General features: G+C 39.3%; 1 protein-coding gene and 1 pseudogene across 2 annotated transcripts; both read left to right on the forward strand.

The window, feature by feature from the left end:
- Positions 1-74,067: 74,067 nt before the first annotated feature.
- On the forward strand, positions 74,068-222,312 carry LOC149151006 (inositol-pentakisphosphate 2-kinase-like; annotated as a pseudogene). The gene is made up of 10 exons (XR_016263123.1): positions 74,068-74,325; positions 74,721-74,812; positions 140,276-140,411; positions 148,274-148,486; positions 212,015-212,162; positions 220,090-220,130; positions 220,391-220,501; positions 220,649-221,444; positions 221,664-221,797; positions 221,892-222,312. The product of XR_016263123.1 is annotated as an inositol-pentakisphosphate 2-kinase-like (transcript).
- A 25,859-nt stretch (positions 222,313-248,171) lies between these two features.
- Positions 248,172-277,903, forward strand: LOC149151007 (uncharacterized). Its single transcript, XM_089443027.1, has 3 exons — positions 248,172-248,441; positions 277,177-277,429; positions 277,686-277,903. The coding sequence occupies exons 1-3, from the start codon at positions 248,172-248,174 to the stop codon at positions 277,901-277,903; spliced, it is 741 nt and encodes a 246-aa protein (XP_089299153.1).
- Positions 277,904-286,249: the final 8,346 nt, after the last annotated feature.

The raw sequence follows: 286,249 nt of genomic DNA on the forward strand, positions 1-286,249 counted from the left end.
TACCTGATGGGAGAGAAAGAACAAGGATTAAATTGATGATTTCCTAGGTGACACTAGCTTTGGAAACTTTTCAATATAACTAGTTGATTGTTGTAACAACCAAATGATCATCCCTTACATCTATTTGTGCATTTTTTATTAGGATGGTCAACGAGGTTTTTTAAGGCTTGCATTCATATGTGCATATATGTGTTTTCATACCTATGTTCCTATGTTTATATGTTTTAAGGATAGAGTACATGTGTGATTAAGGTGAGAGAGCTAATTTACAAACATGTTAGTGAGACTAATATTGTAATATGTAATCACAACTATAATAATCAAATACATCATGGCTATAAATCACTACACGAAAAGAGTATGGGAGCTAGTATTCCACAAGAAGGAAAGGTGAAAGGGTGGAACATTGACATGGTTCCAAATCCATTAAAATAATAAATTACTTCTAAAACCTCTTTATGTAATATAATGAAAAGTCAAAATGCATGATATAAGCCTAAGTTATATTGGGATATTACGTCCTAAGTCTAAAAAGTGAATGGATGGATAGTTTATTCAAGTTTCCAAGTGGTGGGGCCAAGTGCCTCATGTGGCACTTGGAAAATACACTAGATGCATGTCTTTATCATATTTTCAATCTTTCTTTGGCAGGATTGCATCATTCTTTCATTATCCAGCCATAATTCACCCTATTTACTTGTTAGATATGCAAAGACTAGTCAAGTTGTGAACTTGAACAAATATTAAATCTTATGACCTATGTAAACCATTGTGGATTCCTTGGTGGAATTTTATGTCTGATTATCCTTGTTAATCTTAGGTAACCCTAGATCATGGGGAGGTAATTTGTTTAGTAACATTTCTCAATGTGTGGCCTAAGGGGTTCCTAGAAGACTCCTGAGGGCATCTGGAACCCCCATAGCTATAATTCTTTGAGACTTCCTAGTCAACCTATGCTAGAATCCTTTGAATGGTAGGAAAGATGATGCATTACCTTGGGTTGTGTAGGCTAGGTGATAGAGGATTTTAGTTAAGGAAGTTGATCAATTTGGTGATTGGCCTAGTATTTATTTGGATCTAGGTGAGCCTTTTCATTGGTGGAGTCATAGCCCCAGCTTGGGGGTGACCCACTACTAAGAGATTATGAGCAATGTGCTCTATAATTGGGAGGAAGGTCTAAGGTCTACTACTAATCAATGGATATTTATAAAATATAATTGTTTTAATTATGTCACTAATTCCTTAATGCCATGTATATTCTTATGTATACATGCCATGCATATCTTTTGTGAGTTCTTTATGCTTAATATTGTGTATAATTCTTATGAATATTTGTTGTTATATATTCCATGTGTTCATGCATACTTTCATTTCCATTTTGAGCATGCTAATTAAGGAATGGAATGATAGTATGCTTGAGGCATTCATGATAGAACTAAATTATGAAACAATGGAACCATAATAGAGGAACTATGTCTTGTAGTGCAACCAGAAGTATGTGTATAATAAATTAATGATGTTATTTTACATTAGCGCCTAGTGGGAATGATTAATAACTAGTATACAATCATGGGAACAATCAATGGATTGTTAAACCATTTATGCATTTGACCAATAGTTGAGTAGTGTATGCAGTTGACTAGCAATGGATTTGGTAGTTGAAAGACTATGATCCATAGTTATGGTCAATGGAAAGCCGATGAAAAATTAGATTTTCTAACTCACAAGTGAATTTGACATTGTATACAAATAATGGATAATATACCCTTGGTAGAGTCCATGGGAAGTCAATGAGTAGTGAATTCATCAATACAATTGAACGAAAGTTGAAAAATGATAGACTTTAATAAATGGTTGATGAATAGTTGATGAGTCCTAGTATTACAACAAGAATTTTGCAACTCCCAGTGCTACCATATTTAATTTGTCAATCTGGGGGTTGTACAAACTTAAGACGTAACAGTGTTATATGCACAACAAGCAAGATTTTTCCTAAGCTTCTCTAAAGCAATGAATTGAACTAAAATGTACAGAGACCATTTTGCAAATTTCCAAAAAGGAAAACTACTTAACTTTGCAAGAAATAGATAATTGAAGCATTAGTTTCCCTACTGCATTAAAGAAACACTAATATATTTGCATGGAAGGAAATGTTGGAAAGGAAATCCTAATCTAGTTTGCAGAAGGTAAATAACAAAAAGTAACTCTAGTTAGTTGCATGAAAGTAAATGCCATGAAAGAGACTCTGATCTATTTTGTAGGAAAACATACTTATGTTATTGAAATCAAAGTAAATTATATTCTATTTGAAACAAAACCATTAAATGCTCAAAAGTGATCAATGTAAACTATTTTTATGCTACTTAACTCATAACCAAAACAATTTACCCTAGTTACATAATTAAAACATAGTGATGAAAGGAAAGTATCTAAAGGGTTTATTATCTTCTCAAGTTCATTTTCAAGGATTAGAGAATGTTTTCAGGTGATGGGAAGAAAAATTAAGCTTGAGGAGAAATTTTGGGCGCGATCTCAAGAATTTTGTGTATTGTTATAGGATTTGCATCCGAGAGAAATCTAAAGGTTCTAGGAGCAATCTGAAGGTGGGAGAAGGTGATATGAGGCTATGTAAGGGTAAAAGAGACCTTCCTAGCCAAGATATACTCACTAGATCAACTTATTCAAGGGAGAAAAAAAAAAAACAAAACTAACAATCTCATGTAGCTTGGTGGTGTAATTTCCAAAATGTAAACAGTTTTGCAGAGCGAGTAGAAATGGGAAGTGGAATGTTGAAGGAAGTGATGCTCACACATGGGAAATGGTGTTATTTTACTCTATTAACCAATAGACTTCATCTGCACACCAAATAAATGTTCTTCTAATAAAGACAAAGTGATTAAATGTATGTTAAAACACGAATTGCAGAAAACAGAGTGCATGTTAAAGGATGAGTTGAATTTGGAATAGAATCTAACTATTGCATAAAAGAGAAACTATTTTTGGTGCTTGTCCACATAGGGTACATAACCAAGCTTCCCAAGTGAGCTCACTCACTAACCTACAAAAACAATGCTTTTCTTATAGACCAAATTTGTAGAAAATAAATATAGTTAGACTAAGTGCATGTAAAAGAAATACATAATGGAAATGTATAGAAGAATGGGCTTGAGTACTTGGGTTGGGCCCTAACCCAAGGAAAATTGGCTCCCTTAAATAAAACTCAAGCTGGAAATAAAATGATGCTTTTCATTAATCTCAAATTGTTCAAATATGTAACATGACAATCAAAATAACAAGTAGGAGTCTCTTGCTCTAATAAGCACTATATTGCTTATGGAAATTGAATCATGTTGAGCTACTAGGCTCCTTTATTTATACAAAAGTGAGTGAGGGGAAGCCCCCTTGAAGGGAGGTTTAATTCCCTCTAAAACTCCTAAAAAAATGGATCTAGTGTCCCAGGGTTCTTGTAGTCACCAAGGGGTGGTAACTACTCATGAGCCAGCCGAGTTGTTGATGGGATGATGAAAGGAACAAGCCTCCTAAATCTTCTCCTATTGGTCTCCAACATGTTCTACACAATAAAAATTATTTGTCATGCACATTTAATGCATTATGCTATAGAGTATAACAAATATTCCCTAACCTTCATAGGAACAAATTATAACTCGAAAAAGATATTATCAAATGCAAAAAGAGAGGTTAAAATGTGTTACAGGATGGTCAGATGGGCCTTGAATTATACCTATTTGGGAGGCCCATCATACCCCCCTACTGAAATTGTTTCTCATACTCTAAACAACTTAGTCACCTAATTGTACCTCATTCATGGCCTTGGTTGCCTCCCTAACATCCCAAGCTTCCTCAGAAGGAATGTCTTCTTCAGGATGGAAACCTACATTCTTTTCACTTTCAGCCCATTCTCTTTGTTCTTCTGCCTAGTCCTTATTGTCTTGAAATCCCAATAGTAGAGGAGGACTAAACTTGAGTCCAATCCAATTGATCCCCAATCTCTGGACAATCCTTTTGTACAAAGGAGTTTTGTCCAAAACATTCCTTAGCCTTTATGGGGAGTGATATTCCTTCATTTTCAAATTGTGTGGCAGAGTATGCCACCTTCTTTGACAAGTGTGCAGGATATCATTTCCTAATAATATAAAGGTATATTCAAAGTGTAATATTGCATGTTCTTACTTTTTTGTATAGGCTGGTACCAACCTCGGATCTTTAGGAATGAGCCTATGATTACTAGTGAAGAGACAAGGGCCTCTTAATTCTACTCTGATCCATAAGGGTTCATTTACCTCCCTAGCCATGACTCTTTTGATTTCTTCAGCTTTACCCTCTTCATGGGTGAGCCAAGAGGCCAAGTCCATCAATTGCACATCTCCCATTCTTGAGTTGGGGTCCCAAATGTTCATGTCGGTTAGTATTAAATTGTGCATCTAAAACTCTGACAATTAGGCTCTATATTAACAACTACTCTTATGATAAAACTTAATAAATTTTCTATATTCTTGGAAAGGGAGAGAAACATGTTGGGACAAGATTTTAATCTAAAATTGGTACCATTGTTCCTTATGGAATAATGAATAGGTTTTTTATGGCTTCCTGCACTGTGTGGATTCCATGGCCAAACTTACCATGGTAGCAAGATGCTCCTCTTTCTCCTGTAGTTGGTTCTTTAGCCTTATATTTTCGGTTTGTAGTTGATCCCTCATATTAGCTTCCTTAAATATAATATCAAACATTTATTCCCCCATATTTTTCATTTTCTCCTCCATTATCCCCACATCTTCAACTCCTTTGGATTTTTCAATTTTCATATACCTGTGGTTCCTACCCCTTACCTTCTCTAGTTCAAAGAAGAGCGTAACTACAAAATATGCAAGGAGAATATTCCTTGCCTCAATCCATTTATAGTAGGATCCTAGATTTGGTTGGGGATCTAGCTCTTGTAAGTTTGGATTTTTCTCTTGTAACCCCACAGCCCCTTCATCTAGTGGTTCTACATGTTCATATAGTTGTGTAGTACCTTCCTATAGTATTGTTGTTTCTTCCTATAGCATTGTTGTGCCTTTCTATAGCACTGCAAATTTCTCTTGTAGCTTGATGGTCTATCTAGGAGTTTTTGTCCCCTTGGTTCTTGGCCTCTTTTATGGGGTTTATGGTTGTTTTCCCTTAGTTTTAATGAAGTTTATTTCCTCTTATTTCTTTCTACCTTTTTCCAATTCTCCCTCTTATTGGTTGGTTGACTCTTCAATAGTTATTAGGGTTGAAGAGGGTGGTTTAGGCTTCTGTTGCCTTATCCAATTGTTCTTCCTCATCTTGAAGTACATAGTGGCTTTCCTTAGACTCCTTCCCTTTGGTTTAGTTGGGATACTTAATGTTGCTAAGGTGGAAATAACTTCCTCTTTTGTGTTCTCCTCTGAAGTGCTTCTTTCCACTCCCTTCTCTTTCGCTTTTGTGGCCTAGATGATGTCATAATGGCCTCTGGATTCTTTTATTTTTCCATTTGTGTCATATCAGGCTTGATTAGGCCTTGTTTAAGCTCTATTATTTTTGTTTCTAGTTCAATTTATGCCTCTACTTCTTCTTCTTCCTCCTCTACTTCAATTTCTTGTTTTTCTTTTGGATCTTCTTCTTCTTCTTTGATCCCTTCTTTTGTAGATCCTCCCTCTGTTGTTGCTCCCCCAAGTTCCAATTGGACTTGTGCTTGGGTTTCTAGGAAGACCTCTTTGTCCATGTCCACAAAGTCAACCCAACTTACAGGGTTTTGAAGACCCTCTAGAGCATACATGACTATTAATCTTATGAGCCTATTACCACTCAAACTAGTAGGGGGTCCTTGAGGGGCACTTGCTAGGTCAAGAGAAATAATGAATCTAAATCCCACTATCACCATAGCTAAATCTTCCTACTCTTTACGTACTTTCACCGATGGGAGGAGAGCCGATATATAGAGAATCACTTATGAAGGGTAGATCAACTAAGATGGATGTGAAGTGATCTTGGGGACCCTTTCCTAGGGGAGACTCAAGAATGGGACTTGCTTGCTTCTTAAGCAAGGTAAAAATCTTTCTAGGAAAATGGAATGAGGATTTAAGGGCTAGGTTTAAGTAGTGTGAATTGCAAAGGAGCTTCCCAATCCCTAAAATCCTTATGGAATTTGTTTTCCCAAGTGGTTTTAAAGAATTAATTTTGATGAGGTATGGGACCACACGGGACCAAGTGGACCCAGGCTAGGTCAAGAGGAGGGAGATTAGAAACCAATGATGAACTTGACCTAAACAAGGAGGAGAAGGGAATCAAAGAAATGATTTTCACATAAAGGTGCAAAATGATCCTTGTGAGGAACTAGCCTAGGGAAACTTAGGGAAAAAACCAATCCCGAGGCTAGGGCTTGGGATACCTCACAACCCCACCATCGAGATTCCCTCAAATTTGGAGGAGGCCTAGGAGACACGCTAGTGCAGTAGAGGCAAAGAGATCTAATTTTTTCTATGGGTGGTTTGTTGGGAAAGTGATGTCCTAGGATCCTTAATGTGGCTAGACCTAGAATAAAGAAGGAGAGTTGAAGAAGAAAGGTTATTTAAGTGATCACCTAATGTTAGACTAGTGCTTAATCCTTCGGGGATATTGGAGTCAAGGATAATATGAGAATCAACTTTGTTTCTAGGTCAATGAGGCTTCAAGGACAACTTCACTTGTCATTAGGGAAAAGGAGAGTGACCTTAAAGATTTTACACTTTTATGATAGATTTTTCGGCGAAAATCACATGAGAAACCATTTGTCGACGCGTTTCGAACCAACCAGTGTGGTTCATCGTCCTGATGCACACTGGTTGGTTCGAAACACGTCGACAAATGGTTTCTCATGTGATTTTCGCCGAAAAATCTATCATAAACTTGTTATGGATCACAGAGGCCTCAACTCTATGATTTTACACTTTGTTTTTCAAGGTAAGATGGCTTTTCAAGATAAATTCAACCATATAATATCACTAGGAGAATTTGTTCAACATACATGGCCCATACATATAGAGATGCTATATAGAAACATAATTCCACAATTTCCCATTAAATGCATGCAACGATTAGCCTTAGTATAGCGAAAATCTCATCACCAATGCATGTGACAAAGTAAAAGAAGGAGTAGCATTAAATTTGTACTTACATGTAATGGAATATATACAACCATCAATAAACATTCCAATCAATAAGCTCAAAGATAAGAAAAGATAATCCAAACATCAAAATTCATCCATGCTCCAAAATTTTGTACACCAAGAAGGAATAGCGAAAATATCTAGAGATATACAAGTTCAAAACCAAGTGATGATGAGAAATGAACTCTCATCATTTGTATTTATACACTCCTAATGAGTTCAATTTAGCTACTTGAGCCTAAATTAGCCCCTAAAATAAAAATAATGTGCAAATAACTAACTTTTGGTGACAATCCCACCAAACTAGCTAATAAACAAAATAACAAACCTCTCAAGAGGTCGAATGATCAATAATACATGTCATTGGGCCCTCTAAGAAGCCTGATGAATTCCATAAGTGCCATAATGATGAATAAGACTCCCAAAACTAATCGAAAAGGGGTTGGACCCTTGCCCTCCACATAATAAACCTTTGGTGTTCCCAATGGGTGTGAGGGCACACAAGTGACCTCATGGGTCTCCAAGTAAGTCGAAGATACATGTAGACCATCTATAAGGGCTCATATGATGGTGTAATTGATACCACATCAGCATTCAAGTCCTAGGTCATTTGTCAAGTGCATGGTACCACTGTGGGGCTGGCAAGGCAAAGGTGAACCAGGTGTATCCTCCTTGTCCAATAGGTGAATCTCGAACAATTTCTTAAAATCTCTGGGGATCCATGGATTGTTATCTACTTCTGTGGAGTCCCATGGCTCTCAACACCCACCCTACATGTGCCAATGTAACCCTATGGAGGGTTAGGACCCCATGTAGGGAGACCAAACCCAAAATGGATACCACCTGCAATCCTACATAAGATCTAATGCGTCCCCTAGCCTTCCAGTATAACAAGTCTTCAAGGAAATCGAGTAATGTTGGGCATGGAATCCCCCCAGAGAATGTTTTGGGGCTCAAAGCCCATGTTTTGACCAAATGATGTTGTAAAGCCCCGTGAATTGCAGGTGCGGAAGTATGTTGGAGTCATAGGGTTACCCGCCCTAGTTTGTAATGTAATGTCGGCCTACCCATGGTCCGCGGACCATGGGATTGTATAAATAGAGCAAGGATTTAAGTGTAAAAGAGGAGAACGAAAGAAAGTAGAAGTGAAGAACAAGAGTCTAAGTGTCTAAGTGTGTCTTGGGTCATAGAGTAGGAGAAGGCTCTGTAGCTGAGTGCACAGAGGCCTAGTAGTCTGCAGCTGAGTGCGCGGACTCCTGCACCTGAGTGCGTAGGGAAAAGTCGAGTCTGTAACCAAAGGAAGATAATAATAAAGAGAATTTTTATCTTAATTCTGTGTATCTGTTCTTGGGTTGTTACCTATTTGATATGAATTGCAATTATACCTTTTATTTACTGCGCTCACTTGTATGAATGAATTATACTGCTAAGTATACTTCGCGCATGCAAATAAGCTAAGTTAATCAACTAACAATGGAATACTAGTAAGTACTTGGGTAATAATAGCATTCGGCCCCCGAGTAGGCTGCGAGAAGGCAGCATCTCAGGCTGCGAGGTACGGGTAAGTGTGCGTAGCGATGTGCGTGCAGGGTCGAACCGTGAACCACTTGAAATCATCAGACATCTCCAAGGTGCAAAAACCTGGTTCTAGCACCCTCCCATACTACTTCAAGTGAGACCTCAGTCCGCGCTCCGCAGACTATTGCCAAAAGGGCGAGTAGTACTGGGATTTGTTTGGCTACATCACCTCTGAACTTGAGTCAGGCCCCAACAAGCCAATAAATGGTTTCGTTTCCAAGACCGGGATCTCCATAAGAGATGTCTGATGTCGTGTCACTGGAATCCGATAAAGAAAGAAATTGAAGAGTGGCTGGACAAAAAAATTCACTAGTTCGCAGCATAGGAAAACAACAATTCACGAGTATCGAAGGAAGAGTGGTTAGAGTGCTACTTATACACAGAAATCCACGAAATTTTCTTTGTGTCCTTCCCCTCTGAGTTGTACGAGTGGATCGCGAAGCTAGCGGACATTCAAGGAAGGTGTAGGCTCGACAAACCTATTGTGTGGACTCCAGAGTTGGTGCGCAGACTAGAAGCCTCAGAAGATAAGATCACGCGTCCTGTGGACCATTGGCTCGACCAAATTATAGGAGGTTTTATCACTGAGTTCATGGTAGACACTTCAGTCAGCTACAGTGAGGTGGAACGACGCTTCCTCAAAGGACCGCAAGGTAAGTACGTTAAATCTTTGAACACTTGGATTAAGATGCTACTGTGTGAAAAGTGGGTTATGCAAATCAATTAATGTTTGAGGCTACGCGAAGTGGGAGGATCTATAGAAATGAAGGTAGTGCAGAGATAGAAACAAGCCCCTTGATTTCACCCCGACGAGAAAGTGAGGAAGAGCTCGCAAAAGTTTCACCAAGAAGTGTGATCAGTCTAATAAGGCAGCGAATTCCGCACATACCACCCCCACCTACCCCACCACCAGTTTCACCATCTTCACCGCCATCTCCGCCCACACCACCTCTGCCACCACCACAGTTCAATATGGCGAGCGCAAAAAAGTTGCCAGTATTCAAAGGAGTAGGGAATGAAGATCTGGACCAATTTTGGTTCGTGGTAAAGGCTGTATCGGATGATAATATCAATAAGGCAACACTAGTTAGCACATTGCAGGATCGTGCACTGACGTGGTACATCAAGCATTCCAATGACCATCCAAACGCAGGGATCGCAAATATCCAAGCTGCGCTAAACAGGGAATTAGCAGCCCAAAATCAGAGACACAGTCAATTATCGAGTTTAAGGAAATGGTGATACTTCTAGGCGAGACCCCCTGGGAGCTGGATCAGAGACTGAAGAGTATGATTTGTGAAGCCAATATGACCTTAACAGATGGGAAGCATCGTGCATGATTTGTAGCGTCACTAACGCCAGATCTAAGGACGGTGCTGTCATAGCAGAAGCTATCCACTCAGGCCGAAGCTTTGGAGATTGCAATGAGACTGCACGAAACCCCAATACAAGATCCTAGTCTGGGAGTCCAACAAATCCACACGCAATTGAAAAACCTGTGTCTGGAGATGCAGAGTTTGAAACAGGACAAGACAACTTGCCCAGAGGCGCGTGAGGAGGTATGGTGCATAAAGTGCAAAGGCCAGGGACATGACAAGGACCATTGTCCAGTCTTCACGAACTACCTGGTGGGAGGAGGGTTGATGCCATTGAGACCAGAGGCACAAGCAGGACCGAGCGCAGTGCCTGCATTATGGTGCGCGATTTGTCAGATAGGAGGGAAGCATGCTACAGATAACTGCCACCTATTACAGAAGTATACGCAGATGTCCCAGCAATTGTTCTGTAATTTCTGCAGGTCAGCACACCATAATGAGTGCACCTGTAGAAGTTATGAATTGATGATGGATCGGACTCCTACCTACAGAGTTTAGAGCAAAACACGAGCCCTCGATCAAAATGCAGGGATGGCACACACTGGATTTCAGGGGCGCGGACAAGGTCGAGGTGGAATGGGACTAGGAAGGGGTCACAGACAGCTAATTTGTTACAATTGCGGAGGGCCAGGGCATTACGCCCGCGATTGTACAAATCCAATGAGAGCATCATGTTTGTACTATACCCAGTTTGATCATGAGATGGAGGACTGCCCCACACTAATAGCGAGGTTGCGCGATAAAGGAACACTCCAACCTCCCCCGACTCAGAACCTGCAAATGATGAGGTCTAAGCCACGCGAGGAGGACTCGAATGTAAACATCGTGCTCCGAAGTGGTATCATGGTAGGAGATGACAAGGGAAAGAAGAACAAAGAAAGTGCCTGGGTTCACAAGGCTCCAACAAAGGAACCAGAGTTTGATTTGGAGCGCAGAAAGGAGACATTCATGGAAGCTAAGAAGAGTTTCACGTAGGTCTCCACTTCAGGTAGTAAAGACAAACTAGAACCAAAGATGGACCCGTCAATGCTCATTACCTTTCTGGAGACATGCATGAAGCTGCTACGCGATAGCAAAGCAGTGAAGGGCTACAAGAACTCATCATAAGATGTGATGGATCAGGGGAACCGTGCGTAGTCTGGAAACTCAGGAAAAACACAATGCAAATAGGAAGGGAGATGAGATTGACTATGCAAATCGGGGAATATGAAATAGATCAAGTGATTTTGGATCTAGGATCAAACACAAATGTCCTACCAAAAGCAGACATGGGAGTGCATGGACAGGCCCGCATTGCAATGGTCTCCTATTCAATTGCGAATGGCGAACCAGCAAAAGATCCTATGATGGGAAGATTGCAGGGAATAACGGTAGATATTGAAGGTGCGAGCGCGCTTTTAGATTTTGAAGTGATAGAGATTTTTGATGACAAAAATCCCTATCCCGTGCTACTGGGAATAGATTTGGCCATTGATATGAATGGAGTGATAAATCTAAAGAAGCGCAAAATGATTTTTGATAAAAATTCACTACGCGTAGTGGTACCTTTAGACCCTGCAGAAGGATCACACTACACAGAGCTAGTGCACGACGACGAGAGTGACGATGATCTAGACTGTATCTACAAGATAACCACTCGGGAACAAGATTGGGTGAATCCTACAGCCAATGGCAGGATTTCGTGGGAGCGCGAAAGCTCCTGCACATCAGATTCGGATGAGGAAATAGAACGATGGTAGAACCGATTACACGAGGTAACCATGCTCAATTGCAACATGATGATAAGATCACTGCACTGCGTGACCACAGAAGTAAGGGATCTACCTATGTATGATGGGTTGATAGCAGTGGATGATTTCCTAAAAAAATTTGAAAGAGAGGTGCCAGAACAGCAGTGATTCGATGCTCTAAAATGGGTACTGCGCGCTACACTTGCAAGGTGGTGGGGTACGCACTAGCAGAATTTTAAGGACTGGCGGGATGCAGAAGGATGATGCGCCTACGATTTGGGAAACTGAAAATATAGCTAACAGATAAGTATGACGGATGGGATGGTCCACATACACACCTCGCGAAATGGACCAAGGTCTACGAAGAAGAGCCACAACCTGAATGGGTGCATTTGTTCTGCCATTCCCTGGATGTCATACCTATGAATTGGTATATTGAGACGAAGCTCCACCATGGCACAAGCGAATGGGATATCTTGCGTGAAGGATTCATGTTAACCTTCACATTTGAAGATCATTGGTGGGATACTGTTGATGATGCGCTACAAGCAGTAAAAGCAGCTATCTTCAAAATATCCTAGGAGCCAATGGAAGTGCTTCAACCGGAATGGGCGACACAGTTGAACTGCACATTGGAGTGTTACAATGTAAATATTGAGGAGGACGATGAGAATCCATGGAAAATTAACATCCCAAAAATAAAAGGTTGTCGCGAGGTTCAAGGACCATTGATTAAAAACCCTGACATCACCACGGCGCTAAGGACGAAGCAGGTAAACATTGGGACGAAGGCTGAACCAACTATGCAATGCTCGGTGACTATTGGGATGATTCCACGGTGGATAAGGTCATTGAGTTACTCCGCAAGTACCAAGACTTATTCCCGACCAAGGTTACGGACTTAAAAGGGATCGTTGGTGACTTAGGGATGATGAAGATCACCCTAAAATCTGGCGCGAAGCTGATTAAATAGAGGCCTTACCGCTTGAATCCGAAGTATAAGGAAAAGGTCCGCGTAGAACTAGATAAAATGCTCACGGTTAGAATTATTGAGGCGGTGGAAGAATCCGACTGGGTGAGCCCTATGGTGGTGTAGGAGAAAAAACAAAAGTGTGAAATATGAATATGCGTGGACCTCAGGAAGCTGAATGACACCGGTGTACACAACCCATTCCTGACACCATTCACAGATGAAGTATTGGAAAATGTTGGTGAACAAGAAGCATACTTTTTCATAGATGGGTTCTCAGGGTACCACCAAATCAAAATCATGCCGGAAGACAGGAGCAAGACGACCTTCGCAATGAGATGGGGCTGCTTTCAATACACAGTTATGTAGTTTGGATTAAAGAACGTGCCAGCCATCTTTTCATGCATCGTTGTTGCCGCATTCAAAGAATACATCCACAAGTTCCTGGAGGTCTATCTGGATGACTGGACTGTCTTCGGATTGGTTAAGCACCATGTAGCAAGCTTACGCTTAATGTTGGATACTTGCCGATGACACCAGATTGCGTTGAACCTCAAGAAGTGCACATTCCTTATTCCCTTTGGAAACCTATTGGGAAATGTGGTCTGCAAATAGGGACTAATGGTGGACCTTGCGAAGATTGCAGTGATTCTAAATTTGGAAGCACTGCGAAGCGTTAAACAGTTGCACGCTACCTTGGGACACACATGATACTACAAGAAGTTCATAAAAATATATGCCCAAATCACCGCACCGATGGAGAAACTATTGAGAAAAGATGTCACATTCTGCTGGAATGATGATTGCATGAAGAGCTTGGATGTCCTAAAGGGGAAGTTGGCTTCCGCTCCAATCCTGGGCTTCCCAAAGTCGGATGTGGAGTTTCATGTCCATGTTGATGCATCGTGTATCATGCTAGGAGAATTGCTCGCACAAGAGGGTGGGGAAGGTTTGGATCATCCTATCGCATTTGCAAGTCGTAGATTGTCCAAAGCCGAGAAGAACTATTCCACCACTGAGCACGAGGGGTTGGCGATGGTGTACGCGCTCCAAAAATATCGGCACTATTTGCTCGGAGGACATTTCAAGATGTATACAGACCATTCTGCGCTAAATTACTTGGTCAATAAGCCTATGTTGGGGGGGTCGCATATGTAGGTAGCTCTTATTGTTCCAATAATATGACTTAGAGGTCGTGGTCAAACCAGGACGCCTGAATGTAGGACCGGATCACTTGTCGCGTATTGAGACGGGCGATGATCTGAAAATGGGGCTCTTAGGCTTCTTGTCTAGCTTACAAGAACCTCTACCACTTCCAAAGCTTGAATATTCCCAAGTCTTTAATGATTAACCAATGCAGAAATAAGAAATGCTTGAAAATATAGGTGTATGCTTATAGTTGTTTCAGCTAATCATTTGCTTTAAAATCTGTTGTCTATGCTGATATTTAAATGTGCTTGAAAATATATATATATATATATATATATATATATAACAGTGAATAATGCAGAAAAGAAGCAAACACATAAGACAACAATGTAATATGGAGTTCACCCCGATATCTTGGGCTACGTCTCCTTGAGCTCTAATCAACTCGATTAGGCTCTTTGGGACTATGGCTGAATTCTTTTTACAAGTCCTTTACTCAACTCCATATGGTTTAAAAATGAACCAATGGGTTCAGAATACCATCTTACCCCTAGCTTTCCTTTAGCTGCAAACAGTTCTAGGCTTCTCTAGACTAATTCTTTCAGTCAGTGCTCTGAGCTCCTTTGAGCTTCTGGCTTCTCTGACTCCCTCATAATTTTTTATTGTCTCTGGAATCCTTCTTTTGTCTTCAACTCAAACAACACCAGCAACAGCTCGAGCATTTGGTCTCTTTGTTGTTTGATACTTCACTGAAGTATTTATGCGTTACCTCCAACCTCTGGTGGCTTCTCTTATCAAGCGCTCTAGCACACCGAGCCTCCCAATGGGTTCCTCATCATTCCAACTCTGCCCACACATTCACTGAGCATTGCGGGCCTCCATGAGCTTCTCAGAACTTCTCCTGAGCATCATGTTTCCTCCACGAATGAGAATTCACCACTCTCTGTGTTATCAGTGCTTCACTCGACCTCCAAGCGAATGAATCAATTGTGCTCTCGGTGTTTCCTCTCAGCCTCTATGAATTTTCGCGCCTCCTTTTGCTTCTCGTTATCTATGTTCTGTCTCAGCGCTCCCCCTTTTCTTGGCTCTCTGTTTGTGGCTTCAAAGCCAAAGTTGCATTGTCTATTCATTTTAAATTCCTCTTCCATGTGTTACACAATCATTACTTAACGCCAAAAGGGGAGGTGGCCACCATTTCTGTAACGTAAGAGTGCCTCGGGCCTCTTGAAATCCTTCAGAATCCCAAATGCAGTCGCCTTCTATTTTACACAGGAAAATGTATTTTAAACGGAGAAAATCCACCAAAACTCAATGTATCAGACTTCAAAAGTCCTTAAATCCACCTTATTCTCCTATCGGGTCTACTTGCAAGTCGCCATCGCATGCCGAAATGGCCCGTCCCTTTGTATTTTGGAAATACATTAAAAATGGTGAAATTAACGTAAGAAATGGCTTTGGGCGGATTTGTAATTATATACATTTCCATTCTGGAACCCTTTCGGGTCCGGTTTACATCGCATATCGCATGTCGCTAGGCCTGGGGTCCTTCCCTTTTGGGATCGCCGACAACGATCCACCGATATCGGCGATCGCAGTCACAAGTCACATCGGCCTGGGGTCCTTCCCTTTTGGGATCACACATAGCGATCTGCCAATATTGGCGATCACAGTTTCATGTTGCATCGGCCTCGGCCTTTGTTAAGTCCTCCCATGAATCTGTGTGATGTGATAAAGTGGCAATCACTTATCGCAATTGCTGATGGCCCAAGGTCCTTCCCTTTTAAATAATTGCGATGCGATATTTCCTCTTAGACCAATCAAACAAGGCCACGTGGCCCAATCTCGGCCTGCCATGTGTCAACTGTGGATTGGCCTGTGAGCCTATACTAAAACCAAAATTTTCAATATAGTTTAGAATTTAATGAAATTGCCTCCTTTTCTTAAGGACATTGGGCAATTTTCATTTTACAATAACTCCTTCATCTAGAGTCCGTTTTGGTCCGTTCAAATTGCGTCGGATTCAGAATGACCAGATCTATGAAATGGGACTATTTCTGAGAGCAACCTATGATTTTGATTTTCCTCTAATTTACAAAGGATTTGTGCCATTTGGCACCTTTTATCTCTTATATGAAGTCTTTTAGACTTAGAGGTTTATCCAGGATCCATTTTTGGATCACGCCTTCCCACTAAAAGAACTTTTGGCCTCCAAAAGACTGATATACTAATCTGAACAGTAAATGAGAGTGACTCACCCTCTTCTTTCAACCTCCCTACTCTTGCCTTTGCATAGTGCCTCTAAACCAAAGTTTCTGACCACTTCCCTTCTCTGGATGGACTGGTCTTCCTAAGAAGAATTATCTTCCTCCATGCCTTCCTGCAGAACTTCTACTGAAATGGTCATAGAAGGTAGTTTCAGCTTCTTTGCCTTGATCATTGATCCAAGGTGGTTTAACAAATGTGAAGTACATCTGCTCCACAAAACTTTCATTTTTACTTGTTTGACAAGCTACCAACAATACTATTAACAACAACAAGCATACAGACAACAACTGGATGGACTAAACTCCTGCTCCAACAAAAAAAACAGATTTCACATCATGTGAACACCTCCATGTCTTACATCTACATACAAATGATGGACTAAATAACAAGCCCACAAAACATGCCTTTGAAGCAAATGACCCCTCAAGTCCAGCATGTAGAAAAAGACCATTTAGACTCTTTTTCAAAAGATGAAACAATTTCATCACTATCTCCATTTGGAGACCAAGTTAACTTTTCCCAAATCGACATTACATGCATGTTTACAACATCAACCCTTCAAGTCAATCACACACACATGTTCCCAAAAACAAGGAAAATATCAACATCCCTGTGTTTATGCACATCATCTCATGCATGCATTTCATCCTTCAACTTTCGCTTAAGAACATTGTACTTTCGCAGCTGAAAAATGAAATACATTGTTGCAGTAACAAAGTGAGTCTCCTACTCAACTTTTTCCATTCACCATCTTGGTAAAACCTGCAACTTGCATTCCATCAACAAAGAAATGCAAACATATGCAGCAACAGACATGCAATATATAATTGGACAAGAACTCTAACCATTTCTTACCAATCCATTTCAAAGGTCTTTCCTTTGTCTGCACATCAGCATCAACATGTGAATCATCCTGATACACATCATTCATGGAATCTTCCTTTCCATTTCTGCCATTCTCTCTTCCCACCTTCTCCTTCAGCTTTTGTGGAAGCATTGTTGGATTCAGAGTCCAACACCTTTTAGCAAGATTCCCTTGCTTATGGTAGTAAGTGCACTGCATGTGCATCCTCTTGACAACATGATTTGCCTTGTCCAATGGACCTTTGCCTTTTTGCTTCTTTCCCTTCAAAAGCTTCCTTTATGTGGCCATTCTCTTCCAACATCTGGAAACATGATGGTTATCCAAACCACAAAAGGAACATGCAACTCTTTCCCCATACTTATGTGGAAATTTATCATGCTTTGCAAAATCAAAAGGAAAATGTTCAGAACTAGATTTATACCTGCCTCTTTCACCTTTATTGCCTTCATGAGGAGGTGAAGCAAATGAAGAAGTGGCCCCCTTTGGAATCCCATCAATCTCTTCAAGGCTGTCAGAGTTTCCACAACTCTCTGGTTCAAGGGTGTGCTTCTGAACACCTACACCCTGCAAATGATGTTTCAAGCCATTGCATTCCTCCTGAACACAATCTTCACACTCTTGAGATAGAGGACTTGCAATGAAACTCCTTCTTGGAATGGTTCTAATGGCTTTCATTGCAGCTTTGGAACTCTCTCTATAAGACTGTCCATAGCCAAGACCAAAATATTTAGGCCTTTCCTAAACCATTATTGGTTCAATAATACCTTTTGCATGCTTTCCCAAGCCCTTTCCTTCATAGCCCATCTTGGACATTAGCTTGGAATCTATGCCTCTAGTATGTTTTTCAAAAGAACCAATACAAGCATTCTCAAAAGAATTTGAAGACAAACTGGAATGGCTTACCTCTTCTTCAAGTTGATACTTGACTAAGGCTTCTTGGGCACAAAAGAGTTATGACTCCAACTCATGCATCCTTTTCAAGTTCATATTTTCACTATGAAGTTGCCTCTCCATTTCCTGCAATTTGTCAGCAAGCAACTGCTTCTCTTCCTTCATGGAATTTAATTGCTTTCTAAGCATGCTACTCTTCCTTCCATCCTCATACATTTCTCTCACCATATACATCTGGTGGATAATTCTTGCTTCATGCCTTCATCAAAGAGTCTCGTGAAGAGAGAAAAATTTGAGGACCCATTTGTAGAAGTTTTCATTATGCCAATGAAAAAAAAAAATCAACAAGATAAATAAAGAGCTTATTCAACAACCTTTTGCAGCAAACCTCTTGTGCTCCAAAGATTGCCTTGAGGTCCTCTGGGATAGAAGAATGCCTTCAGCCCTTCTCCTTCTTATCCTTCCTGGACTGAGCTATCAATAGCTTCCCCTTTACCTCTGCAAACTCACAAATAGTCAGTCTGCAAACAAGCATAAAATCAGCCTCTTGTTGTTCAAACACCTTTCAGACAAGTAGTCTTTGCTTTGTCAATCAAGCATTCTGATATAACCTTCTTAAAGGTGTGGTTAATCAATCTTAAGCTCTGATACCACCTGATCTGAAAATGGGGCTCTTAGGCTTCTTGTCTAGCTTACAAGAACCTCTCCCACTTCCAAAGCTTGAATATTCCCAAGTCTTTAATGATTAACCAATGCGGAATTAAGAAATGCTTGAAAATATAGGTGTATGCTTGTAGTTGTTTCAGCTGATCATTTGCTTTAAAATATGTTGTGTATGCTGATATTTAAATGTGCTTGAACATATATATAAATGCATATAACAATGAATAATGCAGCAAAGAAGCAAACACATAAGACAACAATGTAATATGGAGTTCACCCTGATATCTTGGGCTACATCTCCTTGAGCTCTAATCAACTTGATTAGGCTCTTTGGGATTATGGCTGAATTCTTTTTACAAGTCCTTGACTCAACTCCATATGGTTTACAAATGAACCAATGGGTTCAGAATACCATCTTACCCCTAGCTGTCCTTTAGCTGCAAACAGTTCTAGGCTTCTCTGGACTAATTCTTTCAGTCAGTGCTCTGAGCTCCTTTGAGCTTCTAGCTTCTCTGACTCCCTCAGAATTGTTTACTGTCTCTGGAATCCTTCTTCTATCTTCAACTCAAACAACACCAGCAACAACTCGAGCATTCGGTCTCTTTGCTGTCTAATACTTCACTGAAGTATTTATGCATTGCCTCCAACCTCTGGTGGCTTCTCCTATCAAGCGCTCTAGCACACCAAGCCTCCTAATGGGTTCCTCAGCACTCCAACTCTACCCACACATTCACTGAGCATTATGGGCCTCCATGAGCTTCTCGGAACTTCTCCTGAGCATCATGTTGCCTCCACGAATGAGAATTCACCACTCTCTATGTTATCAATGCTTCACTCGACCTCCAAGAGAATGAATCAATTGTGCTCTCGGTGTTTCCTCTCGGCCTCTACGAATTTCAACACCTCATTTTGCTTCTCGTTATCTGTGCTCTATCTCAATGCTCCCCCTTTCCTTGGCTCTCTGTCTATGGCTTCAAAGCCAAAGTTGCGCTATCTATTCGTTTCAGATTCCTCTTCCAGGCATTATACAATCATTTCTTAATGCCAAAAGGGGAGGTGGCCACCATTTCTGTAATGTAAGAGTGCCTCGGGCCTCTTGAAATCCTTCAGAATCCCAAACGCAGTCGCCTTTTGTTTTACACAGGAAAATGTATTTTAAACGGAGAAAATCTGGCAAAACTCAATGTATAAGACTTCAAAAATCCTTAAATCCACCTTATTCTCCTATCGGCTCTGCTTGCAAGTCGCCATCGCATGTCGAAATGGCCCGTCCCTTTGTATTTTGGAAATACATTAAAAACGGTGAAATTAACGTAAGAAATGGCTTTCTGCGGATTTGTAACTATATATATTTCCATTCTGGAGCCCTTTCGGGTCTAGTTTACATCGCATATCGCATGTCACTAGGCCCGGGGTCCTTCCCTTTTTGGATTGCCAACAATAATCCGCCGATATCGGCGACCACAATCGCAAGTCGCATTGGCACGGGGTCCTTCCCTTTTGGGATCGCCGACAGTAATCGCAGTCACATGTCGCATTGGCCTTGGCCTTTGTTAAGTCCTCCCATGAATCTGTGTGATGCGATAAAGCGGCAATCGCTGATGGCCCAAGGTCCTTCCCTTTTAAATAATTGTGATGTGATATTTCCTCTTAGACCAATCAAACAAGGCCATGTGGCCCAATCTCGGCCTGCCATGTGTCAGCTGTGGATTGGCCCGTGAGCCTATACTAAAACCAAAATTTTCAATATAGTTCAGAATTTAATGAAATTGCCTCCTTTTCTTAAGGACATTGGGCAATTTTCATTTTACAATAATTCCTTCATCCGAAGTCCGTTTTGGTCCATTCAAATTGCGTCGGATTCAGAATGACAAAATATATGAAATGGGACTATTTCTGAGAGCAGCCTACGATTTTGATTTTCCTATGATTTACAAATGATTTGTGCCATTTAGCACCTTTTACCTCTTATATGAAGTCTTTCAGACTTAGAGGTTTATCCAGGATCCATTTTTGGATCAGGCGAGGAACCTGCTAGTTTGGAGGAAGGATTACCTAACACACAACTCTTTGTGGTGTGCATCGCGGACGGGCACTTCGAAGATATAATCCACTTTCTGACAATAGGGACTACACAGAAGGAATACTCTGTCCAACAGAAGAAAGAATTGGTGGTGCGCGCGGCGGATTTTTCTGTCATCACGGGGCACCTATACAAAATGGGAAATGATGAGATATTGCGAAGATACATACCTAAATTTGAATGGATTCAGATTCTCGCAGAGGCACATGGGGGCACTGTAGGAGGACATTATGCAGGACGCGCGACCGCACAAAAGATTCTTCGCGCAGGGTTGTGGTGGCCAACCCTTCACTAGGATTCAAAAGCACACTGTAAGGCCTGTGATATATGTCAAAGGACCAGAAAACCATCGTGGAGGGACGAGATGCCATTGAATCCACAAATGACACTGCAATCGTTCAAGAAATGGGAAATTGACTTCGTGGGACCTATCAAACCTCAAGGAAAAACAGGCGTGCGCTACATCATCACCGCGACAGAGTACCTGACACGATGGGCGGAAGCGCAGCCGGTCAAAGACTGCATGGCCACTACGGCTGCGAAGTTTTTGTTTGAAAACATGTTGACCTAATTTGGCTGTCCAAAAATATTAATGAGTGATTGCAGAACACATTTCCTGAACGAAACCATCAATGCGCTCACAGAAGAGTTCCAGGTGTATCATCAGAAAAGTACACTGTATCACCCACAAGCCAATGGGAGTCTAGAAGCATTCAACAAAATACTAGATACTACGCTGACAAAAGTGTGCAACACGCAGCAAAGCAATTAGGACCTGCGCGTCCCTACAGTGCTATGGGCTTACAGGACAACGTGTAAGAAACTGATGGGAAAAACACATTTCCAATTAGTTTATGGCGTGGAAGCTGTCATGCCGATGGAATATATCGTACCTAGTCTGTGCATAGCAATGCTCACAGGGATGATAGACCGCGAAGCTCTGGAGGAAAGTCTCTCACAATTGGAAGAACTTGAGGAGGAACAGTTCTTGGCTTGATTTCATCAGCAGGTACAAAAGCAGCGTGAAAAGGCTTGGCACGACCGACATATCAAGTTGTGCACCTTCAAGGTAAATGACTTAGTGTTGCTGTATGACAGTAAGTTTGAAAAATTTCCAGGAAGATTCCGAATGCATTTCCTGGGACCATACGTGGTTAAGGAGGTCACAGATGGAGGCGCGATCTAGCTAGTCAAACTAAATGGAGAACCCTTCCCAGACAAAGTGAATGGCAGCCACTAGAAGCCCTACACGAGTGGGATAGCTATCTGACTAGCTGGAAAAGGCACAGTCTTCATGCTCCGAGGAGCCGGACAAAGGCACGAGACTATAAACATATGCAGCATATATCAGTACACATGTATGGAAACAATTCAGACATGGAGGTCTCAGAGCAGAGGATGCAACCGTTTCAGCAAGCAATGGCTCAGTTCGTTGCCGACATCAGCACAGTTCGAGGCAGTTGGAGGAATTCCGCGCCAAGATCATCACGCCGACTGAGTGACTCGAGGGCGAGTCATGATGTTTGTGTTGGGGGCCTATTGGGCATGGAATCCCCCGAGGAATGTTTTGGGGCTCAAAGCCCATGTTTTGACTGAATGATGTTGTAAAGCCCCGCGAATTGTGGGCGCGGAAGTATGTTGGAGTCATAGGGTTGTCTACTCTAGTTTGTAATGTAATGTCAGTCTACCCATGGTCCACGGACCATGGGATTGTATAAATAGAGCAAGGCTCTAAGTGTAAAAGAGGATAACGGAAGAAAGTAGAAGCGAAGAACAAGAGTCTAAGTGTCTAAGTGTGTCTTGGGTCATAGAGTAAGAGAAGGCTCTGCAGCTGAGTGCGCAGAGGCATAGTAGTCCGCAGTTGAGTGTGTGGACCCCTGCAACTGAGTGCGCAGGGCGGAGTCAAGTCTGTAACCGAAGGAGGATAATAATAAAGAAAAGTTTTATCTTAATTCCGTGTATCTGTTCTTGGGTTGTTACTTGTTTGATATGAATTGCAATTATACTGTTTATTTACTGCGCGCACTTGTATGAATGATTTATACTGCTAAGTATACTTTACACATGCAAATAAGCTAAGTTAATCAACTAATAGTGGAATACTAGTAAGGACTTGGGTAATAACAATGTTCGGCACACGAGTAGGGCTGCGTGAAGGCAGCATCTTAGGCTGCGAGGTACGGGTAAGTGCGTGTAGCAACGTGCTTGTAGGGTCGAGCCACAGACCACTTGAAATCATCAGACATCTCCAGTGTGCAGAAACCTGGTTCTAGCACCCTCCCATACTACTTCAAGTGAGACCTCAGTCCGGGCTCCGCAGACTATTGCCGAAAGGGCTAGTAGTACCAAGATTTGTTTGGCTAAATCACCTTTGAACTTGGGTCAAGCCCCAACAAGCCAACACCTAGCCTTCCAGTATAACAAGTCTTCAAGGAAATCGAGTAAAATAGCTTACAAACCATGGCCACAGGTGGGGACTTCATAATGGTATGCCCTTCCATCATGGGCTTTGGCATGTGCTAATGTCTCCAAGCTCCAAATACGGTTAACCAAGTATCTTATTATGTGGTTTCTACTTCTAAAGGGGATAGTATATCCAAGGTACATCCTTTAAAGGGTTGTGGCATGTGATAAAGAGATGAATGGAATAGGGGATGAAAAGGGGTAACCCTGGGCCACATGTCAGGGTACAACGGTGTATAATAAAATGGAAACCCACACTTGGGTATATAATGTATAGGAGGGAGAAAGCATGGTACATGAGGTGTCGCGGCCTTGATTTTTCCACCCTTCTTTATATTCTTTTTTCCTTTTATGATTTTTATTTGTTTGATTCCTTGGGGCTCAAGGGACAAGAGCATGATGTGTGAGATATATCAGTGGATACCCCGTTTAAGGTAGGGCTATTCATTGCCCACCAGGGATTGGGACAATCATGGATTCCTGAATGGTAAAGGAGGCTCCTCTAGGGCCTGTAGGAACCAAGGTGATGGTTGTTAGAAAATTATATATGACGGAGCAATGGAACACATAAAATATTGCAGAAATATAAACATAGAAAATGCATAAAACAAGAGAGACACAAATATACGTGGTTCACCCAGTTTGGGCTACATCCACGGAGAAACAACCAGTCCTTCTTTTATTATATTGTCCAACAAAATGAAGAGATACAACCTACAGCAGATCCGTTGTAACACCCTCTTTGCTTTCAATCTCCTTTCTCTTCCTCACTCAGAATACAGATACCATAGACACAATACAATTCCCTCATATATAGTGAGGGGTTGCCTTCTAGGGCAAAAAACCCTAAATTAAACATAACTTCTACCGTCAGATCATCCGCCTAATGAACAACCCAGATTGACTAGAAATTACTAGACTTTTACAAGGCAATTTTACATCTATTTTTATCTTCGGGGGCGCTACCCCTGAACCCCTCTGGGGGACCGCTGGCCCCCGGACCCCCCAGCCGGGGGGTATTAGCCCCCTAGACCCCCACGAGGGGGACAAGTCCCCCCCGCACCCCCCCACGTGGAGGGGTGTACAATCTTCCTAGGGTATACATCCAGCTGAAACCTTTGAACACAGAAGATAATCAGGCTCCACACCCAACAATCTCCGACTTGGAGACTGATTATAGCAACTCCACCACTGCTTCATTTGCTGGACAATGACTCCTCTTTGGACCTGTTTGTTTCTCATCTTCATCGTCATCCTTGAAGACCAATTGAAACTAAGCATGTTCTCAGTTTATCACTGGTTACAACTTTTGTTAGCATATCTGCAGGATTCTGGCTAGCGTGTATCTTTTCTAGCTTCAACTCTCCATCTTCCAACACTGATCGTATGAAATGGTACTTGAGCTGTATGTGTTTAGTCCTGGAATGAAATGATGAGTTCTTTGCAAGATGAATGTCACTTTGGCTATCATTGTATAATGTGCCCATACAATGCTCCTTACCCAATTCACTCATAAACCTTTGTAACCAAATCATTTCTTTACTAGCCTCTGTAGCAGCAACATACTCTACTTCTGTTGTTGAAAGTGCAACAACACTTTGGATTTTTGAAACCCAACTGACAATTGTTCCACCAATAGTAAATACATGTCCTGTACTGCTCCTCCTGTTATCTCTGTCACCTGCCATATCTACATCAACATATCCCTGTAGGGAAATGTTTGAACCACCAAAGCATAATGCTTGATTTGTGGTACCTTTCAAATATCTGAGAATCCATTTCACTGCCATCCAATGTTCCTTTCCTAGATTGTTCATGTACCTACTTACAACTCCCACTGCATGTGCAATATCAGGCCTTGTGCAGACCATTGCATACATTAAGCTTCCAACTGTTGATGCATATGGAACTTTAGACATATAATCCATGTCTTCTTGGGTCTTTGGGCACATTTCCTTACAAAGTTTGAAATGGCTAGCAAAAGGTGTACTAACTGGTTTTGCATTAAGCATATTAAATCTTTTCAACACCTTTTGTATGTACTCATTCTGAGACAATGTTAATTTTCGATTTTTCCTGTCTCTAGTGATTCTCATACCAAGGATTTGTTTTGCAGCTCCCAAATCCTTCATTGCAAATGAATTTGCCAATTTTCTTTTGAGCACATTTATTTCCTGCATGTTAGACCCTGCAACAAGCATGTCATCTACATACAATAATAATATAATATAGCTTCCATCATTTTTCTTTTTCAGATAAACACAATGATCAGAGTGACATCTAGTATAACCTTGTTCAGACATAAACTTGTCAAATTTTAGATACCACTACCTTGGAGCCTGTTTTAAGCCATACAAGCTCTTCTTCAACCTGCACACTAGTTTCTCCTCCCCTTTCACTTCATATCCTTGTGGTTGCTGCATATATATCTCTTCCTCCAAATCCCCATGGAGAAAGGCTATCTTTACATCTAACTGCTCAAGATGCAAATCTTCAGCTGCTACTAGACTTAAAATAGTTCTAATTGAAGTCATTTTAACAATAGGAGAAAATATTTCATCAAAATCAATACCTTTCTTCTGTGCAAACCCCTTCACCACGAGTCTAGCTGTGTACCTCTGTTTTCCTCCATCTTCTTCCTTCAGCCTGTAAACCCTTTTATTCGTCAATGTAGTTTTTCCTACAGGCAACCTGACTAAGTCCCAAGTCTGGTTATGCATTAAGGAGTCCATCTCTTCTTCCATGGCTACCTCCCACTTCTTCCTGCTTTCAACCTGCATTGCTTATTCATAATATTCGGGTTCACCAAAATCAGTCAACAATAAATAATATAATGAAGGAGAGTATCGTCCAGGGGGTCTACTTATCCTGGTAGATCTTCTAACACCACTTTTAGGTGTTTGGGGTGCCTATTGTTGTTGTGGTGGTTGTTGTTGTTGTGGTTATTGATTATTATTATTTTCAGGCACCTTTACTTTTTCAGTGATTTCATCAAGAACTGCATATTCCTTATTTTCTTTTTCTTGCTTCTTTTCCTGCAACTGATTCTTATACAAGACCTTTTCATTGAATATTACATCTATGCTCCTAATTATTTTGTGATTTTCGTAATCATATAAGCGATAACCAAAATCATTAACACCATATCTAATAAAGGTACATTTCTTTGACTTTGCCTCAAGCTTTGTTCTATTTTCTTTATCAATATGGACAAAAGCCTCACAACCAAAAGGTTTTAAAAAGAGTAGTTTACCTTTTTACCTGTCCATGCTTCCTCTGGAACACCACCATCCAAGGAACTTGAAGGCCCTCTATTTATTAGATAAACAACAGTATCCACAGCATCTGCCCAAAACTGTAAAGGCAATCCTGCATGGAATCTCATGCACCTTGCATGCTCCATGATTGTTCTATTCATCCTTTCTGACACACCATTTCCTTGTGGTGTTCTTGGAACTGTCTTCACTTTGCAAATTCCATGATCTGAATAGTACTTATCAAACTCTTTGCTGCAATATTCACCTCCATTGTCTGATCTAAGACACTTCAATTTCTTTCCTGTCTCAATCTCAACCAAAGCTTTCCATTTCTTGAAAGTATCAAATACATCAGATTTATTCTTAATACAATAAATCCAAGTTTTTCTAGTTGCATCATCAATAAAAGTAACATAATAACGAGAGCCACTGAGTGATGATACCTGAGCAAGTCCCCACACATATGAATGCACAAGCTCTAATTTTTCGCTCTTTTTTTCTTTCCCAACTCTGAGAAATATGACTCTCTTCCGTTTTCCATAAATGCAATTCTCACAGAAGTCCAAATCAACATTCTTCAAACCTGGCAACAAATTCCTTGAGTGAAGAATCTTCTTCCCCTTTTCACTCATGTGTCTGAGCCTATGATGCCATAATGCTGCATCTGCTCCTTTGGAAGTTAAAGCATTAACAGAGTTAGAAATACCATTGCATAAATACAATGTACCAACCTTTTCGCCTTTTGCTATTATTAGGGCTCCTTTGGTGACCTTCCAAGCTTTATCTGTGAAAGTTGTCACACAACCTTCACTGCCTAACTACCCTGTTGAAATCATATTTTTCTTTAGATCTGGAACATGCCTTACCTCCTCTAGTAGCCATTGGTTTCCATTCTGCTGTTTTACAAGAACCTTACCCATTCCAACAATTTTACAGGGTTTATCATCACCCAAATGAACTTGTCCAAAATCTCCTTGAACATAGTCATGAAAGTATTTCTTATCAAGTGTGGCATGGAATGAGGCCCCTGAATCTACCACCTAAGAATCAGTAATATTTTTGAAAGAAAGAATCAAAGCATCTTGTAACACCTCCCCTATCACATTTTCTTCATGATTGTTTTCTTGTTGTGTATCTCCTTCTTTTCCCTTCCGAGATCTGCAGTCTTTCTTTAGGTGTCCTTTCTTTCCACATTTCCAGCACACTATCCCCGATCTGGACTTGGATCTGCCTTTCCTTGATTTACTGCGATATCCTGAGCTCTTTCCTCTTTCCATTTTTCTTCCCCTAGACTCTGCACTCAAAGCATTACCCGATGTCTCACCGGAGCTTTTCTGTCGCATTTCTTCGCTAAGGATAGCACCGACAACATCATCAAACTTTAAAGTACTAGATCCAGACATAGAGTTACTAATGGCCATTACTAAACCATTCCAACTTTCTAGTAATGAGCACAAGAATAATAGAGCTCTAACTTCATCATCAAAGTTTACATCTACAGAACATAACTGACTTGTAATAGTATTAAAATCATTTAAATGGTCTGCAACAGATCCACCTTCCGACATCTTCATATTAAATAACCGTTTCATGAGAAATACCTTGTTTGAGGCCAAGGGTTTTTCATATAGTTTCTCCAATGCCTTAATCAAACCCTCTGTCGTTGTTTCCTTCGAAATGTTGAAGGCGACCAATGCCGCGAGGCACAACCGTATTATTCCGAGTGCCTTTCTATCGAGAAGGTTCCATTCTTCATCTGTCATACCCGTCGGCATCTTTGTTTTTCTGCCCAATGGTAGGTACAGATCTTTCTGATACAGATAATCTTCCATCTGCATCTTCCACAGCGAGAAGTTTTGGCCATTAAATTTCTCGACCCTAAACTTACCATCTTTCACCATTGCTCCCACTCGAACGAGGAACCCTTCTTTCCTGCGAGTTTATCAGCCAAATAGACCTTCGGCTCTGATACCAGTTGTTAAGAAATTTACTGCATAACATAAATAATTACTGAGAGGAATAAATATAAAAATAACCAGCAACAACCATAAACACATAAACACAAATGTTTATCCAGGAAAACCCCAAATCCGGGGAAAAACCCAACCTAATAAGATCTCATTAGCATTGGCCAAAACCCTGGCCAATCCGACCAAGTGAGCCTTCACCACTCACCTCTAGGTCTTGCATTACAATGAAGTCCTTCCAACCTTTTATAAGCTCCATTACATATAATACCACAGGCAGAATACCATGGGTGCACAATACCATGTGCCGCAAAACCATCACTGTTTAACCTGGTCAACTTTGACTCTATCCTTAGTCAAGTTTACCTAACAATATTCCCCCTTAAACTTGACTTGGGGTTCCTTGACTAACTCGAGCCAAACCTGCTAAGTGAGACAATCCTGCTCACTCTAGCTCTTACCCCCCCAGAGTTTTTACCTAGGGTATTGTTAACCCGACATCCCCCCTATCACCTAGGTCTAACCTAGACTTTACCGGTGATCACCAAGGGGTACACATGCCTTACCAGGTCTTACAGTAGTATGCTCATTTACATGCAATAATTTTGACTTCATTAATTTTATTTTTTATGTTTATTGCTGTTGTGATTCTTATCCATCCTCTCTCAATTTGATTTGCTCAAAAACTTCTATCAAACCGCTCTAATTGTGAGCCCTAGAACCTCGTATATACCAACACCAATGGCCTCACGTAGCAGAAAATGAACAATTTTGGAATCCGCATGAACAATTTTCTTCTGCTGACCTTCTTTAAGTAGCTGCATGAATCCCGAACAATTCGTCAACATGTTCCAAACCAATAAATATCGCAAATGCACTGTGATCCCTAGCAGTTACGGCACTATCTTCCACACTTTCTTCCTTGAGGTTCTTTCGCATACGACTGTTCCACCATTATTTTCCAGACCCAGATCTGTAAACAGGGCTGCAATGATCTCATCAAGCACTATAAACCTCTGGCATCAAAGAATCCCTTTGAAGCCAATATCTGGCTCTAATACCAGTTGTTAGAAAATTATATATTACGGAGCAATGGAACACATAAAATATTGCAGAAATATAAACATAGAAAATGCATAAAACAAGAGAGACACAAATATACGTGGTTCACCCAGTTTGGGCTACCTCCACGGAGAAACAGCCAGTCCTTCTTTTATTATATTATCCAACAAACTGAAGAGATACAACCTACAACAGATCCATTGTAACACCCTCTTTTCTCTTAATCTCCTTTCTCTTCCTCACTCAGAATACAAATACCATAGACAAAATACAATTCCCTCATATATAGTGAGGGGTTTCCTTCTAGGGCAAAAAACCCTAAATTAAACATAACTTATACCGTCAGATCATCTCCCTAATGAATGGCCCAGATTGACTAGAAATTACTAGACTTTTACAAGGAAATTTTACATCTATTTTTAGCTTCGGGGGCGCTGCCACCAAACCCCCGCTGGGGGACCGCTAGCCCTCAAACCCCCCAGCCAGGGGGGATTAGCCCCCTTGGATCCCTGCGAGGGGGACAAGTCCCCCCCACGTGGAGGGGTGTATAGTCTTCCTGGGGTATACATCCGGATGAAACCTTTGAATACAGAAGATAATCAAGCTCCACACCCAACAATGGCCATGATGATGGGGTAGATCTCATGTATTAGCTTTTTCCCACGTGCTAAATGTGTTTGTCCTGGCCATATTTTTGCATTTTGTGGTACATTTTCCTTTTGAATGTGGCCAATTATGCTTTTACTTTTCTTTTCAGCTGCATCAACCTCCAGGCATCATTCTAGGCCCGACCCAAAGTGTGGGTAAGGGGAAGGGAAAGGCTAACCCTATGTGGACCGAGTGGAGGAATGTGGACCCAGGTGGGAGAAAGGATGAATGGGGTTATAATGAGTGGAAGGAGAGTTATATATATATATATATATATATATATATATGAGGGAGTGGGACCACGCAACCAAAATTAGGGTTTCCCATGTAGTACCATCTGTAAAACCCAAGGTTCAGTAAAAGATATCCCATCGAACTAGGGTCCAAGGTTAACATCCAAAAATAGGTCTAGGGGACAAGAGCACAGACCTAGCCCATTCCTTTCGTCAAACCCCCCCATTAATATATGCCCGTGAGTGTCCATGATAAGCAAAATACAATACTCAATTACCAAATGACAAGGAATACCTTTAGGTTCAAGAGGCCCACCTTTAAACATACGATCATGACAGATGGGTGATGGACCACATCGCTGGCTCAAGTGGTGGAGAAATGGCACAATGATCTAGTTGATGGCTATAAGGGGTTGTTGGCTGTCAACTGAGGACCACCTTGGAGAAAAAATTTCTCCTATGGATATCACCCATAAAATGGTGGGTAACGGATCCCATTATGTGCCAATGTTTCCCTCCTTTTACTTTTGGCTCATTTCCTTGATTGACTGGAAGAGAAAGTGGGGAATGCTCAATTTTTCTTGGGTGGGAAAATTAATTTGAAACCTCAACTGATAGAGAATCATGAATTGGTATGAATAAACAATATTAATTCTTCCTTCACAAGATATGTACTTCAAAACGTGGTATGCTACCTTATCCTAGGGATAGGGTAAACTTTCTCTTTTGACTCCATTTTTGTCCTTAATGGGTTGTCCTTTAGGAAGGGAAAAATTATTCTTTGTTGTGATGGAATCTATCCTCTCTTATTTGCTCCATCTCACCCCTAGGGGATGTGTGGTTACTATGCTAATGACTCCTTAATTAAAATGAATAATGATTCCTCCCATTATGGTGATGGCATCATGCTCTCCTTGTGGTTGGAGGCTCAAAGAAAATTCTTGAGTGATCTCATCATTGAAACCCCTGAATTTTTCAAAGAACCCTAACCACTGATGATTGGAAAAGAGGTCCCTGATATCAGGGTGCTAGTGAATTCTAGATGGATCTATGGGCTCCCTACAGTTGAATCCACTCCCCGTAGTCTCAATATATATTCTCCCAAAGTTGGACAAACAAATCCCTTCTCTCTACTATAAGGTTCTAAAAATTTCTATGTAATTGGGTTATTGTGTTAGAGATAAAGGAACAATTTGTTTATAATGCCTAGAAGAGGGAAGAATTCATAATAAAACTCAAAACAATTTCATCCCCTTCCCTTATCATGCTCATTTCAAAAACACCTATACTTCATTCACTTTCCTGCCCAAATTTATAGCAAAAACTACTACAATATATACTTCTGAAAAATTGAAGGGTTTTGCAAGCTTTTTCGTCAAAAGGTGGCAAGGATAACTCGTACTTACCCTTCCTTTGATGCCCCTACCTGAATTATAGGGTTTGAGTGATGATATTTCTTAGAATCAGGCTGCATGTAGCTCTCTGGACTTTTCTGTAGCACCTGGGAACTATCCTGTAGCACTCTATAATTGGTCCTATAACACTTCTATAACTATCATGTAGCACCATTCTACAAGGTCTATAGCTTTCTTGTAGTGGTCTATGAAAACGATGGCTTGGGTAACTCATCCTTCAATGGTAGTGGTGGGCCTCCCTTGGCTTAAAATACAAATTTTATGCCAAATGAGCTTAGGGGCCCAACTTATGTGATTTGTGGTAATGTGGTTGGGCTCAACGCATTGTGTGAGTTGGCCCCCACCTACCACATTCACTTACCAAACCATGTGATGTGTAAGCACATTGGCCCACTCTTTGGAGTCATCACCCATTTTTGTCTTTTCCTCTACACATGTGAGGGATGAAGGAGCCAACTTCCGTTCGCTACCAAAGGTGGTCAAGACTACTAAACCAAAATTTGCCCATAAAACTCTTCTTTTATGCACTAATAACACTTTTTAAATTAAGATGTGTTCGTAAGCAAGAAATAGAACTTTGCATACCTAATCCTTACCTGATTATGTTCTTGTTGGTGGTGTTGTAGCTTATTATTGACTAGTCGATGCTTGCATGAGATTGCTAGAGCATTGGTGAGGTTGTTATAGTCCCTTAGGTGCAATATGTAAACTTCATCAATCCTTTCATTATCTTGAATTTTTTTGCAATGTTTATTGTTGATGGGGGTCTCTTGATTTAGGTATAGGTGCCAAAATTGATCAAATGTTGATGTTTTTAATTATTAAGGTTCCTGTAGTAGTCTACGAGGAATCTTGTAGCTACTCATGATTGTTGTTGGAGTCTCCTGAAGCTTCGTGATATTCGAAACTCTTGGCTTGGTGCTTCAAGTGTGATATTGTGGGGTTTAAGTGGGTTGTTATAGGATTGTGTGCCTTCCTATAGTTTCCACATAGACCCATTATCATGTAGGAGCATTAGAGCTTCCAAGTCATCAAGCTTTTTGGAAACAAAGTTGCAAATCGCGTCTTAACATGGAAAAGGAATTTTATTTCCTTATTGTAAATAATTTTAATTTATTTATTTCTTAACGAACTATAGATAGAGATAAGATTTTTAAGAAGAAAATATACATTTTAAGGCATGAAAAAATTTAGGAAATAAATCATGAGAGGTTGTGGGAGAAAAAAAAGCTTTGTAACAATTAACAAGTTTTTAGGATAAGAAAAAGTTTAGAAATCTTAGAAACTATTGGGGGTGCTTTTAGGATTTATAAAAGCTATGGATAGGCTAGATTTTGTTAATAAGGCAAAAGTGAGTCTACCTTGAAAAGCATGAGTGATTTGTGGATTGATTTATGGATCTAGGAAAATTTATTTTGTTTATATGTTATTATAAATATTGTAAGCCTAAAGGGAAAACAAATGGCCAAATGAATGTATAATCAAGCCAAACATGTACATATGAATTTGGTTTTAGAATGGAATTTTTACATGCTTATGGATTGTGTAGTATCTTTGCATATATGTTAATGAATGTCTTTAATTGATTGTAGTAGTTAACTGGTTGAGTAATCAAAATTATGTAGAGTTCTTGGTATTCCTAAGATTGTAGGTTCGAGGAAGTGAACATAGCAGGAAAAGTAAAATTTTCTTGCATCAAGTGGTATCAGGGCAAGATATCTAGAGACAACAGAAGACTTTTCTACATCAATATCGAGAAAAAATAGAACAAGATTAAGATAGTGACAGGTAAATTGATTTTTGGTTTTTTATAATTTGTGGATATTGATGACAGGTAGCAGCAATTGAGGAGGAGTATGTGGTGATAATTCTAATAACTAGTGTAGTTTTGATGGAGGAAAAAGAGTGACTGCAGAAACCTGAAGAGAAAGGAGTGCTCGAAAGGGGTTCCAGAGGAGGGGGCCAAGAAAGGTCAGTTAGCCTTCGAAGCATTTGGCCCAAAAATGGATCTAAAACACTCCCAAAGTCTTCAAATTCGCCTAAGGATCATGCAAAAATCACAACAAGAGCACGCCAAGAGCCCTTAAAAGGGAGGAAAAACACTATCGGGAGGCTACTACACTGAAAAAATAGTGAAAAACCACATATCGGAGGCTTAAACTGTGCAATGCACAACAGCCGTTAGATATGGCCGATCAACGGCCCAGATCTAAGCGGTAAATCAAAAATCGGCCAACCCAAAGGACTTAAGGATGGGTGCAGGACACCCCCGATCACCGATCTCCAATGATCGGATCGGCGGTCGCTATCAGGGATTATAGAGGAGCGTTAACCATGGGCCCGGGACACTAGCGACATTCGATTGCGATCAATCGCATCAGCGGATCGCAATCGGGGCAACACCAAGGGGCGAGGCCTCTATACAAGCATATGTGCGATGTGATGATGCAAACCCGACGGTATTCTAAATATTATTTGATAAAATTTCAGGTCTGCGGGTAGGCCGATTTTAATGCATTTTTATGTATTATCGTTATATAACGAAATACAAAGGGAGCACAGGCCATTTTCAAGTGTTTTTAGTGTTTTCAAGCGTAATTCAAAATACAAAGGAAGCAAGGGACTGGGCCACTTGTGATAAGCGACAGTGACCCGAAGGGTGGATCTGATAGAGGAATAAACCATTTTTGAGGACTTTTGAAGTCCGAAAAGGACAGAGATGGGCGAGATTTCTCATTGTTGCAGCATTTTCTGTTTAAAACAGAAACAATCATTATTTTTGGCAGAAGACCACAATATGGCAGCATTGTTCTGTGTTAACAGAAAGCATGCATTTCTAAACACTTGAAAGGGCCACAACACCCACAGCTCATCCCAAACTGATAAAGCAGTCGTGGAGCAGCACAACGCAACACAACCCAGTGCAGCTCATCAAAACAAACATCATGGGGCATCTCTGGCACGAGAGAGCTCCTAGACAACGCATCAAACTACCTAAAGGTGGTTATTCCTCTGTCAGAAGGAGAAAACCTGCCAGCCATGCTTGCCTATTCAGGGAATCAAACAGTTAAGGGACACAGAGGATAGATTAAGACTCCAAGCCTTTGAGAGCTCAGGAGCATTGTAAAAGAGCTATAAATATTTGAAAGTAAGATGTAATACGGGTTCAACTTCTAGAGACTATTGAGACTCTGCTACTCAAGCTTCTCATCTTCATTCTAGCAAATATAAGCTTCTTTTGTTGTTATATGTTCAATGTCCATTTTCTCTTCTGTTCTAAGCTTGCACTTGAATAGGTTATTCATGTTTCTTTTGTGTCTAAGGCCAGATAACTGTCATCTTATCTCTGCTTTGATAAATTAGATTTGCAAGCTTCTTTTACTGCCTGTAGCTAGCCATTCATATGTGTTTTATATATGCATCTGCCGGTATGGTCAGTATTCTTCATTTACTGCCTGTAGCTAGCCATTCATATGTGTTTATATATATGCATCTACCGGTATGGTTAGTATTCTCCATATATCCATTGAATCTACAAACTGTTGAACATTAGTGGTCTAAAGCCTTAGAAAGTTGAGGGTGTTCATGCATGTCTTGAGTAAAAACAGCGTTGAAATGGTTATCTGGCTTGATCCAAACCATCATGCATTCCAATAGTTCAGAGAACAATATTGAAGATTATATGTTACCAAGCATCTCAGATCTACAACCTAGGAGAGTTTCCTAGAGTGATAACAAGGCCAACAGTTAAGCTTAGAGGAGATAGCTTGGTGAGGCATGTGTAACAGGAAGGATACATGTTACCATAAAGGTTATTTGTAGTTCATAGTGTGCAGTGAAAAGATCACGGAGGAAGAGGGTATGATGAAGATGATTATGGGAAGTCATTTGAAGAATTCAAAGGGAATCCATAGAGATGTCAAAGTAGTTGGCATAAGGAAAATGAGTGATGAATAATATGAGAGGGAACTTGTTGAGATAAAAGCACAATTTAATGTGCTTACAAAGTTTCTATAATGGAATGAGGAGAGCCAGAAGTATGGGTGGAACCTAAGAAAAAAGGTTAAATGACCTATTAAAAGATTATGGGCCAAGAATAAGAGATAGAAACTTAGACACAAATTGAAGGAAGAACTCAAAGCTACTAAGTGTGAGGAGACAATTCATAGAGGTGAACCTGAGCAAGGAGAAATACATGAGAAGATAGTAATGTTGGTGGAGATTTGATGTTTGAGACATCAAATGAGGTTGAAAATCCTTATGTTTTTCCTGATGGTTTGTTTATGGTTGTAGGTGTTATTGATGATGAACAACCCTTTGAAGTTGTCATGAAGAAAGAGGAAGATAGAGGAGAACAAAGTTCAAATTTTGTTCTCAGTAGAGAGGAGGAGAAATACTTGAATGGGATGCTCATAAGGAATGATGAGCCAAAGGCAAAGACAAATTTTAGTCTTCACATTGATTTTGTGCATGCATGTGTGACAGAAGTGATTATCAGTTTTCAAACTGATGTAAGTGGAATAGAAACCAAGGGTGAACAACTTGCAAAATTTGTTGTGAACAAGGATGCAACAAAGTCAAAGGAGGAAGATTTTTCTAGCAGCATGGAGACAAAGCTCAATCAACAGATTGAAGTGAGACAGAGAGTTCAAAGAGCAACTTTACAAGTATGGAATGAGGTTGAAAGTATGCTTGGATGGTTTTATATTTTGTTTGTTTTTGTGGCTGGAAAATTTTCACTTGAAATACTGAGCAACAACGTGGTGAAAACAATTGGTTTGCCACAAGGAAGGAAAAAGCAAAATTATAGTGGAATTCAAGATGTAGAAACAACAGTACAATAACATGACAAAGCCGATGATCAACAACAAAATTATGTATGGGATCTAGGAGGACGTCAACAACAACAACTCATGGTCAGGAGACCATGAAATTTTTCTACCTTGGGAGTCTAATGCAGGAGCATTAGAGATTCCAAGTCATCAAGATTTTTAGAGACAAAGATCCTAACCAACTCCTAACATGTAAACGGAATTTTATTTCCTTATTGTAAATAATTTTAATTTATTTATTTCTTAACGAACTATATATAGAGATAAGATTTAGTAGATAAGATTTTTAAGAAGAAAATATGCCTTTTAAGACATGAAAAAATTTAAGAAAAAAATCATGAGAGGTTGTAGGAGAAAAAAATCTTGGTAGCAATTAACAAGTTGTTAGGATAAGCAAAATTTTAGAAATCTTAGAAACTATTGGGGGTGCTTTTAGGATTTAGAAAAGCTATGGATAAGATAGATTTTGTCAATAAGACAAAAGTGAGTGTACCTTGAAAAACATGAGTGATTTGTGGATTGATTTATGGATCTAGGAAACTTTATTTTGTTTGTATATGTTATTATAAATATTGTAAGCTTAAAGGGAAAACAAATGGCCAAATGAATGTATAATAAGGCCAAACGTGTACATATGAATTTGGTTTCAGAATGGAATTTTTACATGCTTATGGATTGTGTAGCATCTATACATATATGTTAATGAATGTCTTTAATCGATTGTAATAGGTAATTAGCTGAGTAATCATATTTATGTAGAGTTCTTGGTATTCCTAAGGTTGTAGGTTCAAGGAAGTGAACATAGTAGGAAAAGTCAAATTTTCCTGCATCACCTTAGGATCACAGTTTTCTTTGAGTGATTCTTCCAAAAATCTTGATAATTCATGGGAAGGTTGCTAATGGTGGATAGAGATCTCTTCTATGATGGAAATGGGTGGAGAAGAGATGAAGGATTAGGTTTTTGATGGATGGTGAGTGGAATAAAGGTGGAAAAGGTGACAACTAATGGAGTGGATGGATGATAGGACTCTCATGGACCCCCTGAAAAAATTCTAATCTGCTTCATTTTTCTATGTTGATCAACTTCCTATAGCAATACAGGGACTTTCCTATAACATTTCAAGGCACTGATGGAATCGAGTGAGAGGGGTTATGTAATGATGTGGAAGCTTGGAAAAGGTCAAGGGATGGATGGAGTGGACACAAAGAGCTGAGTGGGAGTGTGTGAAGGTGAATTTTGATGTTGCTTCTCTAACTATGATTACCTTCTTTGATTGTCATTGGAACCCTATTGTATATAGATGTGTTAGAATATATAATGTAAGGGTTCATTTAAACTTTACTTTTTCTTCTTCTTTTTTTCTCTTTTTTCTCTTTTTTTTTGAGACCTATAGGCTACCTCACGGGAGGTTTTTGACCTACTAGACCTACCCCAGGTTCCTCAAAGGAGTTTTTCACCTAGGGATTTTTCTTCTTTTTTCTTCTTTCTTTGTTCATCAAGGGCTGAATGGATTGGGAGCTTTGAGGCTCCCAATCACATTCAATTCTCTGCTTATTGAACTTGTAAATTTGGCCTTTGACAAGGGCTTCTTGTAGAATATCAAGCTATAACCATTGACCAGAAGAAGTATATTTTCCTCATCGATTGTTATAACTTGAACAAATCCATTTTCATGGCATTTATCCACCAAGTAGGGACCCAACCGTATTTTCATAAGTTTCCCTTTGAATTACTTGAATCTGGAATCATATAAGAGGGCCCAATTACCCTCTCAAAAGGTTCTTTCCCTGATTTTCTTGTCATGCCAAACCTTTCTCTATAATCGAACCACTTCATTATGCATGAGGGCCTACAATATATGTTCATAAAGGGAATTCAACTATTGCAACCTCTCTTCCTGAGCTCTTGTGATGTCTAGATCAAGTTGTGCTACCATTCTTAAGGTGTTATATTCAAATTCAATGGATAATAGTGATTTATTACCATAAACCAACTCAAAGGGGGTGAATCCAATGGTGTTCTTCCATGTATTATTGTAGGCCCAAGTGGCATCCACAAGCTTGGTTGCCCAATCCTTCTTGTTGTTGCTAACAACCTTGGTCAAGATGCCTTATAATGCTTGATTGGTCACTTCCACTAGCCCATTTTATTGAAGGTGATATGGGGTGGACTTCCTATGCCTGATGTGATGTTGCTTTGTTATCCTTTCTATCAAATTAGAAGTGAATTGAGTTCCTTTATCGGTGACTAGTTCCCTTGGGAAACCAAATTTGTTGAATATCTTCTCCCTTAAGAAGTCTACCACTTTTTGTTCTATTGTTGCTTCGACTACCTTCACTTCATCCTGCTTTGTTAGATAATTCGTGCATACAATAATATGCCTCTTTTATCTAGATGGGGGGTAAATAAGCCCAATGAAATAAATGCCCCACTTCTCAAATGGCTAAAGAGTCACCTGAGGTTCTATTTTCAATTCATCCCTTTGTGTGTGTTTTCCCATCGTCTAGCACTCATCACACGAAGCAATGTATCTTTTGACATCATTATGTAGGGTAGGCCAATAGTATCCCACCTAAATAATGTTCAAGGATGTTCTCTTGGCAGCAAAATGGACTGGCCCCCGTGGGGTCCATCATGGCATGCTTAGAGGATATCAAAGACTTCATCTTCCCTTACACATCTCCTCAAAATATGATCTAGTTCGAATCTGAAAAGGTTTCCCCCAATCCAAGTGTAAGGGGTGCTCTTCCTTCCAATTTTTCTCTTTTATTTGGAAGACAAATTAGGAGGAATTTGTCTAGTAACCAAGAAGTTCGTTATGTTAGCAAACCAAGGTGATAACAATGATATGGAAATAGGTGCTCATTTAGGAGTCGATCATCTATCATCTCTTCATTCACTGTATACAGGGTTAGTCTAGACAAGGAATCTGCAACCACATTTTCTTTCCCTAGCTTGTCAATAATGGTTAGATCAAATTTTTGTAACAACAATAACCATATAATAATATTAGCATTGACATCATATTTTTTCATCAAATACTCAATGGTTGCATGATCATTTTGCACAAAAACTTGGTATCATGTAATGTAATGTCTAAAATTATTCAAGGAATGTGCAACATACAAGAGCTCTTTTTTAGTGACTTCATAGTTGGGTTCAACCTTGGACAAATTCTTACTAATGAATTAGATAGCATAAGGAAGCTTACCTTCCAACTACCCCACAGCTGCCCCTACTGCTTTGTCTTATGCATCTATGTGAATATGAAAAAGGAAAGGCCCAATTTAGGTCCCTGAGAACTGGTGAGGTTTTCAACGTCTCCTTGAGCTCTCTAAATGCTTCCTGACACTAGTCTATCTAATAAAAATCTGAATATTTTGTTAGCAAACCAAACAAAGGTGAGGCCATTTTACTAAAATATTTGATAAATCTCCTATAATATCCAGCTAGTCCTAGGAAGCTCCTAACATCCTTGTGTTTCTATGGAACAATAACCTTTTTGATAATGGAAATGTTGTTAGGGTCAACCTAAATCGCATCCTTAGAGAGGAATTGGCCTAGAACAATCCCTGCATTCATAAAAAAATCACATTTTTATAGACTTAAAGAGATATTAATTTCAATGCATCTTTTCAAAACTTTACACAAATCGGAGAGGGCTTCCTAGAAAGAATCTCCATAAGGTGTGTAGTCATCCATATAAATTTCAACCAAGTCATGAACAATATCAACCAAAATACTCAAGATTTCCCTATGCAAGGTGGCAGGGGCATTACAAAATCCAAATTTAAGAACCCTATAGGCAAAGGCCCCCCATGGGCATGTGAACATAGTCTTATCCTGGTCCTCACGATTTATTTGTATCTAATTGTATCTGTTGAAACCATCCAAAAATGAAAATAACTTTTTCCCTGCAAGACCATCTAAAACTTGATAAATAAAATGTAAGATAAAATGATGTTCCTTGGTATCCTCATTGAGTTCCATGTAATCAACAAAAACCCTCCATTTTCCATTCCTTTTGGGCGTAATAACTAGAGGTGATACACATTCACTCTCTGAAATAGGGTAAATGAATCTTGCATCTAACAATTTCTGCAATTCTTCTTTTACCATGTCTTTGAGTGCAGGTTTCATCATTCTCTAGGGTTGGCGAATAGGTTTGTAACCTTATTTGATGTATATGTGATGTGTACAGACTGAGGGGTGGACCCCTTTCATTTCTTTGTAATCCCAAGCGAAGGCATCAAGGTGTTGCCTTAAGATAGTAAGCAATTGTTCTTCTTGTTCTGTTGAAAGGGGAGGACTAATTTTCAGAGTTCTAGAGGGGATTATTTCCACAATTTTGACATGGCCTTGATCAGAACTAGTAGTGAGTAATTCTACCCATGAATTATCTTTAGGCTTCGCTAAAGGTTCCTCTTATAGTCCATCAATTTGCATGGCAGCAAGGTATTTTTTTTTCAAAAAAGTATCAATAAGATTGTCTTCATCTAGTTTCTTGCTTCCAACAGTGGCATCTAGTGTACAGATTGGGTAGGGGGTGATTGATAGAATTCTTACTCTTCTTATTCCTCTCCCCACATAGGAAAATCATGCTCAGCAATGGGTTGAGTTGGGGGGTATAATACAAGTTGTTTTGTGAGATTCCCATTCTTGATTGTCATGTTCCCAACTCTACAACTGATATAGGCATCAATAGTAGCTAACCAAGGTCTCCCTAGGATAAGAGGATACCCATTGAAATTGGTATTAGGCTAGATTACAAGGAAATTAGTGGGGTACTCCCAGGAATTGATGGAGACCATCACATCCTCAATGACACCCTCAGGTGCTACTATGGACATGTCTACAAGTTGTAGCATTGTTGTGGTTTTCCCTAGTGCTCCCCAAAGGTTAAGCTTAAGCATGGTTTCCTTTGTCATGACATTGATTGCAACCCCTAGATCAATGAGTGTGTTGGGGACTATAATATTGTTAATATGTACATCCACTACTGGGCTACCGAGATCTAAATACTTTGGGGAGATGACCTTCCCAAGCATTAGATCAGCCAATTTCCCAACAAAATTGATAGTTGTGGCATATCTCCTCTTTCTTCTTGACCTCTTGAAACATTCTTATGGGAACATATTTGATGGCCTGTAGGAGAGGGATTTTGACATGGGTTTTTAAGTTCTCCTAGAAGTTTAACCTCTTCTAAGGTATGTGGTTTGGGATGGACCAACCTTTCAGGATAGGGAGGTGGGTTGGTTCGGGGAGTACTTTCTTTCTTCTCTTCTTTAAGATCTTCTATTGGAGAAGGTGGGTGAGCGTTAGGAAGTACCTTCCCAGACCTAAGGTTGATTTCCTGGATTTCTACAACATACGTAGGATAGGAAGTTTCTCCTCTATAGACTTGTTGGGCCTACTTATTGTTTGGGTTTGGATTAGGTTGAGCAAGCATTTGGGGTTGCTTAGGTGTATTATTTTGGGGTAATTTTGGTTGAGTAGGAAGAGGGGTCAAGGCAGGTGGTTGGGCTGCTTGGGGCCTCCATCCTTGTGAGGGATTACCCTATTGAGGAGGTTGATGTTGATATGGTTGGAAAGGTGGAATGACAAGTTGAGAAGGATAGGACCAAGGTGAAGGTATGGACCATGGTTAGTTGTTTGGAGGATACCAAGACTGAAAAGGTGAATTATGAATTGAATTCAAAGAAGGAGGATAGTGTATACCTTTCATACCTTGTTGATATGGCCTAGAGCCTTGTAGCCTCCTTTGGAGGACGAAGCAAAGTTGCTCCAAACCACCTTTTGCTCCTTGATAGACCACTTTCAGACCTAGAAGAGATGGGCACTTATTAGTTGCATGATTTTCCTCACACACAAAGAATATTTGTATTACATTCAATGGATACTCATTTCTAGGGTGCCTTTTGGTGCATCTAGGGAAAAATATGGCTAATGCACTTTCTGCCTCTTCTTGTTTCTTCTTGATCTGCATTATGTCCATCTGTAAGGAAAATATATGTAACATATCATTTTTAAAATCCTCTAACATATGTTGGAATTTCTAAGTCTAACTATTAGAAATCCTTCCTGTACTTTCTGGTTTATTTCTTCCTACTTGTTCTGTTAATTAACAAGTTATTTACCATGTAAATAAAGACAATAAATACAAGTACAGTCGCAACACATACAGATCATTAAGTAAAGGAAAAACAAGCACAAAAGTAACATTGTTATTTTTGGACTAATGTCCCCGGAAAAACCCAATGCAGGAAAATCGGTGCAACTATATGAGGGTTTTATTATTAAGAAGTTTCAGAATACAATATGGGTGCCAAAAATGGCTCACCCAATAGAGAATGCCATCAGCAATAGTACCTCTCAGTCGGAGACAGATATCAACCCCAATCTATCCCACGAAATCTCCCAGCGTCAGCCTCTAGGGTCTGCATCAACCTCTCTGGCCCAACGTCAGCCTCTCTAGCCCAACATCAACCTTTCTGGCCCAACGCCAACCCCTCGGGGCTCTGCATCTCCCACGTTGGCCCACCTCAGGCTTTGCATAGCTCCTGGCTACCTCTGGTTGCTTCTGCGTGGCCTCTAGTTGGATCTGTGTCAACCCTCTCCCGGCTTCTACGTTGATCCTCTCGGTACTATCTATGCCTCTCTGCTACTACATTTACTACCCCTCAGCTGCAACTCTAATCACTCTTTTGATTTCCTCAGCAAGCCCTACCCCAAAAAATCGAATTCTTGATCAACTCGGTGTATTCTCCAAGTGACCCTCAAGCCTCCTCTTATACTTTTCTCGTTGACAATTCAATGGATGAGATTAAGTCCCTAATCAATGGCTAAGTTTAGATCTAGCTTGATCCATGACTTTTGGACCATTCTAACTCAAATTTATATTAATTCACATTAATATTTTATTTTCCCTAAGTTTAGACTTAGGGGCTCCATTAAAAATATTAATTATTTTAATATCTCTCAAACTGGTTAGATTCTGCCCAAACCATTTCTGGGTATTGGAGATCTTATGTGCTTTAGCCTCTCCACCAATTTTCATGGCTATAGCACATCCGATGCTACCCAAATACACAACATACTTCCTATTTCATTCTTGATGGATGATGTAGAAGGTGAAGAACTTACCAAACCTTTGTTGGATCTACGTCTTTTTCTTGTAGCCCTAGAGTTGTTCTTGAACACTGTCTTAATTTCCTCATAATTGAGTTGGTAATTATCTCCATTAGAAAACATGTTGAGGATCTCCATAAACTCTTCCCTGACCCCTCAGAGTAACATTAGATTCATTGATTCTAGATCAAAGGTGCAATTAGCTCTCTTATAGCTCAGATGAAATATTTCTTCAAAGTCCTCAAGGGACTCATCTGGCCCTTGAGTCATCCTAAATATTTATTCTTTTATGTCCCTTTCTCTACAATAATCTTTGTACTTTGTGTTGAATGCTTGTTGCATCTGAGCCCAAGTAGTGATGTTGCCTCCTTCCAAACTCATGAACCAGCGCAAGGCTGCATCCTTCAGGGTGGAAGGAAAGAATTTAAGTTTCTACTCATTAAAGGTGTGATCATATGTCTTGCAAACTACAATAAATTCAAACATGATGGTGTTAGGGTCATCAGAATACAAGCCATGAAAGTGTGGAAGAGCAGTGGGGCTAATGTTCTTCATTCTAGCCTCCACATTTGTCTCTCTAACAAGAAATAATTAAGGGTTCCTATTTATAGCCATCTCTTCAGTGGGTGATGGAGGTTCTTCTCCCCTATAGGATCCTCAAATATCTCTATTTACTCACCCAAAAGGTTCTCCAAATCATTTATGGTCAAAGGAGGAGGTCCATAGTCACCAAATAGTGAAGGTTGACTGCTTGTAGAAGTGGGGTTTTAGCAAAAAAAATTCCTTGAGCTGTCCCTAGTTTTGTTTTTTTTTGTTTTGTTTTGTTTTTTTGTTTTTTTTGTTTTGGTTTTTGTTTTTTGTTTTTTGTTTTTTATTTTTTGTTTTTTGTTTTTTGTTTTTTGTTTTTTGTTTTTTGTTTTTTGTTTTTTGTTTTTTGTTTTTTGTTTTTTGTTTTTGTTTGTTTATTTGTTTGTTTGTTTTGTTTTTTTTTTTAATGAGCAGAAATACTGATGCAAAAACTTTTTGTTGTTTTTCAGGAAATGGAATGGAAAAGAAAGAAACTTAACGCAGAAAATAGTACCTACTTTGACACCTCCCCGACAATGGCACCAAAAGGTGATGAGTCCTAGTATTACAAAAAGAATGTTATGAATCCCAGGGCTACCAATATTAATTTATCAATCTAGATTTCGTACAAACTTAATAGGTGACAGTGATATATGCCCTTTAAGCAATATTGTGCCTAAGCTGCTCTCAAGCAATGAATTGAACTAAAATGTGCAGAGAGCATTTTGCAAGTTTCCAAAATGAAAAACTACTTAACTTTGCAAGAAAAGAAATAATTGAAGCATTACTAACCCTATTCCATGAAAGAAACACTAATCTATTTGCATGGAAGGGAATGCTAGAAAAGGAGATCTTGATCTATTTTGCATAAGGTAAATAACATAAAGTAACCCTAGCTAGTTGCATGAGAGTAAATGTCATGAAAGTGACCCTAATCTATTTTGCAGGAAAACAGATTTATGATATTGCAATCAAAGTAAATTATACGTTATTTGTGACAAAACCATTAAATTCTCAAAAGTGATCAATGTAAACTAATTTTATGCTACTTAGTTCATAACCAAAAAAATTTACCGTAGTCACAGAATTAAAACAAAGCGATGAAAGGAAACTATCTAAAGGATCTTTGATCTTCTCAATTTAATTTTCAAGGATTAGAGGATGTTGTGGAGTGATGAAAAGAAAAAAGTGATTGAGAGGCAATTATGGGTGAATTTTGGAAAAATTATGTGTAATGTTACAAGATGCCCTATATTGCTACAGGATTGCATCCGAGAGAAATCTAAAGGTTTCAGTAGTGATCTAAAGGTGGGTGAAGGTGGTATGAGGCTATGAAAGGGTGCAAGAGACCTTTCCAAATCTAGATCTAATCAATATACCAAATTGTTCAGGGGAAAAAAATAAAGCTAACAGTCTCCTATAGCTCAGTGGTGTAATTTCCAGAATGTGGACAATTTCCAGAGTGAGTATAAATGGGAGGTGGAATGTTGAAGCAAGTGATGCTCATGCATAGGAAATGGTGATATTATACTCAATGAACCAATACACTGCCTCTAAACACCAAATAAATGTTTGAAGCTAACATAGAAAAAGTGATTAAATGACTTCTAAAACACTAATTGCAAAAAACATAGTGCATGTGAAAGGATGAGTTGAATTTGCAACATAATCTTACTATTGCATAAAAGAGAAATTATTATTGGTGCTTGTCCACATAGGGTCTGTAACTAAGCTTCCCAAGGGATCTCACTCACTAGCATGTAGAAACAATGCTTTCCTTATAGATTGTATTTGTAGAAATGAAATACAACTAGACTAAATGCATGCAAAAGAAATACATAATAGAAATGTACAGAAGAAGGGGCTTAAGTCCTTGGGTTGGGCCCTAACCCAAGAAAAATTAACTCCCTTAAAGCAAACTCATACTGGAAACAAAATAATGTTTTTATTAATCTCAAAATTGTTCAAATATGTAACATGACAATCAAAATAACAAGCAGGAGTCTCCTTCTCCAATAACCACTATCTTTCTTCTTGAAATTGAATCCTACTGAGCTGATAGGCTCCTTATTTATAAAAAAGTGAGTGGGGGGTAGCCTCCCTGAAGGGAGGGATGATTCTCTCCAAAACTCCTACAAAAGTGGATTTGGTCTCCTGTGGTTCTCACATTCACTGAGGGGTAGTAACTGCTCATGAGATAGTCAAGTTGTTGATGGGTTGATGCAAGGAACAATCCTCCTAATTCTTCTCTTACTTGTATCCAAATTGTTCTGCATAATAAATATTCTTTGTCCTCCATATTTAATGCATTAGGCACTACTCAATATAGATGAGTTGGGAAGAAGAAAAAATGGCAGCCGAGCGCAGAGAAGCTGTTTCACTCAAAATCCATGGCGGCGCGGCATCTCTGCTCGGTGAGGGAGGCAGACTTGGCTCGGAGCTCCTCTGGTTAAGGACACGGCCCTGTAGCTCTGGATTAGGGTCGAAGGTTAAGCGAGAGCATGGATCTAATGCAGCGTATAGCGTTTCAGCTCAAACCCTAACGCAGGAAGAACAAAGTAATACTGCGAAGCGTAGAGGGCACACTGGGGATCGAAGGGAGTCATCGAGAGCGCGCTCAGAGGACACAATAGGGCCAGCGGAGGCAAGGAAGGAATGCATTGGATGCGTATGGCTAAAGCCCTTTCTTAAGGCGCCTTCCCAAGCTACAGCACCCGTGTTTGCTTGCAGAGGAGACGCGTTTACTGTTGCTCGCTGTGGCAGCAAGCTGGCTATTGGGACCAATGTGATGAACGCATGTCAAGAGAATAACTCTCCCTATTTGCGCTATGGATCTAAGGACTCCTGGATCTGTTGGAGCAGGGTAGAAGAGGCCAGATCTGAACAAGATCTGCATGTAGAACCACATGTTTTCCAGATCCAAGTCAATCTATCGGGCAAGACAACAATGCAATGGGCACGCGCAACGGATCTGGTGCAGGACCTTTTGCAGAATCTTGAATGCCAGCTAGGGATCCCCTCATCTCACCTCAGACTGATATACAAGGGTAAGCAACTCATGAATACCCGTTCTCTCTCATTTTACAGCATTCAGAGGGACGCCTCTATTGTAGCTACCTTTCGTTTGAGAGGGGGTTCTTGTAGGAAGACCTCCTCTGCCCCTTCTTTCTCTTATAAAGATGCTGTCCGCAAAGATGCTGCCCATCCGCAACCCTCTTCGACAGCAGGCCATCCATCTGAGGCTCCAAAGCCTTTTCTGGTAGACAAGTTAGAGGACATCCCTTCCATCAATCTCTCCCATCCTGGGATTGACGATCGTTATCAGCTTTTTGCAGAATTTGCACTTGTCTGCAGATTTAATGGGCTATGGCCTCGAACATCAGATCTATACCAATGGATCCATACCAATTGGACCAAAAAAAGCCAGATATACTTATGTTCAAAAGGATTTTTCATTGTGGCTTTTGACTTAGATGAAGACTACCAGAAGGCCTTAATGGGAGGCCCTTGGTTTTGGGGCTCAGCTGGACTTTTCCTTACTCCTTGGTTTCCAGACTTTGACCCTTCTACAGCTGTTATCACCAAGATTCCCATTTGGGTCAGGCTACCGAACCTTCCGGCACATCTATGGCATGTCTCTGTTTTCTTAGCCATTGCAGGAACTTTAGGACGCTACCTAGCAGTAGATTCTTCTCGGAAGGAACAGGGGATCTTCACCTATGCTAGATTCTGTGTAGAAATAGATATTAGCAAAGGACTGCCGGATCAGATAAATCTCAAGTATGGTGATTTCCATTGGACTCAAATCTTGGATTACGAGAATACCGCCTTCCGTTGCCGCCATTGTCATCAAACAGGGCACCTCCAAAGTTCCTGTTCCCAGTACCTAGACAAAAAGAAGGATCTAAAGCGCAAACCCAAGTCCAAAGCTTGGAATCCCTGTGTGCCTCCCCCCCCTATGGACGATTCAGGCTCCTCCAGCTCGGATGAGGAGGAAATTGCAGCAGATGAGCAGAACGTTGAGATTCCGCTAGATACTCCCTTGGATGACCCGGCAATCCCCTCAGTCTCTCAGATATCTCAGAAGCGTTCTCATTCTACTTCGTCCTCAGACTCTGATAAGGATATTCCGCCACCAGGGCAGAATAGTCTTCAACTTGTTTCAGCTCAGCCAAGCTCCTCTGGATGGGTCACAGTAAGCAAGAAAAAAGGAAAAAAAAGTCGTGTGATAGTAACTGCCCCCTCAGGGTAGTTCTCTCTGCTCAGTTCATGCTTTTTGTTAGTCCGAGCTCACTCTTGCCCTCTCTTGGTTCTTCGTCAAGAAGCAAGGTGGAGCCTTCCCTCTTTGGCTCCCTTGCTTTCTGCTTCGCTTGCTTGCAAGCTTGATTGTATTATACTCTTCTTTTCCTAATAGAATTAGTCTTTATTCAGAAAAAAAAAAAATTAATGCATTAGGCTACAAGGTATAATAAATATTCCCTAACCTTCCTAGGAACACATTATAACTCGAAAAGATATTATCAAACGCAAAAAGACAGGTTAAAATGTGCTACATAATGGTTAGATGGGCTTGAATTGTATCTATTTGGGAGGCTCATAAATATTCAAGATGTAGTTGACATGTAGTATGTCCACATAGATGGTCTACAAAGAGTACACAAGCCAATGTTAATAATCAAACAAAGGGTTAAGTTGACTGCAAGAACATATTACAAAGGAAAATTTTCTATTAGATTACAAAAAAATGAAATACATGTTTCTTGAGGTACCCTTTTCTCTTGGTGGTGGATAGAGGGTATTAGGTATGTTACATAGTGGTATTAAACCTAAATGGTTCAAAAACTAGACCTATATTGGGTCAGATATTAGAAATTGAAGAATGTTTTTTTGGGGGCATGTTGGTAGTTGTTTGTCAGGTTTTCCATAAGTGGAATTGGGGATAAAATTCCACACACACGAACAAATTTGGTAAAAATTACACCTTGAACTATTCATAGGATAATATTATTAATGGCTTCATGTCGTTGAGCATAGTTTTAGCTCTAACTAGATTTAGCATTATCACATCATACACAAATGAGAAATCATGGAAATTATAGTTGATTAAATTGAATACTTAATTGATTTACATATTACAATGGTTGACTAGATTGAATACTTAGTTGAATGACACATTTCTATGTTGATTTATAGAATATTGATAGGATTGGATCATTATATTATTTTTCATCCATCTTGAAGCTTTCAAACTAGAGAAGGTAGACTGAGCTCACAAGACCATTTTTATCGACGGGTACCACTTTGGTGAACTGGGTTCTAAGACCTTTTGGATGTAGTTTGAGGCATCTAATAGTTATTTTTGGGGGTAAAACTTTTCTACTCAAGTGCCACACCCTAGTGTTATTGTATACACAGATACCTTTCCAACAGTGCAAGAATCACCTTGATCGGAGCCTATATGCAAAAAATATGCCACCTAGAAGTTGACATTCTTATTTTGACCACCATGATTCAATAGTATACCACATCAACCCCAATTATTCATGGAAAAGAGGTTATCCATGTGATCATGATGAATAATACTCTAGAATAACTCATAATGTAACTTTAGTTAAGAGTTGAAGGAGTCGAAATTAACCAATAGTAGGCTATTATGTCATGTTATAACCAGACCACTAGGAAGAAAAGGGGTTCCATTTTATTTGAGTGTAGTTTATTCCAGAGTAGAGTAGAGTAGCTAAGAATGGATAAAAAGATAGAAAAAAGAGAGTGTTTGTGTATTGTATCATATAACAAGCCATAGTTCTCACTCCTTTATACTTGTTGGAATAAGGAATTATTGAGGAGGGGGTGAATTAGAAATTAGTCAGGTTTTCAAATTTTAAATTAAATTCTTATTTTCTCTTTCAATCTTGGCAATTACTCATGTGAGCAGTCTCAGCACAATACATAGGCAGCAATGTAAACCACTCACATGAACACACAAACCATCAAATTGAGTAGCATGCATATATTGACACGGGAATTTTACATGGAAACCCAAAAGGATAAAACCACCAATACGTTTGTTATTATGATGTAATTTAAGATCCTACTTAATTACATAAGTTTGTTTGTGAGCACCCACTCATAGGAGGCACCAACCCCCTTTAAGTTAGCAAGCGAAAACTTTCCAAGAGTTACCAACCTCTTATGAATGCAGGCCACCACCTTATTTAGCCAATTATTCTATTTTTCATACATTTTTTAGACTGGGAAAACATAGGCCCATAGCAATTGCACAGAAATACAAAAACATAGTCAGTGGTTCCACACAACACTTTCCTCTCTGCATTGCATACCTTCTTTACACTGCATGCTTCACTCCTCAATCAGTTGTGGTCTCAACCCTCAGTTGCTCGATATGATTATCAATTCCTGGAAACCATATCCCTTATGCTCGCACACACTCCCTTACAACAGTCTGCACTCTTCACTCATCACACACAACTATTTCCACACTTGGCTCAATGTTTTATGAGATTTTTGTTCTCCAATGACATAATGAACGATGCACCTTGTTAGCTCATCACATCGCCTTCAATGCACACCATGGCACTCTGGTCTTCAATTAAGAGCTTGTGTATGTTATTATTTTACTCAACAAACTAGCACATGTATGGTCTCCATTGCAGCTTTGTAAAGCTTCATTCTGGAATTTTGGATGTAATAGGTTTGAGACCAGATTCTGAAGTTTTTTCTATCCTTGTAATTAATCCTCAGTTCCACCATTAAGCTTGCTTGTCCAGACATTATGGTTCTCCATTCATTCTTTTTCAGGTTGTGGTCCTTGTTTTCTTGCATCTCGATACTCTACAAGTTCCATTGATTCCATCTTTGTAAGCCTTCTCCAGGTTTGTTAGTACATCACCACATATATTTAATACTCATAATGGCTCTCTTTAATGTGTGCATTGCATTATTTACTCTTTGAGCTTCTCATTGTCCTCGTTTCCTTGTATCTCGATTTTTTGCAAATGCCATTTAATACAGGTTAAGAGGTCAGAAGTTCATGGGTTGGTTGGCTCCACCTAACACACGTCTGTGTTTTATCTCTGAATGCTTGACTCGACTTGGAGGCTAGACTTGGGTCCATTTCCATTTATTTGACCCATTCAGCGTTGAAACCAAAAACATAGAAAAACCTTCCAAACTAGCTCCCCTGGCACAAACTTTGAGGAATTGTCACATCATCAGCTTATGTCATGTTGACATCACTTGGGACATAGGGCACCTTCTTTATGGTGACATGTTTCACCTAGAATTGGCCCTGTTAGCCTCTTGAAAATTCCAAAAACACCTGCCACGTGTCATCTTCCTCTATTGTCGTGTCACCCTGACCCAACATCATCTGCCACCATGGCTTCCACCTATGCTCTATGTGTCACTTCTTCCCATTACTTTCATGTACCCGGTCCCACATAGGTCGGGGGTTAGGGGTTAGGGCTTTGTTCTGCTACCAAACTCTACTACTCGACCCGACCTTTTACTAGTCCCGACTAGACCACCTTCCTAACTTGGGTGTATTCTCACTAGTCCAAGGGCCCGACTAGGAGTTGGTCTCACACAAGTTGGGGATCAGGGAGGATTTCCATTTTTCAACTCCTACAGCAAGGCCTGACCTCCGACTAGGCCCAAATTTCCTAATTCTTGACCATGGTCCAAAATCTACCTAGGTCCTGATCTAGAAATCCTTTTCCAGAATTCAGTATATTGTTGGAAATATTCTTCATATCATTGTCCAACTATGAAACTTCTAGATACATCTAAGTTGGTCTCTTGAGGTAGAAGTTGCTCTTAAAACTTCTGCCATCCACCCATCATAGCTATAAGATTTTATAGCTTCTTTACATAACCTTCTACTATGATGATTTGCAACTAAAGACTACAGCAACCATAGGACTCCCCCTGAACTTGACACACCATGCATCTACCTACCTTTCTCATTTAACATCAATGCCAACATTATGCTAAATAATATCCCCCTTTGTCATTGATGGCAACAAACCAAGCTCCCCCTTAAACAAAGCATGGTTTTCTTCTTCTCTACATTGCCCCTCACATCAATAGTTATTGCACTCAGAGACTTCTTCTCCCCCTTTGAGATCAATGGAAAAGGATACATTCAATGGAAGAAACTTCTACTGGATTTGTGCGTCCTACTCTTCAAATGATTCAATAGGTTGAGAAACTACAAGAACACATTAAATTTGATTCATTTGGTTGGAGGAGACACAACTCCTATTTGTTGCCTGAGATACTCAAAGGGTTCTCGTGCCAGAGGTTTAGTGAATATATCTGCAAGTTTCTCATTAGTGGCCACATACTCAAGTTGAACAACATTAGAAACAACTTGTTCTCTTAGGAAATGGAACTTGATTGGAATGTGCTTGGTCTTTGAATGCATGACATATTTTTAGAAATGTTGATAGCACTAGTATTGTCACACATGATTGGAATTGAATCAGTCAACTATACCTTGATGTCCTTTAAGGTATGTTTCATCCAAATAATTTGTGTGCAATAAGTGGTAGTTTCTATGTACTTCACTTAAATTGTTGATAATGAGATTGAGTCTTGTTTTTTGTTGACCCAAGACACTAGACAATCTCCCAAAAATAACATTGCTCCGGAGGTGATTTTCCTATCATCAAGACTGCTTTCCCAATCAGCATCAGTATAAGATTTTAATTTAAAGTCTCTACTTTTGGAATACCACAACCCATAGTCTATTGTGCCTTGTAAGTACTTAAAAATCATTTTTGCAGCAATGACATGGCTTTCTCGAGGACATGATTGAAATATGGATACCAAGCCTATTCTTGCATGATGTATGGTCTTGAGGCTGTGAGGTACAACAAAATTCCAATCATTGATCTGTAGGTTGTCTGATTTACTAAAGGTGTCTCATCTTATTTACTTAACTTACAACCAGTAATCATGGGGTACTAATTGGCTTGCATTCTTCCATCCTGAATGTATTCAATGTTTCTTCTAAATACTTGGATTGGGAGATGAAGATGTCATCTTTATATTGAGAAATATGAAACCCTATAAAGAAGGACAACTCTCCTATTATAGACATCTCAAATTATTCCTACATAGACTCAACAAATGAGTGTCCCAACCGTTCCAAGTCATTGCCAAAGATTATATCATCTACATAAATCACAATAATCAACAAGTGATTATCTTCAGATTTTATTTACAAATTGTTGTCAACAGTGCCTCTCTTGAAACCTTGTTGCTAAAGGTATTTGTCCAATATAGCATACCAAGCTCTAGGATATTACTTGAGCCCATACAAAGCCTTTTTCAGTTTGCATACATAATCTTCATTCTATGAAAGCATGAAACCTCTTGGTTGTTCTTATATACTTCTTCTTCCAGATCACCATTGAGAAAGGTCGACTTCACATCCATCTAGAATACCTTGATGTTCTTGTGAATGGAAAAATCAAGAAATATTTTGATGGCTTCTAATCTTGCTATAGGTGCAAATTTTTATTTGGGCATACCCTTTGCAGATTAGCCAAGCCTTGAACCTGATTACTTGGCCTTGCTCATTTAGCTTGTTTTTTAAGACCCATTTTGTGCTTATAACACTTTTCTCTTTGGGTCTTGGAACAAGCTCCCAAGTTTCATTATTCCCAATTTGATCAAGTTATTAATTCATTTCCTTCACCCAGGACTTATCTTTACTTTCCTGACTGAGATTCTTAGGTTCAATTTGAGACAGCAGAGCAAGGTTTCACAGCTTGGACTGCCAAGGACTCTCCTTCTAGTTTTAACACCAAGCCTTTGATCACCTATAATTTGACTTTTAGGATGTTGTTTCTGCACATATCTTGAAGGGGTTTTGGGCCTTGTGTTGTACTTATTTCTTCATCTTCCTCATTTACCTCTACTCCATCCTAGTATGAGAATTTGGTGGTTGAACTTTCTTCTCCATCTCAGTTCGCAGTTTCTTTTGATGGCTCTGATCACGAGAGTATTTCATCCACTATGATGTCAGTGCAGTCTTCAACCCTTTTTTGTTTTCTTGTTGAAGAATTTTTATCCTTTTCTATTGACCAAGTATCCAAGGAATATACCTTCATCAGCTTGAGAGTCAAATTTTCCAATATTTTTATCATTCCTCTTGATATAACATTTTCTCCTGAATACTTTCAAATGTTTCACTAATGTTGTCCTCCCTTTCCATATCTCATAGAGAGTCTTATCATTATTAGGCCTAAGTTGTGTTATATTTGATAAATACACATTGCTTGTGCTACCAAAAGGTGTGTGAGACCTCTACTTCATCCATCATAGCTATGTCCATCTCCTAAATTATTTTTCTCTTTCTCTCTATTACTCCATTATGTCATGTGGTTCTAGCCACTGAGTACTACCTCCTTATGCCATGATCTTCACAATACTCTTCAAACTCTCTTGAAGTAAATTCCTCGCATATGTCTAATCTTAAGCATTTTATCTTTAGGTCTTTCTCATTTTCAACCTAGGATTTAAATATCTTGAAATTTTTTAGAGCTTATGGTTTCTCTTTTAACAACAATATTCAAGTGGCTCTAGTGAAATCATCAAGAAACAAAATAAGGTACCTTTCTTCTCTAAGGATTTGTGTCCTCATTGGGCCACAAATATCAGTGTGAATTAGCTCCAAAGGTTTAGAGGTTGAGAACTCCTCTGACTTGAACTAAGTCCTAGTTTGCTTGCCAAACTAACATCAGTTGTAGATTGAGTCATCAAGCTTTGACAGTCTTGGAAATCCTCTTACTGCTTCTATATTGATGATTTTTACTAGATTATCAAAATTTATATGACCAAGTCTCCTATGTCACAACCAAGTTTGATTTGTCTCACTCAAGTGGCAGCTAACTTTAGAGTCATCAAACATGTCTACATTTTTGTGAATCTTGACTGCCTTTCACACTAGTTTTCCATTTTCTTCCTATCGGATCTCACATTCTTTAGATAGAAAAGTCACATTATACCCATTATCACACATCTGACTCACACTAAGCAAATTATGTTTAATAGCTTCTACATATAGCACATTTTGATCCTTAGTCTTTTCATCAAGACTGACTATGCCTTTACCTTTAATTCTTGCTAGAGCATTGTTTCTGAAGGTGACATTGTTCCCTCCATATTTTTCTTTCAAATAAAATAATTTACTCTTATCCCTGGTCATGTGCTTAGAAAAACCACAATCCACATACCATATATTTTCTTGGTCATCCGCAGAAAAGGCTAAACCACGCTCCATGGTTTTCTCAATCTTTTGTTTCCAACTCTTATTACCTTTAATTTTTTTTGGATACCAATCATATTGTAATTTAGAAGGGTACTCAAACTTGCTTCTGCACTCACTTGCCTTGTGCCTAAAATTATTGCATTTGAAGCATTCAACTTCATCCATCAAGGGAGAGAAAGGATTTCTATTTCTATGAAGTGAGTTTAGAGCTCAATTTCTGTCTTAAATTTTCATCTCTTTCAACTTTGAATCTTTTGTAATTAATAGATTTATTCCCAAAGATATGGCATATATAGCAATGACCATAAAACAAATTTGGGTACCTGGCTTTGGAGAATTAACGAGTTTTAGATGGTCATAGTTACCTTTGTCATTTTGTTGATGGTTCATTTCTCTATGATGTGCATCTTTTGAGATGTTAGAGTTATTTTTCCAATGTTGAGTGCCTCTCTAGATTGATTTTTGTTTATCTTTAGTGATTCTTCCTTGAAGCAACTTTGCATAGATTTGGCAGTTTTCAAATCCTACAGACTTGATGCTTGTCTTTCACATAGAATACTTTTGTGATTCAGAGTATCACAGGCTTATCTTTCTCTTTGGAGGCCTTTGACTACTTAGAATGTCAATTAAATTCTTTGTCCCTTCGGCAATTTTTTTGTCTAGATCCTTCTAAGTCTCTAATCTCTCAAGACTTGTTCTTAAGGAGACAATTTATGCTTCTAGACTCTGGAAATTCTCCTCCCATTCGAGAATAAGATAATTAATAACTTATTCCTTCCATTTTGCTTCCTCTAACTTGAATTTCAAGGACATAACCTCTCCTTTACATGGTTCAAAGATCATATCCTCCTTTTCTTTATCAGATCCTGCTTTAAGATTCTATTATCCTCCTCTAGATTTTTCACATGTTTGTTTTTCTTCTAATCAGAGAGCTAAGTTGTCTTTACTTTTAATGGCTTCTTCAAGTTTTTCTCTTTGATAAACAAACTCCTCATTTTTGAGTTATACATACCTTCTTTAGCACGTAGCAACTGCTCTTTTAGTTGCTTGTTCCTTTTTCTAACCTTCTTTAACTCATCAAGAGCACTGATGAGCTCCCCTTCAAGGTCCATTACTCACTCTTCTTCTTCTTCTTCAAAGTCTATCACATTCTATTTCTTGGATTCAACTTCAAGTGCCATAATTAAACATTCATTTGACTCACCCTCTGAAGAATCCTCGCTATCTAATTCTAGTGCAAAGATATCCTCTTTGGAGTAGAGCCCCTTCTTCTTGAAGAAATCCTTTTTCTGATATTTCCGTGCTTTATCTTTGGGATTTTTATCTTGGTCCTTATTTGACTTTTCTTTATAAGGACCCTTGGAAGAAAAATGTCCAACTCTTCCACAATCAAAGAATTTAAAGGGTATCTTTCCTTGTGCTTCCCTTATCCACACTTTAGATTTCTAGCAAAGCGAGCTAGTTATTGAATAGATTCGCAGCTGGAATATTCTTGATGATCCCTATGATTCTTACCCTTCTTAGATACCTTGAATGTTGCCTCCCGTGGTTCGGTCTTCTCTTTACCTACTATTATCTCATAGGCTATAAGAGTATAAGTAACTAGTCCATTATGAGACTTTTTAGATCATTCGTCTCCTTAATGGCTGATATTTTGGCATTAAATCTCATAGCAGAGATCTTAAGACCTTCTGAACAGTTATGTCTTCTTTGATAGCTTCACCAAGTCCTCTAATCATATTGTGTTGGGAATAATACTAAGAGGGGGGGTGAATCAATATTATCAAATCAATAACTTTTTCATTTCATAATCAGATTTATATACACTACTTCAGTGAAGGGAACTCACGTGTGCACGCCACTATTCTTAAGGAAACCAACGTATATCCAGTTAACTTATGATTCAGTTAATCATCATATGTTGATCTTTAATCAGTGCATCAGTACTTTATTAACCATTAAACAATAACCATGTGCAGAAATAACAGAATAAACCGTCACACATAAGCAACACACATGAACACCAATATTTAAGGTGCAAACCCAATGCGGGAGAAAAACCACATGCTATTTTCGTCTATGTCTTCTTTTAATATAAGAAAAACCTGTTTGCAATCTTGTACTAGTGCAGATTCATACCAGTACGCAGGCACCCACCTACAGAAGGCTACAACCTTCTCTCGTTCTCCAGCTTCTACTGAAAGGGAGCTACAACCCCCTAGCTCTTGTACTAGCCGATATGTTTACTAGTACGTAGGCGCCGACCTACAAAAGGATACTACCTTCACTCTTCCTCTAGGGACCACGTTTCATAAATTTTCAGATTGGATACTCCTGGTACACAACAACATAATATGAAGGCCATGTTTCATCCAATTTTCATACTAGACCCATCAGTAACATTGAAGCTCAAAATCAATGACCATTGTAATACAACTAATCACTGAAACCCATCAATACTGAAGCAAATCAAAATCAATCAATATGAACAATCAAATCATTGTCACTAGAACACAGAGCTGAACCCAGAACTATGCATCAACAACCAAAACCAACTACAACTTCAAACATCATATTTTAGAATGTATACGCTACTTAGAAGTGTCGAACCAGCGTGTATACACACCTTCACCAAGGCGAACCAGCGTATAGATCTGCAGATAAATACTTATAACTTTGCAGCTATTCCAGACTTCACATATACTCAGATCATAGCATATAAAGGATAAAACATGTGTTAGCAATCATATATAGATTGCCCATTATCAGACCACATAATGATAATTCATTTCAGGTCTTATGATCCCGATCCATCATCAACCACTTAGATGCATACTTGGTTCAGATCAAGAAAAGCACCAAAAACCCATAACATTCATATTTGCTTTTGATCAAACTCTTCATAAGATATTCATTTCTTGCACACTTAGCCCTTTGATCTTCTCCTTCTTATATTTTTAGAGCCTTTTTCAATACCTTGGACCAAAACCATAGTTATGTTGTTGGTATTATTTTCTGGTATCAATATTCTTTGCCGCGCTTATTACCATGGGCCAATACCATGGTAGGAACCCCTAGTATTCATTATCTTCATTTTCCATCCCCACACACCCCTTTCCTTCTGTGGAATTGCATGCATACATATATGCTCTTTTTGTTCTGTGTACTTGCGTGTATACACTACTTAGACTAGGTGAACCAACATATACTTCTTAAAACATTCAAACTCTGGAGTCTGATTTGAAATCCTTTGTTGTTACCTTTGAATTGATCTGTTGCACTATGAACTGCCATCATACATCACTGATTCATTTCTAGGTATCATATATGTGAGTTGCCATCAAGGACAACACTTGTATCATAATGCAAACATATTGGTTACTTCATCAACTATGATGAAATACTCTTCTATGCTTTCTTCATCACTCATTCTTAAGCTCTTGAACCTCATTCTGAAGGTTTGAATTTTTTCTTGCTTGACTTTCTCATCTCCTTCATGACTCTGATTAAGCTTGTCCTGCACTTCCTTGGTTGACTTATTATGCATAACCTTTACAAGTTCAGATTGACTAAGACCGAAGCGAATGGCATTATTGGCGCGCATGATTTCCATACACCATTTTACCATCTGCATTTGTAGGAGGGACTACAAGGACAACATAATCTACCAAAACATAGCTCCAAACATCTACCCATAGGGACATGATATAGGATTCCATCCTAACTTTCCAAAAAGCATAGTTTGTCCCATAAAAGATAGGTATCTTACTTGAGTAAGAAATTTGACTCTCTTGTCTAGACAAGATTCCTTATATATCTACCTTCCAGTGGTTAAAATTTTCTTGAAGGAACCTAGGCTCTAATACCAATTGTTGGAATAAGGAATTACTAAGAGCGGGGGGTGAATTAGTAATTATTGAAGTTTTTAAATTTTAAACTTTATTCTTGTTTTCTCTTTCAATCTTGACACTTATTCATGTGAGCAGTCTCAACACAATACATAGGAAAAAATGTAAACCATTCACATGAACACAGAAACCATCAGATTGAGTAGCATGCATATATTGACACAAGAATTTTACATGGAAACCTAAAGGGAGAAAACCACCAATTTGTTTGTTATTATGATGTAATTTAAGCTCCTACTTAATTACATCAATTTTTTTGTGAGAACCCACTCACAAGAGGCCCCAACCCCCTTTAAGTTAGCAAGCCACAACTTGCCAAGAGGCACCAACCTCTTATGAATGCAGGCCACCACCTGCTTTAGCCAACTATTATACTTTTCATACAATTTCATACTGAGAAAACAAAGGCCCATAACAATTGCATAAAAATATGAAAACCTGGTCAGTTTTCCCACATAACACCTTCCTCTCTACACTGCAGACCTTCTTTACACTGCAAGATTCACTCCTTAATCGGTTGTGGTCTCGACCCTCGGTTGTTTAATATGATTATCACTTCCCAACAACCATATCCTTTTTGTTCGCACACGCTCCCTTACGGCAGTCTACACTCTTCACTCAACACACACAGTTGCTTCCCCACTTGACTCGACATTTTCTGAGCTTTTTTTTTCTCCAACGACATAGTTAATGATGCACCATGTCAGCTCATCAACCATGGCCTTCAATGCACACCATGGCACTCTGGTATTCAATTAAGAGTTTGTGTATGCCATTAGTTCACTCAACCAACTGGCACAATTATGGTCTCCATTGCGGCTTTGTAAGGGTTTGTTCTGCAGTTTCAGTTATAATAGATTTTAGACCATATTCTGAAGTTTTTGCAATCCATGTCATTAATCCTCAATTCCACCATTAAGCTTGCTTGTCTAGACAACATGGTTCTCCATTCATTCCTTTGCAAGTCATGGTCCTTGTTTTCTTCCATATCGATACTCCGTAAGTGCCATTGATTCCATCTTTGTAAGCCTTCTCTAGGTTTGTTAGTACATCACCAGAGATCTTTAATACTCGGCATGGCTCTCTTTAATGTGGACGTTGCACTATTAATTATTTGAGATTCTCATGGTTCTCATTTCCTTGTATCCTAATTTTATACATATGTCATTTAATATAGGTTAGAAGGTCGTGGTTCGGTCGACCCCACCTGATACGCATCTGTGTTTTACCTCTGACTTCTTGACTCAACCTGGAGACCCAACTTGGGTCCCTTTCCATTGATTTGACCTTTTCAGCACTAAAACCAAAAACACTGCAAAGCCTTTTAAACCGGCCCTTCTAGCACAAACTTCTAGGACTTCTCACATCATCATTTTACATCATGTTGACATCATTTGGGCACATGGAACCTTCTGCATGGTGTCACGTGCCACCTAGATTTGGTCCACTTGGCCTCTTGAAAAATCCAAAAACACTCGCCACATGTCGTCTTCCTCTATTATCATGTCACCCTGAGATGGCCTCATTTGCCACCTGTGCTCTATGCATCACTTTTGCCCATTTATTTCATGTACTGGATCCCACATAAGTTGGGGGTTGGGACTTTGTTCTCCTACCGAACTTTGCTGCACAACCCGACCTTTTAATGGTCCCGACTAAGCCCACCTCTCGACTTGGTCGTATTTTGACTGGTCCAAGGGCACAACTAGGAGTTGGCCTCACACATGTTGGGGGTCTGGGGGGATTTCCATTTTTCAACTCCTACAGCCATGCACAACCTCCAACTAGGCCCAAATCGCATAAGTCTAGACCTCAGTCCAAAATCCGCCTAAGTCTTGATCTAGAAGGAATTTTCCAGACCTCAGCATACTGTTAGAAAGCTTCTTTAGAGAACTGTCCAACTGCGGCATTTCTAGATACATTTTAGCTGGTCTCCTGAGGTAGAAATTGCTCTCAGACCTTATGCCATCCACCCATCAGAGCTATAATATTTTATAGCTTCTTTACATAACCTGCTACTATGATGGTTCTCCACTAAAGACTGTAGTATCCATAGGACTCCCCCTGAACTTGAAACACCATGCATCTACCTACCTTTCTGATTTGACATCAATGCCAACACTATGCTCAACAACACTTGCATTAATTAAATTCAAAGAAGGAGAGAGAAAATCAACCTCAGCTTCCAGCTGTGTTTTCTCTTGAAATGGTTTCCCAAATCATAGCTTGTGTTCCTTGTGGTTTGTGAGTTCTATATTTTTGTTCTCTATTTTCCATATTTTATCTATTATGTGCATAATCATATCATAGTAACTAGTTCATCTAGAAATCTAGGGAAAAATTAACCCTCACAATGTAGATTTTGGATTTTCATTATATCTTAGTAGATTTGTTGTGATCAACTATCTAGTGGAATATCCATGAAATTTTACATATCATATTGGTATTATAGTAGGTTTCTTTGAGAATATTGTGGGGAGATACAGGGGATCTAAACAGATTAAGTTGAAAGTCAGTAAACCCCAGCCATGACTAATGAATCTATTAATATCCCTCGACATATGGCAAAGGAGAGGTTCTTATTGCTAGAAGATAAAGTCATAGATATAAGCCATAACATGAATCTCCTTATGGTGGCTCTAGAGAACAAGTTGGGAATTTGAGAAGATGGAGGTTTCAATTTAGATGTCATATCAAATGGTAAATCGAGGGATTAGGAAGAAACAAAGAGGAAGCCTAGGAAAGAAACCGAAAATGAACAACCCACTTTGAGCACATGAATGATTCACAATCCCTGTTTAAAATGGAAGAAAAGGTCAACAACAGTCCATATTAAGATGATATTGATGCATTGAAGTTAAATCACTATTTGTAGAAATTAGAGATTTATTTTAGTGTTCACCATATAGAGGATAAATAAAAAAATTCATTTGCTTAGCTGAAATTAGAGGGTCGTGCCATAACCTGGTGGGAAAACCACACCAAAACCTTGCGGTTGCAAGGAGATCCTTCAGTCAGAATAAGTGGGAGGATTTCAAATCTCTCATAAACTCACAATTTTACCTTTTGGGTATGTAGAGGACTGGTGGATATGTTGGCATTATGTCAGATAGAGACAGGGGAAAAGTGTACAGGAGTACACCACAAAAATTAGAAATATATCTATAATGTCGAGGATCTCCCCAAAGAATCCAGACATACCCATCAACTATCTATGGGTCCACACAGCCATCTACATAAGCAAGTGATTTGTTTCAAACTGAAAAAATTGGGTGAGGCTTATGTACAGGGATAATACCTAGAGAATATAGGCCACAAGTAAGGGAAATCAAGCATTTCAATGAAAAAGGAGTCCTGTGAAGCTTCCAAGGAGGGGAAGAAGAAGTGGAAAGGGAAAAATACAAAAAGATAGTTGCTACAACACACCAATTCAAAAATCCTAGCAACCACTACAACTACTATAACATTGATGGTCATACAGAGAAGAAGTGTTGGAAGTTGCATCCAAAGCTTAACTCAAATAACCAAAAGAAAGATGAAAAGAAGAAATATGCCATGGCCACATATTTGAGAAACTAGGTAGAAATTCGTATGTGGATAAGAATATTTTCTATACATTAGTGCAAAGAGGGGTGAATTTCAGTAGACTTTGGCGACAGGAAGAGAAGGAAATGACCGAACACTTCCATATAAAGGCATAAGTCAAGAAGACAAAAATTGATGCTCTATTCAACTGTTGATCATAGGTGCTTCTCATAGAAGTAGATTTGGTCAATAAAGTGGGACTAGACACTCATGAACATATTATTCCATATCCATTAGCATTGGTCAATAAGGAGGCAAAGATAATGGAAACCCAATAATGCACAATGAATTTTTCTATCAACATTGAATTTATTGATGAAATAGAATTGGATGTTGTTCCACTAGATGTATGTGGCATTGATTTTTGTCCTCTCTAAAAGAGAGATTTAATGCAATCATCATCTTGGTAATCTAAGCTATTTGAGGTGGAATTTGACCCTCGTTGCAAAAATTAACACTCTCTCTCAACTAGGAAGAATTCCACTTGCCAATATCTGTCTATTGATCATCACATCATCCTGTCATGTTGTCATCATGCTTTGGTTGTCTCTTCTCAACTCTACCTTTTGAAACTTTCTTGAATCTAAAAGAAGAAGAATTGGGTATCATTAGATTCCACCCATGCTGAGCAATAGGATAACTAATCATACAGGGGAGAACATCTTCGACCTTAGAATCTCATCGGGAAGCTCATTCTCAACTTGGAATCTGCAAGTTTCAACCTAATCCTATTGCCTACCCATTTTCCCATTAATGACCCTCAATGGTTATGTGGTAGAACACTTGCATCATAATCGACTTGGGTTGTACACCCCAAGTACACTCTCAACCCGTTGTCCAAACAAGGAGCGACATTACCAACATGCCTTGCTTGAGGGTATGATGCTAACTGGGGTATACTCTGCATAAACCAGATAGTCTAATGACTCATACAAAATGTAATATGCTCAAGAAGGGTCCTTCATACATGACATTGACTCTTTTTTACTTTTATGACTAGATGACAAATCCTAAAGGTTCACAATGGGAGCCATCACTAAAAATAAAATCCCTTGCTCATGAAACCCACGAGACAAGAATTACAATAATAATTTTATTTTTCTTCTTTACATAAATTCATAAAATTCATAAGTACACATGTCATTATGAAGACTGAACCTAGTTACACTTTTCAACACTCCCTCTTAACTAGGGAGGTATTCATAATGGTACTTTTTCATTCTCAATCTGAAGAATTTTCATAATAAGAGTCGGTCCTCGGATTGGTAACCCATCTGTATAGCATCATCTCAACCAACATTGTCACATAGCAAGGCCTTGGCTAACAACTTTATCTCTCCAAAAGATCTGAGCTCAATGTGTGGCGAGACCAATGATATCTAGACACCCTCATCATTGTCTCTCTTGGAAGATACTTCACTCGGGTTCTCAGCATGTGTTCCACCAGGGCTATTCTTATCTTGGATTCCCAGTCCTCAAAGAATATCAGTCCTATTAGCGCTCAAATCTGCCTCAGGCTGAGGAAGGCAAAACTCGAGGCCACATCAAACCACGCTCAGCCTCGTAGCTAGCCCTACGAGGACAGGAGAGGGCTCTCTCCAGGTCTATCTCGGCAAAAGATCTTCAAAAAGGCTGAGATGACTCACAAATAATACTGATTTTAGGCTAGTAAAGAGATAAGAAAGTTTGTTTTAGATTTTTGAGGTTTTTGTTGGAGAAATGGGAAAACCAATTTTGGGTGCGGAGATTGAGGTCAGATCTTTGCAGAAATCGAGTTGGGGCGAGGTAGGCAATAGTCTTGATGCCTTTAATCAGGTGTATAGATGGATCAGAATGAAAAGGAGCTGAAGAGGGCAAAGGAGAACATGGATCCTCTCCAAACTGACGAAAACATGTAAAACTAAACAAATTTTAAAGGAAGAGCACTGTGAACAATGAATTCAACCTCATTTACTCATTCATTTAGTTTCAGAAGCATAAGAAGGAATGGCATACATGTAAACATGAATAAACTTACAATAACTGAGAAAAAACACCATCAAGAGCTAAAAGCCACAAGAATCCCAACAGGTGCTGCAAAATCTCTAATCTTTCCTTAGCCAAAATATGAAAAATATGTACAATAGTGTGCCAAAATCTTCCCAAGAGTCCAACCCTTGCTACTGACTGAAAATTTACATAATATAGACCAAGCTAACCCATTCCCTAACCTCTAGGGGTCGAGCTCCTCCTTCTAGGAGCAGTTTCAACCAATTCTAAACAAGGAACTGAAATCTAGGTAGTCAAACAACTAACCCCTATATGCTAGGAAACTGATTCATTCATTAAATTTTTGCTATTTTGTGAATGAATCATCTAGAATAGGTAAATAAGTACCAAATTTACATCATGTACATTAAATTACATCAAGACAAACCAAAAATTACATCAAGAGGTGAAACAAGTCATAACTGGTCGAATTCCTGAGCTGGCAAGTGAAAAATTGACCAAAAACCTCTATGCGCAGCGCCCTGATCTCTATGCACAGCGCACCTTTCAGACTGATTTTGAGGCACTTCCTGGCATCCAAATTGAGCTCACGATAGCTCGTTGGAAAGCCCTAGATGTCTACTTTCCAACCCAAGTGGAATTTCCCAATTTGGAGCTCATTTGCCCCCTCAAAACTGCATTCTCCCAGAGGTACTTCCTGTTGTTGCAAAAGGTGGCAGCAAGGTGGTTTTCATGGTGTTTTTGGGCCTTTTGACCGTCCAGAACTTGATGAAATGCTTTGGAAATAGCTGAGCATGCGTAACTTACCATGAAAAACCAAAAAATACAAAGTTTTCCTCCAGCAAGTGTCCCAATCAAAAGCGAGCGCGCATGCGCGCTGCGCGTATAGCCGAAAAACCTGTTTTTGGGACCAAAAATTTCAAAATGACAAAAATTTCTCCGAATTCGCTCAAATTCGGAGTGAAGACCCTCCATCATGTGTTATGCTCAACCAGCGAAGCCTCAGCCAAAACTCGAAGTGGATCCGGCCTCTTTCGTCGTTTTAGTGCTTGGCTCAACCTCCTTTTCAAAATCTTCATTTTTGCTTTGTTGACATGCATGCGAGCCCAATAATGATGTTTCATGTGACAGAGCATGTCTTTGTCTCTATTAGCCTTTGCCAGCAACTTCTCTAAGTGGATGTTGACCCTCTCAAACCAAATCTCTCGGTTAGCCTCTACCTCCTGCTCATAAACTGAATCTGTGTCTGACATGGCTTTGAAAACAAGATGTCTGCAATATGTATGTTGATATAGGTGTAGTGAAATCAAAAGTTCAATGTATGCTCAAAACCTAAACATGTTACATGTATACCAAAGCATCATAGGAAACAATCCACAGTGGTAATAGTTCTTTTTAAGTAGATTGGCATAAAACAGTGACTGTTTTGATCACAAGGGTATTTGACAAATGAGTAAAACGTGTTATGTGCAGCCTTTGTGATGCTGGCTAAAATTTGTCAAAGGGGAAAATGAGTATGGGATTGTATTTTATCAATGGAGGATGGGAAAACGATGTGATAATGACCATAATAAAACAGAGGAAATAACAGTGGTAATACAGTGGCAATGGCAGCAGTGGTAAAATGATAAACTGAAAGCGTGAGGGCAGTGACACTTTGACAATAGATGCATAGGTACATATGTCAACCATACAAGCTGGGAAAACCCTCACAAAGCCATCAACATGTTTTTAAAACCCTAAGGAATGAGTCTGCTTATGAGCATAGGGTGTCACCTCTCCATACCCAACACATTAATTTCCCCACTTTAAACACACTATAAGCATTTTCAAAATCAACTGAGCAGCCATGAAAAACCTACTTGCAAGTTTGGAGTCGATTTGGCAAGATCTGGTCGCATGAACAAAGTTTTCTTGGTGCTGTAACCCAATGCGCAGCGCACCTCTATATGCGCAACGCACACCTTGTATGAGCAACACACTTTTGCAGGAGGATTTTGGAGGCCTTCCCGGTGTCCAAATTAGGTGTGTGATAGCTCGTTGGAAAGGTCTCTGAGTCTACTTTCCACTACAACTAGAATTTTTCAATTTGGAGTTCATTTACCTTGTCAAAAATCAAATCTCCCAACACTACTTCCAGCAGGTGCATCAATTCTCCTGAGGCAACGGTATTCTTGACATTTCTCAAAAACCATTATACCTGTGTAAAAAGTGAAGGAGGTTTTTCTTCCTTGGCATGTTTTGAACAAAAATGTCTCTCATTTTTCCAAAATTCATCTTTTATTGCTCTGAAACATCATTTGAGTGAAACCTATCCCGATGTGTGAAACAAGGGATTTTGTCGAAATGAAGCGAAATGAAGGGGATAAGGGGCTTCTAAATTCTTGGGGAAATTTTTGGAAGTAGGGAGGGATGTTAGGAAGCAGGGGAAAGTGGAATCTTAGAGATCGAGTGAGGGGAAGGGGTCCAAAAGGGCAAAACACAGGCCTAGCCTAGAAAATTGCCAAGTTGTGGCAAGAAACTAGGGTTTGTGCGAAAATGAAGAATTTGGGGGATCTCAGTGATGGGAAGTGTTTAATAAGGTACATTAAGGATAGGGGAAGGTGTATGAACATCAGGATGCAAGTTTTTCTGATGATTTGGCCATTCAAGAGAAATTGCCTTCAAAACCCTAGGAGAGGGAAATGAACTTACCTAGACGCAACTGAAGCATGAACAAGGTGTAAAATGACCCATTGGAACCTGACATGATGATGACAACCCTCTGAATGATGATACACTCAGCTGAATGATGACATGGACTGCCATTTGGACAACTTTGAAAAGAGTGAAAACAAACCCTAGACCTAAAGCCTAGTGACCAAATTTTGCTTGAAGACTCTTTGAAATGACAAAATTTGACCTTGACACTTTAAAATCACTTTGTAAGAGCATATTTGATCACTGGAGGAAGACTACAAAAGCTGACACTAACAGGTCCTCTATGACTACTCTTGTCTTGGATGCCCTAACAAATCCTCAAAGAGCATCAAATGTCAGATGTTTACCCAATCCTTCATTTTGTCTTCCCAAGTGAAAACAAGAATGATGTTTCTATCTCTCCCTCTCAATTAGGGAGGACATATCTATTCCAATATAGGAATGTACTCATCCCTACAGAAGGAATGTACCTAAGCTCCCTCTTGGCTTAGGAATTTCCAAGTTTGTTCCAATTAAGAAACTTGTTTCCAGGCTCCCTCTTAATTAGGGACCTACAACAACTCCTTAGGTGGAGATGATGGGACAGCTAGATTCTTGAAGAACTCCTCTTCACGATGTCATGAACTTCTTTTTGTTATCTAGGAGTCTTCATGTTTTGGACTTCTACACAGGGAACCAACCATCCATCACTTTCATCCATGAGACATCCATGTCATCATTGGAAAGTGATCCATCAGTCAATATCTGGCCTTCCTTCATGCCATGTTGCTTTCTTCATGCCATTTTTACTTAAGGATCTTTCATCCTACTACATGTGCATTAGTGGTGGAAGACATCCATTGATATTCCCTTGGCAACCCTGCATAAACCCATCCAGATATTTGTTCAAAAATAAAGGAATGAACATTAAAATCAACATTACCTTTGTGATGGTCTTTCATCATGACATCTTCTAGTTTGCATCAGCATCCTGCATACATATCAACACATCTCCCAAAGATATATATTGTCAAGGGTCTCTTTCTTTTTCAGACTCCATCAGAGTCTTCATATCTTCCATGGAGTTTTTCTAGTCAAATATTCTTGGTCTTTCAACTGTTGATTGCCTTTGTCATGGTTGCAGATTCCATGATCTCTTCCTTCCTTTCTTCACACATTTCATTTTCAGGAGCTTCCAATCAGAGTTCCTCAATTATAGTCAACCACCTCATACTTCACATGAGGACATATTATGTTGATTTCATCTAGTGAATGTGTGACCCATGCATTCTTGCATTCCTATGAAGGAGGAGATCCTTCCTTTGATTATGCTCTCAAGATAGAGCAGTGATCCATGTTACCTGCAACCATATGAAATGACTCTGCAATAGTGAATGTAAGCATACATACCTCATATTTCCTTTGGGTCATCCATACTTCATACAACAACTTCCTTGATTGAAAGAGCTTCAATCCCTTGATTTTCTTCACTTTTATGTCATCATATCATCATCCCATGAATTCCACAGGTTTGGAATTCTTGATGAAACACTTGATTCCCCTCATGATTAGTGAACCTTTCAATGAAGATTCCATCAGAGAATCTTGAGGATCTAAAGTATCCCCATTAGCAGATGTTTCCTTTTGACAAATGTATGATGAACCTTGTACTAGATGACCTTGCCACTTGTGTTTTAAATGAGATTCCCAAGAGCTATATCTTTGAATTCCATAGATTCTAACCATCTTTAATGTTTCTCTATGATGATGTCCTGAGCTTTTGCTTCCAATGCTTCTATGATGCCTTGATGCATCCCATTTAGTGAATCATGATAGCCATATCTTAAAATAGAAGACTTAGGAACTTGAAAAGAACTTAGTTGAGGAAGACTATCTCAGTCATAGTAAAGATCTCTTACTTCCTCTATCTTAGATTTCTTCTTTTTATCTTCCTCCACTTCTTCGGTGATATGAGCTTCTTCTCTTCCTCTTTTTTTATTGTCCTTATTGATATTAGGACAATCTCTTTTGTAGTGTCCATATTCTTGACACCTATTGCATTGGATCTTAGCCATGTTCCTTTTTATTTTTTCTGAGAATCAAACTTCCCAAATTTTCCTTTTCTTCTTGTCATTGTAGCTTAAGCTTGATTTTGCTCACCTACTCCCAGATTAGATTTGAACTTTAGTCTATATTCTTCAATCTTTCAAAATGACCATATATCCCGGAATGGAGTAGCTTCTTTCTTCCCATGAATACTTGAAGTAAATTTACCCCACTCTTTTGGTAGTGCATTTAATCCAATTGTAGTCATTTCTCTATCAGACATGATTTCTCCCAGATCTTGTAGTTGATCTCGGATCACATATATCCTCATAAAGTATGAGGCTATTCTATCTTCCCTTGATATCTTTAGTTTATAGAGTTCTTGCCTTAATGAGATGATTTCTCCAGTAGTGCTTACAAAATACAACTCCGATAGTTTGTCATAGATTTCTTTTGAAGTTTCGAGTTTGGATACATATGGGATGAGGGGATCCTTGATGGATTCTATGAGAATACTTTGAGCCTTAATTTCCCCTTTCATATACTTTGCAATATCTTGAGAATCTTCCTTTCTTGGTTTAGTGATAGATCCTTTGACATGTTCCATAACCTCATTTTCAATATGATTCAGATCTGTCATTTTCTTCCATGCAAGATAGTTTGAAGCCCCAACCAATTTGTTGCTTTCTTTGCAAAAAGACATTTTGACATATTCAGATGTGGACATAAATATACTTACTTGATAGGATGCTCCTTCTTCTTGTTGCTTCCTTGATGTTGATGGTGATATAGAGGATATAAAACTTCTCTTTGTTGAAGGTAGTTTTCTTCAATAATGATTCTTGATCTCACAGAGAGGGAGATCCCTTTTGATGGTGAAGCCTTGCTGATGAGGATCAATAATGACTTCTTCATGATGTCTTCGATGGGAGAAATCTAAGGTTTTGATGCTTTCTTGTAGATCATGAATTCACTTCGATATCCTTCAAATTGTTCTAATGTCCTTCTCAAGATTTGATCCTTGAGTGTCCCTTTATAAGATTCCCTTCCTTGACTTTGTCACGTTAGCTTAGATACCATGTTAAGAAATCTAGGGCATAACAATTATGTGATTTATCTTCTATTAGTAACTTCTTGTGAGTCCTTTTTACTTCTTTAGATTATGATCTTCTTTTAATTAGGTTATTAGTGCTCTTCTTCATCAAACTACTACCAATGCCTAAACCATAAATATATAAGAGACACATAATATAGGCTATCAACCAAGGCCAAAACCTCTCACTCTTTGAGAGGAAAGCCTGAACAAATTCTTCTTCTTATAGAGATTCCAATTGACGAATACCAAGACCAAGACCCTTGACCTATTTGCCACTCCAAGACCAAGACACAAAGCTCCCTTGATGAATTCCTTCTTCCTTGAGTCAACGATAGTCAACCTTCTGCTTTTTCCTTCTTCTCGACTTCTCTTCAACTTCGGCTGCTTCAGACCTTTACTAGTTTCGACCTCCTTGAATTAGGCCTTCTTTGCATGGTGATTCCTTCTAGCTTCCCTCAACTTCCTCTTAACCTTGCCCTACTACCAACTCGACTGCTCAAGGGGACTGTAATTCTTCTCGGTTCCTTTTACTGCAATCAAACTCTTACTTCCTCACATGTGTAGGGGAAATAGACCTAAAAATATACTTGAAAAGGAGCTCGGTTTATATATATATATATATATATTTATTGATAATATGCTTCCCTTACAAACTTCATACTTTTTCCTGTTTCATACCTTCACCGAAATTATGTTATGAAATGGAGACGAACTGCCCTATATATAGTTTTTGTAGCCTCATAATGAGATGAGATAACTGCAAGTTAGGCTGACGTGTCATTTGATGGAGATATAATTATCCTTCTTGAAGTCGACTTGAGGAGGAGACTTTGCTTGGTCTTGGAGGGCTATTTATACTTGTCTAATGACTCATACAAAATGTAATATGCCCAAGAAGGGTCCTTCATACATGACATTGACTCTTTTTGACTTTTATGACAAGATGACAAATCCTAAAGGCTCACAATGGGAGCCATCACTAAAAATGAAATTCCTTGCTCATGAAACCCATGAGACAAGCATTACAATAATAATTTTATTTTTCTTCTTTACATCAATTCATAAAAATCACAATTACACATGTCATTATGAAGACATAACCTAGTTACACTTTTCAACACTATGGCCCATTTATTCATCATCCTTAATTAAACTAGCTAATTGTGGTCCCTTTTTATAATGAGGTTCAACCACTTACAATCATAATTTATGCAGGTAACCACTTATGGGCTTTATTTACTAAACTTACAAATTGTGGTCCCCCTTTTATATCACATTATGCCCTTGGGTACCCCATATTATCCACCCCTAGGTATAATGCAAAATATTTGTCACAATTAGAATAAAAATGAACGTGGCTTCATTTTCCATATAATGCTCAAAGAAATCAAATTCAAGAGTGTAATCATTAAATCCATTGACAATACTTTTGTTTTTCAAAGCTAATAGGCATTTCTCACCTATATGGTCCAATCTTGGTGCCATGTCATTGTATTCTATGTTGTAACTTGCTTTCTGAAGCAAGATATTCCTTAGGAGGTTCATATTCTTAAGCTATAGAGATTATAGATCTAATATTACAGTCAATAACACACATGAGATTGGAACAAAGTTCGTACACAAACACCCTCTTATAATACCATCGTTCCTCAAGCCGTCTTAGACCGTATGTTAGAGAAAAAAACCTACACGTTGCATCATTAAGTCTACTTACTCATAGTAAGTTTCATGCTAGGTCCGAAATGTGCAAAACTCCACTAATCTCCTTTACTTTGGCATCACAGAATCTGATCAAGACTCTAACCATGACCAACTATGTTGAGAGGAGAATTATCATGAAGGTATACCATCCCACCATCAAATTGCTCATACACTAAAAACTAATGTTGATGGGAAGTTGTATGGAAGGAAGCTTCAGAGTCTACCAAGTATGCACTCTACACCCCATGAGTTGTCAAAGCTGTAACAAATGCATCTCCACCATCCTCTTGGGAATATTTTTAAGATTCACCATCATAATCTTTCTTTTCTTTATTATTCTTCTTCTTCCCTTCCCTACAAATGGCATTTTGTAATGTTCTACCTTGCTAAGGTTCCAACATTTTACCGTGGATTTTCCAAGAGACTTATGTCTCCTAAAGGATTTGGATCTCTCCTTTTCTCTTCTTGCCTTTCTCATTCAATCTCCACAAAGGCCTCATTGGTGGATTCAAAAGCTTTCCACCTCAATTCCTCTGAGTAAAGCAACCACAATATCATTGAGCATTAATGTGTTTATAGCGCTTTGAATGGGCATTACCAGGTGGTCTCATGAATGTAGCAAAGAACACAAAAGTGTCATACAAGGATCCTCCTCATACATCTTCAGTCCAACTAAGATCAATTAAGTCACAATAGTATTAAATGCATTTAGGGCTTGTAAAAAAGTCTACTAATACTAAGAAGTGTTAAAATTTGAAAATAACTCTTCATACTTAAATAATATTTTTTACCCAACCAAAATTATTAAACATGTTTATTGGGATGTCAAATGTTTCACATTATGCAGAAATAAAATTAATAAAAAATTATACCATTTCTTTCACCACTTATAATTGCAACTAGAAATGAATGGGTTATTTATTTTGAGGATAGCCTAATTAATAAAAGAAATGACTCTTTTGAGAGTAAATGTGATGGAAATAGATTTTTAGAATGATAAATTTAAGTTATTTAATGTGTAGAATTAGATTGCCAAAAATGTTTTTCAAAAAACTAAATATATTTAAGCATTCAAAAACATATTTTCAACCAGAAAAAATTACAATCTCAACGAAAAGAAATTATATCATAGACAAAATTCTAAAGTTAATGATCATTTCATCTAAAATTAATTACATTTACAATTTTTTGATATTCACAGACTTATGATAAAAATGAGGGAAATATGGGTTATTTTCCTTATGGTTTTATTGATATTGTTTTCCACTATAAAAATATGGGTTATTTTCCTGGTAACTTATGGTCATGGGAGAAAGATGCGTTAGTTTCCTTATGGTTTTATTGATATTCATTTTCCATGAGAGAAAGATGCGTTATTTTCCTTATGGTTTTATTGATATTCATTTTCCATGGTAATAAAGATGGGTTATTTTCCTGGTAACATTTTCCTTGTAACTTATATGAGACGAGAAAATAGATTTTCGCTTCCACAAATCTAGGTCATTCAAATACGAGATGACTGCCATGCCAGCTCGTAAATTTACTCACTCCAGGCTTCAATAGTGCAACGTGGTCAATCACGGTTGTCGACTGGAGCAGCTGGCAATTGCATTAACCCAGCTATATATATATATATCCTATCCTGCGCCAACTTACCATCTATTACTGTCAGAAATATATCTTTTCGCCTGCATTCACGTACCATCCATAACTGTAAGTTTTAATTTGTTGAGTCTGTAATTACCATCTATTACTGTTTTCGCCTGCATTCACGTGCCATCCATAACTGTAAGATTTAAGTTGTTTGAGGCTGTAAGCGATTCATGGCAATGGGGAAGGGTTATTGACTACTTTGCCCATTCTTTTTTGTTTTACTCATTCGCGTTTTGCGAGCATGTCATCATGAGTGGGATGAAGCTAGTTTGTTGGCTGTCAAAACATCAAAATCCAGCTCCATGGTGCCCCGGGAAGCTTATAGAATAGCGTATAGCTCCTTGGTGCCCCGAGAAGCTTATAGAACAGCGTATCATTTAGCCCATTAAACATTGGAAGAATGGTATATTTTATTTGTATGTTTTAATTTTTTCCCATCACGACTCTTTTTGCAGAAATTTTAATCATGGAGTTGGGATTTCCTGTCACTAATATGTCTGATGGCGCGTGATGGGCGTTGCGGCAAATTACTCTCAAGATCCAAATGGTTAGTATTACAAATGAATTTCAATATGATGTCCAATGGTCGTTTTCAGTGGTCGTGTAAATGAAAGTTGTGTTTAACCTTATCATCTCACTGTTTTCCCTAGGATTTAATGAAAATATGTGTCCATTTTTTGCAGTAGAAAAAAAACAGAAGATTCATATATTAAATAGAGAATGTTTTACATATGCTTCGGTCTTTATCTATGCTATATTCCGCACTGATGTCTAATAACTACTCTGGAGCGCTACATAACCTACTATGCAGACAAAAAACCCTGTCTCTGAGAGAGGTAAATATGATGACAATACTCTGGAAAGACTACAAAATCTGTAATACGGAAGGGATGAGCCAGAAAGGATAATAGCGTGCAGAAGTATCAGATGACAAAAGCAAAACTGTAAGGAAGCAGAGATTAAATTTTGATCTTCTCCTGTCCACAAATCGATCCATTATCTAGCATTTCGAAAAACATATGCCCGGATGCAGAGACACGCCACGCTTTGATAGAATATCGGCATCGTTGTTCTGCTTATGGAAGACATGTTGAAAGGTGACCTCAATAAAAGTTGCCTTCAGCTCGGAGATCATCTGTATCCAATTGCAAAGAGATGGTACCTCAAAGGCATGCCGTCCCTGAACCCACTGGATCACTGAGAGATAATCCCCAATGATCAGGAATTTGTCTAAGCCCAGCCACTTAGAGCATTGAAGGGCTCTCCATAATGCTAACAATTCTGCCCGACAATTGTCCCCAAAGCCACCAGACCAATGAAATCGATATTGAACAATGGGATTGAGTTGGAGAAACACTCCACAACTGCAAAGACCACTAGAGGAGGCACCATCAAAGTAGCAAATCGGAAATCTGCAGTCCAAGTCAACAATCGAAATTGATCTGGATGTAGCTTTGGGAACCGAGGGACCTACTTCCATGAAATATGCGACGATCCTCACGGAAGCCGCCTTTGTGTATGGAGAAATGCCTTCAAAAATAAGTTTATTTCAAGATCTTCAAATACCCCACATGACATATAAATACCCCACATGACATATAGAGGAACTGCCCTGTAGGCCTTAGCTTGGAGAGTCCAGGACCCAATGCAGGCATGGATGGAGGAGCGATTTGTATGAACATTGACACATAGAAGAAGAGGAACCTTGGTCCAAATGGCAACAGCGTAGGGGCAATGTAGAAATAGGTGGAAGCAGTCCTTAGAATCAATCTTGCAATGGGAACATCTACTAGGGTTCACGAATCCTTTCTTCAGCAGAATGTCCCAAGTTTTTTTTAACCAGAATGCGTAGTGTTTTTATATATATAAATCGCGCTTGTTCGCTTGCAAAATCAAGATTTTACACCATATTTTCAAGCCTGCTAAGAGCTTCTGAGACATCAATTGTTCCCCATCCCTTCCTTGAGAGTTTTCCCATGCTTCCTACAAAAAAATTCTCGTTTCTAGTAGCCTATGGCTATACATTCGACATAACTGTAATAGTAAATATATAAATTTATAATTTGCCATATAAAAACATTTTTCATAAACTGAGTGAGAGAACCGACTACTCCTCCATCGGCGTTGCACTGTTAAGATCCAATCCAGTGAATTCTTCTTCATTGCTCTGACTGTTCTCCTCCATATTGACCTTTAGTTTCTCAATTTGCTGACACAACGCATCCACCTCATTTTCCAATTGTCGGATGCATTCCTTCTTTTTGAGTTGCAACTCATGCATGGCCAGAGCCTCCTTTTGCTGTTGATGGATACATCGATGTAGAATAGCCAGACCTTCCCGAATCTCCAAATGTTCCTGCACACAGTCCTTACAGGCATTCCTATTGCTGCCACCTTCCCGAGCTTTGCCCTCCCTTGACCTCGCTGTCCTAGGCCTGCGACAGCCCTAGGAATCGGACAGAGAGCTGTCCTTTGCTGAATTTCTGTGCAAGCTCATGATATTTTCTAGTATGCCACAGACCCCCAACTCTAGAATGTTTTCGACACTTAGCCCAAAGCTCACAATGTTCTGCTCCAACTCCCCCACCTGACTCTGCTTATCTGCACAATTCTTGACCTCATTCAGACAACCAACACTATACAAATCAACACACAAGTTCCCCTTGCAACAACAAACTCCTCCAGAGACCCCCCTGAAGGCCAGTGCTTTGACCCAAAACCCGCAACAAATGCTTAGTGACCCCAGCTTCAGCGGCTGGGCCTTCGCAGAGACCACTTGAGCAAAGATTAACCATAAACCATAACAACATATCAAATTGTTACTCCTTAAATAGAAGGTGCAGGTTTGGATTTTGATGCAGTACTGGAGATTGGTACTCATGGAGCTGAGATCCCAATGCTCCTCCTTAATTTCCCATCTATCCACCATAATTTCCCATCTCTTCTCCTCGTCCTTCATCCTAACCCACGCCTTCCTCCCACGCGCGGCCAGAGCAATTATGAGCAGAGGGATTAAATGTTTCTCACACTCTCCCATTAACTTACCATCTCCTATGTTGGATTGCTGACCTTTGCAATAGATTCTATGCCGTGGGGGCTGGGTTCTCACGCTGTGAGATCTCCCTAACCCAAGTGTAGTACCATCGTGAAGGATGCAGACACGTTGCTACAACGAGCTGAGACAACCATTGCCACGAGGTGCAAGGACAGGCCGGGCCAAGTAAAGGCCGATGCGACAGGGACCGAGGAGCAGGAGGCTGAATGTAAAGGAGAAGGGGGCCATAACGAAATGGAGAGGAGGAGGAACGAAAAGGATGGGAGGCATAACGAGATGAGAGGAAGAGGGGTGATGAGGGTTGGGGAGAAGAGGTGATAAGGTAGAAGAGGGGAGGGGGAGGAAGGGACGAGGGGGGGAATATAGGGAGGAAATGGAGCAAGAGGGGGTAAGGAGAGATAATGTGCGACTAACCTTGAAATTTCCAATTTGTTTTTCCTTTCTAACCTCTTGGATGAGCCAAGAATGCCATCCTCAGACCAATAATTGGATCCCATGACTAAGATTAGGGAATGCATGTCGTTTCCTCTACCTCATTCACTATACTTCTTTCTGCATTCAACTGACAAACCAAATTTTCTTGCTCATTTGCTTCCTGGTTATTCCCTCTTAGGATGTGAAAGAATGACACCAAATCAAAGAAGGGAATCATCCCTTGGGATCTCTTAATAATTTGATTTAGGTTCATGTTATTTGCTGCTGAATTATAATTCATATGCTTTATGATCAACATTGAGTCTCCTAAGACTTGAATCTTTTTGATGCCCTTTTTTTGAGCCAAGGTGATCTGAAAATGAGCCTATGAGTGATCTTAGTTAAAGATTTATTAAATGAAGGTATTACAGACTCATGTGCTGGTGTGTGTCTATGTTATTTAGGCAACGAATCGATCATATTGCAAATACATAGACACTTGAAATGGAAAACAACAGAGAAATACAGTAAGCAAATATAAGAACACAAGAATTTAATAAGGAGTTCACCCTATCCTCCAGGGCTACATCTCCGGTCCAGCTCTCAGTGGTGGCCTTCTTTTATTGTGTCTTAAAGCAGAGAATTATAATGAAGGAGCTCAATGTGAGTCTCCTGAAACAGAATTTGCTTGGCAGGGTGGTTCTTGGATTCCCCAAGCCACTAGAGTGCACAGACTCTTTTCCTCACCAGCTCTTCGACCTCTCTGGTCTTTAATGGAAGGAGCCTAATGTGGTGCTCAGTCCTGACAGATCCCCTCAGGGATGGCTTGAATCTCTCAAGCTCTCTGGTACTCGACGTTGCCTTTGGTCAGCTCGGCCCTCTGTCTTCTTTCTGCTTTTTGCTTCACTGTCTTTTCTTTGTTTTCTCTGTCTTCTTTCCTTTCTTCTCTTTCTCCGTCTTCTGTCTTCCGGTGTCTTCTGCTTTGTCTGTTCATGGTTATTCGATTCCCCTTCCACTTCCGTCAGATTGCCTGCTACAGCTTCGCTTGGAGTTCCCTGTCTTGGCATCATCATCAGGCTCACAGGGAGTGGCCACTTGTCCTCCTGCAACTGCGCCAGCTTGCTTCGTCGGTTCGGTTTTTCAGTTACGTCGTGGAATGAGTCATTTGCCACCTTGGCGGTCAAATCAGACATCAAATTCTTATAGATCGCGGCTTAATCCCCTGTCGATTTCGGCTTTCCCATCGGGCGCAATCTCAGCCGTTAGATCTGGATCCCCCAGATCCGACGCCATTCGCTCATTTCGCGCGGTTGACTTGCTCGACCATTAGCACGCGATGAGCAGCGGTTTTCTCTCTCCTCCGCTTGCCACGCGTCGGGTGTTGAGTGGAATCGCTCCTTTTTCGCCAAAACTGCTTACCGCCCAAGGGTGCCCCCGATAATACCGCCGATTTTTGGAGCGCGGGTCCTGCCTTTGCCTTTAGCCTTTTTCCCCATGGTTTTCCCGGCTCTCATGTGACCGAGTGCTCGAGGCCTCTCCTTCTCAAGGGGTTTTGCCCAACGATGCGCGATTAGCGCTAATCGCGCATCAAAAAATGCCTCCTTTTCCCGATCCGAGCTTCCCAAGGGCTAGTTTCGCCTCCTGCGTAGTCTCCATGGGCCTCGGTCAGCGCGCTTTGACCGAGGTCCTCGTCGTTCCACGCTGGCTGCTAACTGCCACTGTTTAGAGGTGTTTCTGATCGTTGCTCTTAATTCTTTGAAGCCTGTCCCGACTTGATACAGTCATGGTTCTCTGATAACTCTTCTTGGATCCAATTTGGATCACGACCTTCCCACTGAAAAAGCTTTTGGACCACCAAAAGTTGGTTTTCAAGCATCGACTAAGTGAGGGTACTGTTGTCTCACTTGTCCAATCTCAATCCACTTTGCACTGCTCAACTTTGAACCTTTGAGCCCTACTCTGAGGTACTCAACATCTCCCCTGTGCGTTGTCCTCACCTTCCTGTCCAACACTGTGTCTTCCTGCAATTCATTAAGATATTCAGGTAGTAGGTCATCAATAGAAGGCAATTGACTCTGCTCTTCAGGATCCTCAATCATTGAAGGTTCAAACAATCTCAAGCACTTTGCATTTACGACTGAGTAGATGTGCATGTAAGCTGGTAGATCAAGGAAAAAAGCATTTTCACCAATCTTTTCAAGTATCTTGAAGGGTCCATACCTTCACCTTGCATCCTGTCCTTGCTGATATACAGGCAGACCTGGTCACCAATTTGGAAACTATGCTCCATCCGATGCTTGTCATGCCTAGCCTTGTATTTGGCTTGGCTCTTTTCCAGCTGTTCCTGTACTGCCTGGTGGATCTCCTGGATTTGTTCAATGAACCTAGTTACCCTGTCCACATTGCTATGTCCCTCAACTGTGGTATCTTTACTAAAGACAAAATCCAAAGGAGACCTTGGTGTGAAACCAAAACAGGTCTCAAAAGGAGATCTTTGTGTAGAAGAATGTTTTGCTCTGTTGTAGCATGCTGCACATAACACAAATGTTCATCCCAAAGCTTAGGATGTTTGTTTCAATATTCTCTGAGTAACTGGATCACTGTCCTGTTAACTACTTCTGTTTGGCCATCAGTTTGTGGATGAAAAGCTGTGCTTTTCTTTAGTTTGGTGTCCATCAATTCCCACAGACTTGACCAAAACTTCCCCACAAATCGGGTGTCTCGATCAGATACAATGGAAGTGGGTAATCCAAAATGAACCCATACATGTTCAAAGAACAGTTTTGCAGTTTGTTCAGTTGTAATCTGTTTATTACAAGGTATCAAAATACACATTTTGCTGAACCTATCCACAACAACATATAGATAATCATGACCTTTTCTAGATTTAGGCAGTCCCCCAATGAAATCCATAGAAACACTTTCCCAAGGGTGAGAAGGTACTGGTAATGGAGTGTAAAGCCTACTTTTCTGTTGCTGGGCTTGCTTTTAGCACACATAGTACACCCTTTTACATATATAGAAACTGTCTCATTCATTTTTGGCCAGTAACAAAATCTTTGCAGCTGTGCAACTGTTTTACTTACCCCAAAGTGACCTAATATTAGAGAAGTGTGTGCTTCTCTAATTATCTTTACTCTCTCAGTTTGTGGAATGCAGAGTTTCCCACAATGGTATAAGAGTCGGTCCTTTACATGATAGTCCAATTCTTCTACTCTTTTGCCTTGACTCAAAGTTGCATATACATCTCTAAAGTCTATATCTTGAGCATATTGTTCAGTGTAGCTTTCATGTTGCACAAAATTATGCTTAAGTATAGTAGATGCATTTATAATGGGTCTAGATAACATGTCTGCAACTTTATTATGTATGCCCTTTCTATATCTGATATTTAAATGAAATTGTTATAGAAAACCAATCCATCTGTAGTGTCTTGATTGCTGCAACTTAGTTTGGGAGTGTAGATATTGAAGTGGTTGATGATCAGTATGTATTACTGTCTCTTTGTCCATTAAGTAATGTTTCCACTTTTTCACACTCTGAACTAATGCATACAATTCTTTATCATATGTAGGATAGTTAACTACTGCAGGACTAAAAGTCTCAGAATGATAACATATGGGTTTACCGTGCTGTGTCAACACTGCTCCCATGGCATAGTCACTGGCATCTGTTTGGATCTCAAATGGTCTTTGCAGATCAGGCAGTGCTAGTACAGGTGCTGTACTAATCTTTTCTTTCAAGGTGTCGAAGGCTTTTTGATGTTTGCCTCCCCACTGAAACACTTTGTTCAATCCTGTTAAAGCATGTAAGGGAGCTGCAATGGGGGAAAAATTAGAAATGAACTTCCTCCAATACTGTGGTGCTCCTAAGAACCTTCTAACTTCTGTAGCAGACTTGGGTTTAGTCCAGTTTACAATGACTGCCACTTTAGAGGGATTTATTTTCAATTCACCACCCCCTACTATATGACTCAAATAATTTAGAGATGTTTTGCCAAATTCACATTTTGAGAGTTTAACATGAAGTTTTTCTCTTTTCAAAACATCTAATGTCTGCTTAACATGCTTTAAGTGCTCTTCCCACGTTTTGCTAAAAATCAGAATGTCATTCAGATACACAATAACAAAATCATCAAGAAAAGGTCTGAGTACATCATTCATTAATCTCATGAAAGTAGTAGGAGCATTAGTTAAGCCAAAAAGCATAACCAGCCACTCATACAATCCCTGCTTTGTTTTGAAAACAATCTTCCATGCATCTTGTTTTGCAACTCTGACCTGATGGTATCCACTGTGCAAGTCTAGCTTGGTGAAATAAACAACTTCCTTCAATTGATCTAAAAGATCATCTATGTGAGGAAGGGGATAACGATTTTTGATTGTTATCTTATTCAGTGCTCGGTAGTCAATGCACATTCTCCACGAGCCATCTTTCTTTCTCACCAAAACGATTGGTGACCCACATGGTGATGTGCTAGGCCTGATGAACCCCTTCTCGAGCAACTCCTGCACATGCTTCTTGATTTCAGCATTCTCTAAAGCAGACAACCTGTACATTCCAATGTTAGGCAATGGAACATCTTGCTGCAAAATAATATCATATACTATTTCCTTCTTAGGTGGCAGACCTTTAGGTTCTTGAAACAAGATATCATACTCTGAAACAACCTTGTCTACATCAGCCTGCTGTTTAGCATTACAACCCTCAAATACATTGGTTTTATCAGGTTTCTTTTCCTTTACAACCATCAGTAAGAATTGTTTGCATGAATTTATCATTTTTTTCATCTGCCCTGAGTTTATGAGAGTATAATTATTCTTGAGCTTATGAGCTCTTACAAAGTATTCGATTCCATCTTTAACAAGTAGATACTTGTTCTCAGCTCTATAGAAAATAACTTTCCTATTATACAAGTAAGGACTTCCTAAAACAATTCCACATATATCCAAAGGAATTATGTCTAACTCAACCTCATCTACAAATGCTGACCCAAAAGAAAACTTGAGTTTGCACTGTCTAGTCACTTGTAGTTGTGCTTTATCATTCAACCATCCTAATGGGTATGGTTTCTTGTGAGGTGTAGTTGCTAATCCCAATTTCTTTACAATTGCTTCAGAAATTAAATTTACTTGTGAGCCACTATCAAACAAAGTATCAATCTTTTGATATTTGGAAACAACTCGAATATGGAAAAGCTCATGCCTTTTTCTCTCATTTTCTTCATCAATAACAGATTGAGTAGAATTACTAGTAGATGCCTCAGAATTCTTACCTTTTATACCTGTGGCTGCAATGGTTGTTTCATCTCCCGAGTCTGACCCCAAATCTTTCTGAATAGCTGCAACAATCTTCTTCTTCTTGCCCTCGAACTTCTTAGGTCTCAGCTCTGGATGCAGAATCCAACAATGCTCATCATCATGCCCATCCTTTTTACAGTGAGTGCATGAAGCTTTGCTTTTCTATGCAGTGTTAGCCTTCCTTGCTTTCCACTTTTGCTTTCTTTTCTCCTTGCTCTTGCTTGCAGTGGGTTGGGATGGTCCCCCAACTTCTGGATTTCCATTCTTTCCTCTAACTTCTAGATGAGTAGCTTGTACAGATACCTCATCTATACTAGTGGGATTAAACATGAGGATGGTATGCCTCATGTCGCTATGTAGACCACCAATGTACTTCAAAAGAGTCTCTTGTGAGTCCAATGATATTCCTAGAATCAATGCTCTCTTTCTAAATTCTTGAGTGTACCCTTGCACACTTTGCCCTTTCGACTGCCGAAGAGTTTGCCAACACATCATGGGTTGTTGCATGTAGGCCAATGGATAGAACTGCTTTTTGATTGCAGAAACAAATTCACTCTAGACAGAGATGGTCTTACCATGTCTTTTCATGTCAACTTGGGTTTTGCCTTCCCACCAAACCAAGGCAGTGCCTCCTAGGCGTAGGCTTGCCAGCTGAATCTTGCTCTTGTCTGAATCGATGTTCTGTACTCTGCAATAAACATCAATTTGTCTAATCCAATTGTCCAACTTCTCTGCATTTAACTCTCCATCATATATAGGCAAATCAAATTTAACATCTAGCTTGATTAAAGATGCCTTCTTGTTATGCACAGGGCTATTAGGAGGGGTGAGGAAGCTTTTCTCTTTCTCTTTTCCTTTGGAGTGGTCATGGAAGTGAGACTCATCTTTTTCTTTGTTTTGTTTAGAACCTGATGAATCTTCATCCTTATGCTTTCTAAAGTCCCTATACATTTCTTCTACCATGGACTTTATGGCTAGGAAACGAATTGAGGGTCTGGCCCCACAGAACTTTCCTCTGACATTGTCTTCCGAGGATGGACTCTCCCAATTTTAGGATTAGTTTCGACCAACTCTCCTTCTCCTAATTTGAGCTTTGATCTAGTGAGCATTCAACAGCTAAACCAACACAAGCTTGTCTAACCTTACAGCGTAGAGCTCTGATACCACTTGATCTGAAAATGACCCTATGAGTGATCTTAGTTAAAGATTTATTAAATGAAGGTATTACAAACTCATGTGCTGTTGTGTGTCTATGTTATTTAGGCAACGGACCGGTCAGATTGCAAATACACAAACACTTGAAAAGGAAAACAGCAAAGAAATACAGTAAGCAAATATAAGAACACAAGAATTTAATAAGGAGTTCACCCTATCCTCCAGGGCTACATCTCCGGTCCAGCTCCTAGTGGTGGCCTTCTTTTATTGTGTCTTAAAGCAGAGAATTACAATGAAGGAGCTCAATGTGAGTCTCATGAAACAGAATTTGCTTGGCAGGGTGGCTCTTGGATTCCCCAAGCCACTAGAGTGCACAGACTCTTTTCCTCACCAGCTCTTCGACCTCTCTAGTTTTTAATCGAAGGAGCCTAATGTGGTGCTCAGTCCTGACAGATCCCCTCAGGGATGGCTTGAATCTCTCAAGCTCTCTGGTACTCGACGCTGCCTTTGCTTAGCTCGACCCTCTGTCTTCTTTCTGCTTTTTGCTTCACTGTCCTTTCTTTTTTTTCTCTGTCTTCTTTCCTTTCTTATCTTTCTCCGTCTTCTGTCTTCCGGTGTCTTCTGCTTTGTCTGTTCATGGCTTTAAAGCCATTCGATCTCATGGCTGTTCGATTCCCCTTCCACCTCCGTCGGATCGCCTGCTACAGCTTCGCTTGGAGTTCCCTGTCTCGGCATCATCATCAGGCTCACAAGGAGTGGCCACTTGTCCTCCTGCAACTGTGCCAGCTTGCTTCATTGGTTCGGTTTTTCAGTTACGTCGTGGAATGAGTCATTTGCCACCTTGGCGGTCAAATCGGACATCAAATTCTTATAGATCACGGCTTAATCCCCTGTCGATTTCGGCTTTCCCATTGGGCGCGATCTCAGCCGTTAGATCTGGATCCCCTAAATCTGATGCCATTCGCTCATTTCGCGCTGTTGACTTGCTCGACTGTTAGCGTGCGATGAGCGGCGGTTTTCTCTCTCCTCCGCTTGCCACGCGTCGGGCGCTGAGTGGAATCGCTCCTTTTTCGCCAAAACTGCTTACCGCCCAAGGGTGCCCCCGATAAATACCACCGGTTTTTGGAGCGCGGGTCCCGCCTTTGCCTTTAGCCTTTTTCCCCACGGTTTTCCTGGCTCTCATGCGACCAAGCGCTCGGGGCCTCTCCTTCTCGAGGGGTTTTGCTAATCGCACATCAAAAACTGCCTCCTTTTCCCGATCCGGGCTTCCCAGGGGCTAGTTTCGCCTCCTGCGTAGTCTCCATGGGCCTCGGTCAACGCGCTTTGACTGAGGTCCTCGTCGTTCCACGCTGGCTGCTAACTGCCACTGTTTAGAGGTGTTTCTGATCGCTGCTCTTAATTCTTTGAAGCCTGTCCCGACCTGATACAGTCATGGTTCTCTGATAACTCTTCTTGGATCCAATTCGGATCACAAGGATAGTCCGAGAAACAAGCCATAAGCTTCAGCTTGATTGTTTTTCTTCCTACCCAGGCACCAAGCATATCTGTCTTCGATGTTTCCTTCGGGATTAATGAGAATCCCTCCCCTTCTTGCCACCCTAAGCAGAATGTCCCAAGTTAATATGCTGTTGTGGAGCACTAACCAAATGAAGCACTTGATTTTAATGGAACTTCCCAACCCCATAAATTTGTAGTACAGTCTGCATAGGAAAGTGGATGGATGTTGGAAGAAATATATTCGTACACTTCCTTTGTTGCAATCCTATCATTCATGATTCACCCACCCCACACTAGCTGATCCGGACACTAGAAGAAAGAGATACTTGCCTGTGAGAGTAGACAACGGTATGCTTCCCATTCTTCTACCAAGTCGTTCGAGATACTGAGCTGTCTAGCATGAGGCCACACCAGGATAGAAAATGGTGTACGGTAACCCATCTAAGGCTAGTCAAATTATGAACTCCCCGCTGGTTTAGAATATGAATTATGGGAACCGACAGTACATTGTAGCCTTGCATTCCTTTGATGGCATCCCTTCCGACTTGTATATGTTGCCCATCACCTACCCACCACCGGAGGTTACTGCAGAGCCACAGAATTGCATGTCAAAGGCTACGCCAGATATACAATGCGCAAGAATTCGATGGCGCCCCAGCCTCAACCCACTCCTCTAGGCCTTGACTCTGAATGTATTTAGTGAACAGAATGCTTTGCCACAGTCCTCTTTACCTGAATGCCCTCCACAAAGTCGTTGCCATGAGGGAAATATTGAACCTCCTGAGGTCTAGGATACCCCAACCGCCCATCTTGACAGGCCTGGAAATCGTACTCAATCCCGTAAGATGTATCTTTCTGAAGGAGCTGACACCATACCAAATAAATTTGGCAATAATGGATTCAATATCATGAATTATAGACTGTGGGATGTGAAAGAGATGCCTCCAGAAAATAGGTAGTACTTGTAAAAACGCCTTAGTCATAATGACCTTGCCCACCAACGATAACCATTTATGATCCCAGCGTGTCAACATCTTCTTGAATTTGTTGACAATCCAATCCCAATCTTGTTTTTTGTAATTGGTGGGTTTTAAGAAGCATCAAAAGTATTTGAAGCCCTCAGACATAGGTCGGATTTTAGTCCTGAATAATGTGGAAATGTTGAGAATCTCCGCTGAATCTCTATCATCCGAGACTAGCTTAGTCTTGGATTTGTTGATACACAGCCCAGAGGCTTTGCCAAATTTCTCAAGTGTCCTATGGAAAGAGGCACACTCTGAATTTTGTGCTGCTCCAGCGCATAAAATATCGTCCACAAACATTAGGTGGGACAAATTGTAGTTTCTGGAGATCCCACAACCAGAAATAGTGCCAACTTCCTTCTTGGCAATGCTCTCTCTACTAAAAGCGTCCGTGACGAGAGTGAAGAGTAAAGGGGATAGTGCACAACCTTGTTTGAGCCCCTGTGTATCTTAAAAAATTGAGTAGGCTCTCCATTGAAGCTGTGGATATGCAGGCCATGATCCATTGTACACACCTATGCTTGAATCCAATTTTATACAAAATCATAGTGAGGAACTCCCAATCCACACAGTCATATGCCTGGTTAAGATCGATTTTCATGAGACAAGATTTTATTTTCCTCATCTTGACCGAATGTATACATTCTTGTGTTATGGCAACAACATCCTGAATCCTCCTGTTAGACAAAAAACCAAACTGCTCCAAAGATATATGAGGAGAAATAATCTTTTTGACTCGATTAGCAAGGAGTTTTGACATCATTTTATAAACAAAATTACACAAGGAGATCGACCTATAGTCAGAGAAAGAAAGAGATTTTGGTTTTTTAGGAATTAATGTAAGGAAGGTGGAGTTAATAGCACCTGGAATGTGCCCAGTATGTCTAACTGCCTCAGCCATGTTGACAAGCTCAGATCCCATCAACTCAAAGAAATGTAGGATGAAGTCAACGTGCCAACCATCAGGCCCTGGGCTCTTGTCTTTGGCCATCTCCTGTCTGGATCATCTCTTCTTCCGTGATTTGTTCATCCATCAGTGAAGTATCCTCATCATTGAACATCACAGGAAACAAGTTAACCAAATCCAATTTTTCTGCCATATATTCTCCCTCCCTTTCCATAAATTGATTTATGAAAAATCTATATGCCTCCTACTTAATGTCCTTGGTCGAAGTATGGGAGAATCCAGATTCGTCTTTTATGGTCCATGTCAAATTTAGTTGTTTCTTTTTGGATGTCGCCATGTGAAAATTTTTTGTGTTCTTGTCTCTGCCCTTAATCCAAGCTATGCGACTTTTCTGCCTCCATTCCTCCTCCTGTAATTTGAGGACTTTTTCCTTTCTAGTCACCAGATTTAAAATTGCCTGATGTTGTTGTGCGAAAAAACAACCAGGGCAATTGGGTCTATAAGTAGGGAAATTTCGTTTTCAATAGAGCGCAACTCCTGTCTGAGTGCATTTTGGCAATTATGTACCCAAGTTTTGACTGTTGACTTCAACCTCCTTAATTTGTACATGATTAGCCCTATGGGATCATCATATGCCAAGGGATTCAGAGAGGTCCAAGATTGATGAACCAACACCTAAAACTCAAGTTCATTAACCCATATGTGGTTGAATTTAAAGGGAATGTTCTAATTCATCCTGCCATTCCAAAAGGATAGCATCATGGTCTGAAATGTCAGAAAATGAAGTCCAGGATTTAATTTTGATCATCCTTTGACATAAGAGTGCATCCACAAAGAACCTATCTAATCGTTTTGTGATGTCCTCCTCCCCTATTTTACCATTTTGCCAAGTCGGGCATAAGGGGACAAGAACAATGTCTATGAGGGCCTTTCGGTTGAACAAATCATTGAGGAAGGTAGATAGCGAATCCAATTTAGTCCCAAGTGTAGCATCATGGTTTGAAATGTCAAAGAATGAAGTCCAGGATTTAATTTTGTTCATCCTTTGACATAAGAGTGCATCCACAAAGAACCTGTCTAATCGTTTTGCGATGTCCTCCTCCCTTGTTTTACCATTTCGCCAAGTCGGGCATAAGGAGACAAGAACAATGTCTCTGAGGGCCTTTAAGTTGAACAAATCATTGAGGAAGGTAGATAGCGAATCCAATTTAGTCCCAAGTCCCTAGCACTTTCCTGCCTCCAAGGTAGAGTTTAGATCCCTTGCAATGATCAATGGATGGATATCCAAGATGCTAGAAGAGTCCATCAATTCCCAAAAACATTTGCGATTGTTGTATGGGGCATATATATTCATAATACATAATCTGTGTCTCCATCCCTTGCAATAACTAGACAATTTAATACATGCATAGGTCTTGTATGCCTAGAAGGAGAAATATACAGGGTTCCAGATTGCAGCAAGACCCCCAAATATCCCTTTGAGCTTATAGCACAATTGTGCTATGTAGGACAGACCTTGAGCAGTATCTCCAGGGCCTTCTCCTTTGACATCATAGTTTCCTAAAGCAATAAGATAGACAAGCCATTTGTAGTTATACAGTATTTAAGGGATCAAAAAGTTTGGGCTGATCTTAGGCCCCTAATGTTTAAGGACATTACTCTCACTAAGGAACAATTGAACCAGGATATGCTGCTCTGAGGTCCCGGGAAGGTGTTTCCTCCATAAATTCAATTGGTCCATTGGAAGGTCCTAGATCAATTGTTGGGTACAACATCTCTTCTATTGCTTCAGAGAACCGAGAGTTTAGTTCGTTCCCTATGTCCCCACATAGGGAAAGATTTTTATACTTAGTCTCCTTTTTCTTTTTTCGGCCAGGCTCAATTTTCTTCGATCTCCCAGTGGCCTTAGGGTCCAAATTATGTGATGAAAATTTCTTAATTGTCATTGCTTCAAGGCCTAGTCTAGGATTTCTAGACAACGTCTGTAATTCCACATCCACCGATATGGGAGACATATTAGCTTCATGATCATTTGTGTTACAGATTGGTGACAATAATGAGATTCTGCTCCTCTTCTTGGGCGTATTCTCGATCTCTTTACCTTTCCTTTTTGTAGGGGTCCTTGGCGAGTATTGTTTGGATTTAACTTGGACTCAATTATACTTGGTGCATTGCTCAACGACCCTATTGGGATCAAGGGTCTTTCCAGACTGCAGGATGTATTTATTCAGTTCAGCATGGATGTTTACCATTGAGTCATTTGTCAGCTCTTGAGGGGACCATTCCGAAGAGATTCCATGTTCCAATCTTACTGGATTTCTGTTATCAATGGTGGACTCCTTAATCCTCCATTTATTCCCTACAATGCGGTTGGGGCAGTTGGCCATCAGGTGTCCAGTTTTGTGACATTCTAGACACCTGAATGGAATCCCCCATTAGTCGATTTGTTGACGAATAGAGAAGGCCGCCTAGTATATTTCTATTGCGGCCGACAATCCACCCGATAAATCCACTTCCACTAGAAACTAGGCAACCTTCTTATATACTAGGCCCATACAACCTTCATCCACATAGTACAATTTCCCAATTTTGCTGGCAATTTCCTGAATTACCCTCTTCGTCCATAGCTCAATGGGAAGACCGGGCAATTTAGTGCAAATTATCTTTTTCTTGGGAACCTCCACCAGTGGATCAAATCCAACTTTCCAGTTTTGTAAAACTAGGAAACCACGACCTTTGCCCCAGGGTAAAGCAACGATTTTGGCTGCGTCTTCTTCCTTTAGGAAGTGAAATCCAAACCAACCATTTACCACCATGCTGGCTTTAGGCCTGTAGCTGAGGAGGGATGTCCAACTGTTCTGTATACATTCTTTAATTTGGGCACCATTCATTCTGATGAATTCCCAGGGTCCCACCAACATATGTCTTCTTAATCCGATAACATTGTCCTAGTATAGGTCGACCCCCAATATCAATTTTTCTACTTCCTTCTTGGCCTTTATAGGTTTTTTTACCTTGGGAAGCAAGTGTGGAGAGTATGATGTATAGTATTTTAGGACTAATAACTACAAAGCCTAGTTCAGTCCAATCATACTCTACTATACATCATATTCTACTCTAGATGCTAGGGATTATTTTCATACTCTACTATACTCCTGGCATCTAGAGTAGAGTATGAAAATAATTCACATACTAGTGGTCAATGAAGTAGATCTTCTACCTATCATTGGTGAAGACACACTCTCATCACAAGAACGGCTAGGGTTTCTATCTATCAAACTTGTTACTGGTGCAAGTGTTCATTATCAAGCACTCTAGGGTTTCACTATGCAACAACCTCTCCTAGGTTCAACAACTGAAGTATCTGACTTTGAAATCAATGAGAAGGAAATTCTAGTACAAGGAACTCGAAATACCATGTGGAACTTTAAAAAATCCTTGCTTGGTGCAAATTCATAGGTTTCACCTCATATACTTGAGGTTTCCTGGATCCATTTCTTGTGAACTTTCAGCCTTACTTTTGAATCTGATTTATCAATTACAACAAATAAATAATTTCTTCATGAACCAATCAACTAGGCAGCTCATGGAAGCAAGCACCAAATCATATACAAACTTGGGAGACGATTCCCATCCTTTAAGGGCATAGCCCCAAGTACAAACCAGATCTAAATTTAATTTTATTACAATATTCGTACCAGCTATGAAACTGCCCTGTTAACTTCTTTCTACTTGTCAATTCACCCAAGTAAATCTGCCCACTACTAGCTAATCAAATCATCATGAGAAATATAAGCAGAAAATCAGATTTGCAAGTATACAAAGATTGGACAGCAAAGTACACTTCATATATACATTAGAATGATGTTACAAGTTACAACTACATACTAATAGCTTATCAGAAGCTAGTGCAAGTTAGTCCTCCAAGCTTATCACAAGTTAGGACTCTCAAGTGCATCCAAACGCTAGCTAAGGTATCCCCCATCAATATCAAACCCTAAACAACAAACATGCCCTAGCAAGGTATCATATCAAGCTACTTATAGCCATTCCAAAGGCTCAATAATGAGGTAGCATCAACACCAAGAAGTCCACCCTTGATCTTTCTCCAAGCTTGCCTCACACACGCTCTCCAAACAAAGTTTTCCAAGTATATTTTAAGGTTTCTTTGCCACAAACCCCAAGTTCTTATCACATAAGGACATCAACCCTAACACTTCAAGTCTTCTCTATGTTTTTCTTCTAACAAACCCTAGTGCCTTCCTCCCTTGCATCAACTCAATTACAAAAACTCAAGACATGCTCATCAACAAGATATAATGACCTAATGAACTCCAACAATATTCCAACTGTCCATCCTAGATCTTGTATCGCACAAACCCTAGGTCTTTTTTTCTAGCATCCCGCAACCATCAAGACCTCTAGACAATGTTATAATCAAATATCAAGAGTACATAAACAAAAGTTGCATGTTTTCTTTATGCTAAGCATCACACCAAGCTTGAAGATCCCTCTAATCCTCTAACACCCCATGTTATTTTTCCTCCAACATTCACATCATGCAAACCCTAGGTCTTCTCTTACATCGCATAGGTGTTAAGACCCAAGCTCATCCCTAACACTAGCATTCATCGTCATGTCCCCTCGAGGATTTACATCATAATCCCCAGGTCTTCTTCCCTAATAGGCTTTTCCAAATTAATTACGAAGGTAGAATTATAAGAACACCAATATTGACGTTGGCTTTCTCCTCCCTTTATATAGAATAGGTGAGGGAGGCCAACATAAAACATGGACTAGTTCCACACAAGTAACCCTAGACCTAAGTCAACAAGGCAACCCCACATGGAGTGCTCTACAATACATGGACAACAAATGTAACATTAGAATTTTACCCAATCCCAAGGTGGCACACACTCCAAGCATGGTACCCCTTGGGCCTTTTACCCACCAAAAGTGGGTAGCTCCTAGGAGAAATTTTTTCCCTTCATTTGATAGCGAGCTAGTCAGCCAACATCTCCCTGATGGTCAACACATAGCATTATGCCCGAGTTCTCCGCCCATTTCTTTGGTCAGATCTCTCTCTCATCTGACATTCCTCTTGAAAGGAGGTGGGTCATCTCTTGGCAGGTACTTTAACAATTCTAGCAATCATGTGCTTTCATTTAATGTTATGGGTATATTAATATGGATCACGGGGCAAATTGGTTAATTAACTAATCTCGATTGTATCCTTGTTCCCAGACTTCACTTGGGTGATTAGTCTTTGACTTTAGTCCAGTGGGACATCTTCTGAGGCCTTAAGGTTTAAGATGGGAACTATTAGGGAGGAACTTATTGATATATCTTGTCCAAGGTAATCCATACTTATCACTTTCCATCTCTCTCGGTTATCCATCTCCATTCTTTAGGCTGCTAGTGATTGGTTATTGGGATTGGAACCCTATATCCACATCCTCGAGTCAAGGCCTAGAATCTTGGCCACAAAGGTCGATGCAGTTGAAAGAAAGTTAAAAGCATATAAAGCCCCAATGAAAGAAATTGTAATATGTAAAAGATGGCTGGGACAATATATAACATGTGGTCAAAAACCTAGCATGCGTTGTTAATTGAAGTTAGAGATGGAAGGGTTCTGCTAAATTTAGAAGTGCGCTAAATTTGGTAGAGGGACCCACAAGTGAAGTTAAGGCACAATTTTACTTTCTCTTAATTTTGACTTAGGAAAATTCTAATTTTCCTATAGTCAAAAAGTAAATTGATCTCATCTGTCCATGGAGATTTAATCTCAATCATTCCCGGAGTTGATGGGCTAGTTCGACTTGCGCTGATGTGTCAATTCGATTTTATATAAAGGGAAGGGTGCAAACTTGGCTAACCAGATTATGTGTTAGAGATTTGTGTGTTCAACTCAACAAAGGAGATTTTCCAGATCAATGCATTAGGGTAGAGAAGAGACAAATTGTCGATTTAGCTTCTAGCAGCTATGCACTAGCCTGTAACAAATGTGCATGCAAGAAGGCCAAGTTGGTTAGAGGAGCGCAGATCACTATGTTGTGGATCAACGAATTGAAGGGAATTTTTCCTAGTATTCGTAATCAATTTCAGAGACTTTTTGCTAAGAATAATAATAAAACACACAAGCTGGCAGGTTTTCCCTAGTTGGGGTTTACTTGGTAAATTTTGATGTATTGTTTATTTTGTGCTTGTGTCTTCGTGAATTTATTTTCCATTGTTATTATTTGTTAGAATAGTCAACATATTTAGTAAAAGTGTTTGGAGTTCAATTTTCATTTTCTTCATAGGAATTTTTTTATTAAATTAGCAATTGGGTATTAGAAAGCTAACATGAACTTTACCCCCCTCATTAGCCATCACCTAGTTCCATGAGCATTCAATGATTCATCTCAAATAAAGAAACTTTTGAATGTCCCAATCTCAATGAGCGAGAAACTGCTACATCTTAAAGGGGTATTGGAAAAGCATAAAGCAAGCTTGAACTCCTAAGGTATGCGCCAAATAAAGAGAAATCATTGAAGTAAAATGGTGCACCAGAGAGGTGGAAAAAGCAGGCCGAGGAGAGGGGTAATTCTTGCCACCATTATTGCTCCCTCCTTACATCATACACTTAGGATGTTGGACCTCCATTAGCTGGTCTCAAGGTTGTGGCGCCTTCCTTGAAGTCTCTCCCACTCCATGATTGCCATATTACACACACCTATGGATTGATGGGCTAACCTGGGAAATGTCACTCCCCTTTGTGCTTGGAAACACCGAATAGGGTTGTTGACTTAATCATCCCTAACATGAGAGAGGTAACTTGTATACAAAACCTGATCTACTTAGACCTTTGAAGGTGAGTTTTGTGTGAAGTACTTTTGTGCCTCTAACATTAGACATGGTTCACTATGATGCTTTAATGATTTTATGTCCCTAATGAAGATGGCCTCTCTTGATCTTGAGAGGTTTTCTTCAGATGGTATCACCTATGTAGTAGAGGTCCCTTGAGGGATAGCTTGACTCTTCTTTAGCACCTTCTAGGGGGTACTTTGCCTCGTTTTGAGAGCATACCTGACTTTGTTGCCCCAATGTTGCCCCTCGAGAGATTAGTGTTGGGCCTTGAGCAACGTCCACATGCTACTACATCTCTTGATGAGACTCCAACTGTTGAAGTGCTAAGCTTGAAAGCTTGGGCATTGGACTAATTGATGATGTGTCCAAATGGACCTAGAATGCCCTTAGGTTGACCTTGACCTTGTTCGATGGATGATACCTTGTTCCATAGCCTAGATGAGGATGGTTATCACTAAGATGACTTGGGAGGGCTAGGACATCCCTCTTTGATGCCAATGCATGCTCTAAGAGGTGCCATGTCATTGCCACATGCATGAAAAGGGTGATGTAAGGCTTCTTTTGAGTGACATCATAGTGGAGGAGCTGCCTTTTGGAGATATACACATGCACTTTGGGACTTTCATGGAGAGAGGAGCACTCTTGGATCATTTCCTCAGTTCCTTGATGCATAATTTCCTATTTTGGAGGATGATGTCACGGTGGAGATCATTTTTCTTCCACATATATGGGTTATTTTAGGTATTTTGTTATCTTTTGAAGCTATTTCAAGGTTGGGTTGTGACCTTAGACCTAGTTGAATGCTCAAGTAAACTTGTTTAGGGGTTTTGCTTGTAAAATCATGAAAAAAGGACTTGGTTGCCCTCCTATAAATAAATGGGAGTCACTTTTCATTTTATTATCATTCATCATGATTCATCACACTTCTTTCTATTTGGAAGTGCGCACTAGCTCTTGTCGTCTATTTTACTTGGCTGCAATGTGATTCTATGGTGTGAATTAGTCTTAAAGAAGGATTTTTTCTTGAGGATGGTTTCTTAGGATTGATTGAAGAGATTCTTGTGGAAATTTTATAAGTTTATTACTTATCTTCTATATTTTGCATGCTATCTTATGTGAATTAGGGTTTCTATGTGTGCCATGGTTAAAATTGTTATATTTATTTTGAAATCTTGATTCCTTATGCCATGCAAAATTGTTTTTTGTGAATCCTTAAAGAGAACCCCGAATTGTCCATCTCTCGAATTTAAAATCTTCCTCTTAAGGAAGCTACTATGATTTGTAAGAAGTGGCTTTAACTCTCTCACCCTCTTCATGAAGGCTGTCTCTATTAAATTTTCTCTAGGTAGCTCCATTGCCCATTTACGTGAAGGCACTAGTCCAAATGTGATGATCATGTTGAGAAATCGGGACGCTAGCAATTAAATTAGATTTCTCTTTTTTCTTTGATAATTACTTGTGAATTTGTTGGTATTTTCTTATTCTGTTTTTCTTCTTTCATCAAGCAATTACCAAACGTAAAAACATGAAGATCACAATACACAAGAAACACAAGATATAGGCTCCAAGCCAGGGCAAAACCCAAAAAATTCTCTTCTTATAGAATCAGATCAAAATGAGATATCCAAGACCCATGACCATAGAAAAATACCAACCTCCTAGATGCCAAGTCAATCCCTTCTCCTTCTACACAACAAATTCACGAGCAAGAGACTAGCAACAAATCTTCAACAAGGCAGAACTTCCACAAATCAATTATCAAGAGAAACCCTTCTTCAATCTCAAACTTTGGCCCTCCTCTTCTTCGCTATTCCTTCCTGCGATATTTCAGACCAACTCATGTGAATTGTGTGTGTCCAAATGATCTCAACTCTCCTTCTATTTACACTGTCCAGACTCCAGTGGGGTGTGCATAGACATGTCCTTTGGGGTTGGGCCGACTTGACAGGTAGGCCAACTTGGCATCTAGAAGGGTTTTTGACCCAAATTACATATTTAAAAATTCTTTTTCCTTTTTCTTTACAATAGGTCCAAATAGGACTTTGACTCTTTGACTCAAGAAAACCTAGAAGCATGAAGAACATGCTTATCTAATAAAATAATAATAATAAAATTCTTTTTCTTCTTTTTCTTTTACATAAAATATACAATGATATAGGTACAAAGATCATTATGAAGACCGAACCTAGTTACATTTTCTAACACTCCCTCTTAACTAGGGAGGTATTCATAATTCCATAACCGGTACAAGGATACTTCTCAAATTGAAATATTCTCATAAGAAGAGTTAGATTGATAAGCCATCTTTAAGCATCAACATCATAACCAACATTGTCAAATTTCAACATAGCAAGGCCTTAACTTGACAAGCCCTAACTCTCCACAAGACTAGAGCACAATGCTGGGCAGCACACATATGGACACCTCAACCTCTCAAGGCACATACCCCATCCAAATTTTTCATTAGGTATGTCCTTTGAGGACTTTTCTTATCTATGATTTCCAATCCTCAAAGAATATTGGTCCTCTTCGGCCACTCTTATCTTGGATACCTTGTCAGCTCCTCAAAGAGTGTCGATCCATGGGACTACTTCTTGTCCTGCATTCCCAATCCTCAAGGAGTACTAGTTCTAGATGCTTATCAATCCTCCATTCTCCCTCCTAGTGTGATACACTAGACATAGGACAGTTAGTCCTAGCCTAGTGCATGACACATATGGAGAATATGGTGTCCACCATCACTCCCTCTCAACCAGGGAGGAGGTCCTTACTCCTCCAATATGAAGGAGATTTCTTACTCCCTCTCAATTAGAGAGACATCATCACAATCCTTAGCTGGTCTCATGCTTCATCAATGCATCAACTACTTGTTCTTTCGTGGAGATCTTCGTGGTAGCTGCAACGATTCCTACTTCGCAATACATCATATCTGAGCTTCGTCCTTCTTTCACATTTCATCCTCATGACAAGGTTTCTTCGCTCCTACTAGCATCTTGTCATATCAAACTTCAAGCTTCTTGGAAATTTTCAATCATTAAATAGTTCATCAATCAACTTCAAGGAGTCGAGCTCCCTCACAACTGCTAGCACATGTCTTCTTCCTTCATAATAGAGCTTTGCCTTATAACGCGTCATATTAGCTTTCCATTATCAATTCTTGTCCTTGTGCTTGTTTGAGCCATCAAAAGTGTTATCCACAAAATTCATGTAAACCACGCAGTTATAGGTACAACATCATTTCGCAAATTCTCCTTCCAGCCTCTTCATATGTTCAACCAGATTATTAATATCAGAGTTGCCATATTATAATATCCTATAGAGTGTCATGTCAAATTCTGCTACTGACTCCCTCTGAAGTCAACATTCCTTTGCATGCTCTATCTTCATATTGTAATAAGGTTCTGTTTCATCTTTTAGTCATTAATGTGATCATGGAACGAACTCATTAGTTGGAAGCTTCAATATCATTAGGGTTCCTGCAGCTCCCTCTTTCCATCATGCCCATCATTATGAGTCTTTACTTTGTTCTTCCATCCTTCTCATCATTATCAAGGAGTCATCATCAAGTACGAGTCTTTACTTTGTTCTTCCATCCTTCTCATCTTGCTTTCACAACTTTGATGACCTTTATTATGTGCTTGCAATTCTCACCAACAAGTACAACCAAACTATACAAAGACAAGAGCATGATGTCAATCCTGTCAATCTAGGTTTCTATGATTTCTCAAAAGGTATCTCTAGTGTTCTAGTTAGAAATCCTAGATATTCTTTGACCTAACCCTTATTGGGGTTTTTACTTTCAGCGAAAAAGCTAGGTCCTAGGGTTTTGACTTCAAGCCCTAGGAATTGTCTTAATCCCACTTTTGTTTAATATATACCCTAGAGTCTTTCCCTCAAAACTTCTTTTATGCTAGGGTCTCAAGATACTTTCAATATCAAAGAACACTCACCCTGCAAACCTTGGATTCCATTTCCCAAAAGCTAGGGATTCCTTAGAGGGAACAATTAGATAGGGGTAAGGTTTTTTCTCCTAGGGTTTATTTAATTTGAACTAGGGTACAAAAACCCTAAATACAAAGAGTATAAACCCTAACAACTACATAGTCATTAAGACCCATCTCAAATTAATTGCAAAACCCTAAAGCATACTACAAAACCCTAACTATTGTCATACCTCATATGCAAAGACCATGTAACATTATCATAGTATAGATTGTAAATGATCCTAATTTATACATACCTCTTACAATTTTTACCTTGCTTCTTTTGTGGAGATCTGGTCTAGTTTCTCGAATTGTCATTCATCATCTTTCTTTAAAGAGACATCATCGTTAGCGTAGAGATGAACTTCATCGATTTTCGGATATAGAATTACCATAGTTTATATGTCTCGGTCAAGGTAAAACTTTCTTTAGGTTCAAACTTCAGATCAGCTTCTTTGCTGTAGTAAGTCTTTCTTACATGATTGCTTCTCATAAAGTTGCTTTGTAATCCATCATATAGAAGCGAGGTTTCATGGTTGATATACATATTTCACAAATCATCATAAGCGATGTCACTGTACAGGTTACTGCTACGTACCACTGTATAATGTGATCACTGTAATATGACCATTTTGTGTGTAATCAACGAGTTACTAAAACAACGAGCTTCTTGTCCACAAAATTACGATGTATAGTGAATCAAAATAGAAATTCAAATGTCATTGTGCATAGCGAGTCCAAGAGCAATGTTATATATATGTGAGTTTGTTTCCATGAATCGATGCTGTATAGAGTATGAAGCCACAAAGTGATCTTGTTGAGCTATAAATAAAGTGTTTCTGTTGATCCATTGAAATGTGAGCTTCCATAGAACGAACAGAGCAGGACATCAAAGAGTTGTCAATCTCTTTATTAAACTAAACGAGCCAATTAGGCATAGATGCAAGCCTTTCAGAGAGCCAATGTGTGAGAGCATATCTAGTAAAATCACGAGTTTCAGAATGTTGCGAGCCACAAATAAGAAGATCCGCACCACTGCAAGCAAGATAGAATCATGATTTGATTGTGTATAGGTACGTTGCCATTGTTATTGAAAGCGGTGCCAATGATGTTATGGAGAACCAAAGTCACAAGGGATACGATCTATTGTATAGAGTGAATACAATTTTTGAGATTCAGAAACAAGCTTGGTAATACAACGATCCTTTGTATTTTATACGAGTTATAGGTGCGGGGCAATATAGTAAGCAATGGGAACCATAGTTTTTGTGAATCGAGCCTAACATGCAAGCGTGTCATTATAATGCGAGCCCAAAATGTGTATTACGTGTCATTGTAACCACAAGTGTAAACCAAAGGAGGTATAGTGTGTCGCTGAATTGAACTTAAAAAATTTATGTGAGTCCTAGAGATAAAGTTCAAGCCACAGATGCAATGTCACTTCGATGTAAAGTTACAAACCTCAGAAGGGCTATAGTTCTGTTGTGCGTGAGCATAATGCCATAAGTCTCAAAACGTTGTGAGCTACGGATAATAAAATTCGAGCCACTGTAAATTACTAAAGTCTCTTGAAAATATGCCATTCGATCTTACGCTAGAGAGAAATGTTATTGCAACCCGAGCCATTAAGTGTTATAACGTGATGACTCACATACATTGTACAGAGAAACAGTAATGCGAGCCCTTCCAATAGAACGAGCCATAAATTAATGCGTGCTTCCTTAGAGACATACAAACCACTGAGTGTGAATTACTTGAATATGATTCATACAAGAAAATATGTTTTCCGATGAAGCGATGCTACCGAACTGTGAGAGATACATATAATGCCATATAAATGTGAGAACCGCAGAGAGTATGTAGAGCAAATCCTCATATAATTTGTGCGAGCCATTGTTGACAAAGAATGCTAATCGTAATAGATGCGAGTGATGCCATACAATGTCACAGAAGAGATCCAAATTTTCGTCTAATCTGCAGAAGTTGTAGAAATTTGTCAACAATATTCACAAAATTTATCTGCTAGATGCAACAATGATTCAAATGCCAACATAAGTGATCTTCAAGCCTCCTTTTTCCAAACCTTAGCTTTGATCCCATGTTGAAAAATCGGGAGGCTAGCAATAAAATTAGATTTCTCTTTTTTCCTTTGATAAGTACTTGTGAATTTGTTGGCATTTTCTTATTATGTTTTTCTCCTTTCATCAAGCAATTACCAAACGTAAAAACATGAAGATCACAATACATAAGAAACACAAGATATATGCTCCAAGCTAGGGCAAAAACCCTCGAAGAGGAAAACCTAGAAAATTCTTTTCTTATAGAATTAGATCAAAGTGAGATATCCAAGACCCACAACAATAGAAAAATACTAGCCTTCTAGATGCCAAGTCGAACCCTCCTTTTGCACAACAAATTCATCAGCAAGTGTCCAACAACAAATCTTCAACAAGGCAGAACTCCCACGAATCAGATATCAAGAGAAACCCTTCTTCAATCTTAGACTTCGGCCCTACTCTTCTTCGCTATTCCTTCCTGCGATATTTCAAACCAACTCATGTGAATTGTGTGTGTCCAAATGAGCTAAACTCTCCTTCTATTTATATTGTCCAGACTCTAGAGGGGTGTGAATAGGCATGTCCTTTGGGGTTGGGCCGACTTGACAGGGAGGCCAACTTGGCATCTAGAGGGGTTTTTGACCCAAATTACATATTTAATAATTCTTTTTCCTTTTTCCTTACAATAGGTCCAAATAGGACTTTGACTCTTTGACTCAAGAAAACCTAGAAGCATGGAGAACATGCTTATCTAATAATATAATAATAATAATAATTTTTCTTCTTTTTCTTTTACATAAAATATGCGATGATATAGGCACAAAGATCATTATGAAGACCGAACCTAGTTACATTTTCTAACAGATCAATCTCTTTTCTATAAATATTTTCTCTCTTCTCTCTAAAAGGCTAGATATCTAAGGTTAGGGTTAGGGTTTCTTTGAAATATTTCTAAAAAGTAATTCTATATGTTATTTCCCTTTGGTAGGGATTGCATTTAGTAATTGATAAAAATAAAATCTTGCATTTATTGCATCATGAATCCCTAATTGTAGGGTTGGCATCATTATTATATTGTTGTTTTATGCATGTTTCAATTATAAAAACTTAATTGAAAACCCTAAACCTTGCATGTCTATATGACGGTCTTGCTCCTTTGTTGATTTATCATTGTAAGGCTATTTCTTCTAGCTGTTATATGACATTGCATGCCATATCATTGAAAATCTATCAAACCCTAATTTATAACAACACTTAAATTTACTTAAGTGGTCCAAGGATAGAGTGCTTGAAGTTTGTTGAAAAGTATCTTAGCCCTCCTGGCTCCACCAATACCCTATCCTAATCATTAGACCTATTCAACACCTTTAACCCTTCTTGTTGAATACCCTTTAGGTGATCCACATATAAGGAAGTATCCCTTGTGGTTTAACATACCACTAAATAGTTGGAGAAAGGTCGTTGAGGTGACAATCGTGGTCGATCTCTTATTGCCACGGTATTTGGATATGCCTAGTGAGACTTTGCACCAGGCTTGCTAGATTTTGCGAAACCAAGGCCCAACATACATTCTAAAATAAGTTGTTAGTCCATGCTCCCTATTACATGTTGGTTAGTTCTCTAAATGTCCCGATGCAAGGTGCTCATTTCTAGTTGTGTGACACATTTCCTTGTGTGCTTCACACTCCTCAACATGTGTGCCATGGTAGTTACTTGATACAATGCCTCTCCTCAAGATATATGTTTGGGTCCATAGACCATAAATATTCTCCACCCAAGTGTCCTTAAGTCAAGTATCTAGTTGAAAAGATGTATGTCATATGCTCCCATGCTCTTATGGCTCATTGCCCCTTCTTCCAAGTTCCTAGTGCTTATCCTCCTAGGTAGGTATCTCTCCTATTCAAGCGAGAAAATCCCCTATCATGTGCACCCAATGGGTTGGTTATCATGCCACATAGTATAACAACTTCCTTGGTAAGTGTTCTATGCTACTATTATCCAAGGTTAAGCATCACCAAGGGATGAGGAGACCTAGTGCTCTCATAGCTAGGTGAAAACATTTTTGGAGTAACCCCAAAAGTCAATAGGAGACACATTTTGCACTTGTCAATCAACCAACTACGAATTCTTCTCTAGTCGCATCTAGGCAGTATAGGCACCCTAACCATTGTCGTCAAGGGCATGCTTACTTCACATCCAAGTACTGATATTCCTATGCTTGCATGTCTTATAAATCTTTAGAGAAGTAAAGAAAAAGGAAAAATATTGGATTAGTATTATCCACAAAAGTTTTCTATGGTTGAATTGACAATTGGCCATGGCATAATTTGGGCACTTGTTTGATGAGTTCTCATTGACTATATTATAGTACAGTCCTACTCGCACTCTTTGATTGCTTAATTGATTCTTGACAACATTGTGGTTTTTAGTTACCACTCCGACTTCTTGTGCATTTGCTCCTTCTAAACTTGTGTTAGCTTCATTGTTTTCCAAAGAGGATTGTTGTGTGAAGGTGTTTGGGAGGCCATAGCCCAATTGCAGGGCTCTTGTATTTGCTTTGTTGTTTTTTAAAGAGGATCATGTGAAGGTGTTTGGAAGGTTTCAATTCTGCAAACAGATTCTCCATTGGGAGTGTGTTTACACCTCGTCTTTGTTAGGTTATTGTTGTTAGCATTTGTGTTCCCTTCCCAATAAAGCATGAAGGTTGCATTGTTTGTAACGTTCATTTGGCCAAGTTCCTTTTTACCATGTGCTTCCCAAGTGAGTATTAAAATGGTGTGTTGGGATACAATATTACCATGGTCAAATATTCTTTATGCCAACTTTCTATTGATTTTTGGTAGCATCAGATGTGCTCTAAGTCTCAAATTTTGCAGGGAGGCTTAGGCACATGTATTTCAAAGAACCCAGAAACAGTGGTATTAAAATAATTAAATATTTTTAATGGGACCCTAAGTCTAAACTTAAGAAAATAAAATAATTAAAGCGTATTGATATAAATTGTGTGTGTAACTTCTAGAAGAAGACGAGGATCAAGCAGAAATGATCTTAGCCATTGATTAGCTTCTAATCTAGGCCATTGACTGTCAACGAGGAGATTATTTAAGGAGGCTTGAGGGTCACTTGGAGAACACACAGAGAGAGTTCAGAGAATCGATTTTATGAAGCATAGCAATTGCTGGGATATTTTCGATAGTAAGCTTTTGTAGTGAGGGGCAGTGATAGTTGGGTTGGAGTATCTTCTCCAGGACCCAAGATCAGTAGCAGAGAGGCAAAGAGACACCAGGAGGGGTTGACGCTGGGCCAGAAGGGCCCACGCAAAGCTGGCGCAGAGCCAGAAGGGCTCACGCAGAAGCAACGCAGTCTTCTAGTGCAGAAATCCGAAATCTATCGGGGAGTTGAGATTTCTGAGCCGGGAGGGCTGGAAATTGCTCCAGAGGGCAGGAGTTTCCCAGTTGGGCTGATTGAGGCTGACGCAGGGCCTACGCAAGGCCAACGCAGAGATAGCCGGGGATAGTTGATTCAACTGTGGGAACAACCAGAATCGCCGGGTAGAGTGAGGTAATCTCACTACGTTTTTCTGCCAGTTTGTTTTCTCTGTAACTGGATTGTCGGAAGGGCATCCAGAGTTGTATTCATAAACTATTGCATAGTAATAAAAACCCTCAAAGCTGCTGCACTGATTTTCCCGCATTGGGTTTTTGTGGGGACATTTGTCCAAAAAATATTGTGTCACTTGTGCATCTTTCTCTATTTGTTTTGTTCTTGTTTTGGGCAAATTAATTAATTAATTGAAGGCTGCTGTTTGTTAGCTTCAATATTTGCTGTAGTAAACAGTAAATAATTTGTTTCAGTATTTAACAGATAGGAGAAGTTTAATCAGTTGTTGCAGTAGGTGATTCAGGTGGGATTCTCGAATTTTCACATGGTATCAAAGCATTGTAGCTGAAGCAAGAAAGAATAGTACCAGAGACCCAGCATTGAGCAAAAGAGGGAGTTCGAAAAAGCTACAGGAGGCAGTAGCTCGAAACCCTAGAGGGTTTGCGCAGTTCTAGTCAGAGGGCTGAAATTTCAAGGCAGTCTCTTTGTAAGTGAGTAGATGAAGAGAAGGGCTTCCAGATAGAGTTTTTGCCGGGGCAGAGGGTGCAGCGCAAAAGCCTCAGCGTGAGGAGCGCTGGTGGGACACAGTCTTTTCTGCAGGCCGTTTTGCTGGGCAGAAAGATGTCAGAGGAGAAGGAAGGAGCATGGTTGAGGGAATTTCTACTCAAAGGACTTCCAGCCAAGGAGTCTTAATTCTCACTTGCTGAGCAGCAGCGGAGAGAGGCAGATCTACAAGCTCTAGCAGGGAGTGCGTAGGCTAGTCTAGTGCTGCGCAGAGGAGAGAGGAGGTCATTCGACAGTTCTTGTGGCAGAAATGGCAACCAGTGGCTTGAGGGATCAGGACAGGTTGGATGGGGCATCCAACTACGTCATCTGGAAGGCAAGAATGTCGTTCCTTCTAGATGAGCATGCCCTCAAGACATACGTCGACAACGTGGTGGTTGTCCCTGCAGATGTAGATCTGTTGAAGAAATACAAGGCTGAAATGTCAAAGGCAAAAAGGATGATCCTCGACGGAGTGAAGGATCATATTGTCTGTCACATCGCTAACAGAGGGACTACGAGGGAGATGTGGGAAGCATTGTCTACACTGTATCAGGGATCTTCTGAGCAACGAAAGATGTACCTTGAACAAAAGCTGAGATCTGCTCACACGCAGAAGGGGGAGTGTGTGGATCCATTCCTCACGAAGCTTCAAGAGACCTGTGATGAATTGTCTGCCATGGGGCACACACCTCAAGGTTCAGAGTTGGTTAGACTGGCCCTCAGTTTTGTCTCAGATGACTGGCAAGTCTTTGTCCAGAGTATTCTGGGCAGAGCAACTTTGTCGAATTGGGATGAGATGTGGGTAGGTCTAAAACAAGAGGAGTCAAGGAGAGACTTAGTCAAGGTTAAACATGACGAAAGCAACAACAGTGGGTCATTGACCAAGAAGGACGAGGAGAATACAACCCTTGCATTGAAATAATAGCAAGAGCAACAAAGACGTAAGAAGGACGTCTCGAAGATAAAGTGCTTAAGGTGTGGTGAGATGGGTCACTATGCTACTCAATGTCCTCCCAGGAAGAAGGAAAAGGATGAGAAGCATGATCCGAAGGTTGCGTCCGTGAAGATCGAGGAGGAGGAGTTCGCCATGAAAATCGAGATACCTCCAAGAGGGAGCTGGGCTAATTTGGAGTTGTAGTTCGAAAGAGCTACAGATGGGTAGGATCCTTGAGGATCCCACCTCTTGGATCATTTCCTTGCTATGGGAGCCCAAATCAGAAGTAGCAGGATGGACTAGTGTCAGATGGTGCTGAGGAGTGTTGGAGAGACAGTTGCAGTGGCTAGGAGCATCGGAAACTGAACAATGTAGAGCAAAGTTGGCAGCAGTGCAGATGGCACAGAGCAGAGGTCAGCAACAACGCAGTAGATTCAGAGGGTTAGCGCAAAGACTAACAACAGTCAGGCTTCAACATTCACGTGGTATCATACTGAACACAGTTAGTTTAGTAATTTGGGATGTTTTTCCGTTGTTGATGCAGTAGCAACAACAATTTGCAGTGCAATAGAAGTTGGCAGTGGCAGTTCCAGCAGCAGCACGGATGCAAAAATTTAGAGGGAGTTGCAGTATGGATGCAGTGCTGACAGTGGCAGGGTCAGCAGCAGTACAGATGCAACATTTGCGCAGAGGTTGGTGGACAACATGTCAAACATTAGTAGCGCAGAGGGAGATGTTACAGAACAGTGTGATGCTTCAATTAGAGGCATTACTAGAGCACATTCCTCGCTAAGAGGGAGTGTTGATTTTTGGTAGCATTGGATGTGCTCTAAGTCTCAAATTTTGCAGGGAGGCTTAGGCACATCTATTCCAAAGAACCAAAAATCGTTTTGGGAAATTCCACCCAGAAACAGTTGTATTAAAATAATTAATTATTTTTAATGGGACCTTAAGTCTAAACTTAGGAAAATAAAATAATTAAAGTGTATTAATATAAACTGTGGGTGTAACTTCTAGAAGAAGACGAGGATCAAGCATAAATGATCTTAGCCATTGATTAACTTCTAATCTGGGTTGTTGAATGTCAACGAAGAGATTATTTAAGGAGGCTTGAGGGTCACTTGGAGAACACATAGAGAGAGTTCAGAGAATCGATTTTCTGAAGCAGAGCAGCTGCTGGGAGATTTTCGATAGTGAGCTTTTGCAGTGAGGGGCAGGGATAGTTGGGTTGGAGTATCTTCTCCAGGACCCAGGATCAGCAGCAGAGAGGTAGAGAGACACCAGGAGGAGGCAACGTAGACCCAGGAGGGGATGATGCTGGGCCAGAAGGGCTCACGCAGAAGCAGCGCAGTCTTCCAGTACAGGAATTTGAAATATGCCGGGGAGATGAGATTTCTGAGCCTGGAGGGCTGGAAATCGCCGCAGAGGGCAGGCATTTCCCAGTTGGGCTGATGCAAGGCCAACACAGAGATAGCCGGGGATAGTTGGTTCAGCTGCTGGAACAACCGGAATTGCCTGGTAGAGTGAGGTAATCTCACTAAGTTTTTCTGCCAGTTTATTTTCTTTGTAACTGGATTGTCAGAAGGGCATCCAAAGTTGTATTCAGAAACTACTACATAATAATAAAAACCCTCAGAGTTGTTGCACCAGTTTTCCTGCGTTGGGTTTTTTCGGGGACATTAGTCCAAAAAATATTGTGTCACTTGTGCATCTTTCTCTATTTGTTCTGTTCTTGTTTTGGGCAAATTAATTAATTAATTGAAGGCTACAATGTGTTAGCTTCGATATTTGTTGTAGTAAATAGTAAATAATTTGTTTCAGTATTTAATAGATAGGAGAAGTTTAATCAGTTGCTACAGTAGGTGATTCGGGTGGGATTCTCGAATTTTCACACTTTCCTCATTTGCAACTCCATGTATACTTCTCATCTTAAATATACAAATCAATATGTACAAGGATTTCAAGATTTGTACAAAAGAGAAGAATGTATAGTAAGTTGCTTAAGTCAATCTTAAGGCGGAATGTTGGAAATATGTTTCTCAATTTTGACTTAGTCGACATTAAGGCCTTGTTGCCCCAAAATCTAGCAGGCCTTGCGAGAGGAATCACAAGGCAAAGGCCAAACCTTGTTGCAATAATGAGGTAGATTGTTGAGGACAATCTTCCTCTTGATGTTTGGTGGAATTGCACCACAAGGGAGGCTTACTAATGACCACCTAAGGGGATATTCTATGTTATCAGGCTCAAGGTGATAAAAGCATAGGCTAGGTTGAGATACTCAATGACAGACAATGGCTACTCAAGACTCTTTAATAAGGTATAACATATCATGCACCTAGATTAGCAAAGGCACATATGGCATAGGGTTTATTGATATGTAGCAACAAAGGAGTTCCTAGGAAATATATTAGACAAAGAAAGAGTTTACTAAAAGATAGGAATCATAAGAAAGGAATAAAGAAAACCTTCAAATTAAACCTCAAGTTGAAGCCCTGGCTAGGGTTAGGGTTTTTAAGGCACAAAGTATTTAGAGAAGGGTGATGTTAGCCCTCCTAGGAGAAGTTCCACCATGCCAAAGGCTAGATTTTGAGTTAAAAGGATCAACAAGGAAAAGCTTAGGTTTTATACTCAACCACAAGAGCCCTAAATCAATCCAATGCTACCTAGATGCCTTAATGACTTGCCTTAAAAGGCTTACAAAATAGAAAAGAAGGAAAAATATTAAGTTTTTCAAAGTTTTTTTTATCAACGCAAAGGTTGCAAGTGTCGGTTCCTACTTTGATGATGGAGTCTTTAGGTCTATTTCAAGAGATAAAGTACATATGGTTGGAGTAAGGGAGAAAAACCTCTTGTTTCCTCTTAAATAAACCTTAACTATCTTTTTTGCGAGGGGAGAAATTAAATAGGAAATGCACAGTAGGAGTTTTCCTATAGATTTCAAGAAAGAAGCATTCAACATGCAACAATTATCCAAGATTTTCCATAAACAATTTGCATTTAGACATGGAGCATAGAAAACCCTACTAATAATTAATTATATGTAAAAATATGAAAAATTTGCAGTAAACTTACAATAATTCCATGAAAAAGCCTTCCTTCAATCCCAAAAAGACATCTCCAAGACATAGGCCAATCTCCAATAGCAAGACACCACAAAAATTACATCTCCACAAGTAGTGAGTTCATCAAAGGCTAAGTTGATCTCTCAGGAAGAGGCTGAAATCCAAGCGTGATGATCAATAGAATGAATGGAAGGATCCTCAATTTATATGAGGTCTATCGTTTCATTTTACAACAAAATATTATCCTAAAAGACCTATTGCAAGTTTGTTTCTGAGTATGAATCAAGATAGTGGGTTACAAGCCAACCCAATAGCTCATAATAACAAAAATATGCCACAAAATCCCACCCTTGTGGGTCAAAACTCTCCTTAAGCATGATGTCATACCCTTTTTGGGCAATAAATGCTACGAAAGTGCATGGAATGCGCTAGGTGGATGTCCCATCATTACGATCAACTCCATCCTTGAGGGGAAGCCTTCAAGACATGCCTCAAAATTCCTCCATGTGTCAAAAGTGAAAACCATGCTTTGGGTGCCTTGCATCATCTTCAAGGAGGCTAGAAGTATGATGTGGCACAATCTTTCTCCAATGTTGGGGTGCCAAGTGTTAGTACAAGCCCTCCCTTATCATCTTGGGGATGACCATCATCATCTGGACTTTGAATCATATCATTCACATCAAACAATCAAGGCTAGCCTGCGGGCATGTTGGGTCTGCTAAGAGCTCAACATTTCAACATTTGGGGGTGCTCTTAGGTGTCATTCATCTGCTGGAGTCATCAAAATTCCCAACGCTTTGCTCTAGAGGGGCACATTTCATTTGTAAGGTCATCATTGCTCTGTGGAAGGGTGGTACGACTTGGGCATCATGTGTAGTGGAGGCATGAAATGTGCCCTCAAGGCCTCTGTTGCTGTGTGAAAAACCACCTCAAACTCAAGTGAAAGTTACCAATAATTAGAGACAATGACCTTAGATGCATCATAGTGGACCATACTTAATTGTTAAGGGCATAATAAAACTTCAAACTAGGATCACCTTTAAATATATAACTAACCAAGTCCTATAAAAGTGTTCCCTCTCTTATTAGGGATGTTTAGATGGTCAACCCTATTTGGTGCTTCAAACCCTTAAGGAGAGTTGACATGTCCTAGGTCAACCCTTAAATTCATAGGTGTTTGTGATAATGTGGCAACAGAGGGGAAATGCTTCATGGCTAGTTGCCATGGTCATGGGACCAACTAATGGAGGTCCATCATCTTAAGTGTATAGATGTATGGAGGGAGCAATCGTCGAGGCATGCATTACCCTTGTCCTCAGCTTGCTTTTTCCACCCCTCTGGTGCACCTTTTACTTCTTCTTGATAATGCTTAATAAGAAGCATAGCTCATGTGTCCAACCTTGCTTTTGATGATATAACTTCTATTTACCCCTTAGTGATGAGTCAACATCTCACTCATCAGGGTTGACATCTCACTCATCAGGGTTGGGACATGCAAGGGTTCCTTATTTTGTGATGGAGCATCAAGTGCTCATGAACTGGGTGATGGCTAATGAGGGGTTTAGAGCTCATGCTAGGCTTTTGCCCACATGCTAATTAATATCCCACCTGTCTTTTTCATTTTGACTTTTATTTTTCTTTCATTGTGGCCATTTTATGTTTTTGCCTTTTTTTAGCTACATCAACCTCTACGACAAAGTTTTTGGCCTTGACTCAAGGATGAGGATATGGAAGGTGCTTATCCCAATGAACCAAGGACAACAAATCCAAAGGATGGATATGAAATCCAAGGAAGGCTGAAGAGTGGTAAGTATGGAGTGGTTATGGACATGATACTTCAATCCAAGTTTCCCAAGTAGTGCCCCTCCTATAACCACAAGGCCTTAGAGGAAGGCCCACTGGACTAGGGTAAAAAATATAACCCCCTTAGTAAGGTGAGACAACGAGTTTACAATCAATATCGGTCGATCATCTAAGGTTACCCTTTAATCCATGTTAGAATGCCCAAAAATTAAGTAAAAGCACATGATTGCAAAATGGTTGATATTCTTGATTTGTTTTAATACATAGGACTTATTGACCCTGCTGCCTACACCTACCTACAAGTCAGTGAGAAAAGCCTTCAACACCACAATGTGTGGTTGGTGGCAGGGAACTCAGAGAAGGGGTTGTCACACTAAATCCCTTCTCTCTCCGTTTAAGCTATCTCCTAGGTTAGCTAAGGGGGGTGGTCCCTAATGAAAAGTTAAGTTAAAAAGGATGTGAGTTTCTAGGAGAATTGTTAGAGTTAAATATATTATCTCTTTAAGATTTATAAGCAAAAAACTGATATGAGCAATAACCATCATAAGATAAGCATGAAATACATAAACAACCAATGCCTTCCAAGTATTTGCTCTTTAAGAAATGAAATTGTATTTTGCTTAAAATGAAGTGAAATGCTTTCAAATGGAAAGCCAAAATAACCTTGGACTTGAGTTTCCAAATGGAAAAGGGTTACTTAGCTTATGCTTCAGCTCCCTTTCTTCAAACTTGAATTGCCTCCAAGAACACCTATAGGAAAGCAAGCAAAAGAGTTAGCATGCAAAAGAAATAGTGCTGAAATATGTGAGATGAAATCACATGCATGAGAAGGAAAGAGTTAGAAACCCAATGCAAGTATAAAATACACTTTATATTACAAATTCTCTCACTAAGATCAGCTTGAAAGAGCTGATTTTAGTGAGTGAGAGTTAGGATTTAAATCCAACAACTTAGCCTCAAATGCTAGATAAAATCAATATGCACACAAATGAGAGAAGAAAATATATGATATTTTTCAAGATGGAAAAGAAGCAAAGGGCTCATGAAACCCCTTTTTAAATAAATCTCTTGATGTCTTATGAGATTGTTGGCTTGAACAACTTGTGGGATCTTTGATATCCTTGGAGGTGACTATTCCAACCGAAGAAGTCCTCAGACTCTAGTAGACTTTGCAACCTATCCTTTGAACACACAAATGCCTGCAAACCAATTGTTAGTGCAAAAGAGACTTGGCATATAGAGGCCAAGTTGAGTTTGTCATTCAACCGAAAATAACAAGCTACAACAAGAACACAAAATATACCAAGCCCAAAGGAGATTTGAGATAGCTGCAAATCTCTCCTCCCTAGACAATAGTGCCCTCAGGCAAATGCACAAAAAACCAACTAGATAACAATGTAAAATCAAATGAATAATAACATCAAATGAAATAGGTATACCTCATCAACCAAAGAATGCACCACAAGAGAAGCTAGTAACCCCAAAGACTTTCACTTTATTTAGCTCAATAACAATTTCAGTATAGTAACAATAAGCTCAAGCTTAAAAAACCATGCTCTACAATGAGAGCTGTGTTACATTTATAAGAACTTGGGAGAAAATCCCAATGAAGAACCAAATGCCAAGTGGTGAGAGGGAGGAGATCATAGAAGCCAAATTTCCTCGTGCCCATGTGCAAAAATCGTTTTCCCTGCTGTAGATGCCAAATGGTGGGTGAAATGGGCAACAAACACCATGAGATTCTCAACAAGAAGATGCCAAATACTTGTGGTTTGGACAACACTGCAAATTAAACCCCAATCTGCTATTTAAACTGCTTTGCATTGGCTGCCAAGAGTGACAATAGACTGCTGCATGAATGTTGCTTGGCCGAATGTAAACTGCGTGCTAATTTGCTGCGTGTCATTCTTTTAGCTGGCAGGGACATATCCCTGCGATGATCCCATTGGTTGATATGTATGTGAGTGGGAGACAAGTGAGAGTAAGTGGGGGACAAGAACTGTCCCATGTGGCAATTCTGTCCCTACTTAAACTTTTCCAAATCCGTTACATTTTAAAACTGATTTTTGAAGCCTTCTTGCTAATTCGTGGACTTGCAACACTAATTGATGACTTGGCTGATTTGTCCCCCACTACTTGTGGGTCTCATGTGGCTGCCATGTCATATATTTTGTCCCCCTTTAAGCTTTTAATGTGCACCAAATATTTCCAACATGTAAATTTTTTTTTTCATTGTGCCTTATGAACTCATGGTTGGACCATTTGACTTGCCACTTGGAACTTTGACTTGTGCTTTATGTGGTGGGCCCCACATGGTTGCCACATCACCTTTGACTTCCCTTCAATTTGCCTTGGCACTTGTTTGACTTATTTTGACCTTGGAAAAAATTATGAATTTCTCCAATTATTATTTTTTTTTTTGATTTTTTTTCTTATTTTTGCCACTGATATTAGGAAAATCAACTTTTGAAGGACTATAAGTCATTTGTTGACCCTCAAAGTGGGTCCTAGGATAATGTTGGGCTTTTGAGGATGAATTTCGAGTAGTCATACGCCCCAGACATTTCCTAAGGATGCTTTTTTACATCATTACATAGAAAATAATTAAAAAATCCCGTTTTGAGATAAATTTTTAACTATTAAAAAAATCCTACTTAGACCTAGCCAAATTCCACAATTTTTTTGTGTGATCTAGTATGGTAATATACATTGACTCTAGACACTAAGATGTGTTAGGGGCTCAACCTTCAAACCATCACCCCGACTTTGGGTAAAAAATGCGTGAAAAAACCCAGAAAATTATCCGCCTCTGGAAAAGAAGGGATAATTAACCGGATAAAAAAACACTCCAAGGTGTACTCCTTTGCTGATAGAGTCCCAACATCCTAGGCTTGTTACAAACCCAAAAACTCATCATTACTAGTATCACTTATTACAATTCCCGCAAGGTGTGGAATCTGGGTACAAGAAATATGATGAGAAGATTGAAGTAGAGTTAAAAAACTCTGTTGACTGATGATATCTGATGGTACAAGTGTCCTCTGAATCATCCTTGGGCATGGAGTCTTCATATAATCACCAGGTGCCACTCCATTGGTCAACAGGACCTCCATAGCAAAGTCTTAATAGCCTTGCATATGCTGGTGCCATTAGTTTTTCTTAATAGGGTCTATATCATGATGCCAAAGTACTAAAAAAATATACCATTTTATAATGATGATTATGGTGTCATTTTGGGTCCTAGATTGGTGCAATGGATAAGAGTTTTTGAAATGGTATAGATTTTGTTCTGTCATTTCTGGATTACTCACATCAAAGTGTTTTCGGTCGACGTTTCGAGCCATCAAGTGTGGCTTATCCTCAGGACAAAGATATGAAATCTGATCAAGCAATGAGAAATAAATAGGCGAGAGATACGGGGAGCGAGACATTAGGTTAGTTGAACGTTAGGAGTTAAAATATTAAAAAAATATTCTAACGTTCAAAATAAATCAAAAGGTCATAAATGTTAATAAAATAAGTAATTATTAAATAATAATAAAAATATAAAATATTAAGATAAACTAAGACAAATTAACTTTAATTGAATAAATTTAAAATAAAAGAAAATATAATAAAGATTAATATAATGAAAGGGTCAAAAATATAAATAAGGATATGTAGTACTATTATATATGTTAATATCTATACCAAATATATATATATATATATAAAATAACAATATTTGTATATTTTTATGATATATATATATATATATATATATATACATATATATAGAAGGAAGAAATAATAATCATAAAAATATACAAATATTGTTTTTAAATAGTATAAAGAATATAATTAAATAGTTACTAAATAGTTCTAATAATCTAAAAACAAAAGGAATATATAAGGAAAAAGTCAAAGAAATTATGAGAATTAATAAATATAAACTGTTACTTAGTATATTATTAATATCTATGTTACTAAAATACTATGTATCTTTTTTTATTTTATTTTATTTTTATCTGAAGAAAAAATCACAACTTTCTATTAAAAATAAATAGTTACATCAGTACATGTACATAGTGCTTTTAGAAAACTGTTTTGGGCTAAAGCCTTGTGAGATCACAAAAATTAACCTGGCTGGAGTAAAAACCAACCCTGTATCTTGCAAACAGAACTATGCTATCCACGCAACCTGAGATCAATAACAGTTTTATATGCCGTGTTGTTCCAAAAAGTATATTTTGACCGAGATAAATATCTACAGATGCAAGCTATAGCTGAATCTTAAAACAAGTAGTCTGATACATATTGAAAAAACTGTTAAAAAATAAACCATATAACCAGGGACTGATATAGAAGAATAATACTAAGTTACCAGAAAACGGATACGGGAACGGATACGGGTACGGGGTTTGAAACGGATACGGCAAATTTTCAAAAAATCTGGATACGATACGGCAGGAAACGGCACATAATATATATATATATATATATATTAAAAATAAAAAATTCATATTACCATTCATATTTCAAAATTCAGAATCTAATTTCTAAATTATCATCTATGATCTATCATGATTCATGATTCATAATCATCAATTCAAGTTTCAACTTTCAACATATGTCATATGGCATAAACATTCATGATTCAACATTGCCATCATCTGGATCATCATTAACGATTATTATAACATTCATGATTCTAAAGGCTAAAGCTCGAGTATAGTTTGCATTGTGCAAAGAGGAAACTGCAGAAATCTGGGCTATTGCTAACTGATTTAAAAACCTGTGTATAAATTAGCTCAATAAACAGCATATTGTTGTCCAGATTTATCCAAAAACCACAACAGGTTAACAGTGACATGCCAGGTCAGTGGATCATGGCGAACCAAGAATCTCATGCTATATGAAGGGTAACACCTGCCTCCATATGGGGGCGTGCACTCAAGCAAGTGTATGAGGACCTCAAATCTATGCCAGACTAGCTATATCCCCTAACATGGAGAGAAACCTTGTGGTGGGATAGTTTCATATTCTCATTATGTAGTCCCAAATAACACAATTCACAATGTAATTGTTTGAAATTTTCATAAAATGGATTTTCCATGGAGTCACAAGAAAAAATGCCAAAGGGAATATAAAATGAAACAATGCTTTCAGTTTGAGTTTATTCTTACTATCTTACTCTAACATAGGTAGAAACAAATGCTCGGATGCAACCATGCTAGCATCCCATGAATATGATAAAGTCTTCCCTTGTATTTGCCATAGATCATAAACCAAACTCTGAAACGTATCAAGTTTTTGCTAAACGGGAGGGTTTTCAGGTAAAAACGCCTGGAAAACGGCTTTGAAAATCCGGAAACGTATTTGCATCCCCAAAAACGTATTTCCCGCGTTTTTTTGCCGTTTCAACGCCTGATACGTATCAGATCCGGAAAACGGCGTTTTTGCCCTGTAGGGAGCCGTTTCCGGTAACTTAGGAATAATAAGAGAAAAAACCGTCAGACATCGATGAAAGACTGGTGCTAAGAATTATGAACTGTCCCATCTAAATGTTCGGTGACCTGCGAATTGCCCATAGCCTGTCTAGAGCCTTCCTTGGATAGAATATCTGCTTCAGAGTTCCTTTCCCTGTAGATGTGACAACAAGAAATATGATTAAAAGCTTGTTTAATCTGGAGAATCTCTTCTAGAATAGGAAGCAGTGTGTGGTTGTGACATCTTTGAGCTTCATTAAATCAATTAATAACATTTAAAGAATTCCCGAACACTTGAAGAGAGCGACAATCATATTCTAGAGCCCAATACAAATCAAGCTTTACAGATAGAAGTTTTGCATAGTTGTTGGATTCCCTGCCTAGACAAATTTTTGCCTTTAGGAAATGCTGATCATTGATGAAAAGAACAAGACCACCCTCACAGATGCTATCCTTGTTTGAAGCTCCATCAAAATAAAGCTAGGGAATTTGACGATTTATCTCTTCTTCAGATATGCTGCGAGGCACATGAGTAGATTCCTTTGTAGGCAAGAGAGCAAAGATCGCTCCAATTTCAGCTGCAATGAGATCAGGAGCGGATGAAGAGTCCTTGAACATGGCTTTATTCTTGGCAAGCCAAACCCCCCAACAAAAGACGGGAGGAATGTTTCTGAGGATTGTGGGCATTATGATGCATGTGTTGTACTTGATGGCAACCCACTTGTAGTATAATAACTCACTTGTATATGGTAACTAGATAAATCTACAGAAGAGATATCAGATGTGACAGAATGCATAATAGCAGTGTTTACAAATGTGATGAAATGTAGGACAGTTTCAAGGAATCAGTTCAGAAGGCAACTTACTCAGATGAAAGATCACAGTACAGCATGACAACAGCAAAGAATTATAGTTCAGACTACAAAGAATGAAGAAAGAGAGGTATATGCAGGTTCACTTTGACCAAGTTGCGTATACACGTAGGTTAACAGAACAAAAGGAGCGTATAGCGTACACACGCACTTTCACAGAAGGAAAAGCGCGTATACCTTGGAAAACTAAGTTTTTGGTCCATGGTATTTTGATCCATGGTATTGGTCCATGGTATTTGGTCCGAGGTATTGACCCTAGGTATTTGATCCAAGGTATTGGTCCTAAGTGGTTTTGGTCCATGGTATTGAGAAAGGCCTAAAACTATATAAGGAGGAGAAGATCATTAGGCCAATGCAGACAAGCATTGAATATTTGATAAAGTGTGAGATCCAGTATGCAGGTTATGGGTTTATGATGCTCTGCTTGATCTGAACCAAGGAGGAACCTTAGCACTGCTTGATCTGAACCAAGGAGGAACCCTAGCAGTTGATGGAGGATAAGATCTAATGATGGATTAGGATCTTAAGGCTTGAAATGAACTATCTTTATATGGTTTGATCATGTATAATCTAGATCTGAACACTGACGCATGTATTACTCTGTAAATGTTATGATCTGGGTATAACTGAAGTCTGGAATAGTTGCAGAATTCTGAATTAATATTTGCAGATGTATATGTTGGTTGGCTTTGAGAAAAGTGCGTATACACGCAGGTTCGACACATCGAAGTAGCGTATACCTTATGAACTATGATGTTTGAAGTTACAATTGGTTCTGCATGTTGATGCAGAGTTCTGGGTTTTGCTTTATGTTCTGGTGACTGCATTCTGGTAACAGTGTTCAGATTGATTGTGATTTACTTCAGTGATGATGGATGATGGATCAGGATCATAATGACTTATCATTATGTGATCTGATGGGCTAAATCTGGTTGCTAACACATGTATTATCCTTTATATGTGATGATCTGGGTATGTTTGAAGTCGAGAAGTGCAATGAAGTTATAAGTAAGTATTTGCAGATCTATACGTTGGTTCGCTTTGATGAAGTTGCGTATACACACTGGTTCGGCTCTTCCAAGTTGCATATACACTCTGATGCATGGTTTTGAGGTTACAATTGGTTCTGAATGATGATGCAGTGTTCTGGGTACAGATCTGTGTATTGGTTACAGTGATCTCTCTGTTCCAGTTGATTTTTTGAAGTTGATTAAAGTATGAATGAATGATTGATTCAGTTGTGTCAGAGGTTCATAGGTTGTCAATGATTGATTGAGTTTGGTTGATTCAAAAAGTAATGATTGAGTTTCAGTGATTGGTTGATGCAGATGTAATTGATAGTTGTATTGCAGTGGTGATTGATTTTGAGCTTCAATGTTGTTGATGGGTCCAGTATGAAAATTGGATGAAACGTGGCCTTCAGATTATGGTGTTGTGTTCCAGGAGTATCCAGTATGAAAATTTATGAAACGTGGTCCCTGGAGGAAGAGAAAAGGTTGTAGCCTTCTGTAGGTCGGCGCCTATGTGCTAGTAAACATATTGGCGATTTCAAGAGCTAGGAGATTGTAGCTTCCTTCCAGTAGAAGCTGGAAAACGAGAGAAAGTTGTAGCTTTCTGCAGGTAGAAGCCTGCGTACTGGTATGAGTCTGCGCCAGTACAATGTTGTAAACAGATTTTATTATTATTAAAAGAAGACAGAGACGACAGCAGTGGGCGGTTTTCACCCACATTGGGTTTCCACCTTAAATCTTGGTGTTCATGTGTGTTGCTTCTGTGTGATGGTTCACTCTGTTATTAACTGCATATGGTTACTGTTTAATGCTTAATAAAGCACTAATGCACAAATTAAAGATCAACATATGATGAATTAACTGAATCATTAGTTTGTTGGATATACGCTTGTTTCCTTAAACACAGTTGCGTGTACACGCGGATTACTCACATGGAAGTAGTGTATATAAATTTGAGTATGAAAAGAAAAAGATTATTGACTTGACTAATACTGATTCACCCCTCCCCTCTCAGTATTATTTTCAACAATTGGTATCAGAGTAGGTCCTTTGGTAGAAGCTTGATCACTTGAAGGAGATCCGTAGAACAATGGGAAAGAAGCTAAAAGCATCTCAGAAGAAGAAGACATCTCAAAGGAACTATGATAGTGGGAGAGTCGACTGGGGATTATGTGGAAGCAACTCTTCAGATTCAGAATCACCTCAGAATGAAGATGAACAAGCAAAAGATCTATCAGGTATGAATTCATTATCCTCTGGTGATACATTTCTCTGTCCATTTGAAGATGATGAAAGTGACAGCGAAACAACTGAATTTTCTCTTATGGGTGAAAGAGAAAGATATCAAATAGAGGCAAAATTTAAAAGGCTCACAGACAAAATTAGAGATCAACAAGATCTATTGGACAAAAGGGAGTGTGCCTTCAAAGAAGAAGCTACCAAACTAAAAGAGGAAGGAATCAAAGTAAGGAAGCAGTACAAGGAAAAGGAAGATCAATGTCAAAAGATGCAGGATGAAGTGACATCATTAAGAAATGAAGTAAATAAAAGGAGCACAACAATCAAGAAACTCAAAGATAGATCCAGTTACTATGAAAGTCTTGAAGCTAAGATCCTCTCTCTAAAATAAGATCTTGAAAAATCAAATAAGCAGAATGAAGAACTGCTCCAAGCTCTTGAAAAACAAGAAAACAAAGTTCTCAAATTAAGGCAACAAGTGGAAGAAGGAAGAAAAGCTGAAGAAATCATGAAGAAGCAGTATCTTGAAAAGGAAGAGCAATATCAGGTTGAGGTAAATATCCTAAAAGGTAAATTAGGAGAAAAAGATAAGCTTTTACGATTTCAAGATAGTACTAAGATTTTGGATGATATTCTCAGTAGTCAAAGGTCTCCTGCCATCAAAACTGGTCTTGGTTTTCATGAATCTATTGAAGGTGAATCTAGCTCACAAAGTGAGGCAAGGAACTCTAATGCAAAATCTGAAATGCTCAACAAGGAGATGAGAGGTCAATCCCATCAACAACCAAGGAAAGAAATTCTTCAAAGAAAATCTTTTACTCCTAACCATGGAAATGATAGTCAGTTATTTCCTCAAATGAATAATGTTGAATGTTTTATATGTCATAATCTTGGACATGTTGCAGCAAGATGCGGAAGTAGAATGGTTCAAGACCATCACACAGAAAGATCATCAGCTTGTAAGTACTTTAAGGGATATTGTTTTTCTTGCAATATGTTTGGTCACAAAGCCATTGACTGCTATAGAAGAAATATGAAACATGTAAGATGTTATGCATGTAACAAGTTTGGACATATAGCAAAGGAATGTAGGAGAAAATATCGGGCACCATACCAAAAGGAGAAAACATCATCACACTCGAAGATATGGAAGAAGAAGGAAGTACAGTCAGAAAAATGTGGCATGGCACAGTGTACAGACATGACAGACTCAGGAGAAGCCGAAAGTATGAAACTTCAATGTTCTAAATCTCATACGCAAGTTTCATGAAGACAAGTCACGTATATACGCGAGTTCAAAGCTGCACAGTCGCGTATATGTAGTTTGAGAAAAATGCTGTGGGACAGTCTCAGAAAAACTGATGTGATATGATTCAGACAATTATCAGTTATCTTTTCTGTCGTAGATGACTACAGTCTATGGATATTATTTAGAAGTGTTTTGATCCTAACAAGTTGTTGATAACTTGATGTATATCTGATTGATGATGATGCCTTGATACTTCTTATTGATATATGCAATGATCATATCTGACAGTGAACAGGTGGAATAGGTTCAGGGGGAGAACATGCTATGCTTCTAATAAAGCATTGTTGGCATTATGTTTAGAAGTCTTTGGTACCTAATCAATGATGATAATGCTTATATGGCTAACTGATACAACTTGCTATGTGACGGTTATGAGTTGCCCATAATGAAATCTCATATGATACTTGTATTAATTGGGGTTACATAGTTGTTATTCACATCAGATTTATGGATGATTGTGGATGACTTTTTGATGATCTATACAGTACATATATGTTGCTTACATGGTAATCTTCATAAGGACAAGGAGAAGTACAAAGCTTGAGTACACAACTTCATTATTTGATGATGAGCCACTCATTTCCTTTATGTTGCTGTCATCATGCATTCAAAGATGCATAAAGTTTATATGGTGCAATTATGATACAGGATTCCTATAGATCTTGGTTCTCACATGGTTGAGGATTGTTGGTATTAAGAAATCTTGACAAATGACCATGAGCTCATGGTTTGCTAGATACATATTGATATCTCTTTGATGGATACATGGATGATTACTTAAGTTGCATATTGTTGGTTGGCCAAGAGAATGGTGTTATTGCAGGCCACATGAAGACATAGCTATTTGAAGACATGGATATTCGAAGACATGGCTTACTTAACCACATAATGATGATGAGTTCTTATCTTATGATGATAGGTTGATACTCACATATGTTGATTATCATGGTTGATGCTTATCAGATGTGGGATGTTCCCTAGTGATGATACATGGTTGATATATTGAAGGTTCTTGTGGAAAGATCATGTAGTTCTTGATGATGATGTGAAAGATCATAATGTGATGACTATGGTGTTTTCACATATGATATGGTGTGAATGATTTTGTGTTACTGCTTGGAGATATGACATATGTTGAGTTGATTCATGGAAGGTTATGATAAGGCTCTTTCTACTAAGGAAACGAAGCAAGTTGATCTTGATGAGATCAAGAGGATGAGTTGATATCTACTTTGTCATAGGTTGATGATATTTACACTGTCATATCTTAATGAACATATACAGGTTGCTGGTTTGGATGCTGACAGATGCTTATGGTGTAGATCATACATGGTGTATGATAGTTGTTGATGACTATCATGGTCTTGTTTAGACATTTGGTCTTTGTTATAAATGTCATGTATATCATTCGATGTAAAGGGCATATAAAGACCCATGATGTAATAATTTGTCTCTGTCTGTCGTAGTCTTTTGATGAGTCCTTTTTGGTCATATGATGTAATTTCTATCATGTATAAACAATTGGTATATCCCCACTTGGTTGGGAGATTGATGTATGTATGAGTCATTGGTGATAGGAAGGTCAAACTCACATAGTCGAGTGATAGAGTCATGTTATTCTTTTGGAAAATATTTGTAGACTCTGCATGTGCTCAGGGGGAGCATGGATGATATAGTGCATCTCAGCATGTACAAAGGGGGAGTTTAATTAGAAAATTCAGCATGTGCTTAGGGGGAGCATGATCAATGTTTATATTCAGCTGTTCAGATATGGAAGTCTTCTTTTTGGTCAGCCCTTTGCCCTTGATATCAAAGGGGGAGAATATCTTGGTCCGCCCTTTGCCCTTGATGTCAAAGGGGGAGAGTATTTTGGTGTTGCTTGTTATCTCTAACAGTTTCTACAACTTGCAGTAATCAACACCAACATGGTTGCCATCAAGTCCAAAGGGGGAGATTGTTGGCATTATGATGCATGTGTTGTACTTGATGGCAACCCACTTGTAGTAGAACAACTCACTTGTATATGGTAACTAGATGAATCTATAGAAGAGATATCAGATGTGACAGAATGCATAACAACAATGTTTACAGATGTGATGAAATGCAGGACAGTTTCAAGGAATCAGTTCAGAAGGCAACTTACTCAGATGAAAGATCACAGTACAACATGACAACAACAAAGAATTACAGTTCAGACTACAAAGAATGAAGAAAGAGAGGTATACGCAGGTTCACCTTGACCAAGCTGCGTATACATGCAGGTTAACAGAACAAAAGGAGCGTATAACATACACACGCACTTTCACAGAAGGAAAAGCGCGTATACCTTGGAAAACTAAGTTTCTGGTCCATGGTATTTTGATCCATGGTATTGGTCCATGGTATTTGGTCCGAGGTATTGACCCTAGATATTTGATCCAAGGTATTTGTCCTAAGTGGTTTTGGTCCATGGTATTGAGAAAGGCCTAAAACTATATAAGGAGGAGAAGATCATTAGGCCAAGGTAGACAAGCATTGAATATTTGATAAAGTGTGAGATCCAGTATGTAGGTTATGGGTTTATGATGCTCTGCTTGATCTGAACCAAGGAGGAACCTTAGCGGTTGATGGAGGATAAGATCTAATGATGGATCGGGATCTTAAGGCTTGAAATGAACTATCTTTATATGGTTTGATCATGTATAATCTAGATCTGAACACTAACGCATGTATTACTCTGTAAATGTTATGATCTGGGTATAACTGAAGTCTGGAATAGCTGCAGAATTCTGAATTAATATTTGCAGATGTATATGCTGGTTGGCTTTGAGAAAAGCGCGTATACACGCAGGTTCGACACATCGAAGTAGTGTATACCTTATGAACTATGATGTTTGAAGTTACAATTGGTTCTGGTTGTTGATGCAAAGTTCTGGGTTTTGCTTTATGTTTTGGTGACTGCATTCTGGTAACAGTGTTCAGATTGATTGTGATTTACTTCAGTGATGATGGATGATGGATCAGGATCATAATGACTTATCATTATGTGATCTGATGGGCTAAATCTGGTTGCTAACACATGTATTATCCTTTATATGTGATGATCTGGGTATGTCTGAAGTCGGGAAGTGCAACGAAGTTATAAGTAAGTATTTGCAGATCTATACGCTGGTTCGCTTTGATGAAGTTGCGTATACACGCTGGTTCGGCTCTTCCAAGTTGCGTATACACTCTGATGCATGGTTTTGAGGTTACAGCTGGTTCTGAATGATGATGCAGTGTTCTAGGTACAGATCTGTGTACTGGTTACAATGATCTCTCTGTTCCAGTTGATTTGTTGAAGTTGATTAAAGTATGAATGAATGGTTGATTCAGTTGTGTCAGAGGTTCAGAGGTTGTCAGTGATTGATTGAGTTTGGTTGATTCAGAAAGTAATGATTGAGTTTCAGTGATTGGTTGATGCAAATATAATTGATAGTTGTAGATGTGACAACAAGAAATATGATTAAAAGCTTGTTTAATTTGGAGAATCTCTTCTAGAATAGGAAGCAGTGTGTGGTTATGACATCTTTGAGCTTCATTAAATCAATTAATAACATTTAAAGAATTCCCGGACACTTGAAGAGAGTGACAATCATATTCTGGAGCCCAATACAAATGAAGCTTTACAGATAGAAGTTTTGCATAGTTGTTGGATTCCCTGCCTAGACCAATTTTTGACTTCAGGAAATGCTGATCATTGATGAAAAGAACAAGACCACCCTCACAAATGCTATCCTCGTTTGAAGCTCCATCAAAATAAGGCTAGGGAATTTGACGATTTATCTCTTCTTCAAATATGCTGCGAGGCACATGAGTAGATTCCTTTGTAGGCAGGAGAGCAAAGATCGCTCCAATTTCAGCTACAATGAGATCACAAGAGGATGAAGAGTCCTTGAACATGGCTTTATTCTTGGCAAGCCAAACCCCCCAACAAATGAGGGGAGGAATGTTTCTAAGGATCTCATCACTTGACGAATCCCGCCAAGTCTTCCATGCCTCAATGATATTTTTGCCTCTCTAATCCATATTACATCTCAACAACTGTATGGCTTTGTCACAAATATTCAAAGAGAAAGGGAAAAATAAAAGCAAGTGCGAGACAGACTCCTATGCATTTTTACATAATATGCACCAATTGGGGCCTTCTTTGTGCCTTTTTTGCAAGTTGTCCCAAGTTGTCCCAAGTTGGCAATTTGTTTTTAATTAAGCACCATAAAAACACTCTTGTCTTAGCCAAACATGCAAACTTCCATATCAGCGTCCACCACCACTCTGGATTTACCCTTAATCTATCAGCAATTTGGTGACTATACCCAAACTTTGGGGTATATACCCCAGAAGGGGAATGTACCCAACTCAAGGAGTCCTCCCTATCTTTGATTTTGACATGCAGCCTTTTGAGAGAGGAAATATAATTTGTCCATATATCAGCAAACTCTCCTTGAAGACCCAATTGGGTCGCATTCTTCCAACATTGCGACTAGAAGGTAGTCCGGTCGTCATCCACAATCTGGTTGAGGAAAACATTGCCCTTCTCATTCAAGATAGCCACCAGATCTAGAGGAATCTTGAAGTTTGCGGGGCAATCAGCCCATGGATCCAAACCAATTCTATATTTTCCCCCATTACCCACCTTCCAAGTGAGGCCACTTCTGACAACATTGAATGAAGCAATGACAAATTTCCAAATAATTGAAGAATTTGGCATCCTTTTATTTGGTCTTTTGATCCATTCATCTAGAGAGACGGAAAAATGTATTTCTAGGAAACCACCGATGTCCAAAGACTCTTTGTTGAGAGAAGTCTCCAACTGACCTTTGTTGAAAGAGCTTTCGCAAAAATAGAGGTCCTTAAGGTCCCAACCTTCCAAAGACTTAGGCAAAGCAATCTTCTCCCAGGCTACCCAAGGAAGAACATGTTCATCTTTATAACTAGCCCATAGAAACCTCCGACAGAGCTTCCTTATGGATGCTAAAATTCCTTTTGGAACCCATGTGAGAGCCATCCAATAAATAGGGATGGCTTCAAGGACTGATTTGATCAATACTAACGTCCTTGCCCTCAAGAGCCATTTGAAACTCCAATGCTTAAGCCTTTTCTATACTTTGGCCAATAACCACCTCCAATCATGATTTTTGTATGAGTTGGGCTTTAAATGGAAGCCCAAATATTTGAGGCTCTCTCGGAGCATTTTACTACAAAAGGTAAGAAAGTTTGTGCTCTCCTCACCTTTTCACTGGACAACCCAACGAATGAAAGAGTAGATTTATGAACATTAATGTTCATTCATGTCGCTTTCTGAAATAGAGTTAGGGCATCCTTGATAGATTCCAAGTCATGTCTTGATCCATTGAAAAAAATTAGGATATCATATACAAAAAGCAAATGAGTGATAAAGAGTTTTATCTCCACTTTAATTCCTTGTGGATCAATCATTACCCTGACGTTTTGCTGCCAATAGCAATATGCTCAACCCTTCAGTTGCCAACAAAAATAGGAGTGGAGACAGAGGGAAACCCTTCCTTAGACCTCTCTAGGCATGAAGAAAAGGTGATGCTGAGCCATTAATGAAAACTTCAAAGGAAACATTAGTCACACATCCCATAACCCAGTTAATAAAAGGAACATCAAACCCCAGGTGTGAGAATCATAGGGATATAAATCCGATTGACTCTGTCATAAGCCTTTGATAGGTCAATTTTAGCAACAATCATTTTTAACTTCCATATTTTTATGCCATGTAGACCTTCTTGTGCCATCCCAATAGGTTCATGAGTATGGCGACCCTCTAGAAAACCAAATTGTTCTTTAGATACATTCCTGGACAGCATGGGATGAAGGTGCATGGCTATGATCTTATCAATACATTTGCATAGAGAAACAGGGTTGTAATCATCAAAGGATTGGGGGTCATCTACCTTCAGAATGAGAGCTATAAAGGTTGAATTGAAAGGGTCGTAACCTGCAGAAGTTTGTTGAAAAGTAGCGAAGGAATGGATTTCGTGATTTGTGCCTTAATTCAAGGAATCGATTTAGTGATCTTCTTAATCATGCACGAGTTCCAGTGATGAGGACGAGTTCAAGAAGCAGTTTGACTAGTGCGAGTTTGTGGAGGACTGAGTTATTTGTCCTCTAGTGTGAGTTAAATTGGGAACTAAATGTTCAAGTGGAGTTAGCCTCCTAAATTTTAAGAAGAACTAGTTAACTATGTATTGACTTTTGTTAACTAGAAAAGCTCTAGTTCAACTTCCTAATTTAGAAACTAACTAACAATAGCCAAATCGAATTGCTTATAAGGAGATCGAAGACACACTTTGTATTTATTTTCTTTAGCACGAGTTTTTGAGCAAGTGAGCTTGTTAGAGGAATGAGCCAAGAAAATTTTCTTGTGAGAATTATTGGAGAAGAATTTCCCTTGGGAAGTGCGCACAAAAATAGGAGGAAATTCCTATTTTTTATGACGCTGAGTGCACTAGGAAATAGGGGCCTATTTCCTAAGGAATGCGCAAGGATTTCGGGCCTTAGTGTGGGTTGGTTGAGGGAAGCAGATCAACATTCTTGCAAGGTTGTTTCAAGCCTAGTTCAAGGCTGAGAGATCAATTGTATTCTCTATTGAAGTATGGTTATTTGTAAGAGATTTGTAGCCTATTCTTCTTCAAGAAAATTCTGAAGCAAGCGAAGCTTTTCCTAGTTGGGTTCCCTAGAAAATTGTTGTGTTCTCTTGTGTGAAATTGTGCATCTTATTTTTTTTCTATTCCGCTACTATTTGGTAGAGAAATTTTGTGTCTATGTGAAAATTAAATTTGTTTTCAGATTGTTCATACTAGCAGATCAAAATTTCGTGGAAATTCTACATGGTATCAGAGCTATGAAAAGAAATCAATCAACGCATAATCTTCAAGATGACAACTCACACAAGACTAGGATTTAGAGAGCAAGAAGACTTGATGGCTTCTCCAATTTTGGTATTTTGAGCTGAAAGAATTTGTCGAGCAAGGTGTTGCAAAACCTTCAGATCCAGACAAGTTGAGGCTCTTCCAAAGGCAGATGGCCAAGGCCAAAAGGATGATCTTGGATGGACTTTGGGATCATGTAGTTCCTCATGTTGCTGGTAAAGGTACAACTAAGGACATGTGGGAGGCCTTAGTCAAGCTCTACCAGAACTCTTTAGAGAACTGAAAGATGGTCCTCAAAGAGAAGTTGAGGACAATCAAGATGCATAAAGGTGAGTGTAACTGCCTATCTCACCAGAATTAAGGAAGTCCATGATGAGCTAGCAGCTGTTGGAGAGAAGCCCATGGACACAGAGCTAGTGCGTGTGGCTCTAAATAGGTTTACCAAAGATTGGCATACTTTTGTCCAAAGCATTACTGGACGAGATAAGTAGTTGGATTGGGAACACCTATGGAGTGACTTCATCCAGGAGGAGCTAAGGCTTAGATTAGTTGAGACTTCTAGCAGCAGTGAAAAGGGTGACAAGGTTGAGAAGGAGGGGGAGAATCTTGCTCTTGCAGGTAAAGTCAAAGGCAAGAAAGTCAAGGTGAAGAGCGAGAACAATCAAAAGGGTGACAAGAAGAAGATAGATCTGAGTAAGATCAAATGCTTCCATTGCCATACTTTTGGACACTATGCTTTCCTAGTGTCTTAACCAGACGAAGAAGGGGTCGAACAAGGAGCATGTAGTTGCATCAACTGAGGTAGATGAGTTTGCCTCACAATTTGAGAAGGATTTCTCATTGATAGCTTGCATGGAAAGCTCAATAGGGAGCAGTACGTGGTATATTGATTCAGGAGCCTCTTTCCATATGACTGGAAATCGAGAGTATTTCAGCTAGCTGGATGAGAAGGATATGCAGGTGAATATCGAGCTTGGAGATAATGGCAAGTATGCTACCAAGGGAGTTGGTACTGTTAGCTTTGAGAGGGAGTTAGGTAATACTCTTCATCTCAAAGATGTTCTCTATGTTCCAGGGCTGAAGAAGAACTTGGTTTCAGTAGCTATCCTTGAGGATAAAGGATATGATGTTATCTTTAGCAGAGGTAAGGCTTACCTCCAACACTTGGCTTCTGGATGTAAGAAGCAGATAGGTGTGAGGGTGAAAAACCTCTACAAGTTGCATGTAGAGACTGATGCAACCTTGAGCAGCAAGGCAGGATGTGTAGATGTAGGTGAACTTTGGCATAGGTGCATGGGACACTTGCATCATGGGGCGCTGAAGATTCTTCAATAGATTGCCATAGGATTACCAGTAGGAGGCCTTGACAAGAGTGGAGTGTGCAAGGGGTGCACGCTTGGCAAGTATGCTAAGTTTTCTTTCCATGGTTAGGATGGCAGAGGCAAAGGGATTTTGGAGTTGGTGCATTCAGATGTGTGCGAGTCCTTCTCTTCTCCATCATTGATGAGACACATGTATTACGTTACTTTCATTGAGGATTTCTCTCGGAAAACTTGGATTTATTTTCTGAAAAAGAAAGATGAGGTCTTAGATAGGTTTATGGAGTTTAAGGCCTTGGTAGAAAGGAAGACTGGGAAGAAAATCAAGGCAGTGAGAAGTGACAATGGTGGAGAATATATCTCCAATGCCTTTAAGGAGTTTTTTGCAAAGGAAGGTATTATGAGAGAATTGATAGCACCTCATAACCCTTAGCAGAAGGGGGTGGTTGGGAGGAAGAACAAGGGTATTGTTGGAGCAACTAGAGCTGTGTTGCATGATTAGGATCTACCTAGGTTTGTGTGGGCAGAAGCATGCAACACTGTGGTATTTCTGCAGAACAAGAGTCCACACAGGGTACTTGGATGAGTCACACTAGAGGAGGCTTTCACAAGCAAGAAGCTTGATGTTTCACACTTTCGAATCTTTGGCACAAAGGTCTACTGTCATGTGTCCAAAGATAACAGGAAGAAGTTGGATGCCACAACAGAGAAGGGTATCTTTGTGGGGTATAGTGAGACATCTCAGGCATACAGGGTGTATCTTCCAGGACTTAGGAAGATAGTTCTCAGGCGAGATGTGAGATTCTAGGAGGATCAGGCTCTGAGAGTTTCCTTAGAGCGTGAGCAGATTGCAGTACCTAAGGAGGAGTTACTTGCTCCCAAATAGGAGTCACAACCAACACCTCAGAGTTAGCCACAACCATAGTCTAGTGGCAAGAGGGTAGCACAACAGGATGAGGAGGACAAGCCAGGCTGAGAGCAGATAGATCAGCCATAGCCACCCACCACAGGGAGGAAGAAGGCTAATTGGGCCAAGAAGTTGATTCATGAGGTTCAGGAGCAGGTCAAGGCTCCTAGCACCATGTTTAGGCAAAATAAATAGCCACAAAGGTACACAGGTTATATGGCATTGATGACAGAGTTGGTGGACACTGAGCCTTCTTCTTACAAGGAGGCAACTTCTCAACAGGTTTGGCAGGATGCAATGGTCGAGGAGTATTCCTCTATCATGAAGAATAATGTTTGGGAGGTTGTTCCACGACATGAAGGGAAATCAGTAGTTGGATCTAGATGGGTGTACACATTGAAGCATGGAGCAGATGGGAGTGTGGGGAAGTTCAAGGTCAGGTTTGTGGGAAAGGGCTTCTCACAGATTAAGGGCATAGACTATGAGGAGACTTTTGCCCTGGTAGCATGGTATTCATCCATCAAGACTATTCTGACACTTGTAGCATAGATGGGGTGGAAGATCCACCAGATGGACGTGAAGACAACCTTCCTCAATGGAGTTGTTGAGGAGGAGATCTAAATAGAATAGCTAGAGGGGTTCGAGTAGTTCAACATAGACACACATGTGTGCAGGCTAAAGAGAGCTCTTTATGGGCTCAAGCAGGCTCCGAGAGCATGGTACACTCAGATTGACAGCTACCTTTGAGGATTGGGCTTCACTAAGAGTGAGGCAGATGCCAACCTGTATTACATCATGGTTGGAGGGCTTTCGGTCATTCTAGTTCTCTATGTTGACGATCTTATATTGACTGGAGATGAGAGCTTGATCCAGGATTGCAAGGAGGACCTTGCAAGGGAGTTTGAGATGAAGGATATGGGGCTTATGCACTATTTCCTTGGCTTGGAGGTTTGGTAGGGTGATGGTGAGATCTTCGTGGGACAGGGCAAGTACACTACAAAGATTCTTTGGAGATTTCATATGCAAGATTGCAGGCCCATGGCCACGCCTCTAGTCACAAACTGGAGGAAGGTGGATGTTGGCAGAGGAGAGCGAGTGGATCCTACAATATACAGGCAACTCATTGGGTTGTTGATGTACTTGGTCAACACACGACTTGATATTTGTTTTGCAGTCAACCAACTGAGTTAGTTCATGGTTGAATTGACCAGAGTGCATTGGGTTGCTGCAAAGCATGTGTTGAGATACCTCAGAGGCACAACAGACTATGGATTGTGGTACTGACAGGTTGATGGAGTGAGGCTTGAGAGCTTCAAAGCTGTAGATTGGGCAGGGAGCTCCATAGATAGGAGGAGTACTTCAGGTGTCATCTTCAGCATTAGGTCAACAATTGTTTCTTAGTACAATAGGAAGCAGAGATCAATTGCACTCAGTTCAGTAGAGGCCGAGTACATGGCTGATAGCTAGGAAACTTGCAAGGCTATTTGGATGAGGAAGTTGCTTGTGGGACTTTTTAGACAGAGGATGGAGCCTACCATGATACATTGTGATAATCAAAGTTGCATTAAGCTCTCTGAGAACCCAATGTTTCATGATCGCTCAAAGCATATCGAGATCCGATATCACCATCTTAGAGATTGTGTGTAGAAGGGGATAGTCAAGCTACTGTACATTCCAACAGGGGAGCAAACAACAAACATCTTGACCAAGGCATTGGCAAGAAGCAGTTTTGTTCATCACAGAGATAAGTTGGGAGTTGTACAGAATCCCTTCCTCGCTAAGAGGGAGTGTTGAAAAGTAGCGAAGGAATGGATTCCTTGATTTGTGCCTTAATTCAAGGAATCGATTTAGTGATCTTCTTAATCATGCATGAGTTCTAGTGATGAGGACAAGTTCAAGAAGCAGTTTGACTAGTGCGAGTTTGTGGAGGACCAAGTTATTTGTCCTCTAGTGTGAGTTAAATTGGGAATTGAATGTTCAAGTGGAGTTAGCCTCCTAAATTTTAGGAGGATCCAATTAACTAAGTGTATTGACTTTTTTTAACTAGAAAAGCTCCAGTTCAACTTCCTAATTTAGAAACTCACTAACAATAGCCAAATTGAATTGCTTATAAGGAGATCAAAGGCACACTTTGTATTCATATTCTTGAGCACGAGTTTGTGAGCAAGTGAGCTTGTGAGAGGAATGAATCAAGCAAATTTTCTTGTGCGAATTACTGGAGGAGAATTTCCCTTGGGAAGTGTGCACAAAAATGGGAGGAAATTCCTTTTTTTAGGAGATCGAGTGCGCTAGGAAATAGGGGCCTATTTCCTAAGGAATGCGCAAGGGTTTCGGGCCTTAGTGGAGATGGTTGAGGGAAGCAGATCAACATTCTTGCAGGGTTATTTCAAGCCTAGTTCAAGGCTGAGAAAACAATTGTATTCTCTATTAAGGCAGGGTTATTTGTAAAAGATCTGTAGCCTATTCTTCTTCAATAAAATTCTGAAGCAAGCAAGGGTTTTCCCAGTTGGTTTCCCTAGAAAATTGTTGTGTTCTCTTGTGTGAAACTGTGCATCTTATTTCTGTTCTATTCCGCTGCTATTTGGTAGAGAAATTTTGCCTATGTGAAAAGAAAATTTGTTTTCAGATTGTTCATACTAGCATATCAAAATTTCATGGAAATTCTACAAAGTTCATCCCCAATCAACTCAAAAAATCCCAAATAGAATTCCCATAGTCCAGCCATCCGGACCAGGGTTTTTATCCTTATACATTCCCTTGAGAACTGCCTCCAGTTCACCTTTTGTTATAGGTGCCATCAATTTATTATCCTCATCCACAAATCTTGGAAAAAGTTGGGTATCCGAACTATTTCAGCAATGGAAGCCTCCTGCGGGGCCTTGAACAAATTTTGGAAAAAAGCCTTTCCCAAGGATGCAAGTTCTTCAAAGGATTTTGTTGTGCTGCCATCAGGTTTTGGCATTTCCCAAATCGTATTAACATTTTTCTGGCTTTTGGCATAGTTGTGGAAGAATTGTGTTCTCATCCCCACTTTTTAGCCAAACTGCATGACTCTTCAACCTCCATTGCTCTTCCTTCTCGGCCAAAAGCTTTCTCTTTGAGACTTCCAATTGCATGATCCTGTGTTTGGTATCCGTAGAATCATACCCTCCACCCTCAGGCGCTTCAAGTCTTGCTATTCTACAGTTGACTGAGGAGGGATAAGTGACATATTTAGCAGTTGTAGTTTGCGGGGGATGCAATTTTTGCCAGGGAGGGTGTAACACCAAATTTGGTTAATTTCGGGTGGTCGAAATTAGCCCAAATCCTTTATGGGTTTTGTTGGACTAGCCATGAGGAGTATACTCGTAATTTTGTAGAATTTTTGGACGAGTGTTGGTGCCCCAAACAACAAAATTATTTGGTGGCCAGTGGGGAGGAGTGAGCTTAAATTTTGGGTCCTGGGTGGTCTGTAAAATCTGCCCAAACCCTTCTTGGGTTATTCTGGGTTTTTGGTGGAGAGGTCAAGATTAATTAGATGAAATTTTGTGAGCACTTTTGGAGGATCAAACAGGGGTCTCTTTCCAGCTAACAATTGCTGGTAAATGGCACCATTTTGTGGGTTTTCTGAGTGGTTGGTCTAGGGAAGATTCCTTTCTGGGTTTGGTAAAGTATTTTTGGGAGAAGCTACAGTTGCATTTTCAGGAGATTTCGGGCACCACAGAAGGTCATTCTCAACATTTCTAGTGCAGTAGCAGTTGCTAATTTCTGGGTCTGTGCAGAAGGATATTGGGCCGAAGTTTCCTAGCTCTTGGGGTCATCTCTTCCACATAGGTTTGCTCCAACTTGCTTATGCAAGCCCAAGTGCACTTGTTCCTTGCTATATGTACTCCTTACAGTTCGTAACTTAATAAATTGGCTCAACTTATTTTCTTGTTTTCATGGTGTTTTAATGGTGCAAGTGATTTTGTGATTTTATTTGCTATAGCCTCGTTCATGTGTCTGTTATTAGCTGTAAAATTCAATTTGGAACATTACAGTGGTATCAGAGCATGACCTTGGCCAACTGTGGAGGGGGGAGGGCTAGCAAGGTCATGGAGGAGTTGATGAGGTAGAGCCAACAATTGGTGAGGCAGAACCAACAGATTCTAGAGGGGATGCAACGGATGATACATAACCAACACAGAAGCCAAGCACATACACACACATCCCAACAGTACAAAACCCACACGTATGGCCAGTCTTACCTTCCTACCATGCCTCATTCCTTGGATGAACAGGAGAAGGAGAAGCATATTTTAGGGGTTGGATCATAGAGTTGGGCAGTTAGAGGATGAGACCCAAAGGCATTTCTGTTGGTGGAGATCGGGCTTTAGATGTCAGAAGCTCAAGGAGGAGGTTGAGCAAGAGGACATGCAGGATGGTGAAGGGCACATCGATATACCCGGTGTGGCACAGGAGTCGCCATTATTGGAGACTTCTTTCATAGCACTAGTTGACACCTTGATGGAGAGAGTAGAGCATACACCCATAGAGCCATTTGATGATGTAGTGCCTATCATTGATGAGGTGCCATCTGTTGTTGAGGTATCCATTGATGAGGTGTCCAGGACCGTGTCCGAATTTTTAGGTGATGGCAACCCACGACAGATTAGGGAAGTTTCGAGAGACACATTCATTAGTAAGGTGCTGATGGGCACAGAGGTAACCAGAGCCGTGACAAAGTTCTCAGATGACAACTACCTATAGCAACATGGAGAGCACCTTGAGGAGCGTGAGCTAGATGAGGATGTTATGCTCGATGAGCTACTTATGGAGAGACAGCTCGGGACTCCTGTTGTGCCCATGGTAGAGGAGGATGGGCAATCATCTGTTGGACCTGCCATCGACAGGGAGTAGATAGATGCGCAGGCAACCAACAAAGCTGCAGTACTTCCAGATAGTAGCTCTCTTTAGGCTTACGTAGATGGGGCCTATAGTATTGTTAGGTTACCTCTACACGTTGGAGGGAGATTGGTTGGGTTATCTAAATAGGTTGTATATGATGACCGGGCCAGTGAGACGAGGCGACATGAGTTGTGTAGGGCGCAACACTCGCATGATGGACTTGCTACGTACTCGGGGACTCTTGCATTTGATCCCTCTCATGGGGTTGGGTGGCAAGAGGTATTGAGTTGGTACCTGATAGGGCTGACTAGGTTTTTGGATACATCCATGGTCGGGAGCAGAGTTCAGCAGGGGCTGTGGTTTGCCAGAGGGGCCCGAGGGATGGATCAGGAGGATTAGGAGGGAGGATTAGATCTCTCAGGGAGGATTAGGAGGGGAGGTCCACTTATCCGAGGTTATTGAGATCAGAGAGTGGATCTAGTGATACTAACAGGGTGTAGACTGATACTTACTGACTCTGTTTTAGACCATGGGATCTAGGGTGCGGCTATGTGCAACGATATGCAGAGGGGTACGAAGGTGCACAGTGGTGCGTAGTGGTGTGCAGGGTCGCACCGGGGTGTAGATGGAGCAGTTCACATCGCATTGCATTTCCGCATAGTGCGACAGATGCATCGATACAAGGGGATACCAGCTGGTCCAGGGCGATGCGACAACATGTAGCAGGGTCCTGTGGTGCATAGAGATGTGAAACAGGGTTATCTAAATAGGTTGGCAACCCACGACAGATTAGGGAGGTTCTGGGAGACACATTCATTAGTAAGGTGCTGATGGGCATAGAGGTAACCAGAGCGGTGACAAAGTTCTCAGACGACAACTACCTATAGCAACATGGAGAGCACCTTGAGGAGCGTGAGCTAGATGAGGATGTTATGCTTGATGAGCTACTTGTAGAGGGACAGCTCGGGACTCTTGTTGTGCCCATGGTAGAGGAGGATGGGCAATCATCTGTTGGACCTGCCATCGACGGGGAGCAGATAGATGCGCAGGCAGCCAACAAAGCTGCAGTACTTCCAGACAGTAGCTCTCTTCAGGCTTACGTAGATGGGGCCTATAGTATTGTTAGGTTACCTCTACACGTTGGAGGGAGATTGGTTGGATTATCTAAATAGGTTGTATATGATGATCGGGCCAGTGAGATGAGGCAACATGAGTTGTGTAGGGCGCAACACTCGCATGATGGACTTGCTACGTACTCGGGGACTCTTGCATTTGATCCCTCTCATGGGGTTGGGTGGCAAGAGGTATTGAGTTGGTACCTGATAGGGCTGACTAGGTTTTTGGATACATCCATGGTCGGGAGCATAGTTCAGCAGGGGCTGTGGTTTGCCAGAGGGGCTCGAGGGATGGATCATCGTTGGGACCTAGGTGGGACTCCCCACCACTCCATGGATTGGGTCAGTCATGGTATTAGCAGGATGGTGGATCCAGTGATTGGACTCACCCCCATTTTCATATTCCCACCAGAGTTTTGGACAACACCCGTGATAGGTCAAGTTGACAGAGGAGCAGGCAGACTCCATGAGTTGTCTTGGCATGTTGGCCATGTGTGGGGGCATAAGATGATCAATGTACCTTGGCAGGAGGTTGTCAGAGGAGGTGGCATCGACAAGCCACCAGATAGTTCCTTGTATGGAGAGGAGGATTTCCCATGGATATATGGGGCACAAGGGTCATCGAGGAGCAACACCTTAGGGACACCCCCACAGGTACATAGGGAGATTCACATGTTAGATCTCTCAGGGAGGATCAGGAGGGGAGGTCCACTTATCCGAGGTTATGGAGATCAGAGAGTGGATACAGTGATACTAACAGGATGTAGACTGATACTTACTGACTCTGTTTTAGACCATGGCATCCAGGGATGTATAGGGGCATGCAGCGATGTGCAACAATATGCAGAGGGGCACGAAGGTGCACAATGGTGCGTAGTGGTGTGCAGGGTCGCACTGGGGTGTAGAAGGAGCGGTTCAAATCGCATTGCATTTCCTCATAGTGCGACAGATGCATCGTTACAAGGGGATATCAGCTGATCCAGGGCGATGCGACAATATGTAGCAGGGTCCTGTGGTGCATAGAGATGTGAAACAGGGTGCAGTTGTATGCCAGGGGGCATGAGGATACATGGTTATATGCAGCAGCGTGTGGGGCTGCACTGCGGACCGGGAGAGTGCTGCTAGCAGGGAGACTACTTGATGAGAGCGTTAGGCATGCCATTGAGGGGGACATACCTAGGTTTGGAGAGCGGTTCGATCATGGAGCCGGTCAGGAGTGTCCACACGGGTTCTCGACCATACCTACCGGAGCCCAGGCATCTCTCTCATTGGCCTTGTAGGTAGTTGAGGGGAGCCTTGTGTCAAATCGAGGCCTACATTGTGGGTAACGAGACTTGGAAGACTTGATTGAGACGACTCTATGATATGCAATGCATTAGGGGCACGATAGGGATTACTTGGTGGAGGAGCAGGGTCGGTATGCGAGTTGGCAACCACAGGTTAGGAGATGAGATGATCTTCTACAGGCGTGATATACCGTTCATCTCTGAGCCACCACTTGGGGAGATGATCATGGGGAAGACATGTGCCTCTACTTCAGTAGGGCTTGTTGGGATCTTGCATGAGCAAGGGATATCGTGTATAGTTGAGGCAGTTTTCCAGTGGGTATCTAGGCTTCAGACACTGTATTGGCACATTACTGAGGGTGCAGATGGCAAACTTAGTGGTGATGATTGGCTGGAGCAGGGCAAATCCGCACACACTGAGTCGGTTGTAGGCATCAGACGTCTGTCTATTAGTAGCATTCAGGGATTAGCTGTATGGCACGTGGGGTTCCCAGTGGACATCGATACTACACAGTGGCAGGTGGCAAGAATTTGAAGCGATGGGATTTCAATTTGGCTTTGGGTTCCAGGGACCCATTGGGGCAGTAGACCACCTTTCTTCGGAGGGATCACAGAGATGACAGTGACAAGATGACATCTCCCTTGGGAGGTCAGGTTGGGGATCGTCAAGATTATCACTCTGGGCCGAGGAGAGCTTTCCCTGCTATTGTTTCGGCCAGAGACTAGACGAGGATTGGTAGATGATGGCTTTGATGGGATGCCCTGGCAGGATCGTCTTCAACACTATAGAGTTGTCCTTTATAGGGGTTGTGACACAGGATTATGAGAGTGGATGCATCTCCAGGAGCACGAGGGGGTTGCAATCATGCCTAGACTGATGCAATGCCTACACGTTGACCTCACTTCGAGATTAGTATGGGGCCATGGAGCTACAGGGCAGAGCAGTTGGGTCATAGACTTAGGAGAGAGGGTTCCCACCAGGGAAGGACATCTAGGTATTCTGTTGGGTCTCAGTTTGGCAGCAGGCATGATACCTCTCAGGGAATTCCCGAGATGGGATAACACTTCACATGGGTGGTCTTATGACTAGCGAGATGTGCTTGGCCCCCACAGATACTACACCATTAGGTTCCAGGAGAGGAGGATATAGTATGAGTATCATGGGCAGTTGACCATAGTTAGAGTGGCGCAGTGTTGACATGGTGTATCCTTTTGAGATTAGCATGGAACCCCGGTATTACAGGGCTTGGCAGTTCAACGACCTTTAGGGACGAGCCGATCTCTACATGGGGAGGTCATGCGGATCTTTCATTGGGGTTTAGTTCTATGGAGAGTATTTGGTCCCCTAGAGATTCACAGATGACTCAATGGCACATTGGGGACCCTGGTATTGTTTGCAGTGATAGTTGGGTCAGAAGGGAGAGAGAGCTTGCTCGAGGACAAGCAATTTTTGGTGGGGAAGATTGTAATGTCCCCAATTTTGTTTTTTCCATCTGAGGAGGTCAACGAAGATTTTGTGGGTGGTGCTAAGCATAACACAATTTTGAAATTGAGGCATTGGAGGCAAGTTTAAAATGGGAGGCATGAGGACTTAGGAGAATAGGAGAAATTTCAACCTTGGTAGAATGTGGGGACCACAAAAAAGGAGGAAATTCAACCCTTGGAAATAATTCGCACTTGTGGAGAAAGAGAGAGAAAGAAAGGGGGGATGCGAGTAAGGGGAAAATGGGGTCCACCAAGAGAAAGAGGGCCAACTTCTGTAAATATGGAAAGATGGCCTCCATTTGGTATTTTTTGGCAATCTAACTTGAACATAAGTTTCCTTGAGCTGTTTAGCCAAATAAACCAATGTTGTTTAGCACAAACAATTCCCAAGTGAGAATTCTAGCCTATCTTTCGGTGGAATTCGAGTGCCACTCTAAGAGGGAATTTCTAAGCTTATCAGGAAGGAATTTCACTAGAGTTCGTGCGGCAACTCAACTCATTTTTCAGCCAATTCGAATTTCTAGGAGGACGTAAGAGGAAAATCGTACCACTAAGCTGGGGGAGTTTCAAGGGGGTATTTTGGTCAGAGGATTTAGGAGAAATTTCACTAAGGGTGGACCAACAATTGTGGAGAATTTCAAGGCTGGAAGTTGTTGTTCCAGGGAGAGCCAAATTCATCATTTTGGGCCTGCGTAGAAGTGTCACTGGGCAGAATTCGTGGGCTGGATTCTTCTCTCTTGTGCTGGATTTGAGAAGAGATTTCTCTCAGTTCTTCTCGAGGGAAATTACAGGGCCATTCTACAACTGATTGAGGAGGGATAAGTGACATATTCAACAGTTGTAGTTTGTGGGGGACGTAGTTTCTGCCAGGTAGGGCATAGCACCAAATTTGGGTAATTCGGGGAGGTCAGAATTAGCCCAAATCCTTTCTCGGTTTTGTTGGACTAGCCACGAGGAGTATACTTGCAATTTGCAGAATTTTTGGAGTGTCGATGCTCCAAACAACAAAATTATTTGGCAGCGAGCTGGGAGGAGTGAACTTAAATTTTGGGTCCTGGGTGGTCAGTAAAATTTGCCCAAACCCTTCTTGGGTTTTTTGTGGAGAGCTCAAGAATGATTTGGCACAATTATTTGAGCACTTTTGGAGGCTCAAACAGGGGTCTCTTTCCAGCCAGTAGTTGTTGATAATTGACACCATTTTGTGGGTTTTCCGAGTGGTTGGTCTGGGGCAGATTCCTTTCTGGGTTTGGTTAAGTATTTTTGGGAGAAGCTACAACTGCATTTTCAGGCGATTCCAGGCACCATAGAGGGTCATTCTCAACATTTCTAGTACAACAATAGTTGCCAATTTTTGGGTCTGCGCAGAAGGCTATCGGGCCGAAGTTTCCTAGCTCTTGGGGTCATCTCTTCCACCTAGGTTTGCTCCAGCTTGTTTATGCAAGCCCAGGTGTACTTGTTCCTTGCTATATGTACTCCTTACAATTCATAACTTAATAAAATGGCTCAACTTATTTGCCCGGTTTCATGGTGTTTTAATGGTGCAAGCAATTTTGTGATTTTATTTGCTATAGCCTAGTTCATGTGTCTGTTATTAGCTGTAAAATTCAATTTGGAACATAACAAATATGGAAACAAACCCCATGTTGGAAATCTTAGTTACATAGTGATATTAGAACTAGCTGCATTCTTACACTTTGGTAAGAAAAACACTGCTCAGTTTTCCATTTTCAACATGTACAACTATGTTGAATTGGTTGGTCACTAATTATTTGTTGAAATAGAGTAGTTATGTGATGATGCATCCATGTTTCAGAGCTGAAAGCCATGGTTTTTATTGTGTTAAATGATAAATCCCCATTATATTTGGCAAAACTTGATTTAATTGATGTATGGTATTTTGTCGTGTATTGTTACATTCATTTATTTTGTTTTTGATGAAAATTCTATGTTAAAGATGTGTTATAGAGCTAATCTGATTAGAAAGAAGTGTTTTTCTTTAAAAAAAGCTGTTGATATGCTTCAAATATTTGCAGGTAAATTGAAAAGAGTATTCAAGTGCGAATAAATATGTTGTCCCTTTCAGAGGCAAAAAATGCAGAGGAGTGGGACTACAAAGGCGAGGGTGCAGCTAATGTAATTGTGCTCTACTGTGGTACATCGCCAGTTTTTGTATGGATCATACTTCCATCTTCTCAAATATCATTTTTATTTTTCCATGTTTTTGCTATGAAAATGATCATCAATTTTATATATGAATCCATGATGTCATTTTTAACATCATTTATATGTTAGTTTTGACCTTCGAGATGGATGTCTTGTCAGAGTTTCATGAAATACTATGGCATATAATAATGCGGTGAAGAGAGAGTAATGATACTTAAGTTGTTTTATTCCACATTGTAATGTTGTGATACATATGTGAGATAGAGAGGCTATGTTATGGTGAGTTGTGTAATGTCGAAGAACCTATGTTGCACTGCCTTTGGGGTGGGAGGAGGGCGGAGATGAGGGGACGAGTTTCCGGTACGGCTAGAGCGCACCCCCAAATTTTCCAAGGGACGACATGGTGAATTTAAAATAATAATAATAATATTTATTATATATTATAATAATTATAATAATAATAAATATTATTATTATTATTTTAAATTCACCATGTGCATAAAGATAAATAATAAATAATAAATACATCATTGCAACATAATTATAATTATTGAACTAGCCAAGAAATCTGAAATTCATGTTAATAATTACAAAACCAAATACATAATCTCAAATCTCAAATTCAAGTTGAAGTTTTTAGTTGAAGGATGTTGAGTCAAGAGCAATGTTGAGTAAGTGAACTGTTCTCCTAGTGTGACACATGATAGTTAGTTGGAGGGTATCCATCTATATGACGGTCCAAATGGCCTAGCGCTAAAACACTAACTCTTGCTAGTTTGACCTTTCAATGACCTAATTTGTCTTGCCATAAATGTCAAATCAAAAACCTGGGTTGAATTACTAGAGCTAGTTGTCTTGCTTGTTATTTTTGGTCAAATCCAAAAGCAGATTCAGTTTTACTATTCTTGGTTGACATTCTTGCATGTAACCTAATTCACCTTACTATCCCTGTTGGCAAGCATGCTAATTTTGTCAAAATCATACCTTGGCTCAAATTCCTAATATTGCCAATCTCAACACCTAAATTGACCTCTCTGTTGTTAGATTTGTCAAATAAAAGCCAAGTTTGACTGATCAACCACACTAGATAATTTCCTAATCCTGTGAAAGCAAAAAGGGCCCTTCTTACAACCACTGCTACTAATCTGCCCAAGTTGAACAAATTCAAATTCCTGGGCATAGTTAGCAAAGATGCAAAGTGTGTTAGAGCCTTAAACATAGTGTGGTTTCTTTACATCAGCTTGAGATGTAAATCAATCTTGAATTTTGGTTTATTATTCTTAGACAAAGTAAGTGTAAAGAACAGTTTTGGAAACATTGATCTTAAGAGGAAATGCACTGAAATGAGTCATTGTTGGGAGCATTTACTTCACACAAGAGGTTGCATTAAAAAATAAACATCCATACAACCTTCACTGTTTGAGGAAAGCTATCCAAACAGCAAAGTAAATCCAGTCAAAATCGGGTCAGACATATCATTTTGTCCTTGGGGACAGCGAAACAGTACTCGAAAAGTCCCCAAAATTTGTCTGGGACAGATTGAGAATGACTTGGAAGTCCCCAAGTCCCCAATGAAGTCTCCAAAAAATTGGGGACGTTCCCAACCCCTGTAAAAGTCCCCGGTATGCCGGAATGTCGGGTACGAGGGATTTTTTGTTGGGGATGGGTCCCCATGCAACATAGCAAATAACCTTCTATACAATCACCAAACTTAAGCTAAGATATAACTCATAATAATATAATAATATCATTGCACCTTTATTACAAAATGTGACATTATGACAAAAGGACATTGAGTACACTAATAAACCCTTAATCAATATTATATTTGTTGGCCATATATTGCCTATATTATGAGTCATTACCCAAGATGATAATATTGGTGTTAGGGGATATTATTGTGATAATTTTATCTTTTGAATTTTTTGTGATAATTTTAGTAATTATCATGATTCAATGGGAGGTTTCACCCTTGTCTGCGTCATTCTCACGTTATAGCTGGATTCTTGGTCTTTTGACCCTCATTTTGCAAAAGTGAGTTAAGGGATTGAGCTCCGCGGATATTGTGATGATTTTCCATCGAGCAAATGAGGGGGAGTCCATTTTTTTCATTGCCATGATTCATATCATTAGATTCATAATATTTGTTTTGGTTTGATTTTGTAATATCTTTTTAGGACATATTACTAGGGATAAATGTCATACTTTATTATTGGTGTGTGATGTACATGTTACCCACCAAAAGTGGGTGACCCCATAGGAGAATTTGTTCTTCCATCATCTCTTCCAGCCAACCACCTAGCAGCCCCTGGCAACAACTACTAGCCGATGACGATGTGCCATTCATATCTCCGCCACCTACATCAATATTATGTTTCCTCGCCCATTTGACTGGAGCACATGTTTGAAGGTGGGCTTCTGATCGAAAGGTACTTTATTCATTTTGTAATTGGGTGCTTATGCTTGTTTCTATTTGGGTATTTGACATGGATTACAGGGTGACCTAGAAGAAAGAGGGGTTTTGACCATGATCTTGTTCCCTCACCTTCAATGGGGGGTTAATCTTTCATCATAGTCCAGTGGGACTTCCCCTAATGACCCAATGGGTATAGGAGGGGCACTACTTGGGAAACTTGATTGAGATAACATGGTCCCATCTCTCCCTATTCCATACTTACCACTTTCCATCTTACATTATAAACCCACATTATTCACGAGATGATGCACTTGGACTAGTGTGCCCAACCCGAGGCCCATCCCGACTTTTTCAAATTTATGAGCGAAGGTAAGCTCTGGGGTAAGAGGGACAGGATGACGTAGAAAGGTAGGAACGGAAAGAGCGCGAAAGGTGAGTTTGAATACAAGCCACGTAAATGATGAGGGACCCACGTATTCCATAGTGTATGCTTACGTCACGCCAGAAGGTGATCCCCGGGTGTATGGAAAGGAACAATTTCGTGAAAGCTCCGGGAAAAACCTCCAGGGTATGTGGTAGAATAAGGAAAGAGCGCATGAAATTGTTGATGGCCAAAAATGACCTCATCATCACTGTCTAAAGCTAGATTCTTTTTACAGCAAAAAAAATTAGTTAGGGTTTCTTTTTCTAGGGATTTACCAATCCAAGTCTCAAGTAGGGTTTACGAATCCTAGATACCAAAAAACTTCAGGACATCACAGATTGTAAAATCTACAAACCATAGATTCTTTACAGTCATCAAAACCAACTGCAAGCATGTTGTTAGTTGAAAAATCCTAATCATACCATTGACATATCCATTTCATTTCTTAATCTAGCCTTTATATGCAATGATTTTCTTGGTATGCTACCAAATTATCAATATGTTACTGCCTCTAGTCTATACTTATGCAAACCCTTTTACCATTTTCAAATGATCATCGCTAACACAAAATTTGTACATATGTTTGTGACCTTACCTTTTTCATTGTAAGGATTTGGTCCTTTGACTGGTCAACATTCGTTAGTGAAGGTATCTTGACTCCTTCAACCTTTGAGAGTTTGTTGAGCTACTTTCAAACATGTCAACTTCATAAATGTCATTCCTTCTTTTATTATGTAAAGGAATGAGATCTGGGTAACGTCACTGCTTCATGTATTGAAATTGTAGAGAAAACTTCAAGTCACAGTTTTAAACATTGAACTCTAATGCCACTATCTTCAAACTCATCCATTGTGGTAGTAATAAACTCAGAAGATGTTGCTTTGTATATCTTCATGTCTTAGATTAGGATTTGTATTATTTTATAAGGAACATTGTTGACTTAAGAAGTCCTTTCTTCTCTCTTGCCTTGACCTAGTGAATACCTTGGAAGCATTTCTTCCCACGAATATTCATGAAACCCTAGGTCTAGCACAAGTCTTTCTTAAGTCTCTCAAAGAGAGTGAAGAGCCTTTTAGAAGTATTAAATCATCACATATAACTTTTTTGAGAGGTCCTACCTCATCCCTTGGAAGTCTTGATCCTAGGCATAATCATTATCATTGAATCTCCCTAACCCTAGGTCTAGGTCTTCCACATAGGTGTTTCTAGGAGATACCTTAGCTTCTCTGGAAGCATTGAGCCCTAATTGAGCCTCTCCTTGAATGGGCCTTGGAAGTCACTTCATACCTTGTCATTGATCCTATCATTTTGGGTGATTTCCCTCATACTCGAACTCCTCCCATCGGTGAAAATCCATAAAGAGTAGGGGACATTGACTGAGGTGACAATGGTCTTTGTTCCATTGTTATCATTTGGTCTAGTATTTGTCCCTTAGATACCCCTCCAAGGACCCTGCTAGATTGTGTGGCAACAAGCAACTCGACCTCATTTGAAGAACAAATAAAGCAAGTTCGATCTCTCAAGAAAGGAGGAAAATCAACTACAACCAAAAAGGGAAGAAGTCAAAGTCAAGGAGAGAGAAAGCAAGGTCAAAGGAGAAGGAAATATGCCCTAAAAACTCCCACACATGTGATATTTTAGAGTTGTAGGAAGGCCGAAAATCGCAGGTTTGTTGCAGGAGGCCGAAGTTCTGTTGCAAGAACCAAAATCTGAAGTTTGACCAGTTCTGGAAGGGTTTGGCCATCGTTGACTCGAGGATACTTTGAATTGTTGGAAAAGCTTGGAAGGAGGGTTGACTTGGGGCTTGTGAGTGGACTTGGTCTTGGATTTCTCATTTGAGAAGAGAAGAAATTATTTCTAGGTTTTCCTTTTGAAGGGGTTTTGCCCTGGCTTGGAGCCTACATCTTGTGTCCATTGTCTTTTATGATCTTGATAATTTTTTTATGGAAAGAATCTAATAAAGAATAATAAGAAGCTAAGTTAAGTTCACAAGTAGTTATCAAGGATAGGAGAATTGTTTTAATTTCTGCTCTACTTGATTCTCCAACAAGGAAGGGGTCATCTCAAGATAACAACCTCTTAACAAACATGACATCATACGACACATGTGGGATGTCCAAGGTGAGAATCTAATGAAGTGTGGTACATGTGGTTCATCAACTAGGGTAGTCATCAAATAAAATATTGTGGTCAATGCCACATAAACATATAACCACCTATGCCACCTAACACAATGGCATAGGACAAAAAGGTCACATTTTATATATACATATATCAAATTAGTGAATTATTACAAATACAAAAATGAAATATAGACAAAGATTCGAATTTCTTTAGAATTTAGAAACTGAAACAATTATAATTGTACATGATGATGATACAAATTCAGTCATACAACTAGTGCATATAATCAGAACAATAGCGAGTGCAATCCATCTCTAAACCAAAAATACATCAACAAGGAGTCTCTAAATGGCCTCTAGAGTCCAAGAAAAGTCATGCTACAAACCTACAACAAATAACTAGATATCATCAAAATCATTGCCTATATTGGGATCCAAGAGCTCCAAATCTGTGATTGAAATGTGTGAGAATCCCTTCTAAGATTGGTTAATTGCCCTTACCTACACTTGAAATCCTTTCAAAGCTCAAAACCCTTGACGAAATGCATGAAAATGAAGGCAAATTCGGCTTTAAGAGTGTGCGGCTTTACTTTTTAGAGGACACGTGTTCGAAAATCATGACATGAGTAGCGCTTGTGTTTGACATAAGTTTGACTTGTGTCTTGCAAATAAACACAAGTCAAACTCGTGTTGGACATGTGTCATTCACATGTTGTGTCCCACATGTGAAATACAAGACACCGGGGTGGTGGGGGGGTTAAGGCTGTGTCATGTTTCTTAGGTAACCACCATAACAACTCGTGACCTTGTGTAACATCCTCCTACAAGTTCCCATATATCTCAACAAACTCCCATGTGTGGCCCAAAGGGGGATTATCATGGATGTGTGAAAGTAAGATGTCCAATTGGGCAAGAAAGCCATCTCTAAGTGGTCCATGTGGCAATTGTGATGATGTGGCATCCTCGTTATTGGCCGATGCATTGTCACATATCCCATTGTAGTGACACATATCCTAAGGAAGTACACATATCCCAAGAAAAATGGCATGGATCCCAATGTTGGTGGATATGGCCAAATGTAGGTACACAAATCCTAATGCAACATCATGAATTCCAATGCAAGGTGCCCACTTGTAGTGGTGGGTCCAACTTCTTGATGTGCCATCAACTGGTATACCCTTAGTGATTTCTTCCAACACAACATAATAAAGGTTAGTTATAAGATTTGCTAAGTTTTACCATGGGACAACAATAATTAACACTTATACATGTGGCACGTCCCTTGATAAAGTGTATTTCCCAAGTTCTTGAGTAAAAGGTAGGTGATGTAATGGATAATTTAATGAAAGGTGAAGGGAAAAGCTTCATGTGATGACCCTCAAAGTCATGTAATTATGCATAGGTCTTATATTTTTTTGATCACCAAGCTTTCAAGAGATAAGAATTTCATGCATTGAAGCCTTTAAAGAGGGAACTTAGCATTGAAGTTCCTTTCCTCTCCTCTGCACTGATTCTTGCTACCCTTTTGCCTTTTTTCTTTAAGTAGCCATTTCATTGAACAAGTCCCTTTTGCTTTAGATATCCATAGACAACCATGGGGCTAAGGTGCAATGACCTCATAGTGAGGTGGCATTTGCTCAAGCTTTACATTTTGATGGCTTTTAACATTATTGACTCTCCACCTCTTAGCCTTTCTTTTGGCTTAAATGGCTTAGGTTTTTCCTCTTTTAGGCCTTTTTTGGTAATCTTTAATAAATCAACATGAAAGGGGATAGCATTTTATAGATGGGATGGAGTGAAGGATGAAACCATAAATTGTTAAGTATGGTTGGGATGTGGAAGACACTATGTTAACTAGTTTCCTAGTAGTGCAAACTAACTCAAGAAATAACAATATTTCTAAAAGAAAATCATGACCCCAATGGTACGACAAGGAAAATAACAAAAATATAATGTTATGAAGTGTCATTGGATTTCATTTAAGTTTTACCACATTCACAGGAAGACCCAAAAGTTATAGCACCACATCCAAGTAACAACATATGCATGGAATATCAAAATAGAGCATGTTGAAACCCAACTGTACTATCCATAAGTCCATCTGTGAATTTGAGAGGTGAGCATGGAGCATCTGATATACCACAGCTGAGCTGCCATAATCATGTCTGATGGAGAAATTGAGAGGTTCAACTACTTGAGTCTGGAGAGTTTGGGCAAGAAAGGTCATGAAATCAGCAACAATACACCCCCTTTAGGGTGTCTATAAGGTAGTTACCCTTTGGGGGTTAACATCCACAATAAAATTCCAGTTTTGGGAAAAAGGCAGTCATGCTAATCCTGGTGAGTGTAAAATGGCTTTCTAGTATGAGAAGAGATTGTATGCTTATTCATTTGATCCCATGGCCTATTCTATGGTGTTGGCAATTTGACTAAAGATTCTGTTTTTATTTCTTACTAGTTATAATTCTCACGGGTAATGTTAAATTGCGTTGTCATCCATCTCATATATAAGGTAGCTTTAACACGTTTGATGTGTAATGGCTAGGGCTTGTTGGACAATTTCTATGTTGGAGGGTTTGTTGTTCTTAGGATTGATCACATGCCACATACATTGTAGCACTTTTCATTCTTTTGGATACAATTCTTCCTTTAACTATTAGTATGAACAAGAGATAGTACACAGGCATTTTCTACAAAAAAAGTTGGCTGCAAAAGCCACCACAAGCACTGTCTAAACTCTAACACAGGGCTTGTTAGACGCCAAAAATGCACATTACCCTAACACTGGTCCCTTGGGCATACATATAATATAAAAGTCCAATGTATATTGTTTAATTTTGTAGAAATCCATATATTTAGATACTTCTTGTGGAAACCTATATTTTTACACTTGTCTTTCTTGCAGGTTGGAAAAGTACTACGTGTAAAGAAGGCTCCTCTAAAGTTCCTCAAGGATAGTCACTTAAGAAACAAGGCTCCTGTTTTATCAGTTGAAGAGCAATCAATATGGTCAGGTTGGCAGGAAGTTGTTGAAGCAAACTCTAAGGAAATTCTGGCCCAAGCATATGTACAACATGTCATTGGTCCATTATTAGGTGCTGACTATGTTGATCCAGGCGTATGTTGTGTGCCAGTCTTACTTTATGATTATTTTATAAACCACAAAAAATGATTGCTAGATTGTTGGTCACATTTGCTGTAACCTCAAAACCCTCCTTATTACACCTAATCAAACTGTTTCATAAGTTCCTCCGACTGCTGTTTTCTATTCTTTTTCTATTGATGAAGGTGTCATCAAAGTTTGATTTTTTATTTATCCAAGAAATTACATCACTTCCAAGGTAAAAAACATGACCTGATGTTGATTTTTTGCCATCAACTTCTCCTGCTCAGTTTGTGTCCAAAAATCTGCTCAACCTGAATTGTTTTTTAAAAAGCAATTCCAAAATGCTAAGTACCTTTGATAGACCTCACTACACTCTTTGTTGCATTCCAATGCAGCATCTCGGGACATTAAAAGATCTTCACAAAATACCTACTGCAAAGTTTATATTTGATTTGGTTGTTGTAAGATGAATCAAACACCCTAAAACTTGATAATATGTTGTTTCATTTACCACGGCTGACATATTATCTTTTGAAAGTTTCAATTTTACCTCCAATGGTGTCTTATTGGAATTGCAATTTTCTTTCCTGAACTTTTAAATCAATTCTAGTGGCACTTTGTTTGAGATATAAATATCCTAATCTCTTTGCCACTGAACTTCAATTCCTAACCAATAATATAAAAATCCCAAAATTTCATATCAAAAGCTTTAAAGTTTACACATATTACCTTTTTCTTCAACAATCAATCTGGTACTTTTACCTATGATTATCAGATTATCAATGTAAAGTACCATGACAATGATTTCACCTTCCTTTGATTTGAAATAAAGATTGGGATTTGAATCAGTTCTTTTAAATGCAATGGATGTAATAAATTGGTCAAACTTGCATATCATGCTCAAGGTGCTTGCTTCGAATTGTACAATACTTTGAATGGCTTGTGTGTTGAATTTTTGTTGCTATGGTTGGTCTTCATAATTTATATTTTAGGCCTTGTAATGTATAAAGAATTTGTAAGACATATTATTCATGTCATTTTGATTATTTAGCATTTGAAAGAATTATTGTAAGACATGTTCTTCATGTCGGATTTAAAAGAGAAAATTTCGAAATTTTAATTTTGAATTTTTTACTCCAAAATAGTCAAGTTGGCCTTTCCTTAAGTCAAGTCAGCCCTAGTGAAGAGGCACACCCATTTGCGAAGGAAGAACACTATATAAAGGCATTTGACCTCCTCCACAAAGGCACCATTCAACAGGTTGACCATGCGTATGTCAACAGTTCCAAGAAGCAGAGTACATGACAATGGACAATTTTTTTTTCGAAGTCATTATCATCATACAACTTCCAATGTATAATTAGAACACCATTACCAAAGTATTTTTAGACCCACTTTGAGGGTGGAAAATGTGTAATTCCCCTCTAGAGTCTTTTAATTAGTTTTTCTGGCAAAAATAAAAGAAAATAATTAGCCAAAAAATTAATTAAATTGTGTCAAAAATTAATTTGGGAGAAATTAAATTCTCTCCAAGTTGAAAATTATCAGAAGTCCCTCAAAAATTCGTGGGTCTAGAATAAAATTATAAATTAATTTTATGAGGTCCTCCATCAAAGGAAAAGTCAAATTTTCAAGAAAATTAAAGCTTTGGACCATGGTGGTTGAGTCAAGGATCATTTTTCAAGGAAAAAGGTTGGAAAAACTATTTTTTGGACTGGGATCAAGGCCTTCATCAACAAAATCGATTTTTTTCCAGATCAAGGGACATGATTTAATTTTGGCGTGGGTCAAGCAACAACTAGCTGTTATTATCTGGGATTAAGTCAAACTAGCCATTATTTTCCACTTGGAGGGGTTTGATCCTCTCATTATCTATGTAAGGAAGCTAAAGAGCTCCTCATGGTATCAATGCACTCATCAGAAAATCATTTGATGTATTGAGCTAAGCTTTGCTGGAATATTCTTTAATAAAAGTCTCTGGGGTTTCAATTCAAGGTGTCTCTGTCTTGATGATTCATGTTATGCGTTGAATAATTTTTATGCTCTAATTGTGCTTATTGACAAAGATTATAGTTCCATAGCTAGTGGTTGGATTATCTATTAGCACATGTATCTTGCTTTAGGTATTGGGCTAGAATAAACACATTGAAGCTGGTAGATCTAGCAAGTATCTCTAGATCTCTAGTCTATTTGTGTGAATCGAACCCCTTTGGAACTAATAGTCTATCTTTTGTGTAGAGATCTTTAGGTATTCAGCCCTTGGGCATTGCCCAAGTACATGGACTTTGAGGTGACCACACCTTGTTTGGACTCTGAGCTTATCTAATGATTTGTGGTGCAGGGTTTTGGCTAGTACATTAAATCAAAACTATTTCATTCATCTATCTTCGATTTCTTCTTGGGTTAAAAAGATTTATTTGCTAATTAGAGCTAAAATTAATTTGTGCAAATTGTAAATTAGTTGTATATTATTTTCTAACCCTTGTACACATTTTTTCTACTAACCCTTGTGTAGATTTGACTATCTTGTACATATTTTTGTATATATATAATATGGGTTGTCTAGATCTAGGTTCTAGCTGTTAGTATTTTGTGTTTAGATACTTTTTGCAGGCAAAAACCCCATTAATCTGAAGAGGAGACAAGTTACTTCGATGATCTAAAGTATTCTAGCTTAGCTGCTGGGGTTTTAAGTGTTTCTTCACTTGTTTGGACCAACGTCCCCCAATCTAAAGGGCCGCAAGGGGTTTCTTGGTGCCTAGGACTAAATCTAGGCTACCCATGTGCTAGAAGTGGAACAATTTGCTCCAAGAGGTAGCTGCAAGCCCTATTAGGGGTAGTTTCATTTGCAAATTAAGGGTTTGACAAGGGTTTATCTTTCAGAAAATTGCAGACAATTTTTTGGTTGGTATAATTACATTTTTAGCATCAATTCTAACTTGTTTTCTAGTGCAGGCTTGTTGAAGAAAGGTTTGAGGGCCGAAAATACTGAATACTAGTCCCATTGAGGCAACCGCAACCCTAGAGAGGCTAAACTAGCCTAAGCCGTAGGGTTTCCAGGCAAGTTTTGACTAACCGCAGAAGTTTGAGGCCAATGTGGCCTAGCCGCAGGCCAAATTAAGCTCCCTAAGGGAGTCGGCAAGCCCTGAAGGGCCAATTCTTTGTCAAAATTTGAGTTTCTCTCAAGGGTTTGTCATCTAAAGGTTCGACAAGCAAAATTTTGCGACCTTAATCATTAATTTGAGCTCAAAATTGACCTCTCTCCTTGTTGGAAGGTGGTCACAAGGAATTTCAAGGCATATCTCTGTCTCTGTGGATCCGCTTCCAAAAAGCATCCTTGCTCAAGAAAACCTATATATAAGAAGGAACTCGACCTGATTTGAACACATCAAGCAAGTTCGATCTCCTCAAGAAAGAAGCTAGAAGAGGACAAGGATAAGAAGAAGAAAAGCAAGATCGAAATTTTTGGATCTCTCTCTCTTTCTCTTGTGTTAGGGTTTCTAAAGTTGCCGGGAAAAGTTGAGTTGCTGAAAAGTTGTTTGGCAAGTTGAGTTGTTGGAAAGTTGTTGGGCAAGTCGAAGTGCTGAAAAGTTGTTGGGCAAGTCAAGTTGCTAGGAAGTTAGAGAAGAAACTATTGGGTTGAAGTTGTAGAAGAAACTACTGGGTCGAAGTTGCAGAAGAAACTGTTGGGTTGAAGTCGCAGAAGAATCTACTAGGTCGAAGTTGTAGAAGAAACTGTTGGGTCAAAGTTGTAGAAGAAACTGTTGGGTCGAAGTTGCTGTGGTTGAAATTGTTGGAAAGAAAGCTCATCTAGGAGAAAGGTTTACTTGGTCTTGGAGGGGTCTTTGTCAAGTGTCTTAGGTCTTGGAATTCATCATTTGAAGATTCTACAAGAAAAGAAGAATTCTTGTGGGTTTTCCTCTTGTTGACCACTTTGTGTCAACGACCCTATAATAGTATACCCCTTTTTTTGCAAAAGGTATCTATCATGTTCGAATGTTCGGATCATTCAGACTTTCATTATCAGTTGACAATTTGTTAAAGATGTAAACCCATTCTGCATGGTTATAATGTAAATGATCTTAGTAACACCATCATGTATGTAACAATTTAGGTAAGCATAGTATTTTGATGGCGATTTCTAACTTAGGGGGTTTTTTGTCTCACTGATTCTCTAGACAAAAATGATCGGCAAAGTTTTTCCCTCCAACCTCACCCCAAAGCTAGGGTGGATTTTGTCGTCAAGATATTAAGTGAGTCCTAGTGTTTTTTATCGAGTCTTTGTAAAAGTAATTTGGGAATAATCCTAGCTAATTGGCTAGATTATTTTATTACAGATTACTTGGTCTACTAGATCATATTTTGTGTCGCAGAAATGGGTAAATGTTGAGGGTCTATAATGAACGGGTGTTCCCCCTTCATGTATTAAATTGTAAAATCTTCATGTAAAAAATATTTAGTGCATGGTCCCTCATAATTAGACACCATGGCTAAATATTAGAGGGTTGGAAAAATTATTAATCCCCTCGTTGGTGAATTAATTAAAATTTCTGGCAAAATTAAATTAAATCTTAAGCCATAAATTTAATTAATTTTGTGTCCTAGGTAAAATTAAATTCTCCAATGGTGAAATTCGTGGGTTTTAAAGAAGTTAATTTTTGGAGGTCCCCGACCAAGGGAATATTGAGGAAATCAAGAAATTTTGGACCCTTGGGCCTTGGTGGTTAAGTCAAAGTCAAATTTTTGAGGAAATTAACTCAAAATAATTAATTTTGAGTTAATTAAAAATCAATTAAATGATAAATTCGATTTTTCCTCAAAAATTAAATAATTTCGACGGTGATGATTAAAGATTAATTAAATCTTTATGAACAATCGAGATTAATTTGACAGAGATCAAGCCAACAAGTTGTTGGATATTTTACCTATAAGTTAGAGGTCAGTGTTAGTCTGTCTTTTCATTTGATCTTTGAATCGTGTTATAAGCTCTCAAACTCTCTTTTATACTTTTTCGAAATTAATGCAAAAGTCTTTGGGGTTTCAACTGTTGGAATTTCTAAGTTGAACCCATTAGAAATTCTTCCTGTACTATTTGATTTAACTCTTCCTACTTGTTCAATTACTTAACAAGTCATTTTTTTCCCGTGGAAAAAATCTGTAACCTTTTATTTAAAAAATGAAAAGTTACAATTGCAGATGCATGATGCATTACCATAAGCTGCCCATTGGGCTCGAGTGCTTTTGCACCCTTTGCAACGTTACATGACTAACGTGCAAAAATGATGAGAAAAGAAGAGAGGGAGAGAGAGAAAAAGGGAGAAAGCAAGAAAAACTGAATTACATATGTGAGCGAAACTCACGCTTCAGGTTTTTCTTCCTTTTTTCTTTTCGATCTTGCGCCATTCTCCTTGAGTGGGCTCGATCGAGGCTATGACTAACTGTGTTTCTGCTTTCTGCGGGCCTAATTCCTTGTCCGAATCTGATGTGTCTGATTGGTGATGCCGTTTTATCCCTCCCATGTTCTGGTCATCATTTGTCTTCTCTGCCTGATTTGGGTGAACCTGAGAGGTCTTGTTGTCTGATGTGGTTTCTTTCTGGTTCCCCGTTTCTTGGGAAGCCTCAGCTTTCTCTGTTGTGGTATCTTCCTCTTCTGCTTCTGATTCTTCATCCTCTGAGACCGGGGGGGAGAATAGCCATCCTTTCCTCTGCTTCCCTTTCTGCTTTCTTTTACTGTTTACTTTCTTGGCTTCTGGACATGTGCTTTGCAAGTGTCCTGTTTGTCTGCAGAGCCTACATCTGAATGCAGTATTTTCATAGTCTAGTGCTTGCATCCAATTTTGTTGTTTGTAGATCAGCCTTATGTTGTCAGGCAGCCCTTTACTTAGATCCACTTCCACACAAATGCGTGCAAAGGTGAAGATCCTTTCATCAATCCTTTCCAGATCTGTTTTGATGTATTTCCCTATGCTGTTCCCAATTCCTTCCAAGACTCGTTCACTCCAGAAGTGAAGGGGAAGGTTATGTAGACGAACCCAGACCGACACTTTGGTCACTGTCATTTTGTTTGGATCGAAGTCTGTAAACCATGGGGTCATGAATAGCCCCGCCGTTCCCCAGAACCAAGGCCCAGCACTGATGATTGTATCTCTGACTTCCTTGGATGCAAATCTGACTATGAAAAACCCTTTGGAACATAAATGTATGTCACATTCCATGGTCCAAGAGGTGAAAATCCAGTGAAATAATTCCCTTGGATTTGGCCAGAAACTGTTGAATCGACATATTAGGGCCTGCGTTTCATATGATTTGACATAATCATCCAGCCCTGTGGAATCAAAGCTAAGGGCTGGAGTTTGCCCTAGCTGGTCTACTATGTATGGCCTAGGTGTGTATCCGCCTTGATCTAGAGAAGGCCCTGAATCTTTGCTACCTTGAAGGATGTTTTTGTAGGAGGGTCCTCCCTTGGGTTGATGCTGAGGTGCTGTCTTTTTCCCTTTGTCTCCTCCTGAGCTGCTTGACTGACCCTGAGGAGGGGCCCCTCCTCTCAGTCTGAGGTTCAAACCAATGGTTTCTCCTGGGCTAATCTCATAGCTTCCCATGGTTCTGTTGTCCTGGAGAGACCGTCTGCCATTGACTAAATGTTGGATCTGGCTAGGGTATCCAGTCAATGCACAGATTTGCTGCTTCAGCTGCAGCACAGTACTTTCTGCATGTACCCATACTAAAGAAGATTGCTTCTCTAAGGTTTTAATGAAAATCTGAAAACGAGTTTTTATTACCTGATGTCTGCATTTTAGCTGAGTTCCTGCTCTGCCTGAACCGGTGTCTTTGCTGGTTGCCTTGTGATCTGGCTGTAGGCAGTCTTCCAGATCTGAGCTTCTATTGGAACATACTTCCATTTGCATATCACGATCTGCAAACCCTCTGTTGGATCGATGCATATATCTACCGATCTGCGGCCTGAGTTCTTGGAGATCTTGAAACTTGCTCATATTAGATAGATCCGGCCTGGATCTACAGGGTTTGGGCCATGCAATTGTGTGCAGAGGCAGATCTGCACCATGCAATCCCTCGTCTTTGCATGCATGAAGCGACTGTAGAGGGGTGAGCCTGACTATCACCAGACTGGCAGATCCTGTATATATCAGGCCGATCTCTGACGATTTTCCGCCCCCGAGTTGGGTTCTGAGCCCAAAGACGGATAATGTCTGCAGATCTCTGGCCTCGAACATCTTTGCTGGCTTCTCCTTCAGATCGGCCTTAGTTGCATTTGGCCCATCAAGCAATAGGTGATATGGACGAAGGATGACTGCTGTGTCAAAAGCATCCGGTGCTTTCCAGGCATTGGGCCGCATGACCAAGGCAGTTCCAGAAGCTTGAGGAGGGGCGAAACGCTCCAGCGTCGCGCTCTTGATGTCAATCCTATGGGGAGCCGTGACTGCGTCCTTCCCTTCCACGCCGCCTCCGACGATCGCCATGACGAGGGTTTCATTTCCTGCGCCGACCGAGTTCTCAGTGATGGCCATCTCTCGTAACTGCAGAGCCGACTCTTCCTTCGTACCGAGAGCAACTTGAGCCTTTGCGAACCATTACTTAACAAGTCATTTACCATGTAAATACTGAAAATAAATACAAATACAGTATCAACACATACAGATCATCAACTGAAAGGAAACAAGCACACAAGTGACGCTGTTGTTATTGGACTAATGTCCTCGGAAAAATCCCAATGCGGGAAAACCGATGCATCTATTCAGAGGGTTTTATTATTGTGCAGTTTCAGAATACAACCTGGGTGCCAGAAATGGCTCACCCAACAGAGAATGCCCTTGGTAGTAGTACCTCTTAGTCGTAGACAGATATTTTGGCTAAAAACACTGGATGAACGATCCCACAGCAACAATGCAGCTTCTGCTGCTCTGCGTCACTCTGATGGGGACTGCGTCACTCTGATAGGGACTGCGTCACTCTGATAGGGAATGCGTCACCCTATCCGGCTCTCCAGATCTCAGTCTGTCCCACGAAATGCTCCCATCGCTGCCTCTAAGCACTGCGTCAGCCTCTCTCGCCTCGCATCAACCTCTCTGGGCTCTGCGTCAGGTTCTGGAGCCTCCGCGTCAGCTTCTGAAGCCTCTGCGTCAACCCCTGGACCCTCTGTGTCTCACACGTTGGCCCTCTCTGGCTCTACGCAGCTCTTGGCTGCCTCTGCATGGCCTCTAGCTGGCTCTGCGTCCCTCTCCCGGCTCTGTGCTGATCCCCCTGGTACTAACTTTGCCTCTTTGCTATGTATTCACTGCCTTTCAGCTACAACTCTGATCACTCACTCAATTTGCTTAGCAAACCCTGCCCCAGAAAATCAAGTTCTTGATCTCTCTTGGTGTGTTCTCCAACTAACCCTCAAGCCTCCTCTTATACTTTTCTCATTGGTCCATCAACAGTCGGGATTAAATCTCTAATCAACGACTAATATTAGATTTGGCTTGATCCATGACTTTTGGACCATTCTAACCCAGTTTTATATTAATACCCATTAATATTTTATTTTTCCTAAGTTTAGACTTAGGAACTCCGTTAAAAAAATTAATTATTTAATATCTCCCAAATCGGTTAGATTCTGCCCAAACTATTTTTGGGTCTTGGAGATCTCATGTGCTTTCACGTCTCCACAAATTTTCGTGGCTAGAGCACGTCCGATGCTACCCCAAATCAACACTCCCTCTTAGCTAGGACTGTGCTCTAGTGATACTCCTCACGGAGTATCACCCTAATCATCCAGCATCGGTCCCTGTGCTGATGCTAGGCCTCCCCGACCAACATCCTCTGCACTGCTACATCCTGTATTGCTGCCCATGGCTCTGCCACTGCCACTGCTACATCTGGACGACAGCTCCGTCTGCATCTTTGCTGCTACCCGTGGCCCTGCCACTGCCACTGCTGCATCTGCACTGCATTCCCTCTCATCATGCTGTATCGTGCTGCCCATAGCACTGCCACTGCTAACTGCTGCACTGCAACTCAGTTACTGAGAAGCAAGTCACTGATCCTCCCAACATTGATATCTTTGTCAGGCAAGAAACACTCCCGATGCTGAAGCTCCCTCTGTCGCTGACAAGTGCTCCCTCTACTGACCTCTACGCTGCTGCAACAACTCCATGCATCTCGCACTGTTGCCTCACGCTGTCCCGGGACTCCTGCACTGTAGCACCCTTTGTCACTCCATCCGCATCTGTCTCTACCGACATCCGCTAGTCCTGCTACTTCTCTTCGGGGCTCCTGTAGCAAGGTATAATCCAAGAGGTTGGGTACCTCAAGGATCCTGCCCCTCATCGTCTGTAGTCCGTCTGACTACAGCTCGATGTCTCCCCACTTCCTCTCAAGTGGCGCATGAGCACTCATGGCACAGTGGTCATCTGTCTCCACTTCTTTCTCCGCCCTCACTGGCGCTGCCTTGGACTCAGAAGTCTCTCCCTTGCTCTTCTTCCTAGGACATTGGTTCACATAGTGACCCATTTCCCCACAATGGAAGCATTTGACCTTGGAGAGGTCCTTCTTTTTCTTCTCCTGCTTTCCCGTAGATGCAAGAGCCACATCTTCTTCTTCCTCCTTGATTCTGACCCCTTTTTCGCTACTCCCCGCCTCGGTCACCCTTCTGATCTTTTCTTGATGAAGAGACGCCCACAATTCCTCCCAATCTGGAAGGCTTGTCCTGCCCAGTATGCTTTGGACAAATACCTCCCAATCCTCTAAGACTGTGTTCAATGCGGTCCTCACCATTAGTTCTTGATCCAGCGTGGCCCCTGTGGAAGTTAGCTGATCACGGATTTCCTTCAATCCACCAAGGAAGACATCTATCTGCTGCCCCTTCTGCATCTGGTATGACCGCAACTGATTTTCAAGTAACATCTTCCTCTGCACAGAAGTATGCTGGTACAATTTCTTCAGGGCCTCCCACATCTCATTTGTCATGTCCTTCTCGACAATATGCGGCACCACATGATCCTTGACCCCATCAAGGATGATGCACTTTGCCCTGGCCATTGCCTCCTCGTACTTCTCATTTTCAGCTGGGTCAACTGGGATTGCTATCGTTTTCAAGGCGAAGTGCTTGATGCGATACCTATCTAGAATGGACAAGATCCTGACCTTCTAGACTACGAAGTTGGAAGCTTCATCTAGTCTATCCTAATCTCTTTGCCCATTCACTACCATCTTGCTGCTCTTCTTCCGACTCCTGTGAGTCTCTTTACTTCCCTCCTGGAAGTCCTTAGTTCGACTCTCTCTGAGTCTTGATTTCCTTTCTGGAAATCCCTCCTCCTTGGTCTTGCCCTGTTATGTACTGTTCTGACCACATACCCCACCAAATTCGCTCCGCAAATTATCCGCAACCCCCTATACCTCAACAACTTGAAGAACTAAGCCTCTAGGCTCTGCGCAATCTCGACACCAACAAAATCTGCACCTCCTGGCCACATCGTCAATCCTTCCTGGTTGAGAAAGATGACCGAGCACTGTGTAGGTTAGGTCTGCAGCCTGCTCCTCTCTGCCACTGCATTGATCCTCCTCCTGGCTCAAACTGATGACGCAGGCACTCTGCGTCACCCCTTCCTTGCTGCTTTCTGCTAGGAACACCTTCTATCACTTGGGACAATTGTTTTTTGCTGCTACTGCTTTGCTCTGCTAATGCCTTTAGTTATCCTGTGATCTGCAACCAACCTCTGATACCATGTTGGAATTTCTAAGTTTGACCCGTTAGAAATTCTTCCTGTACTATCTGATTTATCTCTTCCTACTTGTTCAATTACTTAACAATTATTTACCATGTAAATACTGAAAATAAATACAAGTACAATATCAACACATACAAATCATCAACTGAAAGTAAACAAGTACACAAGTGACACCATTGTTTTTGGACTAATGTCCCCGGAAAAAACCCAATGCGGGAAAATCGGTGCAACTATTCAGAGGGTTTTATTATTATGCAGTTTCAGAATACAACCTAGGTGCTAGAAATGGCTCACCCAATAGAGAATGCCCTCAACAGTAGTACCTCTCAGTCGGAGACAGATATTTTGGCTAAAAATACCGGATGAACGATCCCATAGCAACAGTGCAGCTTTTGCTGCTCTGCGTCACTCTGATAGGGACTGTGTCACCCTATCGAGCTCTCCAGCTCTAAGTCTGTCCCACGAAATGCTTCCAACACTGCCTCTAGGCACTATGTTAGTCTCTCTGGTTCAGCGTTAGCCCCTCTGGGCTCTATGTCAACTTTTGGAGCCTCTGCGTCAGCCCCTGGACCCTCTGTGTCTCACACGTTGGCCCTCTCTGGCTCTGCGTAGCTCCTGGCTACCTCTGCATGGCCTCTAGCTGGCTCTGCATCCCTCTCCCGGCTCTGCGCTGATCCTCCTGGTACTAACTTTGCCTCTCTGTTATGTATTCACTGCCCCTCAGCTACAACCTTGATCACTCACTCAATTTCCTCAGCAAACCCTACCCCAGAAAATCGAGTTCTTGATCTCTCTTGGTGTGTTTTCCAATTGACCCTCAAGCCTCCTCTTATACTTTTTTCGTTGGTCCATCAATGACCGAGATTAATTCTCTAATCAACAATTAAGATTAGATTTGGCTTGATCCATGACTTTTGGACCATTCTAACCCAGTTTTATATTAATACCCATTAATATTTTATTTTTCCTAAGTTTAGACTTAGGAACTCTATTAAAAATATTAATTATTTAATATCTCCCATACCGGTTAGATTCTACGCAAACCATTTCTGTGTCTTGGAGATCTCATGTGCTTTAGCCTCTCCACCAATTTTCGTGGCTAGGGCACATCCGATGCTACCCCAAATCAACATCAATGTGCGGTGGTGTTCCTCTTCATGAAACTATGGTAATATTGTTTTAATTTCTACTTAATGTTATGTGAAAACTATCAATCAATAGCTCTTTTAGAATAATCTAAATACAAGTATCTTAATCAGTGTGTTGGATCTATGTTAACATTGTTAATTTTGATCGAAGTTGTTCTATTTCTCTACTTGGTTTGATGGTTGATCTAGTGTTTGCAGGAGATCTCTCAGGTTTTCGTTGAGCATTCGGGGATAGTCCTCAGTTGGACCAACCAACTCTCAACATATATTTTCTGAAGAGTCTAGCTCATATAAGCTCCAAGACTTATCTCAAGATTGAAATTTTTCTGCAGGGTGTTTTTGGGCTAGTACCTCTCTAAAAAGTTCAAAATCTTTTAAAGTTTTTGTGGAAAAATTGATAGACCTGACTATTGTTAGCCTTAGCTTATCGGATCTGGGAGCGGAGTTGGACTCATACTCAGATCTGATAGATCTACCATCTTTGTGCATAGATCTGTAAATTTTTTATATATATTTGGAAATTTTTTCTAACTTGAGTTTCGGGGGTTTTTATTTATTTTTGTATATTTTGGTTCTGGGTATTTTCGTTTTCGTTTTTTGCAGGTGCAGATCTGAAGGAAATTTTTTATTTGAAGCCAGATCTAGACCCTGGAGGGTAAGATCTGGCCTCAATACCATTTTGCAGGGACATTATTCAAAGTTTTTTATAGTCCGAGGGTTTCAAAATTTAGATCTGGGGATTTCATGAGTTTTCCTGAGAGAATTTGAAGCAGGAATATATCATTTTAAAAATATAAATTTCTAGAAAGATTTTTAAGGTTGTGGGGCTACCCTCTGCTACCCTGAACCCCTTTAAAATTTTGCTGCTCCCTCTGTTTGCGTTTTTCTTTCTTTTCTGTGAAATTGTAGCCTTCTCCTGTGTGTTTTTCTCCTTCCATTTGCTGCCCAAATTTCCATTTGCTGCTAACCCTTCTCCTCTACGTTTTTCTTTTGCTGTTGCTTCTTTTTTCTTTCTTTATCCATTTCTCTGCATCTCATTTCTGTGTTTTTTTTCTCCCTCGATTGGTTATCTCTCTCTACAAACCCTCACGCGTTTCCTTGCTTCATCTTGCTGCCTCGACTCCCTCTGTCGCTGCCGGCATCTTCCTTCATTGCTGATCGACTTGCATCTTTGTTGCCCAAGCTCTTTCGTTCCCTCTCTCTCTCGCTCTCCTCATCACTACCATCGTCGAGCCTGCAAGAACAATTTCCCTTTCTTATTTTTTATTTTCACTTTGCTTTGTTTCAACTTCATTAGGGTTAGATTTTCATAAAATAACATTATTTGATTTTTTTTAGGTTTGATTTTTCATGTTTTATGTTTTGTTTTGATTTTATTAAAAATGAAATCTCTAAAATTTTGATTTAAAATTCTTTTTATATGTGTGACTTTGATTTTTTTTTTTAGGAATCGAATTTCATTTTTTTATTTTTGCTTTTCCCTTTTGTTTTGATATATTTTTTATGACACTTTGATTTTGTTTGATACAAAAACAAAAATTTAAAAAATTTTCATTTCCATTTTTTAATGTGATTTCAATATTTCTAAAGAATTAAATCAAAAGAAAACTTTGTGCTTTCACATTAAAAATTTAAATTTTTATGTGGCCTTTGGCCCATTAAAAAAATAATTTATTGAGCCTTTTGATTTTTTTTCACTTTTGTCACATAAAAAAACTTAATTGATCATTTGCCACATCAATTTTTTATTCATAAAACTTAGCACATTAAAATTTGCCTAAGGAATAACTAAATTTTTAATCTAAAGTTCCTTCTTGGGGTTTTTTGTGTTAGGGGTTTTGGGACTTTAAAATTTAAAGGGAAAATTTTGTGGTATGAGTTTTTTGAGTTAGGGGTTTTGTGACTTTAAAATTTAAAGGGAAAATTTTGTGGTATTAAAATTTTTAATTTCTCTATAGTCAAACATTTTTAAATAATCTTTTAAATTATCTCTAAAGGTTGACTATAGGAAAGCATAAATTTTTCTGGATTAGGGTCAGTTAAGAAAAATCATTTTTATTCTGGAATTATTTGAATTGCTTAGCATTTATATTTTATAGTTCTTCATGGTATTTAAATTTTCAAAATTTAATTGCTAAAGTATTTTGCATGCTAAGGTTTTGAGCATCATTTATGCTTGACATTTATTGAAATTGCTCGTCGTTAATTAAATTTAAACGTGGTGTTAATTGCTTGAATTATTGGATATTTCTTGGCGAATTTTTCAAGTAATTATTAAGTATTTTCTCGTGGAATTGTGATAATTTGCATATCTTTTGTTTCCTAGATCGAGTAGTTCAACATCTATCTGTTGGCATTGATATCAAATTGTGAAGAAGCTTTTGTTCTCTTTGAGCTATAGTTGTATTAAAAAGATTTGAAGTAGGCTTGTGGTTTAATTATGACATTGCTAAGAAGTTCATCTTTCAATCTTTGTCTAGTGAAGTGAACATTTCATTTTGTTGATTGAGAGCCTTGATAGATCGCGACATAAGCGCTTTTCATCCTTGAATTTAACTTCATCTCATCTTCTAATCATATCATGCATTTTCATATTAAGTTAGTTATGCATAATTAAAATTTACTTCCAAGCTTAAGCTTGGTCAATAGAGAGATAGGTACCCATCCATCTTTGCATGAAAACCCCGCTTTTAATAGTACTTAAAACGGTGACCTTGCAGTTGTCAGAGTCACAATTCTTTATAGTGCCGGAGGCAACGAGTATGTTAGATTTTTAGGAGAGGCATCGTTAATCACACCTTAGTGTGCTTCACCTTATCCTCTCTCTGCCAATTACTACGAAATCAGACTCAATATAGAAACGATCAAAGGGTTAAAACTTAGATAGGCATTTAACTAAAATTGACCAAGATTCCTGCATCTCACATTAATTTTAGGATCTACATTTCATATAAGATAGTTATTCATCCAAGCAGCAGTTGCTAATCAATTATTTGGTCTTAAATTTCCTAGCAAGATTGTTTACTCCATAAGGCAACGATATCAATCATTTAAATCTAATCAAATCCTATAAGTCTTGCTAAATCTTAATCAAGTACTTGGTCACTTCACTGTGTCTCCTGAACTGGTTGGTTCCCAACTAATTCTCCTTCATTCCATTTCCATAGGGTCTACCCCCCTTAGCCTGCTGTAGGGACACAACTTAAACAAAGAGATTGGGGATCGGGGTGACAACCCCCGATCTGAGCCGTTTTCGTGGTGCCTAGACATTCTGTGCGACAACATTTTTTGGCCCTGTTGCCGGGGACCCTTTTATTGGACCTTGGCTTTACGACATTCATCTTCATCTTTTCAGTCTTTTATCATTTCTTATCCCATCAACGCCACATTTTCTGGTGCCATTAGTTTTCTTCGTCTTTTCATCACCTTATCTTTTGTCACCTCACTAATCCTTTCACCTTCTCTATCTGCACATTTAGCAACTGGACATTTCGGTTGGTTTCCTGTTTGGGTGGCGACTCCACTTATTCATCCATTAATCCTCAGACAAGAAACCCTCCCTGGTATCCATCTGCTTTCTCCCTGACTAACCTTTTGGTTTGCCTTTTGGATCTTAGAGCTAGATTCATGCTCAAGTGGCGACTCCATTTCTTTCATTTCTTACAAGAATTTATGCTAGAAGCTCACTTCTTGGGGATCTCTTGATTTTCTTGAGCAAGGGTCTCTCTCTAGCATCCATTTGGTCCCTCCTTTTGCCTTTAAACAAGTCATCATGGATAAATTGTTTGCCCTGTGTCATTTTACTACCTTTCTTCATGATATACCGGAAGAGGTCATTCATAAATTTCCTTTGTTCTTGCGAGGTCATTCAGCCACTGCTAGAAAGCATCGCTCCAGGGTTGCTCATATAATAACCAGATATTGTCTTCTTTCACAATATAATCATGAAGATGTTAAGATGCGTCTCTTTGCCTTTTCTTTAGAAGGTGATGCTTTGGATTGGTTTTGTAATTGTCCTGAGGATTTTTTCGCTTCTTTACAATACATCATCAATGCTTTTAAAGATAGATATAGAGATCAAGGTGGCTCGCCTTGTGCCCCTAGTACTATGCAAAAGGATGAAAGTGATCTTGTAAAGAACCCAACTATCAACGAAAGATTTCAAGACAACTCTCCATATCAAAATATGCCATATTGCAGACGTTGTGAATGTTCTCATGATGAATCCAATTGTACTGTTGCAAAACAAATCCATGATAGTGGAGAAGCAAGAACAAGTTGTCAAATTAGTGTCGACAATGAAAGGGAAAATGATAAGCATCTTATTAAAGAACTAAAGCAGTTGGTAAAAAATATGGAGCTTAATCAAGAAAAATTGATAGCTGATTACGCCAAGGATATGAGAACTTTGTACACCAAGCTAGAAAAATATGATGAGGAGATAGAATTCATGAAAATTAAACACTTCGATCACATAGCCACTGTAGTAGAAAAGTGTGCCTAGAAGATGGAAGCTATGAGGACCGATATGCAAAGTCATCATAAGAAAGAAATGAGTACTATTCAAGTAAATCATAACACAATGATGAAGAATATGGAAGCTCAACAGATTTTTCTTCAAAACAGATTGTTAGCCATGGAGGAAAGCCATGCCAAGGAAATCAATGCTATGAAGGTTGAACACTCTAATTAGATTGATGCCATCAGAATTGAAAAGACCACTCTTCAGGGTAACCTACAAATGATGAGAAACACACAAGTTTCGAGACTTCAGGTTAGATCAAAGCACAAATGGTTTGTCATGACTCACAGATCTCCTGGTCCACTGAAGCATTTCCCATCTCATCACAAGGAGATTATTTTTCCCATTAAGGACAAGTCGACTCTGGTTAAGGAAGATCGAGCTTATGTATCACCATTAATAGAGTATATTCAGAATAGGATTGGGTATACTTCAGATTCTTCAGATCTTTCGTCCAAACATCTTCAAGATCAGGACAAGAAATCTATAGTGGTCTCATTGTTGACATCACAGCCCACCCAGAAGAATAGCAAAAAGCAGAAAAGCAAAAGGAAGCGATTTGATGCATTTGATGGCCAAGAGCAGCTCGATTTTCGGATAAGACAAAGTCCTACGATATGCAGGATTGGACATGACACATCCGAAAAACAACCCACAAATTTGCCAGAAAGCATGCAAATGCTCAGTATGCACTATATTGAACACATCTGATGCCATAGGGCATCCTTTGTATTGTATCTCTAACCCTACACCCTGTTATTTCAACATTTCATTTTCTAGTTATATTAGATTTACATTTCATGTTAGCTTTATAATTAATGGTAAAGGAGCTTCTATTTTCATGTGCTTAATGTTATATGATGATTTTTGGGTGGACGCTACTTATGTAATTTTGTGTGTTGCTTGGATGCAGATTCTAGATTCTCACATTCCTTCGATGAAGCGAAGTGTCTCCAAGTAGAGCCAGAAGTTGACCACTCTGTGTCAACGACCCCATAGCAATACACCCCTCTTTTCACAAAAGGGATCTATCATGTTCGAGTGTTTGCATCATTTAGACTTTCATCATTAGTCGAAAGTTTGTTAAAGATGTAAACCCATTCTGCATGGTTATAATGTAAATGATGTTGGAAACACTGGGGGGGGGGGGTGAATCAATATTTCTTTTCATTTGTTATTTTTACCAGTAAAATCATTTATATATGGAACACAGAAATAGATAGCAGAAATACATGCTTTTATTAATATAATCTGTGCAATAAAATAGATACAAAATATATATGATTCCAATCTGTTGCCAAGCACCAACTTGGACTTTTGTGAGGCTCCAACCTCCAAAGCACCAACTCTGTTTTGCCAAGACACGAACCTTGGGTTTAGGAGCACCAACTCCCAGGACACCAATCCTTCCAGTTCTGAGGCACCAACCCCAAGGACACTAATCCTTCTAGTTTTGAGGCTCCAACCCCACAAGCTCCAACCCTTTACTGTAAACTGTCTGGATCTGTTTTGTTGTAGTTCGCTACTCCCAACCTTGTTGGGCTTATGATTTACTTCTGTTCTCCTGCTTCTTCCACCTTTGTCTGAACTTCGACTTCCTCTGTTTCTCACAGTTCACGCACACCAAGACTTACCTTGTTCTCTATTTTATATTCCTGATACCCTTGACCTTTGGCTTCCTTCTCCGCTGGCTCTTCGGCTTCCTCAACACTCGCTTGATCTTTCAGCGTCCTCTGCGCTCACTCTTCGGCTTCCTCTGTCTCTTCGAATCCATCAATACTCACAGGACACGTTTTTTTTTTTTTTTCTTGTTAAAACTAATCTATTATATACAGGAGCAAGAAAACAGTTACATCATTTCAAGACCAAAAGAACCAGAGGCCTGTTGTGGCACTTTGGAACAGCTGAGACCAAAAATGAACAACCCTCGCAGGGGCGCCAGACCAGAGATAAACAACCCTCGCAGGGGCGCCAGACCAAAAATAAACAGCCCTCGCAGGGGCACCAGACCAAAACATTACATCCCCCGCAGGGGCGCCAGCAGAACTTCAGCATAATCCCGCGCGGGGAAGACAGACCCATCCCTGAGCCAACATACCATAAACAGACTATGTGCCAACATAACATGAACAATAAGACCAAAACAAAACCTGAGCAGCGAGGGAGGCCGAGAGTCCAAACAGGTGTGCAGTTATTCGTCCGGCTCCTCCTCGACCACCCTACACCATCCATAATTCTCCACCTCCTCTGCAGTGGGAGCAGTGTCCATGTTGTTATGTACCTAGGGGGGGTAATATGGGGTACCAAGGGAGGTACCCAAGGTAATAATGTAATAATGGGATGGGCCATAGTAATAAATAAGGTGGTTAACCCATGTCATGTAAGGGACCACAAGTAGTTAATAATAATGTAATGGGCCCATGGTATTAGTTGATGGTATGAGGAAACCATGGTAATGATGCATGGTATTGTATGTATGAAGCCTATATAAGGGCTAGAGACTCCACATGAAGATGAAGAGAAGTATTCTGGTATGAACAAGCATATGGCTTGTGGAGTGTTCTCCTTCCTTAAGGAGTGAATGTATGGTGTTGCCCTACCTTAAGGGTTTGATCAATAAAGTATCATTTCATATTATTTCTGGGTTTATTTGCTTGTCTTATGTTTTTATATCAGATCTATATTATTTCCGGGTTAGATCTACAACAATTGGTATCAGAGCCGGGTTAGATCTACAACAATTGGTATCGGAGCTACAACACATGTTGACGTCGTCCCCTTTGCTGGTCGTCGCCTCCTGAGCCAGAGGGCGATTAGAGACATTCTCTGGAACATCCGCAGGCTTCTTCATGACATTCTCTGAGCCGCCAACAAGATGCTTCCCCCTACTGTCTTGAGAGTCGCCACCATCCGGAGAGTCTTCGAGGAAGAGAACCGACACATGGGCACTGATTCGGGGTCTATTCAGAGAACTGCTAAAATTGAAAATGGCGGAACCGAAGGCAGGCGTGGAAGCCGAATCAGAATCAGGAGCGCTTGAGTCCAGAAATTGGCTAGACTGAAGGGGGTTGGCTTCAGAGGTTCGATGGCAATAGCAGTGGCAACAATGGGGATAAGGAGCATCTACTGGAGGGCGCGAAGACCCGCCACGGGAGGAACCTCGACGGCTGAGCATTCGCTGTCGAGGCCTAACCATATTTGCAGGGTCACCAAGAATATAGTGCAGCTCGAAATTGAGTAACCGACCAGGCTTAGGACTACCCAAAACAGTCAGGGAATTGGCCCTGACGGCAAGAACCATAGACTGAGCATGAACCTGCACACAGAGAACCATGGACTGAGCATGAACCGGCGCACAGAGAGCCAACCCACCGCGGCTTTTAACATCCCTGCCGCCACCTCGAAACCCGTCCGCCATTACTGCACTCTCCATTCGAACCAAAGAGCCGGACAGAGCATTGAATTGCCTCTGGAAAATACCAATCCATTTATTCCTTAGCGGCCGAAGACAGGTCTTCTCGCATGCGTTACCCTTGTGACAGCGCATGGCCGGCATGTGGCCTCCATTAAACGCGCGTCCCGTCCACATTATCACCCGCATCCGGGGTACTCACAGGACACGTTAATGTGGAAGAGAGGCCGAATTAAAATAATGTTGCATATTAAAGAAAATATTAGAGAGGCCCCCTTTTTTTAATATTCATACAATATACATTAATAATCCCGCAATCGCAATCGCAACCTAGCCGATGCCCCATTAACATAGTTAGAAATATATAATGGGTGGTCCCACCAGCCACGTCACTATCTCAATCGCAATCGCAAGTTTCTGGAGGTCTTTTATACGTCGTGCCTATAACATCGCCGATGGCCGATTGCCGATTGCCCCTACTAGATGCGATATGATTATAAACTATTTTTAATAATTCCATCGGGTTCGTATATATATATCGTAATCGCTGTTTATAGTGTGCCATTCCTTTATAACTTGCGATGCATAACCTCCGATATGGCGGACGCGATATAGCATTAGGGCGTATTACAATGGTGATGACGTAACCCGCTCGGACACAGTTCCCAAGGTTTAACTTTATTGGGTTCATTCTCCACCGTAGATTTCAACTCCCAAATTTCGACGGTCTACAATGATTTCGAGTGGACTACTTGCACGAGAGTTACCCGCCCAAAATGAGTGGTTTTCCTCTCTCTTCTAGTGCTACGTGTCAACCATTGAATGGAATCGGGCGCTCTCCTCTAAATACCACTTACTATTTTGCATTCGCTCGAAACCCGCTTATAGCTTTAAATCTGCCCTTTGTCTTGATTAACGCCCCGAATTGATTCGCTTCCGATGACCATAGATCTTCTACCATCGACGGCTCCACGGCTCTCCTCCGGATTCCTTTTCTGCTAGAACAAAAACTCATCTCTTAACGCCATCCAATACAACTCCACTGCCTTCCTCCATAACTCGGCTCCAATATAACGTTGCTGGTCTGACAACTTCCAATATTCTCTGCTCTGATATATTCCTCTTTACTTAAATCATCTCCTCTGATGGCTTCCCTGATGGCTTTGCTCCTTGGCTTCATATCGTCATTTAGTATCCTAGAATATTGCCATATTGACATTAATGACAATCTAGATCAACAATCTCCCCCTTTGTCATTGATGGCAATATTCTTCTTCTCTCCCCCTTTGACATCAGTGGCAAAGGAGTGCATAAGGACTCCCCTTGTCCTGCAACATCTTTATGAATCAACTTAAGTGATGCTAAAGAGATAACTCCCATCTTTTGACGAAGATGTTCAAATGCTTCTCGAGGAAGAAGTTTTGTGAAAATATCAGCTATCTACTCCTTAGTATTGATATATTCCAAGATGATGTTTTGTTCAGCTACTTGTTCACGAAGGAAATGATACTTGACTGGTATATGTTTGGTCTTTGAGTGCATCACTGGATTTTTGCTGACGCTGATCGCACTTGTGTTATCACAATAGACGGTAATTGGTTGATTTGTACCTATGTTGACATCTTTTAGAGCTTCCTTCATCCATAGTATTTGAGTACAACAATCTATGGCAGCTATATACTCGGCTTTAGCTGTAGATAGTGATATGGATGTCTATTTTTTGATGAGCCATGATACTAAACAATCTCCCAAGAAGAATGCATTTCCACTAGTACTTTTTCGATCATCGACACTTCTGGCCCAATCAGCATCAGTGTATGCAACCACAGTAAGAGTTGAGCTCTTAGGGTACCAAAGACCGAGATCAGGAGTTCCTTTCAGGTATCTGAGAATTCTTTTCACAGCAAACAAATGGGATTGTTTAGGAGCTGATTGAAATCTTCCCACCATTCCTACTGCTTGCATAATGTCGGGTCTCGTAGCAGTTAAGTGAAAAAGGGCTCCAATTATTGACCTGTAATGAGTTGCATCTACCGGAGGGGAGTCATCATTTTTGCTCAATTTGCAATTTGTGGTCATAGGTGTGCTCATGGGTGCACAGTCTTCCATTCCATATCTGTTAAGCATGTCTTTAAGATATTTGGCTTGAGATATAAACAAGCCTGTCGTGGTTTGAGATACTTGTAGTCCAAGGAAGTGAGATAACTCTCCTATCATCAACATCTCGAACTCTTTTGACATGTTTTGAGAAAATTCATGGCTCATCTCATCATTATTGCTAGCAAAAATCAGATCATCAACATAAACAAGTGTGACTAGTAACTTATCCTCATCCATCTTTATGTAGAGATTACTTCCTGCCACCCCCTTCTTGAAGCCTTGTTGTTGTAGATAGTGATCCAATCTTGCGTACCAAGCTCTAGGAGCTTGTTTCAAACCATATAATGCCTTTTTCAACTTACAAACAAAGTCTTTTCCTTCTGTTAGATTAAACCCTTCTGGTTGCTCCATGTAGACTTCTTCCTTGAGTTCCCCATTTAGAAATGCTGATTTTACATCCATTTGATAGATTTTGAATCCTTTTGAGCAAGCAAATGCCAAGAACATCCTGATAGCTTCCACACGAGCTACTGGTGCAAATGTTTCTTCAAAGTCAATTCCTTCAATTTGTGAATAGCCTTTACAAACAAGCCTTGCCTTGTTTCTGATGATTTGTCCATCTTCATTCATTTTGTTTTTGAATAACCATTTGGTTCCTATTATGTTTTTGTCCTTTGGACGAGGTATCAACTCCCATGTCTCATTCTTCCCAATTTGAGACATTTCTTCTTCCATGGCTTTTACCCAATGAGGATCCTTGCTTGAGTAAATGTTTCTGGTTCTATCATGGATAGAAGAACAATATCGTTTTTCTTTGGTGTACTTGTCATCCTTCTTCGGGTTTGCATCCCTTCATCTATATTGCCAATAATTTGCTCTTCTGGGTGATATTTTTGGAGAATGTTAAAATTGGCAACCAGGGCAAAACTTCATGTGGGTCATCTTATTCATGGCTAATAATATTTTTATTAGATTCCTCTCGTCGAGAGGTGTAGGATTGATATAAAGATCATCCAATTCCGATAAGTATTCATGGAGATATGAATTTATTTTGATTATGGAATTATTATCAAGCCGACCTACAACTCATGTAGGCTCAGAAGCCCAACAGTCGCATTTATTCACCCACCAACGTTGTGTATAAATATAAGAGGACTTTTCCTCATTTGGACTCACTCATCTCATCACATCTCTCTCTCCCTCTACTGCGCAGATATGAGTCTCTTCTCTACTGCGCTGAAATGGGTCTCTCTCTCTCTCACATGTGAAGCCGGAAGCTGCTGAAACTGAAGCTGCAACTGCAGAAGTAAAGATTGACTTGCGTGGCCTAGAAGATCTCCTCTTTGGAACTGCGCTGTAGGTTCATCTGAACCTCCTTTGAAAGCCGCAACTTTTGGTGGTGGAATGAAGTCAATTCAACGAACGGTTTGCAAGATATCGACTGCCCTAGTTTGAAGTCGAAAACTGCTGAAACTGAAGCTGCAACTGCAGAAGTACAGATTGACTTGCGTGGCCTAGAAGATCTCCTCATCTGAACTGCGCTGTAGGTTCATCTGAACCTCCTCTGGAAGCCGAAACTTTTGGTGGTGGAATGAAGTCAATCTGATTGTTGGTTTGTGAGATATGGTCTGCCCTAGTTTGATAATGAAGCTGCTAATGCTGATGCTACTGATCTAGGGTTTGCTACTGCTGATATGAATCAGATTTATTGTACTATTTCTCTTTGCTGAATTATTGAAGATAAAAGAAGATTTGATCAAAGGGTTTCCCCACACATTGTGGGGTTTGTCCCTGGCTAGCCGCCACATCTTGTGTCTCTTGTCTTGGCTTGTTTTCTGTCGATCGTTTAATGTGCTATCTGCACTTTACTTTATGTACATGTGATTGCTATTCGGTGGAATATAATAAGAAAAAGAAGTAAACTGTTATAAGCATAGAACATACCATAACTTAACATGGTATCAGAGCTGAGGTGAAGACAAAGCCCGAGCAAGAGCAAGAGCAATCATTGAAGAGAAGATTGGCAAGGCTATCCTAAAAGAACTATGGGGTCCTCAACACTCTTTCCTGCCTAAGACAAGCTCCGGATGGAAGATGTCTATCGATCTAACCCTTGAAGATCAAGGAGTGCTGGACCATGTAAGAGGCAATATTGTTGAGCCTTCATCAAATGCATCTGCTGCTGCCTGGAACAAATGGAAAAATGGAGAAGTCAAAACAAAGAAGATCATCCGGGACTCTATCGACAAGCGCTTGGTGGCCTACATCTCTGATCTAGACACCTCCAAGGAAATCTACGACAGACTGGTGAGTTTATTTAAAGTTAATGATGCAAATCAAGTTTTGTTTCTTAGAAATAAGTTGAGGGAAATCAAGAAAGGTAAAGATGAAAGTATGCAAGCATACTTCTTAAGAATCACCGAGATCAAGAACGATCTCCTATCTATTGGGGAAACCATTACTGACAGAGAAATGGCACTCACAACTCTCGGAGGATTACCATCTGAATGGTATGTGTTCAGGACTACTCTTCTGAACAATAATGTAATTCCTAGTTTCGAGGAATTAATGGCTAGATGCATTCAAGAACAAACAAGGGTAGAAGAGCAGGAAATGCCCTTGCCTAAAGGTCCTCCTGCTGCTTTTTCTTCTCATGCTAAGAAAAGAAATAATTCTGGGTCTAAATCAAAAAGAAAGGCTGGATTTAAGGGTGGAAGAAAAGGACAATGTTTCATTTGCAATAAAGCAGGTCACTATGCAAGGGAATGCCCTGATAGAAAGGACTCTCACCGTGACGATGATCAAAATCCCTCTCATGGTAATCGAAGGAATGGAAAATTCAACAACAAAGGAAAAAGGAATGCGGGAAATCAAGGAAGAGGGCAACCATTCAAGAAGGCTAGAAATTCCAGGTATGAATCTAACACTGTTGACGATAAGCAGGCTGAATATTATCTACCAGCTGCTCTATCTACCTCCGCTCCTTTGGACTCAATGGGAATTTGGCTCATTGATAGTGGTGCCTCAAGACACTTCACTAGTTACAAAGAAGTACTCTATAATCTGGTAGAGAAAGAAACTAACCTGGAAATTGTCCTTGGAGATGACATGAAATACCCAGTGAAAGGTGTAGGCAATGTTTCTCTTAACCTGAATCAAGGTAATACGATTCACTTACAAGATGTATTATATGTACCTGATCTCAAAAAGAACCTGGTATCCATCTCGGCAATGGAAGACAAAGGCTATAAGGTAACCTTCAGCAATGGTAAGGTACGCATATGGAAAAATAATGTTAAAGATGCTTTCACTCTTGGGTTTAGTGTTGATTCATTATATCAGGTCGATGGAAGTCCGCTAGGTGTCATGTCTTGTGACACATCTCTTTAGTCCGAACTTTGGCATCGGAGGTTTGCCCACCTTCATTACAAAGCTCTACCCGATGTAAGACAGATGGTAACAGGGATGCTTGAATTCCAAGTAGAGAAAGAAGGTGTATGTCCGGGATGTGCCGAAGGAAAGCTCAAAAAGGGGACCATTCCCCTCAAGCCAAAGCAAGACCTCCGATATATTACAATTGGTTTACTCAGGCATACCTGAGGTTGGCATTAAGAGGGAGACTACTACACCACATACTCCTGAGCACAATGGTGTGGTGGAAAGGAAGAACCGCACAATTATGGAAGCTGTCCGGGCCATGCTACATGATCAAAGTCTTCCTAAGTTTCTATGGGCTAAAGCTGCAAACACTGCCGTATATGTACAAAATCGATGCCCTCATCAAGCATTGGGTTCCAAGACTCCTGAAGAAAAATTCTCTGGTAAGAAACCTGATGTTTCTCATTTTAAAATTTTTGGAAGCCCTGTATACTTTCATGTGCCGAAAGAGAAAAGAAATAAATTGGGAGCATCTGGAAAGAAGGGAATTTTCGTGGGCTATGGTGAAAATACTAAAGGCTATAGAATCTATGTAGCCGGTCAAAGGGAAGTCATAATTAGTCATGATGTCACCTTTGACGAAGATATGGCTCTCAGCAAGGTGGACAATCTACTGACTTTGAGTAGCTCTCAAGAAGCCGACACCCGGGAACCGAAAGAAAAGGATGATGAATCAATGCCTGATGTAGAAGAACCCATGGATCCGATTGATCCTCATCCATATGAGCCTTCCTCTTCTAGGAAGAGGCCTTCTGGCTTAAGGGGTTACTTGATGATGCTGAAGGACATGCTGCACCCCGAGGAACCTTTCGTGAAAGTAAGAAATCTAATAGGTATCAAGGATACCTGACCATCATGAGCACGATCATACAAAATGAGCCTTCGTCATTCTCAGATGCCGTCAAGCATCAAGTATGGAAGGATGCTATGACCGAAGAATACGAGTCTATCATAAAGAATGATGTTTGGGAAGTAGTTCCCAGACCCCAGGACAAGACTGTTGTTACTTCCAAATGGCTTTACAAGATAAAGCATGTAGCAGATGGAAGCACGGAAAAGTATAAGGCTCGTTTTGTTGCTCGAGGTTTCTCCCAAAAGGAAGGTATAGACTATGATGAGATATTTGCACCTGTTGCCAGATATACGACCATCCGCTCGATCATAGCCCTTGTCGCTTCACAAGGATGGAACCTACATCAGATGGATGTCAAGACTGCGTTCTTGCATGGCTCGATCAAAGAAGAGGTCTACGTGGAGCAACCCGAAGGATTTGAGATTTATGATCGAAAATCTCATGTATGCAGGTTGAAGAAAGCTCTCTATGGGCTGAAGCAAGCACCCCGAGCATGGTATGAGAGGATCGATAGCTACTTGATGAAGCTGGGATTCACTAGGAGTGAAGCCAATCCTAACCTTTACTTTAAGGTTGAAGATGACAAGCCTCTCATACTGGTGTTGTATGTGGATGACCTCTTTCTAACAGGTGCAGACCCTCTCATTCACAAATGTAAGAGGGAGCTGGCCTCTGAATTTGAAATGAAAGACCTAGGATTGATGCACTACTTCCTAGGACTTGAAGTGTGGCGAAAGCCAGGAGAAATTTTCCTATCTCAAGGAAAATATGTGGTGAAGATATTGGAAAGATTCGGAATGGTGGACTGCAAGCCTGTAACTACTCCGATGGAGCTTGACTTCAAGAAGTTAAGCGGTAGTGCTGCTGGACCTGTTTTACGAAATGCTATCGAGTATCGGCAACTCGTCGGAGCCTTAATGTTCTTAGTGAACTCCCGTCCAGATATATGCTTTGCAGTCAACACGTTGAGCCAGCATATGGTTGAACCCCACCACATACACTGGATTGGTGCCAAGAATCCGCTGAGATATCTTCGTGGCACTATCACTTATGGGTTAAGATACATTGCCAGAGATGTGAGACTATTTGGATACACAGATGCTGACTGGGCAGGCAATGTGGAGGACCGTAAGAGCACTTCCGGGTGTTGTTTCTCCTTGGGATCTGCTTTGATATCCTGGATGAGCAGGAAGTAGAAGTCGGTGGCTTTGAGCACTGTCGAAGCAGGATATATTGTTGCTAGCATAACCTCGTGTGAGGCAGTCTGGTTGCGAAAGCTCTTCAGTGAGCTGTTTGGATTTACATTGGATACCACTGTTATTCTCTGTAACAACCAGAGGTGGGATTCGATTATTGAGGAATCTTGTATTCGTCAATTGCTCCAGCAGATAGACATCATCTGGGATATGGTAAGTCGATGAGCAAGGAAGCTCCATCACATTAAGATGATGTACAGGTTGATACACCTTGTCAAAGCCCCGAGGAAAGATCTAATCTGTGATTTTCCCAAACGACTTGGAGTCGGCAAGAAACCCTTGTACAAGGGTCCTGCATGTTGCATACATTGAGCTCTGGGAGCTCTGAGGGCTTGCGGTTCCTATTGGAGCAACATATGACCACAGGGTGACTCACCCTCCCCTGGTGGTGCACACTGGAACAAGATGATTTGCTCTCTTGTGGGACAAGATGATTCGCTCTCTTGTGGAACAGGATGATTCGCTCTCCTGTGTAGCAGGATGATTAGTTCTCCTGTGAGGCCTGGATTGATGTGTTCTCCATGGCAATTGTAGCAGGATTGATGTGTTCTCCTGTGAGGCCTGGATTGATGTGTTCTCCATGGCAATTGTAGCAGGATTGATGTGTTCTCCTGTGAGGACATGATTGATTAGTTCTCCTGTCGAGGCATCCTACCCATGCAGTCTGGGACTCGTGGGAAGTACCTCTCATCTGATCAATGAGCAGGGAAATGAAGTTAGGGACCATAGTAGTACCGATGGACGCATCGTTGTAACTACCGTACTCCCTACGCTAGGATGACCTCCATTGATCTGGGATCAATGATACTGGTCTGGGACCAGTGGTAGGAGTTGTACCATACTATGACGCTGACTTCGGGTCGGTTGAGACTGGTCTGGGATCAGTGGTACATACTCTGAGACTGACTTTGAGTCAGTGGAGGATGATATTGGTCTGGGACCATTGGAGTTGTACTCACTATGACGCTGACTTTGGGTTGGTTGAGACTGGTCTGGGACCAGTGGTACATACTCTGAGACTGACTTTGAGTCAGTATGATACATCCTCGATCATTTCTTCTTCTTCATAATTCGGACAAAAGCAGAGTAGAACAGAACAATGCAAGAGCAGAGCAGAACAGAACAAAACAGTACAGATCAGTGCAGGGCAGAACAAGACAAAGTAGAACAGGCAAAATAGAGCAAAGCAGGGCAAGGGTTAGGCTGTACAAGGCAGTGCATTTGATGGATGAATAGTAACGACCGATAGACAGATTACAGATGAAGTTCTCCATGGTTGAGAGGGAGTGTTAAAATTGGCAACCAGGGCAAAACTTCATGTGGGTCATCTTATTCATGGCTAATAATATTTTTATTAGATTCCTCTCGTCGAGAGGTGTAGGATTGATATAAAGATCATCCAATTCCGATAAGTATTCATGGAGATATGAATTTATTTTGATTATGGAATTATTATCAAGCCGACCTACAACTCATGTAGGCTCAGAAGCCCAACAGTCGCATCTATTCACCCACCAACGTTGTGTATAAATATAAGAGGACTTTTCCTCATTTGGACTCACTCATCTCATCACATCTCTCTCTCTCTACTGCGCAGATATGAGTCTCTTCTCTACTGCGCTGAAATGGGTCTCTCTCTCTCACACATGTGAAGCCGGAAGCTGCTGAAACTGAAGCTGCAACTGCAGAAGTAAAGATTGACTTGCGTGGCCTAGAAGATCTCCTCTTTGGAACTGCGCTGTAGGTTCATCTGAACCTCCTTTGAAAGCCGCAACTTTTGGTGGTGGAATGAAGTCAATCCGACGAACGGTTTGCAAGATATCTACTGCCCTAGTTTGAAGCCGGAAACTGCTGAAACTGAAGTTGCAACTGCAGAAGTAAAGATTGACTTGCGTGGCCTAGAAGATCTCCTCATCTGAACTGCGCTGTAGGTTCATCTGAACCTCCTCTGGAAGCCGAAACTTTTGGTGGTGGAATGAAGTCAATCTGACTGTCGGTTTGTGAGATATGGTCTGCCCTAGTTTGATAATGAAGCCGCTAATGCTGATGCTACTGATCTAGGGTTTGCTACTGCTGATATGAATCAGATTTATTGTACTATTTCTCTCTGCTGAATTATTGAAGATAAAAGAAGATTTGATCAAAGGGTTTCCCCACACATTGTGGGGTTTGTCCCTGGCTAGCCGCCACATCTTGTGTCTCTTGTCTTGGCTTGTTTTCTGTCGATCGTTTAATGTTCTATCTGCACTTTACTTTATGTACATGTGATTGCTATTCGGTGGAATATAATAAGAAAACGAAGTAAACTGTTATAAGCATAGAACATACCATAACTTAACAGAGAAACTTCATCTTTGAAGGGGTTTGAGGTGGCTCTTTTTCCTCAGATTCTTCTTGATCTATTTCTTCTTTTTCAGGGTCTTCTTCTTCAATGAGAGGATCAACTTCATGTTCTTCAATTTCTTTATCTGGAAGATCTTCATCAATCTTTACATCAATGCTTTCCACTATTTTCCATAGTCAATTATTGTAGCACTTGTAGGCTTTGCTTCGTGTAGAATATCCAAGGAAGATCCCTTCGTCAACCCGAGAATCAAATTTCCCTGGTGAGTCATCATTGATTTTTATGAAGCACTTGCTTCCAAAAATCTTGAAGTATTTTACTGAAGCAGGTCTTCCCTTCCATAATTCATAAGGAGTCTTTTCATAATTTGGTCTTAATTGAGTTCGGTTCAATGTATAGACAGTTGTTCCGGCTGCTTCTCTCCAGAATTTTCGCTGCAAGTCAGCTGCTATTAACATTGTTCTTGCCATTTCTTGAACTGTTCGGTTTCTTCTTTCAACTACCCCATTTTGCTTGGGTGTTCTGGTAGCCGAGAGTTCTCTTTCAATTCCATGTACTTTGCAGAATTCATCAAATTCTTTTGATGTGAATTCTCCTCCTCTATCTGTTCTCAGACACTTAATCCTTGAGTCCTTTTCATTTTCTATAAGAGCTTTAAGATTCTTAAAGCACTCAAATGCTTCAGATTTATATTTTATAAAATATATCCACATCATTCTAGTATAGTCATCAACAAATAAAGCAAAGTTCCTTTCTCCTTGGAGTGCCAGAGTTCTAGTTGGTCCACATAAATCAGCATGGATGATCTCCAAAGACTTTGACGTAGAAAACTCCTTGGTCTTGTGGCTGGTTCTAGTTTGCTTTCCATGTTGACATGGACCACATATTCCTTGATTTGGTTTAAATAACTTTGGGATGTCTCCTACTGCTTTAATCTTACTGATATTGATCAAGTTATCGAAGCTTGTATGTCCAAGTCGCTTGTGCCACAACCAACTTTCATCTGTTTGACTTCAGTAACATTTATCTTCTTGAATTTTGTTCAAAATGTAGATGTTGTCTGGTGTTCTAACCCCTTTCGCCACAAGTTCCCCTGAGGAAGAGTTCCTTATTTCACAGTTTTTGGTGCTAAAGACAACATCATGCCCTTGATCACAGATTTGACTAACACTCAGGAGGTTGTGCTTGAACCCATTAACTAACAAAGCATTTTGAGCTTTTCCTTTTCCATCAATAAGAGTAACAGTTCCTTTTCCAGCAATCTTGGCAAATCCACTTCCAAAGGACACATTTCCTTCCTTTTTGTTCAATGAGACAAACTTCCTTTTGTCCCCTGTCATGTGTCTGGAGCACCCACTATCCACAAACCAATGATTTTCATTATTTTGAGCACATAGAGCTAGGCCACATTTATTCGTGTTGGGATTCTCACTTCTTGCTTTTCCTCTTTTGAGTGGGCAATTTTGTTCATTGTGTCCATTATTATTACATAATGAGCAAATCAGATCAAATTTGGCCAAGGGATCAAAAGAGTTGTAGGTCTTGATTTGTCTTTTCCCTTTGGGGCCATATGGTTTGTTTGTTTGATCCTTCAGTTTTGGTGTTTCATTCTTACGAGCCATGCACTGTCTAGCTTGGTGACCAAAGTTTTTACAATAGAAACAATGCCCAAAAAAGATAGTTTTGTACCTGTTGTAATAGCCATGATTTGAATCAACATTCTTCCTTGGAATTACTCCCGCTTCATTCTTTGAATTTGAGATGGGCCTTTGATGAAACACTGTTTTGTACCTGTTGTAACATCCATGATTCGAATCAACATTCTTCCTTGGAGTTACTCTCTCTTCATTCTTTGGATCTGGGATGAGCCTTTGATGAAATGATCTTTCTTCTTTTGGGTAGCTGGAAAGTACGTCGGCATAGCTTTTAGCATTATTCTTAGTACTTGATGATTCTCCTTTAAAACCTATTCTAGATTTGTCATGTTGAGGTTTTTGATTATTTAGGATAGTGTCAAGTATTTGAGAGCTTTCCCAACCCCTTTTGACTTGCTTCAATTCCTTCCTCAGAGAAACTATTTTGGCTTCACGTTCTTCACAAACTTCTTCTTTTTCTTTTAGCTTATTTTTCAAGAGATCTTCCCTTCTTTTTGTTTCCTCGTTTTCTACCTTGAGAGAGATGATTTTATTTCGTAATTTCTCATTTTCTTCAATGGCACTCATTAACAATTCATCTACATTTCCTTCTAGCCTTGAGTCATCATCATTTGTGAATGCCATGAATAATGTTTCTTGGCTTTCAACATGGTCACTTTCTTCATCTGATTCTTCATTTCCTCCTTTGCGGTGAGAGAACTGGTTAGTTGATTTCTTTTTGATGACTACAAATTCATCTTCATCAGACTCATCTTGCTTAGAGAAGAGATTCTTCTTATTGAACTCTTTCTTTTTTTATACCATCCTTTTAGAATTTTCTTCATCATCACTATCATGCTTATGAGGACATTTTGTAGCCTAATGACCTATTTTTCCACATTTGAAACAAATAAGAGGGCACTTACCTTTTAACTTAGATCATTTCTTCAGCCTTCGTACAAATTGCGCCAATTCGGATTGAACATTGGAGTCATCACTACTGACATTTCTTTCTTTCCCCTTTTTTTATTTTGAGGCCTTGAATGCTGCATCTTTGGAACTTGGGCATCCTTTTCTCATCTCATAGGCAATGACGATTCCATGGAGTTCATCCATCTTGAGAGTATCTAGATCCTTTATTTCTTCTATGGCACTTATTTGGGAGTCAAATCTATCTCGGAGAGATCTTAAGACCTTTTGAACAATGGTGCTTTCTTCAATGTTTTTTCCAATCCTTAAAGAGAGTTGACCACTTCAGCTACTCGATTTTCTTCATCATCCATTTTCAGACTTTCAAATTGCCTTCTATGAGTTTGAAGCTTTGCCTTCTTGACTTTGGAGTCCCCATTGTATAAGCTGATTAGCTTATCCCATATTTCTTTGGCAGAGTTATAATTCATGACTTTTGTAAATTCAGAATCAGTGATTCCACTAGTGATGGAGTTTAAGGCTTTTGCATTTGCAACGTAGGCTTTCCTCTCGTCTTGATCTATTGGAAGGAGTTGCGTATTCATTTAAAACCGAATGCCAAACTTCAGGTCCAAGGAACATTAAGTAGTAGGTCATTCTCTTTTTCCAGAAACCAAAATTAGTGCCTTTGAACAAAGGAGGTCTTCCTGACACTTCGTGATTTCTCATCATGACTACGAATCCTTCTTCAAGCTGTTAGGCTAATATGAAGAAGCCCGCTCTAATACCAATTGTTGGAAATACTGGGGGGGGGTGAATCAATATTTCTTTTCAATTGTTATTTTTACCAGTAAAATCATTTATATATGGAACACATAAATAGATAGCAAAAATACATGCTTTTATTAATATAATCTGTGCAATAAAATAGATACAAAATATATATGCTTCCAATCTGTTGCCAAGCACCAACTTGGACTTTTGTGAGGCTCCAACCTCCAGAGCACCAACTCTGTTTTGCCAAGGCACGAACCTTGGATTTAGGAGCACCAACTCCCAGGACACCAATCCTTCCAGTTCTGAGGCACCAACCCCAAGGACACCAATCCTTCCAGTTTTGAGGCTCCAACCCCACAAGCTCCAACCCTTTACTGTAAACTGTCTGGATCTGTTTTGTTGTAGTTCTCTGCTCCCAACCCTGCTAGGCCTATGATTTACTTTTGTTCTCCTGCTTCTTCCACCTCTGCCTGAACTTCGGCTTCCTCTGTTTCTCACAGTTCACACACACCAAGACTTTCCTTGTTCTCTATTTTATATTCCTAATACCCCTGACCTTTGGCTTCCTTTCTCCACTGGCTCTTTAGCTTCTTCTGCACCCACTCTTCAGTTTCCTCTGTCTCTTCGAATCCATCAATACTCACAAGGCACGTTAATGTGGAAGAGAAGCCGAATTACAATAATGTTGCATATTAAAGAAAATATCGTAGAGGCCCCCTTTTTTTAATATTCATACAATATACATTAATAATCCCGCAATCGCAATCGCAACCTAGCCGATGCCCCATTAACATAGTTAGAAATATATAATGGGTGGTCCCACCAGCCACGTCACTATCTCAATCGCAATCGCAAGTTTCTGGAGGTCTTTTATACGTCGTGCCTATAACATCATCGATGGCCGATTGCCGATTGTCGATTGCCCCTACTGGATGCGATATGATTATAAACTGTTTTTAATAATTTTGTCGGGTCCGTATATATATATCGTAATCGCAGTTTATAGTGTGCCATTCCTTTATAACTTGCGATGCATAACCTCCGATATGGCGGACGCGATATAGCATTAGGGCATATTACAATGGTAATGACGTAACCTGCTCAGACATAGTTCCCGAGGTTTAACTTTATCAGGTTCATTCTCCATTGTAGATTTCAACCCCCAAAATTTGACGGTCTACAGTGATTTCGGGTGGACTACTTGCACGAGAGCTACCTGCCCGAAATGAATGGTTTTTCTCTCTCCTCTAGTTGCTACGTGTCAACCATTGAATGGAATCGGGCGCTCTCCTCTAAATACCACTTACCATTTTGCATCCGCCCAAAATCCCGCTTATAGCTTTAAATCCGCCCTTCGTCTTGGTTAATGCCCCGAATTGATTTGCTTTCGATAATCGTAGATCTTCTACCATCGACAGCTCCACGACTCTCCTCCAGATTCCTTTTCCGCTAGAACGAAAACTCATCTCTTAACGCCATCCAATACGACTCCACGACCCTCCTCCATACCTCGGCTCCAATATAACACCTGGTCTGACAACTTCCAATATTCTCTGCTCTGATATATTCCTCTTTGCTTAACTCATCTCCTCTGATTGCTTCCTTGATGGCTTTGATCCTTGGCTTCATATCATCATTTAGTATCCTAGAATATTGCCATATTGACATTAATGACAATCTAGATCAACAAATGATCTTAGTAAGACCATCATGTATGTAACAACCTAGGTAAACATAGTATTTTGATGACGATTTCTACCTTAGGAGGTTTTTTGTTTCACTGATCCATCTGTGTCTCTAGACACAAATGATCGGCAAAGTTTTTCCCTCCAACCTCGCCCCAAAGCTAGGGTTGATTTTGTTGTTAAGATATTAAGTGAGTCCTAGTGTTTTTTATCGAGTCCTTGTAAAAGTAATTTGGGAATAATCCTAGCTAATTGGCTAGATTATTTTATTATAGATTACTAGGTCTACTAGATCATATTTTGTCACAAAAATGGGTGAATGAATACATTATGATTAATCATTAAACCATATTGAATCTTGATGTTCCACTTCCAAGTTCCTACTATGAACATTGAATACTAAATATTGAAATAAAATTATAAAGTCAGGTCTGATACATCAAGAGTCAAAATTTTATAGAGTCAGAATAACATAAGAAGTTAGAACATCAACATATCAAAAGATAAACGAGCATAATTTTGCTCAAGGTAATGCCTCGCTAGTCTCTGCATCCAGCTGTTGCATGAATAAATCAGGGTCAACCATATCACCATCTGAATCTGAATCTAAATCACTAGCATTCTCAAACATGCTAAGTGGCACACCAACCAACCCCATCTGTCTCTCATCAAGTCTCTCCTCCATATCTACCTGTGCATCATCCTCTGGATCAACATCCCAGCGCGTCGCTGGTCCCTTCAAATACTCAGGTGTCTTCCTATGCTCAAGACATAGGGCACTGTGCACAGCAATTAACTTCTCTGCTCTTTTAGAGGTAAGCTTGTTCCTCTTGATAGAGTGGATGAAGCTATATGTGGACCAATTCCTCTCTGTTGTAGAGGAACTAGCAATTTGAGACAACAAATGCATAGCTAGATGTTTGAGCTCTGGAGCACCATCCCCATGCATCCTCCATCAACCAATCGGGTCATCTTGGGCTAGATCTATGTGATCTGCTCGAGCACCACGTGTGTTGAAGGGGCCACTAAGAGATGCAAACTGAACAAACTGTCTTCGAAATCTTTCCCCCTCCTCCTCATTGTACATCTTTGCAATTTCATCTAGGAAGCCATTATTTACCTTAAGATCATCAATAGGAGGCACCCTCCCAAGTCTTTCAACATACCATTTTGGGTTTAATGCATATGCTACCATGTGCAAAGGTGTGTTCATGTGATCCCACCTACGCTGAATGATGGGTCGAATCTGGGATGTATAGAACTCTAATGAGGGCTCCCTCTGCTGAATGGCTGTGTTCACATGACCCAACATGCTATCAAAGGTCTCATAGATTTCTCCAAGACTAGAAGCATCTGAATCAGTGTAACAAATGACCTCCACAATAGGGCCCAAGAATGACACCAAATAAGAACAATCTGCCCACCAATCATTATCCAACACCTGAAGCTTGATCTTCTTCCCCGTGTCTGTCTTTGATTGTGACCACCTTCCCCACTCTGAACTCACAACCAAGGATTGTAGAAGTGCTTGTACCTCTAGCATCCTCTCCAATAAGAGAAAATAGCTAGCATATCTAGTATCAATGGGCTTGAGGAATTACTTTCTCGTGTGAGCCCTGTACATGGCCAAGGAGATGTGGTGGTTGCAGATAAACATCTGCACATCTCTTGCAGCTATCACCAAGTTTGATATCCACTGAATCTTGCCAATGTCCTTTAGTGGATTATTGAGTGCATGCACACAACAAGGAGTCCAAAAAATATGTTGATACCTACTTTGAATCAATAACCTAACTGATCTACAAACTGTTGCTGCATTTGTCACAACTTGCACCACACTATCAGGCCCAACATCCTCTATAGCTTCTTGAAGAAGCTCAAATTGGAAATATGCATCCTTGCGCTTTCCAGAACAGTCAACAACTTTAAGAAAGAATGGACCTTCTGAAGATGTCGCTATGATGTTGATTAGTGGGTGTTTTCGGATGTCAGTCCATCCATCCATAATAGTAGAGCAACCAAACCTCAACCATGTTTGTCTCATTCTCTCTTTGTGCACATTAATTTTAGACACTTGTCTATCTAAAATTGTTGTTTGTAGCTTATGTTCTCCGGGTGGTACATATGAAGGCCCTATTCTTGCAATTGGTTGGACAGTTTCCTTGTAATAAGGAGAACGAATAACATGGAAGAGAATTCCATTGGCAAAAAGAAAAATTGCATCATTTGTGACATCTCGATCTAGAACATTGTACATCCCATAAACTGTAGCACCCATTGCACAAGAATGAGATGCACTAGTAGAAACCTTTGTCTTTTTTGATGAAGCACTAGATGGAGGAATATTTGTGGATGGATCAACATGTCTGCTAGAAAACAATCATTTTCCAGTGGTTGTCCTTTCTAGCCTCCAAAGTTGCTCTCTTTGAGCTGAATTCAGGTTCTTTGAGGGACACATATTGACTCCTTTACCTATAATAGCCAAAATGTGTTGCTTCACCCTGGTATAGCTGCCAACAAAGTGATGCCCACAAATATTGCAGACCCAATCACGTAAGCCACCACCAACTTTTGGATTTTTTTTTGGAAGTCTGGTTACATAGATTAGAAGCGGTTTTAGAGGATTAAATGTCCCCTTTGCAAATTTTTCCAGATCTCTTGGTGGGCCTTCAGAATCTACCCCATGCAAAGGCCTATTCTGGTTTCTTGCCCTCCTGTGACTGCTTTCAATTTCTTCTTGTGCATCATGTGGCTCACTACCACTGTAGCTGTTGTCACTGTTCCCAGAAGAAGTCTGACTCAGACTCATAGTTGTAAGTTGAATGTAACTTGTAGCCTGTAGGTTGCAACCTGTAGTGAAAATAAAAAATTTTAAAAACATTAGCCAAGCTGACTAATACTAACAATACACAAATTGAACACTGATTTTTTTTAAATAAATTTACAAGAAAAAAATTAAAATTAATACACAGTCAACACTAAAAAAATAAAAAAAAAAAAAAAATTTACAAAAAAAAGGAAAAAAACACAGTGAAGTTTCAACTTAAAAAAAAATACAGTCAAGTTTTAAAAAAAAATTTAAAAAACGCAGCCTACAGGCACACAATAAACACAGAATTGAGAAAAAGTAAAAAAATATACAATTTACAAAAAAAATGAAAAAAAAACAGTGGTGGGAAAAAACAGGGTACTTACAAGTTTGAAGTTACTGTGTAAACTTGACTGTCGAGGGGGGCTGCAAACTGGACTGTCAAAGTCATGGTTCACTGTTCAAGAATGAAGGGGGCTGCATGCACCACAAGTCGCGGTGGTGTTGGATAGGTTAGGCAACACGATGCAGCAGCGATAGTGACTTTAGGTGTTGGACGGAGACGGCGTGCATGGTGCAACAACGACGGTGGCTTCAAGTGTCCAACGTCCACGTCCAGGTCGACTATCCAGCAACGATGGCATCCAGACTCCACGGTCTAGTAGTGGATGGCATCCACGGGTCCAGTGTCCACAGGTTTCGATGGTGTCAGCGATGTCCAGCAGCAGCGGGTTTCGAATGGTGGAGTGAGGGCGTCGGGAAGTAGCAGGTTAGAAAAGCAAAATACAATGAAAAAACTAAGCCAAAAATCCTTGGCCGTATTCATAACAAATAACAAAAATTTAAAATTATGATCTAAAAAAAATCATTAAAAAAAATTCGAATTTGGGCAAGGGAAATGACCCCCCACGACCCTCTTTTTCAGAAACGACCCCCTGACAAGTTTCCCTGCGTACCCTATTTTTTGGGAGCGTGGGGAAATGACCCCCTCTCGTCCCCAAGTCCCTGAAGCACTGGGGAGCAAGGAAACTCGACCCCCAGGGGGGACGCGTCCCCGTGGAACACTGAGATTTTACCTATAAATTAGAGGCCAGTGTCAGTGTCTTTTCATCTGATCTTTGAATCGGGTACTAAGCTCTCAAACTCTCTTGTATACTTTTTCGAAATTAATGCAAAAGTCTTTGGGGTTTCAACGTGCAGTGGTGTTCCTATTCATGAAACTATGGTAATATTGTTTTAATTTATGCTTAATGTTATGTGAAAACCAATGTGGAAAAAGTCGAAGTCGGGATTAATTTGGAAAGGGTCCAAAAGTTGAAAAACTTGGCAAAGTCGGGAGTTTTTTGAAAAAGTCGGCAAAATTAAAAAAACACAAAATTATTCATTTTTATTTTTATTTTTTTTAACATCTAGAGTATCCACGACATCAAATAAATGCATTTCCACATAAACATGTAAAGAAAGCTAATATATAATATGTATATGAAGTCTAGTGCTACATCACATATCAAAATAGTGAATCAACTCCTGAATTGAGTCCTGTTTGAGTCTCAACTCTCAAGAGTCAAAATATCAACAAAAAATATAATAAATGTATATCATGAGTCATCTAAAAGTCATCAAGTAATTAGTCACTGAGATCATCTTCCCCATTTACGGGAATAGGGAATGGATTTGCCTTTTCCTCTAGAGGAAGAAGGCCCTGCCCCTGGGGATACAAAATCAAATGGACTCAATCGTCCTGTAGAAGCCGATCGAAGAGGTGGTCTCTGTCCTATGTTGCTGCTGCTGCCCATCCTAGATGGTGTCACCTCCTCCTCATCATCCTCATCCTGCGTTGCTACTGCCTCCTGACCCTGATGTTGCTCCTCCTCCTCTATCTCTGGCTCTCCCTCCCCTGCAACTGCTACATCCTCTAGATCCACACCTAACCAATCCGGGATCGAGTCCATGATCGGCCTCTCAGTCTTGACTCTCCATGAAGAGGTGGTATCAATATTGTCCAATGAGATGGCTTCCACATCAGTAGGTTTCTGAAGCTGTCTCACCCACAATCAAAGATTGTAGTAGACGTAGACCATGTCATTGAGGCATTGGGACTCCAATCTGTATTAGGGTCATAGATTGTAAATTAGTACTTAGAAAATTTAAATATTAAAATTAATCAAATGAATTCAAAAAATTTAATTTGAAATCTTTTTATCTGTTGTGCTTTTTGCTGTGTATTTTGTCAAATACACTCCAGTTGCGCTCACACCCAGAGGAACTGCATGTTTGGCTGAGCACTCGAATGGCAAGCTTTTGGAGATGGGGTACTCTGGCACCATAGCTTGTCCACCAAGCATCTACAAGTTAAAAGAAAAATGAGAAACATAAAAAAAACATTGAAATTCTAAACTTGAAAGTTTGAAACAAACTGAAGCTTACCTGGCATTTTGGTTGTCCTATTCTTAATAGCCATGTTAAAACCAAATGTGCCACCTCCCATCCTATAGACCTCCATTTCTTTAGAAATCTCTTCACGTTCTTGCTCAGATGACACCATCCTCTCGACACAAGTGAAGAATCCATCCATCACCTCGGCATCAAATCTGAAACGACAAGCGTAAGAAAACGCAAGGTTGAGGTAGACACCTGCAACATGAATGGGGTGATGGAGGGTATTGTTCCATCGTTGATCAATCACTCGCCATATGACTTGTTGTTTCTCTAACCCCGCATCTCCCTTATTTGCATAATAAGCACGAATGACTTCTTTGGCCCTATCCATGGCCTCATACAAGTAGCCCATTGCGGGCTTGTCTCCATCAACCAATCGAAGAACCCTTACCAAAGGTTCTAAAATGGCACACACCTCCTCTACTCCTGCCCAAATGCTCTGTTCATATCAAACTAGTCTGCATATGCCCTCTCCCTCTGGTTTGCGGCTAATAGATAAAGAACGCCAATCCGCTGAGAGAAACATGCTCTTCACATCCCACATAGAATTCAACAGAGACTGAAGAGATATGAAAGTAGTGGCAAATCGTGTAATGGCAGGCCGCACCAACTCTTTGTTGTTGGTGAAACTTCTCGTCAAGCTAAGCACAAATGCATGATTATAAATAAATTTTGTTATGCTCTTGGATGATTCAACAATATCCCTCACAGTAGGAATCTTACCTATATCCTCCAACATCAAGTCAATGCAATGAGCAGCACAAGGTGTCCAAAACAAGTTAGGATACCTCTCCATAAGCATCTTGCTAGCTGCAACATAATTTGCAGTGTTGTCCGTTATGACTTAGACAACATTGCTCGGGCCTACTTCCTGAATGAAGATGTCCAACGACTCACATAATAAACATGCATCTTTAATGTGTGCAAATGCATCAACAGATTTCATAAACATTGTCCCCTTGGGACAACTAACCAAGAAGTTAAGAAGGGTCCCACCCTTCTTGTCAGTCCAACCATCTGACATGGCTGTACATCCAATGTGTTCCCATGATGCCCTAAACTCCGCCAATCTAGCAGTGCAATCAGTCTTTTCATCTTGAAGAAGAGGCCCTCTCAATTTTGCAAAGGTGGGGGCTTTGTACCCCGGGCCAACGACAGCAACAACATCAAACATAGGCTGGTAGAATGGGTTTGTCTTGGCAATGTTGAAAGGAACATCACTCCATAGAAGACACTTACTGACCAACCTGTCAGCTTCTGCCTTTTCCTTTTTTTCATTGCTGATTTGATCCCAGGTTGTGAACCAGCTGTTGTTCTAGGAACAAAAAAAGATGAGATAAAAGGATGAGGACCCATGGGTGAGGAAGGTGATGCTGCTGAAGAAGCACTGCCACTCTCAATTCCCCCTACTCTTGAGCCCCCTACAAGTTGGTTTTTTAGTGTTGCCCTGGTGTCTTTTCCATCCTCTTTATCCATCAATGATTGAATGGCCCGTCGGATGATTTCTGGAGTTGTATTTGTGCAAAGTTCAACATTTTGCCCCAGAATTTGCCCCAAATGGAATTTTAATCTATTGATGCCTCCTGACATATGCTTGCCACACAACTTGCAAGTCAAATACATTCTATTGACCCCCCCAGTTTCGGGTGTAGTATTAGGTTCACCAAACTCCCACATAGTGTCCAAAATCCTTGGCATTTTGTTTTAAACTTTGAGCTTGAATTTAAAGTTTAAACCTAGGCACAAAAAAAATTGAAACAAATTAAATTGCTCCAGCCTTCAAATCAGCAAAATATAATTTGTATTGCACTCAAAATTTAGAAACAAATTAGTAAATTTAACATAAAACAAATTTATAGTACATAAAACTTTTATCATTTATGATTATGAAATAATAAATATAGAGTCTGGACTCTGCAGATCTTAGAGTCTATAATTCTAATATAATATATAATATATAATATAGAGTCTGCATGTCTTAAAGAGGCTATAATTCTAATCAGCAAAGGAACTAAGTGCAAGATTGTTTTGGTTTGGTACAAGGCTTAAAGCTATTCGACATTCCCTTGGACCAGCAATAGGAGTAACGTCTATGTAGAAATGATCCATCAAAATAGTCCTAAATGATGTCCTGAAACAGATCACTCAAACAATGTATGTATGCGGATCCTATTTGGCTATATTTGTGACCAAAACTGTTTTCTGAGCAAATTTCAGAAGCCCTAGCCCCTAACTAGTGATCGAATTATCAACAAAACATGAGTATTTTCTTATTGTAGCAGATTGCTTTGTATATTGGCATTAAAATATCTTGATTGACTGTTCATTAATCATGAATTGATGATTGCAGTAAGGGTTCTGCTACAAGGGTTTTTCTGTCAGCGAGTTGAGGACCGAGGTAAAGTTTAAAGTTTAAACACATTGCAACAATAAGCAGTAAGGGTTTGGTTATAAATTTATAATACTATCTTGCAGTAGTGTTGTTCTTGCTACAACCTACAAGGCTTCACATTGGTAGAGTCGTAGACATATATTACAATACAATGACAATCCGCTGAAATGTAAGATTTAATAATTTTTAACAGCGTTTAAAATTTACAGGAAATCTGAAACATTAACATTAACCTTGACTGAAACATTAACTGTTTAACATACCTTGCCGGCTCCTCTCCACGCAATGGCAAAGTTGCAAACGGAAGTTGGAACGTAACCCTCGATTCTCCACAACAGCCAAAACAGTGAAAACGCACAACGAAAATGAACCGAAATCACCCTTTGCGGCATTTTATCCACGCATTAAAAATGGAAGCCGATTTTTTCGATCGACTCCCGATTAAATCAGGATTATTTCGATAAAATTGTGATTTTTTCATTTACGAAAAAATCGCCAAAAAGTCGTGCGATTTAATCCTTTTGCCCAAAAAATCGTGATTTTAGGAATAAATCGCGATTTTTTCGGGACTTTTTCCACACTGGTGAAAACTATCAATCAATATCTCTTTTAGAATAATCTGAATACAAGTATCTTATTCAATTTGTTGGATCTAGGGTAACATTTTTAATTTTGATCGAAGTAGCAGGTATCGCTATTTCTTCAGAATTTCATTGTTGTTCTATTTCTCTTCTTGGTTTGATGATTGATCTAGTGTTTGTAAGAGATCTCTCAGGTTTTCATTGAGCGTTTTGGGATAGTCTTTGGTTGGACCAACCAACTCTCAACATATATTTTCTGAAGAGCCTACCTCATATAAGCTCCAGGATTTATCTCAAGATTAATTTTTTTTTGTAGGGTTTTCTTGGGCTAGTACCTCTCTAAAAAGTTTAAAATCTTTTAAATTTTTTGTGGAAAAATTGATAGATCTAATCATTGAGAGCCTTAGATTATCAGATCTGGGAGTGGAATTAGACTCATACTCCTCAGATTTGATAGATCTACAATCTTTGTGCATAGATCTGTAATTTTTTTATATAGATCTGGAAATTTTTTCTAACTTGGGTTTCTGGGGTTTTTATTTATTTTTGTATATCTGGGTTCTGGGTATTTTTGTTTTCGTTTTTTGCAGGTGCATATCTAAGGAATTTTTTTATTTGAAGCCGGATCTAGACCTTGAAGGGTAAGATCTGGCCTCAATACCTTTTACAGGGACATTATTCAAAGTTTTTTACAGTGGGGGGCTTTCAAAATTTAGATCTGGGGATTTCATGAGTTTTCCTGAGAGAATTTGAAGACGAAATATATCATTTTAAAAAATATAAATTTCTGGAAAGATTTTTAAGGTTGTGGAGCTACACTCACCTGCCCTGAACCCCTTTAAAATTTTGCTGCTCCCTCCGTCTGCGTTTTTCTTTCTTTTCTCTAAAATTGTAGCGTTCTCCTCTGCGTTTTCCTCCTACCATCTACTGCACGAATTTCCATTTGCTGCTAACCCTTCTCCTCTGCGTTTTTCTTCTGCTGATGCGTTTTTTCTCTTTGTTTATCCATTTCTCTACTTCTCATTTCTGCGTTTTTCTTTTCTCCCTAGATTGGTTATCTCTCTCTTCAAACCCTCACACGTTTCCTTGCTTCATCTTGCTGCCTTGACTCCCGTTGCCGCTGTTGGCGTCTTCCTTCATCGCTGCTCGACTTGCATCCTCGTTGCCCAAGCTCTTTCGTTCCCTCTCCCCCAAGCTTTCCTCCTTGTTTCTGCCGTCAAGCCTACAAGAACAATTTCCCTTTATTATTTTTTATTTTAACTCTGTTTTGTTTCGACTTCATTAGGGTTAGATTTTCTTAAAATAACATTATTCGATTTTTTTTTTAGGTTTTCTTTTTCACGTTTTACGTTTTGTTTTGATTTTTATTAAAAACGAAATCTGTAAAATTTTGGTTTTAAATTTTGTTTTTAGGTGTGTGACTTTGATTTTTTTCTTTTTAGGAATCGAATTTCATTTTTTTAATTTTTCTTTTCCCTTTTGTTTTGAATTTTTTTTTTTGACACTTTGATTTTGTCTAATACAAAAACAAAAATTTAAAAGAAATCCATTTCCATTTTTTAATGTGACTTCGATATTTCTAAAGAATTAAATCAAAAGAAAACTTTGTGCTTTCACATTAAAAATTTAAAATTTTATGTGGCTTTTGGTGCATTAAAAGTTCAATTTATGGAGCCTTTTGATTTTTTCACATAAAAAAACTCAATTGATCATTTGCCACATTATTTTTTTCATAAAGCTTAGCACATTAAAATCTGCCTAAGGAATAATTAAATTTTTAATCTAAAGTTCCTTCTTGGGGGTTTTTCTGTTAGGGGTTTTGGGACTTCAAAATTTAAAGGGAAAATTTGTGGTATTAAAATTTTTAATTTCTCTATAGTCAAACACGTTTAAATAATTTTTTAAATCAGCTCTAAAGATTGACTATAGGAAAGCATAAATTTTTCAGCATTCAAGTCAGTTAAGAAAAATCATTTTTATTCTGGAATTATTTGAATTGCTTAGCATTTGAATTTCATGGTATTTAAATTTTCGAAATTTAATTGCTAAAGTATTTTGCATGCTAAGGTTTTGAGCATCATTTTATGCTTGACATTTATTGAAATTGCTCGTCGTTAATTAACTTTAAACGTGGTGTTAATTGCTTAAATTATTGGATATTTCTTGGCGAATTTTTCAAGTAATTATTAAGTATTTTTTCGTGGAATTGTGATAATTTGCATATTTTTTGTTTCCTAGATCGAGTAGTTCAACATCTATATGTTGGCATTGATATTAAATTGTGAAGAAGATTTTGTTCTCTTTGAGCTTTAGTTGTATTAAAAAGATTTGAAGTAAGCTTGTGGTTTAATTGTGACATTGCTAAGACGTTTATCTTTCAATCTTTGTCTAGTGAAGTGAACATTTCATTTTGATGATTGAGAGCCTTGATAGATCGCGACATAAGCGCTTTTCATCCTTGAATTTAACTTCATCTCATCTTCTAATCATATCGTGCATTTTCATATTAAGTTAACTCTGCATGATTAAAATTTACTTCCAAGCATAAGCTTGGTCGATAGAGAGATAGGTACCCATCCATCTTTGCTTGAAAAACCCGCTTTTAATAGTACTTAAAATGGTGACCTTGCAGTCGTCAGAGTCACAATTCTCTGTAGCGCTGGAGGCACCCGGGTATGTTAGATTTTCAGGAGAGGTATCGTTAATCACACCTTAATGTGCATCACCTTTTCTTCTCTCTGCCAATTACTACGAAATTAGGCGCAATATAGAAAGGATTGCAGGGTTAAAACTTAGATAGGCATTTAACTAAAATTGACCAAGATTCCTACATCTCACATTAGTTTTAGGATCTGCATTTCATATAAGATAGTTATTCATCCAAGCAGCAGTTGCTAATCAAGTACTTGGTCTTAAATTTCCTAGCAAGATTGTTGACTCCATAAGGCATTGGTATCAATCGTTTAAATCTAATCAAATCCTATAAGTCTTATTAAATCTTAATCAAGTACTTGGTTGCTTCACTGTGTCTCCCGAACTGGATGGTTCCTTACTAGTTCAACTTCATTCCATTTCTGTAGGGTCTACCCCCCTTAGCCTACTGTAGGGAGACAACCTAAATAGAGAGATTGGGGATCAGGGTGACAACCCCTGATCTGAGCCATTGTCACGGTGCCTAGACATTTTGTGCGACAACATTTTTTGGCGCCGTTGTCGGGGACCCATTTATTGGACCTTGGCTTTACAACACTCATCTTCATCTTTTTAGTCTTTTATCATTTCTTATCCCATCAACACTACATTTTCTGGTGCTTTTAGTTTTCTTCATCTTTTCATCACCTTATCTTTCGTCACCTCACTAATCCTTTCACCTTCTCTATCTACACATTTAGCACCTGAAAATTTTGGTTGGTTTCTTCTTTGGGTGGTGACTCCACTTATTCATCCATTAATCCCCAGACAAGAAACCCTCTTCCCTGACCAACCTTTCGGTTTGCCTTTTGGATCTTATAGTTAGATTCATGCTCAAGTGGCAACTCCATATTAATTTTCTTGAGCAAGGGTCTTTCTCTAGAATCCATTTGGTCCCTCCTTTTGCCTTTAAACAAGTCATCATGGATGACTTGTTTGCCCCATGTCATTTTACTAACTTTCTTCATGATATACTGGAAGAGGCCATTCATAAATTGCCTTTGTTCTCGAGAGGTGATTTAGTCACTGCTAGAAAGCATCGCTCCAGGGTTGCTCATGTAATAACCAAATATTGTCTTCTTTCACAATATAATCATGAAGATGTTAAGATGCGTCTCTTTGCCTTTTCTTTAGAAGGTGATGCTTTGGATTGGTTTCGTAATTGTCCCAAGGATTCTTTCGCTTCTTTACGATACATCATCAATTCTTTTAAAGATAGATATGGAGATCAAGGTGGCTTGCATTGCGCCCCTAGTACTATGCAAAAGGATGAAAGTGATCTTGTAAAGAACCCGACTATTAATGAAATATTTCAAGACAATTTTCCATATCAAAATATGCCATATTGCAGGCATTGTGAATGTTCTCATGATGAATCTAATTGTACCGTTGCAAAACAAATCCATGTGGAAAAGCAGGAACAAATTGTCAAATCAGTGTCGACAATGAAACGGAAAATGATAAGCATCTTATTAAAGAACTAAAGTAGTTGGTAAAAAATATGGAGCTTAATCAAGAAAAATGATAGCTAATTACGCCAAGGATATGAGAACTTTGTACACCCAGCTAGAAAAACGTGATGAGGAGATAGAAATCATGAAAATTAAACACTTCGATCCCATAGCCACTGTAGTAGAAAAGTGTACTCAGAAGATGGACGCTATGAGGACCAACATGTAGAGTCATCATGAGAAAGAAATGAGTACTATTCAAGTAAATCATAACACAATGATGAAGAACATGGAAGCTCGACAAATTTCTCTTCAGAACAGATTGTTAGCCATGGAGGAAAGCCATGCCAAGGAAATCAATGCTATGAAGGTTGAACACTCTAACTAGATTGATGCCATCAGAATTGAAAAGACCACTCTTCAGGATAGGCTACAAATGATGAGAAATGCACGAGTTCTGAGACTTCAGGTTAGATCTAAGCACAAATGGTTTGTCATGACTCAGATCTCCTGGTCCACTGAAGCATTTCCCATCTCATCACGAGGAGATTATTTTTCCCATTAAGGACAAGTCGACTTTGGTTAAGGAAGACCGAGCTTATGTATCACCATTAACAGAGTATATTCAAAATAGGATTGGGTATACTTCAGATTCTTCAAATCTTTCATCCAAACATCTTCAAGATTAGGACAAGAAATCTATAGTGTTGTCATTGTTGACATCACAACCCACCAAAAAAAAGAGCAAAAAGCAGAAAAGCAAAATGAAGCAATTTGATGCATCTGATGGCCGAGAGTAGCTCGATTTTCGGATAAGAAAAGTCCTATGATATGCAAGATCAGGCATGGCACATCTGAAAAACAACCCATAGATTTGCCAGAGAGCAGGCAAATGCTCAGTATGCACTATATTAAACACATCTGATGTCATAGGGCATCCTTTGTATTCTATCTCTAACCCTACACCCTGTTATTTCAACATTTCATTTTCTAGTTAGATTAGATTTACATTTCATGTTAGCTTTATAGTTAATGGTAAAGAAGCTTCTATTTTCATGTGCTTAATGTTATATGATGATTTTTGGGTGGACGCTACTTTATGTAATTTTGTGTGTTACTTGGATGTAGATTCTGGATTCTCACATTCCTTTGATGAAGCAAAGTGTCCCAAAGTAGAGCTAGATGTTGACCACTTTGTGTCAAGACCCCATTGTAGTACACCCATTTTTTCACAAAAGGGATCTATCTTGTTCGAGTGTTTGCATCATTCAGACTTTCATTATTAGTTGATAGTTTGTTAAAGATGTAAACCAATTCTGCATGGTTATAATGTAAATGATCTTAGTAAGACCATCATGTATGTAACAACCTAGGTAAGCATAGTATTCTGATGACGATTTCTACCTTAGGAGGTTTTTTATCTCACTGATTCCTCTGTGTCTGTAGACACAAATGATCGGCAGAGTTTTTTCCTCCAACCTCACCCCAAAGTTAGGGTGGATTTTGTCGTCAATATATTAAGTCAGTCCTAGTGTTTTTTATCGAGTCATTGTAAAAGTAATTTGGGAATAATCTTAACTAATTGGCTAGATTATTTTATTACATATTACTTGGTCTACTAGATCAAATTTTGTGTCACAGAAATGGGTGAATGTTGAGGGTTTATAACGAATGGGTGTTCCCCCTTCATGTATTAAATTGTAAAATCTTCATGTAAAAAACATTTAGTGCATGGTCCCTCATAATTAGACACCATGGCTAAATATTAGAGGGTTGGAAAAATAATTAATCCCCTCATCAGTGAATTAATTAAATTTTCTAGGAAAATTAAATTAAATATCAAGCCAAAAATTTAATTAATTTTGTGTTTTAGGTAATATTAAATTCTCCAATGGTGAAATTCGTGGATTTTAAAGAATTTAATTTTTGGAGGTCCTTGGCCAACAGAATATTGAGGAAATCAAGAAATTTCGGACCCTTGGGCCTTGGTGGTTAAGTCAAAGTAAAAGTTTTGAGGAAATTAACTCAAAATAATTAATTTTGAATTAATTAAAAATCAATTAAATGATAAATTCGATTTTTTCTCAAAAATTAAATAATTTTGACGGTGATGATTAAAGATTAATTAAATCTTTATGAATGGTCGAGATTAATTTGATAGGGATCAAGCCAACTAGCCATTGGAGATTTTACCTATAAATTAGAGGTCAGTGCTAGTTTGTCTTTTCATCCAATCTTTGAATTGTGTAGTAAGCTCTCAAACTCTCTTGTATAATTCTTCGAAGCTAATGCAAACGTCTTTGGGGTTTCAACGTGCGGTGGTGTTCCTCTTCATGAAACTACGGTAACATTGTTTTAGTTTTTGCTTAATTTTATGTGAAAACTATGAATCAATAGCTCTTTTAGAATAATCTGAATACAAATATCTTGTTAAGTTTGTTGGATCTAGGGTAACATTTTTAATTTTGATCGAAGTAGCAAATATCGCTATTTCTTCAAAATTTCTTTATTGTTCTATTTCTCTACTTGGTTTGATGGTTGATCTAGTGTTTGTAAGAGATCTCTCAGGTTTTCGTTGAGCATTTTGGGATAGTCCTCGGTTGGATCAGCCAACTCTCAACATATATTTTCTGAAGAGCCTACCTCATATAACCTCCAAGATTTATCTCAAGACTTTTTTTTTTTTTTCAAGCCATTTTTGGGTTAGTACCTCTCTGAAAAGTTCAGAATCTTTTAAATTTTTTGTGGAAAAAATTGATAGACCTGACTATTGAGAGGCTTAGATTATCGGATATGGGAGCAGAGTTGGACTCATACTCCTAAGATCTGATAGATCTACCATCTTTGTGTATAGATCTGTAAATTTTTTATATAGGTTTGGAAATTTTTTCTAACTTGGGTTTCTGGGGTTTTTATTTATTTTTTTTATCTCTGGGTTCTAGGTATTTTTGTTTTCATTTGTTGCAAGTGCAGATCTGAAGGATTTTTTTTATTTGAAGCCAGATCTAGACCCTGGAGGGTAAGATCTGACATCAATACCATTTTGCAGGGACATTATTCAAAGTTTTTTTTATAGTCCGAGGATTTCAAAATTTAGATATGGAGATTTCATGAGTTTTCCTGAGAGAATTTGAAGCAGGAATATATCATTTAAAAAAATATAAATTTCTGGAAAGATTTTTAAGGTTGTGGGGCTACCCTCGGATGCCCTAAACCCCTTTAAGATTTTGTTGCTCCCTCTGTCTGTGTTTTTCTTTCTTTTCTCTGAAATTGCAGCCTTCTCCTCTGTGTTTTTCTCCTTCCATCTGTTGCCCAAATTTCCATTTGCTGCTAACCCTTCCCCTTTGCATTTTTCTTCTGTTGCTGCGTTTTTTCTCTTTGTTTATTCATTTCTCTGCTTCTCATTTCTGCGTTTTTCTTTTCTCCCTCGACTGGTTATCTCTCTCTGCGAACTCTCACGCGTTTCCTTGCTTCATCTTGCTGCCTTGACTCCGTTTGCCACTGCCGACGACTTCCTTCATCGCTGATTTACATGCATCTTCATTGCCCAAGCTCTTTCGTTCCCTCTCCCTCGAGCTCTCCTCCTCGTTGCCACCGTCGAGCCTGCAAGAACACTTTCCCTTTCTTATTTTTTATTTTCGCTTTGCTTTGTTTGGACTTCATTAGGGTTAGATTTTCATAAAATAACATTATTCGATTTTTTTTAGGTTTGCTTTTTCGCTTTTTTTGTTTTGTTTTGATTTTTATTAAAAACAAAATCTCTAAAATTTTGATTTAATTTTTTTTGGGTGTGTGACTTCGATTTTTTTTTATAGGAATCGAATTTCATTTTTTTATTTTTGCTTTTCCCTTTTGTTTTGATATTTTTTTATGACACTTTGATTTTGTTTGATACAAAAACAAAAATTTAAAAAATTTCCATTTCCATTTTTTAATGTGACTTCGATATTTCTAAAGAATTAAATCAAAAGAAAACTTTGTGCTTTCACATTAAAAATTTAAATTTTTATGTGGCCTTTGGCCCATTAAAAAATTAATTTATTGAGCCTTTTGATTTTTTTCACTTTTGTCACAAAAAAAAACTTAATTGATCATTTGCCACATCAATTTTTTTCATAAAACTTGGCACATTAAAATTTGCGTCAGGAATAATTAAATTTTTAATCTAAAGTTCCTTTTTTTGGTATTTTGTGTTAGGGGTTTTCAGACCCTAAAACTTAAAGGGAAAATTTGTGGTATTAAAATTTTAAATTTCTCTATAGTCAAACACGTTTAAATAATTTTTTAAATCATCTCTAAAGATTGACTATAGGAAGGCATACATTTTTCTGGATTGGGGTCAGTTAAGAAAAATCATTTTTATTCCGGAATTATTTGAGTTGCTAAGCATTTGAATTTCATGGTTCTTTATGGTATTTAAATATTCAAAATTTAATTACTAAGTTATTTTGCATACCAAGGTTTTGAGCATCATTTTATTCTTTACATTTATTGAAATTGCTCGTTGTTAATTAACTTTAAACGTGGTGTTAATTGCTTGAATTATTAGATATTTCTTGGCGAATATTTCAAGTAATTTTTAAGTATTCTTTCATGAAATTGTGATAAATTGCATATCTTTTGTTTCCTAGATTGAGTAGTTTAGCATCTATCTGTTGGCATTGATATTAAATTGTGAAGAAGCTTTTGTTCTCTTTGAGCTATAACTGTATTCAAAAGATTTGAAGTAAGCTTGTGGTTAAATTGTGACATTGCTAAGAAGTTTATCTTTCAATTTTTGTCTAATGAAGTGAACATTTCATTTAGATGATTGAGAGCCTTGATAGATCGCGGCATAAGTGCTTTTCATTCTTGAATCTAACTTCATCTCATCTTTTAATCATATCGTGTGCATTTACATATTAAGTTAGTTCTGCATAATTAAAATTTACTTCCAAGCATAAGCTTGGTCGATAGAGAAATAGGTACCCATCCATCTTTGCTTGAAAACTCTGTTTTTAATAGTACTTAAAACGGTGACCTTGCAATCGTCAGAGCCACAACTCTATGTAGCACCAGAGGCACTGGGTATGTTAGATTTTCAGGAGAGGTATCGTTAATCACACCTTAGTGTGCTTCACCTTATCTTCTCTCTGCCAATTACTATGAAATCAGGCTCAATATAGAAAGGATTGAAGGGTTAAAACTTAGATAGGCATTTAACTAAAATTGACCAAGATTCCTGCATCTCACATTAATTTTAGGATCTGCATTTCATATAAGATAGTTATTCATCCAAGCAACAATTGCTAATCAATTACTTGGTCCAAAATTTCCTAGCAAGATTGTTAACTCCATAAGGCACTGCTATCAATCATTTAAATCTAATCAAATCCTATAAGTCTTGCTAAATCTTAATCAAGTACTTGGTCGCTTCACTGTGTTTCCTGAACTGTTTGGTTACCAACTAGTTCTCCTTCATTCCATTTCCGTAGGGTCTACCCCCCTTAGCCTACTGTAGGTAGACAACTTAAATGGAGAGATTGGGGATGAGGGTGACAGCCCCCGATTTGAGCTGTTGTTATGGTGCCTAGACATTTTGTGCAACAACACCTCTCAGGAGGAGAGGTTTTGGCCCTGGTGTGAAAAATCGGGAACCCGATTCTTATTTCAGCAACTAGAAATAATTCTCCTAATTGTTAAATTATTTTTTAACAATTTATTTACTGTTTTCTACAACAAATATTGAATCAATCACATTGCAACCTATAGAAATAAAACTGCAGAAGAATAAACGCTAGAAGAAATGCTAGCACACACACATAAATTTACACAGTATTTTTTGGACCAATGTCCCTGTAAAAACCCAACTTGGGAAAACCGGTGTAGCAGCTGAGGGTTTTATTATTATGCAACAATAAAATAATCTGAGTACAATTGGAGGACGAAACTGGCAATCCTACAGAGAAAAACTGACAATCCTACATAGAAAATATTGCAAGAAAAATCTAGTAAGGATTTTCCTCACTCCATAGGAAAATCCAGGCTATGACCTCAGCTCAAATTGAGTCGTCCAAACTGGCTCTGCGTGGTTACTGCATCACCCTAACGCAGTCACTTCTGCACTCATCTTGGAACAACTTCTCCTCAAGCCATTTGGTCTGCTGCTGTCTGGGGAAATGTCTCTCTTGGCCTCTAGAACCTCTGCTCAACTTCTGGCACTGAAACTCTGCTTCTCCCCAACAGTTTCAAAATTGCCTCTCTACAAATGCACTCATTGGAACTGGAATCCTTCCTCCAGCTTCACTGTCCCTTCCCCTCTCTCACTGCTTCGATTTCACTAGCTCTCTCTCCGGCAACTTACTGTTGCTACTCATGAAATCGAATTGCTCAAGTGATTTCTCCAAGCCCCATTGACTTCTTCTTATAATCCTTTGTTGAGACTTCAACGACCAAGATTAGATCTTAATCGATGGCTAGGATTAACTTGAAGTCGATCCATGTGAGTTTCTAGAACATTCACACCTTAATTTAATTAATTCTGACTAATTAGCCATATTCGCTAAGTTTAGACTTAGGAAATATTTAAAAATCGGTAATAATCTAATTAAGCCATTTCTAGGTGGAATTTCCAGAAACGATTTCTGGGTTTTGGAGATCTCATGTATTCTAGTCTCTCCACAAAATTTTGTGGCTAGAACACATTCGATGCTACAAAATTTAACACTTCCTTTTAGCGAGGAATGTGTTCTATTGCTCCACTGCACATCCTGTGTGAACACCCTATCTCTGCATCATCTCCTGTCACATTGTTGATGTCTGGCTAATGTTGCCCACCAACCACTACACAACTATGATATCCGCTGCATTTGTGTTGTTGCTGATCCTGTTGAACTACTGCTAACATTGCATCTGCACTGCAATCCCCTCTTCATTTGTTGCTACTACAACTGCAACTGAAAAGCGTCGTAAATACTGAATCAACTGTGGTCAGTATGATGCATCTGTCTCCCGAGTCTTGACTGCTACTAGCTCCTACTCTTTCTACTAAAGACTCTGCGTCGTTGCTGACTCTGCGTTGCTACTGACTCTGCACTGCTGCCAACTCTGCACTACACTCCCCAACATCTGACTGCTACTAGTATGCAACTGTCACTCGGCCTCTAACTGCATCTACTGCCACTGATCCATCCTGGTACTGAATACTGTGGGCTCCCGTAGCAAGGTATTGATCCAAGAGCTGGACTCCTCAAGGATCCTGCCCATCTGTAGCGCTCTGGGGTTACATAACCAAATCTCCCCACCTCACTCCTGGAGGTATGTCAGCAAACATGGCGAAGTCTTCCTCGAGCCTGGATGAAAGTCTATTAATCTCTGTTGATGTTGCCTGCTGGTCCTGCTTCTCCTCTTTGTCCTTCTTCTTGAGAGGACACTGGGTGTTGTAGTGACCAAGCTCACCACATTTGAAGCACTTGACCTTTGACAGGTCCTTCTTCTTCTTTCGCTGCTCTCCCTGTCCTTGACTAGGACCCTTCAATGCGAGGGCCACATTCTCCTCCTCCTTCACTTGCTTCGATCTGCTGCTGCTACCACTGATGGAGCTCTTCACTAGTTCTCGTCTCAACTCCTCTTACTGCAAATCGGCTCACATCCTGTCCCACCTTGGCAAGGTGTCTCTGCCCAAGATACTTTGGACAAATACCTGCCACTCCTCGGAGACAATGTTGAGTGCCAATCACACTAGCTCTGTGGGTTGAGGCGTTGCCCCAACAGCTGCAAGCTGGTCCTGGATCTCCTAAATCCTGGTGAGGAAGGGGTCTATGCGTTCCCCTTTCTGCATCCTAGTGCATCTCACCTTCTCCTCTAAGTACATCTTCCGCTGCTCGGAAGTGCCCAAGTACAACGTGGAAAGTGTATCCCACATCTCTTTGGCCGTTCCCTTGGCCGCTATGTGTGGTACAATTTGATCTTGAACACCATCAAGGATTAACCTCTTTGCCTGCGCCATCTCCTTTTTGTACTCCTTCAACTGATTTGCATCTGTGGGGATAGCTACCATTGCATCTATGAATGGTTTCAGGTCATATTTTCAGTTCTAAAGGTCGGGAAGATTTTCCAGAGTGCCAGAGAGAGTTTCCAGTCAGCAACAAGTAGGACGACTTGATTTGCAAGAGTTTCGGGCTTAGTGTTTGGCAGACTACATAGAGGTGACACAGGGCCTGTGCAGATCAAGGTGGACGACTTGTTTTTTAGAGGCAGTCAGGTGTCAGGATTGTTCAGAGAGAGGGTAAAATTCCTCAGTACATTTTTGCCAGTATTTCTCTTGGGTAGAATCGCCAGTTTGGTGACATTTTATTATACTTAGAAATTTTGTTGTTGCATAATAATAAAAACCCTCACTACTGCACTGATTTTCCCACATTGGGTTTTTTTGGGGACATTTATCCAAAAATAATGGTATCATAATTTTTGTGTGTGCTATCATTTCTCAGTTTCCAACATTTTTATTTCCGTAGTGTTTATTTTATTTTGTGAAGAAATTGCAGTGTGATTAATTTGATATTAATGAGAAAATTAATAAACCTAATAATTAGTTAGGAGAATTAATTCCTGTTGTTGCATTTCAAGGAATTTTTCACATGGTATTAGAGCATATTTGATGGACAGGAGGCTCAGAGGTGGAAAAGAAAAATTCGCTATTTAGAGGGAGCAGCAGACCAAAATTTTCAAGTGTTGCGTAGTGCCTAGCCAGGTAGTGCAAATTGCTGGGCAAGTGTTCGATTTTCAGTTGCAAGGTGACAGAAAATTTGTTTTGTTTAGAAGAGTGATTCTAGCAGGCAGAGGGAGCAACAACTCAGTGTTTTTGCAAAGTAGATTGCTTGTCCAAGTGTAGAAGGGTTTTGTGGCAGTTGTGCGAGAGCAAAATCAACGTCGGGTGGAAGAGAAAGTGCAGACACAGAAGGAATTTCTCTCAGAGGGTTTCTAGCTTCAGAAATCCAAATTTCCAGTTGCAGAAGGTAGTAGCAGCAGACAGATTTTCTCACTCCAGAAAGGAGTGCGAATAGCAGAGCTAGCAGTCGAGCAGGATAAACAGGGAGATTTTCGTCCCAATTCGAGTTTTTGCAAAAATGGCCATAGTCGGGCTTAGACTCTAGAGATCAGGACAGGTTGGAGGGAGCTTCCAACTATGTCATCTAGAAGGCCAAGATCTCCTTCCTGTTAGATGAGCATGGCCTAAAAACCTATGCAGATAAATTTGTGGCAGTACCTACCAATGTAGATCAGTTGAAAGAATACAGGAAAGAGATGGCCAAGGTAAGGCAGATGGTCTTGGATGGATTCTAGGACCATATAGTCTCACACATATCGGCCAAGAATATGACCAAAGAGATGTGGGATGCCGTCACAGGGTTATATCAGAATCCTTCCGAGCAGTGGAAGATGCTCCTTAAGGAAAAGCTGAGAAACATCAGGATGCAAAAGGGTGAAGGCATTGATCCCTTTCTCACCAGAATTCAGGATATTTGAGATGAGCTTGCGGCCGTAGGGGAAGTGCCTCAAGATATAGAGCTAGTGCATTTGACTCTAAAGAGTGTCTCCAAAGAATGGGAAATCTTCTTCCAAGGCATTTTGGGACGAGATACATTACCAGGGTGGGATAGGATGTGGTCAGACCTGTAGCAGGAAGAGATGAGGCGAACCTTAGTGAAGGTTTCCATCAACGAAAGTAGCAACAAGGGATCAAAAGGTGTGAAGGAGGAAGATAATGTGGCCCTTGCATCAAAGGGGAAAGCAAAAGGTCCTAGTCAAGGACAAGGCTTGTAGGGGGAGTAGAAGAAGAAAAAGGATCTATCTAAGATCAAGCGCTTTAGGTGTGGTGAGTTTGGCCACTATAGTACTCAGTGTCCTCAAAGGAAGAAGGACAAGAAGGAGAAGCAGGATCAAGCGACAACATCTATAGAGATAGACAAGTTGTCCTCCAGGCTGGAGGAAGATTTCGCCATGTTTGAAGCTATACCTCCAAGAATGAGGTGGGGCGATATGGAGCTTTAGTCCCAGAGCAATGCAAAGATTTGGGCAGGATCCAATGAGGTGAGCATCGAATGGTGTTTCCTCATGGATCAATACCGACCCACAATATTTAGTAGTAAGAGGATCAATGTAAGTTGATGCAGTTAGATTCCATAGTGACAGTTGTAGACTAGTGGCAATCGAAAGCTGAGAAGCACAGAGCAGTGTTGACAGCAAAGCAAAAGGCTTTGTGCAGAGTCAGCAGTAGCGCAGATTTCTCAGTGGACAATGTAGAGGCTAGTAGCACTCAGATGCTTAGGAGATAGTTGCAGCACAAAGACATAGTTGATTCAGTATTTTGGATGCTTCTTAGTTGCAGTAGTTGCAGTAGCAACAACAACCGTTGAGTTGGAGTGTTAGTTGAGTTGCAATGCAGATGCATAGTTGGTAGCAGTACAGGATGTACAATGCAGTGTCGGCAACAACACAGATGAAACAACTTGGTTTAGCTACAATCAGTGGTAGATGAATTAGAGTTAGCGCAGTGGTTGGTGGACAATGGCAGGTAGCTACAATTGTCAGACATCAGCAGTGTGGTTGGAGGATGTTACAGAGACAGAGTTTGTAGAGAATACCTTCCTTGCTAAGAGGGAGTGTTAATTTTTGTAGCATCAGATGGTGTTCTAGTCTCAACAATTTGTGGAGAGGCTAAAACACAAGAGTTCTCCAAAACCCATAAATTGTTTATGGAAATTCCACCTAGAGATGGCTCAGTTAAGTTAATTGACCATAATTAAAAATTTCCTAAGTCTAACTTAGGAAAAATGGCTAATTAATAGTAATCAATGGAGAAATGTGAGAATTCTCTAGAAACTCACACGAATCAACTTGGAGATGATCTCAACCATCAATTAAGTTTTAATCATGGCCGTTGGAGTCCCAAATGGAGATTATAAGAAGATGTCGATGGGTAGATGGAGAACACACTAGTGCAGATACTCAATTGCCTAGGTAGTTCAATTCTCAGTAGTAGGAGTGATTCAATAGCGGAGATCAAGCCAGTGGGTGAGTAGCAGGTGGTAGAGGGGCAGTAGAACAATATTCTAGAGGAGGTTCTAGTTTCAAAGAGTCAAAAAGAGGAGGCTAAAATTTTCTCCAGAAAGCCATGTAGGGACTCTGCAATTGCTTCAGCAGAGCAGTTCAATTTGGCTAAAGGGAAGGTCGTTTTCTGTTCTATAGGATGGGAATAATTTGTAGAGTGTCGGAGAGATAGTTTCCCAGTCAACAATAGACATGACGACTTGATTTGCAGGTGTTCTGGGCTGAGCGTTTGGCAGGCTGCGCAGAGGTGACGAAGGGCCTGTGCAGAGCAGGGTGGACGACTTGCTTTTCAGAGGCAATCAAGTGCCGGGATTGTTTGGAGAGAGGGTAAAATCCCTCAGTATATTTTTGCCAGTATTTCTCTTGGGTAGAATCGCTAGTTTGGCGACATTTTATTGTACTCAGAAATTCTGCTGCTACATAATAATAAAAACCCTCATTGTTGCACCGGTTTTCCCACATTGGGTTTTTCTGGGGACATCTGTCAAAAAATAACGGTGTCATAATTTTTGTGTGTGCTAGCATTTCTCACTTTCCAGTATTTTTATTTCCGCAACATTTATTTTATTTTTTGAAGAAATTGCCATGTGATTAATTCAATATTAATAAACTGAATAATCAGTTAGGAGAAATAATTCTAGTTGTTGCATTTCAAGGATTTTTTCACATCAAACAATGATATTCAACTATAGGGTTATACAGATGCAGATTTGGCAAAGAGTACTAAAGACAGGAAGAGTACATCAGAGGTTGCTTCAGTTTAGGCTCCACTATGATTTCGTGGATGAGCAACACGCAGACATTTGTTGCACTCAGTATTGTTGAGGTAGAATATATTGTAGCTAGCTTGGCGAGTTGTGAAGCAGTATGGCTTCAGAAGTTACTCGCGGGACTATTTGATCATGTGCTCGAGTCGACCATGATATATTGTGATAATCAAAGCTGTGTAAAGTTGACAACGAATCTAGTGTTCCATGACAGGTCGAAGCACATCGAGATCTAGCACCACTTCATCTGTGGCATGGTGCAGAAGGGAGAAGTGAAGCTCCAATATGTCTCCACTTATGAGCAGATTGTAGATATTTTGACGAAGCCTCTATCCTGTGTGAAGTTTATATACTTCAGAGACAAGTTTAGACTTGTGTAGAATATCTCTCCCATTGAGAGGGAGTGATGAGATAGCGCAGACTGACATTCTCCCTGTGTCAAGTACTATGACCTGCATTAGGGAGATTGTCCGTGTGTCAAGTACTATGACTTGAATTAGGGAGAATGGTCCAGAGGACTGACATTCTTCCTGTGTCATGTATGACCTGAATTAGGAAGAATGGTCCTGGAGCATCAAGTTCATTTAGCATCGAGCCTCGAATTACTCTGTTAAGAGTGTGGCCTTTGGCGATTCACCATGTGTCAAGACATTGACCCAAATTATGGTGGACCAAGACTAGTCTGGATGCCATGTGTCAAGTATTGACCTGAATTATGGCGACTAGTTGATGCTAAATGATGTACCATGTGTCTGAAGTACCGACCCGTATTATGGTGAGGAGATACCATAGGTCTAAGGTACTAACCCAAATGATAGTGTCGTGATCATGCTATTGATTTACCATGTGTCGAAGATGTTTGACTCGATTATGGTAAATGGTTGATGCTATTGGATTACCATGTGTCACAATTGTGACTTGATTATGGTGATGATTTGTTATAACCTTTTCTTAGAGAAATTTGTTCACAATGAAGAACATTTGTTTAGTCATTATGAATACCTCCCTAGCTAAGAGGGAGTGTTGAATTTTGTAGCTATGGTCGATCTTCATAATTATATTTTAGCCTTTGTAATGTATAAAGAATTTGAAAGACATGTTATTAATGTTATTTTGATTATTTAGTCCTTGAAAGAATTTATATGAGACATGTTCTTCATGTCGGATTTAAAAGATAAATTTTCAAAATTTGAAATTTGAATTTTTGGCTCCAAGTTAGTCAAGTCAGCCCAGTGAAGAGACACCCATTCTAGATAGGCAAATCACTATATAAAGGCATTCAACCTCCTCCACAAGAGCACCATTTGACCATCACAGAAGAAAGACAAGTTTTAGGCATCCAAGTGAAGGACAATAGGAAGAATAAGGATGAAAAGAAAAAGGACGAAGATCTCTCTCTAGCTCACATCTCTCTCTCTCTCTCTCTCAGATTTCACACGTGCGACCTTTTCTAGGCAGTTTCTTGGACAAGCTGAATTTCTAGGTAGTTTTCTGGGCAAGTTGAAATTCTAGGCAGCTTCTGGGTAGGTCGAAATTCTGGGCAAATCTGAGAAGGCTGAAATTTTGAAGGGCAAAAGTTTGACTTGGTTTGACTTGACTTGAGGGTTGGAGACTAGGTTTGACCATAGCTTGTTGATCTTGTTGATGTCATAGTTGACTAGCCACATTAGATGTATCTCTTGTTGAACTGAAGAATTTCTCTAAGAAAAAGGTTGGTGGGTTTTCCTAGGGTAAATCTTGTGTTCTCTTTTTGTGCATTGTGATCTCTACTGTCTTTATGGTTTATGGTTGAATTTCTAAAGTGTAATTGCTTAATGATAAACTGGAATTGTTCAAAGAAGATCCATGTCATTTGAAGTAATTACAAATACTTCAGAAATATTGTTCTTGTATTTATTGCACTTGAAAAATCAACACCTAGGAGTGGCCTTTCCTTGGAATGGCATCTCCAATCTTCCCTTGTGTGCGGCAAAATACAAAATTCGGAAGACAAGTGAGACTTTCTTTTGAAATAGTTCAGTAACTTGGATTGACCTTATCCGCAAATAAAAAAAAAAACAAGTGGGGTTTTCTTCTAATTGTTTTTCTCCACATAACTATGTAGTTCCTCAATGGCAAGGAGTAATAGTCCTGGGATAATTTTATTTATCATTCAAAGGAATTAGAACTAAAATGCGCAAATCACATAACAGGAGAAAAAGTGGAAACAAGATCCACTCCACCAACGTACCAAAATTACACAAGGTTTGCAATAAAATGGACTCTTTATTATGATATCATTTGTCTCAAATGAACAACGATGATTTTACAATGAGGAGAGCCTAGCCTTTATAGGAAAAATTATAACGACTAGTTAACGGCTAGTGGACCTCTCTTTCAATAAAATATTACTAGTCATCTACAAGTTGGAGAGTTAGTGATTTTAATTCATAAGATATTTCAAAAATAATTTAATTTGCCCACAAGGAGGTCGACTTGGATAAATTTTCACAATTTAGCTCAAGATTCCCTTTTCTCATGGTCCATTGCTCAATTAATTGGTTTGTCGGGTCTCCAACAACTAGTTATACCCTCTAATGACTAGTTGACTTCGTTGACTATTTTTTACTTGACTTTTCCCTTTAGTAATTCAACTTAACCAGATGGAAGTTGGATGTCCAATGCCCTTGGCTTTCTGACAATTTTGACACCTAGGTATGTTGAAACCGACTTGGATCTACACTAGGTATCTCTTGGAATCTTCATATTTTTCCTAGCATCACCACATCATCATCCTTGTGTTGGATCTCTAACACCCTTGGGAATTTGGAGAAACAGAGACATGGGTTTTGTTCCTCTCATTTTGTAGCTCAATTTTGACATATTACATGTCAAATTCTATCAAAATTTCCCCCCTATAAGCCTCCAAGAAACCTATCTTGCCACATTATCATGCCCAAGTGGGTGATCTGTAACACCCTCGAGGATTTGCAAAATCTGAAACATGCATTTTGTTCCTCTCATTGAGTAAACCACTTTTGACGTAATGCATGTCACAAACAAGCCAATGCTTTTCCTGGAATGTCACATGGAAATTTGTTTTGACCTGTAGACCAAGTTTGATCAAGTTGTAAGTTGTAACTAACCACTTGATGTTTGGATTAGAAAAATTCTGTGGCATGGAATCCTCATCAATCTCTACAATCTAAGACTAGGTTGACTTTTTGACCACCTGGACTACTTTGCATTGGGAACCTCGAACTACCTCAGGAAATGTGGAAGTTGTGAAAAGAGATTGCTATGCTTTGGGAGTTGTCATGAGGAATACTGCACCAAGGCCAAGGTCACATATAGACTCAATAGACTCTAACCATGTGATATGACTGGTGTACCTTGACATGGGTTGGACTAGCCCATACACTAGTGACCACCCCTACAAATGCAGAGTCCCATAAAACCATGAGTCCTCAATAGAGTTCAGCTGAGGTACTCCAATCCAGTTAGGGACGAAAGTGACTTAGATGAAACTTTCAAGGAAAAGGGCATGGTCCGACCAGACAACTGGATACAAACTCAAAGACGAAGACATGGGTCTAAGTTGCCGAATATAAGACCTCTCATGGTTTTTAAATGCCTTTTGATTTGTCACCTTGGGCTTACAATGGTGATGAATGTTGCACTAAAAAATGTATGTATCCCTGCTGACAAGAGGTGTAACAGGACCTTACCATTTTCTTATGGCTGCTTGATCATAATCTTGCTGGCCTAGTAATGATGCAGGGAAATTCACAGATTTTCACATGATTAGGAATGGTCTCAGGGTGTCCATTATGCCTTCATGCTGCATATTTGTTTCTATTTGATATGCCCTAATATTTCTTTCATTTGCTATTGTATCAGTGATTTTGCAATGATTGTGCGATGTTGAGGATCGGATTCATTTACACTGAGGTCAAGGCATCTACTAACACATGCTAATCTCCTTTATCTCACCCACATTACTTGAGGCATTAGTGCTGAGAGTTCCCATTTCGTATGTTGCTTCTAAAGGCTTCCAGGAGATAAAAGCACCATTTCTCTTATTTAATAGTCAAGTTATTTGAAACACTCTCTTGTCTTTGGCATCTACGTACCACTTTTAGAATCCCATCACTGCCAGTGGTTATTAATGAACATTGCTAAATATTTCATTCATTTCAGAAAATGTGCTTTGTCCAGTTCAGGAAAGAAAATGACTAGTTAGCTTTTGTTTTCTTTTTCTAATAATTTTTGTGTTTCCATTTTTTTCCCTTGTATTTCTTTACCCATTTCATTTTTCTTTTGCCTAGGGGTAGAGGGGTAACATTAATATGTTGCCTTGACACAAGCTTAGGAAGCATGGATAGATTATATTTTGATTTGTATTATGCTATCATCTGACCTTTGGCTTGTATGTATTGAAAATGGCTATCTGACTTGGATAGGATTTTGTTGTCGATTGTGATTTATTTTATCCAATTTCTACGTTCTGAGATATATATGACCTGTTTTGGCAGACACTTATTCATGTTTCGGAGGTGTTCTTAGAAGCCTTGGAACAAAAAATCTATAATAAACGTCCTGCATGGAGGATTGAAGATGCCAAGATTGATACCCAAAGTGACTTTGCACTTCTTATGTCAGATCATTCATTGTCTTTGAGAGGTATGGAATTGTGTTGTTGTTAATAGTTCTATGTTTCCCTCTTAATTTTAACAGTCTCATTTCTATCATTTTTGTTTCATGAATAACATAAATTGTCTTTTGATTTTAATTTATATTCAACTTTTGTATTTATATAAAAATATGAGATTTATTCTTTGATTCACCAGTTTATCTTAGTCTCTGCTAAATCATGTTTCAGATAGCAGTTACTTTCATATGACATCAATCGCCTCTTAGAGACCTCTATTCCTACCTTTTAAAATTTACTGACAATAAGTGGAAAACTAATGCTGAAATATAAGATTCCCATAAATGGATCAGGATTTCCAACTAACTAACAAAAGCAACATTTTTACTCTTGTTAGTAACTGGGTCACATTTGCTCTTTGTTCAATGATAGACATGATCCGACATTGTCTCTGCCAGCTCTTCCACCTCATAGCTGTAAGAGAAGGTTGGACTTACATTGAAAATAACTATCACTTTGAACTTTTCCTGTATTTTGAGATTTCAGCCTCACATTTTCAGTGTAAGATGCTGCCAGTGTTGTTGAGAAACCGAGTATGGTGTAGTTTAATGCTTGATTCCTCTTCTTGATAATTACTTGTGAATATTAGATGTATCCTTATTACTTCTTATGTCTTCTTCATCAAGTAATTATACAAATGTTCAAAACACAAAGATCACAATAAGGCAAGAGACACCAGAAATTACGCCAGAGGCCATAGCAAAACCCACAAGGAGAAAACCCAACAGCCATTTTATAGAATCAGATCAAAACGAGAGATATCCAAGGCCAAGACCAAATTGCCACAAAGATACCAAGTCAAACCCTCCTCCAAGTCTCCTCCAAACGTCAAAGTCAACGCTGGTCAAACTTCCTCAAAATCTGGTCAAACTCAGAATTTCAGCCTGCAATTACCTCAGAAATTTGGCCCTGTTCTACAGAAGAATTTTACACGTGCAAGTTGCAGTAGGGTAGAACTTCGATTTTTTTCTTGTGCTTTGACTGCCTTCTCTCTCCTTTGACTTCAGCCTCCTTCTTCTTTGTTTTGGTGCAGAAGATACTTGATGATGTGATGAATGAATGAGCTCTCCAAGAGGTTGAACTGTCTCTTATATATAGCTGTCCAGGAGGGTCGAATAGGTGTCACTAGGCCGACTTGTCCGAGGGCCAACTTGGTCATCTTGTGGGCTTATGACTCAAAAATAAAATTTAAATTATTTTTCTTACAAATGTCCAAATGGGACATGACTCAAATAAATTTTCTTTTGACTCATAATAAATTCTTTTTGACTCTTTTTGGCTCTCTAAGCATGAACAACATACTTTGACGAAAATATAATAAATATAAAATAATAAATACATCAATGATAAATTTACATTATGAAAACTGACTCTAGTTACTACTTCAACAAGTGTTTGAATGGGTTCTTACGTCTACTTCAGTAGCATGAAATTGAGATGATGTTGATATCTGTATCATTCATATCATTTTGCTGTATACTTCAATCTGTACCTGTATGCTAGACTGTTATTATGATTTGTGTAACAAAGGTGCCTCACTTTTCTGAATTACTTAAAATCTATGTTGCACTGGTTTTGGGGATAGGGGAATGGCAGGGATGGGGGGATGCATCCCTGGAACGGCTAGAGTGCACCTCGAATTTTTCCAGGGGATGGCAGGTTGGGGACGGCTATTATATATATATATTATGCACATTAACATTTGTAGTATTATGCACAACCCTTACACTTGCCAATTATGAAAAATCCTGAGCAATTTAAAAAAGGGTTGAGTGACATTCCATTATTGTCCACTAGACATTAGCTTTAGCTTTAGGAAACTTAACTGTAACTACTTTCAATTTTTAATAAGGTCCATGAAGGATCTATCAGACAGAGAACTGTCTTTATAGCAGTTTTTTTGTCCTCATATTTCTTGTTAATGATGACTATGTTAAACATAAAAGACATTCGCTTCTCAATAGTTTTTGCAATTTTTTTCAGCTGTGTTGAAAATCACTATAAAATACTTTGGTTTTGTAAAGAGATTAAATTCATATTTTAGATTAAGAAGGGGATTGAATAGGAATTTATTTAAACATTTAGTACCCAATCTAAGTCACTACTATCTGATTGTTTTCATAATGCTTGAGGTTGTGGGATGGTGGAAGCATTGAACTTGAATGAATCCTTAAAACCTATGTACAATATGTAAAAGCTGAGATGATCCAAAAATATGTACAATATGTAAAACCTGAGATGATCCAAAAAATGAAATAGCACAAGAGCAATAACCACAAGGATTAGCCTTTTAAAATGTTGCATTTTCTTTTTTCTTAACATAGAGGCTGCTTCTTGAAATTACCATTGAAATACAATATCTAAATCATCAGAAACCCAAATTGAAACTCATCATATAAAACTCATGTTTTGAGCTGCAACTTGTACAAAATGTTTAGATTCATGCATTACAAAGATAATGGACAAGAAAAATTATCGTCATGTTCAATCATTCATGTCCATGATTGTCAAAACTGAAGCTATATGCTTGGATTATCCCAGTAATATGCGCAAAACATCCTTGAAATTTGTCCAGAAAATCCTTGAAATCTGCCAAAAACATCTCTGATATCTGATAAGAACGTCCCTGAATTCTGCCCGGAACGTCTTGGGGACGGCCAGGAAGTCCCCAAGTCCACGATGAAGTCCCCAACAGTTTGGGGATGTTTCCTAAGGGTCCAAAAATCCCCGGAACATGGGGACGCAGGGTATGTGGGTTTTTTGGGGGGACGGGTCCTTGTGCAACAGAGCTTAAAATTAGTCTTTATTTAGGAAATATTTGTTAAAATTGGCAACCAGGGCCAAAATCCATGTGGGTCACCTTATTTATGGCCGCTGATATTTTTCTTGGATTCCCCTTTCCGAGAGGTGTAGGATTGATCTAACGATCATCCGATTCCGACATGTATTCATGGAGATATGAATTTATTTGTATTCTTGACAATTTGTCAAGGTCGGCCAGCAAGCAAAATAATGATTTTCACCCCCAGCTTATCCTCAACGTGGCATATAAAGGGAGGAGACCTTGTGGCATAAACTCACTCATCTCATCTCACATTCTTCTCTCTCCTAGCTTGATTGGGTATGCGTAGGAGGAGCAGATCTCTCACACATGTGAAGGAGGATGCAGATTCTGATTAGGGCAACATTGACTAGGGTTGACCGAGCTGCAGGTGGGAAAAATTGATAGTGTTGATCAGCGTTGACTGTTTCTTGATTGTGGATTGGGTTAGGCTACCTCTCCTTGGCAGGCCGCATTTCTGGACAACACCTTTGACTTGTTTTGACTATGCGTTGACCAGCGTTCACTGGCATGAGGGTTGACCGCCTCTAAAACCAGATTCGCTCTTAGAGGACCACGTGTCCGAATCCTACGAATCTGGTACGATTCAACCTAAATCGTGTCCGGATTTCATGACATGTTGTGTCCGATTGGGACACGATCGAATCCGGATCGTGTCCCAATCAGACACATCGTGTCCTGAAATTCATAAATGAAGGGGAAGAATGTCCCCATTGGAGATACCCCTCCTCCCCCAATATCATCAGAGTCTGCTGCAAGTAATGTTGAAGGAAGACTTCCTCCTAAAGGTAACATTGAGAAATATCCTTTGTGGAAATATGTCACAAGAGAGGATGGGCCAAGCAACAAGGGGAAGGGAAGAGGCAATGTGAATTGGAGATGCAACTTTTGCCACAATACTTTCACAAGCACATATTACCGTGTGAAAGGCCATTTGTTGGCTTTACCAGGTTGTGGAGTTGGAGCTTGTACACAAGTTTCTTTACAAAAGAGGAAAGAAATGGAAAAAGAGTTCACTGTTGGTATGGCAAATGTGGCTGCAAAATAAAAAAAAAACCAAGAATGATGACCCCCTTCCATTTTTGAGGAAAGTCACTACCAAATTTCCATTTGAGAGTTCTACTGGGGGACAACAGCAAAAAGAAAGGCAATTTCACTTGGTCCAGTGGACAAGATTTTTCAAAATGAGAACGGGAAGAGCTTGATCTCACCATTGCCTTTCTTTTCTATCAAAACTTCATATCCTTTAATGTTGCACGCTCACCTCTATTTATTGAGATGTGCCGAGCTCTAACTCATGGGTCTCCATCATGGTATGTGCCTCCTGGTTCAGAGAAGCTTAGAACCACATTGTTGATGAAGACAAAAAAAAAAGGTGCAAAAAATGCTTGAGCCTATTAAAGCATCATGGCCAACATCTGGGGTTAGCATTGTTTCTGATGGATAGACAAATCCAGCACGACACCCATTCATCAACCTCATGGTGTCTTCCTTGAATGGTCCAGTTTTCTTGAAAGCAGTGGATACACTTGGAGAATGCAAGGTGCAAAATTTATGGGTGAGTTGTTTATTAAAGTTATTGAAGATGTAGGTGTTGATTCTTGTGTGAAAATTATTACAGATAATGCACCTATTTGCAAGGCTGATGGCATGATTGTGGAAGCTAAATATCCACAAGTGTTTTGGACACCTTGCATTGTCCATTCATTGAACTTAGCATTGAAATCCATTGCTTCTGATGTGCTTTGGATTGGTAACATTATTGACGATGCACGGCATATCCGTAACTTTGTGCAAAATCATACAAATGCCCTCACTATCTACAAGGAGTACAACAATCTATTATTGTTGAAGATCGGTGATACATGGTTTGCCTCTTCATTCATCATGTTGAAGAGGTTGAGGGAGGTCAAGACCGCTCTTGGGGCCATGGTTATTTCAGAGTTTTGGTCTTTTTGGAGAAAGACATATCAACTAGCCTCTAAAAGAGTGAAGGACACAGTGCTAGATGATGCTTGGTGGGAGAGGGTAGATTTAATTATTTAGATCATGGACCATATCATTTCTTTGCTTCGATTTGCAGATACAGACAAACCAATCCTAGGAGAGGTTTATGAGGGATGGGATTCCATGATTGAGTATGTGAGGAGCATTATTCTACAGAGTGAGTGCCCCGAGTATGAGACATCACCAAAGGCCTTTTGTGGTACTATATAGGATATTCTTGTTAGCGGATGGGACAAGAATTGCACACCTTTACATTGTTTGGCTCACTCATTGAACCCAATATACTACATCCATGAGTGGCTGAATGGTGGACCTTCTCGCAGATTCCCTCCTCACATGGATGGTGAAATCTCATAGGGGAGGAAAGATGCATTCAGGTGGGTTTTTCAGGATAGAGCATTGCTTGATGAGGTGGAGGATGCCTTTGCAGAGTTTTCCACTGGCATTGGTCGATTTGCAGGATATGATGTGATCAGAGACAGGGGGGCTAAGAAGGCCTATGCTTGGTGGGCAAATCATGGGACAACAAGCCTTCCGCTACAACAGTTAGCCATGAGGCTCCTCTCTCAAGTGACTTCATCCTCTTGTTGCGAGAGGAATTGGAGCACATATGGGAATTTGTATAGTGTTAAGAAGAGTAGGTTTGAGCAGTCCAGGGCAGAGACAATGGTGTATGTGCACACCAAACTTTGTCTTATTTATAGGTAGAGGGAAGAGTGGTTGAAGGGAAAGACAAAGATGTGGGATGTCTTTCCTGATGATATAGGTCTGGACAACAGTGTTGAGTTGGCATTGGCCAACTTGGATCTCAATGATCTAGTGCTAGAGTTTGTTAGATTTGATGATGGTGATACTGTAGAGGGGTCATCCTCTACACCAGCAGATGTAGAGACGACTATGGATACAGGGGAGGAGGAGGATGCAGAGGAGAGCAGTGGTGACCATGATGATGAGGACAATGATGCTGATTCTGATGATGACTATGAGGATTGATGACTCATGAGTCATGGGCTACCTACTGCCTTGAGGCTTGTATCCCTGTAGTTGTTTTGTATTTTCTATTTCTATTTGCCATTGGCATTACGCTGCCATGTAACACATTTTGATTTTGATGACTTAATGAGAAAACTACAGCTGTCAGTGTCTTTATCTTACTATCTTGTCTTTCTCCTATTGGATCATTGATGAATTGAATATGTATTATGATTTATCATTTATGAATTTAGAATTTATGATTCATTGATTTATCATTTATGTGACATTTATTTGAATTTTGTATGTACTATGCATGCTATAATGTTACTAACTTACTTTGTAAACGATAAAACTTACATGTAGATGAAGATCTATGTTTGAAATCAATGAATTTGTATCATTAATGAGAATTTGTATCATTAATGAGAATTTGTGTAAGAAATATCTAATTTTTAATATATATATATATATATATTTTAATAAAATAATATATAACGTGTCCTAACTTGTCATGTTCCAGTGGGTCAACGTGTCCAAATATGACACTTGAATCCCCATATCCGACAAATCCCGAATCCCCGTGTCAGGTTACTTAGCTGACCGCAGATCTGTCCAGAGTTGATTGAAGTTTGACTGCACTTTTCAGACTGTTTGGGGTTGACTTTCCTTGCTGTTGGAGGCCGAGTTGACTGAGCATTGACCGGGGTTGTCTAGAGGTCAAATCTGACCTGTTTGACCAGCTTTGACTTTGCTGGTTAGGGTTTTACCGCTGCTGTCATAAAATTACAGATTTGTATAATTGTACTATCTCTCTCTCTCTGCTGAATTATTGAAGAATATAAGAAGAATTGATCAAGGGTTTCCCCATATTGGGGTTTGTCCCTGGCTGGTGCCACATCTTGTGTCCTCTTGACTTGGCTTGTCTTCTACTATTTACATTTATGTTCTATCTGCATTTTACTATCATGCTGAGGTGATTGCTATTCTGGAAATTGATATTGGGCTAATAAGAAATTTGAAGTAAATTGCTCTTAAACATAGAACATACCAAAATTTAACAATATTCCATTTACATTTGCCAAGGATTCCCACTCTTTACATTTCATCAGACTCCTTGGCTCAATGAACTCTTTTTTTATCCTAGAAAGCAAAGCTCATGCAGTGCCAATTTCTGAAAAATGGATAGATTATTGAAGTCTATGCTGAAGAATCATATTATGTCTTCTGTTACTGAAGTTAAAATTCTTAATAAATTCTTAGGGACACGTTCCTGCTAACTAAAATATATACCTATAAGATTACACATAAAGTAATGCAGAATTGACGAGAAAAAGAGAATTGATTGTATTATAACACCATAAAAAATTATATGTACATCATAACTATCACAACAGAGAGGCAATCCATGAAGGAAACTAACATTACGTAACTAAAATAAGTTTTATAATCTCTAAGTTGACTAAAATAAGTTTATAATCTCTAAGTTGACTCATTTATTACTAACTGTAAAGTACCAAGATGTTTACACTATAAAGTACATTACACATATGACCATTAGATTACATACATTTTATTAACCTCCTTTAATGGAGCCACTGATAAACTTGGCATCAAGTAAACTTTATTACCAACAATAATAAATCTGAATGTCTGGCCAATTACATTTAGCTCTATTCTACAAGCATATTCGACCTTGTACACCCATCATTCAGAAAAGAGATGCTAACAAATAGGATTTATCACCATCCACAATCCTTATGTACATGTGCATGAGTTCAATTTAACATATGGTCAGAAGAATTGAGCAAATTGCAATATAAAAACATTCTGGCAAATTAGTTGCATGCCAAATCGATGTTTTTCTACAATGTGAACATATTTCTCAATAAGCTAAAAGAAAAATATTGGCCATAGTTTACATCTAATATGGCCTATCACGACCATATAAATGGTAAATTCCAACCCTGCTACCACATTATGGTGTTTTAGACATCACATAATTGTTTGTGGAAGTTGGATGTTAGAACCTTTCTTTGTCCTGTTTTTATACTTACTATATAGTTGTGAATTTACAGGTCCTAATGACACCACTCCATGTATCTCAATAGAGATTAAGGTAACGTATTTTTTATTTACGTGAAAATCATCTTTTAATGTAGTTGGAAATTCTGACAATCAGTTCCAGGAAATTAAAATCTGTCAGTCATTTGAAACCTAGTGCTTTTCTCTTCGGTTCTGCAAACACTAAGAAAAATTAGAAATATAGTTGTCAATACCCAATTTTGAGGTGGTTTGCTTTCAGTATGCTAGCCATTAATGTCGTGATTGCTTCCTTATTCATAACATTTTTCTTGACCTTCCTCTTAAAAAAGGCAGCCAAAATGTGGCTTTCTTCCTTCTTCAAGGTTCATATCAGAAGAGAATCACATAAAAAGGCTTGTATCCCGTTTTGCCATGCATCAGCATCTGAAATTTTCTGAACAGAAGGTGAAATTTAACTCAAATTCCCTTAAAAATGCACTTCAATTGTTTGATTCTTTTTAGAATGTATTGCCTATTTTCTTGTTTCACGAGTCATTTTAGCAGAACGGCAGTCTTCATGCCAGTCTTATCTTTGATTGTTTCGCGTTTCAGATATCACACGTCAGTAAATATTCACCACTAGACTTGTTCTCTGAATCATGTGATAGAATACATCAAGCCATTGAGGGACTCTTTGAAACTCCTCAGAATAATTTACGGATATTCTTGAATGGTTCATTAGTATTTGGTGGATTGGGAGGCTATGCGGAGCAAGAGTATTGTGATGGTCCTACCGTTAACTCTCTTGCTAGAGAGCTAGAAGACACCCTTGAGAGTGTAATCTCATGCCAAAGTGGAGAGGGTGGAAATTCTTAAGGATCTTGTCACAGAAACTCTTCTTAGAACGAGAATATTGAGTCAGCTCCTTGCAGTCCAGAAGATGGATATGTATGACATTGAAGGTGCAATCCATTCATATTTTAATTTCATTCAGGTGCCATGCCATGTATGCACTCATTCTGTAAGCAAAGCAGGGAATTTAAATCAGGCTGAAAAGATTGCAATCAATCCAGATGAACCTTTCGAAAAAGATATCCAGGAAAAGAATTCCGATTTACATTTTGCTTATTCAACGACTGAATCATTGTCAGAAGAACTTATGGAAAAGCATACTCAGGGAAATTTTTCCTATTTACATTCTCCAAAGGATGAATTTTCTCATCTACATTCCCTTTCAATTGAAGAAAGCAGAAGAATTGTCCGTGATTATCTTCTAGCCACAACTGCAAAGGACTGCAGTCTGATGCTCACTTTTCAACCGATGGCTCATTATTTTACAGAGGTGAATGCAATCGATGGAAATGATGTAATATACATGTCGTCAACTAAACAAGAATTCCGATACAAGGTGTGAAACCTGAAAACTGCTTATCGATTCATTTGCTTAAAGTAAATGAGTTAAGCCCATTAAATTTTCTTGTCTATCTGAACATATAATCCCTTGTGTCATGTTCAGGACTTGTCTAATCAAGCGGGCTATCTTATGAAACTATGATCATTTCCTTAAAATAATTTGTAACTTGTAATTTTTAAATAGTTTAACTTTTGGCCATGGCAAAATCTGCAGGCAAGCTTCATAGACTTGGATCTGAAATTCTTGAAGAAGATGATCCACTACTACGAACTTGATCATAATATAGTGAATTGTTACACCAGGACACATGAAGGAACAACTGTCTAAAATTACAAGGATGCCAAATTGTATGTGTTATCAAGTATATTAGGTTTCTTTACATGTCGATATTCTTATCTTCAAAACATACAAGATTTTATAACTCGTGAAATTTTTCAGCAGATGGAAGCAACTGGTGGGTTCTGCTAACACAAATGGTTCCGTAGCTTCAACTTTGTGCATTGATTTGTATATCAAGAGGAGCATGTGCTAGAAAACTATGGCTCCTCCACCATCCAAAATTCAAACAAGAATAGTCATACCTTTATAGCTATGGGACATTCTTTGTCTTATGGAATTCACATTGTGCTGCCTGTTGTGTCAATTCCTCGTGCAATGCTTTGGAACTGCAATTCATGCAACGGAAGGGACAGAATCAATTATATGATGAAAACAATATAATAATCTGCAGATATTTTGGCGGCATTTTTCAAACTTCACGAATCAAGTATTACTAAATAGTGCGTGTGTTTTCTTCTAATATTTTTTGTGGGAAAGAATCATGCAGCCAATTTCAAGGTCCATGATTCCTTTTAATGCAATAAGGAAGGTTCTAAAGATATTTGACAAATTTCCAATAATTATATATTTAGTTTGAGTCACTCTTCTTTATACCATCTTAGATAGTTATAGATTTGTGTTGCACCAACATTAATGCAATAAGGAAGTTTCCAAAGATATTTGAGAAATTTCCAGTTCTTATATAGTTAGTTTGAGTCCCTCTTCTTTCTACCATCTTAGATAGTTATAGATTTGTGTTGCTCCAACATTAATGCTATAAGGAAGGTTCCAAAGATATTTGAGAAATTTCCGATTCTTGTATAGTTTGTTTGAGTCCCTCTTCCTTTTACTATCTTAGATAGTTGTAGATTTGTATCGCTCCAACATTGAAACAACGAAGTCTTTGGCAAACAAGCATTGAGCTTTCTCAGTTATAGATTTGTTCCCCTATAAGCTCCTCTAAGTAGAGAGCTTGTCTTGTACCACATTCTGTGCAATATGATTTTAATTTTTCAGCAATAATAGATGTTTCTCTGGCTAGAGATAACACTTTCTCAAGGAAACAACTATAGTCCATGTCTGAGAAAACAGAGTGTATGAGAAAATGTGTTCTTTCTAGTACTGCCTATTTCTTAAATGTGTTAAGAGACTCATAGCATACAAGATATGTGATTTATAAGGAGTGCCGAAAATATAAACTTACTATTTTTATAGACTATAGTGACGACGTAGGAGATTTGCAATCCAATTTTGATGCCCTCCGTGTCTCCCACTTTAAATTTGAGGATCAGCAAGGTTATTCATCAAGTGGAAGAGATTATAGAAGAGGAATTAATTTAATCTATTGGGAAAACATGAAAAATGTTAGAATTCTTAGCTCTTTTGCAATGTGATTTAAACGAGTATCAAAGGGACCGTGAGATATGGGATTTAAGATGATTTGCTTAATACTATGGAAATCCTGCCATATTTGTGTTTATATTAATACTACGCTAGAGTTCTTTGCTCTTTTGCAATGTGATTTGAATGAGTATCAAAGGGACGGTGAGATATGGGATTTAAGATGGCTGGGTTAATACTATGGAAATCCTATCATATTTGTGTTCATATTAATACTTGAACTATACAAGCTGCAAGGAAAGCATAACTTCCAAAATTACATGTCTCAAGAAATGACTAACCAGGACCTTGAAATTCGCTGAAAAATATATAATAACCACTTCAAGAGATTTCCTACTAAACTGGAAACCTTAGAGAATTAGTATAAAGGATGAAAGAAAAATGAACTAATTGGAATCTAACATAAGAAGTTTGATGTAGAAGGGTTGAGGGATCTAACCATCATATCTCACCTTAATTGGAATGCATAAATACATACGGGGAAATGACTAACTTGTTAGTTTGATGCAAACCTAGTGTCTGACACTTAATTCCTAGCAGATTATAGATATACTAATTAATTGCATAACTATGTTCCTAACACAATAAATTCAATGGAAGCAAAAATATCCCAATCTCAAACACAAAAAGATGACACAACAGATTCTATCCAATCACAGATCTTCATTAAAATTCGGAACTTACTTGGGCTCCCCTCTTGGGAAAATAGCCCAATTGAGGAAATAATTACAACAACTGGATCTGATCCAACTGATCCTCCTTAGCTGATTTGAATCTCCTTGTTGCTCCTTTCCTCGCACTGTAATATTCCATATATAAATTTAGCCGCAAATTGCTTCAAGAATTCTAGCCATCAACTTTATAAACAATTTGCACAAATTGAACCACAAATTTCACGGCAAAACAATGAATGCTTCAATACCACTGTAACGTCCCTTTCAAAATAATTGGCTAAAATAATGGTGATTTCATTATAGCAAAATTATTCCAGCCATCAACTTTATAAACAATTTGCACAAATTGAACCACAAATTTCACGGCAAAACAATGAATGCTTCAATACCACTGTAACGTCCCTTTCAAAATAATTGGCTAAAATAATGGTGATTTCATTATAGCAAAATTATTCCAGAAAGTACATGCAGAAAACACCATAAATTTATAGTAATTCTTGCCAGCAATATTTTTAATCTGCAATATAGCCTAGAAAATACACACCATTGATACTACGGCACATTCATGAAAATTCTCCAACACAGTAAATAACCAGAACTGCCACAAGAAAAAGTGAAACACAAGAAAAATGCAGCTAATCTCAGCGTTATTATATCAACCATAAGTAAGAATACATGGCAACATGAATATCTGGAAATCACTGAGAATTTCGAACAACTACTGCAAACTAGATCTGACCCCAAAATATGTCTCCTATGAATTCTGAATGAATTCACCAAGGGGAGAGAAGGGTTATCGCCCACTCTCACTGCATCATCTGAGGGTTTCAATCCTGGGGCTACAATTGATGTTGGGAACTCTTGGTCCTCCAAAATTCACCACAAGAAACAAATATTCGATGTCCCAAATAATCTCCGCCTCCTTTTAAAAACTCCATTGATAGATCTCAAAATTTCTAGAAGTATTTTATTTTTATATTTTATTATTATTCTAGAAGCTCCTCCTTGACTTTGTCTAAGTGACTTTTTAATTTATTTAAGTCACTTTTGGCCCTTTCCCCTTAATTAATATTTTCCCTTTTTAATTAAATGACTAATTAAAGTCATTTTTAAGCTGAGAAAATGGTAAATCACCCACCATACTCTCTCTAACCACTGGAAATCACTTCTCAACATCCCATCTTGTAGATATTTTCATTATGATTCCAACGAGCTATTACGCTAAGGTGTTCTGTCAAATATTCCTCTCGGAATGCCACCTTGAGCGTAATTAGTTAAGTTATGCCTAATAATAACCCTGTTTTACGAAAATAATAAAGAAGCCACAAAGCCAAAAACAAGATGTGTGGAATTGCTCATGATGATGAATATGCCAAGCGAATGCCATTGAACCCCATAAAAACTCTTTAAAATTCCCCCAAAACCCATGATGACATAAACCTGCTCCTATGACCTAGCCATCCCATGCCCTCGAAATCCACCCTGGCTTTACTATAGAGGAAAATAAAAATGGGGACATGACAAATCTTCCCACCCCAAGATTGTTTGCCCTCAAGCAATCCATACATGTCCTCTGTAGAGGCATTTACAGACTAATACCAGGATCCCATATGAACCACTGGACCACATCATGCCTCCATGCAATCCAAACATGAATGGATCTCTCAATACTCGGATCCCAAACAAACCACTGACTCAATCCGCCATCCATGGATCCACCTGGATCCCAAAACCACCATAACCAATCATCCTCGCCTATCCCCCATGGTTTGAGTTGTGCTCTGTCTCTGACCATAAATGTTGCTCCACTAGTAGAATACCAACTCATCACCTCTCTCCAATCCAACCTTTGGCATAAGCCAAGGTCAACCCCACTTTGTTGATGCTGGGCTAGTGCTACTAGAATACTAATGAACTGTCGGTCCACATCCCATTTCCCATTGAAACATGCAGTAACCCTCTCACCTAAGGGCTCTTGCTGTACTGTGCCCTTGACTAAGAATGATACTCCATCAATAGGATACCAACTCATGATCTCTTTCCAATCTAAGGCATGGACACCGATGTAAGGAACAAGTTTGCTATGCTGATATTGGTCCACACTCAACTCATGTTGCTCTGTCTGATCAATCAACAATATCCACTGAGAAAACCCTGCCTCTTTCCCTACAATGGGTACAAGTGGCCAAACTATGTTGCATGCCCTATCTAGGTACTCTTGGAGAGGGCTGCTCTGAAACTCCCAAGTGTACTCCTCTTGTTGCCTTGCTAGGACCCTCAACCACCCCTCAACATTAGACAACTTGTCTACTAACTTGGCACACACCCTTATAAGCTCCTCAATTTTACTATTTTGCTGTAAGATGGTGCCTCGGATTATCTGGATCTTTTACTTCAACACCATAAGATCTGTCTTGAAATGCTCAATCTTCTTTTGATGGCTACTAACTGAAAGTGCAACAATTATGTTGGTTGCATGTGCATCTGTCTGCTCCTCATCAATGGTTGGTCCAAAAGATGGTTGCTTATCCTCCTCTATCATGGGCTCAACATGAACCTCCAACTAGTTCTCCACAAAAGGCTCATCATGCATAGTATAACATCCTCCTCAGTTGACTCATGCTCCTCTATGTGTTCTCCATCCTGAATCATCACTGGTGACTCATCACCCTGAATGTCTCCCATAGGATCCATTGACTGTTCATAATACACATCGGAATATAAATCTGGCTTGCTGTCAACAAATCCACATGACTGTTCATGCTCCCCATAGGCATCGTCATATGACCCCATGAACTCTTCCAAAGGCTAATCATCATCCTGGAAGTCGGAAGGAATCTCCTCTTGCTCTACCCCTATCATCTCCTCAGTGTCACTAAGCATGAGTGGTCAGGTCCCTAAGGTTCTTTGCAAATGAAGCAAAGACCCTTCCTCCTCAACTCATTCTTGTTGAATGGTTGGTCACCACCAATCCTACACAAATCCTCCTGGGTCAATCACCTCTTGAACATATCAATGTTTTGCTTAACCAACCTTTCGGTTAGTTCATAAGCCGCAGGTGAAACCAACTGTTCCTCCCTCCAAATGGCCAACAATTTAGACTGTAACTCTCTACAAATGGCATCATGTCCTCCCATGCATGAAGACAAAATGGACTGCATGTGTGTTATGACTGTGTCAGGATGATGTTTCCTAATGTTGAAGAAGCATTGAAACATCTGCAGGATCAAATCGTCACACTCCAACTCAAACATGAGGTCATAAGATCTAACCAAGGCCATGACTTCTAGAATCTCTAGCCTCTTCCCAAAGGTAGGGCTTTCACTGTTATCCAAATCATGAAAGGTCTCCACTATTAGCTTGAAGACTCTCCTCATAACATCATTATTGTAAGGAAGTACAGGTGTGATCAACAACATGATACTACTAAGACAAGACACAACTGAAAATTTGACCCCTACACAAAGATGCTCCAAAAACTTGTGTTGTATGAGAGCAAGCATAGTTGGCTTTAGAGCCCAAATCAAGCTCTTCCCATCTGACTGATGCACCTTGGAGAGGAGTGAAGCAAGTTCTTCTAGTTTGAGAAGGGCTTTTATTGTAACCCCCATACATCTTAAATTTGTTCCAAGTGCATAAATTTTGGGCCCCAATTCATGTTCTTTCTGTGGCTACTCTTGCTATAGCAAAGTAAGTATCCCCTTAGAAAGGGATTTGTTGATTTTTGCTGCTAATTTATAAAGGGAATTTATGAAGTTTTGATCCATGTTTTAGTTGAAGAATGACAAGTACATCAAGCTATTTTATGCATGACTTTGACTGACAACAACAATAGAAGTACATAATAGTAGTTGACTCAATACAAAGGCCTCTCACTTCAAGAAATACTCAACAATTAGATAGAGGTCCAAATATGAACACCTCATGTAGACTCACCATACTCTCTCACTAACTTAGCAAATATTAAAAACTTTCTTTGAGAAATTTTAACAAACAGTTAGCAAGTAGTATTTTTGTCAAACATCTTGCAGATAAAGTGGAAACACTTGCAACATAAATAAGTATGAGGCAAATACTTGAGGGAATTATAATGCTCAAATGAATTTGATGCCACACTGCATGCATGAAAAGCCCAGGTGAAATGAAACAGATCCAAGTGCTGAAAATGACTGAAACAGGTAGCATGCACGGCCCAGAAAATACTACAGTTGCTGCTGAAGAAGAACTAGAGTTTCTACACTCAAAACTACTCAGATAATTCTGAAAAGTTAACCTGAACCCATAAAAACCCAAAAATGGTTTGAATTAACTCCAAGCCAAGATCAAGCTGACCAAGTGGTGTGAATTACCTAGTTTACTAATAAAACGCACTGTTGAAAGAGTGTTTTATTTCTAGCCCGAATATTTCCCAAAAAATTATGATTTTAACCACACACTCCTCTCACAAAACCCAGAAAACCCTAGAAAAATATTGGGCACAATTTAGCTAATCTAGAAACCCCCAATTGAGTGTGAGTTTCCTAGTCTGCCGAACTCTGCACACTACTCCAAATAAGATAAATTCGTCCCACAATGCTCCAACTCTTCAATCCTGCAAATTTACTGCAAAATTACCGACTCAAATGAAAGAAATCTCCTACAAAACCTCTAGCAAATAAACAGGCCTATAGTAAATAATTGGGCCTAACAAATAAACTTAGTCCCAATAGATAAATTTGGCTCTGGCAAATGAACTAGGCTCCGGAAAATAAATTTGGCTCCAACAAATAATTTCAGCCCATTGAGAGAAATTCCCCACAGTTGAATAATTTTGGCCCTGCAAGATAAATTGGCCCAATAAAATAATCTCGATCTAGATTAGGCTGAATTTGGCCTAGCTGACTAATTTCAACCCTACAATAAATCTGGTCAAGCAATTTATTTTTTTATTTTTTGACACACTTGCAACAATTATCCTCCAGCGAAATAGATTAAAAGCTTTCATCCACAAACTTGGCTCCCTTATTCTTCACGAACAATATGACAACTTTGATTTTAGCCCATAGCTGGCCAAAATCATGCTCTGATACCATTGTAATATTCGAAATATAAATTTCACCGCAAATTGCTTCAAGAATTTTAACCATCAACTTCATAAATAATTTGCACAAATCGAACCATAAAATTCATGGAAAAATAAGGAATGCTCTGATATCACTGTAATGTCCCTTTCAAAATAATTGGCTAAAATAATGGTGATTTCATTATAGCAAAATTATTCCAGAAAGTACATGTAGAAAACACCATAAATTTATAGTAATTTTCACCAGCAATATTTTTAATTTGCAATATAGCCCAAAAACTACACAACACTGATACTATGAAAAATTCATGAAAATTCCGCAACACAATAAATAACAAGAAATGTCGCAAGGAAAAGTGAACACAAGAAAAATGCAGCTAATCTCAGCTTTATTATATTAACCATAAATAAGAATACATGGTAATATGAATATCTGGAAATAGTCGAGAATTTCGAACAACTACTACAAACTAAATCTGAACCCAAAATATCTCTCCTACAACACTAGAACTAACCTCTCAAAATGAAATTGCAAGCAATAAGTGCTCCTATGAATTCTGAATGAATTCACCAAGGGGAGAGAAGGGTTCTCACCCACTCTCACTGCATCACCTAAGGGTTTCTGTCTTGGGGCTACACCTGAAGCTAGAACTTTCAGTCCTCCAAACCTCACCACAAGAAACAAATATTCAACTCCAAGATGTCCCAAATGATCTCCTCCTCCTCCTTTTAAAGACTCCATAGATAGATCTCCAAACTTCTAGAAATATTTTATTATTATCCTAGAAGCTCCTCCTTGACTTTGTCTTAAGTGACTTTTTAATTTATTTAAGTCACTTTTGGCCCTTTCCCATTAATTAATATTTTCCCTTTTTAATTAAATGACTAATTAAGGTAATTTCTAAGCTGAGAACATGGAAAATCGTCCACCATCTCTCTTTGGCCACTGGAAATCACTTTTCAACATCCCATCCTATAGATCTTCTCATTCTAGTTCCAACGAGCTATTACACTAAGACATTCTGTCAAATATTCCTCCTTGAATGCCACCTTGAGCATAATTAATTAGGTTATGTCCAACAATAACCCTGTTTTACGAGAATTATCAGAAAGCCACAAAAACAAAAACAAGATGTGTGGAACTACTCATGATGATGAATATGCCAAGAGAATGCCATCAAACCCCATAAAAAATCTTCAAAACCCCTGAGAAACCATGATGACATAAACTTGCTCCCATGACCTAACAATCATGTACCCTCGAAATCCACCCTAGCTGTACTATAGAGGAAAATAAAAATGGGGACATGACACAGATCCAACACTCTAGAGTATCACACTCCTCATTGAGATGTCCCTCTCAATCTTGTGTTGTTGTATGGTATGTTGTCTCCTTCTCCTTAGCCTTGTTTTATTGATTTTACATTGAGCTAAATCCATAACCCTATTTTCCAAAGCGATTGAAGATTGAGATTGGGTCTCGCCTCACTTGCGATTAAGGGTTGAGATTAAAATATAATCACTAAAGTAAATAATTTAGTTTTCCTAAGTTAACTTTAGCTCAATAAGCAAATACAATAATTATGTGATTTTCCCAAGTCTGACTTAGTCTAAGTTACAAAAACAACTTCCTCAAACTAGAGCAAGTGTCTAGGGTGATCTTGGGTTTCTTCTGCATGCTTAGACAATTAGTCCTCTATAGTAGTACTTGTCTAAGCTACAAACATAATCACTTCCTCTTTGGGAGGGAGGTACTTCCACCACTTAGAACTAACTTTGATCTTGGAACTATAATTTGCTTCCTTAGTTGCTCCATCTAAACTATAAGCCTTCCTTTCCATCTGGTCTAGAAACATCCTCAAAATCTTGTTGTCCTTGGATTTGTTCCTAGAAGCCTCTTGCTCTTGAACATTTTATAAGATCATATCATACTAAGTGACCTTTTTGACATATTTTGAGGAGTTTGTGGTCTACCCCTGCCCTCTTGAACCTGAAGGCTGACTCCCTCTTAGCTGCTCAACCTTATGATATATATGCTCCTTGTCTTTCACTGCTCGATTCGTGCCATTGCTTGAATAGGATGGGCCTTTAGCCTATACATGTTTCTCTCTCTAACTCCTATGACATGTCACTCATTAGAGCTCGATCCACTGGGTTTGATCAGTACCTTCACATCTTGGACAACTACACAAGACCCATTCTTATCCATCATAGAGACCGAGAACAAACTCCACTTGAGTTTTGGCACCCACAACACATCCATTACTTCCATCTTGCCTCCTGACTCAAGTTGGAATATTACTGTTACAACCCCTTTTACTGCATGTTTAACATCATCACCAAACTCCACATGTAGTTTTGATTCGCACTTGGTCAGGCTATCAAACTCTTCATGGCTCCTATCATATGCCTTTTGGATTTTATATCTAGAAGCCATGCACCCACTAGTAATGTGCCTGAGGTAAGTAGAAAACAAGTACGAATCCAATCTCAAACTTCTTGGCAAACTCCTCCTCAGCTTCTACGCAACTACTACTAACTACATGCCCTTTCCCCTTTTCTTCCTCTTTGGATAGTGTGAAGCATAGTGTCTCGTATTATGATAGTAAAACACTTGACCTTAGTCAAGTCCTTCAGCTGTAAGGTTGACTCTTCATCCTTTCTACTTGAACCTTTGCACACTCTTAAGTTGTCCTCCAAACTTCTAGAAATATTTTATTATTATCCTAGAAGCTCCTCGACTCTGTCTTAAGTGACTTTTTAATTTATTTAAGTCACTTTTGGCCCTTTCCCATTAATATTTTCCCTTTTTAATTAAATGACTAATTAAAGTAATTTCTAAGCTGAGAAAATGGAAAATCGTCCACCATACTCTCTTTGGCCACTGGAAATCACTTTTCAACATCCCATCCTATAGATCTTCTCATTCTAGTTCCAACGAGCTATTACATTAAGGCGTTCTGTCAAATATTCCTCTCAGAATGCCACCTTGAGCATAATTAATTAGGTTATGTCCAATAATAACCCTGTTTTACGAGAATTATCAGAAAGCCACAAAACCAAAAACAAGATGTGTGGGACTACTCATGATGATGAATATGCTAAGCGAATGCCATCAAACCCCATTAAAACTCTTCAAAACCCCTGAGAAACCATGATGATATAAACCTGCTCCCATGACCTAACAATCTTGTACCCTCGAAATCCACCCTAGCTGTACTATAGAGGAAAATAAAAATGGGGACATGACACAGACCCAACACACTAGAGTATCACACTCCTCATTGAGATGTCCCTCTCAATCTTGTGTTGTTGTATGGCATGTTGTCTCCTTCTCCTTAGCCTTGTTTTATTGATTTTACATTGAGCTAAATCCATAACCCTATTTTCCAAAGTGATTGATGGCTGAGATTGGATCTCTCCTCACTTGTGATTAAGGGTTGAGATTAAAATATAATCACTAAAGTAAATAATTTAGTTTTCCTAAGTTAACTTTAGCTCAATAAGAAAATACAATAATTATGTGATTTTCCCAAGTCTGACTTAGTCTAAGTTACAAAAACAACTTCCTCACACTAGAGCAAGTGTCTAAGGTGATCTTGGGTTTCTTCTGCATGCTTAGACAATTAGTCCTCTATAGAAGTACTTGTCTGAGCTACAAACATAATCACTTCCTCTTTGGGAGGGAGGTACTTCCACCGCTTAGAACTAACTTTGATCTTGGAACTACATTTGCTTCCTTAGTTGCTCCATCTAAACTATAAGCCTTCCTTTCCATCTGGTCTAGAAACATCCTCAAAATCTTGTTGTCCTTGGATTTGTTCCTAGAAGCCTCTTGCTCTTGAACATCTTATAAGATCATATCATACTAAGTGACCTTTTTGACATATTTTGAGGAGTTTGTAGTCCATCCCTGCCCTCTTGAACCTGAAGGCTGACTCCCTCTAAGCTGCTCAACCTTCGGATATATATGCTCCTTGTCTTTCACTGCTCAATTTGTGCCATTGCTTGAATAGGTTGGGCCTTTAGCCTATACATGTTTCTCTCTCTAACTCCTACAACATGTCACTCATTAGAGCTCAATCCACTGGGTTTGATCAGTACCTTCCCATCTTGGACAACTACACAAGACCCATTCTTATCCATCATAGAGACTGAGAACAAATTCCACTTGAGTTTTGGCACCCACAACACATCCATTACTTCCATCTTGCCTCCTGACTCAAGTTGGAATATCACTGTTACAACCCCTTTTACTGCATGTTTAACATCATCACCAAACTCCACATGTAGTTTTGATTCGCACTTGGTCAAGCTATCAAACTCTTCATGTGCTCCTATCATATGCCTTTTGGATTTGCTATCTAGAAGCCATGCGCCCACTAGTAATGTGCCTGAGGTAAGTAGAAAACAAGTACGAATCCAATCTCAAACTTCTTGGCAAACTCCTCCTCAGCTTCTGCGCAGCTACTACTGACTACATGTCCTTTCCCCTTTTCTTCCTCTTTGGATAGTGTGAAGCATAGTGTCTCATATTATGATAGTAAAACACTTGACCTTAGTCAAGTCCTTCAGCTGTAAGGTTGACTCTTCATCCTTTCTACTTGAACCTTTGCTCCTTGATTCCTGACTGGAAAGAATAAGGCTCTCATCATTCACACTCTTAAGTTGTCCTCCAAACAAATATTTCTTCCATATCTCCTTCTAGTTGAAGTCATCCCACAATCTATTCCAATCTAGTAACTTTTCTCTTGCTATAATGCTTGTCACAAAAGTATCCCAAGGTTTTGAGAACTCGCTTAGGGCTTCCTTTACTAGCTCATCATTTGGAAAGGTTACCCCAACATCTCTAAGTTCATCTTGAACTTGCTAAATCCTAGTGAGATATGATGCCATAGTATATGATTTAGCGATCTTGGTGTTCTTAAGCTTCTCCCTTAACACCAGTTTCCAATTCTAAGTGTCACCCTAATATAGGCTCATCAGAATAGTCCACATTTCATGGGCACTATTCTTTCCTGATATATGAGCAATCACGTGATCCTTCACCCCATCCATGATGATATGTCTGGCCTTCACGTCTTTCAATTTGCGAGATTCCAGAGCTATAATATTTGAAAGAGTTGTAATTTGGGTGTTTACAAACTCCCATAGGTTGTTCTCTTTCATGTGATCCTTCACTGCATCCATGATGATATGTTTGGCCTTCGTGTCTTTCAACTCGTGGGTTTCCAGAGCTGTCACAACTGAAAGAGTTATAACTTGCATGTTTACAAACTCCCATAGACTATTCTCCTTAAGAACCAACACTATCATCTCCTTCCATGGACCTAAGTTGTAGGCACCATCCAACCCATCCTTGTACCTTAGTTCGATTGATGTTCTCTCAAAATCGAAAATTAACTGACTACCACGCCCTGATTGGTACGATTTCCCTCTATCCCTCTAAAGGTTACATGCGCCAATCTTATTGGTTGCACTATTATTTTGTCCCTTGTTTTCTCACAACCTATAGCCATTCTTGCTAGTTGCCTCACGTGGTTGTTAGTGACTAGGATGGTTTTCTGTTGGCTGCTTCAAACTCTACGTGTAACCACGACGTCCTACATGTTGGAAAATCTAGTATGGCAGCTATTTAAATAATTCTCTTATCCTTAATAATTGCTTGTGAACTGAAGCTAGCTTCTTCTTATTCTTTATTATTTTCTTTTTATCAAACAATTATCAAGATCATAAACCATGAAGATCATAAAAGACAATGGACATAAAATATAGGCTCCAAGCCAAGGAAAAAACCCTCCAAAGGGGAAACCCAAAAATAATCTCTTCTCTTCTTATAGAATCAGATCAAATAAGAAATCCAAGACCCAAATATTAGGACCAACTTTACTCACAAGCCCCAAGTCAGCTCTCCTTCTGAACTTTTCCATTAAGTCAAAGTCTCCTTAAGTCAATGATAGTCAAACGCTTCCAAAGTTAGTCAAACTTCAGACTTCGGCTTCTGTAACAGAAGTTTCAGCCTCCTTGCAACAAAATTTTGGACATGCAACAAGGTTTGCAGTTTCAGCCCCTTGCAATTTTGAAATTTTCACGCATGTGGGAGTTTAAGGGAAATTTTTTCTTTTCCTTTGACCTAGCTTTTTCTCTCCTTGACTTAGACTTCCTTCCTTGTCTTTTTCGCTGATTTTCTTCCCTCTTTATCAAGAGATCAAACTTGCTTTAGTGTGTGTCAAATGAGGTCAATCGAGTCTTATATATACACATCTGAGGAGGTCTAATTACCCCAAACTAGGTCGACTTGAAGAGGCAGGGCTGACTTGGTCTTGTAGGGACAAAAATGACATTTTAACTCAAAATAATTTTTTCTTTACATTTTCTTTTCAAAGTCCAAATGGGACTTGACTTCAAGACTTATGAAAAATACCTTTTTGACTTGACAAACCCTAGAAGCATGAAGAACATGCTTGACCTAATGACAAATCAACTTAAGCATGAAACCCATGCTATAAAATAATAATTATTTTCCTCTTTTTACAAAAATATACAATGTCATAAGTACAAAGATAATTATGAAGACCGAAACTAGTTACATTTTCCAACACTCCCTCTTAACTAGGGAGGTATTCATAATTACATAACCGGTATAAGGATTCTCTCAAACTGAAATATTCTCATAAGAAGAGTTGGATTGATAAGCCATCGTTAAGCATCAAAATCGTAACCATCATTGTCAACATAAAAAGGCCTTGATTAAGAAGCTATATTTCTCCACTAGATCAAAGCACAATTCTTGGAGGCTTTACGTGAGACACCACACTACCTCTCAAGGAACGTACCCCATCGGGATGTTCACTAGGTATGTCCTTCCAGGACTATTCTTATCTTGGATTCCTAATCCTCAAATAATATTGGTCCTCTACGACCACTCTTATCTTGGATACCCTATCCAATCTTCAAAGAATTTTGATCCACATGATTACTTCCTTTCTTGGATTTCCTAATCCTCAAGGAGTAACAATCCTAGATGCTTATCCAATCTTCCATTTTCCATTCTCCCTTCAGGGCCTTCACTACGTGTACCACTGTTAGTCCTGGTCTAGTGCATGACACATGAAGAAGAGAATAAAATGCCCATAATCACTCCCTCTCAACCAAAGAGGAGATCCTCATTCCCTTTTGATCAAGGAATATATCCTTACTCCTTTTCAAACATTGAAGGGGACTTCTTACTCCCTCTCAAACATATAGGAGATTCCTTAATTCCTTTTAACTAAGAAGACATAAAGACAATCTCTTTTAGCTTGTCTCAAGTTTTATCAATACATCAACTACTAGTTCTTTTATGGAGATCATCAAGTAGCTACATGGCTCCTCATATTTCTTTGCATCTCATCATATTGAGCTTTTATCCTTTTGGATGTAATGGAGCCAAACATTTTCTTCAATCTGTGACAGGGTTCAGGAAAGCAACCTTTCATATCACTTTCCTCTAGTCATCATCACCAAAGGCATTATATTGAGGCAATAAACGTAGAGCTAGTCGTAGCTCATGAAAGTGATCTTTATTGTTATCAAAACATAGACATTAGGTTATGTTTTTGTATTGCTAGCTTTCAATCTCAAAATGGCGTAGACATCTTGGCCATATAATCCTCCAAGGATTACTCAAGTCATCCACTCAATCCATGTATACCTTAAATTGAGTTCAAAACAAACAGTTGTAGATGCACTAGTCTCAACTGTCATTATGCATTTATGCAATATTATTCTAGGTAGAAAAACCATATACTAGCCAGATAACCAATACCAAAGCATCAATATCATAATTACCTCATCATGATGGTCTTTTGTCAGATTTTGCTTAATTGTTTTCTTTTGAGATCAACATCCTTCCGCATGGTCTATCTCCATATTGTATAGAAATCCTCCTCCATGCTTTCAATTTTTCATCAAATTGCCCATGGAACAAACTAATCAACAAGCTACACTATCTTCTTTCTTGGAGTTGTTATTGAAAACTTTATTTCTTTCTTCAGGAGATCATGTTTGATGTTGATCAATATCATCATGTCTAAGTCATGCTATCTTATGTAAGAGTCTTGATATTTATCCATTTCAAAGCATACCAAGCTCCTTGTTTCAAGCATCAAGTAATCCTCTCATGCTCATGTTACTGAGCACATTCTTACGACCAACTATTTCTGCAATATTCTTGTGGACATGAATTCTACCTTCTAGAGAAGAGTTACTAAATACGTGCATACCTTTTCTTTCATACAACCATCTAGCCATCCTTCCTTCAAATGAGCTTGCTTTATCCTTATGGTAAGTTTCCCTTCATAAGAGGAGAAAGACTTTAATTTTTCCATTTAAACCACAAATTTACCATCATCATCCCTCCATCCTTCAAGATTATTGTTTACATACTAAATGGAATATATATCAGTTATGTTAGAATGCTTCTTTCAAATATTAAATAACCTTAAATGATGGTTCTTATTGGAGGATCTTGATGAACATTTCTGCAAGATGACCACCTCTAACATTATGTTAGAAAATTCTTGGATGAGCTGTGATGTATAAAACGGTCCAAATATTTTCAATTTTGTTAACTAGATGACTTCTTCCAAAGCAATTTGATCATGTAGACTCTAAATCTTCTACTATCATATGCTTCCTTCTATGATTCCATGCTTCACAAAAACCAAGACTCTTCTAGAGAATGCAATGATGAATGCTACTCTAACTACTACTTTCTAATAAAGAAAAGAAAAAATCTAAATAAACCTGATAGATGTGGAGCTCCTTCAATAGTATATATCCTTGGGATTTTCACCTTCAGGCTTCTTCCCAAGTTATTCTTTTTATTTAACTATGTGAGCTCCACTCATTTCCCTCCTTTTGTTGTTTTTCTTTTTTGGAAAATCCCTCTTAAAATGCCCATATTCATTGCATCCATAGCATTGTATCTTGGACATATCTTGTTTTCCTTTGGACTTTCCAAACTTCCCTTTCTTCTTCTTGGATTTTACAACAAAAGCTTGAGACTTTTCATTTGATTTAGTGTCATCATTTTCCTTCAATCTCGTTTCTTCCAAGATACATTGAGCCTATAATTCATCAAAGAGAGTAGTATATTTTCTTGAGTAGACACTAGTTGCAAAACTGCTCCATTCAGGTGGCAAAGCATTTAGTACACAAGTAGTCATTTTTAAATCAGAGATGACTTCCCCAATCCCTTTCTACTAAACCCTCAATTGTGAGATCTTCATAAGATATGTGGCCATATCTTCATTCCTCGATATCATTTTCTTATATAGTTGATTCCTCAAGGATATTTTCTCACCTGAGGTACTTATAGAGTACAATTTCATCAACTTATCATAGATTTGTTTAGATGTACTCAAATCAACAACAAAGGGAATGATATGATCCTTTATATATTCAATAAAAATCCTTTGTGCCCTCACTTCTCCCTTCTTTTATTTTGCTAATTCTTGAGTCTTCTCCTTGTCTGGTTGATTAATTTCTTCGAGAACATGTTCCATGACTTCATTTTCTATGAGCACCAAATCAATCATTTTCTTCCATGCTAGAAAGTTTGTTGATCCACTGAGCTTATTTCTTTCCTTGTAAAAATAGGTCATTTGATTTTTAGATTGAGACATGGAAGACAATATGGTACTTACTTGTCAAATGAGTGTCCTTCTAGATGATGTCTTCAACTATTTTGAAGCTCTCAAGAACCTTTGTGGTGCAGGTAAATTCTCGATGTGGACACAAACAATTCCTCTAGCTCGAGAGAGCGTGTCTAGCCACAAAAAAACAATCTATGGAAAACTTCCTTAAGCTAGAATCAAATAAGAGGGCCTACCTCTTAGAACACTATTACGCTTGGTGATGATCTTACTTCCTTACTCTAGTTACTTTTCGTTTCCTTCCTTCGAATACCTAAAACAAGCAAACAAACAACAACAACAAACGTTATAACATACAAATTGCATTCAGCCTACTTAACAGGTCAAGGAACATTAAGCCATCAAATGTAAGATAACACTTTAACGTAGGAAATCAATCAATAGTTGTATTCATATAAGTTTAGAAAGAGATTACAACCAATGCCTTGACATTGTTGGTCTCCTCTGACATATCCGAGTTCCCACACTTGTGCTAGCATCTCATGGATAGCCCCAACAATGGAAGTTTTAAGGCTTTTTCCCTTTAGTCTCAGGTAAATTCTCAGTGCAGATACAAACAATGAATGAATGTGTTGAAGTCGAACATGCTAGGAAGTCACTTGATTACCGATCAATGATGTGAATCGTTAACAAGTGCGAGAGAAACCACCAATAATGACAATGGTTCTCAAGGTACTAGCAGCATAATCCACAGAATGTGAATAAAGGAACTGAAGTTGAACACTCATGAAATCACCCGATCGAAAGCCAGTGATGTGAACTTGTCGTCAAGTGTGAAGAACTTTCCATTAGGGCATGTGATCTCTAAGGTACTAGAGGGAGTCTCTCTACAAGCTTCCTAGATAATGAGCTGAAGTCGACAGGAAGTGATCGTGTCGAAGGAGGCCCATGATGTATCCCACATCATCGACATGAGACAAAGGGATGCAATGATTTCATATGATACAAAGAATCAGGAGTAAGTATAACTGTAGAAGGACTAACTCTTGAACATATCGGTGACACGACTCCAGAGTTTTGTAGCTTTTGGATCCATAGCATCGGTGGTCATGATGATGTGGCAAAGATCATATGGAAGGCAAAAATGAATGGCCCAACCCAGGAAGGTCAATGATGAAGTGAGGATATCCCAACCCGACATGAAGCAGAAAGTGTCATGTTCAAGAGTGAGTTGCCGACATAACTGATAGAATTTCCCATTTTCCCCCACCATTTCTGGCAGGCACCCCAATTATTTTTTAATCACAAGCTTGAAGGGGATAACAAGTGCTTGCACTGTAAGTTAATCATTCAGATGAATCCGACCTAATAAATTTAATGAGCCCTAGGAAGGAGAAGCTCATGTTTGTCATGGTGACGAATCCGATGTCGTTTAATGTCTTAACGAGTTTGAAGAATGTGTAACTCGGTATCTTTTTCATGTTTGGAGAGTTTGAAAAAGATATGGAAAATAAAACTCCACATGGTCCCTTTTCGTACAGTTGTGTCTCTCGAGCCCGAAAAGGTAGAAAACGATACTTGAGAGAACAACTTGACCATTTCAGTCAAGGAATACCTTTTTTGTAAATAGTTTATCCCAACCCGAAAAAGGGGTAAACATATATTGGGTAAATGATGTTTCACAGCCTTTAACAAGTTCAAAACTGCAAGAGCTCAACAATATTTTCGTGTTTAAAGAGCCGGAAAAGAGCTTAAAAGCGGACCCTCCATTTTTATTCTCTTTTACGATTTAAAAAGGGAAAAATACTCGGTGATCTTTTCATTTGAGTTTTACGAGTCGAGAAAAGAGGTTAAATGTGACTCCAATACCATCATTAGTAATCTGTCACCTGTTGCTTCACAAAAGGTAAACACATTATCCAATTTATGAGGAAAAAATAGGTCAAAAATACTTTTAAAACCGTAATATTTCATGAAAAGTGAATAAAAGGAGGAAAAAGTAAATAATTTTTACCATTTTACCTTTTTACCTTGTGTGGAGAACTTTTCACCCATTTGTGCCCTAGATTTTCAGGAGCAGATTGCGGGAGATCTGGGAGGCCATTCGATGATCTGTTAGTTGCAGGTAAGAGCCAAGACCTTTAGCTTCATTTTAATGCTTATTTTTCCTATTTTTAACCATTTTTTGGATTTCTTGAGGAGGATTTAGCAAAAAAAATTCGCCCTCGGTCGACACGATTTCTGGGCACGGAATCATGTCGATTGAGGGTTATTACCTCTGTGAATCGCGTTGTTGGCGCTACTGATTTTAAAACAGTCATGCTGACGCTGTGAACACAAAAACTTCAATTTTTGCCTAGATTTCTATGATTTTAACCAAATTTTTTTAGCCAAGGATGATTATTGACTTGATTTTATGGTTTTCGCAGGGAAAACACATCGAAAAATGGTTGATTAGAGGGAACGTGAGCATGAGGACATTGATTCACAAGCAATGGTAGACCCAAACTTCTTGAACTCCCTGAGGAACTGTGGGCTCCTCAAATTCTTCCTTACACCAAGTCTTCGGGCTCAACCTGAATTGTTGCAGTACTTGATCAGTATCTGGGATGTCAATCAGGAAGCTTTTATGATCTGGGACCAAGAACTAGAGTTGGAAACTTCTAACATTTATTTCATCACAAGATTGTCCCGAAGAGGGGAACTAGTCAATTTGTATGGGTCCAGGCCTATTGGGGCAAGTGCTAACATGTTGCTCACAGAACACTGCCCAAAAGCACTAAAATCAAAGAGTAGCAAGATAGAGATCATGACTGTTCGGGATCTTGTGCTGAAAGTGCTATTGTTGATCATCAACAGAGTGGTTAGGGCTCGAGCACAGCATGAGTCTAACAAATCCAAGTTTCAGTATGCTATATACTGTATGGCACCGACTATCTTCAATTGGGAAGAAGCCATGAAGGTCAACATGAAGCGCTAGCTATCCAAAGCTAAGGCAGGAAACCTGAAGCAGTTCTGCTATGATTCTGTTCTAGTGACTTTCGTTTTGGAGCGGGTCCTGCTATTTCACTACCAGCCTACTGAGGTGGAACCACCATTGCCACGAGACCCATAGATGGTCCGTTGGAGTGCATTGATGCCTAGAATCACTGGGGGCCAACATATGTCATATAAGCCAGCCTTATTTTCGTGGCTATGGCGTCAGCTGATCGTAGTAGAGGATTGACCCTATAGTAGTACCGACTTTCGCGGCGATCCAGATATACCGCTCCTAGAGGGGGAAGATTATGATGATGGGGGTAAAAACAAAAAAAATTAATTTTTGATTTTTGATTGTTTTTGAAATACATGAATTCATGATATTTCGATTTTGTAAATGCAGATGTGGGACCAGAGTGTCTTGTCGGGATGTCCATGATCACCAGGTGCATTGCTCAGTAGTTCAATATCACTCCTTATCAGGAAGGAAGCGATAATGAGGAGGAAATCGCGCAGAACCTCAAGGGATTGACCAAAGGTATCCCAGAGTATGCCCGGGTGGGTGACATCCCATGCCAGTATCAGAGGAACACAGTGGGGGTATCAGACAGGATCCGCTGACTACTGACTCGTGTAGTTTGAGCAGTTATGTGCTATCATGAGCACAATGCCGAGTAGTCCATAGGATTATAATTTTACATTTTTGAGGCCTGCGAGCCATAGATGTATTTGAACACATATATTATTTTTTGGGGTTTTGATGTATGACACTCAAACATTATATATATATATATATATATATATATATATATATATATATATATGCTATATTTCCTTGCTTACTATGGTACAAATGTTTTGTTTTTGTTTTTCACATGTTTCATAAATGTCTATCCAACACATAATTAGCTAATGCATCTGTCAATGTATTCATATGCCTAGGAATATGATGATATGTAATGTAATCAAAATTTCTCTCCAATAGATGAATACGCAAATACATTCTCAATATCTAAGGGTTTTTGACGAAATATTTCCCGTTGAGTTGAAGAACAACAAGTTGTGAATCAAGGTTGATAACCAATTCCCGGATGTCAAGAGCAATAGCTTCTGACAACAATTCGATAACTGCGCTATACTCAACAATGTTATTAGTTGTTCGACCTAAAAAAATACCTTGAAGATCAATCAACTCACCATGGGGGTCATAAATGGCCCATGTTGCAGATGATAGATTCTGGGTACTACGGCAAGCACCATCAGCGAAACTGATGTGAGGAGACATAGACATCTACAAAGCAGGTAAAAACATAATAAGCAGGAAAGTTGCTTGAAAAAAAACACACCAAACCACATTGCACAAAAATGAATAACACACTATTGTACAAAAGTAGCCATGCAAGATGACCTAGGCATAGTACTTTTTGAGATAAAGCCCATTACATGGTATTTCTAAGGGATAGACCTCATAATCAATTAGCTCATAAGCCCCTTTATGTAACACAAATTTAACAATGTAAGGACCATGCCACATGGGTTCAAAGTTACCTGCCCCGAGCTTATCATTAGCTTGATCATACAGTAAAACCAAATCACCCTTAGAAAAAGCACGAGCGGAGACTAATTGATCAAAATGGGACGAGTCTCATCCAGTCATTCTAAATACAAGAGGTGCTCTTCTTGAGGTGAGGTTTCGAGGAGAAGTTCGACAGCCAGCTTGAGAGAGGGAACTTCACACTCAATCAATAAAGTTGCTTCCAGACCATAGACTAGCTGGAATGGTGTGAATCCAATTGCGTCCTTAGACGAGGTTCGGTAACCCCACAGAGCTGAAAAGAGAATGAGATGAAATTTGACTTGTGCATCCCAATGGTGCGTTGAAGCATCGTAACCAAGACTTTGTTCACAACTTCAACTTGGCCATTGGCCTGAGATTAATACGGCGTTGAGCCATCATGGCACAAGCCCAACGTAGAAGTTAGCTCAACCATCATGTAATCTTGAAAATGGGAGCCATGGTCGATGACAATGGCTTGAGGCACTCCAAACCTAGAAATAACGTGATTGAATATAAATTGAGCTGTCGTTTTACTGTCTGCGGAGTATGTAGGCATCGCTTTAGCCCATTTGGTGAAATAATCCACAACAACAATAATATAACCATTCCCCCCGGCCAAACGAGGGTTACATGTCTGCTACACAGTAATTTGTCACTGGCCTCATATCTCCTGATCTCAGATAGAGTCAATCTCTGAGCGACATCTCCGCTATGTCCTACATAAAATAAATATGTCCATATCTTCCCACTCATTCAAGAAGATTAAACAAGTGCTCTCTAACCTTGAAGATTGACCCTTTTAGCCATGTTTCTGCATCATCGCAAGTAAACATCATTCTGCCTACGACGATTCTCTATAATGAACTATAACGTCATGATGTCGTCGTAGGGGTACATCTGTTTCCTACAACGGTCAAATTTTAGGGCTCGACGCAACTGCTCAATATCTTTATTGTGACGATGGCTCTGCGTACACTGCTTCCTTGTGATGTCGTCACTGAGCCCTAGTGTATGACTTGTGACAATCCAAATATGGCAAATTAGTTCAAACAAAATGCTTCTGGGTGATTCTAGAGCTGGTTGTTGGGTCAAGGGAGTTCGCCTTTCCTCCTCTGGGATGGTGGTTCCACCTTTTGAGAAACCTTCTTTGAGGATAAGCTCCCTCTCCCTCATTTTATGGAGGCTCCTCCTCCTATAAAAATACTCCCTATTGCTATGATCAACTAGTTTTTTGGATTTGAGCAAATTAGCTAGCTTTGGTGTGAGTTTGCAGTGTGAATTGCTGATAGTTTAGCAATTGGTTGTGGATTGCCTTAGCTTTGTATTAGAGCTTGTGAGTGAGAGAGAGAGTTATCATCCATTTGGGAGACCCTTTTGAGAGTGAATGCTTGAAGAAACATACCGGCTGGACCCTTCGAGAAGGCTTGCGACATCAAGGCTTGGTTGTAAGCTTTGCTTTTATTCATTTTAATACAATCAATGGTGATTTCCTATGTCTTGTGTAAAATATACTTTATAGCTTATGGTTCCTTGAATCTATAAGTAAATAGATCATTGTTGTATTCTGTTACGTGTTCTGTTGTTCTCTTGTGTTGTTTCAGGTAAATTTCTCATTGAGGAGAAGGAAACGATAGCTGAAGCGGCGCAACGAAAGCTCCATCGAACACTGGTTTGAGGTAGGCTCTTTCAACAATGACTGTTTAAGGAAATTAGCTATTGTTTTGTCTTGTTGTGACTAGACCCACTCTAGGGCTAGAGGGGTTTCCTCTGTTCGCAGAGGGAACATTTCCTACATCACAATGTCATATAGTCGATGCCCCATTTGGAAAAAGGACCAACGGTAATAATGGGGTGTAGGTGAGCAGTTGGGGCGTGCATCTCTCATTGATAAATTTGGCACTCATGGCAGTTGCGAACATCAAGGATACAATCCTTGAAGATGGAGGGCCAAAATAACCAGCATGAAGTATTTTTTGAGTAGTAGAATATCCAGACAGATGACCGCCACATGCGCCAGAATGGCAGTCATTCAAGACTCTCTCAGCCTCCTCGAGAGTGAGACAATGATGAAGAATTGAATTGACACCGACGCGGTATAAAGTATCTCCAATGACATGGTAAGGTTGGGATTGATGCCGAATGCGTCGGCGATCATCCTTGGTCAACGCAGATTGGAAGGTGGATGTCTGGAGATACACAATGATATCACCGTACCAGGGGTCAAGAGTGCTAATCAGGAAAGAGTCTCGTCAGGGAGCTGCTCATCAGCACCAACAGGAAGAGAAGTAGAGGGAAGAGAGCAAATCAACTCAATGAAGACTAGAGATTTCTTAGATTTGGCAGTAGTGAACACCAAATCGAATTCTTGGAGGATGACAATCCACTTAGAATACTTGCCACCCAACAACTGACGAATTGGGAAGTAGGTCATGGGGTTGTATTCAGAAATCACAGTGGTAGTGAGGAGGAGAATGTAATGCTAAAAGCGCTGAACAACCTGTATGACAGCTAAAGCCAATTTCTCGACGTGAGCATAACGCATCTCGATGTCGAGGAGATTGTGACTGAGGTAGTAAATAACATGTTCATTACCTTTGTCATTGTCATGTACCAGCACCATAGCAATGGTACTAGAGGCTGCGGTTAGATAAAGGAAGTAATCACGATGACAGTTCAAAGGGTGAAGCAAAGGAGCATTTATGAGGACAACTTTTAGGTCATCAAAAGACTTTTGGGCAGCCTCATCCCAAATGAATGGGGTTCCTTGCTTGAGCAACCGGGTGAACCCTTAAGCTAGCTCAACATAGTTTGGTACGAAATGAAGGAGGAAATTTTATTTTCCCTGTAGACTCTATAATTAAATGCAAAAAAGATGGAGGGGTAAATTAATGATGGCCTCGAATTTAAGTGGATCAAGGAAAATGCCTTCCAACGAGCGATAAACATGATGTAGGTAGAAGCACCTTCATCGATGATGGTCCTATGAATGGTTTTCTCATTTATGATCACCTAAATGAGAAAGGCAATCTGATGAGGTAAACGCGGAATGTGGTTTTCCAGATCAAAACAAATGAGATTAGAGTCAGTTGGATCAATACCCCCAATAGCCAACAATAATGATTTCCGCTGAGAAGGACATCTTTGAAGGACCTTGAGAGTAGACATAGTAGATGGCGCTTGAGCCAAATATTCAACAATGTTATAATGTTGAGCGGCTCGAGCGTTTGGATTGTACGAGGACTTTCGTAGCACACCTCAAGAAGGTGGTCGAATGGCAGAATCAGGATTAGGTCGCTCTATATGGAGAGGACCAGAACTGGATGGGGTAGAAGAAGAAGGGGTACCTTCTTTCTCTTTCCCTGCTGTTAGGGTAGGAGTTTGATAATATTTTGACCTGGTAGCCATGTTAATCGGTGTATTCATCATGAACACTTGTGAACCTGAGGAAGCGAACGACTGAGGTTGATCTACCATTTGGGTCTGTTGGGATGGAAAGGGCTCTTTCAGGACAACTGGGGTCCCTTTGAGCAAACGACTAACTTCAGATCGTCTGGGACAATCCTTAGTATAGTGATCCTCCTCACAGATGAGGCATGGATATTTGGGCTTCCGTTGAGATGCATCACTAGTAGACGACTTAGGAGGGCCCTGTTTCGGGGCATCGACTTTACCCTTTCCTTTGCCTGTCTTCTTACCTTCAAAGCTTGTCCACTGCGGTAGACTAGACAACGTGAACCTTTGAGGTTTTACTGGGGCCTGGTGAATTGCGAGAGAAATCATTGGAAGCAGTGTTGGAGACCGACTTCTATTTGGAAGAAGATTTTTCGGGGGTCTAAGTTACTGAACCAATTAATCCATCAACAGGAGGTGTAGTTGGGGACGTATATGTCGCCAGATCAAATGATGGTCTGGGCGCATCGGGTAACATATCATATAACGTGTCAGATTGTGAATAGACAAGGTCTAGATACTGGGCACGCGTGATGGCTTGTTCCTCAGTGACGCATCCACCCATAGCAATGTCCTCAGTAATTTTGCTGATGAATTATTTGGTGAACCACTCGGTCAACAAATGATCAGCAATCTCAAACTTAATTAGGCGACGCCTACGTCTCCATTCATGGATGTGATCGGAGATGTGGGTCGCAGTGTCTTGCTTGAGTGACGTTAGAAGATGGGTGCCAGTTTCATAGCGAACCGACAACTGGAAATGTGTGAGAAAGGCCATGGCGAGAGTGTTAAAGTCATGATAGGTATTTCAAGGCAACTTGATATACCACTTAGCTGCAACACCTGTAAGAGTTCGTTGGAAAAGACAAAGATGAATGGAATCATCAACGTAGGAATTCGAGGAGCACCAGAGGTGATATGTCATCACATGGGCTTGTGGATCCTCTTTCTCTTTTCCTTCAAACTTCAGACAATCACTCGGGATCTTGGATGGAATTGGAGGCCAATATGGCAAATGAAGAATCAGGTCATTCATGAGCCTAGACACATCTGACAACTCCAATGTAGCTAAGAACAGTAATTGGGTATTGAAAGGCATTTGAGGCCGATAAAAGGGCCCAACTGGTGGAACCCATCCCTGCTGGTAAGGATTCTGTCCCCATAGTGGAGGGTTTTGTCCATATGGCATTTGATTTTGTCCCCACTGTGGGTTACCATGCTCGTAGGGAGGATTCTGACCTTGAAATCCTTGAAACTGTCCAGCCATAGGCTGCTGATAAGAAACATACAGGTTAAAAGGTTGTTGAGCTTATTGACCTTAGACATATGGATTTTTCACCTGATGCCTCTGAACATAAGGGTTTTGAACCTGTTGTCCCTGGAAAAAAGGATTTTGGATTTGTTGCCCTTGGACATAAGGGTTTTGCACTTGCTTCCCTTGGACATAAGGATTTTGGGCCTGCTTCCCTTGGACAAAAGGATTCTGAACCTGTTTCCCTTGCAAAGGTTGACCTTGCTGATATGAGTATAAGGGTTGTTGCTGCTTGGGTTGACCTTGTCGCTGCAAGGGCTGACCTTGCAGTTGTAAAGGCTGTCCCTACGGTTGTAGAGGTTGACCTTGTGAGGACATAGGCTGGGAGGATGGCTGAACATACTTCATTTGTGGTTGCATGGTTTGCTGCAACGGTTGTAAAGGTTGCCCCTGTGGTTGTTGCAGTTGTCCTTGCTGCAACATTATATGCCCTTGCTGTTGTATGGATGGCCCTTGCTGCAATGAATATTGCCTTGCTGCTGCAAGGGTACTTGAACAGTTCTCGGAGTGACACCTTGAAAGTTCCAGAACTTTATTTGGCCATATCCACCAGGTGCGGCAGATGGACCAGGCTGAACATAAGGTCCAGGATGAGGGATGTAAGTCAAATTAACCATCACTTGTGAACCATATGGAACATAAGGAGGTTGGTACTGAACTTGAGCCATATGGGGCTACTGGTACTAGAAGTTACTTGACCCAGATGGACCAACAGGGTTCGGTTGTTGGTACTGGACATTACTCGATCCAGTAGGACCAGCAGGGTTTAGAATGGCACCAGAAGAGGGCTAGTTCATCCCAACCATGTGAGTTTGTAAGCCACTCAAATTTGTCATGCCAGACATCATAGAAACATTTAGACTTTTCCCCCCATTCGGTGGTACATCCTGTCCACTTACTAGAGGGATTAAAGAACTGATAGAGACATGACTTGAGATCGCCAGTTGAACCAGATGGGTTACTTGGACCGATGAAACAAGAGGATTTAGAATGGTGGGTTGCACCAGAACTGAAGTAACTGCAGAATGCACAATCGGTTGGGAGGTTGAGTTTTGAATGAACGAACCTAAGGTAGGCATAGCGTCAGACGACCAGATAGGGTTGTGATATAGCGATGAGGCATTAGGAGTACTTGAAACCAACTGAGCTAAAGTCACGTAATTATGCGGTAACTCAGGATGAACACTGGTTAGAATGCTTCCTGTGTAAGGGAAACCTTCAGGAGGGAAAGGATATTCCTGTTCATCAACAATGTGTGGAGTGGAAACCTCCGAGTGACCCAAAGAGGAGACTTGGATTTTGCGTTCTGACTCCATGGGTGAAAACAAACGATGACAGACTATTGAAGACGTTCGAGGGGATAATTCCAAAGGAACACCTTGCTGATCATATGGAATGTACGGACGCTTCAGTGATATCACAATAGGATCGAACAAAGGATTCAAAGGATAAACAACCAGTCCTAGTTGACCTTCAGAAGTTGGCGGACTCTCGAGAGTCTGGATAGGATTATCCAGAGATTCCGGACCAATGTTAGAAAGTGACCTAGTATCTGAGGGAGGGGGAGGATGAGATGACAAAGGTTGAATGCTTAGAACAATTCCAAGTTCAACACCTTGGTCCTCAAGTGACTGCGACAATTCAGGAAAAGGCTCCTTAGATGATCTTTCAGACAGAGGAGAGGAAGAGGAACTAGGCGAACCTGATGGTTCAACCACGATGACTTTGTCTCAATTAACAAGAAGAGAGAGATTGATTCCAAGGCTTTTAAAATGTATTTAAAGGTATACACATGATGTGGTCTAGAAAAAGACTAACAAGAATGTTATATGATCGTGGGCAACAATTTTTTAAGATGCAAAAACAAACTGATGCTTTTTCATGTTTTAAGAGTCAAGAAAAAAGCAAAGGTGACTCTATCACTTTCGGTTTGAAACGAGCTCGAAAGGACAAGAGCTTGTATGATATTTTATATTTAAGGAGTCAAAAAGATCAAAATGACTACTCAGGATAATATAGGCAAAAAGGATTACCAGGTAACCGTGAACTGCAAAATACCTCCCAATGAACCGAGAAGTATGGGCATGCAATCTCCCCGAATGCTGTGTTCGGTGTATCACGTTTACAAGGTGGCAGACTTGGCTTCTGATGGATAAAGGATTGCAATCTAGTGGGGTCTTCCTTTATATACGCAATGGTATGGGGAGCACAAGTCCGTATTAGCGTTGTCTAGTGCCGAAGCAAACGACAACTACTAGGTTTAAAGACGCCGGAACACGTCTCTAGCCTAGACCTTCTAAATGTGATCATTAGGTTTCAAATGCGCCTTAGGTTAATTGAATACATTTTAAAGTTTATCTTGAAATTATGTCTCAGTTTTTAGGCCTTATTGATGTGACTCGAAAAACTCCCATATGTAGCTAAATGAGACAAGACCCTTTCAATTCGATGAATTGTTTACACTAATGAGAGTAGCAAACAAACTCAAGGCAATCAAACAAGCAATTGGAAGCAAAATGACCTATTCATTACTTCATTTTTTGAAAACAAAAAAAATGAAAAACTCTTTCCAATTCCTATCTTTCATGTCAAACACACTTCAAGTAGTCCTTTCAATAGTAAAGAGAATTCATTTATTTTCCAATGCAAATGACAATGCAACTCTAGTCTTCAATGATGCTATCTAATGTAACATATTGATTCAGCAAACTAGAATTATGTATTTTTCAATGAAATGATAAAAACGAATCTTTTACAAACACTTCAATGAAATTTTTTCAAAACAATCAACCTCAGCAAATGCAAAACACAAAAGAGAATTCCTTCCAAATTCATGATGCAAAGACTCAACCAAAATAAGATGATCAATGTGATCTATGCTCAAAAAGAGACGCTTAATCAACAAACAAAACTATTCAAACTTGTTAAATGGAAATCAAAGTAACAAAAGGACTAAAAACGAAATGCAAGGAGCAATTTGACCAACAACTTGACTTGCTGAGCATGAAAATAGCTGAATGGATGATGACCTAGATGCCCTAGGGCCACAAACCATCCAAGGACTCAAGAAACCAAGTAAAGAAAAGGAAAACCAAACAAGAATATAAACCAAGCTAATGGAGCTTTCTAGTCAGGGAGAACATAGTCAAAACAAGAAAAGAGGCAAAAATCAAGAGGGCAAGACACACTGGTTATGATCTAGGGGAAACCCTGATCTTCACCTACAGGAATCGGTGCGACTGCCTAACTGAAAACAAGTGCCAGAAGGGGGTTGACGCGACTTCTTTAGAGCAACTCGCGCTGATCAGCGCTACTGTCAGAAAAATACACACACTGACGGAGTATTCAAGGAAAAAAATAAAAAATTTCAAAGGCTAAAACTAGACTTGCCACTGTAAATTTCAGACTCAGAGTAGTAAACCAGGAAAAGAAGAGAAAACTAAATGGAAATGGTGATACTAGAAAAGTTCACACAAAACCATAAAATGAAAATCAATCAAACAGAAGGATTGGCTCCCCAACGGAGTCGCCAATTTGTGGTGCAGGTAAATTCTCTGTGTGGACACAAATAATTCCTCTAGCCCGAGAGAGCGGGCCTAGCCACAAAAAAACAATATATGGAAAACTTCCTTAAGCTAGAATCAAATAAGAGGGCCTACCTCTTAGAACGCTATTCCGCTTGGTGATGATCCTGCTTCCTTACTCCAGCTACTTTTTGTTTCCTTCCTTCAAATACCTGAAACAAGAAAACAAACAACAACAACAAACGTGATAACATACAAATTGCATTCAACCTACTTAACAGGTAAAGGAACATTAAGCCATAAAATATAAGATAACACTTTAATGTAGGAAATAAATCAATAGTTGTATTCATATAAGTTCAGAAAGAGATTATAACCAATGCCTTGATGTTGTTGGTCTCCTCCGACGTATCCGGGTTTCCACACTTCTGCTAGCATCTCATGGATAGCCCTAACAATGGAAGTTTTAAGGCTTCTTCCCTTTAGTCTCAAACCAAACCAAACACACTATTCTCCCTCAAACATAAACTAGAGAGCTACAAGCTATAATATCTTGTTGGTTTTTCAAGCTCCAAAAATACTAAGATTGAAACTAGTTTTTCTTGTAAAAGGAGGGGTTTATATAGCTTGGATGGAGGGGAGATGGTTCCTCTTATCATGTGAGAGGCCTTATATCTTGGGTTTGTTCCATATTAATAGGTGAAAGGATCCCAAACTAACTTCCTCGGCTCCATCTAGCCCAATCATTTACTAGACTTCTGTTACGAAGCTTCTAGACCTGAAAGCTTCAACTCCATATTTAAAAAACTTGTCAAAAGAGGATCGGCACGACCGAGAAAAGGCTCAGTAGTGCCATACAACGCTAATCTTGGTTTTAATCTCTTCAAATCAGTGCGAGGAGGAAATGGGTCATTAGCACTGGTCTTGTAAACTGGGGTAAAAGGAAGATTCTTGGGAAATAATGTAGAAAGGGATTGTTCTGTTCATGAAGAGGGACATGATGGGAGTTTCTTCATGATGGGAAAACATGTATGGTTCACTGTAGAGGTCCTCTAGAATCGTGGAACGGGGAGTACAGGGACAATGACAAAATGTTGTGTAACAACCTTCAAGAGACTTCAAATATATCCTTCAATAGAAAAGAGCCTTCAAGATAGATATTTTTCTTTAAGATGATGGAGTGCACAAGAGAGCCTTCAATGAGTGCTTATAATATTCTTCCTTCTAGGTCGACAGGTCATTTTTCCTTAAGACCTTACCTTGTGTCTTTTTTATAAAATTATGTCTTTCAATGGATGTCTTCCACTTATGGAAACAATGTTAATCTTCAAGTTGTCTTCTTCTCACCTCAACTCTGATTCCATGTTGGAGAATCTAGTATGGCAATGTTTAAACAATTCTCCTATCCTTAATAACTACTTGTGAGCTTATCTTAGAGATTTTTCTTATTCTTTATTAGATTATTTTCAATAAACAATTATCAAGATCATAAACCATGAAGATCATAAAAGACAATGGACACAAATTATAGGCTCCAAGCTAGGGAAAAACCCCTCCAAAGGGGAAAACCCAGAAAAATATCTCTCTTCTTATAGAATCAAATCAAATGAGAAATCCAAAACTCATATAAGACCAAGTGATCCAGATGGATACTGGTGGCCACCCGCCTATTCCACCTAGACCCCCCCGCCAGTTTCATATGTTTCCTTAATTGTAGCACAATTTACTATTTTTGGCAGTTTTTCGGGTTCTGAACTTCCGTAGCTGTTTTGAGGCCCTAAACGACGTTTTTTTGGAAAAATTCCTTTGGAGATTGCCATGGAAATAACATTAAAAGCTTTAGTCCTCGGAGAGATCTTTCCAACGAGGTATCATACATGTCAAACGAAGATAATATGACCAAGTTACGACCACGGGAAGTTGGCTACCCAACTAACCCCAACGGGGCCCATAAACTCTTGGTGTTACATCTCCTCGGGTTAGGGTTTTGGTTTTTTAGGGTTTTCCCTTATTTTTCAATAATAAAAAATCCCTTGAGCCTCATTGTAACTCAATTCAGAGGCATGGATCCACCACACATCTTCTTAGAGATAAGCTACCATCGCATGAACTATCTTATTTCCATTCTGTTTGTAAGCATAGTTCAGTATTTTTCTATTAATGAAATGAAGTGTTTTTCTGCTGCATCTCTGTGTTTACGATTATATATGTAATTTGTTGCGTTCCTGTTTAAGTTCGGATCACCAATTCCACTCACAAGCCCCAAGTCAACCCTCCTTCCATAATTTTCCAATAAGTCAATGTCTCCTCAAGTCAATGATAGTCAAACCCTTCCAAAGCTAGTCAAACTTCAGACTTCAACCTCTGCAATAGAAGTTTCGACCTACATGCAACAAAATTTTAGAACTACAACAAGGTTTGCAATTTTTCCCGCCTACAATTATGAAATTTTCACATGTGTGGGAGTTTAAGGGCATATTTTTCTTTTTCTTTGACCTAAATTTCTCTCTCCTTGACTTAGACTTCCTTGTCTTTTTCACTAATTTTCTTCCTTCTTTCTCAAGAGATTGAACTTGTTTGTGTGTGTTTCAAATGAGGTCGAGATACTCTTATATATACACATATGAGGAGGTCGAATTACCCAAAATTGGGCTGACTTGAAGAGGTAGGGTTGACTTGGTCTTGTAGGGACAAAAATGACATTTTAACTCAAAATAATTTTTTATTTACATTTTCTTTTCAAAGTCCAAATGGGACTTTACTTCAAGACTTATGCAAAATACCTTTTTGACTAGAAGCATGAAGAACATGCTTGAGCTAGTGACAAATCAACTTAAGTATGAAACCCATGTTAGAAAATAATAATTATTTTTCTTCATTTTACAAAAATATACAAATTCATAAGTATAAAGATAATTATGAAGACTGAAACTAGCTACATTTTCCAACACTACGAACCTAAGGTGACTACTGTTGTTTTTCTACTACTTGCTAAAACTTATTGTACACTTGCTAACTCTAGCAACTATTTGTTGGCTTACAAAACATTTCAGCCCTTTTTCTTTAGCGGCTACAACCCACTCTTGTTATGGTAGTGACCCTTACACGAGTCCTCGATCTCCCTTGTCACCTGTTAGTAGAGAAATCCTTGCATTGGTTGCCTTTTGGTGACCTCTATGCATGTGTGCGACACCACTCAACACAACGTGGCTCTGAGCAACTCCAACTCCTTTTATTGCCCCTAAAGTATACCAAGGGGTGGATAATATGGGGTACATAAGGGGGTACCCAAGGGCATATTGTGATGTAAAAGAGGGCCACAATTAGTTTAGTAAATAAAGCCCGTAAGTGGTTATTCACATTAATGATGATTGTAAGTGGTTGACCCTCATTATAAAAAGGGAGCACAATCAGTTAGTTTAGTTAAGGATGATAAATAAATGGGATATAGTTAATAAATAAAGTGGTTAACCTGCATTACGCAAGGGACCACAAGTAGTTAGGGTTTTTTAAGGTTTTAGATCTTAGAATATTATATATAGTTAAAGATAGGAAGGGAATAGATGTGAAATTGTTAGGTCCCTATAATACTAGTGATTCCCCCATTACTATTGTTGTTGTATCCCTTATTGTTATTGTTGTGCCCATATTGTCCCCATATTGTTATTATTGTGCCCCATAGAATCCCACTATTGTTATTTTTATGCCTTTATATTATTAGTGTTAGGTCAGCTTTGGTTATATTGTGACCCTTAGACTCCTATATATAGAAAGGAGGTTTTGTCATTTGAATCATCTAAGAATTGTTTATTTATGTAATGTAAAGGAGGTTTCCCCCTCAAAGAGTCCTATTTCTAAGGCGTTGATCTATCTTTTCTATATTTTTATGAGCTGGTTCCATAACATTTGGTATCAGAGCTTTGGATTCTAGGGTTTATATGCTCCAAACAGGTCATCGTGGAATTTTTGCTACAAAGTTTCAGAAGATAATAAAAAAACCCACTAGATGGAATCGGTCTGAACCTCAGGCCTGAATTTCATATCTTGTTTCAGTATATTTTCGGAGATATAATCTGACGAATTTAGGGTTTTTGCAGACCCCCGAATTACATTCCAAACATGTGACCTTGGGAAAATCGTCATAACTTTCTCTCTGAGCATCATATTGAATTTTCATAAAAAGTTACAGAAAGAGAACAAACTGTAGTTTTTTGGATATCATTTTAAGAACCTAAGGTTGAAACAATTAATCGCGACACGTCGTACAAGTTCGCTCTACTGAACTAGTCTATACTCAGGTCATCGTGGGAGATTTTGCATAACTCTTCATTGGAGAATCCAAACTTGATCATACTTGCGGGGTTAGAAAGATTACTCATAGGGTTACAATAGGAAGAAATTTCATACCTTGGGGATCCAAAATTATAGAGATACATCAGATTCAATATCGAGCTCCTACAAAGTGAAAAACTGTGTATAGTTTTTTTTAAATTTTTGCATAAGCTTGGTTTGAAAATTTAGTTTGAAGGAATTCAAAGGGCATAGTGAAGCATTATTATCAGTAATTGATGCCCCGAAGAAAGAAAATGGAAACACCTAGTAAGCAACCTGAAAGCTATATCATGACTCATGAAGAAGAGGAAGAAATGTAACATGATATATCAAAATTACGAGACCAAGTGCAACAAATTTCACTCGCACAAAAAGTAACAGAAGCTAAGATGGATGGTTTAAAGAAAGACGTAGAAGCTAAGATGTATGGCATGGAAGCTAAGATGGATGGTTTAAAGAAAGGCATAGAAGCTAAGATGAATGATGTGGAAGCTAAGATGGACGGCGTGGAAGCTAAGATGGATGGCATGGAAGCTAAGATGGATGATTTAAAGAAAGGCATGGAAGATTTGAAGATAGATTTGACAAAGTTTCTACAAGAAATGCTTACTAATGGCGAAAGGGTAGTAAAGGAAACTCATGATGAGAATAAAATAAATGTTAATCATGATTTCATAGACTCTAACGTTGTATCAAAGAACCACCATGTTCCAAAGATCGATATGAGGAAGTTTGATGGCAAGGATCCCAGAACATGGATACTACAGATGGAGCAATTTTTCGATCTCCATAATGTGCAAAACACACAAAAGGCATTGCAACTTTATATTTGGAACCAAATCAGTTTGTATGCTATCAATGGCTTTGCTCTAGTAAACAAATTGTCACTTGGGCTATTTTTGTGGATGAAATGATAGCACATTATGAGGATACAAAAAGCAACACTTTTTTTAGCCAATTGATAAATCTCAAACAAAAGGGTTCAATGATGGAGCACATTGAGGACTTCCAAAAATTGAATATAAGGGTAAAAGATATTCCAGAGGAGCATAGGATTGATGTGTTCATAGGGACTTTAAAAGATAACATCCAACATGAGGTTTGCCTTTTGGAACTAGATTCATTGGAGAAGGCATTCAGGTTGGCAAGAAAAATGGAAAGCAAAATTATGGCAACAAGGAAGCCTACCACTCACAATCATAAATATGGAAGTGTTGCTGCCCCTAGCCATCCACAACCTACAAGGTTGACACCACAAAAATTGGAAGAAAGAAGAGAAAAATGGATTTGTTACAGTTGTGATAACAAATACACTAAAGGTCATAAGTGTGCTGAGAAGAAATTATTTTACATAGATTGTGGAGAGGAGGAAGAAAATGAACAATAAATGTCAAAAAAAGAGGATATACACTAGGAACAAACCATAGAAAAAGAAGAAATGAATCCGACCATATCTTGTAATGCATTGGCTGGAATTACCACTCCTCCAACTATCAATATAGAAGGGCATATCAAGAAGAAAAAGGTAATAGTGTTGATTGATTCCGGAAGTACCCATAATTTTATTAATTGTAAGATAGCCAAGGAATTGAATTGCTTTCTATATCCAGCACCAGAGTGTCAAGTGATGGTTACAAGTGGAGGAACCATAAATTGCTCAGGAAAGTGCCATAATATCAAGCTATCCATGGGAGAATATGTATTGAATAGAACAATGCTTTCCATTCCAATGGGTGGTGCTAATGTTGTACTAGGAGTCTAATGGATACAATCCTTGGGTACAATAGCTTTTAATTTTCAAGAACTTTTCATGAAATTCTGTTCAGAAGGAAAGGAGGTTGAATTAAGGGGTATCGTAGGGAAAACGGGAAAGATAATTAGCTCTAACGGAATGAAAAAAGTTCTAAAGAAAGAAAAACAAGGCATAATTGCACAATTATGTTCAATAGAGGTTTCCACATCGAAATCATCCATTTCTCCAGATCTCCAAAAACTCTTGGACAATCATTCCAAGGTATTTGAGACTCCCAAAGATCTCCCACCTATTCGTGATCATGATCATGCTATTAATTTGATTCCAGGAAGTGTTCCTCCAAACATCAGGCCTTACAGATATCCTTATGTCCAAAAGAGTGAAATTGAAAGTATGGTTGCAGAAATGCTAGAGGTTGGTATAATTCAACCTAGTCAAAGTTCTTTCTCTGCTCCATTAGTATTGGTTCACAAGAAGGATGGATCATGGCGCATGTGTCCAGATTATAGGGAGCTCAACAAGCTCACTATTAAAGATAAATTTACCATTACTATCATTGATGAATTATTGGATGAATTGCATGGATCAATTTACTTCACCAAGTCGGATCTTCGTTTAGGATATCATCAAATCAGAATGAAGACTGAAGACATTCCAACAACAACATTTAGAACTCGTGAGGGTCATTATGAATTTTTGGTCATGCCTTTTCGCCTTACTAATGCACCTTCTATATTTCAAGGTTTGATGAATTCAATTTTCAAACCCTTCCTTAGAAAATTTGTGTTAGTATTTTTTGATGATATACTAATCTACAACAAGTCTTGGAAGGATCATGTCCAACATGTTGACATGGTGCTCAAACTATTAGAGGAGGAAAAATTATATGCAAAAATCTCCAAATGTTTCTTTGGAGTACAAGAGGTGGAATATCTGGGTCATATTGTATCTCATGAATGTGTTAAGGTAGAACCTAGCAAAATTAAAAACCATTTAGGAATGGAAAATCCCCACATCCATAAAGCATCTACGAGGATTTCTCGGGTTGACAGGGTATTATCACAAGTTTGTTAAGAATTATGGGAGAATAACAGAACCTCTAACAACATTATTGAAGAAAGTTTCATTTTCATGGACTCCAGAAGCAACTAAGGCCTTTGAGCATCTTAAAGAGGCAATGTGCCAAGCACCAGTCTTAGCTACACCGGACTTCACAAAAACCTTTATTGTGGAATGTGATGCCTCAGGAAATGGAATTGGTGTTGTTTTAATGAAAGAAGAAAGACCCATTGCTTTCGAAAGTCGTCCAATCAAAGGAAAGTATTTACACAAAGCTATTTATGAGAAGGAAATGTTGGCAATACTACATGCACTTAAGAAATAGTGACCCTACCTAATGGGAAGACACTTCAAGGTAAAAAAAAATTATGATAGTCTTAACTACTTTTTAGAACAAATATTATCTTCAGAAGAGCAGCAAAAACGGGTCATAAAGATGTTGGGTTATGAATTTGAAATCATCTACAGAAGAGGGAAGCAAAATGTTGTGGCAGATGTACTCTCAAGAAAGGACAAGGATGTGGAAGCATTTCTTTGTGCCATTTCTATTATCCAACCAGATTGGATAAATGAAGCAAGGGATGAATGGAAGAATGATGAGGAAGTGTGGGCACTCATTCAAAAGATAAAACAAGATCCTAGTACATCTGATACATTTAGTTGGAAAAATGATTCGTTATGGTACAAGGATCGGTTATACCTATGTAAGAATTCCCAACTCAAACAAAAGATTCTTAGGGAATTGCACACCTCTCCCTTAGGAGGGCACTCAGGATTTCTAAAAACCTACCACAGGGTTAAGAAGGATTTTTTTTGGGATGGCCTTAAATCAGATATTCAAAAGTTTGTGGCGGAATGTTTGGTTTGCCAACAAAATAAAGTTGAAACAATTAAGACCCCAGGACTATTACAACCGTTATCCATTCCAAGCCAACATTGGGAGGATGTTTCAATGGATTTTATCACAAGTTTACCCAAGTCTGAAGGAAAGAGTGTTATCATGGTGGTAATTGTTAGACTTACCAAGTATGCACACTTTTGTGAATTATCTCATCCATTTAAAGCGAGTACAGTTTCTACTGCATTTATGGAAACAATTCAAAAGCTACATGGAAACCCAAAGATTATTGTAAGCGACAGAGATCCCATTTTCACTGGAAATTTTTGGACATAATTATTTTCTTGTCTTGGTACTCAGTTAGCTCATAGCTCATCTTATCATCCTCAATCTGATGGTCAAACTAAGACAGTAAACAAATGTTTAGAAGGATATCTTCGTTGCTTTGTATCTGATAAATGAACACAATGGGTCAAATGGTTGCCTCTAGATGAATGGTGGTATAACACTTCCTTCCATACTGCAACAAAAATGACCCCATTTATGGCACTTTATGGATATCATCCACCATCCATCACATCATATTTAAGAGAAAATTCTAAGGTTCAAGCAGTGGAAGATCACATCGAGCATCAACAACAGGTTCTCCAACTCTTAAAGGATAACCTCACCTTGGCACAGAATAGAATGAAACAATAGGCAGATCAACATTGCAGTGAAATAAGTTTTGATGTAGGTGATTGGGAATTCCTACAGCTACAGCTATATAAACAAATGTCCCTCAAGTAAGCTAAGAAGGATAATAAATTATCACCAAAGTATTATGGTTCGTACAAGGTGTTGCAAAAGATAGGTAGTATGGCAAACAAATTGGAGCTTCCTGCAGCTTCCCAAGTGCACCTAGTTTTCCATGTTTCATGCTTAAAGACGGTTATAGGTGACAAGCTTCTAGTTCAAAATATATTGCCAGAACTTGATGAGGAAGGAAAAATCATATTGGAACCTGAAGTAGTCAAAGAAACAAGAAATCGACAACTACAAAATCGATCAATTTCAGAGTATCTCATCAAGTGGAAGAACTTACCCATTGAAGATTCCACATGGGAGGATGAGAATTTTATACAGAAGCATCTAGAACTACTCAAGCATTGAGGACAACACTTTCTTGAAGGAGAGGGGCATGTTAGGCCCCTATAATACTAGTGATTCCCCCATTACTATTGTCGCTGTATCCCTTATTGTTATTGTTGTGCCCTTATTGTCCCCATATTGTTATTATTGTGCCCCATAGAATCCCACTATTGTTCCCACTATTGTTATTTTGTGCCTTTATATTATTATTGTTAGGTCAGATTTGATCATATTGTGACCCTTAGACTCCTATATATAGAAAAGAGGTTTTGTCATTTGAATCATCTAAGAATTGTTCATTTGTGTAATGTAAAGGAGGTTGCCCCCTCGAAGAGGCCTATTTCTAAGGCGTTGATCTATCTTTTCTATCTTTTTGTGAGCTAGTTTCATAACAGAAATGTTGTTTTGTATTGACAAACACATGGTTTTTGGAGTGTTCTCCTTAAGGAGTGATTGTATGGTGTTACCCTACATCAAGGGTTTTTATTAATAAAGAGTGAAGCATTTTATGTTATTCTCAGATTGGATCTTGGATTTATTTTATTAGATATTTATTATATCTGTAGGTTTATTACTAGTGGTATAAGATATCTTTTCTTGGCAAAGAGGGGAGATTTTTTTTTTCTTTTTGCAGGATTTTATTTTGGGAAATAGTGGGCGGTGACTTTCAGATCAATTTCTAAAAATTTTGGTGCATAATTTTCAGAAAATAATTCCAAACCTAAATTCCTCTCGAGAAAATAAACAATTTCAAAAAAAAAAATCATTTGAATCGAAGCCCATATAGAGATCTCACTGATTTAAAATAAGCTATTTTTCAGAATTTTTTTCGACAAAAAATAGTGGGTGATGATTTTCAAGTCAATTTCTGGAGATTTGGTGTAGTATTTTTAGAAATTAATCGTAAACCTGAATTCCTCTCGAGAGAATATACAAAGACAAAAAAATCGTTCGAATCAGTTTTCGGAAGGAGGAGATCTCGCTGATTTAAAATCAAGTATTTTTCATAATTTTTTGTGACAACATGAAAGTTTGCAGTGCTTAAATAATAGAGTTCCCATCTTGCGATTCTAGTGGCATAACAAGATGCAGAGTGGCCATTCCATTTCCAAAAATAGGCTATAATAAGAATTACGAGCTATATTGGCTGAGTTGTGACCATGTGAATATTTTCACCCCAAAGTTAGTGATTTATTCTTTAATAAAAGCCTCATTCTATTTTTGGGGTTACAACAAGATGATTTTCATAGGAAAAGTTGATGGTCTTACTATAGAAGAATACATATAAGATCAAAAGTCAAAATACCCAACAACTTGGACAGCTTACCCATGGTCTAATTTCATAGATGAGGCTCGAATATGGTTGAAATCACTTGACTGTAATCAAATGGGGGCACCTTTTGATGTGGAATTTGAAAAAAGTCCATTTGGCCAAGTGGTCTCGTGCTAGGAAGAAGAATACTGAGAGCTATGAGGGTTTATTTTTTTCTAATCTCTCCATATTATAGGTTCATGAATGTATTCACAAGTAGAATGTCACTGTTTCTATTAACCCTAGTTGCAAGCAAAACCTCATCATTATGAAAGTGGTCAAAAGATTGCAAGTTCCAAGACAACATATTGCAAGCACACACATTTATGGTGTGCACATTCAAATATTTACGGACTTGCTGGTTACCATGGATAAATATGTGTTACATTCAAACTTTTATGTTGTAGATACAAATGGGAGGATGTTATTTTGGAATATCCTTGGATGGACTCAGTTGGTGTTGGACACATAATCTATTAAGGGTTATGGTGTGGAAGTTGAATAGTCAAAGGGAGTCCAAGATACCTTGGAATATGAACCCAACGGTCATAACAATGTATTGTAAATGTATATCTTATGAATAATAAAGGCATCTGATGATTATCCTTCAGATCCTGTCTATTCCATGTATGTGTTTAACATGGTATCTTAATAGGTGTTTTCCTGCCCTGCTCAAATTTGAGTCACTTGGTTTGTGGCCTTTATGTGCATGTCACCTATGCCATCTCTTTTTCCCTCGTTTTTGTCCCTGTGAATGAATAAGATGTTGTAGGGTTACCAATTTATATGTTAGTTTGACTGTTACACCTTGCGCTGTGATAAAAGTGGTGGTTTGAATGATCTTGTCATTCCTCACTACGATGACTGTAGCGAACCCTGGTGCATGCAATGTTACTTCTTCTGGAAGCATTCAAATGCTTGCTAGGATTTCACCGAGAGAGTTGGTGAAGGGTCCATCTATTTCCGCTACACCACTCTGAGGAATCAGTCAATTCTTCTTCTCTCGAATTTGTCACTCTAGTCCCACACTCATTCAAAAATTGTTTCTCTGCCCCATTGTTAAATATATCTACCTGTCACACTATCTATTGGTTTTTTGCCAGAAATAGTCGTTGTCTTTGCAACCTGATAAAAATTTGGAATATTCTCTGTGTAATTCACGTTCATTCATTCCTTCTCTTAGAGAAATAGAAAGACTGACATTTTTAACTCCTTTCTGACGACTCTGTTCCCAGTACCATTGCTCTAACACCCTAATATTTGTGCATTGCTCATACATATTTGTGTACGTTGATCGTTGCAATGGCTCTGTGTTTGAACAATGCATTAATTCTCTATTGAATTCTCTATGCATAACTCTTAAATGTCTCTTCTTGTGCATATCTATGCGTTGAAGCTTTGATGGTCGTCGTATGCGTTAACATCCCTGTTTTATAAGTGCATTGGAATTTCCTATGCATTGAATGGTGTGATAAAAAACTTGTATATATGTGTTGAAGGTGTGTTTGAACTCATGGGGAATACAAAAAGTTTTTAGACTGAAAAGTTTGGGTTGTATTAAATCCTAGAATGGTGAATGTATTGTGTTGAACCAGTGTGATTCTTCCTTTGTTATGTGCATAAAAAATGCATTGAAGCTCCTTCTGGTATGTGTGTTGAAGCAATGAATTATATTCATTTGGGTTGGTTAAGTATATATTTCAATTGGTTTTCTATATAAGTAATGGTTTATATGTGAATTATCTGTGCTATATTAGTTTGTATTACTCTCTACTACTTGATTTTGTTTATAACACAAATTGAATAAAGAATGTAGTTGCACAATAAGCTTGGCTCATAGCAGAAGTTCCTTAGCGTTGTTTAATTAGTATGATGGTTATTATTGCAGCCTTGTGAGAGGAGGGCGCGAGTTCGATTAATTGTTGTCACAAAAGTGATAAGAGAAGAATCTCCTTCCACACAGCCTACAAACATAAAGTTTGGGAACTGTGATAGTTTCTATTCAATATCGAGTTAAACAGAGCGAGTCAACCACAGGGTTGTGTTATTGGATATTGTGACTACGCGGAAGCTTGTTTATGTATCACAACCTCTTGGTGATGCGAGCTTGGTTGAATGTTTCATTCAAGGCTATTGTGCACGATATATGACATATGTTGGAGTTGATTCAAGATCATGAGGCATTGCAGTTATCGTTGGAGTTTGACTCCAATAAAATGAAGGCATAAGATCAATTGATAAAATTCCATGTGCATTTGCTAAATAAGTTGTTTCTTTAAGAAACAAGTTGCACGTCCTTTGATATTATGATGTGACCTAGAAGGACTGGATACCAGCTAATTTTTTTGTGGTCCAAGCTAAAAGTGGTCTTTATATTCATGGTGGCATTGTTTCATATTCTTTGAATTTGAGAGGAGTCTTCAAATAGTAATGGGATTATTCTTATTTTGAGTGGATTTCCCTTTTTATCACTGAGCACATTTAGTTTTGAGTACATTTTTGGTCATTTGTTGACTTGGGTTGTTTGAATAATGGAAAAAATTCATGGATTATTAGAGTTATTAAGCACTCTAATTATATCTATTGCTGATAACATAGTCAAAAGTAGCAAAGACTCTCTCTCTGACATTAAATCCTATCTACAATATGTAAAAGAAAAAATTTATTTTTTGCAGCTTGAATCTCAATTACAACAAGATGAGTTATAGGGTAGACATCATTCTAAGCTGATTTTTGTTAAAAACAATCCTGTGTTTTACTTTGAGATGGATTCCCATCAACGGAAAAAAACTAATCAGATCAATGAGGATGATACAATACCCAATACAAGAGTAGATTTGCATCCAGATGCAAAAATTCAACCTGCACTTCTCAAGTCCATCATCAGACCTTGGGAAGAGCTTGTCAGTAACAAGCACAAAACATGCCTCGGATATGACAATGAGGTGTCATTTCATATTCCAGGCTATTCCAAGCCCATTCAATTTCAAAGTGTTAGGTTTCTTCATGGTAGTTCGTCTTCAGTTTCAGACCTTGCTGCTATTCCAAAGCAACCACAGATTGTCAGATGCCAACATTGTAATCAAGTTTGCCATGTGAAAGATCATTGTTTTCATCTTCATCCGTCTGAGAATTGTGGTAAAAAAACTCATCACTCAAATAGATGCTTCAGTAACAAACCTCTTGCAATAACAAAGATTCACCTTGGATGGATAACTTCTTGGCAATGGGCTTCAGCAACTAAGAAGATATTTTAGTCATATGTCAGAATTTTTTCTAGAGTATTGAAAATTATTGCAGTTCAGTTTTCTTCATCTTATCACCTTGTATCTGATAGGGGGAATTGATGGTCATATACAAGCTTCAAAGCCACATCAAGTGAGCATAAGCCACAACTTGAACCTGTTGCCTAAGCCTACAACCAGAGAAAACCATACCCAGACTCAGGGGTGTATCTAGAGACAAAGAAATCCCTAAGCATGCCTTTGGTTGGTGACCTTCCTTAAACCATCGTAGGTTGAAGCCCTCCCTTTTTCCAGGTTGAAGGTCTTCTTCTTCAAAGCATTAAGGAGCACTTCCTCTAGCAGAATACTTTAGATTCTAGCCAGATTTGAAAGAGTTCCAGGAGTTGCACTAAGCGTTCTAGTGTTGGTGGTCATCCTTATACGACCATTGGTTGAGACCTCGAGTTCTCCCACCTTATACCTTCATTTGAGAGAGCACATTCAGCGTATTGTTGTCATGCATTATTGTATTATAATTCTCTTCTTGGAATCATATATACCCCTTCAGATTAAGGGGGGAATGTTGGACACCTAATCCGCTAAGGGTTATGGTGTTGAAGTTGAACAATCAAAGGGAGTCCAAGAGACCCTGGAATATGAATCTAATGGTCATAACAATGTATTATAAATGTATATCTTGTGAATAATAAATGCACGTCATGATTATCCTTCAGGTCCTATCTATTCCATGTATGTGTTTAACAGTTGGCATAGTCAATGTTAATGTACAAAAGGAATTTATGAAGTTGTGGTACAAAAAGAAGAAAATTACTTTGTAGGATATTTCCATTAGTAAATAGGTAGAGACCAAGGTGGCATCAAAAAAAGCTCTACAGGAACCAACACATCAGATGATGAGTCCTTGGTGGAAACAATAATGGAAGATAATATAGCATAGACACCAAAGCATGTACCACAAAAGGAACTAGACACCACTCAGGCACCATTGGTTGGTGAATTGAAGAAGGAAACACCATTAGTTACGACTTTTGCATATCACCACCCACACCACCCAACAAGACTTCAATAAACAAGACAACAACCAACAAGATGGCACCAGATTAAAAACAAGGACGGAGGCACCTGGAAGGTACACAGAGAGGCATGCCGATCTACCCACAACACATCAACACATGCGAACCACAAGAACTAGTTTCCATCTCAAGCGACCAAGGTGGCTGATAGACAGAGTGTTCGCCTTTCTATTGGATGGATGGATGCATGTGCATGGTACCAATGGACTACTCTTTTGAGTAGATCTTATTATTTATGTTTTCTCATGTTTCGAGGACGAAGCATGATTTAAGGGGGGTAGAATGTAGTATACCTAGGTGTGGATAATATAGGGTACATAGGGGGGTACCCAAGGGCATATTGTGATGTAAAAGGGGACCACAATTAGTTAGTTTAGTAAATAAATCCCATACGTGGTTACCCACATTAATGATGATTATAAGTGGTTGACCCTCATTGTAAAAAATGACTACAATAGTTAGTTTAGTTAAGGATGATAAATAAACATGCTAGAGTTAATAGATAAAGTGGTTAACTCACATTATGCAAGCGACCGCAAGTAGTTAGGGTTTGTTAGTGTTTTAGATCTTAGAAGATTATATATAGTTAAAGATGGGAAGGGAAGGGATGTAGCATATTGTTTTGTATTAAGAAGCACATGGCATGTGGAGTGTTCTCCTTCCTTAAGGGGTAATTGTATGGTGTTAGCCTACCTCAAAGGTTTTATATTAATAAAGAATGCAACTTTTATATTCTTGGACACATTTTTGCGTACTTTGTGTAATTTCTCTTGATTGGTTTTAATATATTTGCAGTTCTATGATAGGAGAACACTCCACAAGCCATGTGCTTGTCGATACAAAACAATATTTCACATCCCTTCCATTCCTATCTTAACTATATATAATCTTCTAAGATCTAAAACCCTAACAAACTCTAGCTACTTATGGTCCCTTGCATAATGTGGGTTAAACACTTTATTTATTAAGTCCGACTCATTTATTTATCATCCTTAACTAACCTAACTCATTGTGGTCTCCTTTTATAATAAGGATCAACCACCTTCAATCATCATCAATGCAGGTAACCACTTACAACATTTAGTTACTAAACTAACTAATTGTGGTCCCCTTTTACATCAAAATATGTACTTGGGTGCCCCCCTATGTACCCCATATTATCCACCCCTAGGTATACTACAAGTTTTGGTTTTGTCTTTTATAACATGGGTATCATCATGTTGTGTGTATTTGATATGGGGTAGTTATATTGCTAAGGTGGTTAAACATATTTTGATATTTGTTCAGTTTTGATTACTCTCTCTCTCTCTCTATGTTTTTTTTTTAGAAAATCAACCCACAAAAACAAATTCTCTAAGTGTTTTTTATCTCCACTCTATCCCTGCCTAAAATGAGTTTTGTAAAGTTTACACCTTGTTTACTTGGTATCAAGTGTGAATTCAATTGTTGGATTTTTTATAAAACTCCAAGCTCATACCACATCGTGTAGCACAAATAATCTCAACAAATATAAGCGTTTCTTTTTGCTAAAATCCCAACCTCCATGCCCTCAATCACGTAGCATTAATAGATTCAAAAAATCTCAGCTGAGTAACCAATTCAGGGACAAAAAACTAGGCAATCGAAGGAGAACTATGGCACTGAGGGTTTCGAATTAAAGTCTATGGCTTCCAGTCACATTATGGCGAAATTCTCGCTATCTTCACAATGGCGATCTCTTAACAATAGTCCATACATAGTAGAAGAGCACCCTGAGCGTCATCTCAGTTCACCAAATACGTCAAAAAATGAAGAAGGCGAGAGCTTGGTCTAGAAATGCCTACTTAAGAGCAGACGAGAAGCACTTGCCCTATATAAAGAAGTAAAATTAGTTAAATAATATACTCAAAACAAGTTTTAAAGTGCAGAAGAGTTAAATTACCACTTTAAGTTCAATTACTACACAAGTACATATAGAATATCATCCATGTTTTAAATCAATAATTTTTTTAAAGCATTTTTGAATATATAAATATATATTTTAAAGAAAATTTTATAGAATTCCTTTTAATATAAAATAGAGAACAATTTATGCACATATCATAATAGATTTAACCAAAAAACTATTAATTAAACTACCTTAGATCCATATCAACTCCTGATCTATCAAGCGTTGAGAGGGATTACATCTCTCAAGGTGCAAACCTCTTTTTTGAGTACAAAACATGAGGAAAGGTTTATGCTTTGAGAGATTTGAGCCCTCATAGAGCTTGATAGATCTAGATTTGAGATGGATATAGGTTGGTATTTAAATTTAGTTAATAAACATATAAAACTAATACTTATTATAAACTCTTTTTCGAAGTGTGTCCCCCATCTCTCTCTATATAAATATAAAATGAATGTTATTCATATTAGATTAACAAAATTAAATTAAAAGAATTACAAAACATGTCAAAGAAATGATCTGAACTTAAACAAGAACACAAAAAATTACATATATAACCATAAATACAGAGATGTGGCGGAAATAACACTTCATTTCATTAATGTCAAATATTGAAACATGCTTACAAACAAAAAGGAAATAAAACTAGCTCAGGCGATGGTAGTTTATCTCTGAGGAGAGATGTAGTGGCTACATGCCTTTGAACTATGTTACAATGAGGATCAAAGGCCTATTTATTATTAAGAAGCAATGGAAAACCCTAAACATCCAAAAACCTAACCCTAGGAGACGAAGCGACAAAACTATGGGCCCAGTTTAGGTAAATTGGTACATCAACTTCCCAGGGTCGTAACTTCGGCATACGATCTTCATTTGACACGCACAATACCTCGTTAGAAAGATCTATCCGAGGAATAAAACTTGTTAGTGGAAAACAATAATTGAAAACTCCTGTTTTCCTTCGGTTTCCCAAAAAACGTCATTTAGGGCCTCAAAATGGCTCCGGAAGTTCAAGACCCGAAAAACTGCCAAAAATAGTAAACTGTGCTACAATTAAGGAAATTGAAAAACTGAAAGAGACAGTGGTGGGGGTCCAGGTGGAATAGGAGGGTGGCCAAAATAATCCACCTAGATCATTTCTTCCCCCTTAGGAAGCAATGGTCCCCATTGCATTGAGTGCCTCTGTGAGATGGGGAAACTTCTGCCGAACTTGGTCCCTGTTGAGCCACTTGCCTTGGTGCAGGAATTGGCCAACTTTGACAACTTGATATAGTTGGATCTTTTGCTAGCAAGTGTTATTGATATATGTGTCCATGATCCGATCAGTTGTGGCATGTTCCATGTAGTCTGGGTTTAGCTTTGTTGGTGTGAGTTGTTCTGCAATGCCGGATGTGTCTAGCAATGGTGGAAAGTATGGACGAAGATGGTCTACATTGAACACTAGGTGCAGACCAAGGAAAGGTGGAATTTTGAGCTTGAAGGCATTGTCCCATACATCCTTGGTGATAGTGTATGACCCATATCAGAGTGGGAGAAGCTTGTGGTGGGGTCCAACTAGGCGCTCCTTCTACAAATGTAGCTAAACTTTGTTGCCCACCTAGAGCTTGTGAAAAACTCGATGCTGATCATGGTTTTGTTTTTACTTAGCATTAGCTTTGTCCAATATATCATGGAACTACTCGCGGATGTGTTGAATGCACTCAATGAAGTTGTTAGCCTTGTCCATGTCGGACTGGACATGAGCTGAATCTGCCTGAGTGGATGCAAATGGTATGGCCACATCAACGGGACATAATGGCTGAAATCCCAACCCTACCTGAAAGGATCTATGGCCTGTTGAGCTATAGAGAGCTATGTTGTAGCTGTGTTGGACATAGGGGATTATTTCATCCCATGTGTGTGTATGCTTCGAATTGTACATGTGCAGACTGTGTACAATCATCCTGTTGACAACCTCTGTTTGGCCATTAGTTTGGGGGTGGAAAGTTGTGGACTTAGCAAGTTTTGGATTTAACATTGACCAAAGACGACCAAAATGCACTTAGGAATCTGCTGTCCCGATCCGAGACAATGGACTGTGGGATCCCAAAGTGTACCCACACTCTCTCAAAAAAGAGCTTATTAGTGGCCTCTGCTGGGATACTCTTCTTGCAGGCCGCCATAATGGCCATCTTAGAGAATTTTTCGATGACCAAAAAAACACAGTTGTTGCCATGCTTAGTAGAAGGAAGGCCTGACATGCAAACCATGGAGATGGATTCCCATGGTCGACTAGGAGTAAGTAGAGGAGTATATATGCCTTGCTGCTTGATGGTTGGTTTGGAAATGGCACAGGAAATGCATGATCGAATGTACTTCCCAACATCCCAGCGAAGGTTCAACCAATAAAAATACTTCTGTAGTACTGCCACTATTTTTTGTACTCCGAAATGTCCAGCGACCCAACTGTAGTGCGCCTCCCAAATCATCTTGGGATGCTCGCTTAAAGGAACACAAATGTGTCCTAGGTGGCATAACAGTGCATCCTGGAGGTGAAAATTTGGAACTTTCTTACATTCCAGGAGTGTCTGGTATGTGCTGCCGAATTCTGGATCACTCTTGTAAAGATGCAGCCACACTGAAGTCTCATGCCCATAGGAGTCGAGCACAATGATAAGCGCCATGACTGGTGGTCGGCTAAGGCAGTCTGCAACATTATTGGTGTTGCCCTTCTTGTACTTAATGCTCAAATGGAACTGTTGAAGGTATGTAGACCATTTCTGGTGGATATTGTTCTGCAACTTCCCTTGTATCTGCTTGAACTACAGGGGTCGGTGGTTTGTGTGGATGACCATTTCCTTCTGTAGAATGTAATGCTTCCATTGAGGGCAGACATGCACAATGGAATACATTTCTTTGTCATAGGTGGGACACTTCTGGACTATGTCTGAAAATGTTTCACTATGGTAAGCCACTGGATGCCCCTGCTGAGTAAGAACTACACCAATAGCATAGTCAGAGGAATCTGTCTCAATCTCAAATGGTTGCTTTAGGTCTAGTAATGTGAGCATTGATGCAGAGCAGAGGTGATGCTTAAAATAGGAAAATGCATTTTTTTGGGTTTCAGAGTGAAAGAACTTTGCTTCTGCTCTGCCCTTGGTGACTTGACTTAAAGGTGAAGTGATATGAGAGAAACCCAACACGAACTTGCAGTAGAAATTGGCAAGACCCAAAAATTTGCATAGCTCTGTTAGAGTGGTTGGGGCTGGCCAATCCCGAATGACTTGTATCTTGGCTAGGTCCACATGCACACCCTTCTCATCAATGATATACCCCAAATATTGAACCTAGGTCACACCAAAAGTGCATTTCTCCAAATTGGCACACAACTTGTGTTTTCGCAGGGTTTGGAGGACCTGTCAAATATGGTGGAGGTTCTCTTCCCAACTCTAGATGAAGATCAAGATGTCATCTAGATACACCACCACAAATGCATTGGTCAAGGGTCGCAAGATTCCGTCCATTAATCTCATGAAGTTTGCGGAGGCATTCGTCAACTCGAAAGGCATGACCAACCATTCGAAAATGCCCTCCTTGGATTTGAAGTCATTCTTCCACACATTGGAGGGTTCAATAGGCACCTGGTGATAAGCAGACTTCAAATTGATCTTGTTGAAATATTTGGCTCCCTTGAGCTGGTCCAGAAGGTCATCAATCCATGGGAGTAGGTACCTACTCCGTACAATGAACTTTCTCAGCGCCCGATAGTCAATACAAAGTCTCCAGATCCCATCCTTCTTCTGGACCAATACAACCGGGCTCCCACACCGTGATGAGCTTGGCATGATGTGCCATTTTTGCAACAAATCTTAAATCTTCCTGTTGATCTCATCGTTCTCCAGAACAGAGCGTTGATAGATTGGTCCATTAGGTAGAGGCGTGCCCGGGGTTTGATCGATGGTGTGCTTGACCTGACAGTGCAGAGGCACCCTCGTAGGTGAGGAGAAAATGTCCCAATACTCCTCCATGACCTTGTTCATTTGCTGCTACTATGGGGAGGAGCCCTATCTAGAATTCGTGGCCATAATCTTCTTCTTGCCCTGAGGGCGAATTATAAGGAAAACAAATTTCTTGGTTTGTGAAATTATCTTACTACATTTCTTTGTAGTGATCAAAGAGATGGCGGTAGGCAAGGCTACCTCCGGTATCTTATACAACTTATTTCCCAAAGTAATAATCACAGAGCAAGGTATAGAATCATATACAACATGTCGCTTCCACAAGTATGGTTTTCCTAATAATATATCACAAACTTCAAGAGGGGCAACATCACACAATACCTCATTCGTGAAGGGCTCGATGTTGTAGGGAAGGCAACACTGTTGGCTGACGCGAAGATCTCGCCCTTGGTGAAGCCAACCGATGGTGTACGACTGTAGATGTGATGTAGTTGGTAGGCCACGCTGCTTCACGACCTCTGTTGAAATGAGTTTCTTTTGGCTCCCAATGTTGAAAATGAACTGCAGCGGAGAACCCTTCAACCACATCTGTGAGTGGAAGAGTCACCCCCTCCTCTAGACCTTCAGGCTCATTCTTTTGGATTTTGGTGGTGGCCACGGTGGCATTGGGCTCCACATCAATGATCTGCTTCCCTTTTTCATTTCCCTTGTCGGGTTCTGACTAAGAGTCAAAACATTTGTATGATTCAGAAGCCTTCTGCTCGGCCACCAGTGATTGCTTGGCCCGACACTCACTCGTGTTGTGAGTGGAGCTCTTATGGAACTCAATCCATTTTCCTGTGTCCTTCTTTGTCTTCGTGGTGTTGTTCTTTGCTTGCGGCTTTGGCGGGTTGTCCTGGGTCTCCCCGCCTTGGCTTTGTCCTTTTCTCTACGGTTTGGGGGTGCCTTTCCCTTGCTTCAGATTCACAGATCCAAAGTATTGCTTCTTCTGTTTAAACTTCTGCTCAATCTTGACAACGTATCGGTACGACGTGCCAAGCGAGGATATGTCCAGGAACTCCATCTCATCCTGGATGTACCTGTGGAGGCATCCACGATACTTGAGCGCCAAATGTCGCTAAGAATCCTTGATACCCAACTTCGTGTGAAGTGTATGAAAAACATTGGTAAACTTTGGCACATCTTGGTCCCTTCCCTGCCGCATCGTGGTCCACTTTATGCATTTATTCTCATAGCCCCCGATAGGGTAGTACTACTCCTTGATGACGTCCCAGAACTAATTTCAAGTTGGTGTGGCTAAAAATAGTGAGGGTGTACTTTCGTCCTTCTTCTCGTAGTAGGTTTCCCACCAATCCTTGACATGGGGGCAACTTTAAGAAGTGCAAAAGTAATCTTTTCCCGACTCGAAAAATCATGAACATAAAAATATCCTTTTAGAAAATTTAACCATTTATCTACAATGTCTGCATCTATATGACCTTCAAATATGGAGATGTTAAATTTAAATTGTACCTTAAAGGGTGTGGTGCTTCCAGAGTAGTTGCTGGAAGGAGATATGTTGCCTTTGGGTAGCCGCTGAAGGATCTGAGCAAAGTTGTCCATCATCGCGTTCCTTTATCACTCTAGGGCTTCTTCGAGCAAGATTTTGAAAGGATCTCATGCCCCCTTATCTTTCTTCTTTTATGCCATGGGAGGTCGTAGGGATTTGCGAGGCTGGTCTTGCAAAGGTTCGACCAATTCGAGCCCTAAATCCTTATATCCCAACCTCGTTGGGGACATGCAAAGAAAAACAGAGAAAGAGTAGACCACTCTAATACCATTGATCTGAACTTAAACATGAACACAACAAATTACAGATATAACCATAAATATAGAGATGCAACAGAAATAACACTTCATTTCATTAATGTCAAATACTGAAACATGCTTACAAATAGAAAGGAAATAAAACTAGCTCGGGCGATGGTAGCTTATCTCTGAGGAGAGATGTGGCGGCTACATGCCTCTGAACTATCTTACAATGAGGCTCGAAGGCCTATTTATTATTGAGAAACAATGGAAAACCCTAAACATCCAAAAATCTAACCCTAGTAGATGAAGTGCCAAAATTATGGGCCCCGTTTGGGTAAATTGGTACATCAACTTCCCAGGGTTGTAACTTTGGCATATGATCTTCGTTTGACGTGCATAATACCTCGTTAGAAATATCTATCCGATGACTACAATTGTCGAGTGAAAAAAATCTATCAAAGACCCATGTTTTCCTTGGTTTTCCCAAAATGCGTCGTTTAGAGCCTCAAAATAGCTCCAGAAGTTTAGGACCCGAAAAATTGCCAATAATAGTAAACTATGCTACAATTAAGGAAACTAAAAAACTGCCAATAATAGTAAACTATGCTACAATTAAGGAAACTGAAAAACTGAAAGAGACAATGGTGGGGGTCTAGGTGGAATAGGTGGGTGGCCACCAACATCCACTTGGATCAAGAAATTTTCCAACTTCACATATATATTATCATGGTTTAATAAAATTAAAAATAAGAATTTATTATTATTATTATTATTATTTTTGGCTAGAGAAAAACCATAATTTCTTTCATATAATATGATTGAAAGTTACATTGTGCATATACACATCATGTGTGTATTCTTTAACCAAGCCGTAAGAAACAATTGTGAGAGCTCGCGAAACAAATAGGTGAGCCCAAAAAATATTTGACATCACTATTAAGACAAAAAAGATATAAACAACATATACTAATAATTACAGTTCAAGGAGTGGCAAAATTGTCTTGCCCAAAAAAACCATAAAGATACTAGCAATAAAAGTTATATTCAAAGAGATAAAAAACAAAACAAAGAAGAGACCGAGGATTTAATTTCAAAAAGAGATTATTTTGTTGTTGAAAGAAGTTGAGCATCCCTATATGGTCGCTGAAAGAACTCGAAGACCTGTCTATTGACTTGTTCTGTTATACCCCATAGTCCTTTTCCATATTTAGGCCTTCTTTTGAAAGACTCTCGGTTGATCAGTTCCTTTCCTTGTAAATATAAATATGAGATCAAGATAAAGAGGAGAAAGAACCAATAATCCTCATGATTTCCTTCATGATAGGCAATAGAATTACATTCCTACAAGTGTGATTTTTGTTGAGCCAATGTATAGTGAGCATGGAGTCCCAAAAAACATGAATTTGTGTACATCCCTTCTCTTGATAAAATAGCAATAAATGTTTGCAAGCCAAGAATTTCACATGTCTATTTTCCCCTTTTCCAAAACCCATTTTGACTTGATCTTTGTGATCTTCAGAGAGACATAGGATGAACCCACCTCCACTCTGCAGGTCGTTATTGATTGAAGCACTGTCGAAATAGGCCCACGACCTTGATTGATCTATGATTTCTGAATTGATCACTCTCGCAGGGGTTGGGCCTTTTTCCCATGGTAAGTGACTTAATATGGCCAATGCTTCAGCTGTAGTATGCATAGGAACCGAGATCTTATCTTGGAATATTGCCATGTTTTTTGGCTAGCCACACCCCTCAACATGCGATTAAGGGAAGAGATTAGACAACACAATTGTTGGGGTTGGCTCTCCATGCCTTCTAGGATACCTCCAAGTCCTCATTATCGCAAGGGTCTCCGTGACCCGAAACATTTCTGCATTCTTTCCACACCTGTTGATAGAAAGGACATGACTTGAACAAATGCATGGCAATTTCCTCATTATTTTTATATAAAGAGCACCAGCCGGACCTAATCATAAATCTTCTTTGTAGAACATCCCAAGTGGGAACCTTCTTCGTCATAAGACACCACATTAGCAATTTAGATTTTGCGGGACATTTTGCCTTCCATACCACTTTCCACCACCATTTTTGATCGCCTACAACTTTTCCAACCAATAGGGAAATGCAGCCAAGCTTAGGATTATATGATCCAAAAGGGAAAATGCTCCAAATAAGTTCATTAGGTCAATCTGTGATTCTAATATGTCCATCAGGGAGGGATTTCTGCTAGGAATCCTGGTATTCCCCTTCTAAGCCCAACTCTTCTGCAGTAAGCCACCCCAGTCTTCATATTGTTGAATTAGCGGGACTGGCAATCTAAGCAAGTTTGGTGTAACCTTTGTCTCTTAGCATAGCAGTTAGAGGAAGAGGCAACATGTGACTCTGACCACTACCGAGCCATGGATCAAGACCAAGTCTCACTCTATCACTTGTGCTAATCTGACATGCTACATTGTTTGTTTCCTATGGTGTCGAAAGAATTGATAACCTTCAATATAACTAAAAAGAAATATTTCTATATATAAATATGTAAAAATGATATAAATATATAAATAATATTATTAAAAATCAATACAAATTTATTTTAGCTCTAAAATCTATCAAATAATAAAAAAACAAATTTTTTATATATTTTTTTCAAATTTTACACTAAAAAAATGGCTAAACACTTATTAACTTAAATTTAAAATAAATAATTACTGATTTAAACTTAATAGCATCCCAACATTTTCTTATCTTATATGTCTTTATTAAATTTAAACACAAAAGTCAAGAACCTTAACTTTCCTATCTTATGTCTTTATTAAATTTAAACATAAAACTCAATAAACCCATTATCCTGGATATAGAGCTCAAGAACCTAAACTTTCCTGTCCAACTTTATTATCTGGACTCTGTTCCAGATATATTTATAATATGTTCATTTCATCGATGTCCATAAATTTCCCGTCCAGCTTTATTACGTGGACTCGGTGTTCTATATATACTCACGGCATGTTCATTTCATCGATGTTCATAATATGGTATGGCATTCATGGAATTATTCACATCGAGGTGAGAGTGAGCAGAAATATTCCCAATTCAAACATTGAAAACAAGAGATTCAAGCAAATTCAAAGATATGCTCCTCCAACTAGGTGCTTTGTTACTTGCACTTCTGGTAATACGCAACAACCAACTTTATACAATTCATTGCCAACATTTCAAAATATTCATTCCATAGTGCCACATGCAGCTACTATTTTTCAGCACAACCTCTGCAAGAGAAAATGGAACTCCATTTCTGGAAAAATACACTCTTACAACTGAGCTTAAGGATTCAGGTACATTTCTTATAACTTCTAAATCCTATTCGTTTATACGAATCCAACCCAGAAAATAGCTTATTCAGCTTGATATTTGAAAATATAGAAAGTTACAAACTCTATGTCTGATGAATTAGCGGGCTTTGTGTGGCCGGGAACTGTGAGGACAATTTCCATTGAAGGAGATTCGTCAACCTGCAAACTTATGTGCAATATATATCTCGATAATCAAAAAAAGGGAAGTTTGACTAATACAACGTACGAGATACAGTCAGAGATAGCATTCACTGGTTTAGGGCCAGGCCAGTACACAATATCTGCTAAATGCAGAGCAGCCGCTAAAGCATATTGCATTATAGGTTCGCAAGATATATTTTCACTATTCCTTGCTCTGGCTAAGTAATCGCGGTTTAGAATTTGTTTATTTGTAGGAATTTAATTAGAATTTGTCCATTAGGCTTTTAATGAGAGTGACTTTATTTACAGGTTCTAATTGGCTCTTGCTTATTCTCCAGCTTTAATTTAGGATCTGTTTATATTTAGGGTTTTAACCAGCAAAATTTTCGAAGGAATTTCGCTAGCCTTATATTTAAAGGTGAAATGCATTCTGTACAGAGCCCGGGAGTCTGGACTTCGAGGTCGAAGATGAATATTCACAAAGAATGTTCGACAACATTAATCTCGGAACTCTTCATGTGAGAGTGGAGGAGAAAGAAGTAGCGGCTGCTCGAGGTAGCTCTGTGTTACCGGCAGTTATTATGATAACTATCTTACAGGCAATCGGACTCTTTGTCATCTCCGAAGCAGTGAAAAGGAAAATGGCACATTCTTGAATTTGAGATTAATAACCATATTTTTTTGTCAAATTGAAACAAAAAGGTTTCAATTCTGTAGATAATTCACCTTTAGGATGTTTATCCTTGGTAACTAGAATCTTCATGCTTCTGAAAATCGTCTAGGGTTTTGTTATGGAAATTGAAATGTCCCTTAGCTTGGGACTTGAGCATATGTGATATTTTACTGATGGTCCGTAATGCAACTTTAAATTGTAAATAAACTACGGTCAGTTCCCATTGCTCGTTAACCTTTTTCTTCGAAGTTTACTAAATCAATCTACGGGTTAAACTTGTTTTGCATTATCAGATCTCAGTAACTACACTAAAATGAATTTTCAGATTCTTTTTCTCAAGAAAATCCTCCATAAATGCGCAGTAACCTTGGCAAAGTTGGTTTCGTTAATCCACTGGACTAAATTTTCTGAAATTATCAAAAACTGCGAATTAAATTAAAAATACCAAATTAAATGGACTAAAACAACCAAATAAAAGCTGGTTGATTAGAAAGCTGGAATAGAGAGGAACTTTGACAGATCCCAGTGGATGAATTATCACCAGTGATCTTTAGGGACTGACTGAAAAGAAACGTCTAGGAGAAAAAACATCTGGATGAATTGAAATGTTTGTCATTCATATTTAATTAAGTTCCTTAATCCAAAATGTTTTGATAAATGAACAAGGAGAATGAATCATATTTTATCTAAAATCCGCCAGTGATCGAGGATGTTTTGTTTGGATGGATTGAAATGCTTGTCATTTATGTTGAATTAAGTTCCTTGATCCAAAACAGTTGAATTAAGGAACAAGGAAAACGAATCTATCATTTTACATGACGAGAGGAATTTTATCAAAACAGTTGGATTAAGGAACCAGGCAAATGAAGCATCTTTCATATGAATCCCACAACCGGTGACTGACAGAAAGAAATTTGACGATAAAAGAAGTTTGAATGGTAAGGAACAAGGCAAACGAATCTATCATTTTACATGACGAGAGGAATTTTATCAAAACAGTTGGATGAAGGAACCAGGCAAACGGATCATCTTTCATATGAATCCCACAACCGGTGACTGACAGAAAGAAATTTGACGATAAAAGAAGTTTGAATGGATTGTAACTGTTTGGCATGAATGGATTGAATCTGTTTTTTTTAATAAACTTAGTTGAAAGATTAATTAATATCATAAAAATGTCTATAACCCAAATTAAAGCATACGAAAGATCGATTGTTCCTTTTAAATTCCAAAATGAGGAATTTTAACAAAACTACAACTTGTAGTCAAAGACATTTGATTTTACCTTTCACAGAAATTAACAGATTTCTGTGTTAGACCAGTAGCCACTAGAACAAAATTGATCAAAATTTAACAAAAAAGTGTAAGATGGCCTAATTTTGATTAAAATCTGTAACTCTTTATTCCTTTTTCTTTGAAAGTTCGCGGCAGACTTGTGTAAAATATTTTACAGACTGTTGCCTTAATTTCAATATTAACCCAGTGAAAATTATTACGGTAATTTATTTGGAGATAAATGTCAGCTTAAAGAGGCCTTAATCCAACCAAAGCTTTGCAATAGACCTCCAGAGATTGGACCAAAGTTCACAAGGCTTGACTGTCTGTAACCGGCATTTTGTCAGGATTTGATAACCAGACAGCTTCTGCTTGTTTTTCACATGCAAAACTCTGTGACAGGTATTTTAACCATAAAATCCCATACATGCTTTTGATGTTTCAATACTGTATTGTAATCTAATTTGCAAGGGTTTTTGGGAATATTAGCTTCCACGTTTTAATTACAAAATTTTGGTACTTTTTATCCTTCCAAGGAATTAAAATGTGTTATGATGTGGCCAATCAACAATCCCCATTGTGATGCACCTTATATAAAATTAACTAGGCAGATTGTGGCAAGATATATCATTTAAAAATTTATTCCCGTTTTTAACATCATTTTTTTAATTGAAATTGAGAAATATTATATTAAAAAAGCTATAGCATAATTAGACAAGGAACATACAAGTAATACTGTCCTAAAATTTCATACAAGATTAGCAGCTCTCTTAAGCCACATAAGAGTTTTTGCAAAGGTTCATAGTAATTACATCTCAGCTATAGTTACAGTTGTACTGCTTAAAAAAACACCTAATATCTTAATTGCTATGGTGGCTGTTAACTGCCTCTGCTCTATACTGGAAGGAAGAGACTTCTGTTGTCCTATGCCTATGTCTTCTAACATTTGATGCACTTGTTTCCTCCTTAAGAACTGCTTGTACATTTTTCAGAAGAAAAAAACGATGCTTTCAATCATAAATTATGAGAAAGTTTACATATTCATGTTTCTATTTCCATCAACATACCACACAGAAGTATAGCCTATGATACCATCCCTATTACAGATCCAAAATGTCCGAGGCCTGACATAGATTTTTGACGCCTCTAACAGAAGAGGAGATACCAAAATACAGATTAAAACATTACATTAAACTCTTACAAATAAAAACCAAATCTGATTACTCACATAAAATATACAGAAACGCAACTAAAAGAAAAGTTGTTTCCCCTAGAAGAAAGAAAGCTGCTCTTGCCATTAAACTCCTGCAAAATTCAAAAATGTTCCTCCAAATATGTTCTTTCCTTGTCATCTTGTGAGTTTGTGTTTTCAAATCATGTTCCCTGTATATCCATAATACTGTTATAGTGTTTTCCTGGATAAGAAACCTTAATTAAAAATGACACTGTCAACCTTGATCCTTATGTTATTTTCAAAGATGGCGTAATGGATCATACCTGGAAGGACCTTAAGTCCTCTCTTGGATAGGAGGTCGGTAGTCATATTTTGCTCTCTGTAGATGTGTTCAAAATTAATGTTCTGAAATGATTTAATCAAATCTCTTATTTGATCCATCCAATTAGTTAAAATAGGTGGTTTGAATTTGTTGTGCTCTCTTACCAAGTCGTTGACCCCCTTTGCATCGTCGTATATTTGAATATTTACCAGCCCTATCCACTTTGCAGCTTTCAAAATCCCCCATAACCCTATCACCTCAGCTTGGTTGTTGGTCCCCTCACCTCCTTCCACCATAAATGATAGAAAGTGCCAGGTTTCATGACCAAGAAAGCACCACAACCACACTTTTGATGTCTGCTAGCTCCATCAAAAAACCCAACAGGGTACCTTCCCCAGATGTCTCTAAACCTTACCTGTCTTCTTTTAACCTTCTCCTTTATCGGTCCCTTTTCATTGAAGAAAGAGACATATTTTATGATGACAATTCTAACACAAACAATCTTTTCTTGGAAGATAGCATAATTTCTTGATTTCCATATTGACCATATAATATATAGAGGTAGGAATCGAGAAGCTTTGTGCTTTTGATACCAGAATTGATGCATCCTAACACTGAATGAGCCACAAAACATACCTTTATGTTGAAAGAGTTAAGTACCCCTTCCCAAACCACCTTCAAGTAGGAATAGTGTAGGAACAAGTGTTTTGCGGTCTCTAGTCCTCCCTAACAAAAGATACACACCCTTGGCCCAATAAATCCCCTCTTCTGCAGGTTGTTCCAGGTCAAAACACGATCATGTAATACCAACCATCCAAAACATTTCAGTTTATTTGGAATGTCCCCTCTCCAAGTAACTCGAAACCAATTAAATTGTTCATATTTCTCACCAGCAAATGGAAAACTTCTGTATATGCCTTTTACCTCTGGATTATCCTTTTTCTTTGTGCCTCCCCAAGAAATCACGTCCTTCCCTGGCTGTATGCCAATTCCATCATCCCTTAAATGCATGATGTATTTCTCCCATTCCATTGAAAATCCGCCCTCGAGTCTTAATTCCTTCGCTGTTATCCATCTTTGTTCTAAAGTGGGATTATCTTGTTCTATGTTGCACTGTTGGAGGGAGAAATATCCCTTACTGTGAATAAACTCAATTAGTTGTGAAGATAAGAATGGTGTCCCAACATTCCCAACATCGCATCCAGGCCTACTGCAATTAAAGACCCATCCCTTACTTCCCATCTAGAAAATGTCATCAACCAGATAATTTGTTTCATCATACCATTCCATATAGTCGAAGAGATAGAAGGCCTTCTAGCCCCTCCCCTGATCCATTCAACCAACGACTGCTCATACATATATTTACCTCTAATGACATCATGCCATAGGCCCAGCCCGTTTAATGCACACCACATGTTTTTAATAACAAGGGATTTATTAAAGTTCTCCAACTCCATAAATCCCCACCCTCCTTCTATCGGTCGTGCAAGCATGGACCAACTAGCTAGGTGGAACTTACCCTCAAGCTTGCTACCAGACCATAATAATTTTGCCATGATAGACTTAATCCTTTGAGAGATCGCCCCAGGCAACATGAATAGTTGCATCCAGAAAATAGAGATATGTTGCAATACTGATTTGATCAGAATCATCCTCCCGCTGAGAGAAAGTCTTTTGTGCATCCAACCCACCAATTTTTTCTCCAATTTTGTAACCAACCATTCCAAGTCATCGATCCCATAACTGTTCATTTTGAGTCTAAAACCAAAATACTTAATTCCCAACTCTAATTTCTGACATTTAATATCGAAAAGAAGACAGATCTCTCTTATAACTTTTTCCTCCACCTTTCAAAAAACCAGTAAGAATTTCTCCTTACTCATCAAGAGGCCTAACACCTTCAAGAAAGCATCTAGTGCATGTGAAATGTTAGTCCATTCCCCAACGGATTTCCAACCACCAAACAACAAATCATCGACAAAACACAGATGTGTCACCGCTTGCTTTCTCGACAAATTTAACCCCTTAATCATCCCCTTATTCCACATTTCCTGCATCTTCAGGCTTAAGCAGTCGATAACCAGCAAAAAAAGTAAAGGGGATAGCGCACACCCCTGCCTCAAACCCCTGTACGCCCTGAATAATTTAGTTGGCCAACCATTGATAATAACCACGAAATTGGAAGTCTTGATGCAAGCCATGATCCATTTGGAGTTGAACGAAGATAGACCAGTTTTAATCAACACCAAATACAAAAACTCCCAATCCACGTTATCATACGCTTTAATCAGATCCACCTTCATCAAACATGTGTTTCCATGCTTGGTTTTAATCAAGTGCATCATTTCCTAAGTAATAGCTATAGGATCCTATATTTGTCACCCCTCTAGGAAACCAAATTGTTCCATTGTTATAAATTTGGAGAGGAATGGTTTAATCCTTCCTGCAATAAGTTTAGAAATTAATTTGTATACAGAGTTACAGAGGGAGATAGGGCGATAGTTGCCGAAATTTCATGGACCTTCTTTTTTAGCTATTAATGCTATGAACGACGCGTTAATGGCCCCCGAGATAAAACCATTGACTCAAGAATCCTCCGCAACAACAAGAAGGTCTGGAATCACTAGCTTCAAGAAATGTTGGAACAAGTCCATGCCCTAGCTATTTGGACCTGGGCTTTTTTCCTTAGCACATACTACTAATACCTCCAACAATTCCCCCTCAGTAATTGGATTCCCAACTATCTCGTTATCCTCCCCTAAAAACAACTCCGGTACCAGACCTATAAACTCCTTCTGGACAAGAAAATCATGTGTCTCTTCCCCATAAAAATATCTGAAATATTTTACTGCTTCCTTTTCCATTCCATGCTAATTCGAAATTTTATTCCCATCGCTGTCCCATATCTTCCCGATAGAATTCTCCTTCCACCTTATATTCATGAAATCATGAAAATAACTAGAATTATTGTCCCTGGCTGTTGGCTTTGTGGGCCCTGACCTAGGTTCAACGTTAGTTAGCCAAACAAATCGCTACATTACTGGCCCTTTCAGCATCAGCCCGTAGAGCGTGGATCGAAGTCTCAACCAAAGCAATATGGGGGGATGTTGGAACCAATTTTCCGCACCCTGAGATGGTCATGATGTCAGTTTATACCCTCTGCCCCTACTTTCACGCAGGTCGCTAAGCCTTAGGGCTCTATTAGTCTACCCTTTATTCCACCCTTCAGTACCTCCGCAAAGGTGTACGATTGACCTTCGCGCAGCCCTAACCCGTGGTCCAGGTACTTTCGCGCAGTTATGACAATGTATTGTATAGGTTCCCAAGTTATCCCAAGTGTTTTACTTATCTTACTAATCAATCACAGTTAGCGCTGCATAAACTGATATCCTTACTTGCATTCAATTAACCAATACAATCACATATATTCGCACATCAAATAAACATTGTAAATTAAACCCAAAACGTAATATAATCAGATGCATTAACAGGAACTAAATACATAGTAATTGCAAAATACTTCTCTTTATTGATATCTTTCAGTTTAATACAGACTCTATCCACCCTGTGCACACCACTGCAAGGATCCGCGCACTCAGTTGCAGACTTCTACCCTAGGCCTCTACGCACTCAATTGCAGAGCCTATACCTACGCTAAGACTTGAGAACACTTAGACTTCTCTACTCTACTTCGCTACTTTCTTCCTTTTCTTTTTCTTTCTCTAACTACATAGAGCTTACTTACTTAGATCCTTTTTATACACCCATGGTTCGCAGAACATGGGTGGATCTTTACAGCTGCCTTTACACATTACAAAATAAGGGTGGACAACCCTTTATGACTCTTGACACTTTCGTGCTCCGCAACCACAAAATGTGGAGACTTTACAATTTTATTACAAAATTGTCGCAAAACATGGGCTTTTAGCCCTAAAATTGTCCTTGGGGGAACTCGTTCCCAACAGGCCCCCAACACAAACATGGTGACTTGCCCTCGAGTCACTCTGCAGGCATAGAGATCTTGGTGCAAAGACCTCCCAGCTTGACCTGTATGATTGCCACTTCGACAATGCACTGTGCGGCCGCCTGCTTCACTTCTTCAACCAACTGCTCTATCGATGGTCCTGAATTATCAGCCTGAAGCTTCTACTGAGTTTCTTGTAGATTAGCAAGCTTGCCTTCAATGGAGGCCGTGATCGAATAATCTTCGTCCAACCAGGGATTCAAATGCACCTTCAACACTACCTCTTTGTGCTGCGCTACATCGACCTGTTCCTTCAATGCTTTGGCCTCCTGCAGCATCGCCAGTCTACGTGTGAGAGTCATGGTCCGCTCTGTACCTTTTACTTCGTCATAATGCTACTGTAGTTTTGGCGCCTCTGTCTCCAGCCGTTGTACATTGGGATCCTCTTGCATGCTCATCAGGACCTCAAACGACTATTCAAATAGTCGTGTGCAGTCTGCTACTGCACTGTCTATTGCCACTATCGCCTCTGTGATAGCGGTTGCGCATTGCTTCTTTACTTCCGGCGAAGTTGAAGGCTGGGCCTTCAACTGCAAATCTGCAATATGTAGGTTCAACTCTAGCTGAACCTTAGCCAACTTTGTGTGAGCATCGCACACCCCTGTAGCAAGCTTGTAGACATGTTCATCTGCCTTTGCATCCTTAGGAATGGCCAATTTGGGGACCATTCAGCAGGCTTCCCTCATGGCCTTAATCATGCGCATATTTGTGTTAGTAACTTCCACCATGGAAGTGAGGGCGGTGTCTCATTGCAGGGCTTGTTCGCCACCTTTTCTGCCAAACATCATGGCTGGATTTTCCCTTGTAGAGGGCAGCCGTGTGATCCTCTGGATCAGCCTATCGGTGATGGGTATTAGCTCCTCCATCCACAGACACCCATCGTGCACCAAGAATAGCAGCTACTTGATGACCAATACTGTAATGGGTGTGCGATTGTAGTGCGACACCCATAGCAGGTTGAGCAGACCTGCCTTGTCTACTCCCCTAAGCCACTTCCGTGGTTCCAATGTAGTCATGCCGGTGGTTGTGTGAACAACGCGGTGCATTAGCTGTTCTGTCGCCAAGTGCAGGAACTTCTCAGTGTCAGCTAAGTCCCAATCTTCCAGTTTCAATAGCGGAACCCGCCCCAAGCGCGGTCCTTCAAAGACAATCTCGTCCAGTAGCAGAGGTATGTGCAAGGTGACCTTTCTTTCATCAATGTCCTTTGGCACCTTGGTCTTGCCCTTGCGTGGAGGGACGTACTCGGGAAACTTAGTGATAGGGTCAAAACCCTTGACTTCAAATTCCTCCACTTCCACCCCCAAATCCTCATCATCCATTGGGATGTCCTCAATTTCATCCTCCTTCAGCTCCAAGTTAATGGATTTTCCCTTTTCCTATGCGGTGGGCTTGCCCTTCTATGGGTTTCTTCTAGGCGACGCGCGCACTGGTATCGCAACCTGCTTGCCCTTCTTGTCCTTCGCACTCTCCTTAGTCGGGGTAGGCTTTGGTATAGGCGTCCGTGGCGACTTGGGTACTTCAGCTAGTCCCTCTG

The sequence above is a fragment of the Pinus tabuliformis genome, chromosome 9, assembly GCF_031772625.1.
Source record: "Pinus tabuliformis cultivar Carrire ecotype Pingquan chromosome 9, CPIR1, whole genome shotgun sequence".
NCBI classification, from domain to species: domain Eukaryota; kingdom Viridiplantae; phylum Streptophyta; class Pinopsida; order Pinales; family Pinaceae; genus Pinus; species Pinus tabuliformis.

Bases quoted from the DNA above. Each gene is read 5' to 3' on its own strand.
- LOC149151007 (XM_089443027.1), top strand. From the start codon at position 248,172: ATGGCTGAACATACTTCATTTGTGGTTGCATGGTTTGCTGCAACGGTT. The intron at 248,442-277,176 runs GTAAGTCAAATT...TTGAAAATATAG, and splicing joins TAAGGTCCAGGATGAGGGAT to AAAGTTACAAACTCTATGTC. The intron at 277,430-277,685 runs GTTCGCAAGATA...CATTCTGTACAG, and splicing joins TAAAGCATATTGCATTATAG to AGCCCGGGAGTCTGGACTTC.